Here is a 263,345-nt window from a genome sequence, read left to right as displayed (position 1 = left end):
TTCTTCTTTTTTTTTATGCCAATCCTGGGGCTTGAACTTAGAGCCTGGGCACTGTCCCTGAGCTTCTTTTCCTCAAGGCTAGTACTCTACCACTTGAGCCACAGCACCACTTCCAGCATTTTTTGTTTATGTGGTACTGAGGAATCAAACCCCGGGCTTCATGCATGCAAGGCAAGCACTCTACCACTAAGCCACATTCCCGGCCCCTACTCTGTATTTGTCACAGGTGTTTCCTCCAATAAATCTCTTGAGCATACAACTTTGCCTTGCTGTCTGCTTCTCAAAAGAACCCAAATGCACATTTCATCTTTGTTGCAGATACTCATCAAATGAGACTCATGGTCTTCCTCTCACCCTTCATAGAAGCAATGTGGGAGGGGGCCCACATTAGTGAAGCACTGAGGTCACAGGTCCCCATTCCTTTTGTCTTGTTCAGGCTGTTAGCTAGTCTTTTGTCACAGTGACAAGTAGCTCCATAAACAACCTAAAAGGAGGAAGGGTTTCCTCTGGCTCATGGTTTCAAGGATTTGCATTCATAGCAACTTGTTTTCTTTGCTTCTGGACCCATGTGTGGTCAGGCCGAATATAATGACAGGGATAATGTGGGAGAGCAGTAAAGTGGCTCACCTCATGGTAGATATAAAGTAGAGACAGACAGGGAGGAGATAGGGATAAGGGACAAGTGACATACTTCCTCCAAATGTGGCCCCGCTGTTACTTCCCACTACCTCTCAATAATGACATCGATGTATGAATCAACCAATGGAATAATCAATTGACTCAAAGCCTTGTGAGTCCTAAAAACTTCATGTCTGAACATCTCTGCATTAGGAACCAAACCTTCTTGGGCAGAGGACAACACATCACATAAAAACCATGACACTATTCTTGGCCTGACTGTCATTCCAGGGTACTCCAACCCCTAATCTGACCTTCTAGCTATCTCCTTCCAAGCCTCCTACTCAGCTCCACTTCCTGGCACTAAACTTCTCTTTTACCTAAGCCCCATCAGCAAACTGAGCCTTGGCTCCTCATATCCAGCCCTGGGGCTACTCACAAAGTAAACAATCTGAGGGCAACCCCCAGTAGTAGTAAGGTTGCCAGTGGACAGAGACACAACCTTTGTCAGCTTCCATCAGTGAAGACAGAGCCAAAGCAGCCTCAGCAAGGCATCAAATGGGGCACCTTCACAGAAAGCCGCCCCATAATCCATGAGAAACTCACCAGGATAGGTCCTAAAAGATAGTCTCTGGTACAGTGAGGGTCATTGGGGGTCTAGTGACTGCTTCAGGGGCAAAGCCAGGCTGACTGAGGCGGATGAAAAGGATGAATAGTCATAATAAGCACTCAAACCTCAGCTCTGTTAGTATTTTTTTTGCCCAGTGTCCATTGGTAGATCTTCTTCTACCACATCCTATTTGCACTACTGGCCTGCCACTTCAATTTTTTCCTTGAGATGTGTGTCCCTGACTCACTTGCCATTGATGTCCACTCCTCTGGCCCCCAACAACATTCCCAGGCATCCCTTTCTATAGTCCAAAACTAGATATTTCTGCAAAGCCCAAGTTCCAATCCATGTGACAAGAGGTAAGTGACTCCCTTTTGGACCTCAGGCCCCACCTTACACTGAGGAAATAGGGACTCTCTAGATCATCCTATGGGGATTTTCTAATCTGGAGACACTCCATAAGCATTTGCTCCCTTACTCCATAACCACTCAGTGTCATAATCCCACAATATCTTTGTCCTCAGTATCTCACTGTATCTGTTTCCCTTCCTGGTCCTCTCTCAGAAAGAGACTACCACATCAGTTCACATCCCCCAGCATCAGGACCACCCATCTCTCCAAAAAGGAGTTCCTATGCAGATAGAAAGGGAAGTTTCCCTCTCAATTCTACTCTGTTCTACATCCTTCCACTGAGGCAGTGCCCTCACTATCAGATCCCAGAAGATGAAAGACATCTTGCAATCAGGCCTACCTAGACCCTAACACAGATTGAGAGCCACACATCTGCCACACCCTGGCTCAGTCACCCTCACACAGAGGACACACACAGACTCTCACACATTCTCACATCTAACACTCACTACTTGTGTCAAGAAAACTGAGTTTATCAGTGACTCTACAAATGGAATTACACAACTGTCAGCCCTGATTGCTTCTTTTTTCTCTCCCTCCTCTTTCTCTGTCTGTCTGTCTCTCACACACATACACCACACACACACACACACACACACACACACACACACACACACACACACGGACCATACCTTCTTGGCACAGAGAGGAAATTGAACTTAAACTCTGCCTCTGCTGCCTTCTTTCCAGCACTGTCCAGTGCCAGCGGAACTGGCACTAATTCCACAGAGTACCCTGCTTTCCAAAGCCCTTCTTTGTGCTCCCACACACCCAGCCAACTCCAACAGCCTCAGTCACTTCTGCCAAGGTCCAGAGTATACTGTGGTAGAAATAATTAAGACAACAGACACTGTTTCTGAGCCTGACTCATGCTTTCATGGCAGTAGAAATGCAGGTCTGTTGGCTCTGGGAAGTGAGCAGAGCTCACTGGAAAAGACTGGGAGGGGTATGGGGAGGGGGGGCCTGAGCCCACCACAGCTGCTCTCAGCTTCAGTTATAGGAAGCAGGAGGCTGGGGTATCTGTAAGTGAATTGCTCCTGCTCCCCACCACACCAGGAAGCTCCCCCCATGCTAAGGGAGCATCCAGCCAGCCATCCCTGAATGCTTCAATTGATAAGTACTTGTTCTGAACCAGGAACTGTGACTTGTGCAAGATACACATTAATTCACTTAAATCTCACAACAATCATATCACTGTATCTGGAGGTAGGAAAAAAATGAGGATTTTGAGAACTCAAAATAGCTTTTCTATATTCACCCAATAGGTAAGGAAAGAGGTAGTATACAACTATGAGACTTCCAACCCCACAAGTGATAGAGTCACCTGCCTGCGCCTACCTTCTGACTTCTGTTGCCCCTTTCCAACTCAGAACTATGGTTCAAATCCTGGCCCAGAACCAACTAATTGCGTGGCTCCAGGCAAGTTATTGGCTTTTTCTCCAGCCTCTGTTTTCACATAGATAAAGTGAGGAGAGCACATCTGTTTGGCAGAGTTGCTGTCAGGTTTATTCTCTGGTACTTAGCATGTTGCCTGGCCTGGGAGAGGTCATTAATAAATGTCTCTGCCCTCCAGGGAAATTATAGTAGTGCCTTCAAATACCAAAATGAGCCTACAGGTAACAGCTTGAACTCAGATCATCGGATTTCAGAAAGGCCAAGAGTGAAGTATTTTTCAAATGAAAGGTTTTTTTTTTCCATTCTGGATAAATAAAAAGTAATATCCCCCTTCCTACCACAAGGATTGGCCATATGGAACTCATTTCCCTAAGAGGTAGTACAGACTGAAGCCATAAGCAGGTTCAGTTTGAGTTGAGATCTCTTGATAGATGACAGAGCCAGAAAAGGCGAACATCTCCCATTTGTCCTACACTTCACGGTTTTCAAAAGCCTACATACTCATCATTTCTTTTGATCCTCATACCACCATCATGGTTGGTGGTGAGGGCAATGATGTTGGGGTGATGTCACTGCCATTTGGCAGATGAAAGAACAGAGACCTGAGGAAGGAGGCTGCCATGCCTACAGAGATGCCAGGGCTCAGGGAGACCCAAACCAGCCAACAACAACCCCAGGATGGGGTTTGGCATAGGAATGTGGGCTCCTCATCAATAGACACAGAGCTAATATTCATTTGCCAACAGGCCTGGACAAGGGTGAAATGAGAAAGACTACTTACTGTGGAGCACACAATTTAAGAGGGTATGCAAGCACAGGACACATATCCCCACAAATATTGTCCCTCAGGCACCTTACCTGAGCCCCAGTCCTGTTCACCCAGCTATGTTCTACACCCCTGATGCACATTAATTTACCTAATCATCACCATTAACCATAAATTAGGTGCTGGGTCATTTGTCCTCTTGGAAGACAAGGTGACAAAGGTGCTCCTTTATAGGCCTGGAAGAAAGAGGTATGAAAGAAATTGCTCAAAGTCTCCTAGGAAGAGTCTACATTCAAGCATTCAACTATATTCCTGCTCTGTCCCTGCCTCTGACTCTAGTCAGCAGTGCTCCCCCTAGAAAAGTCAATGCATGGAATTGTAGGATAAAGGAACTGGTGTTCAATTGCCCCTGAACTATATACAGTTGACTCTTGTTTGCAGTAGTCATATTCTGTAAGGTTACTATGACTACTGACCCACGGCTCCTTCAGCATTATTCTTGGGGGCCATTTCAAACAGCAAAATCACTAACAAAGAAGCACACAAATGTAAGCAATGTGGCACTAAATAAGTCATGAGAAAGACACTTGTTTCCAATAGAAGAGCTGGAACAAGAAGGCAGGGTGTCACGCTGTTCAACTTCAGCTAAGAATATGAGAAGCCAGTGACTCAAAATATTCACCATTCTTGTACATTTACAAATAATTGCAGAAGTACCACGTGGGCCTGGCCGAGGGTGGTTCAGAGTGCTTGCCTAGTATGCGCAAGGCTTTGGATTCAATGCCTAGCATGGAAAAAAATTGAACCAGAAGTATTAATTTAGGGGTAGGAAAATTCACAGACGAAATTTGTGAATAGTGAGAATCCACTGCACACCATCATTACACTTACCATATAGGGAATTCATAGTGCTCAGTAATCTTTTCACAGCCATATAACTCTTCAGTATCAGGATTTAAACCCAGCAATGTTTCTCCCAAATTTACCTCCAGATGCATACTGGGTCTTCCCCAGACTCTCCTGTGAACTCCAAAGAACACAGCATAGTGTCATACCGGATTTAGAAGAATCAAAAGACCAGGTTTAGGACTCTGCCTAGCTCTCAATTTTCCCATCTATGCAGTGGAGAAGGCAACTGCTGCCTTGCAGGAGGGTTGTCAAGAGGAGCTCACGAACCTACAAGAGCCTGAAATGCAAATTATTTCCACTCACTCCTAAAAGCAGGCCTTTCCCATTAGAGATAATGTTTCCATTCTGGTGCTATCTCACAGAACAAAGTGGGATCTGCCAGGCCCTCATCCAGCTGGAACTGGGAGACCTTCGTGTACAAGTCTGGGCCCCTGAGAGGAACAGGCCAGCAACTCCAGAAGAGAACATGATGGCTCTCACAAGTGGACAGTAATTCCTCACAGGTCCTCGTCTTATTCTACAGTCAAAGCACAGCTCAAGGCTTATTTTTAGAAACACAAATAATTTTCTTTCCTCTTTCTTCCCAGGGTCCACCAGTGACAAGATGGCTCTTAAATGAAACTCCTTGACAAGACTTGGAAAGGAAGTTAAACAGCACTGAGTCCAAACACCAATACTACTAACAAGTCCATAACCTGCATGGACCATTAATTTTCTCATTGCAAAATGCAGTAAGTGATACATCCTGCCTCATTTGATTGCTTTAAGAAGTAAAGTTTTTAGCACTTTGCTATTCTAACCATGTTCTGGGACCAGCATGTAGAAGGTGCTCAATAAATAGTAGTTATTATTGTTGACATTACATGGATCCGATCCTCTGACTACAGACAAGTTGCCAATATTAGTGCTGCCAGCTAGGTTCAGGATCACACGGAGATCCTTCTCTGATCAGATAAGAGGAACAGGTATGAAGAGAAGCTCTGGTTAATCTAGGCCCTGAACCCGTTTTCATCTTGTCTTTTTTGTTTTTTGTTTTTTCTTGTCACCATCTTGTGAGCCACTGAAATAGATGAAAGCAACATCAGGTGGCTCCCTCTAGTGTTGCATTGTTGTGCAGGCCCTGGGAGCCAGGACCTTTACCCTCACACCAAAAATGTACCTCAGATACCCAATCCACCTTGCTCAATGGCTGGTGGCAAGTGTTACAGCCTATTCCTCAGAAGCTACGTCTGAGGTTTTGTGCAGCATCAGTGGTGTCAAGTGTTACAGCTACCTTCCACAACTCAGGTCCACCATTATTTCTTTCCTGTTCTCTTCAGGCTTCTGATTTTCCTCGGCCTCTGTTTCTGCACCACAGGCTCCAGTCAGTTGCTGTTGGCTCTGAGGCTGCTCCTCCACCAGCTCTTTCTATGGCAGGTGCTCATGTGGCTCCACTAGGCCAATTATGTCAGCTCTGCTGTGGGGATGGCTCCAATCACCCTGCTCCCATCTCCATTACTACTTCTTCTATACCTTTATTATTAGCTCACATGCTACACAAATGATGAAAATCAAAGTATGGAAGAAAGACCACTATGCAACAAAGGACCCAGTGTTGCAATGTTGTCTCCCAACTGGTTGACAAAGTGAGCCAAACATCCTGCTTATATAAAAAATAGCCCAAAGGGGGCAAGACAAAGACATCTGCACCAAGTACTACAGCCTCTTCATGCAAATGAAGGACTATGTTCTCACCAATCACAGGTCTTGTGTTGGGCCATCTTCTCAAGCCTGGCTGGAAGTAGCTGAAGGGCCAGGCATATAGTTCACTGAGTATGATGGCAAAAAGTCTGGTGCAAGCTATCTGCTGAGCCGGAGTCCTGCTCAGCAGCAAGTAGCTGTGGTTGTTATGGAGCCTCCTCAAGGTGTCCATGGGATGTTTAAAACAGCTGGTGCTCGCATTAGATTCATTCCAGCTGGCTGCATGGCTGACTGTCCTTTGCAACTGATAGACAGAGCAACCAGGGCACCTGGAAAGAGTTTAATAGCTGTCAACTATCAAGTCAAATTCACCCAGCCCTCAACATATCTTAGCTTATTTAAGGGAAAATAAACACTAAAGAGAGGCTTACAATAACAGCTTATTGTTAATATTAGCAGTGTTCTAACAATGCTCAATTCCTGCTCCAATGCCCCAGGGAGAAGCAGGTTCCTACCGTCTGTTTTATGAGAAAGACAGTAAATGGAAGCATTTTGGAAAGGTAAGTGAAACCCTCAAGAGTAGAAAAGAGGGAGAGCAACAATTAGGGAGAGTCAAACACTCTAAATAAACATGGTTCCCTTACTTAAGTAGTTTCCTGTCTAATTAGAGACACATAGGCCAATGTTCTCCCATAACTGTCACAGCATTGAGATGATGTCAGAGAAGATGATGCATGCAGGTTAGAAGGCAAGATACCATCAAGCCCTTTTCTAGGGATGAGAAAAATATTTAGTTATTATTTCCCTCATATCTCTTCTCTCAGTATGACTCTCTCTCTTTATGTCTCTGTCTCTGTCTGTCTGTATGTCTCTCTCTTTCTCTCTCTCTCTCTCTCTCTACACCCACACACACACTTGATGGATTGCCTTCCAGCTAATATTATTACATAAGCCATATCCTCTACTGTGAACAAACAGCTCTCACAGGAGGTGTGGTTTTATTTTTGTCTCCCAATAGCCTTCAAAGTTAATGTATTCCATAGAAAAACTTCTCCAGTATTTCTAGATTAAAAACTATGATAATCTTCATACTTATACATTCTTATACTTAGATGAGTTAAGGAAAAAATGTACTATACTCTTTAAATTGAATGGAGTCGACTCAATCATTAAAAGTCCCAAGATATAAACCTATAATCCCAGTACTTAGGAGGCTGAGGAAGGAAGATTATAAGTTTGAGGCTATCATGTGCTACAAAGCAAGATTCTGTCCCTAAGTAAATATGTGTGTATGTATATGTAATATGTAGATACACACACACACACACACACGCCTATACACATAATCGTTTCCCTTTGGAAGTGTTAGGGTTTGAACTTGTGGCTTTGTACATGATAGGCAAGCTCTCTGCAACTTTAGCCTTTCTTTTGGATTTGGATTTGCTCTCTTTTAGATATGGTCTCCTATTTTTTTTATCACAGTTGTATTACATTACCATCTACATACCTATGGCCACCCATTTAAGCAGGACCACTATACTTAGCTTATCTGTTTGAGATAGTATCTCACTAGCTTTTTACCCAGACTGGTCTCAAACTGTGATCCTCCTGCTATTTACCTGGAATTTACAAGCATGAACCACCACACCTTCCTAAATGAATAAATATCTAAAACTAAGTAAAAAGGGAAGAGTCCTACAATCAGAGGTCCAATCTTAATTCTCTATAGCTAGGAGCCCACTAAAAGCAAGAGGCTTTCTCACCAAAGCGTAGGTAGAAGAAAGACACAGTTCTCTCTCCCACCTCTACCTCATACGTTCACATTTTCTCAGCCTTCTGCTAACTGTGCTTCCTAGTTCTGCCAGTATAGACACAGAGAGATGTCATCAGGAAGGCAACATTGAATTTGAATCAAAACTCAAGCTGAGCACATGCAACCTCTCCCCCCACCCCCACCCCGCATTTTGTCTATAACTTTTTTCCTGTATTTGTTTTCAAGGTATACACATTTCAAAGAAGAGAGTATGGGATCGTTGCTTTCATTTGCATTTGGAAGGATAATTAATGGAAGTTTTTTGTCATATGTTTGTCCATTAGAATATTTTTAAAGCCTCTCAATAGCTCATTTTTGTCCTTCCAGAATTGATTGGGTTTTGGAAATATTCAAAAGGATAATCTGATTACTTGAAGGCTAATCAGTCTTGAACATTAGGATAACACTGTAATTTAAATGGTCCTATAAAGAATGCTTATTCTCTGGGAGCAAATAAAGGCTTAGTCTCTCAGAGCTTCAGTCTTCTGGCTCCCAGCCCACTCCTCTCCAAGATGACATCTGGCTTGAAGAGGCAGAAGTGGGGCTTAGTGCTTTTGTGGCAGGTGAAGAGTCCTGCTCCTTTGGCTTCAAGGCTTCTGTGGGCCAGGGCTGAGAAGCCACCTGGCTGCTGCTGATCCTAACAAAATTGGCAATTGAAGTAGGCGCCTATGACAGTAACTTGTAGTGCAGGCTTTCACTATAAGTACAAGAAGCATGCAAATGGTGTGGACCTTATTGCAATCCTAATCCCAACAGGAAAATTGCAAAACAACACTACAATTGCAAAACAACAAAACTATAAAGGAAATGAGGTATTGGCTGACATAAATAAATTATTGTTAATTTTGGCAGGTGTGATACTGGCATTATACCTTCCCCTTTACCTTTGTTATACACATTTAAATATTTACAGCAGGATTACATGTGGTCGATGATTGTCTTTAAAAATATTTATAAAAATGGAAATGTGACAGTGGCTGACAGATTATGAGTTGTCCTCTGACTCCTTTCCTTCTGCCAGGCATTTTCAGTACTACAGAAAAGTTGCACCCAAATGATTCAGAGGGTAACTGATAAATCTTTTTTTTTCAAATTTTTATTATCAAACTGATGTACAGAGAGGTTACAGTTTCATACGTTAGGCATTGGATACATTTCTTGTACTGTTTGTTACCTTGTCCCTCATACCCTCCTCCCTCCTCCCCCTTTCCCTTTCCCCCCCTGAGGTGTTCAGTTCACTTACACCAAACAGTTTTGCAAGTATTGCTTTTAAACAACTGATAAATCTTTAAACATGCACAACCCTGAGCATGTGGCCACCATCAGAATGTCAGCATTCTCCTTTTTCTAGTCCCATGAACCAGCTAGCATGAAGCATATAAATTGCTGTGAGGTTCAACTTATAGAAAAGTACTGTATATTTCTATAATAAAAAAAATCAATTTAAGTAACTAGTTTCAGGAGGTCAAAATCAATTCCCAATGAGGGAAAAATATAAAGACACACACCCTGCATGATGGAGATGAAGATCCTGTTCTACATAAAGCCTTATTTCCTCTTTCCTTCCTTCCTTCCTTCCTCCTTTTTTCCTTCCTTCCTTGCTTCCTTCCTTCCTTTCTTCCTTATAAAGCCATTGTGTGTACCTGAGTTCCCCAGGATGTTCTTTTTGGAAGGAATGACAACTCTATCCATCTTCTCAGGGTACCATTCCTTGAACAAACCTGATTTCCTTCTCACCAACTTTCATTTACCAAATACAGGCTTTGAGCAGCAAGCAGGAGGCCTTGGATTCAGTAACAGGGAGGTTAAATCAGATGTTCTTGACCTTGGACTAATGCTCATCTTATCATCCCCTTGTCATCCTTGAATATTATCAGTTTCCCAGTACTAACTAATTTAAGCCCAGAAAATATTGGCTAGTAGTTTTAATTTACATTCGGAATATTTTAATTGGGTTAAGTTACATTCCTATATTTATTACCCATAGTAATCTTTGTCCTTCTAAAGTACACTTGATTTTTAGAAATCAGCAAAAGCCATCCATAGCTACTTGGTGAATAAGCAGGAAATAATAAACAGGGAAAACTGACTCCATATTTAATTCCCAAATCTTAAAATGATCTAGGTCTGATTTTCTCCAGGGTGTAGCCTTGAAAGGCTTTGCCTGACAAGAAGACGCCAGCATCCCCTGTTAATGTCAGCTCATTAAACTAAGTAAGCAACTTCTCATATTTGACAACAGTACATTCCTTACGATGATATTAACAATGTCGATGATGACAGGTATAGTGTATTTTGCACCAACTACGTGCCAAATTTTCCACAGAGTGCCCCTTGCTACACAAAATGAATATACAATCCCAGCCGGTTGTAAAAACACAGCCCAAGGCTGACTTCAACAAGTACCAAGATTCATTGACGTCTCTGTTTTTTCTTTTTAAGTGAATGTGGGTTTTCTATTCTGGCCACCTAATCACACTAGCTAATATTTATTGAGTACTGAAAACAGATGCTGGTTTAAGCTTTTTATATGTATGACTTCTTTAGCCGTTGTGGCATTCCTGTGAAGCTGATGCTATTTTTACCTCAACTCTGCAGGTGAGAAAACTGAGGTACAAAGAAAAAAGTATAAATAATTTACCTGAAGTTGCACAGCCAGCACGAGCTGGAGCCAGAACTTAGACCCAGACAACCTGGCTCCAGAGAAAGACAAACATGTACCACTAACCCCAGTCCTCACAATAACAGAGCAAATGCTCTCATCCTCTTTTAAAGCTTTAACAAGATAAGAGGTGACTCCTTTCTCTTGGGTATACCTTACTTGATTCAAAACTTAAAAAGAATTTATAAAAAAAAAGAAAGTCTCGACAAACACTTAAAGGTTTATTCTATTGTCTCCAGTGGCCTTAACCAATGGGGAACCTACAAAATGCAGACTTCTCAGACCTCCCTGACTCAAGTGTCTAAGACACATACTCCCTACTCGTACACATCCAACAGATGCACACATCATGTTTGCATTCACACACTCAGTGTGTGAGCATGTACACACACACACATACATACATACACACACACACACACACACACACACACACACACACACATACAAAGAGCTTAGGACATTTGGACCTAGGAGCAAGTATAATCATGTTTAAGGTAATTATTAAGTGGACACTACATGAACAAATGATGATGCATGAGTTCCCATTATAAACCCTGTACTAGATTTTCTTGAGTCTCTTATCACAACTTTTAGCACTGAGAGCTGATAAGGTTAAGAGAACTGTCCTTTCAAGGCACATATACTGGATTCAGCCCATGGCAGTATTAGGAGGAGGTACAACATTTAGAAGTGGAGCCTGGTGAGAGGTCTTCAGGTCATTTGGGACATGACCTTGAAGGAGATATTAGGAGCTAGCCCTTTCTTATTTCTCTTATCAGCTTCTGGCCATGGGTTAGAATTTTCCTTTCCATGTACCCCCAGCTACATCATTCTACCCCATCACAGCCCAAAAGCAAAAGACCAGCCAACCACAGATTGAAACTTCCATAACTGTGAACCAAAATAAGTTTTTCCTCATGTTAATAAATTGATTAGGTATTTCATTATAATAACAGAAAGCTGACTAACACCAGAGCCTATACTAGACCTGGGGTGTATGTGTGTGTGTGTGTGTGTGTGTGTGTGTGTGTGTGTGTGTGTGTGTGTGTGTGTGTGTGTGTATGTTGGTCCTGGGGCTTAAACTCAGGGCTTCAGTCCTATCCTTGAGGTTTTTTGCTTAAGGCTAGCATTCTGCCACTTGAGTCACAGCTTCACTTCCAGCTTTGGAGGCAGTTACTTGGAGGTAAGAGTCTCACAGACTTTCCCACCTGAGTTGGCTTCCAACTGCAATCCCCAGAACTCAGCCTCTCCAGTACCTAGGATTACAGACGTAAGCCACCAGCATCTAGCCTATAATAGAACTTTGAAACTAAATTAGAAAATTAAGAAGGTATTTTAATGGAAAGGGCTTAAGAAGGAGCACAGTTATTAAGGAGTGCATCTGTTCTGAAGTCTGGTACACCAGATCTGATCCCCATTCCTTGTCTTCAGACCTGTGCCCATGGACAGACTGCAGTGCACACTCCAGTAAGTGACCTTAATATTCAAAGTAACAGGTACCACACAAGTTTGTTATAGAACTGGATGAGAAAGCCTGTGTGGAAGTTCTAATGTAATGCTTGTTAGATCATACAAACTCCCTATTGCCCTAACAGAATCAGTTTGAACTTCACTATATATATATATATATATACGTATATATATACATATCTATGTATATATACGTATATATGTATATATACATACATATATACATATACATATATACATATATACATATATGTATACATATCTATGTATATATATACGTATATATATATACGTATATATATATAACAGTAGTCCCCCTTATTGGCAGTGCTATTTCATAGTCCCCCTTATTAGCAGTTTTGTTTTCCACAATCAACCAAGATCTCAAAACACTGAAGAACATATGAAGACATTTTAAGAAAGACCACATTCACATTATATTGCTATAATTATTGCATAGCATTATTAATTATCACTTGATCTCTGACTGTGCCAAACTTACAAGCAAAATTTTATCATGGGTGTGCATATAAAGAAAAAGCATAACTTATATCAGGTTTAATATGACATGGGTTTCATGCATCCACTGGGGGTCTTGGAACATATCCTCAGAGGATGAGGGGCTCCACTGCATATAAACAAATAGTTTCAGAAAACTGTTCTGAGAAGGACTAGAGGAAGCTCTGATAAAAAGGCAGGACTGATCTATACCTTTCCATGTCATTTGACTGTTTGCAATGCACATATAGTCATGTCTCCATTAAGAAACCCTTATACATTGCTGGAAGAAATTTGAACTAGTGCAACCACTATGGAAATCAGTATGGTAATTCTTCAAAAAAAGTATAAGTAAGGCTCCTGTAAAATCCAGTGATATGACTCCTGACCATATATTGGAAGAAATGGAAGCCAGGATACAATAGAGGCATGTGAACATCCATATTCATTATTGCAGTACAATATACAATATAACATATATACACAATATATACTATATGCAATAGCCAAGCTATAGAAACATCCCTAGTGCCTTACAACTTATGTACTGACCACAAAAGTGATATATAAATTCACAATAGAGTATTACTCAGCCATAAAGAAAAATGAATGTCATTTGCATGGAAAGGAGGGAACTAGAGATCATCAGGTGAAGTTCAGTAAGTTATGTTCAGAAAAACAAAGGTTATATGTTTTCTCTTATATGTGGATGCTAGACCTAAAAGGTAAAAAAAAGCATAAAAAGGCATACACAGAATCAGAAAGAGAGAGAGAAGAGAGAATTTTTTTAATTGTGGGACTTTTTTAGGGTATCAATTTGATTAAAGTATTATATATCCATGTGTGAAACACTACAGTAAAATACCTTTAAACAATTAGAATACACCGAACAAAGTGAAGGACAGGGATGTAAAATAAGTCCTGTCCAGGATGTGGGTCCTAGTGGGAGATGAAAGAGAGAGTGAACAGAGAAGGGGAAGGAAGATGAATAGAGTCAAAATACTTTTTGTATATGTGTGAAAATAAAGCAATAAAGCTTAGGAAGGGAGGGGAGAGGAAGAAGCGTGAGAGTGGGAGTGAGTCTGGTCAAGGTTTATTATATGTATATATGGACATATCAAAATGAACTCACCCCCTTGTACAATTAATTAACACTAATAAAAAGTGAGGAAAATGAATATTTATAATATCTTTTGTTATTTATTAGGAGACTTCGTTACCTGTAGCCTGATGTCCTGACCATTACCTGTTTCCATCCCCTCATAGGCAGATCCACTGATGGCCCCAGTGTAGGCTCAGACTCGCCCTACCTTAAATAGATAACTATTGGCACACAAGTTGCAGACACATAATGAAAGCCGGCACTTGTATGCCTGCCTAACATGATTCTGAGGGCCACAGCAGGCACGGCATTTGCCTCAGGTTACAGAGTTGGGAAGGCAGAAGGCTGTGATTTATCCATGGTAGTCTGGCTCCAGTCCAGGCATTTAACCACTAGGCCACAGTGGTTCTAGCCATGTATCCTGCTTCTCATCAAATATTAGTTACCAGTCTGCAATCTGACATGCCCCGGAGCCCTGCTTACTCTGCTTGTTGACATTGCCTTGTCTGAATCAAAACATTGGCTGGAGCTCTAGGCTCTCATTCCTCTTCCCAGATGGCCTAGGAACAGTCTTCATTCCCCTACTCTCTGCTGTCTCCATATCACTTTGCCTACTGGCAAACTCCAGTGAGATGATCTCCTAGCAGTTCACTCCACTGACAGAAACTGTTTTGCCCTACTCCACTGTAGCTCATTTGCATGACATCTCCACCTCAATCATTTCTAAAATCAAGACTGACACAATTACATCCCTAAGAACCTCAGATAAAAGTCATTCCCATGCCAGAGCTATCTGTCAGTACAAATAAGGTCACATAATAATTCAAATGTTACAGACTCAACCCTCACCTACTGATGAAGGGATTCAGCCCCTCAAAGTCTCTGGGTTTCTCTACATTTTTCTGTCACCTTCAACACGTGTGCCACTTAGGAGCTATCAGAAGAAGATCCTCCCTACCACCAACCTTTCCAGCAAAAATGGTACCACATTATCGAGGCACTGGTGGTATGCCAGTAATCCTAGCTACTCAGGAGGCTGAGATCTGAGGATCACAGTTCAACGCCATTTTGGGGAGGAAAGTACGTGAGACTCTTATCTCCAATAAACTACTCAGAAAAGGCTAGAAGTGGCACTGTGACTCAAGTGGTAGAGCACTAGACTTGAATACGAAGAGGCTCATGGACAGTGCCCAGGCCCTGAGTCCCAGGATCAAAAAAGAAAAAACAATGGTATTACTTTTCCAGAGCTCTGAGAACAGCACATACCAAATGTCACCACAGCTTGTATTCTACTGTAACTTGAGACAGAAGCCTTCTCCCACAAAGCTCTATCTTGCTTTGTCTGCTAGGCCTCAAAGCAGCCCTAGTCAGAACCCAAGTCTCACAAAGGATTTTTAGAGAGTAGATCACATCTTTACCATCTGCACTGGTCCCTTCAGAAGACAGTCTCACATTATATTTAAAGTTCTAGGTGAATTTCCTTTGGCATATCCCACATGGTTACTGTATATGTTTTTGGTACACTGGGTATTGTATATATACCTACATGATCTAGGGAAGGGAAAGAAAAATGAGAAATGTACTCACTGCCCTACTATGTAACCGTACCCCTTTTGCACAACACCTTGTCAAAAATTTTAATTAATAAATAAAAATAGATAGAATTTATCTATCTTGTTCAAATATCTGAGATATTTCTACTATTAATTAGTGTTTGTTAGCATTTAGTAGAAAAAAATCTGGAAGACTAGAGAAAGTGTGTATGTGTGCGTGTGTGCGTGTGTGTGCGTGTGTGTGTGTGTGTGTGTGTGTGTGTGTGTGTGTGTGATGTGAGATGTTCTGCAAAAGCAAAAAGTAGACAGCTTAGGCAGCCAGGCACTGGTGGCTCACCTCTGTAATCCTAGCTACTCAGCAGGCTGAAATCTGAGGATCTTGGTTTGAAGCCAGCATGGGTAGAAAAGTTTGTGAGACTCTTAGTGCCAATAAACTATTCAGAAAAGGACGGAAGTGGTGTGTGGCTCAAGTGGTAGAGCACTAGCCTTGAGTGCAAAGAGGCTCAGGGACAGCGCCCAGGCCCAGAATTCAAGCTCTAACTCCATGATAATTAAATCTGCAATCATTAAGTTGATCACCTGTTACTTGCCAAGAGAAAACAGTTCATTAGAAACCCAGAGTGACTGACCATTACCTGAGTAAGTTAGAACTTGTTACTAGATGGTGTTCTATAGTTCTTAGATATGGTTTGAAATATCATCACTTGAATTTCCTACTTCACCCCTGATGATGACTGGTGAAGTGTTGCCTGAGCCACAGGTCGCATCTTTTCGAACTTTATGCAGAGGACAATTATTCTTCCTCAGCCTTAGCCTCACATTGATGTTCCTTTCAGTTACCATTGTAAAGCACAATGATCCACTAAGTCCATGGGCAGAGGTTACACTTACATAGTCAGGATGTTTATTTATTTAATAGGTATCTAGGAGATGCCATAGTCCACAGAGAACCTGAGAAAAATCAGTAATCATTTCCTCATCACAGTATCATTTACTTCCTGTCTTTTCTGTTTGGTACTGAACGTTTATTTGCATTCTGAATTGTACTGAAAGATTTGGTACTGAATGATCATTTGTGTTCTTTTAATTATTTTGAAAACAACCATTGTTTTTAGATTAAACTCCGAATAAATCCAAAAAAAAGAAGATAGTCTCAAACCCTTGCATTTGGACTAGGAATAGAAACAGCAAATGGTTCTGATCATCTCACTCATTTACCTCCCCTCACTGCTGACTCATAGTACAAACTTCTCTCTTCAGCAGTCTACCTTTCCCCCACAAGCACACCCAGAGCACCAGTGTCCAGGAGCTCAGCTGGAGCCATCCATGGTAATAGGTGTCTGGTAGGTAGTGATGATCATTAAGTATGAAACAGTGCTGGGTAACTAACAGACTATAGGTCATTTATATCTGTCTACAACTTAAGAGGCATCATCCTCAATTATCTATAGAGAAATAGGCACATAGGCATGCAGCCAAGGTTACCAGGTCAACTATTGAGGTGTAAGCCAAGTTGTGTCCCCCCTCAATACAAAATCCATCTGCTTTTCCCAAGTAACACCCCCTTGTCAGACTGACAGTGTCTCCTCAGCCTCTGCTCTGTGTCCTAGAGTCAGGATAGGGGTTGGAAGTAGGGGAGCAAAGACCAAGACATTTCATGTCATCCCAGAAGAATGGACTCCTAGTAATTGTATGTTTCAGTTATCCTTGCGGTTGTGGCAAATGTGTCCAGGCAGGACAGGGATAAGGACACACTTCGTGAATGTATCTTGAGGAATTCGAAACAAGACAAATCTCCCTAAATTTGTCTTAAAGATTTCCACATGCCAAAAGTTCCTGGAGGAGAATGCTGAGTAAGCCCTCATATATACAAGCTTAATTTTAATCAGAGAGATTAAAACAGTAAGAAGGTATGAGAATGTCCTATGAATACTAAGGCTGAGAGTCTCATGGAAGAAGAATATTCTGGACTCTTGCCACCTGCTACTACTAGTGTTAGTGTTAGCTGGTGTTAATAAGCTAGGACAGATCTAGAGGCTTTAGCCATCTCTCTAATCCTAATTCCAAACCTAGAATTTACCCCACATCCTTTGTTTTTCTTTTTTTCCTCTAATTATTCACATAAAATACAGCACCTGGCACATAAGAGATGTCCCCTTCTGCCCTCTACACACACAGCTTCCAGAAATCTGAAGGGTCTAGGTACAGAAAGTAAATAATACAAGAGGGGAAACTAGACAGACACCTTCTTTCTTCACCCTAGGTCCCCAAGCCAAAGCATGGCCTGAACCAGAGGGGACAAATGGGTATCAAATTAATATATAAGACTTAAGTTTTAAAAGGTTAGGCCAAAAATGCTCAACTCTCATATTCCATCAAGCACATAAGAAGATAATGATTAAAGGGAAAAGAGAACTGGTTCATGCTTATATCTCACCAAACCAGCCTATTCAGTGTGCCAACTACAACAGCAAGGGGCCTATTATAAACAGAGAATGGGGGGCTAGGGAGAAATGGAGCCAAAGATGAAAGCTCAGTTCTGTGAGAGTCACAGAAGACCTCTTAGAGAAGACTTAGTTGGAGAATAACCAATGGGCAGAGATATGGTATGAAACATCAGTGTTGGGGGACATCAATATGGCTGCAGCAACAAGAGAAGTGGGTGCAAAAAGTCTTGGTGTGGGGGAGTGGCCAAAGCAGTCTCCTTAGCCAATGATGTGGGCTGACTTTGCCAGTAACTGCTATGAGCCTAGATGCTTCCATCTGTCAGTGGGCATAAAACCCCTGTCTCACAAGTCTTACAGAGGCCTGAGAAAGCTTCATAAAATACTGGCAAGCCAGAAAGCAGGATCAACTCACTTTGGCAGTGGCAGTGAAGAGACATTCAGAAGATACCTGAAGATATCTAGAAGAAGCTAGAAGGCAGAAAGGAGAGATTGGATGTGAAGGTGAGAGGAAAGCACAGAGGTTGGAATAATACAATGCTTGCATTAATGCCTGAGAATTCAAAGAGCTGAGGATATGGGGACCCCCTCCCTCATGTATCCTGGCCTCTCATGCCTGCCAGCCCCAAGGTAGGAAGCTGGGTATGCTCTCCTCCTCCCTTCTTCATTGCCAAGAAATTCCCTGGAACACATAGCTCCCATAAAAAAATAAAAGGAAGAAAAACAAGTACTCATCAAGCATGAGCCAAGTGCCAGCTGAAGACTAAGCCTCACTTAAGCCTCACAACAACCTATGAGGAGGCAAACACTACCTTCCCATTTTACAAATGGGGAGACTGAGGCCTGAAGTAGTGATGTAGCTACCTTTTCCCAGCACTCTCAGCAAACTAGTAGATCCAAATCTCAAACCAAGTCCTGAGTCAGGCCCACCTGAGCAGCCATGTCACAGGCACCCTTGCTGGGAGCCAGCCCAACCCAGCTGCTGTAGCTCCCACACGCAGGAAAGTTGGTCTCAGTAAGTTCCGTCAGATGACTGATTTAATGGAGGGGCTAGGGCATGAGCAGCAGGGTGCCTGAGGGAGGCTGGGACCCCATAACCAAGTGTTCCTGCTGCCTGTTGACAGCACCTGGATTATGTGTGGCAGGAAGAGGAACAGACCCAGGCCATTCAACACCAAATCCCAGCACCTACCTGCTTTGACGCTCAGGGATCTCCTACTCTCAAAAGTTTGTGAGTCCCTTATACCTCAAAAGCACTGGAAATGCACTACTTGAGGCCCGCCAGCCACCTCTATTTTTTTAATTGTAAAGGTGATCTACAGAGTGGTTGTAGTTACATACATACCTTTCTAAACAGTGTCACCTCTTCTCTCATTTTCTCCCAGTTTTTTTCCCTCCCAAACCCCTTCCCCCACAAGCTTTATAGTTCATTTTTAATATAGTTTCTAATATCATTACTGAATTAGTTTACCCTTTCATCTCAAAAGCACTGGAAATGTGCTACTTCCTGCCCCACCAGCCATCTCTAAGTTGCATTCCAACCAGAACTCCAGGAGACTGACATTGACACGTCGCAAAGAACTCTGGCCCAGGAATACAGATATCTGGCTAGGAATCCTGCAGCCACAGAGGCTGAAGACATTGGGCAAGTCTTTCTCTTCAATGGGCCTTGGATTCTGCATCTGTAAAATAAAATCGCTTATACCAGGTACTCTCAAGAAAGGCCAGACCACATTTAAATTATAGATGTATGCTGCCATGCCCAACTCCACACATGTATACTTAATTCTATTGATTTTTACTAAGAAACTACAGAATGCCGGGCATCCGAGGGCCTGTTAAATTTACAAGCTCCTGCTCTATTGAAGCTTATATTAGTGAATTTTTTTAGCATAAAATGAGGTCAAGGTTGGGAATATGGCCTAGTGGCAACAGTGCTTGCCAAGTATGCATAAAGCCCTGGGTTCAATTCCCCATCACCACATATACAGAAAACAGCCAGAAGTGGCGCTGTGGCTCAAGTGGTAGAGTGCTAGCCTTGAGCAAAAAGAAGCCAGGGGGGCTGGGGATATGGCCTAGTGGCAAGAATGCCTGCCTCATATACATGAGGCCCTGGGTTCGATTCCCCAGCACCACTTATACAGAAAATGGCCAGAAGTGGCGCTGTGGCTCAAGTGGCAGAGTGCTAGCCTTGAGCAAAAAGAAGCCAGGGACAGTGCTCAGGCCCAGAGTCCAAGCCCCAGGACTGGCCAAAAAAAAAAAAAAAAAGAAGCCAGGAACAGTGCTCAGGCCCTGAGTCCAAGCCCAGGACTGGGAAGGAGAAAGAGAAGGAGAAGGAAAAGGAGAAGGAGGAGAAGGAGAAGGAGAAGGAGAAGGAGAAGAATAAAAGAAGAAGGAGAAGGAGACGACGACGACAAAATCAGCAACAAACAAATTTCTTTAAAAAAAAAAAAAAAGGTCAAAACCCCATTTCTACTCCCCAGAATCACTGAATTGAGTAAGGCAATTTAATTTCAGAAATATGTGGAATCATAATACCTGTAAAATCATCATCATCATCATCATCATCATCATCATCATCATCATAGCAACAAATAACATCTTATGAACATTAATTATTGTTGTTCATTATTCTAAACACATATAAGGGGACTTAAGGAAAACACAGCTCTAGATCATTTGCTTATCATGAACAAGCCTTCATCTGTAGCACCAAAAAGAAAATTTTAAATAGATGTTTAAAACACACACACACACACACACACACACACACACGGATTCTCTAGAAAACTATATAGTATATGAGTTCTAATCCTAAAACACACTCACACACACACACACACACTTAAACATACACTTAAAGCTGTGTGGGTCCTTTTGATGGGCACTGGTGGCTCACACCATAATCTTAGCTACTTAGGAGGCTGAAATCTGAGGACCAAGGTTCAAAGCCAGCCCAGGCAAGAAAGTTCATGAGACTCTATCTCAAGTTAAGCACCGGGCTGGGAATATGGCCTAGTGGCAAGCATGCTTGCCTCAAATACATGAAGCCTTGGGTTTGATTCCTCAGCACCACATATATAGAAAATGGCCAGAAGTGGCTCTGTGGCTCAAGTGGTAGAGTGCTAACCTTGAGCAAAAAGAAACCAGGGACATTGGTCAGGCCCTGAGTTCAAGGCCCAGGACTGGCCAAAAAAAAAAAAAATCATCAAGTTAAGCACCAGGTATGGGGAACACTATGTGCCAAAGCCCCAAATCACAGAATGCTTGACATAACCAAGAACCAAGACCCCCAGAGAGTCTGGAGCTTGGATAGCAAAGGTTTAATTGGCAACAAGGAAAACTGGGAGAGAAGCTAGGATCCAAAAACCACTGAACATACTGAGAGGCTTATATTTTATCCAGAGGATGAAAAAGGGGGGAAAGGTAATGGGAAAATACAATGAGAAAACAAGAGAAAAGGCAGATTTCCTGAGTTCCAGCCATTTAAGATCATATTGGAAGTTGGAAAACCCAGTGTGGGATTTCAGAGGATGAATGGCTTCAGACCCTCCTCCGCAGCCAGAGTTGGTATAGTACCATCCTGATCTTCCTACACCAGGCTTCATGTTCCAAGAGAGAGACATTTAAACAAAAGTGATTTGCCCCCAAGGACAGCCAGCAAGGGGTCTGTCCCTTCCTCTGGCATTGAGAGCTTTCAGAAGACCCACTGCAGATGGAGGCCATCAAAAAGAGATTAGCACAGGCCCTGAGACATCTGTAGGCAGGAACCACACTGGTCCTCTTACTGGGAACTCCTCCAGCTGATGCTAAGGGAGAAACCTGAGCTTTCCTTGGCAGGAAGGAGAAAGATCCTGGAAATACACTTCCCCTTTAGGGGTTTATGCAAAATCTGTGATGGACTTGGGACTTGTAGAATTTAGAATTTTCTAGCCAAAAAAAAAAAAAATGTGCCTCAAGAACCTTTGGATCCCACTCCTTAGAAGAGAAAACCATGATTTTTCATGGCTCTTCAAAAGGATTCTGGAGAAGTTGTTATCACCATCATCACTTGAGGGAAGCAATCTGGTTCCCATGAAATGATTTCTCCTGCTCCACGGTGCAGCCTCATATTTGTAGGTAATTGTCCTCATTTGAGGGGTGATCATTACTGGGGAGCTCTAGCTCCTAGCTTTTCCTTTGGTCCCTTGTTGTAAAGATATTATCAGTCCTATCCTTCATAGACAATGTGAGTGTAGAACAGAAACTCAGAGACAGACAGATGTAAAACAAAGGCTGGGATGTCAAGCTTTGATCCTGCTTTTGGTGAACTTGTGAGCCCAAGAAAGGAGTCAACACTGGTTTTGAACTACAAAAGTACCTGTTTGCATGTCAAAAGAGTCACTTACACACTTACACATGTTTCTTACTTACATACTTACATACTTTCTGTTGTTTTTACCATTATGTTATTGGATATGAAAATGTGAACTTAGCATATGCCAAGCTACTGCCCTGAAATGTTATCAGTGCACATCTATTGTGAGCCACTAAGCAAGAAAGGCTCAATCAGGAGCATCCTCTATTAATGTACCTTCAGAGTGTCCTTTCTTTTATTTTTATTTAAAAGTTTATAATACAAGTTGAGCACAGGCATTCTTGCCTACCATTTTGACCTAACAAACATATACTCTGTGACCTTAGGATATCAAGCTCAAAAATGTATTTTGAAGATAGGCTGAGGTACTTACTTTGTCTCTTCCTGTGGTGTGCCCATGCCACATAATAAATCTCCTTCCTCTGCCCTTCACCACTACTGGTCTCTTTATGTGACAAATTGGGGCAAAAGGCCAGACCAACTGTGGAACCTCTGGAGTTGGGCTTCTGGCCTAGAATCCAGTTACAGTACTACTCACCACCTTTCTTATACTTGGCTCTCTGTCTCCAGTGGCTAAATTGTATGAATTACATCCTTGGGCCTCCTCACTCCCTGGCCAATGGGAAATATGATCAGGAGATGAGAGAAAAGGCAAAAGAGAGGTTAGGTGTTTGTTCCCACAGCTCCTTCTCTTTCCAGCCACCACAGGCTGACTAAATGCCTCACCTGCAGGTTCCATACAGCCCTATCTTTGTCTGGTTCTGGCTACTGCTCCCTTCCCTCCACCCTTCAGGGCTAGGGCTCAAAGAGAAGCCTCTGTTATTAACTTCAAGGTTCTGCAGCATCCCCTACACAGGTCCTTTCTTAATTTCTGGGCTTATGTTAAGTGAAGTATGCTATCTGATTCCTCACTAATATACAGGTTATTCTTTGATCATGTCCTTTGCTGTTGTCCAGGGGATCTGGGACTGACACAGAGAGGCTGGTGATTCACCGAAGATGCCCCTCCTAAGCTAACCAGCATTACCATTGTGCTAAGCAGCTAAATCTATGACTAGGGGAATTTCTGAGTGTCTAAAATCTCATTTACAGCTCCCTCTGCCTTAGACACTGTGGGTTTCCACAAAAATGGACAGTGGCTACCTACTGTATCTTGTTCTGTTATCCTGACAGTCCTGCAAAGATTGGGTATTTCTCCCCATTTTACATATGAGGATGTGGAGCCCAAGGAGATGGAGACCAGAGCTTTGATTGATGATAGTTCCTTCCGCTGCACCCTGCTTCTCCCTAGAACACCAGGGCTGGATAAGTGAGCCACAGAAATGAATTGGCTAAAAGTGTGTGTAAAACCCCATGTCTAGAAAGAACATTCTGAAGGGAACATCACCCCTGCTTGTATGGAACAATTTGACCTACAGCTCTTAGGTAGAGGGACTAAGCAGGCTTTAAGTCTCAGACATCTGAATGGTGTTCCAGAGCAATATAGAGAACATCTGACTGTTTTATCTAACTGTCATCCATTTCTCTTCCTTGTCCTGACTACCATCTTCCTTTCCCTTTGAGGATTCTCAACTTCCAACCACTGTCTTTCCAGGTGATCCAGGTAGGAGTGCCCTTGCTCCACCTTAACTCAGATAATGTGCCAACAGAGTGTTTAGAAGGGAATAGTCCTTTTGTATGCTTGCTTCCAGCTGTATACATGACCCAAATAAGCAAAAATTGAGTCTACATTAGGGCTTTCCCAAAACTAGGGCAGGAAGCTTCTTCCAAAACCAAGAGACACCAGCTGGCAAAACATAAGCCAGGAGCATCCAGTGGCCATCCTTCCCACACTTGTAAGTACTTTCCTGGAACTGCAGCAAGCATAGAGCAGTACAGAGGTGGAAGACAGAGGCAAGAAGGCAATCCTAGTCTAGAGACAATGGTGGAGCCATACAGCAAATGAGGCCCCAGGGAAAACCCTGACTCTATCATTTCATTTCAGTCAAGGTTTCATTCTGCACAATCCTTTGCTCATCTGGGCATTCCAGAAAATCAGGCTTACATAAGAAAGGGAAATAGGTCAAGAGCTCAGTCAGGACCCTGTGGGTCTTCTCCAAACTTCTTGGGCACAAACAGTAATTTCCAAGTAATGTCCAAGAGCTAAGAAAAGTCCTCTGATCATTTTGCAGCCTACAATATGAAATTGGATGTCTTCTAGTATTTTCATTGCCACAAAATCATCTATGACAACTTAGATATGATAAGGGAATTTGGGCTTATACCAATCTGGCAAACAAATTTCTGTAGAAGTTTCAAGAAGGAAAAAAAGAAAAGCAGTACCATTAAATCAAATGTTTCTGACCTGGATCAAATTCTATAAACAAAACCACAGGAGTTCTGAGACATGTAGCATTTACCACATCTCCCAAAGGCTTTCTACTTTGGGGGGAGGGGAAGGGGACTTTAATTAAAAAGGCCCGAAGAAGTCTGGCACAGAGAATGACAAATGGGAAGTGGATCACCTTAGAAAGGTCATTGGCACAGAAACTGAGAAATCTGGGCTGGCTAGGATGCTGGGCATTTATTAAAATTCCCCAAGTGTGAACTCATGCCTGAGTCAAGCTGTCAGTTGCTGCCTGGGGAGGACAGTGAGGTCCCTAACGAACTCAGCATCCACAGGCTTGCCACCATCTCCATTTCAACAACTGTGCTGAGGCAAAAGAGGTCAAAACTAGTGGTTGGACATGGAACCTAAGAAAACACCACTCTAGAGAAGAAGTGATAACCTTGCTGGGGTTATCCTAACAGAGGTGGGTTCAGAAGAAGATATGTTTTGGCCCTGGCCATCATCTAGTTCACAGAGCAGGAAGGTAAGGCTGAAGGAACCATCAAAGCTATTAACAGCTATGTCTAAACAGAAAGAAAGGATTGCTCTTTGGGGTGGGAGAGACCTGAAGGACCATCATAAGCTCTAGTTGGTCGTTCCATGGATATGTCCCCTCCCCAGGATTTAGTCAGGGCTTACTTCTTCTCTCAGTTTCTGCTTCTCCAGCTGAGACCACTCTGTGGTCTCACTCTGTGATACAATGGGCCTCCTGGACTTCTCTTACTGGGAGAGTCTTCAAACTTAAGATCTCTAAACTATACCCACTTTCCTACCTCTTGAATGGCATGACTCCAGCCTTGGTCCCCTGTGTTACTGAGTAGCACAATCAGCTACTGAGACCTGAATCAAAAACCTAAACATCAGTCTCAACAACTTTGTTCTCATTGACTTCCTCAAACAGATAGTCACCCAGCCAAATCTGGTTCTAGGTGGATGTCAAACCCAGCATTATACTCCCTCTGACCTCTGGTTCTCAGATGCATGTAAGTGTTGCCTCCTGAGCTAACATTCAGGGACTCAGAGCTGTGGAAGGCTCTGACTGCTTCACCTCCCCTGCCTTGACTCTTAAAGCCAAACCAAGCAATCCCAGCTCCAATCAGACACCAGATATTAACTCTTTGTGCCAGGGCTCATCATTTCCCCCTAAACTGCTTCTCACTTGACCTTGCCAGGAAATCCACCCCTCCTGCTTACTCTGCCCCAGGTTCCTTAGTCTCCTTCCAGCCTGCCTGCTTAATTTTCATCCCTGCCCCACACCTTTGACTCTTGAGTTGCTCTGCAGCACCTACCCAGAATGAGTCTTCTCTGCATCCCCACAGTTGTCTTGATATTCCTATCAGCAGGCAAGATTATGTCTCTAAGACAAAAACACCATCTTATTTGTCTCTGTAACCCCAAGACCAGAGCAGAACCTGGCATGGAGTCATAAGTCTAGTTTCTCTGAATCACACTACCCTTAGAATGTATCTAGGAAAACTGGCTCGAGTTAGCTAAAATCACCAACTAAACTCAATACCTTGCTCTAACTTTCAGGTGACTTGTCAGAATTCTCTATCTGGAACAGTCCACTTGGTTGCTGCCTGAAATATAATGAAAATTACATACTTCTGGAGAAAGAAGAAAGATGTTTATTAAGACATGTATATTTCAATCATTAGGTCATTCATTGTCATGGAGACTGTATAAAAAGGATACTATGTATAGAGTGCTATTTTGCAAGTAAGAAAACAAGCTTACCAATTCTAATAATTTGCCTATTTTTAGGGGCTGTATTGATAATCACATCAGGTAAAATGAGAATGGTATTTGTCTTTTCAAAATTTACACATTTCATTTCTTTCTCAAAGTTGCTACCTTGTATTTTTTAACTTTTTTCTTTATTCTCAAATGTAGTACAGAGGGGTTATAGATTCATATGTAAGGCAGTGGGTATATTTCTTGTTCAACTTGCTACCTCCTCCCTCTTCCCCCCCCACTTCCCCCTCTCCCCTCCCCCTCTCCCCCCAAGAGTTGTGCAGTTGGTTTACACCAACTGGTTTTGTAATTATTGCTTTTGGAATGGTTTGTCTTTTTATCCTTTGTCTCTCAATTTTGATATTCCCTTCCCCCTCCCTAGTTCTAATACCCATATAAACAGTATACAGGGTACTCAGATGAGATACAGTGGTAGCGGGTGGTCTAACCACAGGAAGGGAATACAAGAGAAACAAAACTAAACAAAACAAATAAACAGACAAGAAAAAAAGAACAAAAGGTACGGTTTCACATGGCATGTTGAAAAAGCTACCTTGTATTTTGATTAAGCATTGTACATTGTTTAAATGCAGAAACAATCAGTTCTTCTCTTAAATAAATACGTAAACTGTATGTCATTATATTCCATGTAAAATATAAATAAATAAATTCATATGATGTAAAGGAAAATACAATTCAGAGATCTGCCTGAAACAGCTGTCACAAAAATATTTTATAAGACCAAATAAAATAATCTGTAAATTTTTTTTAAAAAACAGGTGTATGTGAATATAAGGTCATGCAGCTAGTGAGGGGCTGTATCACATTTTAATTCAGATCCTCACACAAAGCCTTCAGTCACTTTACATACTATGAGTCCAAAGAGGATACCAAACAGTTGAGAAAAGCAAAGGGTTGGGTGAGTAATAAGGATCAATGAGTAATGGGTTGAGAGGAAGGAGAAAGAAGAGCACTGTCCCCAGACCAGTGGCATGTTAAACCCAGGGCTTAACATGTTCACAAAGCATTTCATCTCATCCTCACAGCAGCCTAGGAAAGAGGTATAATCAGCTCCACTCAACAGAGGAGGAAATGGGCCACAAAGAAGCAAAGACACTAAACAAAAATTACAAACTACAAGGAAGCTGATATGGAAATTATGTCTACCTAACACAAGCAGGGCTGATGATTCCATGGTTAAGATCCACATCCCCTGATAATCCCTAGCTGGATGGTCTGTGATCCAAGATACAAGCTGACCCAGAAGGCTGTAAGGAAGCAAAGTGTTGAGTACATTTTGGTAGAGACCACCCTTTCTTTAGCAGCTCTGAATCCAAAACTCTGTATCTCTGTTAATACTCAGAGCAAAGGGTTTGGGAAGCAGAAATTAACAAAGGGCTGAGGCCTGTTCAAGTAATAGTATACATACCAAGCAAATAAAATTCCATGAATTCAAAACAAACTACTCTTCCCCCCAAAAAGAGGATCTAATATCAATGCTCCTCTAGTCCTTCTAAAAGATTAAAACCTGAAAAAGTTCTCAGTGAAATACTTCAAGCCAAATTCAACAACACATTAAAAAGATTATATACAATGAACAAGTTGGTTTCATTCCTTCATTTCAAATCCAGGCATTTAATAAGAGGATGCACCCTTACCCTCTTATTAAATATAGTGCTTCAATTCTTAGCCAGAGCAATAATGCAAGACAAATAAATAAAGGGGATACAATTAGAAAAGGAAGATGTCAAATTATCCTTATGATCCTTTATTTTAAAAGACCTTAGACTTTACAAAAAAAAAAGTCAGTAGCTTTTCTATTACACAAATAACAAACTGAGAATCAGAAAAACAATCTATCCACAATGGCCTCAAAAAAATTACAAACCCAAGAATAAACCTACTAAAGAAGTGAAAGAGATTTACATAGAAAATTCTAAAACTCTGAAGAAAGAAACTGAAGAAGATATTTTAAGATATAAAGACTTCCCATATTTGTGGACTGGAAGAACTAATATTGTGAAAATGTCTATACTTCCAAAGCAATCTACAGATTCAGCATAATTACCCATCAAAATCTCAGTACCATTCTTCACAGAGCATGAATAATCAACATGAATAATCAACATGGAAGCACAAAAGACCCTGAATAGCTGAAGCAGTCCTGAGAAAAAAAGAGTAATGTCTGAGGCATCACAATACCTAACTTCAAATTATACTACAAGTCATAGTAACAATTTAAAAATATATATCAACCAATAGAATTGAACAGAGGATCCAGAAATGTGTCTACACAACTACAGCCATCTGATCTTTGACAAAGGTGTCAAAAATACATGTTGGAAAAAAAGAATGCCTCTTCAATAAGTAGTGTTGGGGAAAATGGTTATCTACCTGTAGGAGACAAAAAGCAGATTCCTATTTCTCACATGCATATAAACCAACTCAAAATGGACAAATATCTTAATATAAGACATGAAACTTTGAAACTACTATGAGAAAACACTTGAAGATGTAGGCATAGGTAATGCCTATCTGAATATGACTCCAATTGCTCAGGAAATAAGGGCAAAAATTGACTGATGGGAATGCAGAAAATTAAAAAGGAAATAATCACCAGAATTGAGACAACTATGAAATGGGAGAAAATCTTTGTCAGCTCTTCTTCAGATAAACTATTAATATCCAGGGTATATAAAGAACACACAAAAAAATTAAACACCATCCAGATACAAGTGACTCATGCCTATAATCCTAGTTACTCAGGAAGCTGAGTTCTAAGGATGAAAGTTGAAAACCTACCCAGACAAATAAAGCTTAAAGACTCTTATCCCCAATTAACCAGCAAAAAACTTGAGGCATGGCTCAAGTAGTAGAGCACTAGCAATGTACAAAACAAAACAAAACAACAACAAAAAAAGCCAAACAAGAGACAAGATCCTGAATTCAAGTTCCAATAATTTAATTAAAAAAACTAACACTCAAAGAAGTAATCCAACTAATAAAGGCAAATGAACTGAACAATTTTCAAAAGAAGTACAAATGGCCAATAATACATGAAGAAATGTTCACTATCTATAGCCATAAAAGAAAATCAAAATGGAATCACAAATGGAAATCAAAATGACACTGTGATTCCACCTCACTCAGTCAGAATGTCCATCATCAAGGTGACAAACAACAACAAACACTAGGGAGGATGCAAAAGGGTAGTGAAGGTGTTGGTGAGAATGTAAATCAATACAGCCACTCTGGATATCAGTTTGGAGGTTCCTCAAAAAACTGAAAGTAGATCTGCCATACCACTCCTGACCACTTAGCAGAAAGAATCTAAGTCAGCATACATTAGAAATACCTGCAACATCTATAGTTATTCACAACAGCCAAAGTATGAGTTAGTCTAGGTGTCAATCAACTGATAAACAGACAAAAAGAATGTGGTATATGGGCACAATAGCCATCAGGAAGAATGAAATTATGTCATTTTCAGGGAAATGGATGGAAGTGGAGATCATTATGGTAAGTGAAATAAGCCAGACTCAAACAAATATAGCAAGTTCTCTCCATAGGCAGAACCTAAACTAATTTTTAATAGAAGAAATGACACTGAGGAGGAGGGAAAGTGGGAGAAAAATGAGGGAGGGAGGAACAAGTTGGACAAGAAATGTACTCACTACCTAATGTATGTAACTGTAACCCCTCTGTACTTCACCTTGATGATAAAAATAAAAAAGAAATGACAGATAAAGCAGGGACTATTTGAAGAGGAGACCAATGAGAGCAGGGAGGACAAAGAAAGAGGGAAATGTGGGGGAGGTGGAAGTGATTATGATCAAAGTACTTTGCATGTGTATATGAAAGTACAGTAATGAAATGCATCAAAAATGCTAAAAAAAAAAAAAAAAGGAGCAGGATAAGAGGAATAATGGGATAATGCAATCATCTCATTTCCAGAGGGCAATGGAACCTAGAGAACAGGCCATTATGGTCAGCTTTCCAGGACACACAACAGTATGGAAGAGAGAATAGATGGGAACAACAAATGACACCCAATAAATAGCCCTTCTGCTAAGCAGCACTCCATCCGATATGTTAAAAATTGCCCTCCTCAGTTGATTTACACTAAACAGTTTTGCAAGTATTGCTTGTGTAATCGTTTGTCTTATTACCCTGTGTCTCTCGATTTTGGTATTCCCATACAGTTTCCTAGTTCTAATACCTGTATACACGGTTTCTAATGTGCTCAGATAAGATACAGAGATAGTGCAGGTACAACCACAGGAAGGGGATACAAAAGTGTCATCAATAATAGAAGCTATGATTTCACATCACATGTTGAAAGTAATTACAACAGTGATATAACAGTTGTTTCCATAACATGGAGTTCATTTCACTTAGCATCATCTTATGTGTTCATAAGGGTATAGCTATTAGGCTCTTGTGATCCTCTGCTGTGACTAGCCTAAACCTGTGCTAATTATTCCCTATGAGGGAGACCATAGAGTCCATATTTCTTTGGGTCTGGCTCACTTCACTGTTTGGTGTTAATCAACTGAACAACTCATAGGGGGAAAGGGAAAGAGGGAGGCAGGAGGGGGGAATGAGGGCGGAGGTAACAAACAGTACAAGAAATGTATCCAATGCCTAATGTACGAAACTGTAACCTCTCTGTACATCAGTTTCCCTCCTCTCATGCTTAGCAGTCTAAAAAATCCAAAATTTCCCAACTGCACATTTTTAGAAGGAACGGGGGGAGGAAGAGGGTAATATACTAAGATTTGTTCCAATCCAATAAGACCATATATTTCAGAAAATAGCTAGTATTTTCCCAGGATTGCTTTGTGAGAACCTAATGAATTCATGTATGCAAACAATCCCTACAAAATCCCTATAAAAGATAAAGCAACAGACAGTTATGTTGTACTATGTATGACGGCATTAGGGCCACAGACAGGAAGTCACCGCTACTGGAGGGACCACCAGGCCACTTCAGTTCCATCACAACTTATCCTGTCTCGTCACTTCTTGAGTAAAGGTCCAAGCAAATATCCAAATCCCATAAGGAGCCTTCTGTGGTGATGTGTGAAGCCCTTGTTGCTTCAGTGATGACTAGGTACTCTGACACTGGGAAAGTAGTTCCCACATCAGCGGAGCTGAAGGACTTGAGACACATGAATGTCAACGACCCATTTAGTTCAGGAACATGTTTTCTCCAGAGAGTTTCTAAGGGAGCATTTCCATCCCCAAGGTCAACTTGGGGGTTTATGCAGTCAGTCAGGGATGCCAAAGAGTGCATTCCCAGGGAACAACTCCACAGGGGTAGCTGGCCAGCTGGCCTTGACAAGAGCTGTCCCTAGGCATCCTCACAGGACCATCTCCAAGTGCTCAGCAAACATGGCTTGAGAAGTTACAGGTCAGAAGGGACTCTAAGTGACTTTTATTTTTATTTTAATATCTTCAAAAGCACTTAGGAGGGTTTGGAGGGGTCAGTGAAAGGGTGAGACAGCAGAAGAGTCCACAAAAGGAGCAGCATGGCCAGTACCTTCCACGTGTCCCCTGGAGTTGACAGTAGTCTACACTAAATTCAGGAAGGAAGGGTCCACCTCTGACCTTCATCTCAAGGTTACCAGACAATGTCCATCCCCACTTGGCCAAATTTTATACATATTTTCTCCTTACAATACAGATGAACTCATAGTCCTAATGCCACATGGTGGTCAGATGCACAGGCTCCTGACACACTCTCTAATCTGGGATCCATTCCTCACTAAGCTGAGTGACTACAAGAAAGCTGTTCAATCTCCCTGACCTAGTGTACATTCCATCTCCTAAAACAACAATGATGCCATAAACTAAGTAAGGTTACACACATAAAAAGCCCTAAGCACGTTGGTTGTTCTGTATCCTTCACCTAAGAATCCTGCCCACCCAGCCTTCCAAAAGAAGCCTAGCCTAAGGTCCACATCTCCAGTGGTGACCACTGTGAAACCACATAGCTGGGATGACAGATGCATGTTATCATACTCATCTTTATTATGGGTTGCTTTTTGCATGGAGCATGGACTAAACTTGAACTGCAATCCTCCATATTTCCACCTCCCAAATAGCTCGGATTACAGGCCCAAGCCAAGAAATCCAGCTTATCATGCATTTCTTTTTTAAATCTGAGTGTCTATTTTCTCATTTGTAAACTCAGGTAACAGTGTTATTATTTTTATTTTCAGGATCATCCTGAAGACAAAAATTAAGATGTGAAACATGTGACAGACTTTTTATTCCATGATAATTGCATATAACAGCACTCATTAAGCATCATTCACAGTACCTGAGATTTCTTTCTTTTTATTTTTATTATAAAGGCGATGTATAGAGGGGTTACATTTACATAAGTCAGGTGATGAATCCATTTCTTTTTGAACAGTGTCACCTCTTCTCCCAGTCTTCCCCTCCTGACCAACCTCTCCCACAAGTTGTATAGATTATTTTCAACACGGTGTCTAGTGAATATCACTGCTGCATTTGTTCACTCTTTGTCTCACCCTTTCTGTGCTCCTCCTTATCTTCCCCAGAACAGATAAAACAGATAAACAAGACAAAAGGTACAGAAATCAAAAATGGTACCTGAGATTTCTTTCTTTCTTCATATAATCCTGTGACATCACTGTAAAGTTGGATTTCTGGCACTTGCAACCAACAATAACTCAATTAATACATGCTGAGAATTGATCCAGAGCAGGGCAATTTAACTCATGACTCCATCTCAATCCTCAGCCATTTGATAATTGATTTTGTATGATTCTGTAAATGAAATGGTGTAATTTGGGACCTATTTTGGAAAGTGAAGATCATTAGGTTGCATTAAGCTGATGTAATTATGGTTTCAAATCAAAAGAATAGTTGACAGTGAGAGTTATGGACTTTTAACTCATGGTTCCGAGAGAGCTAATGTACCCACTGCCTTACGTATGAAACTATAACCCCTCTGTACATCACTTTGACAACAAATAAGTAATTATTCAGAAAAAAAAAGAATGAGAAAGGTTCTAGGCAAGAAGATATAATATGTAAAAGCTCCTTTCATTCAGTATGCAAAACATACAAATGTATATTCTACTGTTAGAATAATCTACTAAAAATATATTATGGTACAATGGAATATAATAAAAAATAAAAATAATATTGTTAAAAAAAAAAAAAGATAGCTACTAAAGCTCCAGACATCACATTGGCCAAATGTGTATTCAGAATACTTGTCTGGGAGACATGTCAAGGAAATGAAGACATGTCATTAAAATACTGGGCTATGGCTTCTAATCTCATCTATAAAGCTGTGTAATATTATCAGGGAGTATTATCATTCCAAGATGATATTTCTTATGACTTGGACTACATAATCATCTATTGTGTATGAGGGAGGCTAGAGTGAGAATACTCTGGAAAAGGCAGAGAGGAAGGAATTAGAAAAAGCCTGACATTCTATGAAGCCAGTACAACCCTCATCCCAAAACCAGGCAAGGACTAATCATGGAAATAGAATTATAGACTGATTTCCCTGATGAACATAGATGCAAAAATTCTCAACAAAATTCTTGCCAATCGACTTCAACAGGTCATCAAAAAAATCATACACCATGACCAAACTGGATTCATCCCAGGGATGAAAAGTTGGTTCAATAGATGCAAGTCAATTAATGTAATCCACCACATCAACCAGAGCAAGGTAAAGAACCACGTGGTTATATCTTTGGATGCAGAAAAGGCATTCAATAAAATCCAGCACCCATTTATGCTAAAAGCCCTGGAATAACTGGGATTCCAGGGAACACTCTGAATATAATAAAGGCAGTCTATGACAAACCAACAGCAAGTGTAAGTCTAAATGGTGAAAAATTAAAGCCTTGCCTTTAAATTCAGGAGCAAGACAGGGATGTCTGCTCTCTCCCCTTCTCTTCGACATAGTACTAGAATTTCTAGCCAGAGCAATTAGGCAAAAAGAAAATATAAAGGGGATCCAAGTAGAAAAAGATAAACTTAAACTTTCTCTCTTCACAGATGACATGATCCTCTACCTAAAGACCCCATTGACTCTACTCCCAAGGTACTAGAGCTGATCCAAAACTTTGGCAAAGTTGCAGGATATAAAATAAACCCTCAAAAATCAATGGCATGTTTATATGCTAATGACCCAAATGCCGAGGCTGAAATCAGGAAAGCAGCTCCTTTTGCAATAGCCTCAAAAAACATAAAATGCCTTGGAATAACCTTAACGAAAGAAGTGAAAGACCTCTATGATGAGAACTTTAAAAACATGAAAAACAAAATTAAGGCAGAACTAAGGAAATGGAAAAACCTCCCATGCTCCTGGATTGGGAGGATTAATATAATCAAAATGGCAACATTGCCAAAGGCTATCTACAAATTCAATGCAATACCCATTAATATCCCAACACCATTTTTTAATGAAATAGAGGAAGCAATCCAGAAATTCATATGGAACAATAAAAGACCCAGAGTAGCAAAAAGAATCCTGAACAGAAAGAACAGTGCTGGAGGAATTACAATACCCAACTTCAAGCTGTATTATAAAGCTATAGTAATAAAAACAGCTTGGTTTTGGCACCGGAACAGGCCTGAAGACCAATGGAACAGAATCGAAGACCCAGAAATGAACCCACAGAACTATGCCTACTTAATCTTTGATAAAGGAGCTAAAAAAAAATAGAATGGAAGAAAGACAGCCTCTTTAACAAATGGTGCTGGCAAAACTGGTTCAACACATGCAACAAACTAAAACTATATCCTTATATATCACTCTGCACCAAAATCAATTCCAAATGGATCAAAGACCTTGAAATTAAAACAGATACCCTGAAAACACTAAAGGAAGGAGTAGGAGAAACACTTGGGCTCCTTGGTACAGGACGGAACTTCTTTAACAAAGACCCAGAAATGCTACAAATCAAAGAAAGGATGGACAAATGGGACTGCATCAAACTGCAGAGCTTCTGCAGGGCAAAGGAGGTAGCTCTCAAGATAAACAGAAAGCCCACAGATTGGGAAAAGATCTTTACCAGCCATACAACGGACAAAGGCCTCATATCTAAAATATATGCAGAACTAAAAAAATTACATTCCTCCAAAACAAAACCACAAAGAACCAATAGCCCCCTCAAAAAGTGGGCTAAAGACTTAAAAAGAGACTTCTCTGATGAGGAAATGAGAATAGCCAAGAGACATATGAAAAAGTGCTCTACATCACTGGCCATAAAAGAAATGCAAATCAAAAGAACATTGAGATTCCACCTCACCCCCAGTAAGAATGTCCTTTGTCAAGAAAACTAACAATAATAAATGTTGGAGGTGATGTGGCCAAAAGGGAACCCTACTTCATTGTTGGTGGGAATGTAAACTGGTTCAGCCACTCTGGCAAGCGGTATGGAGATTCCTCAGAAGGCTAAACATAGAGCTCCCTTATGACCCAGCAGCCCCACTTTTGGGCATCTACCCAAAAGACCACAAACAAGAACACACTAAAGCCACCAGCACAACAATGTTCATCGCAGCACAATTTGTCATAGCTAGAATTTGGAACCAACCCAGATGCCCCTCTGTAGACGAATGGATCAGAAAAATGTGGTACATATACACAATGGAATTTTATGCCTCTATCAGAAAGAATGACATTGCCTCATTTGTAAGGAAATGGAAGGACTTGGAAAAATTATACTAAGTGAAGTGAGCCAGACCCAAAGAAATACAGACTCTATGGTCTCCCTCATAGAGAATAATTAGCACAGGTTTAGGCTAGTCACAGCAGAGGATTACAAGAGCCTAATAGCTATACCCTTATGAACACATAAGATGATGCTAAGTAAAATGAACTCCATGTTATGGAAATGACTGTTATATCATTGTTGTAATTACTTTCAACATGCGATGTGAAACCGTAGCTTCTATTATTGATGATCTTCTTGTATCCCCTTCCTGTGGTTGTACCTTCACTATTTCTGTATCTTATCTGAGTACATTGGAAACCGTGTATACAGGTATTAGAACTAAGAAACTGTAAGGGAATACCAAAATCAAGAGATGCAGGGGCTGGGGATATAGCCTAGTGGCAAGAGTGCCTGCCTCGGATACACGAGGCCCTAGGTTCGATTCCCCAGCACCACATATACAGAAAACGGCCAGAAGCGGCGCTGTGGCTCAAGTGGCAGAGTGCTAGCCTTGAGCGGGAAGAAGCCAGGGACAGTGCTCAGGCCCTGAGTCCAAGGCCCAGGACTGGCCAAAAAAAAAAAAAAAAAAAAAGAGATGCAGGGTAAAAAAGACAAACGATTACACAAGCAATACTTGCAAAACTGTTTAGTGTAAATCTGCTGAACAACTCATGGGGGGAAAGGGAAAGGGGGAGGGGGGAGAGGGAATGAGGAAGGAGGTAACAAACAGTACAAGAAATATATCCAATGCCTAAAGTATGAAACTGTAACTGCTCTGTATATCAGTTTGACAATAAAAAAAAAAAGAAAGAAAAAGCCTGACATTATTTCAGATAGTCTCAGGCATTGCTTGCCTATGGCTGCCAACAGTATTCGTGATAAAACAACAAAGATAACATATTGTTCTTTCACTTTTGCTTTGGGCTAACATGAAGGTGTGAACAGGACCTGTTCTCTCTGAAAGTTCTAGAGGAAAAGCAGCCTGCACCTACCCCAGCCACCTTCATCCAGGGATTCACAGCCTCCAACCTCACAGCCAGCAAAGCAGCATTTTCAAACCTCTCTGACCCTGAGCCCTACCTCAGTTTCACATCTTCTCTTGCCCTCTTGCCTCATAAAAAAGTTCCATCAAGAGAATCTCCTGCCGGGTACCAGTGGCTCATGCCTGTAATCCTAGCTACTCAGGAGGCTGAGATCTGAGGATCACAGTTCAAAGCCAGCCCAGGCAGGAAAGTCTGTAAGAGTATCTCCAAATAATCACCAAAAAAAAAAAAAAAAAAAAAAAAACAGAAGTTGGCACTGTGGCTCAAGTGGTAGAGCACTAGCCTTGAGCTGAAGAGCTCAGGGACCGAGGAGCCCAGGCCCAGAGTTCAGGCCCCATGAATGACAAGAGAGACAGAGAGACGACAGAGAGAGACAGTGAGAGAGAGAGACAGAAAGAGAGAGAGAGAGAGAGAGATCTCCTGATCCAGTCCAGACCCTTAACTTAAACACAACTGCAAAGTGACCTTCACAATGTAAGTAAGGCAACATACTACAGGATCCAGGAACTAAGAGAGTGACCAAAGACCCATTATTCAACCTAGCATCCCTCTCATGATTCCTTGTGAGCAGCTTCCTCCAGAGCAAAGACTGCTGCTAGATGAAGATGGAACAGTAAGAAAACACAGGCTCATCAAAAACCACCCACACCTGCCTTCTTCAGCCCCAGTGATTAACATTCACAAGGGACAAAAGGGCTGACTCTGCTCTCCACCTGAAGAGCCAACTTTGAAAACAAACCAAAAAAAAAAAAAAAAAAAAAAGAAGCTCCTTCTTAGACTAGCCAACAGTACCCCCCAGTGGCCAGGAACAGAAAGGTTGCAACAGGGCTGCATTTTGGTAAAGAATCAGAGGATTTGGACTGAATTTTGCTGTGTAAGCAGAAGGCTAGGGGAGGTTGGGGGAGGGCAGAGAGAAGGAGCCTGTTTTGTGCCCTCAGTCTGGGCCCAGGTATATCAGTGTTTTCCAAATTTCCTAAATGACTGTGCATAACTAGAACCACTGAGCTCAACAAAGCAATAGTCAAAGAATTATTCTCAGTCTTGTTTGCCTTTGATGGGACCTGGAGACCCAATTGGCCAGTGCAAACTCCCATTGCATCTTTTCTTTAAGAAAACTAAGATTCAGAATGGCCATTCACTGGGTGAGGCTCTGCATACTAGGGGGAGGTCCAAGTCTTCTGGGGATGGGTGCTATTCGCAAGCTACTTTTTAGCAATCAACAGTGCTAGCTAGGCACAGCTGGTATCCACACTGGGCTCCATTGGTGAGAATGCTCATTGAGCAACAGTCAAGAGGAAGGTGTCAGGGCCCCATCCACAGGAGCAGTCTTCAGCTCTGGGTGTGGGTCTCACAAAGGGACACTGAGGTCATGTTGCTACAGCAAAACACCCAGAGCAGCAGATAGAGAAGTTCAAGTTGTGCATTGTTCCCACTCATGGCCAACATGTAGCATAGGCCCTATGGAAACTGCTGGCATTCCTTGTGTCCTCTTCTTGCTGTGACTCCATCTGCAAGCAGATACCAGACTGAGTGGTTCCTCGGCCTCAGGCATAGAGAGTTACCAATAAACAGCCAAGGATTCTCAGAAATTGGTCAGAAAGAAACACAAAGGCACAATGCCTCTGTGCATCTGATCATACAAAATAGTATTTATTTAAATGAACTCCAGGAAATGAAAACAAGAGTTTTTTTTCTTTTTTGCTGTTTTTGTTTTCTTTTTGTTCTGTTTGTCCGTTTATATGTCATTGGGAGTGTAAAGGGAAGCAGAGAATGGAGGGACAAAGGGTGAACAAATGCAGTAGTGATACTAGACACTATGTTGAAAATGAACTATACAACTACTTGGTGGGTATGGGAGGGGAAAACTGGGAGATGGAGGGGGGGGGGGAAGGGGTGGCAATGTCCAAAAGGAAATGTACTTTTTGCCTGACTTAAGTAACTGTAACCCCTCTGTACATCACCTTTATAATAACAATTAAAATTTAAAAAGAAGAAATTGGTCAGAAAGAGACCACATACTAGAGATGAAGAAAGAAAGGGGACTTGTGGCTTGTTCCCATTTCCAAAGTTCAAGAGGGAACCATTGGTGCAAAGAAGGTGAGATCCACCCTTTGCTACTCTGTACTGTCACTTCTATGAGATGAGCTTCATGAGGAGAAAGGTGTGTTTGTTCCCTGCTGCCATCTCATACCTCGAACACAGCCTGGCACAGACTAGGTGTTGGAGAAAAATGAATGAGTGCATGGACTCCTGTTAACCCAGCTAATGGACAACAGTAATGGTGACCGTATTTGTGGTTCACCCAAAATCACTGCTAAGAGTTGTCAAAATGTGTCACAAAAATTTGTTTCAGTGAAAATGAACTGAACAACTCTGGGAATGAGGGATGAGGTAACAAACAGTACAAGAAATGTATCCAATGCCTAATGTATGAAACTGTAACCTCTCTGTAATTCAGTTTGATAATAAAAATATATTTAAAAATTTTGTTTCACAGAAATTTAATTGGTTAAAATTATGTCAATTGGTCAAAATTATCTTTGTGGGCCTCATGTTTTGCTAAGCTAGCATGATTACAGCTAGGCCATGCTACCAGGCTGTTTTTCACTGGTTATTTTTAAGATAGGGTCTCACTTTCCAGCCAAGCATATATGTGGGCAATGAGCTGCCTACTTTTGACTTCAGAGGCAAATGCCTCTATGTGAAGATGGGATCACCTGGACTTTGCTGCCCAGGCTGGCCTGAATCTACAATCCTCCCAATGTAGGCCTCCCACAAAGCTTGAGGTAATATATATATACCACTGCACCCAGCTACAGGTTGAGAAGAAAGTCTTAAAAACGTTTCTGCCCAGACTGGTTTCAAACCACAATCCTCCCATTCTCAATCTCCACAAGTAGCTAGATTTACAGGCATGAGCCACTGGCAACAACAACAACCAAAAAAAAATTATGCCTGTTTTGGAGTCTGAAGTTAGGGCCAAGGCACTGTTCCTGAGCTTCTTTAGCTCAAGGCTAGCACTCTAACATGAGCCACAGCTCCACTTCCAGCTTTTTGGTAGTTAATTGTAGATAAGAGTCTCACAGACTTTCCTACCCAGGCTGGCTTCAAACTGCAACCCTCAAGATTATAGGCATGAACAACCAGCACCTGGCAGAATTGCAACAATATTTTTTTGCCATTCCTGGGGCTTGGACTCAAGGCCTGAGCACTGTCTCTGACTTCTTTTTGCTCAAGGCTAGCACTCTACCAGTTGAGCTACAGTGCCACTTCTGGCTTTTTCTATATATGTGGTGCTGAGGAATCAAACCCAGGGCTTCATGTATGAGAGGCAAGCACTCTACTACTAGGCCATATTCCGAGCCCCGTGACAAATTTTTAAGAACATGTTTATCCTTTTTCTTACATCTTTCCTAACAAAAAGATTTAAAATTATATAATATAAAATACATCAATATGCTTCCTCTTACATCATCACAAACAGTAATAATATGAAGTACACTAATCATTATGGTGCACCAAATAACGAATTGATGGAAACAGCTGGCAAGTTGCCAGCATCTTGGTTCTGAAGGGGCCAGAGGATTTGCTGAAGGGGGAGGAACAAGTGTGTGGAAAAAAAAAAAAAAAAACACAGGGCTCTGTGCACCATGTAGTGCAGGGAACTGAGAGGACAAAGCTCAGAAGCAGCAATTCAGGATCCAGGACAGGGCATCTGTCTGGGTGCAGGTTACCTTTTCAGCAGCGCAGCTGAACAAAGAGCCTTCACTCCCTTATCTCTATGATGCTCAGACTCTATGCTCTATAACTCTGTCTCTGTCTCCCAGGGGCTCATGTGGGGTCTTTTTGCTTTTTTCCTAAATGTTCATCCTTGTCTGTAGGTAATGTTATTCTGCAAAGAATTTAATCCAGGCCATTCACTCTGCATGCTAATTCTAAACAAATGAGGCAACTCTTAAAATAAGAATGCCCAGTAAAGGCTGAGTGCCAATGGCTCATGTCTATAATCCTAGCTACTCAGGAGATCTGAATATCATGATTCAAAGCCAGCCCAGGCAGGAAAGTCCTTGAGATTCTTATCTCCAATTAACTACAAAAGAAAAGAAAAGAGAAAAGAGGAAGTGGAGCTGTAGCTCAAGTGGTAGAGAGCTAGCCTTAAGCACAAAAACCCAGGCCCTGAGTTCAAGCCTAAGGACCCACACACAAAAAAGAGAAGAATGCCCAGGAAACAGAAAGAAGTCACCTGCTAGGGAAAGACAGAAAAGGTTCTCTCCTGGGAAAGGCTAAGCATAGCCTTTCCCACACATGATGAAATCACCCTTTTTGTATCCTGATAGTAGATGACTAGGAAGAACATGTCAGTTGTGGTCACAATGTGGGCTGGTGTCCACAAGAGGGCAGTGGTGTATGCAGTCAAAGCCTGTGTTCTCAGTTGGGCCTTTCCCACTGGGATGGGAATAAGCTAGGGCAAGAAAAAGTAAGATCCAGAATGAGGGCATGAGGGATCACTACACACACACACCTACAATCTCCATGAAACAAATTGCATAGCTAGGATCCTGCCACCACCACCACCACCACCACCACCACCACCCCAGGGCCTGGCTATAGACTTCTGGACCACACGCAGGGCATGAAAACCTGGGACACCATTACCCCAAGGTTAAGAAGTCCTACTATTTCCATTGCTGCCTCTCAGTATATGGAATTCAAAAGGGAGAAAATGTGAGCCTTCTGTGCTTTCATAGTCCTCGGGGCACTGAACAGGGGAAAAAAAGGCAATAAAATATATATTATGGTTAGAAAGTATATATGGAAAGCAATAGTACTCAGTCAAGGCCCCAGAAAACAGATGGCATACTCTAAGTATGGGTCCCTGGGGGAACCTTCATAAAGGAATTACATAAATATAAGCAGGATATAAAGAAACCACAAGGATCAGTGCCTGTGGAGACAGTGACTCCTGGCCACTCCCTATTGATAAGCAGTGGCCATAGGAGGCTCTCCAAGGCAAGTCAGGCTGGCTGGGAAGGGCCCCCTGGTGGGCTCTCAGTAGCCACAGGGCCCACTGAATCCAGAAGCCAAAAGGCAAGTTAGCACTGGGGGACGTTCCGGAGATCAGCTTCTTGAGCCACAGAACACAGTGGCAAAGTGTTTATGTACTCAACAAAGCTGCATAGCCAACACCTTCTGCATGGGTAATAACTTCACTTGGAACTACTGTGGCTAAGGAAAAAAGTGTTCTGGCTGCTTACAAAATCACTTCTAGGAAGATAGTAATAGGGCTTTAGTTAGAAAAAGTAATTTCTAAACACTCTAATTTTGTGGGCTTTTTCTAATGTCCATAAAATAATAAGCAAGTTTCCTTAGAATTAGACAACAGGGAAGAACTTTCATGAAATTACAGTGTAGTAGGTGGCAAATTCCTGGTGGGAAGTAAGCTTGACCTTTCAGAGTCTTGTATTACATAATATAGTGCTGCTATACGGTAGATCCAGTCACAAGAAGAGAAAAGCTAGCACTTAAAAGTCCGAATTTGGAGTTTTTACTGGAGTGCTAGAGGGTGTCAGGGAGACTCCTGTCACAAAGCCCTACTGCTCTGACTACAACTAACACACAGCTTATATAGCCCAAAAACCACACAAGGTGAATGAAATTAATCTTAACTAAGTGAAAGTAAATCAGATGTGAACACAAGTAAATTTTTAAAAGTCAATGGACACTCAAATCGAACAAAGATGTAAAATATAAGCCAAAACAAATCAAATGTGGACACAATCAAAGGAAATCAAGAACCAATCATCTAAGGAGAGTAAAACTTCTGGAACCTACCAATTCAAAACATACTTGTAAACTAAAGAATGTCCTCTATTATCAGAGCCTTTGCTTAGACCCAGTCTCCTTACTTCAGTGTCTGCCTTTTCAAAGATACATATTTTCATATATATTACCTGACTCATTTGTCCTTTGATCCTCTGCACTGGGGTGTCCCTCTTGATACTGGAGGTGGAGGTGAGAGCTATACCTCAGCAAAACTGGATCTCAGTTCTTCCACTCCCTCCTGACGGACCTTAGCACAGTCACTGCCCTTCTTCGGGCCTCAGTTTCCCCAATCACAACATGAGAACGTTAGACTAGACTTACTTTGCAAATTTCTATTTTTTTGTCAGTCAAAGGGCTTGAACTCAAGGCCTGGGCTCTGCCCCTGAACTTTTTCACTCAAGGCTAGCCTAGCACTCTACCACTCGAGCCACAGTACCACCTCCATTTTTCTGGTGGTTAATTGAAGATAAGAGTCTCACGGACTTTCCTGCCCAGGCTGGCTGTAAACCGTGATCCTCAGATGATCTCAGCCTCCTGAATATCTAGGATTGTAGGCATGAGCCACTAGCACCCAGCTAGATTTCAAATATTTCCAACAGGATATTTTTAAAGAATGTCTTACATGGCAACCTACCAGATTTCATAGCACTGCACTTATTGAACGAGGCCTATTTCCTATGGATACAACTCTTGGATTCTAAGTCATGTTCTGCAATAAAGAACATGCTCCCAGCATTTGTGAGCAAGGAAGAAGAGAAAGAGAGAGAGTTATAGCTAGTCATTTGAGCAGCAACGTTCAACAATTTCATCTACAGCAGGATTCATCAGAGCCTTGAATGCTAATGTGTTTGGCTAATCTCCAAGCTAGCAATTTAATATATAGTTAGAAAATGGTGATCTAGACAAGTGTTTCTTAACATTTTTTTTCTTGAGACAGGGTCTAAAGCCTCAGGATGAAGCCCAGGCTGGCCTAAAATTGCTATGTAGCATATGGTAGCCTCATAGTTATCTTATCTCAGCCTGCTGAGTACTAGGGTTTCAGATGTGCATCAACATACCCACCTTCAGTATTTTTTAATCTACAATTTATCCATACACAAGTATAAGTAGGAGACAAAGATCAGGAAGATCACAATTTAAGACCAGTCCAATCAAAGAGTTAGTAAGAACCATTTCAACAAACAAAGCTGGTCATGTTAAAGCATGCCTATTATTCTAGCTATGATGGAGGCAATAGGTAGGACAATCACAGTCTGAGGCTAGCCTAAACAAGGGAAAGGGAGGGGTTAGGGAGGTGTCAGGAAGCAAGACCTTATCTAAAATATAACCTAAATCATAAAGGGCTAAAGGGATGGCTCAAGTACAAAGCCCTGAGTTCAAATCCCGGTACCCCCAAATTGAAAAAGAAGAAAAATAATGGAGATCATGTGTAAGCCAACAAATAAAAGTTTCACAAAGCAATTATTGATCTTTGTACACTGATACATACTGTCAAGCCCATTTTGAAAGAATGTGTGTGTGTGTGTAAGAGAGAGAGAGAGGCTGGGTCATAATGAAAATTGAAAGTCGATTTCTCACTGCACACAACAGTGAACCATGCTCCTAACTCAGAAATTCAATTCTCAGACTCTACCAGGCATCCAGTAGGCTGCTTAGAGGCCTCCAAGGCACAGACTGATTCATTCTAGGGCTGTAATCATGGGAGCCTGTGAGCCCCTGTATCTTGCAGCTGAGCTGGCCAAAGAATGTAGCCAGGATGGAAAGAAGAGAGCTGGCAGTGCCCTTGTTCGGGAGGCGCCATGAGAACAAGAGGGAGTTTGTCTCCAGCTTGCCAATCCTCCCCTCATTCACAGGCACTAAATTCATTCAGCATCACCACCCCACAGGCAGCCCCTCTGGCCCGTGGACCTGCCAGCCACTTCCACAAGAGGTTAGTGTCAGATCTGGGCAGCTCTCCCTGACTGATGTGATGGCCATTCAGGTTGCCTGTGAGAATCGGAAACGGAGGCAATCTAGTGGGCGGAAAAACAGCAGCCTCCCCACACTCCACATGTCCCCTGCTCCTGCCCAGGAAGACCCAGGAGATGACAGCTCTCATGTTTGTCAGTCATGAGAAGGGTGCTGGCCAGCCTGTCCTGAGTGCAGATCCCCTCTGGCCATCCTACTCCTCTACCTTTCTCTCCACCTCTCTAGATACTTAATTCTGATGGAGGACTCCGAAAAGTCTTCCCTCCCCAAGAAACATTCTCCTAAGAGAGAGGGAAGGAAAAGGAAAACAAACTACCCTATGTGGGCATCACCTTTAAATACTTTATACACAAATATCATCACATTCCGCTTTAAAGATGAGTAAGAGAATGAAGCTGAAAGAAGTTGTCACTCAAGTGTCTGATTCCAAGTTCAAGACCTACTAAACAAGGGAGATCAGGGAAGTAGTAGCGGTCATAGATAAACCCAGTACTACTATAGATAGATGGATGAATAGGTAGGTAGGTAGGTAGGTAGGTAGGAAGACAGATAGATGATATACTCTTTAGATATATATATAGACTCTTTATATAGATAGATATATATGTTATACACACATGTGCATGTGTGTGCGTGTGCGTGCGCGCACACACACACACATACACACACAGAGGAATATCAGTTCACTGCTACCCCAATCCCGAATGGTGCTAAAACTAATAGTTGCCTTCAAATTTGCCCAAAAGAACATAGGACTGTTTTATATTACTGTGTAAAACTCATCACTAAACTTTCCACATGACTAGGTGAAAGCCCTAGGAACCCTAATTCAATCTGTCTGACTTAATTAGAAATCTGAACACAACCGAGGCACTCTGATCAATGGAGCAAAGAACAGTTTTCCTGATTTAATTATTTATTTTGTAAAAAGGAACTTTTTCCTCTTCTTAGATCCATGTATTAAAGATTCCATGGAGTAAAAAAAAAATGCTAAGGCCCTCATACCAGAGTTAGATAACTCCAGCTACCCTGTATCTTCATAACACAGGTAACCTTCTCTTAACTTCCTTAAGATTATTTCCTCTCCTATAACAGGAGGCTTGGTGCATGCCTATCTAATGCACTTGGCACATGTCTGATACGTAGCCAACTTCTCAATCCTGTTGTACTGTGACAGTGAAGCATTACATTATTTCCTTAGTGTGGATACTTGGGAAGGAAACATACAAAGTGAAGTTTAAACATTTAAATCTCATAAACAAACTATAATATTACTTTCCAAGAATACTTGGACCAATATATATTTCTGCTAACTCTGTAAAGAACACCCATCTCTCTTGACCCTTGCCAGCTTGCTGTAGCAAAAATCATTTTAAAGTAAATTGTAAAGTAAAGTAAATTTTAAAGTAAACTGATAGATGAAAAATATGTCGATTCCTTCCTTTGTTTCATTGATTATCAGTGATATTGAATGGCTTATTTATATGTCTCTTTGTATTTTCTCCTTGGTAGATTGATAGTTAATATCCTCTATCTATATATGAGGATTGTGGTTTCTATTGGTTCATAGAAATCCTTTATATATTAAGGATATTCTCTATTCTGTATTGGCAATGTGAAATTTAATGACTATTAAGAGGGATGAAAGAAGTTCTATGGTATGTCACTGGGATGTTAGGTAATATTTATGAATTGATTAGATAGTACCCTCAAACTGATTTTAAACCTTCATTAGTGGTAAGACTATCACTGCCCTTTATTTTGTTTTGTTCTATCTGGCTATATATCATTTCCTTCAATTATAAACCTAAATACACAACTTCTGATTATTATTTGTAAGGTAGCTATGTTAGCTAGCTTTCTGTCTCTATGACCAAATTTCTGACACAAACAATCTAAAAGAAGGATTTACTGTGGCTCATCATTTCAGAGGGTTCAGTCCATGGTTGTTTGGTCCCATGCACTTGGAAAAATCATCATGGCAGCAGGAACATGTGGTGGGGGAGAAGGAGAAAGCGAGAGCACACATACCTGGAACAAGTTCCCAAGGGCACCCCCCCTCCCCCCGCAACGACTTACTTCCTTCAGCTTGGTCTCACTTCCTACAATTTCTACAACCTCCCAAAATAGTGCCACCAGCTGAGGATCAAGAATTTAACACGTGAACCCAAGGAGTAGAAGACATTTCATATTCAAGCCATAACAGTAGCTCTAGTAGATCTAGTGGGCTCCTCTTTCCATCCAGAACATGTCAGTATTGTCAATAAAATTCTGTGACCCTGTTCTGCACAGAATTGCCCTGGGCCAAAGGAGAGCACCTATGCTGGTAAGACAATACCACTTCCTCTCCCCACTTCACATGCCCATGGAGCTCAGCCAATGACCAACCAATCTCTGTATACAAAAGGCTCATGGCTGGTCCCTCCATGTGACTAACTCTGTAGATTTGCACTCCAGAGTTTTCCATGGATGCAAGGTGAAATTGGCTCCAGAGGAGGCTGATTTCTTGCCCAGCTTGTCCTCCTGCTTTATGCCCTTGTCTAATACCCCTGTCTCCCTGCTCCCACCCACCCCAGGAGGAATCTCCTCAAAATGCTCTTCAGGAGGAATCCCCAACCTGGAGCTCTGCTTCTGGGAACCGTAGCCTGAGGCAATGGCCTTTCCAGGAATAAAATTTTATTTTCTGTACCTTTACCTACCATTCAGATTCACAGTTCTTAGTGGCCACAGTGAGTACCTGACCACTTGCTTTTCCTAGATGGCTGAGTAAACTTGGGAGGTAAAGTGTTTCCATAACTTATCCAAGGTCATCCAGTGTGTTGGTTAATATTTACCAGGACCCCTGAAGCAAAATAACCTGAACATGAACTTTTTGGTCTGTGGAAGCTGGAACCATGGTTTCCCAGGAGCCCCTGATATGCTGAAATTTCACATCTTGTTCCCAGGATTTGCTCCTCCTGGGCAGAAAACTATTCACACTGGCTAAGCAACTCCAGAATAGAAAATACAGAAAGTTACCTACCCAAAAGCCCAATGGACTATGATACCCTAGTTTGCACAATCATGCATGATTAGAGCTGGAGAATAAATGGTTACATCATCTTGTGGGGGAAACTGAGGCTCAGAAATATGTAATGGTCAAGCCAGTGAAATTAGCATGTCTCCTTAAAACTTTATGATTTCATTTTCACTTGCTAGGCAGGTGCTTTACCACTTGTGCAACACTGCCAGCCCCATTTTGCCCAGTCCATCCTGGGCTGTTCTCCTATTTATGTTTCTCTGTGTTGCTGAGGATGACAGGCAAAAGAAATTGCACCAGGCCATTGTGCTTTCCTGTGCATGAGATAACAGGTATGTACTACAATGCCCAGCCATGCTAAGATAGTCTCTCGAACTTTTATACCCAGGTTGGCTTCAAAAAAATCCCTCAGTGTCTGCCTTCTAAGTAGATAAGATTATAGGCTTGAGCTACCACGTCCATCTAACATGCATCAGTCCATAATGTTGGCAGCCATCCAAGTACTCTGTTCTATTTCTTTATAAAATATATAATGAGGGAGAGGGGCATGAGGGACAAGGCAACAAACAGTACAAGAAATGTATCCAATGCCCAACGTATGATACTGTAACCTCTCTGTACGTCAGTTTGATAATAAAAATTTGAGAAAAAAAAAAAGAAATTAGAATATGAAAAAAAATTAAAAATAAAATAAAATATATAATGAATTATTACAAATATAAACACCCTACTCTACTATAGAACAATTATTCCTCCACCTACACTGGATTTTTGTATCCATTATCCGACCTCCCTCCAAACCCTAGCATTCATGTTAATAAAAAACATTGCCAACTCTTGACTCTTTTTTTTTTTTAATTTTATTTTATTTTATTTTTCTCAAATTTTTAACTCTTGACTCTTTTGAGTCATAAACTTAGAAGACCAACTATTCTGGTTTGGCTGAAACTAGAAGGGTTCACAGGACACCAACTTTCACTTTTTTTTTTCTTTTTTTTTTTTTTTTTGCCAGTCCTGGGCCTTGGACTCAGGGCCTGAGCACTGTCCCTGGCTTCTTTTTGCTCAAGGCTAGCATTCTGCCACTTGAGCCACAGCGCCACTTCTGGCCGTTTTCTGTATATGTGGTGCTGGGGAATTGAACCCAGGGCCTCATGTATATGAGGCAAGCACTCTTGCCACTAGGCCATCTCCTCAGCCCAACTTTCACTTTTTCAACTGGTAAAATTTTAGGCTAACCAGAACAAGTAGATGCCCTGATTCTCAATTCTCTCCCTAATTCCTAACATTAATTTATCACTACCTTCCATAAACTCCACCCCTTGAATCCATTCCTGCACCCCACTGTCTCCAACAAGCTAGATCCTAAAGTTTTTGTCTCTTGACTGTAACATTTTAGATTTCTTTATTCCCCTTCCTTCTCTAGTTTCCTCTACTGCTGATAGTGTGATCTTCTCAAAAAACTAAAAAGGAAAAAAAGAAAGAAAGAAACACATGGGAGAAATCTGTCCCTAAAATCCTCAAGGGTCTCTAAAATTTGTCAAGGGTCACCTGATTGTTAGTTGCAATACTGGGTCTCATTTGTCCAAATTCTGTTTACAGACCAGTATTTATTTATACACATCTTCACAGTTCTATGATTACTATTGTGTAAATACACTTTCTTTGCCCAAAAGGACAGGCAGACAAATGTTATTTTGGCCTAATATTCATAAGATGAATGCAAAACAATATTCTGATCAGACTTCTCCCTACTGTAGGTAATTAATTGTCTTTGTTGGCAAAATATACTGTTGAGTGCTTGGGTTGGGTTGTTTCCCCACATGTGATAAGGGAGGAATTTGTATATGAGTCAGAGGGAGAAGAGGAAGGAGACCAGAAAAAGGGAGAAAATGGAACAGGTAGCAGGCAGTGAACTAATTGACTATGAGGTGACGCCCAACCTGCAGTCTCTACCTCTTGAGCTAATAATTTGTAGAGCTCAGTGGAAGGGGTGCACTTTTAGCAAAGCCATGAGGTGGGAAAAATAGCATAAAGGACTTGTGATATCATAGACTGTGATATTTAAGGTCAAGCTTAACCAGACTTTCCAAGCATGGAAACCCCAGCTGACATCTTGGTGGTACAACCACCTTTCAAAACACATTTCCATTCCGGTATTGGCCTGACAAGCCTCGCTTCAAATCCTTTCTCCACCACTTCCTCTGAGGTACCTTTCAATGGGTTGCTTAATCTCTTCCTAAGTCTCATAAATCAAATGACAATAATGCCAGCCCACAGGATAATTACAAAGATTAATGATGAAATAAAAGACATCAAGTCATAATAGTTCCTAAGTAAGTGAAAGCTGCCATTGTTAGTATTACTAATTTAAGGCATTTTTACAAGTGACCATCTTATTCTCCACAAAGCTTGTATAATATTTAGCTTAATTATAAAACAGGTCAATTAGTTAGATGGATCATAATTTAATGTGTTTCCCCTAAAGCACTTTCTTTATGATGGGGCCTCCCAGAGGAAGCATGCCTTTGTACAAATGTCAATTATCCACTGATAATAAAATAAAGGGCTGAAGTTAACAGTGGTGTTCTGAGACCTGGTCTTATCAGTACTGTATTAATAACTACTATTTATTGGTCACTATAAGCCAGACACAGTGCAAGAAGTAATTGTGTTTTCTAACTTATATCCTATCCATTATAAATAATTTTAAAGAAATCGAGTCAGGTTACATAAATTATAACCTGAAGAGGCTCAGTTCTGCTTTGCACTGAGCCCCATGTGATGCCAAAGCTCATGTTCTCTCCTTTACATCTGGTCTGCTTCCTGGTGAACTTAAAAGGAAAAATCATTGATATGAACATTGGGACAGAGTATTGAAGCATGTGCTCAGATCTTTCTGGAATCTGCTGTTTGGATAACCATTCTTTGCTGGACTTTTGCACTGGAAACTATAATGTACTAGGATAGTCTTGTCCTCAAAGCAACAACTCAAAAGAACTCCCCTACTTTCAGCTACAGGCTTCCCTCTCTGCTTACTAACTCCAGTTAGCTTCCTAACTTCTCAAAGCATCAACTTTCTAATCTATAAAGTGGGATAATAGTAAGACCTACTACAAAACTATAATTAAGAAAAGTAAATGAGTGAATAAATATATGTATAAACTCCTAGTACAATGCCTGAGACCTGGGAGATGTTTCATAAATGGTACCTATTAAAATATTATAGACTATTTATTATATATTATCATTAAATGAAGAACTAACCTATTGTTAACTTAAGTGTCCTTGTTCTGATCTCTTTCCTGCCCTACCTAGTCTCTTCTTTTCCCCCATGTTACAGAAACTGTGTGGAAAATATTTCTTCCTGGGACTAGGAATTTGAGAAGAAAATAAAATTAAACCAATGAGGCTACACAAAATTCCTCTTTGGCAAGGTGGCTCTGAGCCAGGCCTGCTGGCAGTCAGGATGTCTGAGCCAAGGAGAGATGAAGGGTACATGTCCCTTCAGAAAATGCCGCTGCCAAGATCAATGGTTGGCATATAATCAGAGCTTGCCTCCTCCTTAGCAGGGCAAGCTGGCTTGGACAAGTGACTTCTATTGTCCCAAAGGCCCCTGCAAGTGTCACCCAGTTGACACCCCTACCAGAAGAGGGAGAGCAATGCCACGTTGGTCTTTCTTACAGATTTGATAGGCCTGGCCAGAATATAATGTAGTCCCTCTCATGTAGAATAAGGGTGTTTCCTCACCTGCTGGGGTGACCAGAGGTAGTGTAATAAGTTTCACATATTACAGGACAGAATCCAAGGTCAAAGTGCAGAAAGAGACCATAGCCTTAGACCATAGCTATAGGAGAGGGAAGCAAATTAAAATCCTGAGAAGGTAAGGTAGTTAGAAAAAGGGACAAAAGCCACTATTGACAGAAGAGAAATAGGGGGCACAGTACCAGGGAATCTAAGAAGGGTTGAGTAACTGACTCATCACTCAGGACCTGATGGCCATGTTGCTTTTACTTTTTTCCAGTAAAGGTCTGGGAAAAATGCTTTTTGTCAGGGTTAGCCTTAGACAATAATCCTATTTCTGCCTCCCCAGTTCCCAAATAATCCTTTTTCAGCATTCTGTTTAGCAGAGAGATAAGACAAGTAACAGAAAAGAAAAGCTTTTCAATGTGAGTATGTAGGATCAAAGGCAGAAGAGGATATTTCTGTTTTTCTTTTTTTGTCTGTCATGGGGCTTGAAATCGGGGCTTGGGCACTGTCCCTGAATTTTTTTGCTCAAGGCGAGCGCTCTACCACTTTGAGGCACAGCTTTACTAACAGGGTATTTCTAAGAAAGGATCTGGAAGACTTCCTGAAGAAGATGGATTTAATTTTTTAACTCAAGGCCTCAAGCTTTTCAAGCTTGTCTGGATTGCTTGCTCAGTTAATGCTTTACTATTTGAACCATTCCTCCAGCTTGCTTTTTGCTGGCTGGCTCACTTATTTTGAGATTCAGTCTCATGGGTTTGTCTGCCAAGACTTGATTGGAACCTCAATACTCTGGATCTCAGTCTCTTAAGATGGATAGAAATGCAGGGATGGGACATTGATGCCTGGCAGAAAGTGAAAGTTGAATGTAGATGTGTTAACATACATGAATAATATACCCTAATGTTGTAGTTTAGACATTGAAGACTCTAGACACTGACATCTGATGACCCATGTCCAAAGATGAGCTCTACTCCTCTCATGAGAGCTATGAGACCTTGGGGAAATAGCTCAATCTTTTTGTTCATCAGTATTATTTTTATTTCAACTAGACACTAAGGATCATAGGGTTTGGACACACAGAGGTAGAAAAGTAGTGCTAAATATGAAGGAAAGATTGGAAGAGCATCAGTAAGCATACAAAAGGCTGGGACAGTAAACCTACTTAGGAGGCTGAAGCAGGTAAGTTCAAGGCCAGCCTGATCTATATGGTGAAGGTGAGACCCTGACTCAAAAAAAAAAAATGAGAGAGAGAGGGAGGATAAGTAGGAGAGAGAAATAGTGGAATAGAGAAGGATATTAACATTTTCTGACTTTTCACAAGGTGCTAGAACTCTGCATATATTAATTGCTTGAGTATCTATAATCCCCTAAAGGAAAGATACTTTCCTACACTTCAAACACACACACACAAAAAAAATCTGATGTTTTGAAACCTTAAGCTGCAGGTCTGAGCTTAAATGGAAGTAATTAGAACACAAAATATCTGACCTGGAAGCACAAATCATTTCCTCTAGACTAATACAACACCTCCCCCCACGAGCAGCACTGAAATGTGGACAGCACCTTCTCCTGAGCGATGCTCCCAAAGCACATAGGTTTGCTGTCTCTGACGGCATTCAGGAACCTAAGCCATAGCTGGCAAAGTCACTGTAAAAGTGCTCTGAGCAAAGAGTTGTCATCAGATAGCTTTCCAAAGAGGACTCTTGCAGGAGTTCAGTATTAAATTTAAATCTGTAAAATCTTTCAGGTAGAGGGGTAAGGCATCAGTCACATTACTTTATATTCACACTTTAGTGTTACCTTGGAGTAGTAACAAATTAAGCGGGAATCAGCTATTCACACTGAATGATTTTAAAAGGTTGATTTTCTCCTGTAGCTTGGCTACTTGAAATGTCACAAAAGGAAGGTGCTATGGTGGAAACTGCATTTAAAGAAGGTGCATAAATTACTGCAAGATCCTGGATCCTGTACTTTCCAGAATTCCTTTTCTCCTTGATTCTCTAGCTCTCATTCAAATAAAAAAGAACAAGAATTATTTAAATGTTACTTCTGACCAAAGAGAATTATTAGTGACAAATGTGCTTTTAATATTGAAGAGTAAATTCTGCCAGGAAAACAAATAAACTCACATGTCTTTGACATGACTCGGAATTGACATTTGAGAGAGAATTGACATTTGGCAAGTTTAAAAATAGATACTCCAATAGATAGAACATGTGCTCACTAAATATATGAATCAACAAGAGACTGGCAGAGCACTGACCAGGTTATTGGACTATTCAATAATGCCCTATTTTTAGGGCTGTGTAGCCTGGAGAAGCAGGCTGGCCTCAGTGGGTCATTTAAATGTGTAATGTAAGGTCATACAGAGTATATCTCCAAAGTACCTAGAAATAAGGGTGAGGAGAACAGAATGTACTTATCTGTGCCAACGCAATGATGCTATGGCTTTTGTAAAACTTAGGCCAAAGGGGAGATGGTGACTGTATCCTTTCTCAATTGACATGATAGACACATAGATAATCAGCACTGAGAGGGTCCTTAGACACAGCCTAGTACTGGACATGACGGCCTAGAATCTAAGTTCTCAGACTTCTACCATGGGAATGCTTCATTTTAAGAGTGTAGCTGGGAGCTTGAGCTTACCCTATTCCCTAGATAATTCTGTTTTCCTGGTTTCTCTGTCAGACAGGGCTCTAATACATGACCTAGTTCAGAATGTAATGTGCACCTGCTCAGGTCTTTTGAGTCAGGAATTAGTGACGCAAAAAGGGAGACGAGTGTGCAATTCTTTCCTAGGGCATCAGCAAATAGCAGTATCTAGTTGCCACAGGCAGTGTGGCTGGTGGTACCAACAGGAGTATCTGATGCCCACTTCGGACACAGGTACAAGTGGTGAGCCTCAGTTTACAATAACATAGTGGCCACCATGGCTTCATCAAAGTCTGACTCTTCTGGAGATTCTAGCCTTGGCTTACCTGTACAGTCTTCCTTGTTCCTGCTCATTCTCTAGGTCTGGTCCTCAGGGATTCTTGGTAATCCTATGAGCTGGTTAGTGACCTTTTAGCTACCTGAAGTACCAAGAGGAGATATTGGTGCTTTACAAGGAAAAGCTGTGACTGCTCTAATAACCCACTCCATTATTTTATAGATGACATGTAGAATGAGAGAAAAAGAACTAGCCAATTAGCATCAGCTTCAGACCTAGAAAGCAAGATTTCTGCCTCCTGTGCTTGCCCCACATGATGTAGCCTTACAGAGAGGACTAGTTCTGTCCCTGACATGCCTTTTCATTCTCTCCTGCACATGAAACACTGTCACAATCTACCCATCAAATCATCCACACCTCTCTTGAGTCATTCCAAAGGCTATCACCTTATCTATCCTCAGGCACTTCCCCTCTATCCCCCAGCCCTTCTGGGTTGCAAAATATCTCTAAGCTTTCTTCCTTCAAAAATTTTTTGAGTACCTACAATGTTTCCAGCACTAACTAGAAGTCCTCTAGTAAGGCATACAAAAATGGACTCAGATGTCATAAACATTATAGAAGAAAAAACATTTCAATCAAGTAATCACACAAACATATAAACAAGCTGAAAATAAGAAAGCAGAGTGTTATGACAGGATTAGGGTTTTATCTAGCTTGAGTTCAAGAAAGACTCCTGAGTATGTGTTGTTTGAGCTGAGATCCAAAAGTTAGTTAAATAAGCAGAAGAAAGGAGGTTTCTAGGTAGAGGGACTAGAGGCCAACTGGCTCACAGAAGGAGGAACAACAGAAAGAAAGCCACTGTGGCTGAGCAAGTGAAGGACAAAGAGGACTGGGACTGAAGCAGGGAATGGGAACTACCTCTTCTGCCTATGGGCCTTGTGAACAATGCTGATGTTAACCCTTGGGACAATAGGAAGCCACAGAACAATTTTAAGTGGAGAGGTAATGTGTTTCTATGGTGTTTTGAAATGATCACTGTGGCAGTCCTAGGGAGACTTTACTAAAGAAGAAGCAAGTGTGGACATACACAAGCCACATAACAGGTCATTGCTAGAGTTCAAGGAAAGGTTATGGTAGCTTAAATTTAAATTTAGGAGATAGTAGTGGGTTTGGAGCAGAGACTGGAGAGGAATTCATGTAAACTAAACAGAATTTAATGTATGGGAAGATTGGAGAGAAGGTACTAAAACTATACCTACAAAAATTGCAGGCATGGAACTCAGTAGACATTGTGTAGAAAATGATTTATGCAACTTGTGTGTGGGCAGGGACAGGAAAGGATTAGTGGGGGAAAATGAAGAAAGCGGTAGCATTGTCCAAAAAGAAATGCACTCATTAGCTGACTTATGAAACACCAACCTCTCTGTACAACACTTTAATAATAACAATAATCATACACACACACACACACACACACACACACACACACACACACACACACACACACAGTCTGCCAGTCCTGGGGCTTGAACTCAGGGGCTGAGCTTTGTCCCTGAGCCTCTTTGTGATCAAAGTTAGTGCTCTACCACTTGAGCCATAGTGCCACTTCCAGCTTCTTCTGAGTAGTTTATTAGAGGTAAGAATCTCACAGAGTTTGCTGCCTGGACTGGCTTCAAACCACTATCCTCAGATATCAGCATCCTGAGAAACTAGAACTACAGGTGTAAGCCACTAGCACCCACTTTAAATCATATTTTCTTAAACAAGAGTGAACCTACACTTTCTAAATGGAGGGTAGAAAGGCCACTGAAGAAAGGCCAGTTTTGAGAAGGGCCTAATGAATTCAGCATAAATGGATTTCTGAATGCCTTTTAGACATTCCAGTGGGAGTATCAATATGTATGAATCCGAGTCTTAAAAAAGATTAAGCTAAAGATATACACTTGGGTATGACTGAGTAGGGATGGGTTTGACTAGAGAGACAGGATAGAAGAACAAGAGGAGAAGCCTTTAGTAATTACTCCTAGAGATCACAAGAGTCTGGTAATAGGGGCTGGGGATATAGCCTAGTGGCAAGAGTGCCTGCCTCGGATACATGAGGCCCTAGGTTCGATTCCCCAGCACCACATATACAGAAAACGGCCAGAAGCGGCGCTGTGGCTCAAGTGGCAGAGTGCTAGCCTTGAGCAAAAAGAAGCCAGGGACAGTGCTCAGGCCCTGAGTCCAAGGCCCAGGACTGGCCAAAAAAAAAAAAAAAAAAAGAGTCTGGTAATACAGAAAACAATACTAAGAAGGAATAACCAAAGACAGAGAAGAACTAGGAAGAAAACTTGGAGTCTATATTTTAACAAGGCCAAGGCCAAGTGAGTGATATGAAAATAAACTGAGGTCAATAATATCACTCTGCTGAGAGCTGAGCAAGTGAACGATGGAAGCATTGATCTAGCAAACACAGAGGCCATGGTTAATACTGGTGAGGCCTTTAGTGATTGCTTGATGGGGATGGAAGTGAGACTGTAGTGAGCTAGGAGGTAAGGAATGACTGAGAAGTGAGAAATGACCTCCAAAGAAGACAATTCCTCTAAATTTTTGCCTGCTGAAAAAGAGGGAGCTATGAGTTCTGCAGGAAGTAAGGTCCAGGGAAAATTCTCCACAATATATGAGGCTTGAGCATCCTTAAATGCCCAAGAGAAGCATATGTAAGGGAAAAAAGAAGTAGAAAACAATAGTAAAAATGCTTATGTCCCAGGACATACTAATAATTTCATACAAGTATTTGTTGGTTTAGTCCAAGTAAATGCTGTGGACTTATCCTCATTACAGTGCCAAGGGCAAAACTAAACCTATATGCTTTGAAAACCCACAATCAGATTGTTGAGGAGTCCCGCTTTGTAGTGTACATTGTCTTGTCTGCTGTATTCTTTGTCTTTAAAGGGTAAAGACTGTATTTCACTTGGCTTTATGCCCCATAGGTCCAAGTATAGTGCCTAAGAAAGCTATGGCATTTAGAGTATGCTAAAGTTGAGCAATATGCTGGCTCTTCCTGATAACAATACACTTAAATATTTATTGGATGAATTGATGAGTACAAAGCAGAAAAAACAAATGCAAGACAGGCCTTTAAAAGACAGTAGCATCGCTGGGAATGTGGCCTAGTGATAGAGTGCTCGCCTAGCATGCATGAAGCCCTGGGTTCGATTCCTCAGCACCACAGCCGAGAGCTGTGCTGTGGTTCGAGTAGCAGAGTGCTAGCCTTGAGCAAAAAGAAGCCAGGGACAGTGCTCAGGCCCTGAGTTCAAGCTCCAGAACTGGCACAAAAAACAACAACCCAAAAGACAGTAGCATCAGGCTGGGAATATGGCCTAGTGGCAAGAGTGCTTGTCTCATATATATGAAGCCCTGGGTTCAATTCCTCAGCACCACATATATAGAAAAAGCCAGAATTGGCACTGTGACTCAAGTGGCAGAGTGCTAGCCTTGAGCAAAAAGAAGCCAGGGACAGTGGTCAGGCCCTGAGGTCAAGGCCCAGGACTGGCAAAAAAAAGAAAAAAGAAAACAGACAGTAGCATTGGTGCCAGGCACTGGTGGCTCATGCCTATTAATCTTAGCTACTCAGGAGGCCGAGACTTGAGGATTCCCATTCAAAATCAACCTGGGCAGAAAAGTCTATGAGACTCTTTTTTTTTTTTTTTTTTTTTTGCCAGTTCTGGAGCTTGAACTCAGGGCCTGAGCTCTGTCCCTGGCTTCTTTTTGCTCAAGGCTAGCACTCTGCCACTTGAGCCACAGCACCACTTCTGGCCATTTTCTATATATGTGGTGCTGGGGAATTGAACCCAGGCCTTCATGTATGCAAGGCAAGCACTCTTGCCACTAGGCCATATTCCCAGCCCGTGTGAGACTCTTATCTTGAATTAAGAATCAAAAAGCCAAGTAAAAGAGTGAAAAAATGCACCAGTGGTACTCTGTAGATACTATGTGGAATATGAACTATACAACTTGTGGGTAAGGATGGGAGGAGGAAACTGGGAGAGAGGGGAAGAAGGGGTGACATTGTCCAAAAAGAAATGTACTCATTGTCTGACTTATGAAATGGTAATCCCTCTGTATATCACCTTTATAGTAACAATAAAAAAAATGGAAAAGCTAGAAGTAAAGCTGTGGCTCACATGGTAAAGCATTAGCCCTGAGCAAAAAGAAAGCACGAAAGTTCAGGGACAGTGCCTAACCCCTGTATTCAAGACATAGGGCATTTGTTGTTGTTGTTGTTGTTGTTATCGTTGTTTGTCGGTTATAGAGCTTGAATTCTGGCCCTGGGCACTATCCTTGAGCTCTTCAGCAAGGCAAGTGCTCTACCACTTGAACCACAGTGCTACTTCCAGTTTTCTGGTGGTTAATTGGAGATAAGAATATCGTAGACTTTCCTGCCTGGGCTGAGTAGCTAGCATAACAGGTGTGAGCCACTAGCACCCAGCAAAATTTTTTAAAAGAAGACTGCTTTGGAGTCTGTAGGATATATTTTACCTTTCATAAAATTTTACCAATCTACCCATTCATTCAAAAAGACATGCCTGGGGCAGATAAGCCCAGTCTTAAACAGGATGACTTCTGATCAGATGTAAGCATGCACATGTCAGACGTTGATGACAGCATGCAAAATGAGGATGTTCCACTACCAAGGTTAGTCCTTGGAAATGCAAGACCTGGCAAGCTAATTCAGCTCCTCTTTGGCCAAAATAATTTCTCATACAAGCCAGATCTCTTATTTAAATGAACCCTTGCCTGAATTCCTTTAAATGGAGAAACATTCTAGAAGGAGTGGGTCAGAAATCCCAGATGTAGGACATTTGCTTCAAAGCTGGACTGCCTGCTGCCTCTGGACACCAATCTAAGAGTATGTGTGATCTTCTCTTCTTTCATCCTAAGGCTGGCTCCAGATCATTCCATTGCTCATTATGTGAAAAGAGTAACCACAGTTCGCCTTCCTCTGTTCACTTTTCTTCTGAATGGTACTATTCAGAGGGAAACTACCAACTCAAAATCTCCTTTTACCCCGAATGTCAAGTACTCTGATACTAACTGGGAAAAATCAGTCTTAGGGGCCCCCAGGAATGCTGTCTTGCCTTTCATGCCATGTTTCATGTGTCCCAAGGGCTAATTGCCATGGGTCATATCCCTCACAAGGGAGAGGTTTCCCATGCTCTCAGTGCCTAAGGTGAAGCACAAACAGGAGAATGAGAGCTAGAGAAGTATGTCACTACATTTTCCCACTCCTTGCTGCTCACTCAGAACAGGAGCTCTGGCAATAGTGATGACTCTGGGACTCCCTCAGAGATCTCTGCCTTTCAGCACTTCAGCTCCCATAAAGCCATTGCAACCACCAGGAGAAGAGATTTCTCACTATGGCTGGTGCTGGTACCTCCGTGGCTCTATTTCTTTCCTTAGCCTGCCTTTGCCTCTGTGAAAAGTCCTTGAACAATTCTCTTTCCAATTCCATCTGAGTAACAGCCCCTGACTGACAAAGTACCTTTCTCCTTTTTACTTAGAGGAACAAGAAGTTAAGCAGTCAAAAAGCTAAATGGCAATATAAGAAAAAAAAATGTGAGAATAAGTTTAAGCACCAGACAAGCTATATTTTCTGTCCTTTCACTTTAGGGAGATTTCCAAAGCTTGTCTCTAAAGTACTTCCTTGTGGGCTATAAGGTGCCAAGCATGGTTTTCCACCCCTGTGGGTAAATTCCTGACTACAACACAAACTTCAGCTGCCTGAGACTTTCTCCTGCAACACTGAATGGCACAGATGAATGTGGTGAGGCATGTTGATTACGATAAGCTCGCTTCTGCACATGGACACAGAGTCAGATCTTGAGGTAAAACTTGTCTTTGTCTTCTCTGTGTTTGCCTTTCATGCTGCTCAGTCACAAAGGATCTTCTTCCACAGCAGAACAGGGAGGAAACCAAACACACTAAGCTGTTACTAAGGTGTTTCAGCTCTTCAAGTCTTAAAATAATCTTCCAGTCTATCTGAAGCATTTGACAGAGCATATTACATAGACTAAACCTTGCCTGTGGAACCAAAGTCAAACCAGAGTGACAGAATATACAAATGAGGAAATACAAAGAGATGCATTTAGGTATAATCACACATGTACCTCTAGGTGCACTGTATAACTAGAGAAAGGAGAAAACATCAGGAGAAAGCTAGATTGATGGGTTAAATAGTATTGGTTCAATATGACAATCTGGTGGTAGTGGTTCAGGGAAAAAACAGTTCTCCATCTTTCATAGAAGTCTTCTTTCTCAAAATGGCTAATGTTCTTTATCCCTTATACCCTGGATGACCCATTTTCTGTCCAACCCATGTTCTTATGCTTTCCCCTCACTGCTGACAGTTACCATTTTTGTCTCTTATTCATAGTTCTGGCCAAATTGTTCCAGACAATCTATCTAGTTCCTCACAGTTCCATTATCCATGATAAGAAATGCTGTGGTGGTTGTTGATAATTCATGGGTTGTCTTATTTCTTTCTAATTCCACTTCTAATTAATATGACTCCTTATAATAGTTGATGAGTAGATATATTAGGTATGATTTTTATTATTTTTGAAACAAAGAAGTTGTAGTTATATATATATATATATATGCTTTATTAAGGCTGATAGATTGGTACTGAAGTGAGCTAAGTCACAAAAAAGTAATCAGACTCCCTCCAAAATAAAAATAGTACCTGGAAAAATGAACAGATGGATTGAGGTAGATACAAAGATATGCCATCATTTCTAACATTGCCTTGGACAGTTTCTCAGTGCTCTGGGCTGGTGTTTGAGATTCTCTACAGGATGTCTACTATCTGTGTCTCTAGCCTTCCTCATTAGACTCCAATAAATTAATCCTTTATCTCTGAATCATCAGGCCCACTTCTGTGTTTTTCTCCTTTGACACTACATGTGCCTGCATGCAAGAATTTGTCCCAGCCTATCTTCCTCCTTTCTTTTATTCACAGAATATCTAGCATGTACCTATATTCTAGGCACTGGAGAACAATAATTTGATCTGGTCCAGAGCTAGATGGAACTAACCTGGTGGAAAAGGCTGCCCCATTTGCCAATGGGCATTGTCTAAGATACACTTCCAAATTAACCACTCCCAAAACTTCTGTCCTTACTCTTTCATTATAGTATTGAAAATGCTCGCAACCAAAGAAGAAAGGGGATTTTTGTTTATTATAGAATCCAGTACCAGGCACTGTCTAACCCAACAGAGATGTTGCTGGGAACAAGATAGCATGGCTCCAGATCTAACACAGTTATGCCAACAGAGGAAGACAATTAATAAACAAAAAAAGAATGTAAGGAAGGGAGAAAGGGAGAAAGGGAGGGAGGAAGGGAAGGGGGAAGGGAGGTAAGGAGGAAGGAAGGAAGAAAATTTCAGGTACCGACAGATAGTAGGAAGAAAATGAGCTATGAAATGACATAGAATAAATGAGGGGATGCTTTAGACAGAATGAAGGAAAGCATCTCTGAGGAGACAACATTGAGTTAAGCCTGAATAATGGAACTCACAGGCTAACATGTAACATAGCATAAAACAAACAAGTATATGTGTGTATACAAATATTTAAGTATAATCAGGACAATGCTCTGAAGATAAAGCATGGAATGTCTAGAATATACTACTCTCATTTATTTTTCTTCTGTGAATGTTTCAGCTTAATCATAAGCTCCTTTTGAATTGAAACTATGTTTCATGCCCCTTAGTTAAAATAGGAACTAAGGTAGCCAAGATATGAAGTAGAAACTTATTCATATTGCTAGTGGACATAAGGAAGAACAGGATTGTGTCAGGATGACTCTTAAGCTTCAGGAACTAACAAAACTGCACTTCTCTTTTGCATCCTTACAGAAAGAAAGTAGCTATAGAATGCATTCCAATTGGGTTGGTGGAAAACACAGGAACTGTTTCTTTGTGAGATCTAAAGGTTGTTTCACGCTTTAAAAATGCCACATAGTCAGAGGCTGGTGGTTCATGTCTATAATATTAGTTTCTCTGAAGGCTGAGATCTGAGGATTGCTGTTCAAAGCCAGCCTGAGCAGTAAAGTCCATGAGGCTCTTATTCTAATTAACCACCAAAAAGCCAGAAGTGGGGCTGTGGCTCAAGTGACAGAGAGCTAGCCTTGAGCAAAAAACTCAGGAACAGGGCCCAGGCTCTGAGTTCAAGCCCCAGGACTAGAACACACTCACACACATACACATACACATACACACACGTGATACAGAGAGACATAAATAATTTCATAGCATGGTAAGTAGTAAAATGTACCAAAATAGGAGGTGATTAAACTTCACAGCTTCTGATCTTCTATGTTGTGTGCATTTTATTTAATTACTTATATATTTCAATTTTTAATTCTGGTTTGCTCTAAATTTAACAATCACCTACAGCACCCCACTGACTGTGCCACTAACTACACCCATGTATGTCCCAATGGTGACAAGCTGGCTTTGTGGTTAGGTAAAGCAAAGAAAGCAAAGTTAAATTTTGCTACCTGACCCTTTTCTCAGCTCTGCAAAACCACTAAAGGCCCCACTGAAAGCTTCAGTGGAGTAATATTGCCAGGTAGCCACACCAAGATCTATTCTCCATCACTTTCTCCCTTTTCTGCCTCTCCTATAAAGGCTAGAAATGCTAGACACTCATTTTCTCTACTTCCCATGAGGCAGAGGTACAAATGAGGCCTAAAAATGCTAAGGACAGACAGTGGTCTGGAAATTTTTTTGCTTTGCTGATAAAAGGATTATATGGGTCTCTTACTCTTTCCCTCTGCCTTAAATATGATGTCTGCAACTATAATGGCTATTTTGAAACCATGAGGCAATAGAAATGAGGAAAAAGGCAAGAATTGAAGAACCATGTACTTATTGGGCTACTAGGATAAAACAAGACCAGTAAATTCCAGTACCAATGTTGTGTAATTGGAGAAAGCTCTTATTTCTTTAAATTCTTATGTTGTTTGCTGTTACTTACAACCAAAGTCATCCCTACTCCACACACGCGCACACACACACACACACACACACACGAGTTTCATCTGTTCTAGCTTCTCTTGCCCTAGTAGCTGTGAAAGGACTAAGAGGAAAAGCAGTTAACATGCTGAGCATGCTGCTGGCTGACTTCACACTTCAGTTCTCTGAAAGTTTTGAAACAACCAGAAGATGACATTTATAAAATTGTATAACTTATCATGACAAGTCACACTTTATGTTTCAAAGAAAGATCTGACACCTCTGCAGTTATGTGGACCTTGAAAAATTAATTTCAGTATAATTTGCAAAGGTTTGAACACTTACCTTCTCTGGAAAATTAAAAGTACATCAAGCTGAGTGCTGGGGTCTCACCTAGCTACTCAAGAGGCTGAGATCTGAAGATCATAGTTCAAAACCAGCCTGGGCAGGAAAGTTTGTGAGACTTTTATCTCCAATTAACCACCAGAAAACCAGAAGTGGTGCTGTGGCCTAAAGTGGTAGAGTGTTAGCCTTGAGCTGAAGAGCTCAAGAACAGTGTCTATGTCCAGAGTCCAAGCCCCATGACCAACAAAAATAAAAGTACATCACAGACTTCCTTCAGATAGATTGGACATGAACTGCAAGTTGACAGAGAGGGCATCCCTATGTGCTTTTTTCCAAGCCATCAAGGACTTCTGGACTGACTGGCAATACCCAAAGCAAAGTTGGTCTGGGCTTCAAGAATAAGAAAAAAATCTAAAGCCAGGCACTGGTGGCTCATGCCTGTAATCTTAGCTACTTGGGAGGCAGGAGGCTAAGATCTAAGGATCGAGGTTTGAAGCCAACCCAGGTAAGAAAGTCTGTGAGACTCTTGTCTCCAATAAGTTATTCAGAAAAAAAAACTGGAAGTGGTGCTGTGGCTTAAGTGGTAGAGTGCTAGCTTTGAGCACAGAGGCTCAGGTCCTGCACCCAAGCCCTAAGTTCAAAGGACAGGCAAAAAAAGGTTTCTATTTCCTTCAGGGTTGGGTGGTAGTGTTACTAAGGAAGAAGAACTGGTCCTCTCTCTGAGGCAGGCCACACACCCTTTTCCCTGGAGTCTAGAACTTTCCTGGTGAGGGTCAAGAGGAAAAAAAGAGGAGAGAACTTTACTTTCATGGCCCAGTTAGCCAGCCAAGCAGGAGTTAGGAGTCACAAGAGGATCAGGAAACTATGGAAGTGGTAAGAGGGAAAATGAGGGGCAGGATGACAGAAGCCACAACATCAAAATTATATAAAAAGCCAAGAGTGAACCTGGACTCCCAGAGCAGAATTTCTGCCATTCCTGTCATTTTATGGTCATTGAGGGAAGGGAGGTATTATTGAGTGTCTACCATGAGCTAGTCCTAAAGATTTAGCAGTACGTTAACAAGCAGGCATACTCATTGCCCTCATGAAGTTTATAGTCTGGTATGGAAAATCAATCAATACTCAAGTTGTAATAAAATGGGATAGGCATAACAATAAGTAAACATATTACTTATATGCAACCTACTTTATTGTGTAGTAAGTTGGAATGAAGCAAGCATGGGACAATTATATCTGGAGAACTTGTTTAGCTCAGGTACAAATGGTCTTAATTTGGTGATGTCATAAGTTGGATAAATCCTTTCACCCATTCAATGTTTCTTTTTCTTGCAAATGAGGACAGACTAGATCACTATTATTTTGTTACTTATGCTCAAAAGAGTATTATTCTATTATTTATACTCAAATGAGTATTATTTATACTCAAAACATATAAATAATGGTAACATAATAATAACTCTGATTTGTTTTTAACAAAGACTCCCATAGCTGTAAGCCTTAGGTTAAAACTTAATGATCAATATGTAAAGCTTGGAGCTATAACATTTGTCACTGGCTACTGGACTGTTGGTATTCAATGTCTGGAGCAATCAGCTTCTTACTTCAACACCTAAGGCCATAAGTCTCTGGTTCTGAAAGCTTAAAGCCATAAAACTCTGGGTTTGGAAGCCCAAGGTGATCAGCTTAGGATCTAGAGTGACAGACAAAGTCTCAGCATTTAAGCCACTGGAGTTCATGATCATCAACACCAAGGAAGCTACTCTATGCCTATGTATAAATTAATCTGACTGAGCCAAGGACCTTCAGTGGCTATTTGTGACAATCCCTACTCCTATAGTGTTCTGAAGCCAACATAACATGTAGCAAAGAAGCTAGCTTGTGACTCTTCTATCTCAACAGACAGCATTTATTTGTTCATCAAAGTGTCACTATGACCAAGGAACACTAATTAGGTAATTACAGGAAATGATGAAAAGATTTGAGAGTGCTTAGTTAAACAAATTCTTTCCCAAGGGACTTTCCAGAGTTTTCCAGTCTTCTAATTTGCACCATGAATTTCCAAGTAAGCCAAGTAATATGACCACAAAACCCTATGCCATGAATACATGCTGAGAATTGCGCTTTACATGTCTAGTCAGTAGCTGTGCTGGGGCAAATGCTGCTGTGGTAAATTTGTTGTCATCCAGTTTCTTTCCTATTGGAGCAAAAAGTCTGATAGGTTTTTGCCCCAATTCTGACTATCACTAGCTAGGAGACCTAGAAAATGAATACTTGAGACTGAGGGTTTTTTTGTTTTTATTTGTAAGAGACAGTGTTAGAGTCTATTACACTTAAGAACATGTCCAACTTTGCAATTCTTTGTGGGACTGTAGAAGGTTCAGGAAGTACCAAAGAAAAATAAGGGCACTCTGGGCCTGTGAAGGTATTAATAAAAAGTGAGCTAAAATGAACAAGTCACTAGCTTAGCTTTTTGTAGATTTTATTCTAATATTGTAACATGAGTTATAAGGGATTAGCTTGACTTTCTTAAACAGGTTAATAACATTGAGGGTTTCTACATTTTAGGTTTATCTAAAACAAAAGTAAAGCCTTATAAAAACAAAAGGATCATTTGACTGAATTTTTCTGCAGAGATCCTTCAAGGCTTGAGAATCCTACCAATAAAGGTAGCAGAGTGGAGATTGTTGGGCATGGTGATACACACCTGTCATCTCAACTGCAAGGGAGGCATAGGTAAAAGAGTAACGAAGGCCAGCTCCAGGCAAAAAGTGTGAGACTCTTTCTGAAAAGGAACTAAAGGAAACAGGGATGGGGCATCACTCCAGTGTCACCTTCCTCGCAAGATGTAGTCCTAAATTTAAAATCTCGGGACTACCAAAAAGAGAGAGAGGGTGAGGGAAGACATAACTGTACTCCTACACAACAATATTGTGTTGCTTACTTTATTTCTTACTTCCAGTTTTACCAAGATAGCTGTGAACTTAATTCCCTTCTCCTTGGCTGTCTTTGACTAACAAACAGGAAATCTTCTCAAGATGCTGAGTAAGTATAAATGAAATAGTGAAGGAGGAAGTTCTTTGAAAACCCTGAAGCATTCACAAATATTTTATTTTGATTATTATTCATACCATTTAGTAAAGTGTAATTTTAGCTTTACCACAGACATGACTTCAGGCAAGCAATTCATAAGGTCCACCTTTCATATAAAATGAATGCAGTAATGGATGGGAAAGATTAACTAGAAAATGATGGTGGATGCCTTTGAAAATTGAGGGTCACTGCCATACTTACTAATTAATAGTAACCATACAATTGTGAAGTTATAAATAGCTCTGTATTGGAGCAGAACAGAGCGCTCTGCTACTTTTTCACTTGTTGCCACTTTGATTTAGTCCATTAGCTCCACTAACCTATAATTAGCCCAACACTCCGGAAAATTAATCTAGTCTGGTGACTCAACAGCAGGGAAATGAAACAGACTTCTAAATCATGTTAGAATTAAGCTGAAGCCGGAGGGCCAACTCTTGTTAATTCTGAATGAACAAAAAGTCTTGGACCCTTATTTTTTCGGCCAAATATAGGGGAATCCATCTTTCTACTTTCAATAATTGAATCTCAACACTGCCACCAAGATAAACCTATTTCTCAAAAGAATTCAAACCAGTTATAATACAGAGAAGATAATTACAGCTGTTACAGTATGACTGGATATGCTTTATAAGAATGTGGGTTTGGAGAAGCTAAGCCTCCAAGATACTGGAAAAATCTCTATCTCCTGGCAGAGGTTCTGGGGTCCACCTGAGCAGGAGGCATAGGGAGGCCAGGATGACATAGGAATCCTTTTGTTGCTGAGTATTATGATGCAGATTTTAAATGTCCCCCAAAGACCATCTGTTGAAGATATGGTCACCAGTTTGTCCCACTATTGGGAGGTGGTAGAAGTTTTAGTAGGTGGGGCTTAATGGAAGGAAGTGAAGTCACTGGAGAAGGGATATACCCTTAAAGGGGATAATGAGATCCCAGTCTCTTCCTCCCTTCCTTTTTGTTTTCAGGACACCAAGCGGTGGGAAGTTTTGATCCACCCCACCCTCTCTGCTATGATGCTCTGCCTCACCATATGAACAACACACAGTATCAATTGGATTTCTTTTTTCAGATTTTGGACATTTATTGAAAATTCTTAAAAGGATCTTCATCTTTGGGATAAGGAATTTAATTAATGGCTGGGGGTGGGGGGAAGAAAAGAATGAGGAGAAGGAGGAAAAAGGGGAAGAGGAAGGAAAGGAAGGAAGAGAAGGGTTCCTACCTATCTAGGCTAGATGGAATATTGTCAGCTATCTTCTACTCAACTCCTCTGTGTTCTACAGTCTCTCCCACATACTCCCATCTAGACTTCCTCCTTAAGGCAAATGTTGGTTGTCTTGTCTCCAAAGGATATTTTAAAATCACATGATTATTAGGCATAGTGCTATGCCCTTACTGTCCCAGCTACCTGGCAGGCTGAGGCTGAGGCAGAGGTTTGAAACCAGTTGACAACATAGTAAGAGCCCAGCTCAAAAAAGAAATAAAAATGCCCCACATGATTATCTCAGTAGATAAAGAAAAAGCATTTGATAAAATACAATAGCTCTTATGACTAAAAAAAACACTCAGAAGAAAAAGGAACAAATAAAAGAGAACTTCAACTCGATCTTGAACAGAAATAAAAAATTATGATATCGTATCTAATGTAAAAGACTAGATTTTTCTTTTCCCTACAAACAGAAACAAGACACTGAAGGCTGCTGTCACCATCTCTGTTCAACACCATGCTAGATGTTCTAACCAAGGTATGTAGGCAAGAAAAGTAAGAGCCATCCAGAGTAGAAAAAAGTAAGACCACATATATTCAGATAATAGAACCTTGTACATACAAAATCCTAAGGAACCAACCACCAAACAATAGGACAAGTATGGTTGCAAATTACATAATCCGTATACAAAACTCTATTATACTTTTATATAGTTGTCCAAAAATAAACCTAAAAAATAATTCCATGTACAAAGCAAGTAAAATATTTAGGAACAAATGTAGAAAAAGAAATATAATAAGACTTATATTTCTGAAAACCATAAGACATTAGTGAGAGAAATTAAAACCTAAATAAGTGGAAGATATCTGGTGTTCATGGCTTGAGTTATTATTACTATATTAATATTACATTTCTCTTCAAATTTATCTATAGAATCAATTTAATCTCTATGAAAATCCTAAAATACTTTTAGAAAGTAAGAAGCTGATTCTAAAATTCATACGTAATCCTATAGGGGTCCAGATGGCCAAAATAATTTGAAAAAGAAGAACAACCCTGGAAGACTCATACCAGTTTTTAAAACTTGCTAGTTTGTTCACTTTTTAGTAAGTGAACTTCCTAGTAAGGAACAATAATAAGACAGTGATACATATATATAATATTATATAATATATATTGCACAATATATATTATATATCTTATTATTATTATATATATATAATACAGATAGATGCCAGTAGAACAGTGAGATTCCAGAAATAAAGCCATATGTCTGTGGTCAGTTGGTATTTGACAAGAATGCAACTAAAATGACTAGGGAGCCATATGCAAAAGAGTGTAGTTATTTCACACTACAAATATGAACTCAAAGTGAATCAAACACCTAAAATTGTAAATCCCTTAGAAGAAAACATAAGCAAAAGGCTTAAAGTTGTTGGGCTTAGGAATGATTTGGGTATAACACCAAAAGTATAAGCACTAAAATAGAAAAATAGGTAAATTGGACCACAGCCAAACTTAAAACTTTTATGCTTCAAAAGACTATAAATGTTAAAAAGGACAACCATGGAATGGCAGATACTTTCAAATCACATATCTGGTAAGGGACTTGGATCAAAAACATAAAACATAAATAACCCAATTCCAATATGGCCAGTAGACTTGAGTAAAAATTTCTTTCCTCAAGGGCAAAAGAACAGATAATAAGCACTTGAAACAGATGCTTAACATGGCTAATCATCAGAGAAACTCAAATCAAAACCTCAACAAGATATTACTCCATAACCACTAAGATGGCTATAATTTCAAAGAGTCAATAAAACTAGAGAAGATGTGGTGAAATAAGAACCCTAATACACTGCTGGAAAGGAAAATAGTCATGCCATCTTGGAAAACATTTTGGCGGTTTCTCAACAAGTTAAACAGAGTTAACATTTGACTCAGTGATTTAATTCTAAGTACATACCCAAGAGAAATGTAAGCACATATCCACACAAAAACTTAAAAGTTTATAATGGCACCATTTATAATACCCCAAATATAGAAGTAACTCATGTCCATTATCAATAAATTTAAAAATGTAGTATACCCATTGTAATGCCATCTTATTCAGCCAAATGGAATGAAGCACTAACACATATTACAGGATGAGCAAAACATCAAAGACATGATAAGAACTCAGACTCAAAAGACTACATATGATGATTCCATTTTATATAAAGTTTTTAAAATATTTATTTATTAATTATTATTGTATTATTATTGGTCCTAGAGCTTGAACTCTGGGCCTGGGTACTGTCCCTGAGCTCTTCAGCTCAAGGATAGTGCTCTATCACTTGAGCCACAGCACCACTTCCAGTTTTCTGGTGGTTAATTGGCAATAAGTCTCATGGACTTTTCCTGCCCAGGAAGGCTTTGAACCACAGTCTTCAGATCTGAGGAGCCAGGATTACAGGCGTGAGCCAACAGTACCTGGCTATATAAAGGTTTATAATAAGAAAACCTATAGATACAGAAAATAGATTCATGACTGTTTAACTTTGAGGGGAAGGAATGGAGAGATAAAGGAATAACTAGTCTACAGTACCAGGGCTTGAACACAGGACCCTATGCACTCTCACTCAGCTTTCTTGCTTTTGGCTGGCTAGTGTCTCTACCACTTGAGCCATACCACAAGCCCAGCAAGCATTAAGAGGTTACAATTCCATAAGTCAGGTTATGAGAATAATGGCAGCCCAGCATTTCTTTCTTGTTAATTGGAGATGATATCTCACAGACTTTTCTGCTCAGACTGGCTTCAAACTTCATCCTTCTAAGTCTTAGCCTAGTAGCTAGGGTTACAGGCATGAGTCACTAACACCTGGTACACATATATAAGTATGTGTATATATATATGTGTGTGTATGTATGTATCTATATACATATTTATTGCATAGGGATTTGAATGCATCAAAATGACATGTTAAATATTTAATTGTGATTTTTTTTCTGAAACAAAACTCACCTGAACCCCTGTTGGCAAAGTATTGAGACAATGAATTACAGTCGTAACTGGGGCTCCCTCTATGTCCAGAGAGAAATTTATTTGGTTATAGGGGCTTATGAGGTAATAGCACTAAGAAGGGCCCACTGGTCTTTGCTCTACAATAGTTAAGACTCACTCTATGTGTGTAGATATAGTTCTTTGCTCTGTTAAATATCAGGTAATTGGGGAGGGGGAAGGGCAGACCAGAGAAGTGGGGCCCTCCCTGGCCATTGGTTCTCTGTGCCTACTTCCCGAGCACAATGAAGCAGCAGGGAACGACTCTTCCTCCTCCTCACAGAATTCCCCAAACAGAAACTTCTCAATTGTTTTTGGAAAATCTCCTTGTCTGTCAGGGCTTGCTTCTTTCACCCCTACCCTGAAGTCTTCTTATCTTCTTTTTTCCTTCTGAGATTTCTGCTTCCAGAAATAACAGATCTGCATGCTTAAGGTCATAACTATTGCTGAGAATAACCAGAACAGCCAGGTAGAATACTGGAAAGATCTATTTGAAGACACTGAAAAGCATCCAAGACAGTGAGAACTTGAAGAGTCAAATCTCAAAGAGAAAGAAAGTACAGACATTTGAGCCTATCATTTGACACAGCTTTCATGTATCTGGTGGTTCTTACCAGCAGCCTAGAGGCAGAGAGACTGAGCAGACTTTTGAGTAGTCCTACAGGGATGAGATGACAAAAACTGGGGATCAAAAGCCATGAAAGAGAATGTGCCCTGGTAAGCACTCTAAAATGTCATTAGATATAGTAACATGTTGCACTTAGTCCCCCAGTGAACTACATTACTCAGGACTTGGGCCTTTGAGTGATCCCCTTCACAGTGGCTGTGGATGTGACCATGTTAATCTTTTTTTAACCAACAGCATATCCACAAAGGTAACACAAAAAGGAATTTGATACGGGATTGTTTACTGGGCTGTTCTTTTTTTTTTTTTTTTTGGCCAGTCCTGGGCCTTGGACTCAGGGCCTGAGCACTGTCCCTGGCTTCTTCCCACTCAAGGCTAGCACTCTGCCACTTGAGCCACAGCGCCGCTTCTGGCCGTTTTCTGTATATGTGGTGCTGGGGAATCGAACCTAGGGCCTCGTGTATCCGAGGCAGGCACTCTTGCCACTAGGCTATATCCCCAGCCCTGGGCTGTTCTTTTGGTATTCTTCCTCTTAGGACCCAGCTTTCAGGCTTCAGGCAAGGTTATCCCAGTGGAGAGCTATACTACACAAAGAGGCTCTAGAGGATGGAGAAATCATGTGGAAGAGCACCAGAATGCTCCAGCCATGCTCTAAGTTGAATATTGCTTTATGAGTGGTTCCAGACAATGCTTAAGAATTAAGAAGTAAGACTACACCTAACTCATGGAATTACAAGAAATAACAAATCATAATCTAAAGTTATAAATATCAAGGTAGTTTGAGATAAAGCAATAGACAACACAGATGGGAATCCTAAAGAACCATAGGTGGTTCTTAAGATATAGATATGGAGGATCGTGGTTCCAGGTCTGGGTAAAAAGTTTGGAAGATCTCATCTCAACCAATAGCACAATGTCAAGCACCTCTCATCCCAGATGCAGTGTAAAACATAAATAGGATATTTGAGTCCAAGTTGACCTGAACAGAAATAAGCAGAGCAAGACTGGAGGCACAGCTCAAGTGGTAGAGACCTTGGTTGCATGCACAAGATACTGAGTTCAATCCCCAGTACCACCAAGCAAAAATACCCCCCAACCTCCCATCCCCAAATAACCAATAAAATGGTAGCATGCTTGCCTAGCATGAATGAAGCCATGAATTCAAATCCAAAAGAAGATGGAGCAGGGGGGAGGAAGAATCCTAGGTGGATAAAAAATAGGCTTTCCCTCATAAACACTGATATACATTTTAAACCAAAAACTGAATCCCTGATTGGATTAAGTAGTTCATCATCCCTACTTGTAACCACTGTGCTTACAGAATAGGAGAACTGAGAAGAGGGAAATCAGAAACAGAATCAAATCCATGGGATGTCACTTATGGGAAATTAGCCGCTGTGGCAAATATATTCAAGAAATTAAGAGAAAAGATAGTTTCGGCATAGATGTGGAATCCATAAAAAGAGTTAAAGTGAAATTAAAGAACTTAAACATATAATAACTAAAATTAAAAACTCAGTAAGTGGATTTAACAACAGATAAAATACAGCTGAAGACAGATTCTGTGACCTAGAAGAGAGGAAAGAAGTGTCTAGACTGAAGGAGAGTAACAAAAGAACAGAAAAATTTAAAGGAATATGCATATGAAACTGATGTGATTCCATGTAAAAGTCTCATGTGTGTATAACTAAAGTCCCAGAAGGAGAAGAGAGAGAAGGAAAAACAGTATTTGTCTTTTTTCCCCCCAATCCTGGGGCTTGGTCTCAGGGTCTGAGTACTGTCCCTGGCTTCATTCTGCTCAAAGCTAGCACTCTACCTCTTGAGCCACAGCGCCACTTCCAGCCTTTTCTGTTTATGTGTTGCTGAGGAATCGAACCCAAGGCTTCATACATGCTAGGTAAGCACTCTCCCACTAAGCCACATTCCCAGCCCTGAAACACAGTATTTGTAAAAAGTAATGAACAGCTGGGTATGATGATGTGCACCTGTAATCCCAGCACTTAGAAGGCTGAAGCAGGAAAATCTGAAATTCCAGACCAGTAGAGGCTACAGTGAGATCCTGTCTCAATAATAATGACCATCTGTACATCACATTTATAATAACAATAAAAATGATAACAATGACCAAGAATCTGCCAAGTTAATGAAAGATCTGGAGCAACAGATCCAAAAATGTCTACAAACTCCATTGGAGATAAACATAGAGAAAACCAAATTTACACATATGATAGGTAATCTACTACAATAAATAAAAAAAGGCAAAGACTGGCTGGGCATGTAGCTCAGTAGCTCTTTAAGTGCACTTACAGAGCAAGCACAAGGCCCTGGGTTCAATCTTTGACATTACAATAAACAAAAAAGAAAAGAAAAAAAGGGTGTCAAAGATTGTGTGTTATATATGAAAACAAAATTCAACTCTTTGTTTCAAAGTGGTTATCTGTGAAGGCTAGATTTAACTCCTAACTGGACTCTTTAACTGCACACTTCCTCCCTTGTAAACCACAGTTCATACTGCAGTTAGGTTGATCTTTCCAAAAGTTAAGTAACATCATATCTCTTCCATTCATAAATGACTTTGTGGCCTCTCATTACACCAGAACACAATTTGAACTCCTCATCATGGTTTACATGTCTCTCTTGGATCCAGGATTTTCTTAGCTTCCTTTTTCCTCTCATACCTTTCTAGAACTTTACACTCCACCCATATCCACAGGCTTTCAATTTCACTAAACAGCTTTATCCTCACCACAGGGTCTGCATAAAATCCTATTCCCCTCCTTTGGGACTACTTATTTCATATTCCCTTTCCTAGCTTGACTTTACTACTAAAGTTTAAATGTCTTTTCATTCCAGATTTCCTAGAATTGGTAACTTATCTCTAGAGAGCAAGAAATTTCCCCTTACATCCTGAAATTCTGCTATCAAAGCATCTATCAGATTTTATTACTTATCTCCCTTTATTGACCACAAATCTCCAAAGGACAGAAGCTGCATGTCATGCTCCTAAATGTCTCCCTTATCCTCAGCCAGACTCAAAATAGACACTCAATAAATAATTTAAAAATTATTATTATTATAATCCTCCATGTCTTGTCTTTAAGATAGTTCATCAAATCTCACTTCTGGTCCTAGCAATTTTTTTCTTTTCTTTCTCTCTCTCTTTTTTTTGGCCAGTCCTGGGCCTTGAACTCAGGGCCTGAGCACTGTCCCTGGTTTCTTTTTGCTCAAGGCTAGCACTCTGCCACTTGAGCCACAGCACCACTTCTGCACTTCTGGCCATTTTCTATATATGTGGTGCTGAGGAATTGAACCCAGGGCTTCATGTACATGAGGGAAGAACTCTTGCCACTAGGCAATATTCTCAGCCCAATTTTTTTCTTTTGAATTTTTTTCTTTAGAAGACATATGTGAAATGAATGTAATTTAAATTTTTTCTGGGTCCTTTTTAAAATGCCTTCTGGGTTTTACTGTAATAAAAGTAAGAATGTAGATTAAAAACTATGGATAACATATTCTGGATTTTACTGGAATAAAAACAAAATGTAAATGAGAAGTATGAATACTCATACCACAGAACTTATCCTTGTTCTCTTAACTCAGCAGGATTTAAAAGTGCTGGTTTGCTTTCTTACATACAAAAAAGTGTGATTGTACTGTTTGCATCCTCAAATGACACTGGCTTTTCAGTTACTCTAGGATCTGGTTCAAAAATGGCCTTCCTTGTATTTTTGTAGGCTTTGTGGCTCCTTTCCAGTTTTTATCACAGACTGTTTTTCTTTGCTTCCTCTTCTCAGCTAGTCCCAGCTTCCTCTGTCATGTTCCTTAAGCCTGCCACTGTTGATGAGTCTTTTTATGTGCCATCTAAATCAGCTGCCTCTGTCTCGTTAACTCTTAGACTATCTGGAATCATAGTGGTAAACAATTTTGTCTTTACCTGTTACTTTCTCTTGCCTTCTAATTTATCTGAGTTAGTCACTGAATTAACTCTTCAAACACAGGACAAATAATGCTGCTCTCATTTTTCCACCATCAAATGGTTTTTTCTGTTCTATCATTAGTGCCAAGGACAGAACCTGGCAAAGGGTAAATATTTGTTGAGTAAATCAAATACGGTGACATGTACTATATGATAGGCTGTTTGCCTCCAGTTGTATTACTTTTGTTCTTCATCCACATGTAAAGATGTAAAACTTCCCTGACACCTAAAGGATGGTAACACTTAATATTTTATTTCAACATCTACTTTGTAATCCATTTCAATTACAGGCATCCTTCTTTATCAGGTTTTTTTGTTTGTTTGTTGTAATGTTGTTCAGAAGTGGGAGGAATTCTTTTGTAATTTTCTTTCAGAAATTAAGATAGTCTACTTCCTTTAAGTATGAGGCCTAGCCTGGTCTTTAGTCTACAATTGTAGCTTTCAATTGAGGACAAACACAGTATAGTTGCTTAATTTAAGTGTAAATCTAGTAAAAATCACCCTCTAAATCAAATCTTTGGTGTTTATACATATGGGTGGCAAGTTATTAGGCCAGAAACCAGTCCTTGGGGCACAGGGAGAAAGATGCAAACAGAATGCAGAGGATAGTCCTGGGTATTGTCACTAATTTGGGCGTCAGGATCCGAAATAGGGCAGGATGAAGGCATTAGGAGATGTACTAAATTAGCAAGTATGCTTTGATAGAAGGAGCCCAGGGAAAAGCCTAGAAGCTTGAACTTGGAGGAAACTTAAGGACCATAAAATGGGCCCCAAAGACCAAGGCTGTGTTGGAAAGAGAAAGCGGGCTCTTAAAGGGAGGAAAGAATGCTGAAAAATAGAAGAAAAAAATCAGGGATGGGATGCTCAACCCCCCCCTCCCACCCCCTCCCACCACCAAGAGGAATCAATCTTGGGGTGGTTAGTCGTCAGCCCAGCTTGGGAGCAGAGGTCTAGAAGGTTCTGGATGAGGAAAGGGGCGGAACACAACGTGCACTTTTGGAGGATTTGCACGCAGGGCACGGGGATTTCGATGTGGGGTCGTTACGTGCATGCCTAAGTGCATGCCTCGGCCTAAGTCTAGTCAAGTTCGGCCAGGTTCGGCGGTCAGGTCCGGGAGGCCGGCGCGCACGCGCTGCGCCTCAGGCCGGCGCGGCACTGTGGCGGGGTGGAGGTGCACCCTGAGGGCGGAGCCGGGGGCCATCAGGAGGCACTGGGGTCCTCCAGGATGCAGGGGTGTCCCGGGCTACTCCGCTTCGGGAGCGGGTCCCGCAGGGCTCGGGGTGCGGGGTGGCTCGGGGGACCTGGGCGCAGCTCTGCGGGACGCTCGGCGTCGCTCGGGCCCCGCCCGTCCCGGGGGAACCTGTTGCCGGAGCGTTGGGCGGGCGCGGAGCGGGCCGGCGGTCTGACGGACTGACGGCCTCCCTCTCCCCGGGCACGGGCGGCGCGGCTTGCCCTTTCACCTCTGACACGCCCCGCCCCGCCCCGCTCCACGCGCCTTCACCAGCAACACCCAACCCAGCGCCCCCCGCCGGCCCTCGGCGCCCGGGAACGGCCCCGCGCCGCGGCTTCCGGGAACGGAGGCGCGGCCCCGTGCGAGAGGAGGAGAGGCCAACATGGCGGCGCGCAGGGCTGGGCCGGGCGGCCGCGCCTGAACGGCCCCTGGTACCGGCTCCGCTTCGGACGCCCGCGTCCGCACCCACCCTGGCTCGGCGGCCGCGGAGCACGCGGGACACGGAAACAGCAAACCGCTCGGCCACGGGGTAGGCGCCCAGGCCGCGGCGCGAGGCCCGCCAGGCCCGGCACCCGCCACCGCTTCGCTGCGGCTCGCCGGCCGGCGCGGCCCGGAGGCGCGAGCCATGGAATCGGAGGAGGAGCAGCACATGACCACGCTGCTGTGCATGGGCTTCTCGGACCCTGCCACTATCCGCAAGGCCCTGCGCCTGGCCAAGAATGACATCAACGAGGCCGTGGCGCTGCTCACCAACGAGCGGCCGGGCCTCGACTACGGCGGCTACGAGCCCATGGACAGCGGCGGCGGCCCCAGTCCGGGGCCCGGTGGCGGCCCGCGGGGCGATGGTAGTGGAGAGGGCAGCGGCTCCTCCCGCGGTGGGAGCACGGGCGGCGGCGGCGGCGGGTTCGATCCCCCGCCCGCCTACCACGAGGTGGTGGACGCAGAGGTAAGCTGGGGGCACCCCGACCCCTGCGGAGTGTCCCGCGGGGAGGGGACACACCCCACCGGGCATGGGGGTGGTGGTACATGTTAAACGGGGGTGCGGGGCCCCGAGGCCGAGAAGACCGGGCCGGCTTTGGGCAGCGTCAGAGGTCACCCGGCCGGGGTCAAGTGCGGGAGTGATCTTCGGGAGGGAACCGGAGCTGGGGGCTCGCGGTGCGGGGAGGTGTCCCCAGCTTCCAGCCTAGCACGCGGATGCAGTGGGCAAGGGTCATCCTGGGCAGGGTGGAGGGTCCGGGAGGACCCGCGTATCCGGCGTCACGAATGGCCCCCTAGGTGACCAGGTAGGTCGCAGATCTCGTGACCCCAGGCCGCAGCGGTAGATTGGGAAGCTATGGAAGGCAGCAGTTCAGTTAGGGAGAAAGTGGGTTGGTCCAGCCATACTAGTAGAGGCCTTTTCAGGCTAAGAGGAGCACTGTTGGGGTAAAGAATGGGGTTTGGGGCCCAGAGTCTGTAAGAGGTGTTGAGCAAGGTCTGAACTAAAGGGGAACTGGACAGGGCCTGGGATGATAGGAATTGATATTAGGTTGGGGAGGAGACGCACCCTGAGGAGTCTGGGTTGGAGGCATAAGGCTTTGCCAAAGATCAGGTATTGTGGCATGTCACTGGTATTAAATGTGCAAAGGTACCGAGGTAGGTAGGAGGCCTGTGCGGGAATGCGAGCTGAGGAGGGATGCCTGTGATGAGAACTGGAACTGGAGGATACAGCTACAACCCAGGCTGGGTGAGGGGCTAGCTAGTTATGGGAAGGAGAGGAAGTTAGCCTTTGGAGTGCCATTGTAGCAACTATGAGGGTGACACACGCACAGGGATAGAGCCAAGCATGGAGGGGGTGGAAAATGGGCCTGAGGAGGAGTCTGTTTAGGGGCTGCTGACTTTCATCAGACATCTCAAGTGTTAGTGGAGAAAACTAGGTTTCTTTAGTTTGGGGTGTAAGCAGGGATCTTGGGGAGAAGATAAGTTTATTAAAATGAGGGAAAAGCAACCAGAAAGAACAGTGCCTGTGATTGATTCCTTTGCAGAAAAATGACAGCTTGTGGCAGAAATTCTGTTCATATTTATTGAAAAATGCATTTTAGGGTCCAGGAGAGCAACCTGGCCTAACCACAGATTTCAAATTACTGGGTTTGTGTTTTCATAAAAATGAACCTAAGCATGGAAGAGTTTCCTAAGCAGTGTAATGTCTTTTAACTATGTTTTTGTAGTGGTTGCTTAGGCTGAAGGAGATTAGGAAAGTAGGTGACACTTCAAAAAAACAAAACTCAAAACCTGGGCTTCTGCACAAGATTTTTTGGTTTCCAGGCTATCAACATACTTGGTTAGACTGGCCTCTGTTACCTTTCAACTCAGTTGTTTCATTGACTAGTAGATGGAAGAAAAAATACTTATAGTTTTGGAATGGTTAAAATATATTTGCATCATTAACTACATTTAAGTCACTTTAACGAAAGAGTCTCTCATTGTCAGTCCTTATTACGCCTTCCCTTGTTCTTGCCAGTTTTGACCCAGTTTTGAAATCAAGAAGAAAGCTGCAGCTTTTTCTGAAGGTGCTTGTGTATGTGTACAAAGCTCAATGTATCCTCATTATGTAAGAAATTTTTATTCTCTGTTACAATTAGTTCCTATGATTGAAACTCAAAAGTGCAGTGAACTATGTGGTGTTAGCATACTTCCTGTACTTAAATATGAAGAATTCTGAGTACCTTTTTGTGAGGCCAGTGGCAGATAGCATTTGGTTTCAGGTAACTAAGGAATCTCTATCTTTTTGAACTTGTGTCAAATCTTTCATTTTTCCTGACTTGTGGGTTTGACATGAGGGCACCTGCACTTTTTACTTTTGAAAACTCAAGAGTGGATGCTTTGGGTCTGGTTTTACCCATGAGGCATTATCAGTAGGAGTGTAGGCTAAACTCTTCCCTGGCATGCAGAAACCTGGTGAGTGTTTCACCTAAGTTTTTCATGCATGCACCCATGAGGCTTGTGCATCCTTATTATAAATTGTAGGGAACTGAAACTGTTGAATGCTTACAATATGTCAGGCTCTGTATTAGACGCTTTATACATTTTATTAATTGTCTGTGAGATAGTATATCATCATTTTAAAGATTTGATGAATATGACCAGTAGCAAACTAAATTTGAACTCAGGTTTCTGATGTCAAAAGCCAGTGTGCTCTGCTTCACTTAAAGTTTTACAGTTGAATTCTCTTGGTGGAGGGAAGGATAACAAGGAAAAACCAAGGAAAAGAAACACATTTTGAGGTTATACTGCAATTTGAAGAATGATGTGCCAAGCACTAAGTCAAGTAACTAGAAAAATGAAAAGAGATTAAATAAATGGAGATTAAATAAATGGAGGATCGGATATTTTTAAAGCAGAAGACTTTAGAAATTAATAGTTGTACCAATACAACTTTCTAGGCCACCAAGATGAAATGGCTTGTCTCTGCTCAAACTCAGGCCTCTCACTGTTGGGACCAGGACTGTTTCTCCCTGCCAGCTGCTTCTCTCTCAAAGGAAAAAGGAACAGCATGCTGAAGTGGATTCTAGGGAAAGAAGAGTAAAGAACAGGGCATTGTCAACTAGTGTGTAATTCACTCTTTATTTCTAAAGCTTGAGTACGGAACAAAGTATATACATTTCTATTTTCTGCATAGAAAATCTTAGTTTTAGTGTTCTAAATATATCTGAGACTATATGGAATAAAATTTAATTAAGAAAAATGAGGTCTGAGGATGTAGCTCATCATAGGTCAAGTACCTAGCATGCACAAGGCCCTTGATTTGGTCCCTAGCATGAAAAAAAGTGGAAAGAAAAGGTAAAGAAGTTTATATGTGTGGCTTGGGGACAGAACATTCCCTCACTCAGTAAGCATCCACATCCCAGGGGCAGGGAGTAAAGAGGCAAACAACATAGAATTTACATTCAAGTGGAGCTGAATCTAGAGCTCTCATTTTGTAAGAAGTGAGTGACTTCTCAAGGTCATGTGGCTAGAATCAGTAATTTGGGGCCTTGCTATAATTATGATTTTGTTCAAAATTGAAAAGTAAAAGTTAACTTTTGCCTCAGGAGAAGCAAGGAAATTGTGAGTAGAGACCCAGATGAAAACACATAACTGCATAGAAAGCTAACTTTTATTAGCTGTGTAAAGAAAGGTACGGCTTTGTAGAAAAGTTGCATTGGATTCTTACTAGGATAGTTGAAAATGTGTTGTTTACGTGTAGTGCTTGGTCCCTTTGGTCCCTTGGGTGTGTCTGAAAGAGACTTTGAGAAGCTCCCCGATGTTGTTTTTGAAGAACATTTCTTCAAAACCATTCCATGGCAGGTAGGAGTCAGTTCTGTCATTACAGAGCTTGAGCTCTCACAGCTGTGGTGAATTGTTCCTCCTAATCTTTTTTTATTTGGATGCTTCTAGGGCTTGAACTCAGCCTGGGCACTGTTCCTGAGTTTTTGGGGCTTTTTTTGCTCAAGGATAGCACTCTACCACATGAGCCACAGCTGTACTTCCAGCTTTTTGGTGATTAATTGTAAACAAGAGTCCCACAAGACTGCTGCCCAGGCTGGCTTTGAACTGCTGTCCTCAGATCTCAGCCTTCTGAGTAGCTAGGGTTACAGCATGTGACACCAGTGTTGGTCTTCTCCAGATCTTTAATACTTCACTGTTAGAACTCCTCACTATTCCTCCTAGCTAATGGGGACCCTAAAGCCCTCTGGCTAGTCCTGATTGCTGGACCTGGTTCTGCTCTTCACAGAGCTGTAGAGTTGGTCCCTCAGATCCTGTCTGGGGGGGCAGTAAAAAACTGAATCATGTACCCTGGGCATTTTGTACAATTTCAGTTTTGTCTTTAGGAAACATTAACCTGAATTTCTTTGCCAGGAATTTCACATTAATTAAGGAAATTTCTTTCTTAGCTCTACAATTCTGTTAGTATGTTCAGAAGTGGCATTTAATACATGATCTGATAAATACTGTGAACTTGTTTTGTACCTATTTGAGTGTGGACAGTCCTTCTGGAAGTATTTTTCCAAAACTATTTGCAAGATTGCTGTGTGTGTGTGTGTGTGTGTGTGTGTGTGTGTGTGTGTGTGTTTTAATTATTGTTAAGCGCTCCAAAGTTAATCCTGCTATATTTGAATCCTGTAAATATTGAAATCACATTAACTTGTAGTTCTTTAACCCATTTCTACTTCTCTCTCCTCTTTGGGAGAGTAAGAATATAAATGAGGTTTATGTTCTAATTCATTTTCTTCTTTTCCTAAATTAATCCTCCCCCCTCCCTCCCCCCTTTGTCTCTCTCTGTCTCTGTCTCTGCCTCTCTCTGTCTCTATCTCTCTGCCTCTCTCTCTCTCTGTCTCTCTCGCTCTCTGGGTCTAGTAAGGCAAAATTTACTTCTGCACAGAAAGGTGAACCATCAGCCAAAAATCTAGTAAGCAAGCACCAATCCGGATGCTTTTTGAGTGTAAATTAATATCAAATGAATACATTCTAGCTATTATTGACCTGGAGTTTCAATTTACTTATTTTTTTTTTTTTTGTTTATGTGGTACTGAGGAATGGAACCTAGGACCTCGTGTGTGCTAGGCAAGCATTCTACCACTAAGCCACCCCTTGGAGTTGCAATTTACTATGTTTTGGTAAACTAAAAAATTAAACTTTGAGTGAAAAATAAAATTCAGCTGGCACTGGTGGCTGACACTTGTAATCTAGCTACTCAGGAGGCTGAGATCTGAATGTGGTTCAGTGTGTTAGCCGGAGCAGGAAAGTCTGTGAGACTCTTATCTCCAGTTAACCACAAGAAAACCGTAAGTGGAGCTATGGCTCAAAGTGGTAGGATGCTAGTCTTGAACAGAAAAGTTCAAGGACAATTCCCAAGCCCTGAGTTCAAGCCCCCCCGCCCCCCCAAATAATTTCCCAATTCAGTTGAAAACAAAGGAAACAAAACCAGGAAATCTGAAAAACGAATCAGAAAAGCCTAGTTTTTGAAATAAGAATTTTCCTCTGTTGAGTATGTATCTTCTTTAAGAAGTAGGGACTATGAATTCAACCCAGAGTTGTATTTTCACGCTGCAACTAGTTGGTCATTTACTTTGAGTAATTTATTGTGTTTCTTGAGTATGTTATTAAAGTGAAATCACATGGATTATGACAGCTTTATACAGCATGCTATCATTTGAAACAAATTTCCATATTAGAAAGTAAATACAATGATTTAACAAGTTGAAAAAAAGGTTCCACCTTTAATAGACAAATGCAATAATGTAAAAGGATATTTTATGCTTGCTTCATAAATGTCATATACCAACCATTCTTTTGAATCTGAGTGTAATGGTGAACATTTTTTAATTTTAGTAAGGAGGTATTAAAAGATCTAGAATAGTCTTTCAAATCCAAAGTTAAGTTTTCCAGGAAATTTTTCATACTTGGAACACCACAAGAGAAGAAATTAACACATAAATACATTGGATTGAAGCATTTCAAAACATTTTCATATACTTAAATCTCATACATACCACTCATTGTGCTTTTTAAGCACAGTCAAATAAATTTTCCTGTTAGATTTCTCATTACATTAGAAGGGTTTTGTGGTAGTTCAAACCAAAGGTGATCAGCACTTGGACAAAGGTGGGAAGTGATACCAGCTTTGAGATAGAGGAGGGCCTCAGAACACAATGAAAGCAGGGTAGCAGTATGTACAGGGCCATTGTAGCAGCAGCTTGTACATCATGGTTCTCAGAGTACAACTGTTTACATTGATGACATAACCAAGAAAATGTTCCTGCATGTTCTGCTTAAGAAGGGTCAGGAATGTGTAATATGTTTTAACAAGATTGTAGTTTTCTTTTTTTTTTTTTTCCAAATGAAGGTAACATATTGTGAGCATGAAGAAGTAAATTCCTGGAGTAGTCAGATAATGAGAATATTTGAGTCTAAGGATTAGAAATTGCAGAAGTAATACTAAGAAATGTTTCATTTTCAAAAGAATAGTTTGTTTTTTTGCCTCATTTATCTGTAGGGACTCAAGATTTTTTTTAAATGTCCATTTTTCATTATTAAAAGAATTTTTAACTGTTAAGTAGTGTCACATTTTTCAGTCATAGTTGAATTACAATTTTTATGGTACTTGTTAGGAGGTGATGTTATTTTTTATATAATGTCCTTTCTGAATTTAAGTATTTTCTGTGTTATGCTTATGGGTTTCTATCTCTGTCCAGCAGTGAGAAACCTGGCTCCCACTGCTGAAGCCTTATGGGTTTCTGTTTTTTGTTTCTGTGTGTGTATGTGTACAGGGCATATGAATCTATGTAAAATGTTTAAGCTAGTTAATGGAGTGTGTAATTATAGACTTGGTTGCTTTTGTCCAGAACAAGAGAGCTAACACAAGAAAGCCAAAAGTTTATTGTGGTAGCCTTTAGAGAAATTAAAATGTAGGGTCATGATGCAGATGTCTATGGACCCTTTTCCTGGGGCTGAGTTGAAGACTTAATTTTCCTCTTAGGGATAGGTAGTTCTTAGGTGCTTACTTACCCAGTCTTTTGCTCCCATCTAGTGAGCTTTCTAATTCTAGCACACAGTTGGCTTTTCTTTGATCTGTCTAGTTACTGGTATAGTGAAGATTGGTTGATATTATTTAATATATTTCTACTTAAGTTTATATCAGGAATGTTTTATAAGCAATAGCTATTAAACAACATGATACTAACTTCTGAAAATCAGTCTTTTCCAGATAGTCCTCTTTGTCAGATATATTCTGTAACTGAGACTTTAGTCTCTGCTGAGTTTGCCAACTTTTCATAAACATATTACCTTCTTTTTTCCGCCATTTTTTTTGTCTTTTTTTGACTGTTTTTTTTTGAAAATTGTATTTTGAAACCTGTACTTGGAATCAATAGTGAGGTGTTTTAGTAGTGATTTAAAATGTATTTTGGCTTCTCAAAAATATAAAAGTATTCCATACTACAAATGGCCATAGCCACTACTAATTGTCTTAGTTATTCTGGACTCCTTCCTTTTTTCATTTTGGAAAAACTTTTTCTACTAACCCTAAATAACCTATCCTGCCCATTTTCTGTTCCTTTTCTTACTGTGTCTCTGTAACTCAAGAGTGACATCAGAATGGTCTTCAAATGTAAGTTTTAACCTTGGGATAACTTGGTCTGAAATGTTTGATGGTTCCTCATCCCTCATTTAAAACCTTACTATTCCAGGGCCTGCAGACCTAACTTGTCTGGCTTTACTGCCTTCTGGTCCTATGCCCTGCCCTGAAGGTTAGATGTAATCTACTTCCTTACCTTTCCCTTCTCCTGTCATGCTGGCTCTTTAATTCACTCTCCAAGTTAGTTCAAGCATCACCCTCTTTCATGCTCTTATATTCTCCCTCTGTGTTCTGTTCAAGGAAAGAGTGATGGCATTTTAGTTATGTTTAAGGCATTTTTCCATATTTGTGTCTTCCCAGTTGCCTTTAAAGTCAGTACTATTTCTTTTTATATGTGTCCTTAGTATTCCTTGCTTATAATATTTGATTATATGAAGAGATGACTTACTAGATGGATGGAAAGAGAGTCTAGAGTGAAATGAAATAAGAGGTCAGATGACAGTTGAAAGTATCAAAGAATTTAGGAAACTTATTTGTTGCTTGCTAGGTTTATTATTGGGCAAGTTAGCTTACCTTTCTGAACCTAAAGGCAACTTGGCAGTTGCCTCAGTTGTCTCCTTATAAAATGGCTATCTTAGACTATGACTGTGGCTAATTCTTTTCAGTGACTCCTTTGAGAAAACAAAAACAATGGACCAATTATATATTCATATAAATATACATGTTTAAGTTTTTATTTTTTATTTTTTGGCCAGTCCTGGGGCTTGGACTCAGGGCCTGAGCACTGTCCCTGGCTTCTTCTTGCTCAAGGCTAGCACTCTGCCACTTGAGCCACAGCGCCACTTCTGGCCATTTTCTGTATATGTGGTGCTGGGGAACCGAACCCAGGGCCTCATGTATATGAGGCAAGCACTCTTGCCACTAGGCCATATCCCCAGCCCCATGTTTAAGTTTTTAAATAAACTTGTTTATTTATTTTTTGTTGGTTGTGGGTCTTGAACTCAGCCTGGGCGCCATCCCTGAGCTCTTCAGCTCAAGTTTAGTGCTCTACCACTTGAACCACAGCGCCGCTTCTGGTTTTCTGGTGGTTAATTGGAGATAAGAGTCTCAGACTTTCCTGCTCAGGCTGGCTTTGAACTGCAATCCTCAGCTAGTATTCTAGGAGAGAGCCACTGGACTTTAAATAAACTTATTTTAATACTGTTGTTTTGGAGTGATAAGGCTACATCCTTCTGAACTAAAAAGTATAGTGACTTTAAAAAGCATATAATTTTATTAACTATAAGTAAATAAAGATAAACTACAGTGTGGTATCCATCCACTAAAATGCAAATACTTAAGATTAAGGTATGATACAACTTTTAGGGATTATTCCAGGATTACTTAAAATTTGCTACTGAGGAAAATTAAGATATAAAAAAGATTTAGGGCTGGGAGTATGGCCTAGTGGTAGAGTGCTTGCCTTGCATACCTGAAGCCCTGGGTTTGATTCCTTAGCACCATATATATAGAAAAAACCAGAAGTGGCACTGTGGCTCAAGTGGTTGAGTGCTAGCCTTGAGCAGAAAGAAGCCAGGGACAGTGCTCAGGTCCTGAGTTCAAGCCCCAGGACTGGCAAAAAAAAAAAAAAAAAAAGAAAAAGATTTAATTGGCTTTTATCTATCTGAAATATGGAAAACAATGTACTCCTTCCTACCATATAATTGGAAGTTACTCTTTTAAAATCTAGAAATCATATGCCATTTTCTATTTACATACAGCTTATAGTTATTTCTTACTAGCCAAACTGTCTCAGGAGATGTGTTATTCAGCAGGACTTAGCAAATTTGAGCATCAGTATAAGTGGCACTCACTGTTCCTTTTATGTGTACTCTGCAGCATTTCACAACATTTTGCCTGTTTAGGACATTTTAATATATGACTCCATTATATGTTTTCATTGACCTTTGGATTATCTGCAAGCTCTTTAAGACTCAAAAGTCTGTGATGATATTTGAAAAAGAGCTATCTTGGGAAGTTTTGTTTCTGTTTGGACCAGAAGGACAGAATACCTAATACACTTGTCCTAAACAGTTAGTTACCTGTGTTCCTGGGAGCCATGGTATTAATATTTGTTGGGCTCTTTCTTTCTTCCAGGCAGTCCATTTTGCATTCTCAAGGATTCTACTTATTTGACTTTTTGACTTTTATTTACTTTAATATACTCCCACATCTGTGTTTGCATGTTAAGGTAGTGATGTTATTTCTGTGTTTAAAAAAAAAAATTAAATGGAAAATAACCCCCTAGATTTACTTTTAATAATATTGGTTTAGATCAAATTCCAGTAGTAACAACAGACATGTAATTAATAATGTGTTTACTAAATGAGCCATTCATTCAGTTTTGTGTTATTGTTGTTGTTTTTTTTGCTGAGAATTAATTGTGTGCTTGGCATTGAAGTATGTGTTAGGAATGAATATGATGATGAACAAATAAGACGTCCTCTTATAGCCATGAGCCTGGTAGATTTCTTGTGCTCTAAGTGTAATAAATTATAGTATTTGATTTCAGCAACTAGAGACCTTAAAAGTTGTGGATTAAATATGAAAGCTTTGATCTCTGAAGTATTTAGGTAGTACAAGAGATTTTTGATGTAATTATTTGATCTGTAGTGGTATTCATTGCCAGGAAATCAGTGATATTTCTTTTGTGCCATGGAATGTACTACAGAATTAGTATTTGTTTACTTACTGGATGTTTAATATTTGTCGTTTGATATTCTCTCAGCAAGGTTTAATGAACTATTATTACTTCTTGTCCTTAAAGCATATATGTATGTTTTTCCCAGAAAAGAGAAATTCTCTAGAAACTAATCTTATTTAAAAATGTCTTATGATTGTTGATAATACAAAATTTATTTTAAGGCTACAACATTTTTGGGAATTTTCAAAAGACTTATTACCAATGAGGGAAATCACAATTAATTGTAAATGAAAACTTGTCTGAGACCACTAAAATTAATGTTTTTTATTAACATTTTTGTGGTTAGTTTTATATTGGAACTGATTGCTAAAATAATACTTAAAAATATTAGCTATTTTCATTTTGTAAGCTTTATTTCTTATGGTGCCTGCTTCCTTTGGTGAAATACCATAGAAGCAGATATCTATTTCACTAGTAATAGTTAAAATAGGCTCTTCTCCATATGCACACACAGAAAATGTCAGGTATCTATTTGCTGGCCATTGTTATTGAATCTCCATATTGAAGTGTACTAATCAAAACAGATATATAGACATTTGTAGCAAATAACAAGAAACTTGGGTTTGCTTTTTGTTATTCTGAGGCTTATTATAAAATATGCCAATAATAAAGGAATTCTAAACATTAAGGATCAAAGATCAGAAATGATAAGTTTCTCTGGATTCATCCAATTCAAAGTGATTATAATCTGTAGAGAAATACTAAGATTGCTTAACAAGAATTTTACTCCTTAAAATTATCTGGAAAATTATCAAGGAAATTATCTAGAGAATTGATTATATTTCCTGCCATTTGCTCCCCTTATTCTACTTAAAAATAACAAGACTAGCACCAGGGGCTCACACCTGTAATTGTAGCTACTCAGAAAGCTGACTGAGATTTGAGAAGCTTGGTTCAAAGCTAACCTGGGCTGGAAGGTCCATGAGACTCTTATCTCTAATAAACTAACTACTCAGAAAAAGCTGGAGATGGTGCTGTGGCTCAAGTGGTAGAGCCTTGAGCAAAAGAAACCCAGGGATAGCACCCAGGCCTTGAGTTCAGGCAGCAGAACCGGCAAAACAAAACAAAAAACCCTCCTACACATTATAACTTTAATGCTTAATCAAAGACTGCTTCAGTGGTGGAAGGGATCATGTAGACCTTGGGGTGTCAATCAAGTCTTGTCTAAGATTGAAGACTTTGACTCTGGACTCATTAATAAGGTAAGGAAGAAAGTCCAGCTTTCTGCGTTCCAAGGTATATTTTGTTTAATTTCTCATGTTTTTCTGCCATGAGGGAGTCTTAACTACAGGTCATCTTTAATACATCCTTCCTTAGAAACTCCGTCCTGTGTTTTAGTCATCACCATTTCCTTTCTTAGGTATCATTTAGTGAATGGATGGACATACTTACTATTAAATTTTTGTTTTCTCATTCAGCATTTTTGACCTTCAGCAATGACTCTTAAGTTTATAAAGGTGGTGGAAGTTGAGAAAGAAGAGGCCAGCAGTTGCTGTACTGGTGACAGTGTTGTGTCATGTTGCTACTTAGCACCTCTGAACGGCTGACCTTCCTGCTACCTGAGTCTATCCACATTTGACATCAACACCTAGTACTTAAAATAAACTTTAAGTGTAGTATATATCCCAGCTACTTGGGATGCAAAGATTAGGCTGACTCCACCAAAAGTTTGAGAAGACCCTCATCTCAATAAAAAAGCTAAGTATAATGGTATGTGCCTGTCAGCCCAGCTACACAGGAGATGCAAGTAGAATTGTCCTTTAGGCCAGCCTAAGCAAAAATGATAGACACTACCTGAAAAGTAACTAAAGCACAAGGGACTTGGGTGTGGCTCAAGGTGTGGTGCTCCTGTCTAGCTTAATGTTCAAAAGCCTAGTGGTTGTTCTTTCCCCACAAAAAAGTCAGTATACTATAGGTCTATGACCTATAGTTCCTTAAAACTTTATTCTGGACCTTTTGAAAATGAAAATAAGTTGCATATAATTTTTCCAAATATTTCATTATGTATCTCCTTTACTTTCATTGACAATTCATTGAAGATTGAGTTTTCAGAGCATTTTCTTAGTGCTTAAAAATCTGTGGTACTAGGCTGGGGATATGGCCTAGTGGCAAGAGGGTTTGCCTCCTATACATGAGGCCCTGGGTTCGATTCCCCAGCACCACATATACAGAAAACGGCCAGAAGTGGCGCTGTGGTGGCTCAAGTGGCAGAGTGCTAGCCTTGAGCAAAAAGGAAGCCAGGGACAGTGCTCAGGACCTGAGTCCAAGCCCCAGGACTGGCCAAAAAAAAAAAAAAAAATCTGTGGTAGTTATAAGCAGAGCAAATGGAATACTCCTCTCAGGAAGTGAAGAGATACAGAATAAAATTGCTTGGAGATAGACTTCAATTGAGCTTTCATCTGCAAGAAGGGAACAAACAATGTAAAAATGGCCTAAAAACTTGGTTGCTAACCTTGAGGCAGAGGTTCTAGGATATTGTATAAGGGATTGTTGTACAAAGAATCAAGGTATCTCATAAAAAATAGTAATTGGAAGTTGAGTGAAGAATTAAATGTAGCTCCTCATTATAAAACAATGTAGTTGGGAAATCAAGTCTACATACACAAAATTCAGTATAACTCAATATTTGATGTTACTGAGATAGAAGAAAGCACTTTAAATATGCCATACTGTAGTGCCTGGGTAGAGATTCTGTGTACAGAATTCCTTCCCTTCTCTTTCATTTCCACAAGTATTTATCTGATGTTTAGCATTTACTTATTTATCAACCATACACTTACCGAGCACTTACTCTGTATTGATAATATAAGCAAATATTCTGTTTGGTGTGGCTGATATACATTAGTGAGAGGGAATGGGGAAAGAAGAAAAACAGGGAAATGTAAAATGTCAGCTGAGAAAAAAATCAAGCAGGCAAGGGGAGAGTGCATGCTAGGTAGGTAGATTTGACAATGGCTGTTTTTAAAATAGATCATTGAGGAAAGGCTTCACTGAGAAATCATAGCTGAGCACTGGAGAAAGGAAGAGCACTGCATGATTATATGAGGAAAATGTGCTCAAAGTTAGGGATTGTCAAACTTTTCTGAAAATGGCCAGATAGTTAATATTGAAGGCTTAACTGGTCATGTAGTCTCTATTGCACCTCCTCAACTGCTATTGTCATGTGAAAGCAGCCATAGATGGTTTGTAAACAAATGAGTAGCTCTGTGTTCAAATAAACCTTTACTGAAAATATAGACTGTGGAAAAAAATCAGGCAGTATACTATACTTTGTCAGCTCCTCTTTATGTGGAAGGAACACCTAATGCAAAGACTATGGGTATGACAAAGCAGGGCTAACATGTTGGAGCTACAGTAGGGAATCCTGTAGAGATCAGTAAAGAGGGGACCTTGTCAGCTCCTTACTGTACTGATAACTTTTTGGCAGAATAAGGAAGGCATTGAAGATTTTAAACAGAGATAATACCATCTGGTAGGAAAGGTTAGGAGGGTGTTTTTGGACATGTTAATTTAAGATACCTGATAGATATGGAAGTGGAATTGTCACAAAGATATTTGAATTTATGTCTGGAGTGTGAGCCTTCAGTTTAGAGACAGTATTCTCAATGGAGGCAAAAATAGATTCTTGTGAAAGGGATAAAACGTATCTTAGATGTTGCAAACAGTTATCCAAAATTCAACTCTGCCTAACAGGTGTATTCCTTAGTATTTTCATTTCATGGGGAATGGGGTGATTTAAGAAAACATTGTCTTAAGAGCTCTTTACAGAAGTAATAATGAAAGCAAGGATTAAACTACATCCTAACCCAGGCAGTGAGGGTAAGTAGAGAAGAGATTTGAGGACTGGCCTTGAAGGCACTGACTTGTGTCACATAGTAGGCTACCTTTGACTGATTACTGAATTGTTAATAGTGATAAAGAAACAACAAAATTTACCACCTTAACCTTTTTTTTTAAGTATACAGCTCAGTAGATTAAATATATTCCAACATGGAACATTATCTCTAGAAATTTTTCTTGCAAAAATTTGGAACTCTACTTGTTAATAACAATCTCATGATACCTCCATCCTTCCTTCCTTCCTTTCCTCTGTGTGTGTGTGTGTGTGTGTGTGTGTGTGTGTGTGTGTGTGTGTGTGTGTGTCGCGGGGATTGAATTCTGGGTCTGGGAGCTGTCTCTGAGGTCTTCAGTTCAAGGCTAGTGCTCTACTACTTTGAACCCAAGAGCCAACTTCAGTTTTCTGGTAGTTAATGAAGATAAAAGTCTCATAGATTTCCCTTCTGGGCTGGTTTAGAACCTCAGTCCTCAGATCTCAGCCTCCTGAGTATCTAGTATTACAGGCATGAGCCACCAGCGCCTGGGTTGGATTGCCTTTTTTTTTTTGGTAGTAAGGCCCCTCAAATGTTTACATAGCACTGAGTAGCCTGTTCCTTATTAGAAATTGTAATGTTTTATTTGTTTTCTTTCCTGAGCTTCAAAGGCAGAATGTTTGTCATAGTCATAAGTTCATTTACAGCCTTTGAAAATTCTGAATGAGAATTCTATGTAAAAATAAGAGAGAGAGAACCCTACTTTGCTTGGAGTAATCTTGAAAATTTTGAATGTATAATCCTTGAACTAGTTTTGAATAAGTAGGAATTAGGCTAAAAGGGAGCATTACGGACATTAAAGAATGTATTTGGCAATGTATGCTTTGTATCCAGGGTCCTTAGAAGTTCAGTGTGGAACTGAACTGAAACTAAAGGGTTTTGAAGAGTGGCAGATGCAGTTATTTGTGTGGGTGTGGAAAAGTGGGGAAGAGCCTTGCCTGTATGCCAGTACCTGTAGGCAAATAGGAACTAATGGAAGTTTCTGTGCAAGTAAGTAAGGGGCTCAGACTCTTGTTTGTTTGAGGAGAGATTACTCTGGTGTCATTTGTGGTGGGGGCTGGGAGGGCTGCAATTAGGAAAGTGTTGGGGCAATCTAAGCAGTACACATTGGACACTTCAACTAAAGCAGTGTTTGGCAAAGACAGTGTTGGGGGAAATTTCTGAGATAGAATTATTGTGATTTGATAATCTACTGGTTGGGAAGATAATAGGGTTTTAGAAATTAGGAATAATTATAGAGACAACACACATTTAAGGTAGAACTCCCAGATTTGAGGTACCAGGAGTACTCTAGCTGGGTGATAGAAGCACTCACCTGCAGCTTAAAGAGGGGCCTGGCCTCTGTGTTCTCTGTTCTGCTCTGCTCTTGTTCTCTGTCACTACATAGATTCCTTTCATCTGTGCACTAATACTGCAAACCATTACAGCAAACTAAGACACATAGAGGGATTCAAAAGCTATTTCATCACACAGCTAGCTAGTGGTGGTTACAGAATCCATATTTAGATCTGTTATGTAGGAATACATGGTAAAAAGAAATTTTATAAAAATTTAGAATGAATGCAAATTGCTGATGCTAGATAACCAACCCTTTGTGCTTTGAAAGTAAAAAATTTTAGTTGGTAAAGTCTTGCTCTTTTCACATCTTATTTGTGAATACTCAGTGAAAATTCAAGTTTTGTAAAAATATTTTGCCTCCATTCTGGAATAGTGCTTTTTCAGGCCAGACCTTTCTGCATGTTTTAGGAGAAATTGCAGTACTTATTTATGTAGGATCTCACACTTGAGGAAACCTCAACTTAAATTTTTATTCCACTCTGAACACATAATGATTGTTATTAGTAGGTAAGAGATCATAAGAAATGTGACTTGGGGTGAGTTATCTTATATGAGCATCAGTTTTCCTACTTAAAGAGGAGGAAAATAAGTTTTACCTTAGGTTGAAGAAGAATTAAATTATATTAAGTGTATACATTGCATAGTAGCTAGGAACTCAGTAGATAGATGTATTAGTTTTCCTTTACCACCCTCTTATTTTAATTCAAAATTGCCATTGTTGTGTCTTTTCTCTGCTGTTAAAACTGCACATTCACTGAGGAGATGCCCTAAGGAATTGCAGCTACAGTTACCTGCTTTCTTGTTCCTGAGATTGATGATCTGTTTAGAAAGGCATTCAAGAAAACAGTTTGCAAACAGATGAGACACAATGTGTTAGTAGCTTGGGGAATGCCTAGTCTTGCTTGTCTAACATTTTTCCTTTTTCCAGAAAGCAATATTTTAAGAAATATGATCTCTACCCTGAACAAAACATGATTATCAGATCTGCAAGTCACTGCCCCTGAATTGCTTCCAAAAATGATTTTGTAAATAAGGCTGACAGCATTTAATGAAAGTTATTGCAAATTAATGACATTGAATCAAATGTGTTCTTGTTTTTCCTTAAGCAAGAAAAAATCTATAGAACTAATTTGTGACATATGGGACTAATTTTTTAGAAAAACTAATTTGTGGGCTAGGAATGTGCCTTAGTGGTAGAGTGCTTGCCTAGCATGCATGAAGTCCTGGGTTCAATTTCTCAGTACCCCATAAACAGAAAAAGCTGCAAGTGGCTCTGTGGTTCCAGTGGTAGAGTACTAACTAGCCTTGAACTAAAACAGAGCTCAGGGACAGTGCCCAGGCTCTGAGTTCAAGCCCCAGAATTGGCATGCCAGGCACTAGTAGTTCATGTCTATAATCCAAAGGCAGAGATCTGAGGACCGTGGTTTGAAGCCAACCCAGGCAGGAAAGTCCATGAGACTCTTATCTCCAGTTAACTACCAAAAAAGATTAAAAGTAGAACTGTGGCTCAATTGGTAGAGTGCTAGCCTTGAGCAAAAACTCAGGGACAGCTCTCAGGCCCTGAATTCAAGCCCAGGATGGGCACAGAAATAATACGCAAATGTTGAAAATCAACATGGAGAATTGATCTGACATCTTCATTTGTAGAAATTCTCTTGAGTACATTGTTGCCTAGTAGGCTAGATTAATAATTATTGTTAGTATTAAAGTAAGCTGGGGAATTGGCAGTCTCTTATGCACTAAGTTGAATAATTTTCACCTGATGTTTGATGAGTCCGTTGGCAGACAGCTTACCTCTTTACTGGCAAGTACAAGTACTCTGAAAGAGTATTTGATTTCTTTTACCAAAGAAGTTTTAAATTTTAATAATTTACCTAACAATTCACTATTGACAAGTTGAAGAGGAATTTGTCTTTTTAAAAACTCAATGACTATAGTTTTCTAAATAAATATTAAATCCTATTATTAATTTTAATACTTAGCAGACAAGCCGGGCGCTGGTGGCTAATGCCTGTAGCCGTAGCAACTCAGAAGGCTGAGATGTGAGGATTGCAGTTCAGAGCCAGCCTCAGCAGGAAAGTCCATGAAAAATTCTTACCTCCAATAAACTACTTAGAAAAGGTGAGAAGTGGCACAGTGGCTCATGTAGTAAGTGGAGCACTAGCTTTGAGCAAAAGAAGTTCAGAGATAATGCCCAGGCCCAGAGTATAAGCACCAGCAAAAAAAAAAAAAACAAAAAACTTACTAGACAGCCTTAAAACATGTGTCAATAGTTTTGTGTGTGCTCTCTGATCCAAAATAAGGTACTGTTGATGTTGATATTAGCTAATAAGTTCATTTTCAGTTTTCAAGTAGGAAGTTTCTGGATACTGAGTCATAGCACATGCATGACTAATTCTAAGTTACAACATAAAAGGCAGACATTTTTCTCAAAGTAATCTTTATGTTAAACATAAACATCTTCGCTCTTTACTTTTTTTGAGAGGGTCTAGAGGCACTACTGAGATTTGAACTCAAGGCCTTGTGCTTGCTAGACTGGCAATCTATACCACTTCCCCAAAGCCAGCGCCCTGTTTGAATTTCTTGCGTGTTCATAACACTATCAAATATGATCACAGAGCTTATTTATATTTTGTCTGTATTTATTGTCATAGGAGTGTTACATATTAGCCAGATACAGTGACACATGCCTATAATTTTGGTTACTTGGGAGGCTGAGATTGGGAGGATCTCTGTTTAAGGCCAGCCCAGGCATAAAGTTAATAAGCAGCCATCTTAACCAATAAAAATCTAGACATTATGGCAAATACCTGTTATGGGAGGCATAAGAGAGTCAAGGTACAGGCCAGCCTGGGTAAAAATGTGAGGAGGACCCTCACATTCTTAAACTAAAGCAAAAAGGCTGGGCAACATGGGTTAACCAGGGCAAGGCCCTGATTTTTTTTTAAATTACATACCGATGCTAGGAAATAAATTTGTGATTATGTGTCCATCAATGTTTTGATTTCAATCCCAAATGCACAATTCAGAAATAAATTTTAGGTAAAAGTCATATTTATGGATTGTTGGCTAGCTCATTTCTTTTCTACCTCATTGCCAAAATTTTGTATCTCTGACAAATGCTGGATTTATGAGAAATACTTCGACTATATTTTTGGGGTAGGGAGGTGTGCTGTTCCTGGGGCTTGAACTCAGATCCTGGACACTATGCTCACTTCTGGCTTTTTTGGTGCTTATTTGGAGATAAGAGTCTCATGATCTTTCCTGCCCAGGTTGGCTTCAAACCGCAGTCCCCAGATCTCAGCTTCTTGAATAGCTAGGATACTGGCATGAGCCACCAGTTCCTGTTGTGAACTCTATTTTTCTTTTTTTAAAGTGCTTTGCACTTTAAAGTGAAATCCATGGAATATTCTAGTACCAGTAAAGGCATTGCCTTGAAACAGCTTTTAAAAGAAGTTTTATTACTTAGTATACTAAAAAAATAAAGCAGTACTGGTTTTGAAATATATTCTCTTTCTTCTGCCTGGAGTACCACTTATTTTAAACTGCTTCATCTGAAGAAGTGTAAATATTTAAATGTATCTGTTCTCACTTACAGATGCAGAAGGATCCTATGGGCCAACTTCTCTTCTTTGTTACATTTCTTTCACATAGTTTTAGTCTATAAAGACAAGAATTTTATCTTTAACTTTTTAAAACTAGGCATGTTGCCTGGTTTATAAATAAGTTTATAATCACCTTAAAATCCATGATCTTTAATGGTTGTTACTTTTACATTATTTAGATTTGGCATCTAATAAAACATAGTATTTTATATTCAAGAGTTTTATTAGAAGTCTAGTACATTGTATCTATGGGGAGCTATTCAGTAGGACAATCTAAGCTACTTTGCTTGTACTCTTGCTCAATATGTAATATTGCCAAAAACCAGCCTATTCAACATGATGAATCAGAATATTAAACCAACTTTTATGTGGGTTCATGTCACTGTTTCCCTCTTCATCATTCCCTGCCTCTGGGTTGGAAATAGCCTCCTCAAAATGTAATGCTGCTCTATATGATTTGTGGAATCTTGTGTATTACATATCCCTTCCTTCTTTTTCTTCACATTTTTTTGGGTGGTGGGAGAGGCTTAACATTAATTAAACATAGGGGAATTTAATTGTTACATTTTAACACAGTTATAATATATTCCAGTTCCAATTAATTTCACACTTTCTCTCTTCCCAAAACAATTTTAACTGATTTTCTTGTTCTATTTTTGTAGTTGTATACAATCTGTTTCAACTGTATTTACCCTGTTTTTCTTTTTCCTTTCCTCATACCCTCCTAAGTAGTCCCTTAGTTAAATTTGTATTCTATATTTATCCATATATATGCATATTACATATACATATATAGTGGTGTAAATATATACATAAATATGTATATATAAATGTACATACACCACTTTATATAAAAAGTGGTGTAAATGGACATGAATAAGTACACATATCTCTATTAGTATGTTTTGTCTTTTAGTTCTGGCTTCCACATTGAGTGAAAACATGGAGTATTTTGCTTTTTGAGCTTGGTGTCCTCAGTTTGTTCTCCATTTGCATTTACTTTTCTGCAAATGACGTAATTTCATTTATGGCTGTGTAATGTTCCATAGGGAGTGTGTGTGTATGTATGCCTGTTTGTATGTAATATTTTAAATCTGTTGTTGAGTTCCTCAGCTGATTCTCTCATTTGGCTGTTATGAACAGTGCAATAAACAATGATATGCAAGTGTCTTTCTGGCATTTTGATGTACTTTCCTTTGAATATATGCTAAGAGTGGTATGGTGGAGACATAGGGGAGGTCTCTTTTGAGGAACCACCATACTGATTTCCATAGTAGTTATACAAGTATACATTCCCACCAACAGTATAGAAGGGCTTCTTTCTCTTTGAATCCACCCTCCCCCCCCTTTTTTTTGCCAGTCCTGGGGCTTGAACTAAGGGCTTGAGCACTGTCCCTGGCTTCTTTTTGCTCAAGGCTAGCACTCTACCACTTGAGCCACAGTATATGATGGTGGTGAGGAATTTAACCAGGGCTTCTTGTATGCTAGGCAAGCACTCTACCACTAGGCCACATTCCCAGCCCCCCCTTCCCCTCCCCCCCTTTTTTTTTTGCTGGTCCTGGGGCTTGAACTCAGGGCTTGGATGCTGCCCCTGAGCCTCTTTATGCTCAAGGCTAGTGCTCTACCACTTGAATTACAGTGCCACTTCTGGCTTTTTCGAATAATTTATTGGAGATGAGTCTCACAGCCGGGTGCCAGTGGCTCATGATTGTAATCCTAGCTACTCAGAAGACAGATTAGATCACAGTTCAAAAGCCAGCCCGGGCAAGAAAGTCTGTGAGACTCCTTATCTCCAAGTAACCACCAGAAAACTGGAAGTGGCTCAAGTGGTAGAGCACTAGCATTAAGCTGAAGAGCTCAGGGTCAGTACCTAGACCCAGAGTTCAAGTCCCATGACCAACCAAAAAAAAAATTTTTTTTTCTTACCCAAGCTGGCTTCAAACCACAATCCTAAGATCTCAGCTTCTTGAGAAGCTAGTATAACAGAACTGAGCCACCAGAACCTGGCTTCCTTCCTTTTATAAAGCTATTAACTAGATAGCATATTTCACTTGTCAAGTCTTTTATTGCTAGTTTAAAACTGTCTTAATGGCCATACATACTATCTTTTACAATAGATCATTTGAAGTGCAACTGTGTTTTAAAATTCTTAGATATATTCATACACTCAAATGTTTAGGGACTACATAATCATTGAACTCATTTTGGGTGGGAGGAGTTGTTTGTAGACAGGATCATAACTGTGTAGCCCCTGCTGGTCTTGAACTCAAGATTCTCCCACCTCAACCTACCAAGTTAAAAAACAAAACAAAGCCTTGAAACTTTTTTTCCTTTTAAATGGTTCTGAAGTACCTACACTATCTCTGTAATCTTATCTGAGTATATTGGAAACCGTGTATACTGGTATTAGAAGTAGGAAATTGAAAGGGAATACCAAAATTGAGAGACACAGGGTAAAAAAAGACAAACAACTACAAAAGCAATACTTGCAAAACTGTTTGGTGAAAAATGAACTGAACACCTCAGGGGGGGAAAGGGAAAGGGGGAGGAGGAAGGGGGGTATGAGGGACAAGGTAACAAACAGTACAAGAAACGTATCCAATGCCTAACGTATGAAACTGTAACCTCTCTGTACATCAGTTTGATAATAAAAATTTGAAAAAAAAGAGCGAACCCAAAGCCTTACACATATAAATAAGCACTCTACTACTGCAATACCTCCCTAGCTTAAACTCTTTGTGTGTATGTACAAATGTGTTGTATGCACAAATGCAGCATGTATATGGGCCCCTTGTCTCCATCTTGAAGCTTAAACTTAGAGCTTGGGCACTGTCCTTGACATCTTTTTGTTCAAGTCTAGTGACATCCAGCTTTACTTGGTACTTAATTAGTCTTGAGGACTTTCCTGCCTGGGCTGGCTTAGAATCCAAATCCTTAGATCTTAGCCTCCTGTATAGCAAAGATTACAGGTATGAGCGACAGCCATTGGGCTGAAATCTAGTTTTTAAAGAGATATTGGTAAGTAGATTTGTGTGTGTGATTTCTTTGTACATTATTGTAAACTGGTAAAAATATGTAAAACTTACTGCTAATTAGAAATCTGAGATCAAGATAACCTTGGTTCAAGTTTCCCCAGCCAGGGAAAAAAAAGTTTTGATAACTCCATTTGAAAAAATAAAGTTGAAAGTGTTGAGGGTGCATTTCAAGTGGTAGAGTCCAAACCTCAGTACAAGAAAAAGTCACACAAAAAAAAGAAAAAGTCACAAAGTATGATTCCAATTATATGAAATGTCTAAAATAGACAAAATCAGATTGGTAGCTGATAGGAGCTAGAGGAAGGGTGGAACAGAGACTTCTGATGAGAATGGAAATTTACATTGTTCTGCTCTCAATACCCTCCCTCTTCAGAATATTTTCATTTTTTCAGTACCCATTAGATTATAATGCTACATTTTGTCTTCCCCTCAGTCCTTGGCATTTCCCATCCTACTTTTCTATTTATGAATGTGACTACCCTAAGTACCTTGTTTATAAGTACAATCTTGCAATATTTATCCTTTTGTGATTGGCTTGTTTCATTTAGCATAACATCTTCAAGGTTCATCCATGTTGCAACATGTTTTGGAATGTTCTTCCTTTTCAAGGCTGAATGAGAGGAACTACCATACTGTTATTTATGGTGGTTGTAGTTTTATAGTTCCATGGGTAATGTACAAAGGTTCCAATTCTCCCCACATTCTTGCCAACACTTACTATTATCAGTATTTTTGATAGTAGACATTCTAGGAGAGGCAAACTGTCTTCATCTGGTGTTAAGATCTGATGGCTAGTTTGTAAGGGAGGATGTGCCACAGGAGAAAAACAACTGGGAGTAACCAGACTCACAGGCAGGCTATAGGGGAAACTAGGAGGTAAAGGAAGAGAATGTAGCCTTTTAGGAAGAGAAGTAGGCAGAAGGTCACATACTTCTGAGAAGTATTTGGAAAAGACTGAAGCATGGTTGGTGGATTTAGTGGTTGATGTTTCAGTGGTGAACATAATAAGCTGTTTTAGGAAGAGTAGGGATGCTGGTATCCTGATTGAGATGTTTTCAGGAGTGCATCAGTGGTAAGGAGATGAAAATTAGCAAATTAGATACATGTTTGAAGAAATTTATCCTTAAGTGAAAAATAGATGAGAACAGGATGACTGGAGATGAAGATAGGTTTAACATTTCATAATGAAGGAAGCCAAAAATTTGTCTATGTAAAAAAGTAATCTTCTCTTGAGGGATTGGGGATTTCAGAATGGTAGAATCAAGATGATTCAAGATATTTCATTGAAATGAGTTTTGAGACAGATGGAACCCACATTTAGCATTAATAGCTACTATTGCTCACCTATCTACTCTCTGCTAAGTTAAAAAATTTTAGAGTAGTCTCTAATTGTTGTCTAATTTTGTTTACTTTTTAATCCAATCCCTTTTTGCCAGAAGAATGATGAAAATGGAAACTGCTCAGGGGAAGGAATTGAATTCCCTACAACGAATTTATATGAACTAGAGAGTCGTGTTTTGACTGATCACTGGTCCATCCCGTACAAGCGAGAAGAATCCCTAGGCAAATGCCTTCTGGCATCTACCTACCTCGCAAGACTTGGTAAGCTTCATACTCCAGAGCACATGAGGAAGTTTTTGTCATAGGAGGCTGAGTTAAATCTTATTTCTTGTTATTGCCTATCTCTGCAATCTCAGACAGATCATTTATTTAGTTTTGTCCCTAGTAGAATAAAAGCTTTGAAGTAAATCAGCTGTGTTTTTTTTTTATTTCTAGTAGGAGTATAAGATTATTTGGAATTCATTTGAAAAACTTTCACAGATACTTGGAGCATTCTATATTTGTTCTCAGTTCAGGTTTGTTTTACAGTCTTTTTCCACTCAAAGTTGGCATTCTGTCACTGGAGCCACACCTCCCCTGGCTTTTTGGTGATTAATTAGAGTTAAGAGTCTCATACTTCTCTACCTGGACTGGCTTCAAACTGCCATCCTCATTTGACTAGGTAGGATGGCAGGTGTGAGCCAGTAGTGCCCAGCTTGTTTAGTAATGAAGAGTAGACAGTAAGTCACTCTGTTAGTGCATCTTATGAGGCCCTGGGTTCAATTCTTAGCACTGAGAGAGACAGCCATTACTGTATGATTTTTATAATGGATTCATTTGTTCACTCAACATTTTATTATACTTATTCCAGTGAATTATGCCAGATGTAATGCTGTGTATTTTATTTTTCATAGCTCAAATATTTTAAGAAAGGAGAAATGTTACTTTTTGTTTAAAGTGTGTGTGTGTATGTGTGTGTGTGTGTGTGTGTGTGTGTTCATGTTTGTGTGCGTGCGTGCGCCAATTCTAGGGCTATGAACTCATGGCCTAGGCACTGTCCCTGAGCATCTTTTTGCTCAAGGCTAGTACTCTACCACTTGAGCCACAGTGCCACTTCTGGCTTTTTCTGTTCATATGATACTGGTACCAGGGAATCAAGAACCCAGGGCTTTATGCATGCTAGGCAAGCACTTTGCCACTAAGCCATATTCCCAGCCCAATATCTGTGTTTTTATAGAGCTGTTTAAGACAAAAATGGCTAGTAAGTAGCTACTGTTTTATCTAGTCAGGTCATGACATACTTGAGCCATTTCATTTTGTTGAGTATTTGATTGAATGCTATAATTATTTCTCTATTACTTTTTTTTTTTTTTTGCCAGTCCTGGGCCTTGGACTCAGGGCCTGAGCACTGTCCCTGGCTTCTTCCCGCTCAAGGCTAGCACTCTGCCACTTGAGCCACAGCGCCGCTTCTGGCCGTTTTCTGTATATGTGGTGCTGGGGAATCGAACCTAGGGCCTCGCGTATCCGAGGCAGGCACTCCTGCCACTAGGCTATATCCCCAGCCCTCTCTATTACTTTTAGTAGAATGCATTATCAAACTTTTTTGTTTTTAATTTTAATTTTTTAAAATTACTCCCAACTATTAATAATCCCTTAAGAATCAGGTATCTGTGACAAATGCTTCCATATGTATGGATTTGGAATGATATAATTTTACAAAATCAACCTAAAGTCTAAATACAGTTTATCCTTTTTTTACCCAGGTCTTTCAGAATCTGATGAGAATTGTAAGAGATTTATGGATAGGTGCATGCCTGAAGCATTTAAAAAGGTACAAAAAGTGTGCTGATTTGATTTTTGGGTGGTTGGGGCTAAGATAGACAAGAGTTTTGTTTTAATTATCTATGATTAGTATGTCAGTGCCAATTGTGTTCAACTGGAGAATTGTCTAATATGAAAAAAAGCTCTGAATTTGGGGTCGGGTTTACTAATAATTTACTCCTATTTTTGTTTGCCTTGCTTTAACTGCTTAAAAAATAGAGTAAAAATTGTACTAGGGAATTGTACATCTTAAGTCAACTAAGGATTATGGAAAATTAGATTATAATTACCAAAATATAAGCTACTTTATGTGAAAGGCTGACTTCTTCCTGAAAAAAAATGTATGCTCAGGAAAGCATCTCTTTTCAGAGCAAGAGGAATAGCTCTGTTCCAGTCTGGTCACATCTCTTAGCAATTTTTCTTAACAGTGGGAGTAGGAGATCACAGGAATTATGTTTCTAAAAGCAGTCTGTCTCAGCATGATTCCTCTTCCAGGACGTGAGTCTTGAATCCTCACAAGAGGAGAGACTGTCTATAATAGACACTGCAGTTTTCCTCAGTGGATAACCAAGTGCCTAGGCTCATAGAAAGAGCACAGTAATCTTGGTTGAATGCATGAATGAGTCTCCCGCTGTCTTGTACTATTGGATTTTTGACATCTTTTTTTTTTCCATGTGTAAGTCCCTAGAACTATACAGATCAGTAGCATTTTCATTTTACAACTCAGTAAAATACATTGTCCACTTGCAAACAGTTGTTTCCATCTGCATTTTGATAGACTCTCCCTTTATTATTAAAGACTTAAAAACAGCAAAATTGATTCAGAAACAATTGTAGCTTAGTCCTTGGGGGGAGGGGGTAATAGGGAAATTCTCATTAAATTGTCGTTTCAGCAGAGATTATCATAATTGGAATTAAGATTTGTCTTTATATTAATTTATCTACCAGTTTATTGTTTAAAACTTTTATGAATTCTTTTTAAGAATAATAGTTGCTTTAGACAAAGGCCTTATATCTAAAATATATGCAGAACTAAAAAAATTACATTCCTCCAAAACAAAACCGCAAAGAACCAACAGCCCCCCCCCAACAAGTGGGCTAAAGTCTTAAAAAGAGACTTCTCTGATGAGGAAATGAGAATGGCCAAGAGACATATGAAAAAGTGCTACATCACTGGCCATAAAAGAAATGCAACTCAAAACAACATTGAGATTCCACCTCACCCCAGTAAGAATGTCCTTTGTCAAGAAAAGTAACAATAATAAATGTTGGAGGTGATGTGGCCAAAAGGGAACCCTACTTCATTGTTGGTGGGAATGTAAACTGGTTCAGCCACTCTGGCAAGCAGTATGGAGATTCCTCAGAAGGCTAAACATAGAGCTCCCCTATGACCTAGTAGCCCCACTTTTGGGCATCTACCCAAAAGACTACAAATAAGAACACACTAAAGCCACCAGCACAACAGTGTTCATCGCAACACAATATGTCATAGCTAGAATTTGGAACCAACCCAGATGCCCCTCAGTAGACGAATGGATCAGGAAAATGTGGTACATATACACAATGGAATTTTATGCCTCTATCAGAAAGAATGACATTGCCCCATTTGTAAGGAAATGGAAGGACTTGGAAAAAATTATACTAAGTGAAGTGAGCCAGACCCAAAGAAACATGGACTCTATGGACTCCTTCATAGGGAATAATTAGCACAGGTTTAGGCTAGTCACAGCAGAGGATCACAAGAGCCTAATAGCTATGCCCTTATGAACACTTAAGATGATGCTAAGTGAAATGAATTCCATGTTATGGAAATGACTGTTATATCATTGTTGTAATTACTTTCAACATGCCCTGTGAAACTGTAGCTTCTATTGTTGATGATCCTCTTGTATCCCCTTCCTTTGGTTGTACCCGCTGGTTGTACCCGCACTATTGCTGTATCTCATTTGAGTACACAGGATACTGTACATACTGGTATTAGAACTAGGGAAGTGAAAGGGAATATCAAAATCGAGAGACAAAGGATAAAAAGACAAACGACTCCAAAAGCAATACTTGCAAAATCATTTGGTGTAAACCAGCTGAACAACTCATGGGGGGGGAGAGGGAAAGGGGGAGGAAAGAGGGGGAATGAGGGAAGAGGTAACAAAACAGTACAAGAAATGTACCCAAGGCCTAACATATGAAACTGTAATCTCTCTGTACACCACTTTTTCAATAAATAAGAAAAAAAGTAATTCAAAAAAATAAATAAAATGAATAATCTAAAAAAAAACACAAAGAATAATAGTTGTTTTAAAAAATAACAACTTTCTTGGCAATGTAACATATAGTTACAGAAACCATAGTATGTGCATATATTCACAGAAAAGTTCAAATACATTCAAAGTCATGACAAAAGGACTTGTTAATCTAAGGAAGGTGCCTTTAGGTTGAGGATCTTTCACATTCAGAAAATCCTACATCAAGTCATTTTACCATCAAGGTGCATGGCTGGGCTCTTACACATGAAATTCTGATCAGAGATGCTTCAGAGAGCTGTTACATATTCTGTCCTCAACTGATAGTAGCAGTATATCACTAATGGTTAAATGCTTACTTGGTTGGTTTCCTCTGAAACTGAGCACAAAGCTATCCTGAATGTGATTCAATTTTGCTAACATACAAATGTTAAGTTCTTTCAGAATTATTAAGAAGATTCTCTCTATTAATTCCACCCTTAAAAAAAACTTTTGCTCTATTTACAAGGTTCCACAACCATCAGTCACCACAATTAATTCCTGGACATTTTCATCATTCACTCCAAAAAAAAAAAAAAAGCCTGTGCCTGCCAGCAGCTATTCCCCTATCCCTGGCAACCACCAGGGATTTCTACTTTGCCTCATGGCAGAGTGCAAATGATTCATGCAATATGTGGTATTTTATGACTTGCCTCTTTCACTTAGAATAATGTAAAACTACTTTTATTGATTGAACCTTTTCTACTTGACCAACAACACTTTCTGGCCCCAGTGATGATTTCCCTCCCCCCCCCCAAAAATTAAAAGGGCTATAGAGTTATGTTTATCTTTAGGCTTAGCTTACAGAAAACTCCAGGACTTACATCATTGGCACCACTTCTGGCTTTGTTTCCTGATGTGATGACAATTTTTCTGCCCTCTTCCTCGGGCTTTTCTTAAAAACTGCCTCAAATGTTTTTAGATATAAGGGATGAATAATTGAGTACATGATTGAAGTACAAAAAGCATCTTTGCTGTCATTTCTGTGTTCCTCCCCTCCCACCTTCCAGCTGAGGAGGGAAAACAGTCTCAGTCTGGCCTTAGTAAATGGTTACACTTAAACCTGTGTATACTTTTTGCATAAAGTGCCACCTGGCATTCCCATTTCTGCTAGAAGGTAGACAGAACTGCATCTTCTTTCTTTCTTTGTTTCTTTGTGCCGATTCTGGGGCTTGAACTCAGGGCATGAGCACTGATCTCACGATCAGCTTTTTGTGCTCAAGGTAAGTGCTCTACCACTTGGGCTACAGTTCAACTTCCAGCTTTTTTATTGTTAATTGTAGATAGATAGTTAAGTGTAGCCTCTTGTACTTTCCTGCCCTTGCTGGCGTTGAACCATCATTCTCAGATCCCAGCTTCAGATCCTCTAATCTCAGCCTCCTAAACTAGGATTATAGGTGTGAGCCACAGGCATCCTGCTCAGAACTATACTTTCAAAGTGAAAAATAAACAAATGAGATGACTTGAATAGTGCTTATTAATTCATTTACATTTTTATTTTGTAATCGCATATAGTGTTAATCTATGTTTCAGTTTATTCTATTATTCAAGTTTTAAGTGTCAGAGGAATATATAGCTAAAAAAAGTTTGGAGAATAAAAGTAACTTACTGGTTCTGAAAAATCAATCTTGTGATTTTTTTTTCTTCATTTAGGCAAGTAAGTGCAGCTAATTGGAATTTGGAGAATCTGGAACAGAGGTTTCTCTGCAGCTGCTGAAGTCTGGGCTCTTTCAAGATATTCTTTATGGGGAGCTGTCTAGGGTCCAGGGTGAAATTTTTATTATATGGTATTTTCCCTCTGAAGGGAAATCTTACAAAAACATGAAACCAGGCCAAGCATGACAGTGCATGTTTGTCCTGCTAGCACTCTGGAGGCTGAGCAAAAGGGCAAAAAGTTCAAGGCCAGCCTGGATTAGGGGACTGTCTCATGAAAAGAAAAAGAAAACCCCAAACAATAACAGAAAACATGACCACTCTAGCAGTTGTGCTTTGATTTCTCATTCCTTGTTTTGGATTTTTTTTTTCCTTAATTACCTTTCTCTAGGAATAGAAGATAGAGGGCTAGCAGGATTCAATTCCATTACTTTCTAATGAATTTAAGAAGCTGTCTATTTACAAGATAGACCTCTGTTTTATACTTGATTTTTTTCCAGCCCCTTTATACTTGATTTTAAAGAAAATAGTTGCACAATAAATCACTGTCGTTCATTCAGAGCTATTTTAGATTTGTACAATCATTTAAAAAGTTGAGTACTAATTTGGGATATATGTAAAAGGAAAATAAAAGCAAAATAAATTATTTAGGTATTTCTAAGCGTGTCACATCTAGAATTCTGTTCCCATTCAATCAGTAGATGAAAAGATGCAGTCTGGTATTGTTTTGTTTAACTTTTTTTTTTGCTGGTCCTGGGGCTAGCACTCTACCACTTGAGTCACAGTGCCACTTCTGGCTTTTCTGAGCAGTTTTTTGGAGATGAGAGTCTCACAGGGACTTTTCTATCCTGGCCAGCTTGGAACTGTGATCCTCAGATCTTAGCCTCCTAAGTAGCCAGGATTATAGGCATAAGCCACCAGTGCTCGACTGCAGTCAGATATGGGAAAAATGTGAAAAGCATGTATATCAGAGTCCATGGATTGTAGCATCCATTTCTTATATTCCAAAAGTACTGATTAGTATTGATAGTCAGCTATCAAATCAGTAATACTGCCTTGCCATTCATTAAATGCTCTCATGTTTGTTCTGTCTTTGGATCCTTCTTGTAACAGTTGTGGGAAATGGGCAGGAATTCAACCTCATTAGAGATGAGAACTGAGCCTCTTAGAACTCGGGTAAATTTCTTTGAGGCCACCAACAGTAGTTCCCACAGTTGACCTTAGGTTTTTACTTGCTGTACACCATTTGTTCTTCCTGATAATAAGTTTTTTAAAGGACTAAATATTTTTTCTTTTAAACAAACTGCTTTAATGCAAGGGAATTAAAATTCAAAAGCAAAACTTTGTGTTAACTTTTAAATAAGTGAAGGACTGTAGCTATAGATCTCTTCAAATCAATTAACAATTAAAATTATTCTTAATAAGCGAGAGACTAAAGCAATTATCTTTTGATTATTCAGTATCAACTTGATAAACTGTAATTTTCTTTTCTCAAGTTAGACTCTAGACTCTTATTTTTTGTAGCTCCTGACATCAAGTGCTGTTCACAAGTGGGGTACTGAAATTCATGAAGGAATCTACAACATGCTGATGCTATTAATAGAACTGGTTGCAGAGAGAATAAAACAAGATCCAATTCCCATTGGGCTTCTAGGCGTTCTTACAATGGTATAGTATCTCTAAAATGGAGTATTTTTCTTTGTGTTTTGATTTTATTTGAAATACTTGATATTAATTGACTTGTAATAAATAATGATAATAATTTTATCACTAGGCCTATTAATTTAGCTGTTAGGAGTCCTTGATATTGTGTTTTGAGTTTGAAAGAATTTTCTAACCTTAAAAGGGCTTTTCTTCAACTCATAATTTTATGAGCTGAAATAGTTTCCCTTACCTCCCCTGATTATTCACATCTTAATGTTGATATCACTTGGCTTCTTCCTTTTCCTCATTGTTCCTTTTCTCTTAACTTTCTTCATTGCCTCTGCTTCCCAGCTATACCTGTGGCAGCCCTGGTACATTTTAGGGGTAATGGCTTCACCTTGTGGGAAGTCACACCTCTCATCCTGTTAGCTCCTCTCCCCAGAGTGAACATGAGCAGGCCAGGGGAGCACCACACAAGTCCTTTGCCTGTCTTCTAGCCAAGGTGTCTACTTTGTCACTACTTCTAAATGATTCCGTTAGTGAAGTAGTCCAAGGCTATATTTTTATCTTCTTTTCTAATGCTAATGTGTTGCTATAGAAATTGATAATAATGTTGTTCTATTCTCTTTGAAAATAGGCTTTCAATCCTGATAATGAATACCATTTTAAAAACAGAATGAAAGTGTCTCAGAGGAATTGGGCAGAAGTGTTTGGAGAAGGAAATATGTTTGCTATTTCGCCCATGTCTACTTTCCAAAAGGTAAATATGGTTTTATTTTCTCTTTTTATAGAGAGATATACTGAAAAAGATTTCTGTGCTATAAAAATGATAGGGCTAAAATAATCTGAGGAAATGATGAGTATTCCATGTGGTTCATAGAATTGAGTAAAATGTTTCTAGTTGTTACATATTTTCCTGTAGCTATTAATAATACGAAGCTGTTAATAATATGAGTAATATATAGATGTGAAATTTTATCCAGTGAAATTAGGAACAACTTCAGAGTCCTACATACTAGATTATCAAGCTCAGTTTAATTGGTGCCCCACTTTGTTAGAGATAATTTAGAGACTGGAGCATTTGAAATTATTTGAAGTGACTAATTATACCTTAAAAAAAATAAAAGAACAAGAAACCCTACTAATCGCATATATAATTTCCTTGAAAACTGCAGCTTTTCCAGAACCAATCTTTATTTTATATCAGAAGGTCTACAGTATGACAGTAATTTTATACTTAAAAGAAAATGTATAAATAGTTCTCTAGTTCAAACATTGGTTTAAGAAACAGTCAAATGAGTTGATAGTAAGTTTTCCATTGTCTTATTTATTGCCCAACAATCATTTAATTGAACACTTACTGTGTGTAGCATTATTTGAGGTTTTAGAGATAAAAATATGAACCAGAAGCCCTTGTCTTAATATACAAAGTAATATGATGTGGCTCTTATCTTAGAGTGTAGTAGAGGACATACAAAAACAATAATCAATGTATTACAAAGTGTAACCATAATATATATTATAGAGAGACAAAGATACTCTTCTTTTTTTTTTTTTCAGCTTCAATCAGTGTGTGAGTCTAAGGTTTACTACGTTACATTATTGCTAGCACTTCCTTAACTATTATCTTTTTAAATACTGCTCTTCCCCATTAGTCTTTCTCTTTTTGGAACTTAGATGTTAGAACATCCCATTTCATCTTCAATGTTCCTTAACTACTTTGATACTTTCTCAATTGTTGTCTTTTGCTGCATTTGTGATGGTATTTTTCCAGATCTGTAACCAGTTTGCTAATTTTTTTCTATTTGGCTTTAATTTGCCACTTAATCTGTTCATTTAAATATTTAATTTCAATTTTTGTTTTAATTTAGAAAGTACTGACCTTGTACTTGAACTGTACCCCCAGCCCTTGTTACCTTTTTTGGTAGGGTCTTGAGCATTTGCCCAGGCCAGCTTCTGACCATGATCTTCTACCTGTGCCTCTGAAGTAATTAGTGTTATAGGCATGTGCCACCACCCTTACCCAGTTGCTTGCCCAGTTCAATTTCTTTTTAATTGAGACAGTCTTGCTTTGACGGTCATGCTTTTTAGCCCAGGCTGGCCTGTAGTTCTCCTTGCTTTAACTCCTAAGTTCTTTACTGCCAAAGCTATGTCTCCTATTTTGCTCTCACCTGACTGATGGTGTCCTTGCTTCGAGATTTTTCCTTAGTTATTAAAATAGCACAATCTTTTTTGTGTTTGTCATTGCAGCCTATGTGAACTGTTCTTTTAGTGCTCAAATCAATGTCATCCTTAAGTTCCAACTTAGAGACTGTCCATTAGCGGTCTGTAGTGACCATTAACCTGAGCAGAGCAGTTCCCTTCTATCTAAGGACCTTGTATTTTTCCTTTAATGAGTATTAACATAATCTCTGAAGTATTTATGTATGTGGTGACTATTGATTTTGTTAACTCTGCTAGAATATGAGCTGTCTGAAATCACATGTCACATCTGCTACCCAGTTGCTAGCACTGTGGGTAGTTAGAAAAGAGGAAGGTCGGGATGAGAAAAGAAAGCTTGCTTTTATAAGGGTATCAGTGCTACAGCTAGGAAAAAAACTTTAATTATATAATATTTAGGTAAATAAGTCTTCATTTCTAAAATACCACTTTCATAAAGAATTTAACAGAAGTTATCCTGTTCCTTAGAGAACTTGTCTGATCTCTGTTGTCTCAAAATGCATATAAATATTCTTCATTATGGCAATTACACCAATACTCAGACATTAAAGACCCGAAATTGTATACAATAATGACAAAGTCTTACATTAAGGAAACAATTGCAAAATCTTTTAAAGTAATTTTTAAATTTGACTTTTCATCTAGAAATGTACCCAAGGCCTAATGTATAAAACTGTGACCTCTGTACATCACTTTGACAATAAATAAGAAAAAAAAAGATTTCAGCAGTTCAAACCAAGTTAAAAGAAAAAAGAAATGTAAGGATTTAATGGGGATGCTTTTAAATTAATGTCTCAATTTTTCTTTTCTCACAGGAACCTCATGGATGGGTTGTGGATTTGGTAAATAAGGTATGTACAGTTTTTTGATATCTTTCCAATTTTCTAATGACATTTCCTAGAGTTGGATATTTTAAACAAATGACAACTATGGAGAATAATTAGAATGTTTCCCGAGGAGGTATGTTTTATAGGTTCCTTTCTTTTTGCATGTGTAATACATACAGACAAATCTCAGCTTTTGGATCTAGCACATCTTCATTATACCACTGAAGCATTAGAATTACCTTTCTGGTGATTCTATAGGACCAATATTATATTGAGACACAGTGATAAAATAAAATGTTAGCCCTATTTGCTTGATGAAATTATTCATAATGTTTAAATTATAATTTATATCTATTTTCTTTTTAGTTTGGAGAATTAGGTGGATTTGCAGCAATCCAAGTCAAACTCCATTCAGCAGACATAGAACTTGGGGTGAGTTAAACTTCTCACTATATGTGCTCAGTGTGCAGGCTCATTTTTATTTAAGTTAGTAAAGCTCCAGAAGACACCATCTGGATACATTGTTAAGTATTAAAGTTATTCTTTAAATTTTTGGGGGGAAGGAATGAGAGTTTTTATGATCTTCATGAACAGAGAAATCAACGTTGCACATTCAACCCAGCTTAGTGGCAACCTCTTTAACCTCAGCCTTTCCACTTTGACTAATCAGGGTTTTAGACCCAGGATGGAGCTTCCTCAGTGATGATGGACTTCATTGTATCTGTTCTTGTTATTGGTCTTGACACCTTCCACCATCTTACCTAGAGAGCTTCTTTGTCTTCCCAGGTAACCTGTGTGAAGACAGTGGTACATGTTTTCCTGTGACCAGCTGTCCCAGCCTGGCCTTTCCCATGATGATGCAGCTATTCAGCCCCATCTTGAGATACAGGGCAGGCAGGAAGACAGTAGGCTGGAAGAATGCATTAGCTGGACAGTGTATTAACACAAAGCAATAACTCAAGAACTAGCTTCATGACCGTTACTCAGGATTAAAAATCTTATATTTATACTTTAAGGCTAAATTCAGTGAGAAAGTGATTACAACCAAGTTAAGTCATTGTAATAAAATTTCCATGTACAGTGTTTATGATTTTTTTTTAACACAACATTTCCTTTGCCTATCCTGTTTTTCTGTTTAATTTGTACTGGTAATATGAAATTATATGTGTACATAACAATTTTGTGACTCAGATAAATTATTATATAAATTAAATTTACTTCTAAAATAAGCACAAAAAAATTTTGTTTTAGTAAGGTTTTCAGAAAGCTTTTTGATGTTAGAGAAACAGATATAAAAAGGCCATATAGGTGAGCATACCATTATCTTTATCATGTCAACTTCATTTTCTTGAAAAATGTAACTTCATAGAGGCATTCATCTGGACCTATACCAAAGTTTGACTGGTTAACACTGTGATTTTAGTTATGTAAATTTCTCCTCAGAACTCAAATAGATTGCCATCTTCATATCAGTTCCTCCTGTCCAAGGATTTTATATCTAGTCAGTCATTCTTCACTTCTATTCATTTATGACTTTATTGTCCGTTTTCCATTTTCGCTATTAAACTTTATTGCACAAAGGGCACATTGAAATTTGTGATTTTTCTCTATAGATAAATTCTGAAAATTCTAACTTTTACATTGATTAAAAAAAACCCAAATAGTTTTGAAAGCCTAATGTCTTTTGAGTGCGATGTTTCTATATGTAAGGTTCATTTTCCTAATATACTATTAGAGCAGTTTTAATCATCTATCATTTCTTCCTCTCCAAGTATTTAGTATGTCCAGTCATTCATTCATGACTTAAGGGAAATCATGACTTGAATTTTTCACAGGTACGTAAAAAAGGAATTGCTTGACTTAGCAAAGCAAAAATCCTCTCATGTTTCTTTCTGTTATCTTTTTCCAGGCTGTCTCAGCACTGGTGCAGCCCTTAGGAGTATGTGCAGAGTACCTGAATTCCCCAGTGGTGCAGGTAGGATTAAGCCATTTTACATCATTGCCTAAAATATCTGAGACCTGTAAACAAGAATCATTTTCTTGTTATCAAGTTGTTTAGAATTGTGTCTATTAATCCACAGTAACTCCTGATTTTCAAAATAGCTATCATTTTTAAACAAATGTTGTCAGAACAAAAACCCTAATAATTTGAAGTATAGAGACCTAGACATTGAAGGTTTTTGTCTTATGAATAATTTCAGCAGAGATGTCTGTATATTTTTCATTTTCTTATCTATAAAATAGGCAGTATATATCTCTATCCTCTTCACAAATTGTTTCAGGCTCTTTGCCATTACAAGTTACAGTAGATCAGCCAAATCACTCACTTCAGAGTAACAGCTTTTCAGCATATCTTGCCTGATTTCCAGCCTCTGCAGAATTGCAAGTCAACAAGTCATAGAATAGTCAAAGCTATACTGCTTAGCTTTCTAATAGTAAAGACTTACTTTACTTGGTTGTTTCTTGCCATTTCAGCTAACAAGCTTATTGAACTAAGTGTCACATTGAAACATTCCTATTATCCTCTTTATAAATAAGTCTGCAAAACCTATAACTTATATCAGCTTTTAAAACTCACTATAAATGGTTTTGAAAGCATAATGTCCTTCGGGTGCAATGTTTCTATATGCACTGTCCCTTCTTTCCAATATTGTATCCACCAAGGGCAATTTTAATCAGGGAGCTAATTTTTATTTTAGTAGATACTAGAACTTTCTTCCATTTCTGAATGTTAAATGGGTTTATTTTAGATGTCAAGGTAATGCTGTATAATTTTCAAGTGAGATAGGATGGCTTTGCACATGTTTTCTTCATTCTTTATATTAAACATCTAGTATTTTTCAGCATACTATAAAATAAAACCACTAGTTTTGTAACAAACACTAAAAAGCAGAGGAAAAATATTTGAGCCTTTTAATAATGTTTAATTATGGGGCTGGGGATATGGCCTAGTGGCAAGAGTGCATGCCTCGTATACATGAAGCCCTGGGTTCGATTCCCCAGCACCACGTATACAGAAAACGGCCAGAAGTGGCTCTGTGGCTCTAGTGGCAGAGTGCTATCCTTGAGCAAAAAGAAGCCAAGCCAAGGACAGTGCTCAGGCCCTGAGTCCAAGGCCCAGGACTGGCAAAAAAAAAAAAAAAAAAAGTTGAATTTAGTAAATAAAATTATTTTTTAAATAATCAAGTTCAAGATTAAATTTTGGATATATTTACTCTATGGAAAAAATTCAACATAAATTTTCTGGGTGTTCATTGAGTTTTTTAGAAACTACATATCACATGTGTTTGTGTGTGTGTGAAACTTTAAAAAGAGTAAGAAGTATAAAAGTAAGAAACATGTATATTGTCACCTTTAGTTATACCAAACTATCTAGACTTAAATTGAGTCATCAGTAAATTCATGCTATATGTTACTTGTTAGGAATTAACAGTTGTCTCCACGACTTGCTACTTGTTTAAATTTCTGTGCTTTCTTCTATTCCTCCTTTGCAAGGAAGATTATGATGACAATGACAATGATAATAGTAATAATAATACCTACCTCACAGCAGAGAGGAATAAAACAGAGCCTGGTACATAATGGCCAGAACTCTTGACTCAGCCCCAGTCCTTACTGTTACAGTAGGCAGATGTGTAAAGTCTATCTGTTATTAATGTAATTTGCTTTTCATTCTTGACTCTGAGAACTGTCAGTTTTCTTCACACCAGTTATTTTTTTAATTATTGAGATGGAATAATTCTAGCTAATATTCTGCCACTTCTCACATGCTATTTAGTGATAATTATCTGATTGTGTTACTATTCTGGAGCATTGTGGCATATCTGTTTTATCTATAGGCCTCATTTATCATCAACTAAACATAGTTTGTACAACAGTGTTATTTTGCATGTGTTCAGTTTTAAAAGTCAAATACAGACTTACCTACTTTATGAAAAAAATAAGTACCCCTATACTTAATATGTTGAAAAGTTAGTCACTATCTTGAGTTAATTTTCAAATTACCTTTTTATTTTAATGTCATGGCAGTGTTGGGATTCAAACTCAGGGTTCAAATAGGTGCACACCCTACTACATCCTTTCTGCATTGTTTTTCGGATAAGATCTCACATTTTTGACTGAACCAGCCACTACTATGATCCTCCTAATTATGTTTCTCATGTAACTGAGATAACTAATGCATACACCCATACCCAGCTTTTATTGGTTGGGATCAAATCCATGACCCAGGCTGGCATTGAATTCCCTTGCTCCTGATTTCTGCTTCTAGTATAGCTAGGACTCTTATAAGATGCAATAATAGGAACTGCATTCACTTTACTTTATTACATATTACATATTTAAATATTAACAAGTTAGTGGTGGCACTAAAACTAGAATTTATGTTTTTCTACCTTCTTTGCAAGTGGCAGGTACAAAATAGCTCTCCTATTTTTGGGCAGATTCAGGAGATCTTAGAACTAATATTTTATCTTGGCAGCCTATGCTGGACCCAGTCATCCTGACTACAATCCAGGATGTGCGGAGTGTGGAGGAAAAAGATCTCAAGGACAAGGTAAATGGTTTCTCCCACCACTTAGGCCTTAGTGCCAGTTAGTCCATGAAAGCAGACCTAGCACTTGACTTTTTCCATACCATCACTCTGAATTCTGGTCACATAACGTTCACATGAAATTAATTTTATATTTCCTGACCAAAAATGTTTTGTGAAACACTAGTGGTTGGTGTTACCTTACTCAATAAGATAAATAAGATATTCTTAGTAAATGATAAAGTTCAGCATTTTGCTAACATAGCTTTGATGAAATACACAGTCAGTATGCAGTGAAAGAACTTTAAAATCATATAGTATTAAAGCATGTCTAGAATTGTTTAAAGCCATTATAGCATTTAACAGTTTCTCCAAAGACCATTACTTTTCCTTTGCTACCTACTGTGTGCTTTACCTCTGTTTACTGTAGTTAATTGGCCATGTAAAATGTGAGGTGTCTGCATACCATTGTTTTCCTGTATTTTTGTGTGTTGTGAGAACTGAAATCAGAATGTTTTTACAGTTCTTTTTTTATGTTGTGTTTTTTTGTTGTTTTAATAAGAGATTGGTTAGCATCCCTGAGCTCTTATCTGCCATTAAGTTACTTTGCATGCGCTTCCAACCGGATCTGGTGACAATTGTGGATGACCTTCGACTTGACATTCTACTGCGCATGCTGAAATCACCACATTTTAGTGCTAAAATGAATTCCCTCAAAGAAGTAAGTTCTGAATTTGTCCCTAGAAGACTTAAAATATACAGATTTTTTTAATCTTATCAAAACTTGTGGTTATTAAAAAATGAGGGGGATAATTTCTCATAATCATACAAAAAGAATAATGATTATGTAGAAAAAGTGTATGTGTTTATAATTGTAGGTAAAGTCAGCTTAATTGTATTATTTTCAAAGTTATCTGACATTTATGAATTCTGTAGCTTAACCCCTTGGGGTATATAGTTTGAAATTTATTAAGGGCCAGTTTATTTTATTTTAGATAGGCATTTCTTTGTCTTCTAACTGATATTGGGACAAAAAAACACCAAGGTAAAACAATTGGATATAAGCAAAACAATGGAATGATTTTCTGTAACCTAAGTTAGCATTAGATCAACACAAAACAATGTAGTTGGGGTTTGTGAGTAGCAAAAGAAAATGATACATTCACTCATAATTTAGGTATTTTTTCCTTTGGATTTTGGATTACTTAAGGTTCTTGCATGCAAGTGGAATAAACTCATTGTGACCATGTTAGTGCCCAACAAGAATTTATTAGGAGACAGGACTATTTAATTTGAATGAAGGATTGAGTAGCCAACTATCAGAGGGCAAGGGTACATATGAACATCTAGAATTTAAGACACGGCTAGTGCCATGACTGTGTCCAATTCCTTTTACTTCTGTACTGTACTGAGCATGCTGGCCTCAATCCTCTCTTTACCTACAATGTGGCATCTTTCATATAGTTGAGACAATAACCATAAGTGGCTCACAAGCTTCATACCCTGTACTTCCCATTACCAAAAATGCACTGATACTTCTTACCTCTGTTACTAAATTTACAAAACAATTCCTGATTAAAAGTTGAGTTAGATGTTATTACTAGGCCAGTCAGCATAGGCATGGGAGCTATAAGAAAGGCCCATATTCCTTTTTTTTTAAATTGTGTGGCTGCCCTCATCTTTTTTTTTTTTTTTTTGCCAGTCCTGGGCCTTGGACTCAGGGCCTGAGCACTGTCTCTGGCTTCCTTTTGCTCAAGGCTAGCACTCTGGCACTTGAGCCACAGTGCCACTTCTGGCCATTTTCTGTATATGTGGTGCTGGGGAATCGAACCCAGGGCTTTATGTATACGAGGCAAGCACTCTTGCCACTAGGCCATATCTCCAGGCCCCCTGCCCTCATCTTTTTAAAGCATCATCACAATTAGTAATTTGTTGATTTCTAATAACTGTCTTTTGATACATTTTGGCTAATGATTATTAGATCATGCAGTTAGGCTGAAAATTATATATTTTGTGTGTATGTACCTGATTATTCACATTTGATTTAGTCATGATAATCCTGTTGTTTTAGGTAACCAAATTAATAGAAGATAGCACGTTATCCAAATCTGTGAAGAATGCTATAGATACAGACAGATTGCTAGACTGGCTAGTTGAAAATTCAGTTCTATCAATTGCATTGGAAGGTGAGTTCCTTTCAAAGAAATAAAAATTACTTGATATGGAATTTTATCTTAAAAGGTGTAAACTTGTTTATTTGAATTATTTTATATCAAGTTACTATTGCATTCAGTCATTATCCATCATTCTAACTTCATTTCTTGTGCTTTTCTTCTAGGCAACATAGACCAAGCACAATACTGTGACCGTATAAAGGGAATTATTGAACTCTTGGGCAGTAAATTGTCTTTAGATGAGCTCACTAAAATCTGGAAGATACAGGTAAGTTGATTTTTTTTTTTTCCTTTTCCTGACAAGTTCAGACTACAGAAGAGGGAGGGTACTGGTAAGTGCTATTGGAACTGGGACCTCTGTTTTCCTTTAACCAGAGCAGATGTATTTAGTCTTGTTTAAAAGTCTTCTTGAGCATTATGTATTAGGAATGGGTGTATATCTTTTTTGCTGCTGTTGGTTTTTCTGGTCCTGGGGCTTGAACTTTGTTGCTGTCCTTGAGCTTTTGTGTTTGAGGCTAGTACTCTACCCATTTGGGCCATGGCTGTACTTCCGTTTTTTTTGTAGTTAATTGGAGATAAGAGTCTCACAGACTTTCACCGACCAGGCTGGCTTTGAACCATGATCCTCAGATCTCAACCTCCTGAGTAGCTAGGATTACAAGTGTCAGACACCAGTACTGGGCGGATGTATATCTTTTATGTGTCTCTGTTGTTTATATGATATTTTTGATCATGTGGTTGTTCTCTGATTTTCAGCCAGAAACACTCTTTTCTTCTTGTGTCATCTCCCAGCACCACCTCTGACTGGCAAAATGTAAAGGGAAGATCGCTGGCAGGGAACTCTTAGAGGTGTTGTTGGGAGGCTCCCAACCCAGTTTTACAGAGTACACTAGAGAAACTTAGGAGCAGGATTAAAAAACAAAACAAAACAAAACAAAAAATAGTCCTTGATTCTATAGATTTTTCTTCCTATATTATCTTAGGTTGAATACCTTCCTCTGATGCCTTTTGAGTGTGTATTTTGAATATACATAAGGTTGAAGATATAGATTGCTATATCTATTGGATACATTCATTGGAAAGTTCTATGTGTATAATAGATACCGAGAAGATTAAACAAATGAGGTTACCAATACCTTACCCTGTATTTCACGTTTCACTTTTAAAATGTCAGTCATAAGTCAAGAATATGTCTCATTCTGGTGTATACTTACTGCCTATACTAGTTGAAGTCATGAAGTATTTATTTAAAATAGGGAAGATAATATCCTACACTGAGACCATCAAGATCATTTATAATATATCACATTTGTTAGGTAGTTTGACCAATTTCAATTTCTAAACCTTGTTGAAAATATTCTCTTCTTAAAGTAAATGTCAAGTTGAGAACTTGATTCTCATTTCCTCACATTGTCCCTTTAATGATTTAATGCTTTCAGGAATTCAAGTAAAATTCAGCTGATTACTATTTTTTTTTAATTTTTATTTATTTGTTTATTAATTGAACACAAATTTTTTGACAAGGTGTGCAAAAAGGGTACAGTTACATAGTAGGGAAGTGTGTACATTTCTTGTGATACCTTACGTCCTGTTTTTCTATCTCTTCTCTAGGTCAGGTAGACATATATACAATATACAATGTATCAAGAACATATACAGTAGCCACGTGACCACGCCCAAGAAGGTTCGCCTAGGGCTTTAAATGTAATGTCGATATTAGAACATGTCCACAGTAGTCTTATATGAACGTACATACCTAGCTTTTGAGCTATTGTATTCCCCTGAGAGGTCAATTTTTGACCTTTATATGTTGAGTAATTGTTTGGTTTTAGTAACATACTGTTGGGTCGCTGCCCCAGTCCTGTGGGGAATACTATTTGACAAGCAATTTTTGGTTTCACAGACTTGGTCTCTACGGTCTCTCCGTCTCCCTTTGTTAACAGTCATATATCAGGGAGATCATGCCCCTTTGTTTTCTGTGTTCTAGGCTTGTCTTGCTCAACATTATTTGTTCGAGTTCTGACCATTTCCCTGCGAATAACAATATTTCACCATTCCTAATCGCTATGTAGTATTCGATTGTGTATAAGTACCATTTTTTTTGGATCCATTCCTCTGTGGAGGGGCATCTGGGTTGTTTCCATATTTTGGCTATTGTGAATTGTGCCACGATAAATATGGAAGTACAAGTGTCTTTTTGATATCTTGGGACCTGCTGTTTAGGATAGATGCCTAGGAGTGGTATGGCTGGGTCATAGGGTAGGTCTATATTGAGCTTTTTGAGAAACCTCCATACCGTTCTCCAAAGTGGTTATACTAATTTGCACTCCCACCAACAATGGAGAAGGGTTCCTCTTTCCCTGCACCCCCTCCAGCATTTGTTGTTGCTTAAGTTCAGAGTATAGGCCATTCTAACTGGGGTGAGGTGGTATCTCAGGGTTGTTTTTATTTGCATTTCCTTTACTAGCAGGGATGTTGAGCATTTCCTCATGAGTTTCTTTGCCATTTTTATATCTTCTCTTGTGAAGTCTCTCTTTAGTTCCTTTGCCCAATTCCTAATAGGTTTATTGGGCTTGGAGGGGCTTAGTTTTTTGAGTTCTCTGTAGATGACAGATATCAGGCCTTTGTCTGTTGCTGTGCTGGTAAATATCCTTTCCCATATCGTTGGCTGTCTTTCTATTTTGGTGGCTATGTTCTTAGCTGTGCAGAAACTTTTTAATTTGTAGTAGTCCCATTTGTCGAGTCTTTCCCCTATTTGTTGTGCCCCTGGGACTCTATTCAGGAAGTTCCTTCCTGTGCCCATAAGTTCTAGCTTCTTTCCTACTCTGTCCTTCAGTAGTTCCAAGGATTCAGGTCTGATATTGAGGTCCTTGATCCATTTGGAGTTGATCTTGATGCATGGTGATAGGCTTGGGTCTACTTTGAGTTTTCTGCATATGGCTGCCCAGTTCTCTCAGCACCAGTAGTTGAAGAGGCTATGTTTATTCCATTGTATGTCTTTAGCTCCTTTGTCAAATATCAGCTGACCTAAGAGTGCGGTTTTATTTCTGGATCTTCAATTCTGATCCATTGGTCTTCCAGTCTGTTTTTATACCAATACCAGGCTGTTTTTGTTATGATGGCCCTATAGTAGAGCTTAAAGTCTGGTATTGTGATACCTCCTGCACTGCTTTTTTTGCCTAGATTTTCTTTTTTGCTGTTCCATATGAATTTATGGATTGGTTTCTCTATTTCAGTGAAGAATGTGACTGGGATTTTGATAGGGATTGCATTGAATTTGTATAACAATTTGGGCAATATGGCCATTTTCACTATATTGATTCTGTCTACCCATGATCATGGGAGGTCTTTCCATCTCCTTGTGTCTTCTTTGATTTCCCTTATTAGATTTTTATAGTTCTCATTAAATAGGTCCATCACGTCTTTGGTTAGGTTGATCCCTAGGTACTTTATTTATTATTTTTTTTGGCTACTGTAAATGGAATTGTTTCCATAATTTCCTTTTCTGTTTGTATATTGCTGGTGTACAGAAAAGCTGCTGACTTTTGTGGATTGATTTTGTATCCTGCTACTTTGCCAAATTGGTTTATTAGGTGTAGGAGTTTGGGTACTGAGTTTTTTGGGTCCTTCAGATATAAGATCATGTCGTCTGTAAATAGGGATAGTTTGATTTCTTCCTTGCCGATGTGGATCCCTTTGATGTCCTCCTCCTGTCTTATTGCTATGACTAGGGATTCCAGCACTATGTTGAAAAGAAGTGGGTAGAGTGGGCATCCTTGTCTTGTTCCTGAGTTTAGGGGGAATGATTTAAGTTTCTCTCCATTTAATATGATATTAGCAATTGGTCTGTTGTATATGGCTTTTATTGTTTTGAAGAATGTTCCATCTATTCCTGTTCTCTCCAAAGCTTTTAATAGGTATGGATGTTGTATTTTGTCAAAGGCTTTTTGGGCATCGACTGAGATAACAATGTAATTCTTAATTTTAGATCTGTTTATGTGGTGAATTACGTTGATTGATTTACGAATGTTGAACCATCCTTGTGACTGTGGGATGAAGCCTACTTGGTCATGATGTATGATTTTCTTGATCAGTTTCTGGATCCTGTTAGCTAATATTTTATTGAGGAGCGTTACGTCTGTGTTCATTAGTGATATTGGTCTGTAGTTCTCTTTTTTTGTTGGGTCTTTGCCTGGTTTGGGAATGAGTATGATATTAGCTTCATAGAATGAGTTTGGGATTTCTCCCTCTGTTTCTATTTCGCAGAAGAGTTTGAGGAGTATTGGTATTAGCTCATCACTAAAGGTTTTGTAGAATTTGTTGGTGAATCCATCTGGGCCTGGGCTTTTCTTTGTTGGGAGGTTCTTGATTACCTCCTGTATCTCACTGTAAGTTACTGGTTTATTTAGTTGATTTATTTCTTCTTGGTTCAGTTTGGGCAGTTTGTACTTCTCTAAGCATTGATCCATTTCTGTAAAATTATTGTTTTTTGCTGAGTAGAGGTTTTGGAAATAGCTCCTTATGATAGTTTGAATATCGTGTGTACTTGTTGTAATTTTTCCGGTGGATTCCTTGATTTTACGTATATGAGTCTCTTCTTTTCTTTTTTTTGTAAGTCCTGCTAGGGGTCTGTCAATTTTGTTTATTTTCTCAAAGAACCAGCTTTTAGTCTTATTTGTTGAATGGTCTTTCTATTTTCAATCAGATTTATCTCTTCTTTAATCTTTGTGATCTCTCCCCTCCTAGTCGTTTTACATTCTGTCATTTCTTGTTCTCCAGTTGTTTTAGTTTCATCATGAGGTTATTCACCTGCTCTGCTTCCATTCTTTTAATGTGAGTGCTGAGAGCAATGATCTTGCCCCTCAGTACTGCCTTAGCTGTGTCCCATAGGTTTCTTTGTGATGTATTTTCATTGTCATTGTGGCTTATGAATTCATTGATTTCATCTTTAATTTGGTCTGTGGCCCAAGTGTTGGATAACAGTGTGGGGTTTAGGCTCCAAGTATTTGTATAGCCTCTGTGGTAACCGTTGTTATTGAGGGTTACCTTTAATCTACTGTGGTCATATATAATACATGGGATGGTGTCAATACTATTGTATTTGCTGAGGTTCTTTGTGTGGGCTATGACGTCGTCTATTTTGGAATATGATCCATGGGCTGCTGAGAAGAAGGTGTATTGGGTCTCTGTAGGGTGGAAGATTCTGTATAGGTCTGTCAGATCCATTTTTGGATATGGTGTTACTTAGGTCCTCAGCTCCCTTGCTAATCCTCTGGGTGTTGGATCTGTCTCTTGGAGAGTGGGGTATTAAGGTCACCACTATGATTGTGTTTGCGTCTATCTTGTTCTGTAATTCTGTGAGAATTTGCTTGACATATGTAGGGCCTCTTTTGTTCGGTGAGTATACATTTATCACCGTGATGTTTTGATTCTGGATTTTTTCTCGTATGAATATGTAGTGTCCTTCTTTGTCTTTTTGAGTTGATTTTAATGAAAAGTCCACCTTGTTTGAGATCAGGATGGCTACACCTGCCGTTTTGGTAGGTGCATTTGCTTGGTAGATCTTGCTCCATCCTTTCATTCGGAGCCTGTTTTTGTCCCTTGCTGTAAGGTGGGTCTCTTGTAGACAGCAGATGTGAACTTTTTGTTTGCGAATCCATTCTGCCAGTCTGCTCGTCTTTATCGGAGAGTTTAAACCATTTATATTTAAAGAGATCAAGGATAAGGGTGTTTTTTTCTCCTTCCATTTTCTTGTTGGGCTGTTTTTTCCTCTTTTTTTTTTTTCTTGCCTTAGTGAGCTTTTCTTTCTGTTGGACTTTGGCTATTGTAGTTCTTTCTGATTCTATCTGTGTGTCTTGTACGGTCTCTGTTGGGTGGGGCTCCCCTCTTAGAATTCGCTGTAGGGCTGGTTTCTTATTCACATACTCCTTTAGCTCCTCTTTGGTGTGGAAAGCTCTGGTTTTCCCTTCGAATGTGAACTCCAGTTTCGCTGAATATTTGATCCGAGGTTGCATATTGTTAGCCTTAAGTACTTGGATGGTGTTCTTCCACTCACTTCGTGCTTGTTAAGTTTGTGTGGATAAGTCAGCTGTTATTCGAATCCTCTTCCCATTGTAGAAAATTTCTTTCTTCGCTTTGGCTGAATTGAGAATTTGCTCTTTAATCTTGAGGTCTGAAGTCTTGAATATTATGTGCGTTGGGGTGGCTTTTCTGGGGTCTGGCCTTCCAGGTGTCCTATAGGCTTCGGTTACCTGGATGGGGTCCCCTGTGAGATTGGGGAAGTTTTCTGCAATAACTTTATTGAGAACATGTTTCAGTCCTCTGCTCTGGTGTTCGGCTCCTTCTATTCCAGTTATGCGCAGATTATATCTCTTGTCTTTGTCCATTAGTTCCTGGATTAGTCTGCCCTGAAGCTTCACCGTTCCTTGGAAGTGTGGTCATTTTCTGGTTGTAGTCGGCTGCTTCATCGTCCAGGCGAGAGATTCTGGATTCCATATGGTCCACTCTTTGTGTTATGGTTTCCGTTGCGGAGTTTATGGATGCCAGAGAGCTATTTATGGTTGTCAGATCAGCTCTGATCGTGGAAATTTCTTCCTTTAAAGAGTTGTATTTTAAATCTATTTTTTCATGCAATTCAATTCTCAGGATGTGAAGGTTTTCTTTAAAGGAGGCTTGCATTGTATCCATTTTGGCTTACATTTCTTTCTTGGCTTCCTGGGTGTCCTTCAAGATTTCTGCTCTAAACTCCTTGAATTGTTTTCTGATTTCATTTCTGACGCTTTCCATCATTCCTGTTAACATGGCCTCATTTGCTTTTTTAATCTCCATCTCCTCTTGAGTCGTGCTGCTTTTTGGAGCTGGTGAGTTGGCTTGCTCTTTGATGAACTGTGTTATGTTTCTTTGTGATTTGCGCATCTGGAGATCTGTGGATGGCTTCTCAGGTTTGATTTGTAGCTCTGCCCTCCCTCCTGTGTAGGTGCATCTACTGGAGCAGGTGCTGCCGCTGTGGCCCCGCCCACCAGTGCAGGGTACGTCTACCAGAGCGGGCGCTGTCACCAGGGGCCCCGCCCACCCGTGCACTGTGCGCCTGCTACAACAGGCGCTGGCGCTGTGGCCCCATCCACTTTAGTGGGGTACGCCTCCCAGAGCGAGCCCTGGGTTGTTGGGTTGTGTTTGCGCCCTCCCGCGAGTCCATTGGGGGGGGGAGCGGTATGTCTGGGGCCCAGTGGGATTGATTGTTTGGGCGTGGGTTAGCACCCTCTGACCTCGCCTCTGCTGCGAGGGGGGGACGTGATCAGGCCCAGGTGTCCCTGCTGTGCTGGTATTGCCCACCAGTGCCTGTGATTTTAGTTGTAAGAGTTCGCGAGGTCCAGGCACCTCGGGTGGGGCTTGCACTGCTGGCCGTTCCCGGCCCCTGTTGGCAAGGGGGCAGGGCTGATTCGGCCAGATCTGGATCCTGTGTGGCCTTGGGGCTGCTCCGCCCTTCCCCTGCTAAACTGACTTCCCAGTGCCTGATTTGGGGGTTCTTTGTTCCCTCAGGGTGGGGAGGGGGAGGGAGGGAGATCTAGCTTCTTTGTAGGGCTTGGGTCTCTGATAGCTGGTCTCCCGTTGGTTGAGGGGGTAATGGGGGACTCACTGATCCTGGATTGTGTGTGTGTCCCGCGCAGCTGTTGGTTATTCAGGGGGTGGCGAAGTGTCGTGGTGGCTTCCCCGGTTCCCTCCTTCTGCCGCGCTGGGTTCCCCAGCCACCGTCTGTCCCAACCCGGTGTGGACCCGAACTTCTTGTCGCTGCTGTTGTATGTCTTGGTCCGCACCCTCCCTAGTGACCGTGGGGTCTCCCGCTGTCTGAATTCTGTGCTCCCGGCAGCCTGTCTGCCGATCGCCGGGTTCCCCTTTCCCAGCCTGGCCCTGTTTGGGCCAGGGTCGGCTGGTGGGGGGAGGGTGCCCCGGAGATTCTCCAGCTCCGTGTAGGTTTTTGGCTCTTCTTTTTTACTCCTTTGTGTTTTCCTGCGTATCTCCACTGCTTCTGGCTGCTGGTTTTGCTGGGTTCTTGATAGGGTGTTGGGTGTTGGAGTTCCCGGCTCGCTATTCAGTTGGAGCGAGTTGGGATGCCTCCCTACTGTGTCGGCGCCATCTTTCTAGCTGATTACTATTACTAATAGTTATTAGATGTAATCTTGTCATTATCACTGTAAGGGACTGCTTATTAGGCAACTTTGTTATATTGTTTCTTTTGCTTTATAAACTAAGTGTGAGAAGACAGGTTTGCCATGTTCCAAGTCTTCACTGTTGTCCTCCTTTCTAGTCTGGACAATCGTCTACTGTGATCGAGAATATTCACACGATTATTGCCGCTGCAGCTGTGAAATTTAATTCAGATCAGCTTAATCATTTGTTTGTTCTCATTCAGAAGGTATGTGTTCAAACTTGCTTACTTTTAAATCTTCCAAAAGAGCTTTAAGTTCTTTAAGCTCCTTAACTGTACCAGTAGCTGAGTTTAGTGTACTTGACGTTTTGGCTTGTGAAGCCATCTCAGTGTCTTGGTTTTTTTCTTTTATGCAGAGCTGGGAGACAGAAAGTGATAGAGTAAGACAGAAACTGCTGAGTCTGATTGGAAGAATAGGTCGGGAAGCCCGCTTTGAGACCACTTCTGGAAAGGCAAGAAAATTAAGTGGAACTTTTTTTAATCTACAAATGTTTGTAACAGTTTTATGTGCATATCAGCTGACTCATCATAGTGGTGTTATTGTAGGTGTTAGATGTACTCTGGGAACTGGCTCATCTTCCAACCCTGCCCAGCAGCCTTATTCAGCAAGCTTTGGAGGAGCACCTGACAATCCTTAGTGATGCATATGCAGTGAAGGAAGCAGTCAAGAGGAGCTACATCATTAAGTGCATAGAAGATATCAAAAGGGTTGGTTTTATCTTTGATCTAATTTTGTTGTCAATAGCAACAGTTTGAGGCAATTAGTTTTAATTCCCTGTTACGTAAATGAAATTTCCTGTTTGGAAGCTCTTAGAGTCTAAATTTAGAAAATATAGATAGGTGTCCTTATCTAATTATTTAAATGTCTCTTAAAATGAAATTTTCAGCCTGGAGAATGGTCAGGTTTGGAAAGAAACAAGAAGGATGGATTCAAGGTAAGAATTTGCAGATGGAACCAATTAAGAGGTACACTAACAAAATGATTACCATTAATAACTTGCTTTAGAATTTTTTTTTCTATGCTTTACAATTTTAAAACAATATATTTTATTATTTCTTATATCAACCTGATGTTGATGAGCCATGATTTATGTAAAAGCTGGTAGTCTTAAAGGGAAAAATGTATATGTAGGGCGCATTGACATTTTTATATGGTTTTAATGAAATTTTATAAAAGATTGTAAGTGTAGTTTTCCTCTCTCAAATTAGAACAAACACACACATAATTTTATTAAGTGAAATGTATTCTAAATAAATATTATGCCCGTTTTTCTCCAGTTTGGGAGAAATGGAGGAATATTTGTAGGTAGGAGAGAAGCAAAGGAAGAAGGAGATTATTCACTGATGGTACATAGTTTTTCAGTTGCTTGCTTCAGATATGTTCCTTGGTAATTCCTTAAACACATGGTTATTCAATGAGTATTTAGTATTGGTTCTTGGTTTTAGAAAGTGGGATTAAATAGCACCTACAAGAAGACTGTGGCTGTAGAATCCCTAACTTTAGGATGCTGGCCCCAAGGATGCAGTGAACTTTGGAGTGTCCTTGGAAGTAATAGTTAGCAGACATAGCAGTACTGATGGCAGCACTCCTGTTGCTCCTGTCCTTAAACCTCACATCTTTCCTCTGAGAGAGTTTATCCCAGTGGCTATCTCAATAGAACACGTTACCATTGGTGCAGCAGCCCTGATTCCTGTCTGTAGTCTTCCCACTGTAGCCCACACAAAACTTAAAGCCTACCTCCAGTAGATAGAATCTCATTTTCTGAATTTCATGTTAATATTAATGTAAGAAAAGTTTCCTTTAAAATATCTAGTGCTTAATATTTCATTGGCCAAATATATTACTTGGTTTTCATTGGTATTTCTTCAGAGGAGCTGGGATACTGCTAATTTTCATTGGTGTATCAGAGACTCTTTTTGTCTTGAGTTATATTTGGTCACTGGTTACAGCGTTTACTCAGGGGTATTTAAGAATGTTATATTTCCTATTTCTGACACTGAAATTTGATCAAGTGGATTTTCTGTGTATGACTTGGCTTTAGAAATTTTGAAACACAACAAACCAGAGTTAATTATAAGAAATTATTCCTTTAATTCAGAAGCCTTACTCTTTCTATTCAATTTGAATTTTTCCTATTTTCTCAGCTTGGTGACTTAAATAATTTGGCAAACTCTCTCCTTGTGATCGAAAGGTTTCCATCAACTCATTGAAGTTTTTAGGTCCTAGTAGTAGCAGTAAGAGGCAAAGGGTCTCTAGTAAAATAGTCTTTTCTTCTCAGCAACACATACTTCTTTTTAAATATAAAGATCAAAGCCAAAAGGAGTCTTCCCTCCCTCCAAAGAAATAGCTTTTGGAACCAAAATCCTTCTGGGTCTTTTCCTCCCTTGTCAAAGTTAGGTGTTACCTAACTCTTATGATCAGTCATACCATTGCATCTTTATTGCTTCTCTTTGCAGTTACTTCATTCATGTCTTTGTTTTGTAGCAAAACCTAAAAAGTAGTAGGGAAAATTCTGAAGTCCTTTTATGAGACTTGAAAGTAATATCTTCCTTTTTTAAAATTTCCCCACTGCTCCCAATAAAGAAATTCTGATGTACTGTTAGTTTCTTCCAATAATACCTTGCATTTTTATATAGCACTAGCCAATTTACTAAGTGCTTTCACACTTAAGTGCACATTGCTAAAGGGGGGGCAGTGGGAAGATCAAAGCCCCCTGGATATGGCTCCAGGCAGGGGGGTGAAGTATTTACTGCACTAAAGATGTTTTTCTGTGCTATGCCCTTTCCTGCCAGGCAGCAAGGTGGGCTGACTGGGGATTATGTCTCCCTGCCAGGCTACACAGAAACTAAGCAAAGGGTAAGACAAGATCACCCACCTCTTATTCCCCTCCCACCCTCAGCTACCTCTGTGCCCCCAACTGATTCCCTTCCCTCTGCTTTGACACGCTTAAAATTCCCAAGTTCCACTGTTGTGTTCAGAATTTCTGACCTTTATTTAACTGTTTCTGTAGATTCTGCAAAGGTCCCCTCAGCTCCTTTGGTCCTCTTTCTTCCCTTCGCTTCTTTTATACCTTCCACTGTCTATCCCAACCTATTCTTTCTTATTTCACTTCTTTTTTCTTTCAATTAAAAATTTAATGTACTCATCCAACAAAATTACTAAAATACCAATTTTTAAAATAGCATTTTTACTCAGTTAGTTGTGTTTGCAAATTCTCTTAAGTTGTTTTCTTCAGACCTCTTAGGACAGCCCTAGTAGGTCTTCAGCGAATGTAAGTTCCTCTGCTTATTTTTCACTCTGCACCCTGTGAAGATACTTAAATCCTCATTTATACAGGCTGAGTGTCCTTTATCTGAAATGCTTGGGGCCAGAAGTATTGCAGACCTGGGAAAATTTTCTATTTTATATCTACATAGACTTCACTCACTGAATATCCCTAATCTGAAATTCTAAAATCCTCAATAAGATACTTTTTGAGAATTGATCCTGGCACTCAACTTTAGATTTTGAATTAGAGATCCACAACTTGCCAGAACATGCAAGGAAAGTAAATGTGGCAAGATGTATCTCACAGCGGTGTGCTTAGTAGAGGAGGACATGTCTAAACAATTTCTTCCTCATGCAAGGATTCTTACTTTAGTTCTAGATAAAAAACTGAAATAGCAAGACAGATGAGGAAGTGAGGATGTTCTGTTTAGGAACAAGAGAACTCAAAAAAGAATGTGAAAGCATTCTTTGAGTGGGTACTTATAGGACTACTAGAGACTTTTGGTCCAGTTTACTTTTTTTTTTTTTTTTTTAACTCCTAAGGAATTACATGGAGACATGTTTCATTATCAATGAGCTTTCTTTTGCAAACAATCTGAAAATAGTATACACTGCATTCTGAGGTGTAGTGCATTCTCATCATTGGAAATAAACCTTAAACATAGTTTTGTGGGTTGAGCCATTTTACTTCTAAGGCTTCATCTAATGTGGACATCCCATTAACTCTGAAATCTCAACACCAAGGCATCATCAGATATTTGCATTTTAGTTGTTTACCATAGTCTTCAGTAATTAAACAAGAGTAATTTAAATTTCTCTTGGAAGAGATATGATAGATTAGATGGGAAAATAATACTTAATACTTTTACTGAGTGCTGCACTTGACAAAGACTATCAGAAAGAATTTAAAAATTTTAATTTTACATAATTAAGAATTAATATATAATTTACATTCAAAGGATAATTTTCCATGTTAAAAGCATTCTAGTCATAGTTGACTAGCTGATCATAATGATACTGTTTAATATAAATGTGTGCTTATTGAAGAGTTCATATTTATACCTTAATTTTTGTTATCCTTCTAGAAGGTATGGATTTGGATCTAAGTTCACAGTTTTACTCATTGCCATTTTGTAATATTTTAGCAAAAATTTCCCTAGTTTCTCAAATAGTTTCATTCACTATATACCATATTTCTGTGATTCTAAGATGCTAGTGATTCCAGCCTGTATCAGAAAATGAAACTGGTTATTTTACTTTTCACAACTATTGCTTATATTCATGGTCAGAGGTTGAGTATAACTTCTTGTGGCCCAGTTAGGTACAGCTTCTCCATAGCACACTGATGAACATTGTCATAGTATAGGAGCACTTTGGACCCGCTGAATCCTTTCACATTGAATTTTGAAGCTTGTTGAAGAATGGAGTTTTGTTTACTAGTTTGTTTGGTACTTTGTTACTACTCAAGCTACTTTTTTCCTGACTTGATAAATACTTCAAAGGAAACAGCTTCTCTTGAATTAAGATGCAGCTTAAGAGAGAAAGACAGTGCTGAGTGATACAGCCCTTCTTCACAGGGTATGAGTCTTGTCACACCAACTTCTGACTTTGAAAAAATGCTTTAATCTGAGACCACTGACAGCTTACTTTTAATTGCAAATTAGTCCTACTTTTGATAACATTTAAGCAACATTTAGTGAGCTAAATTTAAGTTCAAAAATCATTCTCTTCGGAACTTGCTGATACCTGTAACACACACCTTCTGTGTACAGTTAATTTGCACATACTTAGGTGAAAGCTGTTATCAAAACTTACACCTGTGCTTAGTGGTTGATAAGTTTCTTTTGATGAAATTTGTAAGAAGTCATTTTTGGAAATGTTTAAATTTTTAAAATTTCTCTATCTTAGAATCCAGGAAATAATGGTATTTACTAATTGGCTAAATCTCTATGAGACAAGAAAAATAGCATGGTTTTATCAATAGCTTACACACATTGACATGTTCAGCAGTAACATGTTTTTTGCAAAAGATTTCAAAATTATTTTTCCTCCCCACAGGGGTCTTTTGTAGAGAATCTATGAAATAAGAATGCTTTTAAAACAAAAGATTTAGCCTCTTACCTACAAGCTAAGGACTTAATTGTTTTTTGTTTTTTTAATTAATTACCAGGTGATCAATGATATTTAATCTGGTATTCAAAAATTTACAGTGAGATTTCATAGTTCAAAGGGAGCTATATATTTTTTTTTATGAGAAAAAACTTCATGAACATCAGACTAGATTGTCATGGACCAATTTCAGAAGTAATGCTTTTGAGAGTGTTATGAAATACCAAGTTTAATGTGAGGAAATCCTCTAATAATTAATCAAAAGAATGAGGTTGTTAGGGGGTGAAATGGGAAGAGACGCTGGGGATTAAACCCAGAGCCTTATTCATGTTAAGCACATAATCTATCTCTTAGTTGCATCCCCAGCCCTTACTAATACAAATAGTTAATTCTTACATAAATTGTTTTAAGAAATGGAAATGTGTTTTCTTTAATATATAGACCACAGTTAATGTCTTGATTAGATTTTTGCTATCTTAATGATGTAATGTATAATTAAAGAAAGCCTATTCTTAGTCCATTTTGCTTTCCAGCTTGCTATTAGGCTTTCACCATGAATTTATTTTATTTTGTTAATATAATATGTCTTAAGCAGCCTGTGCTACTTAACCTATCCTCTGAAGTTGCTAATTCTTCATTGTCTGTTTTTTGCTGGTATACCCCTGTACATTTACTGTCATTTCACATCCACTCCTGTTTGCAGTTCTTGGCCTTAAGAAATTGCATGCAGAATAAGAATTTGAAGACTGAATTAGGAGTGCATGAAGATAAGCAATGAATTAGCAATATGAAGAGGAGAACAATAGAATGTTTTAACAATAAAACCTAATTGACTTGGAAATTTTTTGTAGCTAATACATGAATCTTCCGTTCATCTCTAAATTTACTTAATATAACTTCTTCTTAACCCTAGTCATCTCAGCTTAATAACCCCCAGTTTGTGTGGGTGGTGCCAGCTTTACGTCAGCTCCATGAAATCACTCGTTCATTTATAAAACAAACGTATCAAAAGCAAGACAAGGTAAGAGTATAGCTATTTTGGATTACTATAACAAAATAAGGCTAAATTTTTTAAATTTATTGTCACTGTATCTTTGTTTGTAATTACTATTAATGTGATTTAAATAACTTGATAATCTTGAATTTAAATCTTATCTATGGTTATTATTCTTGTGATATATCCCTTACTCCTTTTGTTTTTATTTGTAGAAATAGTTAAGCCAATTTTTAAAAATAAGAACGATATTGAAATTAGAAAAGATGTAAAAACTTGTTTTATATTGTAAAAACATTACGTAGCCTAAAGAACTAGCTTTTTCTCAGTGTTATAGACCTACAAAGAAAGATCTAGAAAAGTAACAAGCTCTGAAAACTCAAAAGATAATATCTTTTAGATGCAAAAAGTTAACAAGTATCTTATTTCCCTATTAAATGCACATACCAGATGACATGTGAAGAAATAATCCTTGTTTTCTCCCTCACATGGGTTTACAATGGAAAATAGAAGTATTAAACGTACAAAATTTTCATACCACTTTTCTTTGTGTTTCTTTCAAGAGCATTATTCAAGACTTGAAGAAAAATTTTGAAATAGTAAAATTGGTAACAGGAAGTTTGATAGCTTGTCATCGACTTGCAGCAGCTGTAGCTGGGCCTGGGGGCTTGACTGGATTGACCCTAGTGGATGGCCGATACACTTACCGGGAGGTATCAGGCACTGTGTTTTTATTTCATGGTTTTCAGCATTGACTTGACCTTTTTCTACTTAAACTGTAAAATACTTGGTGGATATAACCATAAACAAGGAGCTTTTCTGCACAAGGCTAGCTAGCTCTCTTCCACTTGAGCCACAGCTCTACTTCCAGGTTATTGGTACTCAATTGGAGATAAATATCTCAGACTTTCCTGCCTGGGCTAACTTTGAGCTGCAGTCCTCAGATCTTAGCACCTTGAGTAGGTAGGATTATAGGTGTGAGCCCCAGTGTCCAGTTACCTTTTGGATGATGGAACAACTTTGTGTCTTGACAATAATCACTTCAAATTGAAGTTTAGAAAAATATTTGTAAATTCATATTTCAGTAAACTACCAAAGAATTGCCTGTAATAATATTAATTTTTTGTATTTGGTATGAAGTAATTATTACCTGTGGATAATGAGTTACGCCTTTTAAATAAATTTACTGGTAGTTTTTGAAAAATCTTAATCCTTCATTTGTAAGTTTGTGATGTTTTACTTTGAAATTACTGGTATTAAATGATACTGACATTCAGAGTCAGCTGAATTTGCAATAGACTTGAAGGAACTTGTTTGTTTCAGTGTTTCTTTTAGGTATCAATGCCTAAAGTTAACAGATTCATATTGTTTCTTTTTGCAGTATTTAGAGGCACACCTGAAATTTCTAGCATTTTTCTTACAAGAAGCCACCCTGTATCTTGGATGGAACCGAGCCAAGGAAATCTGGGAGTGCCTTGTGACTGGCCAGGATGTTTGTGAATTAGATCGAGAGGTAAGAAGGTAGGATTGTAGATAAGTAAGGCAGAAATATTTAAATACTGCACTCTTTATACATCTCACTTTTTTGTGTGCCTTAAAGTTCCAAATACATTTCAGCTTATACAAGCATAAATAGTATTGACTGGTAGATTATCAATGCTGGAAAAGATAAATTGTGAAATATATATCCCTGATATAAATGAATGTGGGAATTCTTGGATAATTTTTTTATCATTCTGAAAAAAATACCAAATTTAACCAAAAGTATACAGATAAAGAATTAAGTGTATATTTTAATTCCCTGCCTTGAAACTAACTTCAAGTTAGTACTAGAAGACCTTGAGCTCCTTAAAATGATGTTGCATCCTAGAAACACTAAAAAAGCAGCAGTTTGTCAAAAATGTAATAAATCAGCAGCATAAACACTTGCTTTGATGTTTGCTAACAATGAGTCTTGCTTGTCATTGTTACAGAACGATCTTAATTCCTTCATAGATTGGTTGAGAGCACCAAGTACATGACACCGTGCTTGGCACTGTAAGGCTCAAAAAGTTAGTGGAAAAACCAAATTGTGAGTGTGTTTGGATTAACTGGGGAAAGATTGCTAGCAACTTTTCATTTAACTGCATAATTGCAGGCATTTCAGTTTTGAGTGGCAAGTGACAATTAAACAAACTTAGAAGCATTGAAAGATAATGTCTTTTACTTTTCCCATGTTCTGTGTGTTTTTGCCTGGAAAGGAGTTTAGTTGGTTATAGGATCATATCCATCTTAATCCACAGATGTGCTTTGAGTGGTTTACAAAAGGGCAGCACGATCTTGAGAGTGATGTTCAGCAGCAACTCTTCAAGGAGAAGATACTAAAATTGGAGTCATATGAGATCACTATGAATGGTAAGCAAACTTACACATTTTATAATCCTTCTAGTAATGATCTGGGGACATGGCTTAGGCACCTACCTAATAGGCTAGATGTCCTGTATTCAAACCCAAATTCCATCCTACAGAGAGAATAAAAAAAAAAAAAAGGTGAACATAGTCCTACTATTAATATATGGTCCCAGTTTCTTTCACACTCTCACCAATAGTTAAGATTGTCTTGCCTTATTTTTTAAGACATCCTAGTAGGTGTGAGGCAGTGTGTTTTTTCCTGATACATAGTGATACTGAATATCTACATACTCTGATTTCTTGGCTATTTGTATATATCCTTTAGTAAAAATATCTATTTAACGCCTGTACCCATCTTGTTATTGAATTGTCTTTTGATTATTGAGTTGCAGAAGTTCTTTTTATATTTTCGCTACAGTTACATACTTTGCAAATCTTGCTGTTTTGCTTGTATCATTTTCCTGATGGTGTCCTTTGAAACACCAGTGTAAATTTTGATTAAGTGCAATTTACCTGTATTTTTTAAATTATCTTCAAATATTTATACAAAGGGGTTTCAATTTAATATATCTATTTATGTTTACAATGCACCTTGATGCCTATATATTTCTGGTGCTTGTGGGTTTTTAAATTTTATTTGGTTTTTGTCTCTCACTCTCTTTTTCTTTTGGCTGGTCCTGGGGTTTGGATTCAGGACCTGAGCTGTCCCTGGCTTCTTTTTGCTCAAGGCTAACACTCTACCTCTTGAGCCACAGCACCACTTTCGGCCTTTTCAGTTTATGTGGTGCTGAGGAATCAAACTCAGGGTTTTGTGCATGCTAGGCAAGCGTTCTATGGCTAAGCCACATTCCCAGCCCCTATCTTTCCCTCCCTCCCCCTTCCTTCCTTTTTCTCCTTCCTTCCTTCCTTCCTTCCTTCCTTCCTTCCTTCCTTCCTTCCTTCCTTCCACCCCCCCTCCCTCCCTCCTTCCCTCCCTCCTTTCTTCCCTTCTTTTCCCTCTCCCTCTCCCTCTCTCCCTCCCCCTTCCCCTTCTCCTCCCCCTTCCTCTCCCCCTCCCTTCCCTCTATCTCTTTGGTGAATGCTGCTTGTACTGGGGTATAACCTCAGGTCTTCCTGTTCTTTTTACACTGTTTCCCACTGAGGGCTGATACTCTCCTACTTTGAGTCACACTTCCAGTTTCAATGTTTGCTGCTTAATTGGAGATAAGAGTCTCTCAGATTTGTCTGTCCTACTAATCTCTTAACTGCAGTGCTCAGTTGGCTCAGGTCCTGAGATCTAGCTACAGGTGTATAGGTGAAATCCACTGCACATGACTGTTTATCTTTCTAAGATAGGCTCCTTGTGTGTTGCTGATCTGAAACTCTTAGGTTCAGTCTTCCCATCTGTCTTTACAGTAGCTGCATGTGCTTTTTTTTATATCATATCTAATAAACTGTTGCTAAGAATTTTCTCTTCTAAGTGCTGATCCATTTGGATCTTTTCATTGACTTTCTGTGTACTTGGAGTACATGAGTTTATTTGGCATTCTATAATTTCAGGTTTTAACTTATTTAAGACTTTTTTTGAAAATGTGAATCTCTGCGATCATCGATTAAAAAGACAAGGCGCTCAATTGGTAAGTACATTGTTCTCAAATCCAGATAATTTAGATTACCTAGTATAATTTGATATTTAACAAAATAAGCAACAAAACTCTAGTGTCCTAATTGAGAGAAAACGTGTGCATTGTTACACCTCTCCCTTCTAGGTGCCCTGGAGGCTCCCTGCACTGTACTGCCTCACCTCACCAGCCTCCTGAGGGATCATACTCCTTCTCATAAAAAATTTGCCTTCTTTTGATCAAGGGGCAGTGTTGCCCTCTTGTGGCTAAGTGAACATTGAAGGGGAATAGTTTCCTATCTAGGTATCCAGTCCATCTGTACCTAAAATCACAAGAGTCTTCAGTCCTAGGATCTCAATAGCAGTGATTGCAGAGCAAATTTTAAGAAAAATGAAGCAAGAAAATGGGAATATGTAGAATGTATATAGCTTATATTTACATGTATCCTTAAAAAAATAAAAGCAAGGCCATCCATCAATGGCTCACATCTGTAATCTGACCTAGTAAGGAGGCTGAGGGCTGAATTTCTCAATTTGAAGTCATCCTAAGCAGACATCTCCAGTTATTTGCCAAAAAGCCAGAAGTGGAAGTGTGGCTCAAATAGTAGAGTGCCATTCTTAAACAGAAAAGCCAAGTGAGCGTGCAAGGCCCTGAGTTCGAGTTCCAGTACTGGTGATATATGCAAAAAATAAGTCCCTTTCAATTATGTCTTGGCTCTGGTAGTGGTCAGAATATTGATAAGTTCTGGTATACTTTGGATCCTAATATTTCTAACTTTACTTTCGAAGTACTCAAGAACATGAGTTTATAACTACTTCTAGCTTAATGCTCTTCCCTTTTGAAGAAAAACTCACAAAGATGGTTGCCATCTCACTTCTTCATGGTTTGTATGTCAATAGCCTATTTGGATAGATGTTCAGCTTGGGTTCAAGTGTCTACCGAAACATCTCCATACCTTTCAAGGTTTCTATGGATGTTATCCATGGCTTCTATGATTGGTAAATTTTTGTTTTAAAGTTTCATATCAGTTTAATTGTATTTTCATTTGTAGCTAGCTTTTTGCAGCTTTAATTCATAATTAAACTGAAGAATTTCAGAATCATAAAGTAACAAAACTATCACCAATAATTTTGTTATCCTGCTTTGCTATGTAACTTTATTTGCATATAATTTTATGTTTTTATTTTGAACAGTATGTAGAAAAATTGGAATTGATAGGAATGGATTTCATTTGGAAAATCGCCATGGAATCACCTGATGAAGAAATTGCCAATGAAGCTATTCAGTTAATCATAAACTATAGTTATATTAATCTAAATCCTAGGTTAAAGAAAGTGAGTATCCAAGGAAAGAAGTTATTACTACACAAAAATGCAGAAAAATATTTTTATAAGTTCTAATCCTTGATATATTCCTGATTGGCATATTTATTTTGATGATTTTTTTTCCTAAGTAATCATTACAACTAAATGTATCTCTTCCTTGCAAGATTCAGTGTCGTCTTTTGCTTTTTCTTTCTACCTCTGTAGCTGCAGGAAATTTTCTCTTTGTTAAATTGTTGTACAAAGAGGTTAGTTAAAATTCTGTAAGTCAGGTTATGAGTACAATACTTCTTGGTCAGTGTCACCCTTACTTCATTCATACCCCTCTCATCCCTACTCTCAAGTTACATAGTTCATTTTTTTACATTATGTACATTGAATATAATGACCACATTGGCTCACTCTTCCTTCTTCCATTCCTGTAGGATTCAGTGTCCTTACATAAGAAGTTCATTGCTGATTGCTATACAAGATTAGAAGTGAGTAATAAATTGTATTTAACCTGTAAATTAAATGATTTTTTCAGTATATGTTTTTAGATAATATGTAATGTTGATGTTTGTGGCTAGACCTTATTAGAAGAATTTACCAGAATTACTATATTATACTATAAAAGTTCTACATTTTGGCATAAGAAATAGACATTTGTCATGATGCCTCCATTGTGGAAATATACTTTTTAGGAAATCTTCCCTTCCCCCTCCTGCTCTTGCCCTCCCTCACTCTGCCTATCTCCACTTTGGAATGAAAAGAACTATGTTCAGAAACAGGTCTATACATTCCACATTGCTTCACTCATAGCTGGTGTTCTATCACTTGAGCCACATTTCCAGCCCCAACATTCACATTTGTAATAGAGTCTTGCCTTTTTTTGTCCAGTAATTTTCTGTAGGCATTTCCATTCTTGTTCTTCATGTTTTACATAGTTTATATAATTGCTATTAAAGACCATAGCACTCAGTAGTCTTGAGTTGCTTTGTCCATTGGAAGCCTGCTGTTTAATACTACCTCATTTATTTTTATTGCTTTGTTTCTAGCACAATTGTGAAGCATTAAATACTCATTTTCAGTTGAAATTTGTGCTTAAGCTTTGTACCTAGTAAGGAGTATTACAATGCCAATCCGATTACAATGTCAATAAGGCAATCTTCCTGGTAATAAATATATGCTGTAGTTTATACAGTGATACTGTAGCCAGTGCAACAAAAGTTATCAAGTCCAGATTAAAAAACCCTAATCTGTAATCATTATATCATGTTTTATACTAGGCAGCCAGTTCAGCACTTGGTGGCCCCACTCTAACACATGCTGTGACCAGAGCAACAAAAATGCTTACGGCAACAGCTATGCCAACTGTAGCAACGTCTGTTCAGTCCCCATATAGGTAAGTAGTTACAGAACTGAAAGTTACTCATACAACACATGAATACATATTTGTTTGTTTTTAATGGTATGTCTCTTCGCCCATGAATATTTGGTAGTTTTTGGTTTTCTTATTGTGTATCATGACATTTGTAAGCACTCATATTTTGGAGATTGTAAGTTCCCCATCATGTACTCTAAATCTGTGTCTCAGGGTCCTATAGTTGTCACAGTACCACCCAAGTATTTCTTTGCTCCTACTCTTGTGTCTTGTAGAAATTTTTCTCCCATTGTTTTTATTTTATAGTACTTTTTGTAAGGTTTATTGAAGTAGGTAGACTTAGATATAGGAAAACACCCACGCAGTATTCAGGCAGGAGAGAAAGCTTATTCCCGAACTGCTGGCCTGGGGCAGAGATGATGTATGGCCTCAGAAAAGGGCTGAACCACCAAAGGGCCATGCTTCATCTAGGGCAGGGGTGGGAGGTATGGCCAGGTGGATTGGATGTGACCTCAGAGAAGGAGGAGGTAATTGCCTCCAGGTGTGCCAGTTATCTAGTTAATGCAAATACTGGGTGCAGACTTAAAAAAACGGGCAAGGATCATCTACATGGAGCTCTTCTAGGAGTGGACCTTGCACTTGTATTCTGTATAATATGAGTGGGTTACTCTTCAGGACAGAATAAAGATGTATTCATTATTTGACGAATAAACAGTCAATTAAAACATTCGCCTAAGATGACTTTCTAAAATAATTTCTGGTGAAAATATGTATCCTCCTCACATATTAAAACTTCAGGCTGACGTCTTTTATTTGCCACCTTATTTTTTTTTTTAGAGTTTTAAGATGTTGCCAGTGGAATCTGAGTTTACTGTTTGCTTAACTTCTTTAAAGTAGAAAGGAGAAGTGAGGAATGTTTTAAGAGCATATTAAATTCAAATGACTAAGATATGGGGTTTTCTGAGCGGAATTTCATTTCTGGTAGGCAGCACCAGGTACTGATTCCACAATGCCACAGACAAAGGCTTGTACTCTGTGCATTGCTCTCCTGTCCCCTGGTGCTAGGACCCACGTAGTCTGCCTAGGATCAGTTTTGTGTAGAGATACTTAGAAATAGGGCCAATGTTCTGGCTCATAATCTTTTTAGATCATTTTTAAAATGACTTCAGTACTGTGTTGCTGTTATTCTGAAAGAAACAAACAGAATTTAGACTTCACTTTTAAATGGCAGAAGTGGTTATAGGATTTAAAACACTCAAGTGTTTTTCCTATTCTCATGTTCTTGGAACAAAGTACTTCATTAAGAATAAACTTCATGCCAGGTGCTGTAATCCTAGCTACTCAAGAGGCTGAGATCTGAGGACTGCAGACTGAAGCCAGCCTTGGCAGGAAAGTATGAGACTCTTATCTCCAGTAAACTACTCAAAAAAGCTGGAAGTGGCACTGTGGCTCAAGTGGTAGAATGCTAGCCTGGAGTAAAAGAAGCTGAGAGACAGTGCCCTGGCCCCAGAGTTCAAGCCCCAAGACCGGCAAAAAACGAAGAATAGATTTCACTAAGAATTCCCTGTTACATATTTGTGAGATGTAATTTGTCTCAGTTCATTAGCAGTTTATCAGATTAATCATTCAGGATCTGTTAGGTTGGAATTTCCAACTACTGTTTCTTACAACAAATGTACTTTTTTTTCTTCTTACTAGTTATTTTTTATTCTGAATCACTAAATGTTTGGCCGACTATAGAGGAAAAAGCCCATTTTTAATTGTCTTACAGGTTTTAGAAAGTAGAGCTCATAAGAACGTATAATTTCACAGTTGGATTTTAACATTTTTGAAAGAACTTTTTGATATTTATAATCATTCCAGTTTAACCTATAATTCAGGTTTTAGAATTTAGAACTCAAACTTATTTATTATTGCTGTCAGAATGTGTTTAATCACATTGCTTGTGATGCTGGTACTGAGGTTTGAATTCAGGGACTCATACTACCTTGCTCAGCCAGAACTCTATCAGTTGTCTTCCAGTCCAGCTTTATGCTAGTTAGTTGGAGATGGAGTCTTGCAGACTTTTCTGCCCCAGGTGGCTTTGAATCATGATCCTCCAACTCCCAGCTTCCAAGTAGCTAGAATTACAGGTCTGAGCCAATGGCATCCAGCCAGATTTAATTTTCAAACAGCATTTCTACTGGTTTGCATTTGTCTCCCATTTTTCAAACAGTTCAGAACTTGGTCAAATTCCATGTGTTTACAGAATTTTGTGACATTTTAGTTGTACAGTTATGAGAGTCAAACTAATTGTTTATCCTTGATGGATTGATAGTAGATAGACCTGGATACTCAGGTCCTCTATTATGTAAACCCCGGTTTAAAAAAATAAAAGGAAGAAAGGAAATGTGGAAGGAGCAGGTCTTTCCTCCATATTCTATCAGTATTATGCTTTGAATAGGTATACCACCTCCTCATTAGGCGAAAGGGAAGGGAAGTTTAATCTTTGCAGATTTCAGTTTTGACCATAGACTTATAACGATTATTATGGTTTTGGTGAAACAAGGCAGAATTGAGCAGAAATCAACAGTTCATTTAAAGTACATTTTCAAGTTTGTACTTTCTTTTTATCTGTAGATCCACAAAACTTGTGATAATTGAGAGATTACTGCTTCTGGCAGAACGCTACGTCATCACAATAGAGGTATGCATTGATCTTTTTTTTTTTTTTTTTAAAGCAACCTCATTCATCATTACTAGATGAGATATGTTAGAATATGTTTGTTGACATGTTTTATAATGGAATAATACCTCTGACTTGACTTTTTTTCCAAGGATTTTTACTCTGTTCCACGAACCATTCTACCTCATGGTGCATCATTTCATGGACATATTTTGACTCTTAATGTTACCTATGAGTCTACCAAAGATACTTTCACTGTAGAGGTAAGTATACATGCAGTTCTATAGCCATTTTCATGATTTGTTATTTTGGTAAGAACAGTGTTGATGGAGAGAGCTGCATGAGTCATGACTCTAGATCTGAAGTGAAACTACAAGAAGCTAAATAGATAAATACATAATAGCAAGTGATGATAGTGTTGTAAAGAAAAAATTAAAGTAGGCAGGATAACTTGACAGAAAGTGATAAATATACATGAGCTATTTTAGACAAAGACCTCTCAGATGGTAACATTTAAGTAAAGATTTGAATACAGTGACAGAGTAAATAAATGGTGTTTATTTAGAACACTCCAGGCAAAGGGAATAATAAGAACCAAAGCCTACAAGATGGTTGGCTAAATGGAGCACAGTGAGAAAGGGAAGGAGTGGCAGGTGTTGCAGGAAAGGAAGAGCTTGTGATTCCACATCTCAAATGATGAATTGGGAAGAGGCTGAAGTAGAGTATTTAATGCTAGCCTAAGGTTCTCTGCTGTGTTTGTAGCTTCTGAAATATAAATGTGCAATAAGTATTGTTTAAAAGAATAAGTAAATGAATTCTCTCACATCAGTGTTGGGTTGTATTTTACAGGCTCACAGTAACGAAACAATAGGCAGTGTCCGGTGGAAGATAGCAAAGCAGTTGTGCTGTCCTGTGGATAATATACAGATATTTACAAATGATAGTCTGGTAGGTTTAAATAATAGTTGACACTAGTGATACTTTTCTTCTTGCCCTCTCAGTAATTAAAAATGCCTTTTTTTTGTAGTTGACGGTGAATAAAGATCAAAAGCTCCTCCACCAGCTGGGCATTTCTGATGACCAAGTCCTTACAGTAAAGACCTCTGGCAGTGGGACCCCCTCTGGGAGCTCAGCAGACTCCTCAACCAGCTCTAGCAGTAGCAGCAGTGGGGTTTTTAGTTCATCATATGCCATGGAACAGGTACTGGGGTATCAACCTTAATGGAGATACAGGTCTTTTCTCAGACAGTTTAGGATGTCAGAACTGTGTATCATGGAATTTTGGCATTCAGGTGTGGGGGGAGGAGATGTAGAGTTTACAGTCTTCTGAGTGGTAGTGGCTATCTTTTCAGAACTAATATTTCATGGTTTGTAACTGCAATTATAAACAAAAGTCTTCTATAAGTATATATTTATATTTTCCCTTTTTCTGTCAGGAGAAATCCCTACCTGGTGTAGTGATGGCTCTTGTGTGTAATGTGTTTGACATGCTCTACCAGCTTGCCAATCTAGAGGAGCCAAGGTAAATATGAGTATTTGTGAAGCTTTAGAAAAATAGAGTTATTGAGGTTAATGAGCCAGGGAACTCTTTTTACTTGAAGTGTATTGTACTGCACATAACATACAAAACGACTTTGTTAATATAACTATGGCTTATACAAAGGAAATTAATATTTGACTTTTTTTCAGGATAACACTACGAGTACGAAAGCTTCTGCTGTTGATACCTACTGATCCAGCCATTCAGGAAGCCCTAGACCAACTTGATTCTTTAGGCAGAAAGGTATGCTTATCTAAAATAGTTATTTAAATAGCATGTAAATTTTATGTCATGATTGAGTGAAAACACAACCTAAAGTCAAATAAAGGCCATTTTCTTTTGAAAAATACCATTGCCATGAATGGGCTATCAGAACTTCATGTTGACTTTTGAAATGTCTAGAGTCAATAGTGAGATCAAATATTAGAAGAGCATGTAATGTCATCATTTCCCTTCCTGCTTTATATGAGGAACCTGAAGCCCAAATACATCTTGTTGGGTCAAGGGTCAGACTGTAAAATACATTTTTCTTCTCATGATGCTTCTCAGGGCCTGATTGTTGAGTTTTTTATATAAATGAATTACTTTTCTTTTCCATAAGTAACATTTAATGTTCATTTTAGCTGTACATGTTGGTGCACACCTGTAATCCCAGCACTAACGAGGCAGAGGCGGGAGGATTTCAAGTTCAATCCCAGCTTGTGTACTCAAGAGGAGCTGTGTCTCAAAAAAAAAAACAAACAGCCAAGTACTGGAGACACAGTTCATTGATGGAGTACTTCCTTAGTATGTGAAAGGCTGGGTTCATCCCAAGTTCCACAACAGAAAGCATAATAGTCAACTTCAGTTTTCTTATTGTTTTCATAGAGTTGTTCCTTAAGAAGTTTATAAATAAATTGTGTTTTATCCATCATATTGTTTAATTATATTCTCAGAATAAATTCATTTAGAAAAAAATTCATTTGATCTTTCGTATTCTGCATTTTAGTAATTGAAATTTAGTTTTTGGCTTAAGTATGATTTTGAGATAGAACTAATATAATTATAAAATACATTACTGTTATCTAAAAAGTAATTCTCAAGACAGCCCTATTGTTTAATTACCAACATTTAGTAGTACAAATTTTAAACATAAAAATTGTAAAAATGATATTTCTGGAATGGGTTAAAATGCATTCTTGTCCTTTTTTTTGCCAGTCCTGGGGCTTGAACTCAGGGCCTGGCTTCTTTTTGCTCAAGGCTAGCACTTTGCCACTTGAGCCACAGTGCCACTTCTGGCCATTTTCTATATATGTGGTGCTGGGGAATCAAACCCAAGGCTTCATGTATACTATGCAAGCACTCTTGCCACTAGGCTATATTCCCAGCCCCTAGAATGCATTCTTAACATCATGTACTGTATTTGATGTTGAACACAGTTGTATGATGTTTGATATTTTGCCAATAATTACAGATTTATGTAGCTTTATGACACTATTTTTTTTTAGAAAACTGATTTAAAGAGGAAAAGGATATTACTTTGTTATTTGTGCTCTCAAGGCATTTGTATCTCTTTTTTGTTTAGAAAACATTACTTTCTGAAACAAGTTCTCAGTCTTCAAAGTCTCCATCCCTCTCTTCAAAGCAACAGCATCAGCCCAGTGCCACTTCAATCTTAGAAAGTCTTTTTCGTTCTTTTGCTCCAGGAATGTCAACCTTTAGAGTACTCTACAACCTGGAAGTAAGAAGCTTTGTTTTCATTTCACTTTGACAGATCAATTTTGGTTTGCACACTTGTGCTATCAGGCGCCTTAAACAAGCAAAAGATTGCTTTCTTATATTAAAAGGGTAATCTGTAAGAAAATTAGTTTGGGGAAAAATTTGAAACTTTTGCCTACTCATGCCTATAATCACTGTTACACTTGCAAAATAGCATCTAAACACATAATTAGGAAATAGTATATTTTAAATGTGTCCTTAACCTTCCTTTGGAAGTTTTGAAAATCTGTATAATATAAATTATCTTCAGCCTTTATTATTATTTCAAGGTTTAAAAAACTATTGATGAATTAGACAAATAATATTTGAATTATTATTACTAGTCCATTCACAATGCTTTAATAAATTCTGTACACTAGTGGACACAGTTCTGGAGGATGGGAAATCTAAGTCCAAGACAGCAGTAGATCTGGACAGGACAGGACTAGTAATCTTTTTAGGACTGTAGAGTAATTAAGTTGTCCTGACAAGTGTATTTTGCTTTTGAAAACTTTTCTCAAAAGACTTGTTTTTGTTATTTGAATGGTTAATTTCCTTGTATTTTGCTCCTTCATTTAAGTTTGCCCTATAAAAAATGCTTCAAAATAGTTATTCTAAGCAACTATTTCTGAGAAGAACCCACAGTCACTAAATGATTACCCATTAAGTATGAGGAGTGCGATTCTGTAAATGAAGAGCTGAGTTAGCATAGGAAGGAAGAACAGAGCAGACTTCTCCCATGTAGTGTTCATCCTGAGACCAAGGAGTCTTTTCCTCAAAGACTACCCTAGGAACAAAGCATCTCTAACACATAGAAAATCCCCAATTAGAAACCCAAGTTCATAATCACAGAAGCAGATTTTTTTAGACTAGAAAAGGATCTTGGGCTATAGTAACTTAAAACTGAAGCAGTAAGATATTTTAAATCACAACCAAGCTATAGTTTCTGGAGCACTTATTTTGTGCTAGTGCTTTCACTGAGCACTTTAAACCTGTATCTTAAATAATCTCAGCATTCCTTTGGTGATTTGAGTCTCATAATCCTCCTTTAGCCAAGGGGAGAACTAGGGACAGGATTTGTGATCTCTCAGCTCCTAGCTGGTCAAACTAGAATGTTAATTTTTAGTTGTTCTATATAGTGTAGTTGTGTGGCAGAATTCTCTTATTTGCCACAGTATTTGGTTAATCTTTTCTTTAAGCATTGCAGTTGTCAGAGAAAGGCTTAGATATTAGACTGAGAAACATTCAGATTTTAATTCTAATCATATAACTGAGTGGGTGTCAGTCTCTGATCTCAATCCCTTCAACTGTGGAGTAAATCATATGTGCATTGTAGATACTCAATGAAATGAGGTAGGTTCGTAGGGAGCAGCTTCTAGGGGACTATGTATTTGAAACTTCTGCTTTTGTACTATTTATTTTGCCATACTAGAGTTTGAACTCAGGCCTCCTAGTTGGATGGCTTGCTGGCTTGGCTGTGCTCTACCACTTCGACCATGCCTCCAGTCTGGCTTTTTGATAGTTAATTGGAAATAGAGTCTTGAGTTTCCTGCTTAGGCTGATTCTTTCAAACCACAATCATCAGCTTCCTGAACACCTAGGATTATAGGTGTTAGCCAGTTTAGCTGGCTGGCTTTTTTTTTTTTTTTTCAAGTACATTTAGTTTATCACATAAAATATTCTGTGAAATTGAAGGTCAGAGACTTTCACATTTCTGAGTTTCAGGAGAAGAGAAATGTAGCTTGCTTTAGAACAGAAATACTTTTGAACAGAATGTGAAAAGTGTGATTGCCTTTATTGTGAATTTATTGTCCTAATTGTCTATGTACTTCTAAGAGAACTAGCATATGGCTTATAAAGAAATGTTGGCTTGAGTTATCTATATGTTTTTTAGTAAAGAAGTAACTTCTGCAGAAAATGTTGGGATAATTAATTATGCTTGTCTGTATCCTAGGTTCTGAGTTCCAAACTCATGCCAACAGCTGATGATGACATGGCAAGAAGCTGTGCAAAATCCTTCTGTGAAAACTTCCTGAGAGCGGGAGGTTTGAGGTACCTGCTTTGCAGAAAATATATGTTCTTGTTTTCTCCTATAAAAGCCTTGCCTCCTTCTACTTGGTATTATGTGAAGTGTGTGTTAAGAGAGGAACTAGAAGGAATGGTGTTTCAGTCTATTCGTATATTTTAGCTTATTTTGTGACTTAGTTTTTCTTGAAAACTTGACAGAAGCATTTCTCTTTCCCTTCTGGTGTTGGGGGAATCCTCAAGAAGAACTGAGGTTAGGAGCCCGTATCTGTTTCTTTTAAGTCTGTCACCAGTTTTGAAGTAAAGTGAATTTGGTTCATAGTAAAATTTATTCCACAAGGCATTATCCAAGGTATACAGGGATAAATTAAGACATGTTCCCTCCCTTTAAGATGTGTGTGGTTTAATTTAAGGGAAACAGACAGCTAGCTAACGGTCTTGCTAAACAATTAAGTATTAAGACAGAGCCCTATTTTTAAAAAGTGATGAGGAAAGGAGGTTAAGAAAGTACTTCTGTAACTGCAGATACTTGGGAGACAGATAGCAGGAAGATCTTGGTTTGAGGCCAGCTTGGGGAAAAGTTTATGCAATTCCATCTCAGCAAATAAGCCATATGTGGTGGTACACATCTGTAATCCCTGCTATGCAGGAGAATCATAACCTGAGGCCAGCCCTTGGCAACAAGAGCCTAAGAATTAGTTTAAATAAATAAATAAAAGAGTGCTAGGGGTATGATTCAAGTGGTAGAGCTCCTGCTTAGCAAGCACAAGGCCTTAAGTCTAGAAAATCATCAGTTTCATTAAAAGAGGAAAGCAAGTAATGGTTAGATCTGCTGAGGTGATCGGGTTAGGAAATGCTTAGCACAAAGTGACTATTGAGCTGGGAATTGAGTATGAAATTCCTAGGTAGATAAGAGAAAGCCTTCTAATTCTAAGCAGGGAGAGAGCAGGAGATGTATCAAGCTGTTGCTATGCTGAGTTCTAAGCAAAGAATAAAGAAGAAAAAGAGAATGGTCCTCTAGGAAGGAGTAATTGCTACCTTGAAGCTTGAACAGAGGACAGTTGCAGGAACTCCTCTATAGAGGTTCAGCAGAGAAGAGAAGCTGAGCCAGGGATCAGAGAAGTTGAAGGGGATGGCAAACAGAACAATGAGGACTAAAAGAATTCTCAAGTAAAGTGGAAGATGTGGTACATACTACATATAGTGGTTTTGTTTTTGATTCAATAGTTTCAATATGTTCTTAGCAAAAATTATTTGAAATTACCCAGATGTCTACAGTTGTGATATAATGAAGGTGTTATGTTTAGATGATTTGTGCATATTCGTTCATGTACCAGGTATTGTTTTAAGCCCTAGGAACAGAGCAGTGAATACATTAGACAAAATCCATGCCCCCGAGTAGCTTATAAGCTAAAAGAGGAGGCAAACAGCAAACCAAAAGGTAAACTATTTCAGAGCTGGAGAGATATAAACAAAGGAAGTTACGTTGGAGATGGTTATGATTTTAAATAGAGGGACAGACAGCGTTTCGCTGGTGGGAGTGAAGGAGATGATGCAAGTCCTAGAGATGCCAGGAATAGCTCTCCAGACAGCTTTCCAACTAGCATGTACTTCTTCATGGAGATATACCAGGCACCTGTAGAGGCCACAGGAAGCCAGAACATGTGGCCAAGGGAATGAAGTAGAGGACTGGGACACAGTTACACAGAAACTTAGTACCTTATAGGCTACTCTGTTGACTGTCTTTTCTGTGTAAGAAGCCATTGAAGGATTTTTATGCAAAAAAGTACTGTGATCAGGCTTAGATTTTAAAAGGATTGTTTTGGTTGATGTGGGGAGGTAAGAGTGGAAGCAAAGAAAACAGACAGGACACTTGGCAGTAATGTAGGGTGTGCTAACTATGTTCAATTATGCTGGACTGCGTAATTCACCCCAACTCTTCCCCCCCCACCCCCGGGAAGACCCATTTTATTACTGAGACACAGAGATGACAAGGGATTCTTTCAGTTCTTTAGTAGAAAACCTAAAACACAAGTTTTCTTACTACCAACCAGGCCTATTTTCTCTAAGAAAGAAAAGTACCCCTCTCTTCGAACATTTCACATGGGAGAAAATAAAGCTTAGTTCCAATTCACAAATAAGAAAAAGAATGATTTGGCAGTAGACAATTCAAGATTATTTCACTTCCTTATATAAAGATACCTTTTGAGGTAAATATACAAGAACTAATAGCATACATTACTATTTTCCTTTGAAAAGCTATCCCAGACCAGAAAACAGAATGTTTATAATAATTATAGCTAGACAGTAAATAATAGTGTAGCATAACAAAAAATAAAATACCTAATCATTGATAGATAAGTGTGGATGCATATACACACATATTGGTACAGTCAGTCTTCTCTTGATTTGTACAGTGGATTTGTTCCAGGGTAGATAGTAAAATCTGTGGATGTTCAAGTCCTTTTACAAAAAAAAAAAAAAAAAAAAGCATTGTATTTCCATGCTACTTACATACTTCCTCTTTTCTGAATTGCCTCTAAATTACATAGAATACTTACTAACACATAGTATATAGCTAGTTGATAGGCTCTATGGTTTGGAGCTGATTAAAAATTTTAATATGTACATGTTCAATAAGACATTTTGGGGGAGAACTGGGTAAGGGCTTGGACTTCAGGGCCTCACACTTGCTAGACAAGTGCTCTCTTGCTTGAGCCATATCACCTGCCCTTTTATTTTTTTGATAGAGTCTTGCATCTTGTCTGGACCAGCTGTTTCTATTCTCCATGTAGCTAGGGTGACTGGTGCATACCACCACACTCATTTCCATTGAAATGGGGATGGCAGCTCTCTCAATCTCAGTCTCAGTCATGACTGGGAGGACAGGAGAGCATCAATGTGCCTAACTTTTAATGGTTAAGATTGGCATTTGGGATTGTTTTCCTCCACTACCCTTATTCTCATTTCAGCTTCTGTATAGCTAGCATTAGAGATGAAAGCCATCAAGCCTGCCTCAGCTGCAAATTTTTAAACATTTTTTAATCTATAGTTAATAAAATCCATAGATTCAGAACCAACTTTTGATACATTTTTGAAACCATAGTGTAACTAATGCCAATGTACTGATTATTCTGTAGACTCAAACCAGTTAGTGAGAAGAATTGCTTTCTAAACACTCTAAATTGAATATATTTTTTTCTAAGCCAAAATTTGTCTAATGGACTAGGAAGTTGTATTTATCATAGGATATATAGTTTACTTACATTCAAGGAATCCTGTAGAAATTTAGTATTCAAAAATATTTGTGAACATTTTATATGAAAATAGTGTCTTTGATGTGTGACTTTCTCTCTTCTTTGAAGTTTGGTTGTAAATGTCATGCAGAGAGATTCCATCCCCTCAGAAGTAGACTATGAGACAAGACAGGGTGTTTATTCCATCTGTCTACAACTTGCAAGGTATGTAAATGTAGTGTATTAAACTTGCCAGGAAATGCTTTATTTTTCTTTTTGAAATTTCTGTTTGAAATTACCTTGAGTAAGACTAGCTTTTTCTTGTTAAGGTTTTTACTTGTTGGACAAACAATGCCCACATTACTAGATGAAGACCTCACCAAAGATGGCATTGAAGCACTTTCTTCTCGCCCATTCCGAAATGTCAGTCGGCAGACAAGCAGACAGATGTCCTTATGTGGTACCCCAGAAAAGTCATCCTACAGGCAGTTGTCGGTGTCAGATAGATCTTCTATCAGGGTTGAGGAAATCATCCCTGCTGCTCGGGTGGCAATACAAGTAAGTGATGGGTATATTTGAGAAATATGAATACCTCCTACTTAGAGGGAGCTGCTTGGGGAGGGAACAGTATGGATATAAAAATGATTACAAATGCTCTCAAGGAATTAATGGTGAGAAAGGCCCCTAGTATAGAAGGCACTATATCAGGGTTGTAAGGGTCAAATGTAAAATTATGAAGAGAAAGCATTTTGTGGGCCCTTGCAGTAAATGGAGTCATTTCTTCCACCTGTACTGTCATGGGTGACTTCATGTTGGGGATGGCAGCTGAGCCAAGTCTTGAAGAATAGATAGGGATTGGACTTGAAAGTTGGAGAAAGAGTCTTGAAGAGAGGAGACTTGTTCAAGAAAGAGAGAGAGACACTAAGAGAGAGAGACTAAGAGCGCAAGCAAAGTCGGGAAAAAAACCACCATAGCTTATATGAGAAGTCACCAAGTTATTTAGGAGCCAAAATGTGGTATAGGGCGAGGGAAACTAAAATTTTAAAGCCAAAGTGACCAAGAACCATTTGAAGCCTGAGATTTTTCAGTCTCTCGTTATACAGATTCTAGAAATACTAAAAGTCTAAACTTTCATTTTTGTCCTCTGGATGACCTTGGAGGGAAATATAGGTCACAAAAGAGGTCAGTAAGAAGGTGGTAGAAGACAGTGGCATATGTTTGGGTCTAATACTGTCTTTTCTCCTAATACTCTCTCCACACTTACTTTAGACCATGGAAGTGAGCGATTTCACTTCTACTGTGGCATGTTTCATGAGACTATCATGGGCTGCGGCTGCGGGACGACTTGACCTTGTTGGGAGTAGCCAACCAATTAAAGAAAGTAATTCTCTGTTTCCTGCTGGAATTCGAAATAGACTCAGCAGTTCAGGTACTGATTTTAAAAAGGGGCAAGGAAGAAGCAGCGGTAAGACGTGTGTGTGTGTGTGTGTGTGTGTGTGTGTGTGTGTGTGTGTGTGTGTGTGTGTGTAGATTTGGCAGAGCTACAAAAAGAACGCCCTTTTAAGCATGAGAAAAAATTCATCAAGCTTAATCTTTGTTCAAAGGACATTATATATGTCATCCTTAAGAGAAAGAACAACACTTATAAACTCCTAGAATTAGTGGGAAATCAAGTCTAGCTGTTTTTCACTTTGCTGAGTATAAAAGTATCACAAGACCAATAATTTATTACTAGAATTGTGATCTAGAAAACAGTTCTTTAGCCCATTTTATACAGCTTTAGTTCTTAATAGTCTCTGGTTTTTCTTCCATATTTGTTTATATATACATCAATAATAAAAATTTCTAAAATTGCCAAGAGTGCCAGTGGCCTGTAATCTTAGCTACTCAGAAGACTGAGATCTAAGGATTGCAGTTCAAAGGCAGCCTGGATAAGGAAAGCATGTAAGACTGTTACAGGCAATTACAAAAAAGCTAGAAGTAGAGCTATGGCTCAAGTGGTAGAGTGGTAACTTTGGGGTGAAAATGCTAAGGGACAGAACCAAGCCTTGGCTTCCAAGTCCCAGTATTGGCACACACGCAGGCCCATGCACACACATAAACACACATAGACACAATCTAAAATAATAAAATGTAGAAATGTTCGGTGTATGGTATTTTATGTGCAAATGACATGAGATCAAGTTATAAGATGCAGAACATTTTTGATATCGCTAGGAGATTGTTTCATGCCCCAAATTTTACTATTCTTATTTCTGCCATTTGAAATTAGGTTTGTCTTGTAAACCCATGTTGGTTTGCAGGGGTGGGGAGGAAGAGTTTGATAGTTTTTGGGCTTGACTCAGGGCTTCTCTGCCACTTGAACCATGACCTTTTGCTCGTGTTTTTTTTTTGTTGTTGTTGTTTTTGCTTTAATTTTCAGATAGATCTCATTTTTGTAAGGGGTTAGCCTCAGACCACAGTCATCCTAGCTATGCCTTTCATGTAGCTAGAATCATATGCACACCCAACCACAATGACTTGTTGGTTGAGATGGAGTAATGCTGAATTTTTATCTGGGCTGGTTTCAAACTGCTATCCTCTTGATCCATCTCTGAAGTAGCTGGTATTACAGGCATGTTTCACTCTTCCTGGCTGTAAACCCATTTTGAATTCTTCTAAATTCTACAGAAAATCTTCCCTTGCCTTCTTCCAGGAAGCAATTGCAGCTCTGGAAGTGAAGGAGAGCCAATAGCCCTGCATGCGGGAATCTGTGTCCGACAGCAGTCTGTGTCTACCAAAGACTCACTGATTGCCGGGGAGGCTTTGTCTCTTCTTGTGACATGCCTACAACTGCGCAGCCAGCAACTAGGTAGGAAGATCTTGTTTGTAATTCATTTCTGTCAGGGGCAAGTTGAATTTGTGTTAGGAATTGCTTACATTTCTTCATGGATAATGCCTTCTAGTAATGGGAGCAGAGTTGGCGTGTGGAGCAGATAATGAATATAACACAGTAGTCATACTGAAAAAGCATGAGCTCCATCTACACATAGGGTTTACAGAGGTGTCTTAAGAATATATCAGCCTTGTAGGAGCTTTCTGTCTAGCTAAGGAATTCAAACACCCAAGATTAATGGTTCTAAAGTGTGTAACTAGAATTATACATCAATTTCTGATAATGACTCCACTGTTAAAAAAAACAAAAACAAAAAAAACCCAACTATGAAACTTACCAGATGTTGCTACTCAGTAGGCCGAGATCTGGAAGGTCGCAGTTTGAAATTGGCCCAGGAAGAAAGTTCGTGAGATTCCATCTTCTAAATATCTAGCACAAAAATCAAGGTTGGAGACATAGCTCAAATGGTAGCTTGTCAGCTGAGCAAGGCTACCGCCTTGAGTTCAATCCCTGGTACCACCAAAAAAAACAAAAAAAAAACCCGCTGAGCATTAAGATTAGCCTTTTTATCTTTATTGTTGGCTTTGGGAGAGCAAGGCTGCTACTGACCTTTAACATTAGAATAATCAGAGCTTAGTCCCTCATCATTTCTGTTCTGCACTCATTGTCTTGTTGTTCCCCTCCCATTTCATAGTCTTGAATTCCATCTAGGTATTGACTTGATGGGCTGCATCCTAGTTTTATGACCTGAGCACTCACTGACTACTCTGAGATCTAGTAGCTATCTGAAACTGAACTGAACTCCTCATCTTGGCTCTCTCTAAAGAGATTTCCCTAAGTAAAGGGAAATTCCCCCCTCCATGTACTCTGGCTGCCAGCCTTGGAGTAACACTTGATGGCTTTATTCCTACCTTTCTTCTGATCTGTAAGCACATTCTCCTTCTTGCTCTATCTAAACTCCCATCCTTGTTGTTCTTCCACACCTGCCCTAGTTTTGCTCAAACCCCTTTCTTTGTTTTCTTACATCATTTATCTCTTTATGGCATGGAATATAATCATGTTATTATCATCAACCCCTCTGCATGGAGATTTTAAGCTCTACAAAGACAGAGACTTATGTTTGTTCCCTACTGAATCTCCCCAGCCCCTGGCCTGATATGTAACAGGCCTTTAATGAATAAGTAGTCAGGAATGACGTTTTAGAAGCTGAAAGACACAGGAGCCTCATTCTTAGCTATTACTACCAAGTTCAGACTTCCATTTATGTAGAATGTGTTTTTAGAACAGCCATTCTACTGTATAAACCAAAGATAAAGATGACTAAGATAAGCACAGAAGTAGCTAGACATTTATGAAACATTAAAATCATATCTGAAAGGATTTTCTCTGAATAAGACTGGCCTTGGAACTTGTGTATGAAAAGTATAACATGTTGAGTGCTGGTAGCTTATGTATATAATCTTAACTGTTCAGGAGGCTAAGATCTTGAGGATCATGGTTCAAAGCCAGCTTGAGCAGGAAAGTTCATGACACTTTTACCTCTACTACTGCTCAAGTGATAGAGCACCAGCCTCAAACAGGAAAGCTCAGGGACAGCACCGAGGCCCTGAGTTCAAGCCCTAGCACAGGCATCAAAAGGAAAAAGTATGATGTTAGGAAATGACTCTTAAAATGTATTCCATACTCTTTGATTTACCTAGAAGTAATTTTTATCTATCTTTACAAGTTTTAACTTTGTTCTTTGCTTTTATCTTACATCATTTCTGAGTTTATTTAAGGATATATTTTATAGTTAGAAGTATTGATAACGGTTGAAGGCTTTCTCAGATGGTAGAATGTCAGCAAATGAGTGAAGGTTTCAGATCAAGTGTTTGAATCTCAGATCAAAAAGAAAAGTGTTGATAGTTTGTCAAGACAATTTATTCTGTAACTAGTATGTGCAACTGTGGTGCTAACGTGTGTGCAATACAAAGGTAATAACTAAGACATGGCCCCTCCTCTGGAGCAAACTTAAAATTCCATGGGATAAGCAGTGTGGCACAGATAAGGAAGGTCCTGAACTTGATTTTGATTCTGTGTAGAAAGAAGAGCTAAAGTTCCATTTAAGTGGAGCCTAAAGAAGTAACTCAAAAAATTGAAAATTCATTACCTAATTTATTTCTTCTCTCTAATTCTCCTTTTTCTTATGATTAGCATCTTTCTATAACTTGCCTTGTGTTGCTGATTTTATCATTGATATTCTGCTCGGATCAGCAAGTGCCGAGGTAAGGGTTTGTTTTGTTTTGTTTTTTTGCATTACTTACAAAAATCACCTGTAGGCTTGTTCCATTCTGGACTCTGGTGGATACCATGACTTCATGAGGAGTACAAAGGAATGGCTACAGACCACTATGAAGTAAAAGTGACTGAACTGTATATAGTTCTCCCTTTTGCTGCCTCATGCATATCCCAAGAAAAGACTGTTAAAAATAATTGAGGTTTATTGCAGCCAAACTCTTACAGCTTGTGTTGAATGTCCAAAACTTGGAAGGGCATCAACATGGCCAAAATATGAAAAGACCAAACCTTGAAATTTCATTAGATGTTACTCTTTCTTACTGTCCTTGAAAAGAACCTTTTTTTTTTTTTTTTTTGGCCAGTCCTGGGGCTTGGACTCAGGGCTTGAGCACTGTCCCTGGCTTCTTTTTTTTTTTTTGCTCAAGGCTAGCACTCTGCCACTTGAGCCACAGCGCCACTTCTGGCCGTTTTCTGTATATGTGGTGATGGGGAATTGAACCCAGGGCTTCATGTATACTATGCAAGCACTCTTGCCACTAGCCCCAAAAAGAACTTTTTAACACTTAAAGAGATGTGTTTTCTAAAAATTTGTTTTTATTAAGTTATAAACCTGTTGACTAGCATAGACTAGTAGAATAATTTGGGGAATCAGCTTACAGACCACACTTGATTTTTGTTTTTGTTGGTGGGGTTTAATAAGGATTGAACCCAAGCCTTTGAACATACTAGTCAAACACTCTGCCACTTGAGCCACACCCTGTAGGTCCATACTTTTTACCTATTTACGTGGTAGATGTTTTCCATTAAAAACTGGAACATCCATACCTTTCTAATATCATTCAGTACCTTGAATAGGTCAGTAGTGTGGAGTGCAGGAAGTAACCTCTGAATGCTAATAACATGTGTCCTTTGCCCCTAATAATTTTAGATCCGTCGAGTTGCCTGTGACCAGCTGTACACTCTTAGTCAGACAGATACTTCAACCCATCCAGATGTGCAGAAACCAAATCAGTTCCTCTTGGGTGTCATTCTTACGGCTCAGCTGCCTCTCTGGTCCCCAACTAGTATTATGAGAGGAGTCAATCAGAGGTATGTAAGACAGACAAGTTTATTTTACACAAAGGATTTCTGAACTTCCATGTTAACTTTCCAAATTATAGAGAAGTCCAGACTTTTGATTTATTAGAAAAAGATCATACTAGGGGCTGGTAATGTGGCCTAGTGGTAGAGTGCTTGCCTAGCATGCAGGAAGCCCTGGGTTCGATTCCTCAGCACCACATGTACAAGACAAGACAAAGGTGGCACTGTGGCTCAATGGTAGAGTGCTAGCCTTGAGCAAAAAGAAGCCAGGGACAGCGCTTAGGCCCTGAGTTCAGACCCCAGGACTGGCCAAAAAAAAAAAAAAAGATCATGCTTACAAAATATTAATATTTTAGCTAAAACTTACTGGTGTTTTATAGTCATCAAAATTTGACCTGCAGTAGATTTTCCTAAGTAAATGATGCTTTTATTTGTTAAAAACAGTGATTTTCCCCCTTTCTCTGTATGAGTGTTTGAACTTAGGGCATTGCACTTGCTTGGCTAGTGGTCTACCCCGTGAGCCATGCCTACCTACAGCCCAGCTTTTTTTCTGATGAATTTGGAGATGAAGTCACAGGGAATTTTTTTGCCAGAGCTGGCTTCAAACCATGATCCTCAGATCTCAGCCTGCTGAGCTGGTGAGCCACGAGCAAGCACCTAGCTTGAGACAAATGATTTTTCAGTTGAAATCTTAGAGTTGGATTTTTTTGTGTGTTTATCTTTACAGTTTAAGTTAATAGTTTTATTCTTTTTATAAACCAGTTTATATAATACAATTAACTTTTGAGAATTTGATTTATAGATTCTTCTAAACTTTAAGACAAGAACAAAATGTACTAGGTGAGATGTTTTTAACAATTGTCAAAATCTTCTACAGCAGGATATTGAATTATAGAACAGCTTAATATCATGTAAAATGAAATATCTAATCATATTTTGTTACAATTTTGAACATTATGTCTCATACAACTTTTTTTTTTGCTGATATTTCAACTTAGGAGCCTCATGCTTGTTTCACTTGCTCTTGGCCAGCACTCTACCTTGAAACATGCCTTTGGCGCTGCTTTTTGGGAGATGGAGTCTTACAGACTTTTCTGCCTGGGCCGGCTTCAAACCAGAGTCTTCCTTCTGAGTAGCTAGGTTATAGACCTGAGCCACCAATTTTTAGCTGCATTTCATCTTTTGACCCTCAGAATAGCCAAATTAGTTTGGCCATTTTATTATCTCCATTTTTTATAACCATAATGCTTGGTTCATTATATGATTTCATCATTAGTACATGCTTGACTGTATATCTTCTGTGTGTATACAAACATTTTATTTCTAGTATGTAACAGTCATTTTAGTAGTTAGAAAACTTAAGAGGATTAAAAGTGACCATAGACACCAATTGTAACTAGTAGAACCAGGACAGAAAGCAATATCCATCTCATTCTAAAACCTGTGCTGTGCCCTGAACCACTGTAATTACAGTAAAATAATTTCCTACTTTCTCATCTTACTCTGCTTTAATACTTCTTAGTTCTTGGCCCATACATGTATATTTTTTATTTACTATCTTGTCTCCCTTGTTCTCTGGTTGTTCACTGTTTCCTTAGGACAGTTCTAGGAATTTGATGGGTTCCTACTAGGAATTGTTGATACTTAAATGAACGAATGAACAGAATCAGAATATTACATATACGAAATCAGTGTTATTTTTAAATTTTCCTTTCCAAGATAGAATTTAAGTTCATCCAAAGGGTTAATGATACGAGACAAGGGATAGTGCTAGTGCAAGGGGGGTTCCTTACCTCTCAAGTACTCCGTGAATTTTTCTAATTGTGAAATTAAATATTTTTAAGTGAATAGATGTAGTCTAAGAAACAGAGAACTGATTTAACTAATACATATGAAGATTGGTGAAGAATCAATTATGTCATAATGAAATGGACTCATTGTGCAGAGGAAAGAAAAATGTTGTACAGTACTATGTACAGAATAGTTGATGGCTTACAGTGAAAATTAAATTTTTTTATATTTACATAAAATAAAATACAGATTTTTCCTACTCTTTACAACTTTATTGCTTTACATGTATGTTAACAAAACCTTCAATATGTTCTATACTAAAATAATAGAATTTAAATTAATGTAAGTTACTTTGTGCATAGGAAAATTATCTTGCTGTTTCTGGTCTTTTTTTAATAATAAAAATGCTTTTTATTTTCAAGTCAGCCTCTTTTACTAACCTGTAAACTATCTGTTTTTAGACTATTGTCCCAGTGTATGGAGTATTTTGATTTGAGGTGCCAGTTATTAGATGATCTGACAAGTAAGTAAACATCTAACTTTGAAAGCCAGACAGACATTTCTAATATAATTTATTTATCTCAGATGTAAATGAGTTATAGTAATTGTTTAAAATTTGGGGTTTTTTTGAATAACATAAGCATTATGAAAGTAGAATAATGAAACCTGTGAAGTTGTTTTAAGGGAGAGTAGGATGGGGAGAGGAAGGGAGGGATGATGTTGATCAGGATATCGGTTTATGGTTTACATGTGTAGAAATGCCCAGTGAAGCTCCGCTACTAATAAAAAATAACTTAAAAAAAGAAAATAGAATTTAAGCCCATGTACCAATGAGGTTTTCTTTGATTATACACCAAATCATTTTCAGTTATTTGTGTGTTTGAGAAGATTCGTTAAATTTAAAATTTTTTCAAAGGCTTCTATTTTAATGACCCTTATGCAGAACTATTACAAAGCGTAATATATTCTGACATTGTTAAAGGTAGATCACTAGACGGAGGAAGAAACATAGTGAAGCATGTTTATAGAGATGAAAGTCATAATCAGGTGATTATAGAATAGTGTATCGTTTTGGGGAGTTAGTTGGTAGTGTTGAAACACTAATTGCCAATATCAGAAGGAACAAAAACTATTTATTGCAATAGTATGTCAAAGTTGGGAGGATAAAATCATACCTTGCATGTACACTGGCCAAAATCCCCACATAGTCAGAATTTTGTTATGAAGTTCCTGGAGGTCAAAGTGTATGATTAGTTCTCCTCCATAGTAGAAGAAATAGAATGGCTTCTAGAATCTTTCCCCCAGCACTAATCCTAAAATTTCCACATGAAAGTCTTCCTCCTTCATATGCTAGATACAAAGATACAATGACTGATAATCTTCAGGAACATCTCTTAAATTGTCTTTATTGGTTTCCTGAGTTTCTCAAACAGTGTAGTTCTCTGAGCTGTACACTAACAATGCTTTTGTTGGAGACTGGGTGACATGGTCAACACATACGTTTCAACTCAGAAACAAGGTCTGTCTTATCTACAGATGTTAGACCATGTCCATTTAGTTACTTGTTTAACAGGTGACAGTAAGCATTAGGGTTCTACTCTCTACTTATTGTAAACTTAAACTATTATCACAGGCAAGGCTAGCACTATACTACTTGGGTCAGAGCTCTACTCCCAGCTTTTTGGTGGTTAATTGGAGATAAGAGTCTCATGAACTTTTCTGCCCCTGCTGCCTCCCAACTGGAATTGTCAAATCTCAGCTTCCTGACTAGCTTGGTACCCAGCTTAATATCTTTTAATATACTTGAAACAATACCTTCTTAATATATCTTGCCAATTTGGTTGTATTTTCTGTAAAGCAGTGCTAGTATGATACACTGTATGTAGAGCATCCTGTGGTATGTGTTATCCTTATTGCATAAATGAATAAGCAAGGTTACAATGTGAGGAAGTAGTAGAGACTGGTTCATGTCTGCTGCTAGACCAGCTCTGACTAAATCTGTAGCATCATATCCTTCCCTCCCCCTGTGAGAACTGCTTTCTTCTCTTGATGCACTGAAAGTAGAGTATAATCACTTTTCCTCTGCCCTCCAAGTCAAGTTTTGTTTGGAATTTTGCTGTTAGGGTTTGTTATTTGTTTGCTCAGGGTGAGCTACTTACCATAAAAAATGAATAGGTCTCAGGAATTTGGCCCATTGTTTAGAAACTGCCTTTGTTGCTCTGCTGTTGATTTCTTTCTCCTTTGCCAAGCTTCACCCTGGTTGGTTTTCCTCCTAGCTTTCTACTCTTCTCCAAAAGAGTGTTGTTTCCTAAGCAGGCATTTCCTCAGAGCAAGCAAGAGTCATCTCCTTCATTTAACACCATTCTCTTGCAGCACATCAGCCTGTGCAGGAAGGGAGTCAGCAGGGTTTAATTTATGCCTTCATAGTCCATGTGCATAGCTGTTTATTAACGACAAATTTTTGAGGCTGTAAAGTGAAAATTAGGACTGGCTTTGCTCATTTTAAGTTGTTTCTTTGTAATGAAGTTTTTCCTTTTTAGCTTCAGAAATGGAGCAGTTACGAATCAGCCCAGCTACCATGCTTGAAGATGAAATTATGTGGCTAGATAACTTTGAACCTAATCGCACAGCAGAATGTGAGACCAGTGAAGCAGACAACATCTTATTGGCAGGACATTTGAGGCTCATTAAGACCCTCCTTTCACTCTGTGGGGCAGAAAAGGAAATGCTTGGTAATTATTGCTTCATTTCATAAGGCAGAATACCTTAGTTCTCAGTGATTGTCACAATAGACTATTAACTGGAATAATAAGAAAGTTGCTAAGTGTTCTACAAAAAACTGACGTTTGCAATTTGATTGGCTAGCAAACTTAGTTTTAATTGTGCCATCAAGTTACATAAAGAAATTTACAGTGTTCCAAATGACTGTATCATGTAATATTTTAATCCAAGTAGGTCCCCTTTTGCCTTATATACTTTATAATGTGTAATCTATTACATTATGTATTGTAATTCTTTTAAGGATTATTCTTATATTTGGGGGGATAGTAGTTCCCCCCAACCACCATATTCCTAGTGGTGATATACATATGTGGTTCTAGAAGAATCACATATACTCACATATATAATCTGGAAACATATGCCCAGTATTACAAATTGTATTTAGGAAACAAATCAAAATTTTAATTATCTCCTTTATAACACAAACTAAATTCTACAAAATAACTTTTTAGCTATATAGAAAAGTGACTCTTAACAAGAAAGGAAGGAATGTAATTTTTTTCCTGAAGAAGACAATGCTTAAAAAGTTTCATAAACCGTTGTATGTACTCTCTAACTCATTCTGCCTTGTAGTGTGCTTGGCATTGATGTTTTCAGGGTGAGAGCTTGGCTCCTTTTGTGGTTGTATCCCAGGCTTATAAATAAGGAAGGCACCTTCCTTTGTCCACCTTTGTGTCCAATCCTCCCTCAGTGTGGGATAATACATAAAATCAATGTTTCATTAAACTAGACACCCTGCTATTGGGTGCCTTTACTTCTCTGATAGGAAAGCACAAGGTAGGATCTTTGAATTAAAATTTGTGCTCATTTTTAACATGAATCTTATGCTTCATTTCAGGTTCTTCACTCATTAAACCGTTGTTAGATGACTTCCTTTTCCGAGCTTCTAGAATCATCTTAAATAGTCATTCTCCAGCTGGCAGTGCCGCCATCAGTCAACAGGATTTTCATCCAAAGTATGGAAAATGCACGTTGTGTTCAGTTTTGGTAAAAATTCTAATTCAAAATTTTAGTCCAAAAAAGATTTTTCTAACTTGGAGGTTTTCTCCTATCTTATCTGTGTCCTGGAAGATATTATGTGTTCTGTAAAGAAATGCATGCAAAGGGCTTAGTATGAAGCCCACCTTACACATAGCATGGAAAAAGTGTACCATCATCTAATGGGAAAAACAAATATTGTGGTTAACTTGGACATAAACAAGTAAAGGAAACATATTGTAATAATTATGTCTAGCTAGATAGAGTGGCACATACCTGTAATTCCAGCTACTCAGGAGGTAGGAATTGGGAGAACAGTCTGGGCTGAAAGATACTGAGGCACCATCCCAACCAGTAAGGTCAGCATGGTGGCTCATGGCAGAAATTTCAGCTATACAAGAGGCATAGGTAGGAGAATCGTTATTTGATGCTAGCTCTGGGCAAAAAATGCAAGACCCTATCTGGAAAAAAAAAATAACTAAAGCAAAAGGAAAGATGGTGAGAGGGCCCCACTGAGAAAGTGGCTCAATGTTGATTTAGTGTTGAAGTTGGCTGTGTCTTACTTGTAGGTGTAGTACAGTGAATAGTCGTTTGGCAGCTTATGAAGTCCTTGTGATGTTGGCAGACAGTTCCCCTTCAAATCTTCAAATTATTACTAAAGAACTGCTTTCTATGCACCATCAGCCTGACCCTGCTCTAACCAAGGAGTTTGATGTAAGTTTTCTAAGCCATGTTGCACCTAATTGTTTTTACAATTTTCTCTTAAACCATGTTAAGACTGTATTTTTCTGAACACAGAGCCTACTGCACACTATGTTCACATACAAGCATTAAAATAGCTATAAACGTTTTATCACTAATTTACACTGTAATATACTGTGAAATTGATGCTTTTAAAGAAGAGAGGCAATTCCAAGTTGGCAATAGTTATTCTCAGTAACAAGTATCATTCTAATGTGTATGCGTGCACGCGTGTGTGTGGGGTGTGTGTGTGTGTGTGTGTGTGTCCTGGGACTTGAACTCAGGACCAGAGCAATATCCTTGAGCATTTCGCTTAAGTCTAGCACCCTATCACTTTGAGCCACTACTCTCTACAGCTTTTTGATGGTTAATTGGGGGATCTCGTGCCAGGACTGGCTTGGAACTGTGATCCTCTGATCTCAGCCTCCTGAGTAGCTAGGATTACACCAGTGCCTGACTCTCTAAACTATTTTTTGAGTAACTTTTTGCTGGCATCATCCCAGGTAAGGGAAATACAAAGTTAGATAGGCATTGGCTGTGCCATAGCATGAGATTCATTGGATTTTCTAGGTGCAAGGGTGTGTTAGGCTTTTAGATCTCAAATATAAAAATAGAATGTCAGTCCTCAAGATCTGACATGTCAGATCTAAGTGTGTAAACCAAAAGAGATAGCCCTATATATGTATCACAATGTGACACCACTTAAAGTAGAGTTATGTCCTGAATACACCACTGACAAAGAGAGGCACCACCCCAGTGGTGGTTTCTTAGAAAGCTTAGACAAGATGAAACTTGAAATATTGTCTTAAGAACTAGTGACCAGTTGAATGGTAGGAAGTCATTCACTCTTTTCCAGCATAAGAACATGAGCAATACTGTGCTGCCATGAAGCAATTTAGGATATGTTCTGATCTACAGGAGGGAAGTAAGTTGCACTTCCACTCAAATACCAGGAGTGAGAAGACATTTTCAAAGCTGCATTTGCTTTTTCCTCTGACATACAGTCAGATCTACCCTTTGGATGCCTGTGCTAGATATCAAGTAACATAAAGGTTTGTCAGGAAAGGAAATGAGAACATGTACCCTAGAACATGGTATTTGCAATGACTTAGAAATAGGGGAGCACATAATTGGGGAAACTGATTATTCATGTTTATAATCTTATTTTATGCTGTGCTCTAGCTTTACATGTAATTATCAGAACATTAAGCATTAGAATATGAACTTATATTCTTTCATAAATCAACTTATACCAGCATAATGGGGGAAAAAAATCTCAGCACTGCTATGAACCAATTTTTCTTACTAGTTTCTTAAATCTGTTTTGTACTATAAATAAGTTTCAGTATTAATTAGATCTTAGTAATCACCCTTCTCTAAGTTAATATCCAGTGTTAATAAAAAAGATATATGTAGCAGTTCCTTGAATCAAAAGTGTAGAAATTTTTGTCAGCTTCTCCCATTATTACATGGACATGATTAAGCCCCTGTCATAATCATATTTCAATATCTAATTACCATACCCTCTTGTACTTGAAGTGCCATGTTGAATGTTAGCCAAGATACTTTTTCTGGAATATTTTTACCCAGGAAAGTACTATTTACTAGTATCTGTATTCTTACATATTTGTGAGTGAAATAGTAGAATATGCTTACTAGAAAAAGTCTAAGGGAAGGCTTTAGTACCTCATGCCTACAATTGTAGCTATTAGGAAGGCAGAGATTGAGGGGTATCATAGCTCAAGGCCAGCCCAGGCAAAAAGAACCCATCTCAGTCAAAGAGTGATGTAGTAACATGTACCTGTCACCTCCGCACCATGGAAGGTCAACCCCTGATTTTTTTTGGGGGGGGGTAGGGGAGGAAGGGTCACTCATGGAGCTTGAGCTTAGGGCTTGGGCATTGTCCCTGAGTTCTTTTGCTTAAGAGCTCTACCACTTTGAGCTACGGCACCACTTCTGGTTTTCTGGTGGATAATTGGAGATAAGTCTCATAGACTTTCCTGCCCAGGCTGGCTTTGAACTGTGATCCTCATATCTCAGCCTCCTGAGTAACTAGGAGCCACCATTAGCTGGCCCAACCCTGATTTAAGAAGGAAAAATGTTTATGAGACAACTCTCCCCATCTCAAAAGAAAAACCTGGGCAGAGTAGTATACACTTTTTATCCCAGCTACCAGGATCAGGGGAGGGTTGGGGGAGGCGGGAAGCATAAGTAAGATTGCAGTGCATGCTGGCCTGAGCAAAATGCAAGGCCCTGTTTCAAAAATAACCAGAATAGAAAGTGCTAGAGGTGTGGTTCAAGTGATAGAATGTCTGTTCAGCAAATATAAATGAGTTCAAACCCCAGTGCCACCAAAAAAAAAGAAAAAAATTGTTGAAAGAATATTACCTTCTTTGAAAAGGAAGAAATGAATATAAGCCTTTTTTAACCATGGCAGGATTCCTTGTGGTAACCCCTGATAGAATCATGCTGCCTTTTTTTATTCACAGTACAGCCCCAGTTTTTAAAATGCATTTAAGATATCTGCTTAACTAATTTGTTACTATCTAATTCTACTAGACAGAATGCCCTTGGACATAGACCATAAACATTTTGTTCTCTCTTAATCCTTGGCATATAGTGGCCCTTAGGAAATATTTGTTGAGTGAAGATCAAGTGACTGAATGCATGATACATAAATACATAAATGGGCAAACAAATACAGACCTGCTATATGCCAAATACTTGATAAGCAGAAAAGAAGCCTTGAGTTTCATTGGCTTTGCTAGTGTGCGTTTCCTGACATTGGATGGACAAATCTGTTTGTGGACCTTTTTCTCCTCACAGACATTACATGTGGCTGCAGTGGAGTGTGGTAGCCATCCCAATTCTCTTTGTTGTGGTTTTTATCTTTCCTAGTACCTTCCTCCAGTGGATAGCAGATCCAGCTCAGGTTTCGTGGGGCTCAGGAATGGTGGTGCTACTTGTTACATGAACGCAGTCTTCCAGCAGCTGTATATGCAACCTGGGCTCCCTGAGGTGATTTCCTCTTTTTTGTCTTGTTTGGCATGAAAAATAATCTGTGTATTGCCTGAAATTGTTCTATACTTTCTTATTGCTTCTTGGCTTTATTCAATCAAGACATAACTAGGAAGTTTTTAGTAAATTCTGAGTATAGACATGGTTATTTTTATCTGCTGTTTCTGTATCTGCCTTTTATAACAAATAGACTTGGCTTTAATGTGTTTCACCTCAAAAGTCATTCTCATTACATCGTATGAAGTTACTAAAATTTTTAATATTTAGAAATGTATAGGCTCTGTCATTAGTGCTTTGTAATAATGTCATAGTTATGACATGACAGTATTTTGAGAACATTTCACAGATGTGTTGCATTTCTTTCTTAGCGAGATCCTAGTAGGACTATAAGAATTTATAATCAAACAGGCTTAAAGATAGGCTTTATTCATGATTTTACCAGCTAGAAAATATCAGAGCTAAATAGGTACAGAGCCACATAAAGTATAACATTCAAAGAAAGCCTCATGGATACTTTTATGCAAGTTTGGGTTTCCTGTGAAGCAGTTAAATGTCTTAACTGAGTACGTTTCTTTCTCTTTAGTCGCTGCTTTCAGTGGATGATGACACAGACAATCCAGATGATAGTGTATTTTACCAAGTGCAGTCTCTCTTTGGACATTTGATGGAAAGCAAGCTGCAATATTATGTACCTGAGAACTTCTGGAAGGTGCTTAAATATGTTAAATATTTAGTTAGACCACATTTTTCTTCAGTTATAATGATTTTGTATCTTTTCTAATTCTATATTAATCCCATTGTTAAGAACCTATACAAGAATTGGGAGTAGAATAAATTAGTACTTGGTTTCAAATATATACACACACATACACACACACACACACACACAATTTCTCTGAACCTGTACCAATTGCTTCACTTGATTTCACAAAATTAACTACTTTATGAGTTTCCTCAGAATTTGGTTAGTTTCTAAGAGTCAAACTCTTTAGTTCCTTGCCCTGATATCTCACCCTATACCCACTTCTGGTTTCAGACTTGGTGGTAGAATAGTATAGATGTCTGAACACAATTTTTTCTTACTTCATACTAACTCATGAACTTGGTTTTTAAACACATTTACATGCATTCTTTCTCTGTTGTGTTCAGAAATTGCTGCTTTCCCTTAAAACATTTAATTCTTACCACATAGATATTCAAAATGTGGAACAAAGAACTCTATGTAAGAGAACAGCAGGATGCGTATGAGTTCTTCACTAGTCTCATTGATCAGATGGATGAGTATCTGAAGGTAAGAAATTTTACTTTCCCTTCAGCTTCCTAATTATAATATGAGAACAGTACCCTAGGGTCTGTGGTTACTTAAATAAACACTAACAAATCAGAAATTAGTGATGTTTAACATCAGCTGTGATTCATTTTTTCTTGGCTTAACAATGTAACATAAACAAATCAGTAGGTTGGTTCTTCTTAATTCTTAATCTATATACCTAGTAATAATTGTTTGTACTTTCCTGTTCTTGCTGCATGTCCCTTGAGGTAGTCTGGCCTCAGAAATGCTCTTGTCTACAGTGAGTTGATGGCTCCTCCAGGCAGTCAAAGAACTAAAAAGCATCTCTGGCAAGGGAGGTATAGGGACCACATCAAAAAGTTGTTAGTGGTGGTATCTGGACCCAAATCCTCTCCCTGCAAGACCACAGCCTTGCATGATGTTACTGTCCTCTAAGATTGCCTGCTATCACTGAAGGCTGACCAATGCGTAATCAGTAGCACAGTTGATATAACTCATGTCTTCAAAATAATGTAAACTTGTAGCATTCTGGCCATGAGCAAAATGAACAGATTGTTGATAGTTGATTCTAACTTCGGATTGTGGCAGAAGAAGAGAGGATTCAGAATCATGTGGAAAATAATTCTGTTTGTCAATACTTCTGAATCTCCTCTTTTCCAATTACTTGATAGTTTGCACTGGATCTGATGATAGGTCATTGGCCTTCCACTGGTTCCTAACTGAAACTGCCAGAATCATTCCTTTTATTATAATGATTAAATTGAACTCGGTATTTCAGATCTAAATAAAATACTCTGTGAATCAGTCTGTAAGTTCCAGATGCATTCATTACAATTTACACTTTTTTATTTTGACAGAAAATGGGAAGAGACCAAATCTTTAAGAATACTTTTCAAGGTATCTATTCTGATCAGAAGATCTGTAAAGACTGTCCTCACAGGTTAGTGAAGATGTCATTGACATAGAAAGTGCTCATTGGGGCTAGAGTGTTAGCTCTGGGATAGAGTACTTGCTCAGCATGTGCAAGGCCCTGAGGTTTATTCCCCTCTATGGGGATAATCCCCTACCTGGGGAGCATTTGGGAGCATTTTAACATATGCACTTTTTCTAGTAGGTTACAAATTTTTTATTTGTTAAAAATCTTATAAATACATCTCAGTGGATCTATAAATATTTAATAAATTTCTTGCATTTCTATCTTTCCTTAGTAGACTTAAGAAAATATTTGTTGTTATTCATAATTTTAATCAACTCTAAGTTGTCACAACTTTGGTGTTTTTGTTTGTATATTTTTAAAATGTTGACACGTGCTAATTTTACTAATCTTGAGTATTCTGTGTTCCAAGTTCAATGTAGTGGTAATTTCAAGAACTCAATGTTGATGGGTTTTGTGTTATCTCCTAATCAGATATGAGCGTGAGGAAGCTTTCATGGCTCTCAATCTAGGAGTTACTTCTTGTCAGAGTTTGGAAATTTCTTTGGATCAGTTTGTTAGAGGAGAAGTTCTGGAAGGAAGTAATGCATACTACTGTGAAAAGTGCAAAGAAAAGGTACTATATTTTTCCTTTTAAGAAAAATTAATTTGTTGCTCATGTTATTTCTTGGTGTAAAATCAATACTAAGCTCTGATTGTGGCTATTAGATTGTGTCATTGCTTGTTTTACATGAGTCGGGAGGCTTTAACATTAATTACTTTGCTCTTGTGTTTTCTCCATGGAGATAATTGGTTTTTGCTTTTCTTTAGAGAATAACAGTGAAAAGGACCTGTATTAAGTCTTTGCCTAGTGTGTTGGTAATTCACCTAATGAGATTTGGATTTGACTGGGAGAGTGGACGCTCTATTAAATATGATGAACAAATCAGGGTAAATTGTTTTCCTTCCTGAATATCTCATATTAATCTTATTGCTTTCTTTTTTTCCAGAGGGTAATACATAAATAGTATGTTTTGATATAGTTCACGTAAAACAGATGAGGAATGCCCAGCACATAGGCAGTGTGAGGCCCTCACAATTGTATGGTACATGTTAGGACAGAAAAGTGTGTGTTTTCTGTGGGCTTCCAAGGCCTTCTGCTTGTATTGATAATTTTTTGTGGTTTGCAAGATGTTATAATATTCAAATGGGCCTTGGCAGAAAAAAACTACCTTGCTTTATTAAACCAAGATCACTTAGTATTAGAATAGAAATTAAATACCTGTCAAGATGATCTGAGCCTGTTCTTTAAACATTTACTTTGATTACTGAAGTGAGTACCGTAAGTGGTCCTAGGGCTTGTCTCCAGACTGTCTCAGCCGCAGACTCAGGAATGGCCTACTGGCCTACCCGCCTCCCATATTCACTTTTCCCTGCTGTTTTTAAAGTCTGTCTGCCCATGTCAGGCTCCAGTAAGCATGAGGAGTCTGCAGCCCTTGTCTTGAAAAGTGGCTGCTAGGGAAACAGGAAAAATTACAGTGACTTTGGTTCTTGGAAGACATCCTAGCATAGCTGTGAAGTGTAAAATGCTCTTTGTAATACTTAGACCAGGGTCTACTTGTACTTGTCCAGACGTAGCCTGTTGGAGACATAGTTGAATTGGAGAGGCAGCTAGTCCATGCCTAACTGAAAACCACACAGCCTTTTACTATGCTTGCTGGATATGTTCCTAAACAAGACTAAGGTGGTCTCTTTTGCCTTTATGTAGTTTCCCTGGATGCTAAATATGGAGCCTTACACAGTTTCAGGAATGGCTCGCCTGGATTCATCTTCTGAAGTGGGTGAAAATGGAAGAAATATGGATCAGGGAGGTGGAGGATCCCCACGGAAAAAAGTTGCTCTTACAGAAAATTATGAACTTGTTGGTGTCATTGTTCATAGTGGACAAGCACATGCGGGTCATTACTATTCCTTCATTAAGGACAGGAGGTAATGGTTTTTTGTTGTTGTTGTTTTGTTATTTTCTGTATTGAGGTTTGAACTCAAGGCTCTGTGCTTGCTAGGAAAGTATTCTTATCAGTGAGTCACACCTCTAGCCATTTTTTGTGCTAAGGTAGATATTTACGCAGCTAGGCCAAAATCTCTTTTAGGTTTTCTATCATAGCTAAAATGATAGTCACATACCACCAGGCCCAACTGTCAGTTGTGGGGGTGGGGTGTGTGTGTGTGTGTGTGTGTGTGTGTGTGTGTGTGTATACTGTCCTCTCATTCAACTTTTTCACTCACAGCTAGCACTCTCCACTTGAGCCACACATCTACTGTGGGTTTTTGCCGTTTAATTGATGATAAGAGTCTAGTGAATTACTTTGCTGAGTCTAGTTTTCGATTATAAACATGAGCCACAAACATTCTATTGGTAAAGGTTTCTCAAAGTAGCCCTCACTTGTTTTCTGGCCTACCTGCCATCCCTTCTCCCTTTTTTCTCCTACTCCATTTACTATTGATGCAAAGAAACTGTTACCTTTTTTTTAATTTAAAAAATTTTTAAACTTGATATATAACTCCTGCCCCTTTGATTTGCAAATCTGTTTTAGAAGTTAATACTGTTATTTTTCTTCTTTGCTATTACCTGTTTTATTTTTAGACTATATATAGAGATAAAGGTAGGAGATGAGGGTGTTTTTAACCTTAAAATATCTGTCTAATCTCTGGGTTCTAGGGGCTGTGGAAAAGGAAAGTGGTATAAATTTAATGACACAGTTATAGAAGAATTTGACCTAAATGATGAGACTCTGGAGTATGAATGCTTTGGAGGCGAATATAGACCTAAAGTTTATGATCAAAGTAAGTATAATAATGCTTTTCTACCTATAGAATCACAAAAGTGGAAATGTTTTTCAAGCTACTTATCAAAAGTTCTTTTAAATGGGGAGAACAGTAGAAGGGGTGACATTAAGATGCATTATCCCCATAACCTGGACTTAAAGAACTGAAACCTATTTGTATAATTAGTATTTTAAGAAATATTTCTAGATAATGAGCATTAGAGTCAGTAAAGAGGATGAGATACATCAGGAAAATTCCAAGCAAAACTTTCAACTTAAGTCTCACAAGAAATACTTGCCCACTCAAAGGCCTATGTTTCCTTTACACTTACACAAAAGTATGATTATTAGAAAAGATGTTTCTAGTACTGGGCTTTAAAATCTTATTTATTATATGTTATCACCTGGTAGTTTTTCCCTTTACAGACCCATCTCCAAGAGGAAATAGAATGAGAAAAGGCATGTGTTGTCAGAACTTACTTTAAATCATTTTGCAGAGACCTTAGCATCTCTGCAGCTTAATTTTAAGATCATTTCAGTGACATTTCTAAAGCCACCCTTAAGATTTTGCAGCAGTTTCACCACAGTCATGCATCTAATAGTGGTAACCTTTGGGGCTGAATAGTATCATGTCTAGTATTTACTGAGGTTTGGCTGTCTTTGCCAAAATGATCAAATAAAATCAATTATGACTCCTAACAATGCCCTCCCCTCCTCCATCACTCTGTTCTCTTTCACCCCCAAAGTAAGTGATCTTGTCCAATTCAGCAATTATAAAGTGCTGTCACTTCATTTTAGCCAGTGTTCCTCTGAGATCCACATTGTACTTAGATTTTGCATTTGACAAATTTGATAGATTTACTTGTTGAGTATATATATTCTTTGTTTAGGCTGTGTTTTTTATTTACAAAGATTTCTTTGTTAATGTCATTATCAAATAGCAAACCCATATACTGATGTACGTCGAAGATACTGGAATGCCTATATGCTCTTCTACCAAAGGGTATCTGATCAAAACTCACCAGTATTGCCAAAGAAAAGTCGAGTAAGCGTTGTAAGGCAGGAAGCTGAGGATCTCTCTCTGTAAGTTTCTCTTCCAAATAAATTGCTATGTGATTCACAGATAGTATTGTGATTTTTGATGATAATACTCTTTGGAGTTTAAAGATCATTAGATAACAAAGGGAAATTCCAGAAAGTATTCTAAAAAGAAAAATTACCTTTTTTTTCCTCCTCAATGCTCCCAGGACATTTTTCCTGGAGTTACTTTGTATTTAGAAGACTGCATGTTTAAGTTATTTCATTCTATAATTGAGATTTTATTTTAACAGTTTTGTGTTGTTTTTTAAAACATTTTGGCAGCATTTACTGCATGTACTTTCTGTCAAAGCATAGAACTATACCAACAAAGGTCTTGTCAGTGAATTTCATTTGCCTTTGTAAAATACTAGATGAGCAAAATAAACAGTTTGTGTCAATCTTGTATTCTGCTTCTGAGTTGACAAATTGTAATGATTGCTGCAATACAAACAACTTCATATTAAACAGTTCCCTGATTTGGTCTGCTAGGTCAGCACCTTCTTCACCAGAGATTTCGCCTCAATCATCCCCTCGGCCACATCGGCCCAACAATGACCGGCTTTCCATTCTCACCAAGCTGGTAAAAAAAGGTGAGAAGAAAGGACTCTTTGTGGAGAAAATGCCTGCTCGAATATACCAGGTAAGAACTATGTAAATGATTTGAAGGAGAAAATCCAGATAAACATCAATTTGTCTTGTAGGTCCAGAACCTTCTTGACTTGTCATTCTTGTGATACTTCATCCCCTACTTGTGTCAGTGATGATCATTATTACTGAATGTCTGCTCTGTGCTAGACCTTAAACAAGTCTCTTAATTCTTAAGGGGGTAGGGGTGAGCTATAGGCAAGCCTTGGTCATACATATCTTTAATCTCAGTTACTTTGAAAGAGGCAAGATGAGAGAATCATGACTTAAGGCTTGCCTAGCAAAAAGTTAGTGAGAATCCCATCTTAACTACCATACTAACCACCTTTCAGGTATAGTGGTGGTGTACATACATATTCTTAGCTACATGGGAGGTGTAGGTAGGAGAAATGCAGTCTCAGGCTAGCCCCTGGCAAAACCTTGAGACCCTGACTGAAAAAAATAACAAAGTCAAAAAGAAAGAGGCCAAGGTCATGGCTCAAGTGGTAAAGCACCTGCCTATGAAGTATGAAACCCTGAGTGTAAATCCTAGTGCTTTGAATGGGATGGGGAAAAAAAGAAAAGAAAATTTTGTAAAGTAGCATATTTCTATTTATCTGATGGAAAAGCTGTCTCAGGAAAAGAGAAATGGCCTGCCAGAATCACAGGACAAGGATTTAAAATCAGGACTCTCTAGTTACCCAATCCAAACTTTACAAGCTAAATAACTAAGCCAAAACTGGAGATTTTTAAAAGATGTGGAGTCTTTCGTTGAGAACGAATTGAGGCCAGGCACTAGTGGCTCATACCTGTAATCCTTGCTACTCAGGAGGCCAAGATCTAAGAATTACAGTTCAAAGCCAGCTGGGTAGGGAAGCTTATAAGACTCTGCTATCTCTAATAATTAAACTACCCAAAAAACTAGTCTTGAGCAAAAGAAGCTCAGTGACAATGCCCAGGTCCTGAGTTCAAGCCCCTGGCACAAGAAGAAAAGAAGGGAGGGAGGAAAGGAATTGAGCCATTTAAAACAGGGAGGTAGGGAGTCACTTGTACTTGGGTAAACTGTCTCTTCCTACCCAGCATTTGAGCTTAGAATCCCAAGGTTTGCCTTTTCGCAGTGGATTGTTGTTTTGTTTTTTTTTAATTTAAAACTTAAGAGAAGGAAATTATTCCATAATTTCTTTATAGCAAAAATGATGGGAAAGTTTATTAGGATGTGAATACACCGTTAGTAGACTAAAACCAATCATCTCTAGAGGGAGAATGACCAAATTATAACCCACATTACCCCCTCTTAACTAACCATTTCACTAGAACTATCTTCCACATATTGAATATATTACTGCTTCTTTAAAAAATAATGTTTTTCTTTTGTAGATGGTGAGAGATGAAAACCTCAAGTTTATGAAGAATAGAGACGTGTACAGTAGTGATTATTTCAGTTTTGTTTTGTCTTTAGCATCATTGAATGCTGTAAGTACTTAATATGTTATTGCAAAGAAGAAAGCATTAAGTGGTATCTCAGAGTTCAGATTAGGTACAAAAAAGATTTCCCACAAAACTGCCTATTGGGTCTCACTGGGCTGCAGGCAGCCTTCAAGATGTGCATTATAGATTGTAAACCAGTGGGTTTCCATGTAGTGAATTTTTAAACATGTGCCCTTCTTTGAGATCGAGTAGTAAGTAATAGTGTACATCGGTAGCTAATGACCTTTGTGAAGATTTATTTTTTTTTAATTTTTATTGTCAAACTGATGTACAGAGAGGTTACAGTTTCATACGTTAGGCATTGGATACATTTCTTGTACTGTTTGTTACCTCCTCCCTCATTCCCCCCTCCCCCTACCCCTCCTCCTTTCCCTCTGAAGATTTATTAATGACATATATTCCTCAAGATTAACTCCACACTATTTCTTGTTTTTCAATGATCATTGTGTTATTTACAAAGAAGAAAACAATGTTTCTAGACTTTTGATTGCTTAACATCCTAATGAATTATCTAAAGGCTATTTTGAGAAGACTTCATTTTAAAAAATAAAGATGTTGCTTTCTCAACTTTCTTAAAGCTTAAGTGTAATAATTTCTGTTATGAATGAGCTAGATTTAAAAAAATTATCTAACCTTGTCATGTGCTATCAGTTCAAAGTATGTTGTAATAATCTATGAAATTTCTTTGGAAAATAGTGTTTCTTTTTCCTCCCTCTCAGACTAAATTAAAGCACCCATATTATCCTTGCATGGCAAAGGTGAGCTTGCAGCTTGCCATTCAGTTCCTTTTTCAAACTTACCTGCGGACAAAGAAAAAACTCAGGTGAGAGTGATATGTTTTAATAGTATGTTGTGATAAAAGGCACTGGTTTATGCCTAGCTACTTAGGAGGCTGAGATCTGAGTATCCTAGTTCAAACCAACCTGGGCAGAAAATGTCCGTGAGACTCTTATCTCCAATTAACCAGGAAAAAAAAAGTGGAGGTAGTTCAGGTAGTAGAGCACCAACCTTGAGCAAAAAAACTAAGGGACAGTGCCCTGGTCCTGAGTTCAAGTGCCGGTACAAAAAATAAATAAAGCATGTGGTCTTCTTTTAAAGTCTGTAGGATTCATTAGGCAAATCTTTAGTTGTTGCTGTTATATGTGAAATTTGTTCCTAGTGTCTACATATTACATACTATTTCCATTTTGTTTCTAGTCACCATTTGGGGGCATTAAGGGACTTGAGTGGTTTGAGATCATGAATAGTATGATCTAGTCATGGCAGCTTTTACTGCCCAGAGATTTTTATTCCATAAAGTACAATATTAAAGGCCATAGCAATAAAGTTTGAAAATACTGTAAATGAATTGAAATCTAAATATATAAATATATTTAAATATATAAAGTATATTTCAACATATATACACACTTAGATGTGTAAATGTAAGTGTATTTCAATATATATAAATGTATATAAATATATCTGAATATCAATTTGTTTACCAAAATGCTACTTGTCTGAACTTTTTTCCACCTAAAGGTTTTTGTGCAGGTACTCAGGACCTAGGAGTTGTCCTTTAGCTTTTTCTCAAGGCTGGCACTCTGTCAACCAAGAGCTTGAGGGTCCACTGAGCTATGTTAGTATAGTTAGTAAACATTTAACCCTTTACCCCATCTACCGTAGATAGGTAGAAGTGACACTCTGAGGTTATTTGCTGGAGATGAACGTTGCTTTTTGCTTTTTTTAAGGGTTGATACTGAAGAATGGATTGCTACTATAGAAGCATTACTTTCAAAAAGTTTTGATGCTTGTCAATGGCTGGTTGAATATTTTGTTAGTTCTGAAGGACGAGAATTGATAAAGTAAGTGTTATTAGAAGAAATTTGTGTCTCTTACAATTAAAAAAATCAGAACATTTGTTTTTCCATTTGAAATCAATTTTCTCATTGGAATCTTTTTTTTTTTTTTTTTTGGTTGGTTGTGGGGCTTGAACTCTGGGCCTGGGTGTTGTCCCTAAGCTCTTCATCTCAAGGCTAATATTCTACCACTTTGAGCCACAGTACAACTTCCAGTTTTCTGGTGGTTAATTGGAGATAAGAGTCTCCTAGAGTTTCCTGACTGGGCTGGCTTTGAACCGCAGTCCTCAGATCTCATCCTCTTCAGTAGCTAGGATTACAGGCATGCGCCACTGGCACCTGGCTTAGAGTTCATTTTAAGCACTTCACTAAACAGTATGGAAATTACTCAAGTCATTCTCACATCATCTATGTTGAACCAGACTCCCAAAGGTATATAAACTACAAGGATTGTATGTGTGGTGATGTCCTCCTGGCTAGTGGCCCCTGAGCCTCAGTGTGGCACAGGGAGGAGTGTGCAGTTCCCCTCCTTTGGAGACTCACAGTCTGGTAGCAAGTAAATAGCAAGCAAACTGAAATTACAACACAGTTCTGTTAAACTGTGTTTAGATCCTGACTAAAAAGTTATTTTTTCAAAAACTAACCAACATTTATCAATATATGTGAGATATTTTTAAAAGTAATTTGCCTTTTTTACTCCAGTCACTGATTGCATGTTATATCAAGCTCACCACATCAGCTTCTGTTATCCCTGGGGAATTAGTATTTGGGGGGGCTCAGCAAATACCTTCAGTGTGGGTGAGACTGTCCTTTCTCCTTTATCCCCAATGGGTTCTTCCTTTCCTCTGCCTCAGCCCTCAAACTTCCCACATCAGCTTACTACTCTGCTGGCTGATGTCTTGGCCTCGGACATCACAGAAATTGATAGCACACAAGCCTTCATCCTACATGCCTCATACTTGTCAATCTGTTCCTATCTGTCTCTCTCCGTTCACCTATGGAGGAAGCATCTTCTCTTCTTTCAGAATAAATCTCTACATATAAGCTTTCTTAGGGAACTTCACCTTTTAGTAAGCAACTCTTGTCATGTATCTTTATTTTTGCCTCCTACAGTTTTCTACTGAGTCACTTCTAACATCATACCAACATGCTTTGGTATCTCTCAACTTAAACACACAGCAGGAAATTCAGACTTACAGATTGATATCTTCCCACTAGGGGATCAGTCAGGTCTACTGATAACTTTGGGGAGGCACCCCAAATTTGTTGGTTTGTTTGTGGTGCAAGTGATCAAACACAGGGTCTGGTACATGCTAGGCAAAATGATCTACCGTTCAACTACGTTCCAGACCTGATCAGAAATCTTAATCTCCTGTCCCCTTTATCACTGTCTGAGCTCGAGATGTGCATTGGCCTAAGTGGTATCTCCATTTCTCTTTCCTCTTAGCTACTACCTTCATTCAGCGATAAAATATTCTGGGTTTTTGTAAGTAGGAGTTCTTTGGGGGATTGGTTTGTGGTTTTTAGGGGGAATGTTTGGGGAGGTTTTGTTGTTTTTTGTGGGGAGTTGAACTTCTCCAGGGCCCTGAGCTTTAAGCCAAGTTCTCAACTCTTAATTATTTTGTTTTTCAGATAGAGTCTTAATAACTTCTCCCAGTTTGGCCTCAAACTCATGGCACTTTTGCTTCCTCCTTAGAAGAAGATGGGATTGTAGGTGAACACCACCATGCTTGATTAAAAGCATGCTTTTGAAACAAATTAAGATAACATTACTTTTCTGCTTCACAATTCTTCAGTAGATTGCCATAGTACTATAGTAAAATCAGAAGTCTTTACTGTAATCCACAAGGCCCTGTTTGATCTTATCTCTCTTTCTAGGCTTATCTTGTTTCAATTCCTCCTTACTGATAGTTAGCCATCTTGGCTTATTGATCCTAGTACTTTTTCTGCCTAATGGCTCTTTGCACTAGGTATTCCTTCTATCTGGAACATGTTCCCTTCATTCTTGGTCCAGTAAATGCCTTCTGTTCTTCAGATGTCAGCATAAGTAACATCATCTAGTGTGAAAAAAGGTCCTATTGGTCTGTTCTTGATGTTTTTGCCTGTCTCTCCCAGTGATGTTAAGCTTCTTGAGAACAGTTTTATGGCAGTGTCCCCTGCTATACACAAAGACCCTGGCATATAGCAAGCTCTTGAATATTTGTGCATCCATATATATGTATGCAACTCATAAAGAGAGAACTCATAACTAGTTCTTTGAAATACTGTTTGCCCATCTCTTTAGACTATACCATAAATGTAAACTTGCATCCAGTTTTTGTAGTTTGGTGCCAAATATATTTCCAGTAAGATTCCTGAGTATTATTAAGGTGTTGGATTGTCATAGATTGATGATCCCAAGAAATATAGCAAAATTTTCATTCCCTTATCGAAAGTGTACTTGACCTTGAATACTCCTGAGAAACTATCTTCTTTTAGTGGCATGTTCTGTACTCTTAATATTTCTGATGGTCAGGAATACCAGTGAACTATTTTTATGAGGACTAAGTACTCATCACTGTCAAATGCTGTGAGTTCATATGTTTAAAGAATTAGTATTTTTTTTCTCTGCCTACATCTTGCTCTATATCTTTTAAGATGATTTAGGATGTCATTGTAACAAATAAAAAAAACATATATGCTGTGCAGGTTGTGTGGCTCTTATCTAAAGTGCCTAGGACTAGAGTACCTCAGTATTGTTTTGTATTTTAGAATATTTGGATACAATAGAGGTGTCCTAGGGATGGGACCCAAGTCTAAATATAAATACACTTTGTCTCATGTACACCTTAGACACATAGCCTGAAAGTAACTTTATACAATATTGCTAATCATTTTGTGCATGAAACAGTTTCATTGTGTAGAATTTTCTTGTGGTATCATGTTTGGTCATAATGTTTTGTCTCAGATTTTGTAGCATTTTGGTTTGGAGATGGTCAGCCTGTGTTAATATCTGTAATTGAAGATCCTCATCTCCATATAGTTCCTTCCCCCCCTCCCGCCCCGGTCTTGGGGCTTAAACTCAGGGCCTGGACGCTGTTCTTGAGCCTTTTTGTGCTCCAGGCTAGCCCTCTATCACTTGAGCCACTGTGCTGCATCCAGATTTTTCTGAGTAGTTATTAGCGATAAAAGTCTCATAGACTTTCCTGTCTGAGCTGGCTTCGAACTATGATACTCAGATCTCAGCCTCCTGAGTAGCTCGGAGCCACTGGCACCACATAGTTCTTTTCATGAACAGCTTTCTAAGTGTGATATTTTGGATGCTAGTTTGTTTGTTTTGTGTCAGTCCTGGGCACTGTCCCTGAGCTCTTGTGCTGAAGGCCAGCAGTCTACTATTTGAGCCACAGATCAACTTCGAACTTTTTTATTTTTTGTTGGTTTTTTGGGTTTTTTTTCAAATTTTTATTATCAAACTGATTACAGTTTCATACGTTAGGCATTGGATACATTTCTTGTACTGTTTTTTACCTTGACCCTCATTCCCCCTGCCCCCCTCCCCCTTACCCTTTCCCCCTCTGAGGTGTTCAGTTCACTTACACCAAACAGTTTTGCAAGTATTGCTTTTGTAGTTGTTTCTCTTTTTTTACCCTGTGTCTCTCAATTTTGGTATTCCCTTTCAATTTCCTAGTTCCAATACCAGTATACACGGTTTCCAATATACTCAGGTAAGATTACAGAGATAGTGTAGGTACAACCACAGGAAGGTGATACAAGAACATCATCAATAATAGAAGCTACAGATACACCTGGGATGTTGAAAGTAGTTACAACTGTGATATCGCAATTATCTCCATAACATGGAGTTCATTTCACTTAGCATCATCTTATGTGTTCATAAGGGTATAGCTATTGGGCCTTGTGGTGCTCTGCTATGACTTGCCTAAACCTGTACTAATTATTCCCAATAAGGGAGATCATAGAGTCCATGTTTCTTTGGGTCTGGCTCACTTCACTTAGTATAATTTTTTCCAAGTCTTTCCATGTCCTTACAAATGGGACAATGTCATTCTTTCTGATAGAGGCATAAAATTCTATTGTGTATATGTACCACATTTTCCTGATCCATTCGTCTACTGAGGGGCATCTGGGTTGGTTCCAGATTCTCGCTATGACAAATTGTGCTGCGATGAACATTGTTGTGCTGGTGGCATTACTGTGATTTTGTTTGTGGTCTTTTGGATAGATACCCAATAGTGTGGCTGCTGGGTCATAGGGGAGTTCTGTAGTCAGTTGGAGTTCAGAGTCTTATAAATGCTGGTGGGTCATGCCTATAAGACTCGTAGCTACTCAGGAGGCTGAGATCTGAGGAATGTGGTTCAAAGCCAGCCCAGGCAGGAAAATCCGTGAACTCAGAGCACTAGCCTTGAGCAAAAAGTGCTCAGGGACAGTGCCCAGGCCCTGAATTCAAGCCTCATGACTGACCAAAAGTAAATCTCCCATAGACTTTCCAGCCCCAGCTGGCTTTAAACCAAGATTCTCACATCTCAGTGTCCTGAGTAGCTAGGATAATATGTATGAGCCACTGGTGCCAGCTTTAAGTGTAGTTATTATAAAATATTCAAGTCATAGTAAACATTGCAAACTCATCTAAAGGAATTAAAACTGCTAACATGATGGATGCATTGTTACATCTTTTTTTTTTTTTTGGCCACCCCTGGGGCTCGGACTCAGAGCCTGAGCACTGTCCCTGGCTTCTTTTTGCTCAAGGCTAGCACTCTGCCACTTGAGCCACAGCGCCACTTCTGGCCGTTTTCTGTATATGTGGTGCTGGGGAATTGAACCCAGGGCCTCATGTGTACAAGGCAAGCACTCTTGCCACTAGGCCATATCCCCAGCCCCTTGTTACATCTTTTGAGAGCTTTTCCTGGTGAATATTCCTGAGGCATACACAAAAGTGGACAGAAGAATAAACTCGCTCAAATTGTCAATGTTTCACTGTAATTTACCTGTACCAATTCTCTGATAGTCACACACCACATAGGCTATTTTCTCCTATTTTAAAATAAGTTTTAAGTAGTTTTTTTAAACAATGAGTAGCCACTTTTTAATTACCACATCAAACAAAATGAGTAATTCTCTCAGATCATCTTAAACCACTATCCATATTCAGATTTCCGCAAAACATCTCGGAAATACTATTTTACCATTGGGTTTGTACAGATCCAGAACCAGCAAGGTCCACACATTTGCCTTTGTTTTATATGTCTCTTAAGATTCTAATTTTCAGTACATTCTTTGTTACCCCGCCCCCCTCATCTCCACACTTAGTTTTGCCATTTCGTTTGGGGAGACTCACCATTTACCTGCTAGAATTCCCCACATCCTAAATCTGTTTACATTTTCTTGGAGCCTCCTACTGTGTACTGTGATACAGAATACACTAAACTCCCCAATAGTTTTATCTTCCCAGAAGAGTTACCTGAGTCTTATTGAGCCCCAGTGCTGAAGATTACCAGAGTGCTTGGGCTTGTTACCTCTTAGGGATTTTTACAGTTGCCACTTAGCATTCTAGTGGGTTTTGAACAGAGCCTCATCTGTCTGGTTCCATGCAGTGTTAAGTGTGTGTAGAGTAAGCAGTAGTAGTAACACGGCTTCAGGAACCCCCATTTGCCTGTGAGTACTGAAGTTCTCCAGGTAAACCACCACTTATTTGTTTTGCTTATTGGCTATATTAGGTGGGAGCTGTGTTGGGCAGATTGGGGTTACATAGTTTTACCCTTTATCACATCTTATTCCTTCTTATTTTAGAATTTTCTTGTTGGAGTGCAGTGTGAGAGAAGTGAGAGTTGCAGTGGCCACCATTCTGGAGAAGACCTTAGACAGTGCCTTGTTTTATCAGGATAAGGTCAGTATCGCTTTGAAGTTCTCATTTATGCAGTCTGTTTTTGCCAAATGTTCTCAGTGTACATAATAAGAAAGAGAGCCTAGAATTGGAGGCTGGGCATTTTGTCATGTGACATGAATGTTCTGTAGTGATTTTTCTAATAACGTGTCAGAGCAGAGGTATTCTGTCCCTTCTGGAAAGCAGAGTGTGCTAGGAATACAGGTTTGCTTTTGTCTGCTTCAGTATTTTCTCTCTAGAACACTACTGTTTAGAGCCCCCTTTTGAGAGTTTTTGTTAGATCTCTGAATTGAGACTACCCTGAGACTAGACATTCTAGTCTAGACATGTTGAGGCATCCCTGGCTTTATCTTTCCTCATAAGCTTTGTCCTCATCAAAACCTGCTGTTAGCAACCAAATCAAATAGTGCCATTCATTCAAGGACACTGCCATACTAGCTCCTTCTTGGGTCTCTGTTATTTCCCAAAGCTTTGTTTCTGTGCTTCTGAATTTTTCTTCTACCTAACCTTATTTTCTACAATGTATTTTGTGGTTCACAGTGCCACATACATGTGTTAAAACAAGCTATGACATTTATTCTCTCAGTCCCCAAAGTGTCTTAGGAAAATAAATGGCATACATTGTAAATCTGAATATTCAATCTGTTATTAAGTCCTAAGAGTACAGCAGTTACTTCTCAAGTTTGCTGTTTCAAACAGCTGGCACTACATGGAAAACTTTGAAAAATGTTATTTACAAAACAAATTGGCTCCTCACAAACATTGGCTGGATGCATTGTATTTCAATGAACTAAATACAAATGCTAGGAATTGCTTCAACTTCAAATGTGGCTTTGCTGTGTAGCCTTGATCCTGTCCTTTTAGGAGAATTTTCCAGCTATAGTGCCTAGAATTGAGGCACTTAATTCCCTCAGCATTGCTTGTTCTAGTGTGCACTGCTAGACCAGACAAGCTCAGGAGCTTTTGCTCATTCCAAAATGAACATACCAAAATATGTCCTTTAGGATGAAGGTCCTGGAAGACTGTCTCATTTCCAGGAATCATTAGGAAGGTTTTTTGTTTTTTGTTTTTACTGTAAAGCAGTTTTCCATTAACATAAATATCAGAATCGTTGTTAAAACCTTAACTTTAATAGAGTATCTAAAGTTGGTCATTGGAAGCTGCGTTGGACCTTTAAATACCATTGCTCTGAGACACCCTGTGAAAGTTTTCTAAGGTGCCTCAAGAATCCTTAACATAAAGACTCTCTTGCTCTACTTCTTCCCTTTTACCATCTAACCAAAGGAAAAAGGAAGGATTAGAATTAGTGTAGCCTCCCTGTTGGCCATAGTACCTACCAGCCTCTTAGGCAGAAGAGCAAGTCGTCGACAGGGAAGGTGGTGAAAAACACAAGTTTGGAAGTGACTTGCCTGAGTAAATTATATCTGATACTCTCCTCAATCATGTTTATGTTTATTGTTCCCCATAGTGAAAATGATGCTTCTTGCCATCCACTTTATATACACTGCAAAGTACTTTGAAAATGAAATGCTATATAGATGCTAAGTTTACCATATTTATAATGAGTATGACAGGATGGATGGGAATCTGTGAATGCCACCTTCAGAAGAATGAGCTAAAAAGAATAGTAAGCCTAGTGTTAATACTCAGGTCACAGGAATTTCTAGGGAGTTATCCAAAAAACATTTTGGGTGGGAGGGAAAAGAAGAAGCAATGTCATAACCAAAAATGGTTTCTAAACAAATAAAATGTTTTTCAAAGCTTTCCATGAGGCGTCAGCGGGCTTTCAAGTAAGTTCCCAGTTGAGTCAGTATTGCCGTTGTCATCCTGTCAGGCTGTTGCTTTCCATGCGCTCCATTGGCTTGATTTCTAGCCCCTCTGCCTGTGTCTGTGTTTTATTCTTTGCATCTGTGACTATGTGAAGAAGTAGTCTAGTGGAGGGAGGGATTCAGAAATAGGAACCCCTGAACATGCCAACTTTTTTAGACACAGATAAAATTGGCTCTAAAGAAAATGTCGCTGCTAGGCAATAAGATCATGTCTTTGACTCTGAAATTCAGGAAATAGAACTAGGTTTTCCTTTAGTTCTTGCTTATAATACCAATCTTTTCCTGAAAGGTAAAACTGGTAATTCTACTTTTTTTACTTTCCAAAGCATAAATCCATCTTAATCTGACTGAATTGTATCAGTTTCCTTTTGTTCTTAAGGTGGTTTACTTCAAATTAATCCTGTTACAAATGTGTCTTTTTTTTTCCCCCCCTTTTCTTTTTGCAATTTCCTTTTTTCTCGAACCAGTTAAAAAGCCTTCATCAGTTGCTGGAAGTACTACTTGCTCTTTTGGATAAAGATGTCCCAGAGAATTGTAAAAACTGTGCTCAATATTTTTTCCTGTTCAACACTTTTGTACAAAAGGTAATTTTTTTCTAATAATCTTTCCTCGGTACACAAAAAGGTATATTCTGAAAAAATGTTATACACGAAAAAATTGGACTGGTCAGTAGAATGTTATATGTTTTGTGGGTCTTAAAAATCTAAATTTGAGGGTTCATATCACTTACAGGAATTCTGATAAAGGCAGGTATAGTTACTCACTGACAGTTGTGTAAGCCTACATTAAAACCAATGGTTAACTGTAGCAGCTATTATGAACCAATGTGAGGCTTAAGCTTTTTTGCTGATCCTGGGCCATGAACTCTGGGCCTGGGCACTATCCCTTTGCACAAGGCTAGCACTCTACCATTTGAGCTACAGCACCACTTCCAGCTTTTTCTGTGATTAGTTGGAGATAAGAGTCTAAGGGACTTTCCTGCCCAGTCTGGCTTTGAACTGTGATCCTCAGATCTTGGCCTCCTGGGTTAAGAAAAATTTTAATTTTTAAGTACTTGCTATATTTAGATTACAGCATGTAATAAAATATTGACTTAAAACTTCGCATTTAGCTATTTTTTTTTTAAACAAATGGGCATGCTGCAGTGGCTCATACCGATAATCCCAGCCACTTGAGCGGTGGAGATTGAGTTGGTTGAAACTCAAGGCTAGCCTAGGAAAAAAAGTTAGCAAGACCTCATCTCAACCAGCAAGTCAGGTGTGTTGATACATGCCTGTTACTCATTCAGTTACATGAGAAGCATAGGTAGAAGGATTGTGGTATCACACTAGTGATACCTACCCAAAAATAGAGTAAAAAAGAGATGGGAGGCCAGGCACCAGTGGCTTGAGTTGAGGACTGGCTTAAGTGGTAGATTACCAGTATAGCAAATACAAGGTCCTGATTACAAACCTTAGTATGATCAAAAAGTGAAAGTGAGAAAATGAAGGATAAATAAAGCTTTTTTTCTGAATAGATGTAATTTGTCCTTCTCAATGTCTTGTGACAGCAAGGTATTAGGGCTGGAGATCTTCTTCTGAGACATTCGGCACTCCGACACATGATCAGCTTCCTTCTTGGGGCCAATCGCCAGAACAATCAGGTGATGACTGCTTTCATATTCTCAGCATAATGCCTTGAATTTCTCCTGGTTTCTTTTTGTAGGGAATTAATATTTTTAGTTTCATAAGTCCCAAGCACTAACTACAAGTGTGTAAGCTTTAACATTTTGAGGGGGTCAGTCACTTTGTAACTTCTTTTCTATAGAATTGAATCTGATAATAACTCAAGGACATGATTATCCATCACAATAGGAAGTGTGAGTATCAGAGGAGGGAAAGATAGTTCTGACAGAGAAGATGAGGATGGAAAAGACCAAGGAAATGGTGTCATTGGGCCTTCCTTGCTGGGGTAGGAGTGCTTCGCTGATAGTTGGAATTCACTTATGATACTGGGCCACATAAACTGATGGTATAGGTACAATGCTTTTAACCAAATGAGAGTTCTATAGAAAGAAGTTTGGATATACCCACACATGACTCTTCTGTTCAAAAGTCTTATATGTCTGTTTTTGTCATCGTTATATTACTTTTTTTTGATAGATTTTAAATATGTAAGATATTAACATGCAATAATGATGTGGGGAGTACATATTTGGTACCTGACACACATGTTCACTTTGTGGTATTGTCCTTTGGATTCAGTTCAGTTAGTTTCATCCCATTCTGAGACAAAAAGTAAAGCACAGAGGTATACAGTAATCTGTTGACTGTCACAAAAACTAATGTGCTGGTAGATCAAGAGCTTAGGCTCAACTATGAAGATTTCAAAGCTAAAATCTTTTCTCTGTGTGCTATGCATTGCTCAGGCAGAGATTTCTTTCCTTTCTTCCAGGGAGATTTACCACTTACTCCTCTCAGTTTCTAGTCATATCAATCACCCTGCTGTTGCCTGGACTCTATTGACTGGTGATGATTTAAACTCACTGTATTTGTACTGCACATATAAGTAATATTATTGGGGGGGGGAACACATTATTTTTAAAACATTTTCGTTTTTAGTATTTCATTTGGTCCTCACAATCACAAATGAAGCAGAATAGGAAATCAGTTACTGTTGTGGAGAAACTGCCCACATTCACACAGCACAGCAGGTAGCCAAGGAACTAGAAAATACCTGGCAATTATGGCAGCACTTAAGGACTAAATTGTAAACACAAATGGATCAGTTTTAAAATGTGAACTAATATGTCTGGAGATAGTTTAAAAACCTGACTTTTTTGTATATTGACCTCTTCTATGGTCACTGAGAAATAATCATGGACCAGTCTACCATGAGCTAGATAAAACACCTGTGTAAAACATTAATACGCTTTATCTTCTCTGATGTTAGATACGCCGATGGAGCTCAGCACAAGCACGAGAATTTGGGAATCTCCATAATACAGTGGCATTGCTTGTCTTGCATTCAGATGTCTCTTCCCAGAGGAATGTTGGTGAGTATTGACGAATCCTTCATATGTTTGAAACAAAGAAATACTGAATTTGTCTAGTGTGGAAAGTACTAATATTAGCAATTGATTGGTTATTGTTTCTCACTTAGCTGTTGATACTTGAAGAACATTTAATGTTTTGTTTTTGTTTTTGTTTTGGCTAGTCCTGGGGCTTGAACTCAACGCCTGAGTACTGTCCCTGGCTTCTTTTTGCTCAAGGCTAGCACTCTGCCAACTTGAGCCACAGCACCACTTCTGGCTTTTTCTATGTATGTGGTGCTGAGGAATCAAACCTAGGGCTTCATGTATACAAGGCAAGCACTCTTGCCACTAGGTCATATTCCCGGCCCCTTAATGTTCTGTTTTAATTCATGTTAAATCTCATCTTACTAGTTTCTTATAAGAGAAAATGAGTCCGTCATTTAATGGAGAAGAGAGTAAATAAGTTTGGATTCCTTATTGTTTGGTTTGAGGTTATTTAAACTTGGCCTTGCATTTTGCTAAGCAGGTAGTTTACTACTTGAGCCACACTTCTGCCTGTATTTTTAAGCACTCTAGTTTTAAAGATTAATTCAGAGTTTATTTATCACTGCAAATGAAAATGAGGTAACCTGTTCTATATCAGTTGAAGCTTTAACATGGATATTTTGAAGACAGTTATTTGAGGAGCAAAAAAGTCTTATACAGTTTCTCTTTAGTAGCAGCTTTGGGTACTTTCTCATGTACTATTTGTATTTTTACCTCTGAAAAATTGTCTTGTGTGGGACTTACTTTGAGAGTCTACAACTACCGTTGAAGCATACTTTACTTTATAGGGAATAGGTAGACATTTTTCTCTTGCCAGGGTAACTTCCCACTGGACAGGGAGATCTGATGATAAGGCTTTAGCAGTTGTGTGTGTGAGTATTGAGAGCCACATTACTCTGTGAATATTTGTTTGCGGGAATATGCCAAATATAATAAATTTTGTTTGGTTCCTAAAGCTCCTGGTATATTTAAACAACGGCCACCTGTTAGCATTGCTCCCTCATGCCCTCTGCTGCCTCTCCATGAGGAAGTAGAAGCCTTGCTGTTCTTGTCTGAAGGGAAGCCTTACCTGTTAGAGGTAGGTACTTGTGCTCAAGCCATGTTCTCTTTTATGTACTCTTCTGTTTGAGGAAATGTCTGCTCGTTGCTGTATTTTGCTTCTCATTCTTGTGAAGAGCAGCTTAGTTAGGAGAAGAAATAATTCCTCTTTGTGGCTATGTTAGTCAAAAAGAAGAAGTAGGTCAATGATAGAGCATGCAATGTCTATTACTAGCATGTACAAGGCCTTAGGTTCAGTGTCTATCACTAGCATCTACAAGGCCTTGTGTTCCATACCAGCACATTACATGTCAGAAGAGAATATTCCCCTCTTTCTCAGTCAATGACCAAAATTCCAAATCTAGTCAAACAATTTGTCCTCCAGAGCCTAGCAGAAAATAAATTATACTCCACCTGTCAATATTATAGTAGCAGGGGGAGTTATTCCCAATCTCTTGTTTGCCCTTGATTCTAAAATACTACAGCTTGGAACCATCTGTGTTTTTATCTTTTTTTTTTTTTTTGGCCAGTTCTGGGCCTTGGCCTCAGGGCCTGAGCACTGTCCCTGGCTTCCTTTTTTTGCTCAAGGCCAGCACTCTGCCACTTGAGCCACAGCGCCACTTCTGGCCGTTTTCTGTATATGTGGTGCTAGGGAATCGAACCCAGGGCCTCAAGTATACGAGGCAAACTTTCTCACCACTAGGCCATATCCCCAGCCCCCATCTGTGTTTTTAAACCATGAGAGTAAGAGAGCGCTGCTCCTCGCCCTCTTTGGGTATAGACTGTCCGTTGGTCCTGAGCCCAACCCTCTCCTAACACCCAAGAGCTACCCCTTCTATGAAGTCTTCTTTCTAAAACCTGGCTTACATACACATGAGTTTGACCAGCCTATCGTGCTTTGGTTTTGGTTTTGGTTTTGTGCCACTCCTGGACTTTTAACTCAGCCTGAACACTGTCCCTGGCTTCTTTTTGCTCAAGGCTAGCACTCTACCTCTTGAGCCACAGCACCGCTTCCAGCCTTTTCTGTTTATGTGGTGCTGAGGAATTGAACCCAGGGCTTCGTGCATGCTAGGCAAGCACTCTACTGCTAAGCCACATTACAACCACAATGCTATATATTTTTTTTCTAAACATCATTGATTTTCTCAGCAATTATTCTTTCAGGGGCATTTGCCCTTAAAAATTGATGAGTGACTCTCCTGGGAAGAAAAGGTTCACATTTGACAAAATTGTGCTCCATGCCCATAGAGTTGTTAACTGGAAACTGTTTTGGGGCAGTGCTGATGTTCTTGAATCTGTGTCCTTTTGTATCTTTCTCACCAGGTCATGTTTGCATTGCGAGAGCTAACTGGCTCACTCTTGGCGCTCATTGAGATGGTGGTGTACTGCTGTTTCTGTAATGAGCACTTTTCCTTCACCATGCTGCATTTCATTAAGGTACAGTCCCAGTTTCACCTAATGAAAGCTGGTAGCATTCTGTGACATACCAGGAAAGCCTTCCTAAAGTCCCAGGCAATAGCTGATTAATAACATTATTTTCCTAGTCATAAAAATAGTCTGTGTTTATATTTGAAAAGTGAACATTAGGAACTCAAAATCCTGATATTCAATGATGATCTGAAAACACCTTTTAGTTTGTCCTGTATTATGTCCTCCTATTTCCTATTCATATTTTCTAATTGGGATTTTATTGTCTGTAGTTGTCTCTTTTTTTCACTTAATGTTGTAACTATTTTCCTATTATTATCAGTGAGTATATTTTATCCTTTCATGTACCATAATTTAACCATTATAGTTCATAGTAATTCTGTGGTGACAGTGTGTGAAATTGTTTTCCAGTTTTGATTTTGCTTCCCATGCAGTGTTTTAAAAAATAAAAAGTAGGGTTTTTCTCCCTTTCTATAATATTAATTTTGAAGCACCATTCATCATAGTAATAGCTATCATTCAAGTTCTACCTACGGGATGCCAAAACATATTTACCTCACTTAGTAATCCTGTGAGGTAGACCTTATCCTGTGAGGTAGTCTTATCACCATTTCATAGCTGAAGAAAGTGAGTCACAGGGAATAACAGTAGCAGTGGGAGTAAAGTGAGTCTAGGAATACCAGTTACACAGCTTTTACTCCTAATCCATTGCTTACTGCTTTCCTGGGAGTACCTGGAAAAATACTTGAGTCTACATATGGTTTACATTAGTCTTTTTATCTTTACATAAGTGATGTATTACTTAATTTAAATATACAAGGCCAAGCCAAATACTACCAGTCATTTTTGTCCCTCTTCCTCACTTTGCCCCAATGAGCAATATTTTCATATTGATAGGTTTCCTTTTGTGCTCTCTATGCATTCTATAAAAATTAAATTCTTCTCACAGAGATTCTACTGTACCAGAATATTTACCCCATTGTTTATAATAATGATATATAGTGGCTAATGGATCACGTCTTGAGGCTCTTATAAGAGATCCTCTGTCGTCAGCCTTTTCTGTATAGAACTCTTCTGAGGTGATTAAGTTTCCCTCTTAGCCATTTCCTACCTTTATAACCTTGAGCATTTGCCCATTCTGCAAAACAAGAAAGAGACTTCACAGGCTGTAAGGGTATAGTGAGGTGTGGTATGGTATACTCTGGCACCTTGGAATTGTGCTGTTAGAATAAAGTAACTTCTCCCACCTTAGATGTTTTTAAACATTAAAATGTAGAAAGTAATGTGAGTTTCACGAATCTTTTTCATGCAGTGTGTTTTAGCAGATTTTCTTATTTTACAAAATACATTTGTAATTTATACTATTCACAACACTTGCTTGCCTCAAAGCTTTCTCATTTGTATTCTCTTAGCTACACTAACATATTCTAAAAGTAAAATTGGATATCTACATTTATAAGTGGGTTTGTTCAATAGCTTAAAATTCTCTCCTTTCTTCCTCACCTTTTTTTATTCTTTTTTTTTTTTTTTTTTTGGCCAGTCCTGGGGCTTGGACTCTGGGCCTGAGCACTGTCCCTGGCTCCTTTTTGCTCAAGGCTAGCACTCCGCCACTTGAGCCACAGCGCCACTTCTGGCCATTTTCTGTATATGTGGTGCTGGGGAATCGAACCCAGGGCCTCATGTATATGAGGTAGGCACTCTTGCCACTAGGCCATATCCCCAGCCCACTTTCTTTATTCTTGATCAAATATCATGGACTGTTAATTTGAAATTAGAAGTTATTTGTCCCTGATTCAGTATTTAAGGAAATTGAGAAGGGAATTGACTTGTCTACAGGTTCCCAGTAATAGAACTAGGGCTTGGTTCCAATAGTTGTTGATTACCAGTCAATGTGCTTCCCCTTTTAAAGTTACTGGAATGTTTATTCTTTTCCAACAAATTTCAGAATCAGCTGGAAACTGCTCCACCTCATGAGTTAAAGAATACATTCCAACTGCTTCATGAGATACTGGTAAGTGATAAGTGTTCTGAATCACTTACACTGAGATATTTATTAGTTAGCATGTGTTTATGAATTACTAGTCCTTTTATTGTTTTATGTTTATTTGACCTACATGTGTTGAGTCTTCATATCAATTGTGCCCTTCACTCATAACTGATTAGGGACAAACAGCAGTAAAACAGTACTTGCTTGAAGTCTTGTGAAGAAGTCAGATCAGAACACATGCTGTCATTGTGCAGAGTCAGAGAAATGGTGACTGCCAATTAACCCAAAATGGGGCTTTTTCAGTAAGGGATGCACTTTAATAAGAATAAATGTTTCCAGGTTTTAAACTTTAGGAGATAAATTGTTGGTTTTATAGTTCACCAAATCTTAGATATTGTTGACTGTATATGTGCTATTAAAGCTGTGGAAATTAATATAATCAATTATAGAATGCTTTTCTGGTTTCAGAAATATAGAACAAGAAAAGGCTGTTATAGCTGGACTCTGGTGGCTCATGCAACTCGGGAGGCTGAGGTCTAAGGATCGTGGTTAAAAGCCATCCTGGGCAAGAAATTCCATGAGACTCTTTATCTCTAATTAACCTCCAGAAAACCAAAAGTGATCTGTGACTCAAGGTGGTAAAGTGCTAACCTTGAGCAAAAGAGCTGAAGGACAGTGCCCAGGCTCTGAGAAGACCCATGCCAACAAAGAATAAAGAAAAAGCAATTTATAGCAAGGGGGAAAAATCAATTAAAATCAGTAAAATACCCTACTATTTGAAATGGAGATTTAGAAATACGAAATGATTGGCCTGAAGTCCTTCCTTGGCTAGTGTAGCACCTGTAGCTGAGCCTTACCTACCAAATGACTGGTTTTGGATCTCAGGCTCTCCTATAGATCCTGAAGAGCTCTGTGAGTTGTAAATGAGTGGTCTGACTAGAGGAAGGAGTGGGAACGGGGCAGGGATTTAGAAAAGAAACCTAAACTAGGTTGTAAAAAGATTCTGCTACCAGTGCCAAAGCATTGACTTCTTCTGGCCATGGGTTACACACAAGGCTTTGAGGGCCAGCTTCTACCCGTACACTGGTTTTGTTTGACCCAAACTGTGCTACTTTTTTTTCTGAATTCTTACCGGTACTGAAAAATCATGCAATCCAGTCATATTAGTACAGTAGTCAGCAGAAGCAATAACCATGTGCCTCTTTGGGTGAGGCCTAGAGTCTCTAGTTTTCCACCAGCCTCACCAATACTTTGCATTGTCAGTGACTCTGACCGTTTTACTCATTGGTCATCTTCCCTGCCTCTATAGTTATTTAGCTTACTAATCTTGCTGTCCATAGAATTGTTTTTAAGTAGGAAAATTATGTGACCTCAATCTCGGGTAGCAGGATTTCTCTGGTTGGAAGCTGGGATCTGGCAATAATATGAGCATGATATAGTTTAACACTAAGGAAGTGGCAGAAGGTGAATGGACAAGAAGGGACAGATCAAGAGGTACTTTGGAAAGGGAATGAATAGAATTTGATAAATGGTATGAGCTGATGAGAGAAGCTAGTCAGAAGCTCTTTAAAGAAAGGAGGTCAGGCATGGTGGCCCATGCCTATAATCCCAGCCATCTGGGAGGTAGAGATAGAAAGATTAGGGTTTGAGACTAGCCTGAATAAAAAGTTAGCATTTCCCCTTCTCAATAAGCAAACTATGGTGGAATGTGCCTGTAATCCTGGCTACATGGAAGACCTAGGTAGGAAGATCATGGTCCCTGGCCAAAAGTGTGAGATCTTATCTGAAAAATAACTAGAAGCAAAAAAGTTTGGCTTAAGTGGTAAAATGCTTGCTAGGAGGCAGAGGATTGTGTTCCCTTTAGATTCCTGGTGCTTAGTAGTATGCCTTGCCTCAGAAGAGGCATTGAAATGGTTTGAAATTTAAAAATCTGTCATAGATACCCATCTTTCTAATTCTTTACCTCTCTTGGTACTAGCACTTTTGCAAACTTTGGAAGGACCATGTATTGTTCAATAACAAATGCAGATAGCTCACTACATTGTTACACAGCTCAGTATCAAAAACTAGAAATAAGCTGGATGCTGGTGGCTCACATCTGTAATCCTAGCTACTTAGGAGGGTGAGATCTGAGGATTTCAGTTAGAAACATGGTCAGGTAAGAAAATGCATGAGACCAGAAGACCGGAAGTGGAGCCATGGCTCAAAGTGGTAGAGCACTACCTTTGAGCAAAAAGTTCAGGGACAGTGCCTAGGCCCTGAGCTCAAGCCCCACAACCAACAAAAAGAAAAAAATAAATAAATAAAACAGCCTAGAAATGAAGAGAATAATGAATTCGATCTAGCCCTCTACTGTAGCAAAGCAAAACTTTACAAAGTAGCTGTTAGAGCCTGTTGATAGCAAAACTTTTAACACACTTTAGTAAACTAAGGAAATAAAACTCTTGTCCTTAGGATCCCAAAATATTATATCCTTAGCCTGCAGAGACTGAAGATACAGGTTGTAAGAACATGTGTGAAACAAATGAACAGATTTTAAGTATTACTTAATATTTTTATCTTTAAAATTTGAGATCTGTGCGATACATGGCAATGACATAGTGTCTGTTAGTATTGAATCTCTGGAAGTATGGAAAAAGAATGGAAATGGAAGTATGGAAAAAGTCACCAATGACTACTCTACTGGCTGTTTCACTGACCAACCTTTGTCGCTTTGCTATCACAGGTCATTGAAGATCCTGTACAAGTGGAACGAGTCAAATTTGTATTTGAGACAGAAAATGGATTACTAGGCAAGTATGCCACGCTGACCTGTCTTCATTGGGGAGATTGTTAGGGGCTTTTGTTTTGTTTCTATTTTGTATGGTTGATTGGTTTGGTTACTTTGAGACAAGGTCTTACTGCTGAGTAGTCCAAGCTGGCCTCAAATTCTTGATCCTACTTCCTTGGCTTCCCAATTGGGGTTATAAGCACATGCCACTTGCCTAACAAGGACAAATATTATTTATTTCTAAATCTAAAATAATTAGGAAGAAATAGTTAATAGAAAGAACTAGTATCATAAATTTCTATTTATCAGACTGTACTACAACTACCCTTTTAGCAGCATAGTGTGTGGGAAGATTTGAATAATTAGCCAGATGAAATTGTAATTTCGTTTTCAGTTCTTTTGAAAGTCAAACTATCACTACCATGTCTGTTTTGTTAACCTAGTTAAAGTAGCATTTCTACTCATTAGAATTGGAGTTCTGTTGAGTTAGGCATCATTATGGCTTTCATTGAATTCTTTCCTCTCTGCTTAGCAGTATAATTTTCAGAAGAGTAGAGCTTGTTATGACTTAGCCCCTCTTTCAGTTTAGTGCCTTGTTAAATGTCCTCTCTTCTTCCTCCAGCTTTGATGCATCATAGTAATCATGTTGACAGCAGTCGATGCTACCAGTGTGTCAAATTTCTTGTAACTCTTGCTCAAAAGTAAGTATGGGTTTAAAATGCATAGAGGAAAGGCTGTTTTAACAAGTCAGATATGGTTGGAAAAGTATCTGCCTTGTTTTGAACCTTAGTCTGATTCAGTTAGAACATGCTTCCTGGGAGGCCAGAAACCTGTTTAGATGACCCTCAGAAAATGTAGAGAGAGTATTAGAAGAGTCACAGATCTTACCAGTTTCTTGTAAGAGAAAAGCTATCTGGACACCAGTGGCTCATACTTGTAATCCTAGCTATTCAGGAGGCTGAGGTCTGAGGATCGTGATTAAAAGCCAACCCAGGCAGGAAAGACCATGAAACTTATTTCTAATTGCCCAGAAAAAAAATCTGGAAGTAGAGCTAGATAGCTCAAGTGGTAGAGTGCTAGCCTTGAATTAAAAAGCTAAGGGGCACTGCCTAGGCTATGCTCAAGCCCCACTATCAGCACATACACCAAAAAAATAAAAAGAAAAGAAAATCTAAATCAAAGTATGTCCTAAGAGCAGGAACCTTTTCATAGTCTCTTCCTTAATTAAGTACTAACTCATTCAAGTTCTGCTTCTCCAGTTTCAAAACAAGCTTCTCAAGGGACAAAATACTTATCTATAGATTGAGCACTCAAGAACCAAGGCATTGTGTGAAGCACTTGGCTTCAGTTGTCTTATTTGGTCTTTGCAGCAGCCTCTTGAGGTAGATAAATTGTGGCTTACATGACATGTCTCAAGTCATAGAGCTAAATGTAAACAAGCTGGTGTACCCTAAGGTGAAGGTTCTTTGTCTTTTCATTGTGATAAAATATCCATAAAATTTACCATGTTAACCACTTTTACATACACAACTCAGCAGTACTCAGCATTACATACTTTTGTACAACTGCAGTCACCATATTATCTCTAGAATTCTCTTCATCTTCCAAAATTGAAATTCTTCACTCATGGAACACTGAGCCCCATTTCTCTTTTTGCCCATCCCTTCACAACCATTCTGATTTGTCTCTGAATTTGATGGCCAAAAGCATCTCAGAATACAGATTACAGCATGCATATACCTTTTTATGCCTAGCTTATTTCACTTAGGGTTTGTCTAGGTTATAACATATGTCAGGTGGGAGTTCTTCCTCTCGCCACATTTTATTTACCAATAGAGGGATACTTGGAAGGCACAGGTTCTTATTATCACTTGATTCATTTTGCTTTGACTCTTAAGCATGGGGATTGCCATGTTTAGACTTGAAACAGAATAAAAATCTTTCATATTTTTTATCCTCCAAAATGAGAACTCTATTACATTTACTCTGCTACATTTAAACTTTCTTACCAGACAAATTAGACCCTAGGTGAAATAAAGCATGAACTGTTTTCCAAATGATTCATTATTGTGGACACAAATGAATATTATTATCATGCCACAACTGTTGGTTCATTAGCTAAACTTGACATTGGTGGCATGTCAAGAGTAACATTTCAAGTAGTACTGGGACCACGTAGTATGTCTGATACTAGCGGATGCTTCTTTTGCCGTCTCTTTCCATGTACATCTTCATTCTTTACAAATTGATTTCTTCTGTACAATAGTGGCAACATCACACTGCCATTGCTATCTTCAAATGTGAGACAGCTTCCTGGACAAGTAAGGAAAAACAAAAAGAAGGGGTTCCCAGACCATGCTTTAAAATTATTGTTTCCATAATCGCTTTCATTCATTCATTTATTTATTTAGCAAGTCCTGGGGCTTGGACTAGGGCCTGAACACTGTCCCTGGCTTCTTTTTGCTCAAGGCTAGCACTCTGCCGCTTGAGCCACAGTGCCACTGCTAGCCTTTTCTCTATACATATGTGCTGAGGAATTGAACCCAAGGCTTCTTCATGTGATGAGGCAAGCACTCTTGTTACTTGGCCTTATTTCCAGCCGGCTTTCATTCTTTTTATATCAAAAACGTATTTATTAAATCTACAAATCTGGGTTTGGTTTTTTTTTTCAGTTTTGTTTTCCAACTTTGAATTTTAGCAGGACTAATTGGATAAATGTTCAAGAAGGTGAGAGACTTTGCACTGTGTGTTTACCTTTGCATGTTAAATGCATTACCTAGCAAAACCAGAAAAGGTAAAGTAAAAATATAATACAAAGACAGCTGAATTTTAATGAAGGTGTTCACAGTACAAAGGTATTATAGATTGAACAGGAATATTTACAGAGAAAGCATTCAGCTAATAAATCTTCTTGATCACCAGGTGTCCTGCAGCTAAAGAGTACTTCAAGGAAAATTCTCACCATTGGAGTTGGGCTGTGCAGTGGCTACAGAAAAAGGTAATTGAATTTTGAGCTTCTCTAGATATAACATAGGAATTAATAATCACATATCTGATCTGAGAAAATCTCCTAGACCTAAATGGTAGACTGACCACCAGGACTTTTCAGACTTGAAACAATGTTTTAGTATAGCCAATGCCTACTTGTATGTGTTAAGTTTGTGTCTTAATACAAGTTTGTGTTCCCTTCTCCATAGGGGTATGCCCCCAAATCTAGTGATGCCTGGAACCACAGATGGCACTGAGCTCTGGATATTCTTTATTCTTCTAAACATACTTACTGTGATAATATTTAGTTTACATTTTAGGTCAAGTAAGAGATTAATAACAATAACTATTATAAACTAGGAAAGATTGGGGGACATAAGGTACCATGAAAGGTATACGTGAATATAGTCTCTTTGTCTCTCAGAATACCTTGTTGTACTGAATTCTCCCTTGTGATGATGAGATGGTTCAGAGCCTAGATGATGTGGATGGGATGAATGACAAGAGTTGGCCATGTTTCAGTTCTGACATCTGTCACTGCAAGGATTGCTGAGCATGACAGGCTAGCAGAGAAATTATTTACATTTGGGCATTACAACATATGATACTGAGATTGACATATAGTTTAAAACTTAGCAACTGCTCGATTTCTTAGACTTAACTATTAAGTGATTGATCACAGGTAACAAACTGAAGGAGGTGAAGTTGTATACATGCTCTAATGCAAAGGCAGGAATGATTATGTATGAAGCATTTTTCCCTTGAGGTTTTAAGAGAAGAGAAAGAAATCCTCCATGGTGTTTTGGGGTTGTGGACAGTCTGGGGTAGATTTCTATCCTAGGCCTTTTTGGTTCAAATATCTCTTGTTTGAAACTGGGCATACAGGGGCTTTCTTGACATCTGTGATGGCATCCTCATCTTTCATCCTAGATGTCAGAGCACTATTGGACACCACAGAGTAATGTTTCTAATGAAACCTCAACTGGAAAAACCTTCCAGCGAACCATCTCAGCTCAGGTGAGAACTGTCTTTGTGCTTATATGCTTTCAAAGCCTTTGTTCAGGGTTTTCAGAAACCACTGCTGAGAGAAGTGTGAGTTGAAAATGAGAATAAACCAAAGTAGCCTTTGAATTTCTAAAAAGACAAGTTGGTATATCTATGCAGAGCATTTGCCTAGGAGAAAAATACTAAGTTGATCTATGGGGTGCAGCCAAAGGCTACTGAAGGGTAGTTGCTGCTACAGTAGCAGCCCCTAACCTTTTCTGCTTGTGTTTAAATCTCCTACAGGACACATTAGCATATGCCACCGCTTTGTTGAATGAGAAAGAGCAATCCGGAAGCAGCAATGGGTCAGAGAGCAGTCCTGCCAATGAGAATGGAGAGAGGCACTTACAACAGGTACATGTGTCTCCACCTATCTGTGACTGAAAACACAGCACCTGCACTTTAACTTTCCAAAAAGACTTTAGTCAAGAAAGAAAAGATGTTTCTCAGAGTGTGTATAAAGAATGATAGGACAGTGCAGCCCTTTGGTGCTAGTACAGTCAACTGAGAATCCACGAGCCTTGCACAGCTGAACAGTACTGTAACGTGAAAGGAGTACCAGGATGCAAGGTGTGTGTCCTCACAGCTACCTGATGATGGACCCATACACCTGGCTGCGCATGTATGGATCCAGCCATTCACACTACAGCTAAAGAGCTCTCCATTGCTCTCCAGCCTTTCTGGATATGGAGGAAAGGAAAGACCCCATGTCACAGCAATACACCTATTTACAGTGGACTCAGAATAGTTAATGCCTAGATTTTTTTTAACTTTTTCATTATTTATCATCATACAAAGAAAATGAATATTTATGAAATACCTACTACATGCAAAATAATTGTGAATGTAATTGTGCTTATTCTTCTCCAGTAGCCTTGTGTCTGTGGTACCAGCACAAGACATGACAGAGTCAGCCTCACTGAGGGAAGGCTGCAGGGGGTGGATTAGTGGTTTCTTTTAAGGACTATCTCTCAGACCTTCTCAACAACTTGTGGGACAGACACTACCTGATTTTACAGAAGGATGATTAGAACCACCCAGGCAGGGTCACTGTCAGTGGTTTACTTATCACTTGCTTTATATGTAGAGAAAATAATGGCAAGCTCCTACGGCCATGCTTAAGCCCGGGTAATCTGCACTAAGTTGCCTCTTACAGACCTTAAGCCTCTCACCTGATAACATATTGTACAGTTTCTTTCCCATTTTTCTTTTCTTTTTCTTTTTTATTTTGGCAGTCCTGGGGCTAGAACTCAGGGCCTGAGCACTGTCCCTGGCTTCTTTTTGCTCAAGGCTAGCACTCTACCACTTGAGCCACAGTGTCACTTCTGGCTTTTTCTATATATTGGTGCTAAGGAATCAAACCCAGGGCTTCATGTATGCAAGTCAAGCACTCTACCACTAGGCCATATTACCAGCTTTCTTTCCCATCTTCTTAAAAAACTTTCTCTCGGGGCTGGGGATATAGCCTAGTGGCAAGAGTGCCTGCCTCGGATACATGAGGCCCTAGGTTCGATTCCCCAGCACCACATATACAGAAAACGGCCAGAAGTGGCGCTGTGGCTCAAGTGGCAGAGTGCTAGCCTTGAGCGGGAAGAAGCCAGGGACAGTGCTCAGGCCCTGAGTCCAAGGCCCAGGACTGGCAAAAAAAAAAAAAAAAAAAAAAAACTTTCTCTCCTCTCATCCCACACATTCTCTCCTCTTCCTCACAGATTTTTCCAAACATCTAAACTTAACTGTCCCTCTATTCTACCTCACATGCATTCTTCAGCTTCCTCTAGCATTGACTTCCTCTTCTCCATAGTAGAGAAAATAGGTGACCTGTGTTTCTCATATCTCATCTTAGCTACCTGTTCAGCAGCATCTGTTGCTACTAGCCATTCCTCCCTTTGTGAAACACTCTCTTCCACTCCTTCCATGGCTTCTCATGCATTAGGTTTCCTTGGACTCCTCTCCTTGTTCTTTCTTAGACTCATTCTCCAAACAGCCTCCTCCAGGACCCCAAGGTTCCATGCTGTGTCCTAGGTCCCACTCAGTGCTTTCTTGCCCACCTGCCATAAGCTTCTAAGCACCAGACTGAATACGACATCCAGAACTGCCATGCCTCAGAAAATACACCTATCATCATGCCAGTGTCCTTTACCTCAGCAGTACTTCTGTGTATCATCCAAGCTAGGATATAACATCGGAACCAGCCCCCACACAGACTGCAGTCAGCAAACCCATTACACAGTGTTCACCTGTCTCTTTGTCTGCCCTGAGCACCTCTGTGTCTTAACTCTGCAACTCCAGTGCCTCCAGTTTGCATCCTCTCTGGATAAAAACTTCCTATGGCTTTTCTTTGCTGCTAGATGAACTCAAGACTCCTTATATAGCTGTCCTTCATCTTTTCCTGATTTTAATTTGTCAAATTTGCTGTTCCTTCCTCTTAGGCTCTTCCCATACATGTCATCTAAACCCAACTCAGCTTATGTGTCAGCTTATGTGATTCTTGTCCTTCCCTGTCCCTATTCCAGGTAGCTTAGTCCCAAACACCATACAATTGGAGACAGCATGCAGACCCCAGAAATACACAGAGCCTATCCAGCAAATGCAGTGCTAGTGGTAGTATGTCTCTGCTTGGTGCTCTTGCTCACTACAGATCTAATTGGAGCCTGTTTGTGGGGGTTGTGACTAAACTGTATTATATGAATGAAAGGTTTTTCATAATCAATAGTCAGAGCTCAAGGATTAATTGTGTTTTATTACCTTTTAACAGACACAAATTTAATTGGGGGGCTGGGGATATGGCCTAGTGGCAAGAGTGCCTGCCTCATATATATGAGGCCTTGGTTCGATTCCCCAGCACCACATATACAGAAAATGGCCAGAAGTGGCGCTGTGGCTCAAGTGGCAGAGTGCTAGCCTTGAGCAAAAAGAAGCCAGGGACAGTGCTCAGGCCCAGAATCCAAGCCCCAGGACTGGCCAAAAAAAAACAAACAAATTTAATTGGTGAGAAGAAGTCATATGGAAGGGACTTGGTATAGGAAACCTCTCATTTGAACTATATGGACATTAATTTCCTTTTCCTTGCCTCAGGGATCAGAATCTCCCATGATGATTGGCGAGTTAAGAAGTGACCTTGATGATGTTGACCCTTAGAAGGCTGTGCACCTAACCACACTGGGTGCCTGGCACCTCAGGAAAGCAGAATCTCATCCTCAAAACCCTTAGAGGAGCCTGGAGAGCTGGAAAAGTTGACTCTGGAGGGCCATTGGCTCTGAAGGAAAGCTTTCTTTGGCCCCTAGAAGGTTGGGAGATGTTGGCAGGTGAACTCCAGCAAGTGGACCCGAGTCCCACATGTGGATTGACACTTGTGTGGAAACTTAAGGAAAAAGAGCTGCTGCCAAGCTCATGTCACATGAGCACACAAGAGAGGGGTAAGCGGTGGCTTTCTCTTCATTGCCATAAGAGAAATTCCTTGTTTTTTTGTATTTTAAGGGAGAAAGGCAAGCTGCCTTTTGGTGTGTGGGGGCAAATTTTTAATGTTACAGTCATGTTGAGTAGGAATATCCCATTTAAAATGATGTAAAGATATGTGGTAAAACTCCCTTTCACTGTAAAGTAGTAGCTGAAGAATTGCGTTTACATGGACCTTTGTATTTAATATGTCTCCCTCTCCATAGGGTGTTGTCCATGGGTCTGGTTGAGGGCTCTGGGAATAGGCTTGAACCTTGAGGAAATATCAGGATAAACTGGAATGTTCACTAAGCTCTTGAAGGTACTTTCTGATTTGATTAAGACTGAAAAGAGCAATAAAAACGCCGTGTTCTGCAGAAGCACAGGCAGTACCCTTGGCCGTCAATCCTAAAGAAGTTAGGGGTTGCTCCCAAAACAGATTTTTTTAAATGAAATTTAAAGCACTTTCAGATATAATTTTTATCCAGTTTGACTTCTTAAAATTTATCTTTTTAGTGCTTGGAGACATATTGAATAAACGGTAGTCTCAAACCATGTGATCTGCAATCATTTGCTTTTAACTGCTGTAGCCCATACCATTGGCTGTATATGAAGCTAGGTATCTGGGTTGGGGGACACCATTTTGTGAGTTTCATTATAAGTTTGATGCTAAGATTCTCCTTGAAATTTTATTTCTCCTCAATGACTAATACCAAAAAGCAAGATGTAAGAGTGACTTCCTCAGAAATCTCTATGGTGACCAAACACCCATCTGTTTAGTTGTACTTCACGGTGTAGCATCATAGCTCATCAAGTCCAGAGGCTTGTGGCTGTGGGAGATAGTGGAAACAGAGCTTTCCTGTTTTGTGTACCTTTTGTTTGTTGAATTGCTCACCCTTTTAGTGCTCTTTTGGCTTTAGATACATGTTATACCATTATTCCCTCCTACCATGTACAGAACTTGGGAGTCTTGGGAAGTGCCAGATTGCCAATGTCAGCTAGAGTTGCCAGGTCAAAGAGGCCCAACCAGCCCCAAAGTGCCTTTTTGGTTGCTTTTGCATCTGTGGGGACACTTGACAGTGGTGACAAGTTCCCTGCTGTGCACTTTGAATCGCTCTTTCTTCCACTGCAAAAAAAAAAAAAAGTCCCCACAAGGGGACTTTTGCAGCCATCTGCACACCCAGGAGAATATGGACGGCCAACATTGAAGAAAACTATGCCTCCAGAGCACATAGATGAATAGGGATTTGGTATGGTTCCAATATTCTTATAATTTTGAATGTGAAGTTCTAAAGTTGATTTTAAATATGTAAACACCTCGTACTCTGCTATCCCCCCTACATACATACACACACACTTATCTCCACACCCATTTTTGCAGAAAGATTGTATGAGACATACATAGAAATGTTGGCAATTATTTGTGTTGGGGTATAGTCTCCAGCAACTGCACTCAGGAGCCCAAATTCAGGAGTAAAATTGCCACTTCTAGTCCCTTATTTCCTATGGAAACGATGACGCCCTTCACCCCCGCACCTGCTGTTTGTCCACGTGGGAAGCCGCATCAGGATCACTGTCCACTCTTCGCTTTGATTCATTATTACGTTGTTGCTGCAATGTGCAATGAGCATCTTTCTGCTTTGCTAGCAACCACCCCATTTTCCTTGGCTGCAGACAACAAACCTGCTGAGGACTACTTTTAATGTATCACAAAGTGACAATTGTGACAGGCTTGCCTTGGAAGAGTTGTCATTTTTACTGCCAATTTTTTGGATGATGTTTTTATAATCTTTCACAAAGTCTGCAAGTCAAGCAGGAATTGCACAATTTACTCAATGCTGTATGTTCTCGAGAAGCTCCCTGCATCCAGGCTGTTCATGGGACCTTCAGGTACCCTGGGATAGACAAGAGGGCACCCCATGAGCAGCTTGCCCACAGCTCTCCTGGCAGACTGGCGTGGCCACTGACTAAAGTCGTAAGATCCAAAGCACTGAGCCATCAGGCGCACGTGGCTCACCATCCCTTCCCTGCTGTCATGGAGGCCTGTGCAGACCTTCTGAGCTTCTGAACAAGCAGACTGGAATTTCCCTCTGCTACCTCTGTGTACAAAATCTTGTTTATAAAATTTCAAAAGAAAGTAGGTAAACTAGGGAGGAATCATTATTCCAAACTTGGTTCATGTATAGCAAGAGTTCTTAGCTTGTAAGAGTATAAAATAAATTTTCCAAAATGAGTAAGTTAGTCTCATAGTTTTCTCCAAATACAATAGGGCCCTGTGGGGAGCTGAAGCACATGGGTCTGAGGCCTGGCACTAGGTGGCGCTGTGCTCACTTCCCACAGTGCTCTGGCTGGGGGGTCAGAGCCACCCTGCAGTAAGGGGCTGTGAGTGTCCTGACCCTTCTGAGATCTTTCCTCTTCCCAGGACTTCTTTGCAAGGCTGGGACAAGGATGCCAAACTCAGGCTACTGATCTGTAGACATCCTCCCTGGAGCTTTGACTCTCCCAAGGGGTTCACTACTCACTACAAATCATGTTCCTCCCAAGGCCCCAGAAAGCTAACATTCCTGCTCTATTCTCATTCCTTGTGTCTTGTGTTGTGCACATGAGACTCTCCCTGGTATTAGTAGAGATCTTTTCCTGCCGATTCCTCCTGAATCATGGTAATCAACTGCCAACTCTTTAGGAAGATAATTAGGTACAGGCATCCATACAGATGGCTTGGAGTTGGTCCTGGGTCTTCAGGGAAGGGGCAAATGGATAATAGAACTGGTGATACAGATATGACATTATCACCCATTGACTATGGAGCACTTCCCACATGTGACATGGAATTGTCAAAAGAACCACTGAATGGCAGCATGACATAAAGCTAGTCACATGCCATGTTTTGTTTCAAGCCAAGAATTATAATCATGCAGGCACCCTGACTCCTTAAAACCATCTGCAGGCTTATGAAAAAGGGTTCTGTGAACATTCACAGTGCTAGGTCCCATCCTCTTGACTAGGGCCAAGAATGGGAAATTGGTAGAGCAGGTCCTAGGATGACAATACCACAATTCTGTGTGGGTCTTGGGGTGGGTACAGGTCAACATTGACTGCATTTATCTAAGAGGAGCACCTGGAAGGAGTTCTTGTTCTCCCCACCAGTCCCAGCTGAGCCCATCACTCTCCTTCTCACTCAAATAGAACCACAAAATAAAAATGGGTACAAAATCTGGAATAAATAGCAAGTCATAAAAGCAAAACAGGTCAGAAAAGCTGCTTGCTATAAAAGGGCAACAAAGAACTGGATGCCATTGTGTTTACTTCTAATCCTATCTACTCAGGAGCATCTACTACAGAGCATTCCAGTTCCACCACAGGCAGGAAAGTCTGTGAGACAATCTCCAATAAAGTACTCAAAAAGCTGAAAGTAGAGCTGTGGCGCAAGGGGTAGATTGCTAGTCTTGAGCTCAGAACAGTGCTCAGGACGTCAGTACAAACCCCAGAACTGACACACAAAGGCAGTAGAGACAAAAAAGTCAAATGTTAGTTTATTTTGATATTTATTCCCGTGTGGTCAGCTGATCCTTACACATGCCACCTGCACCCCTCAGGTGTTGGCCCAGACCCCATAGGGAGACCACCACAGAAGGCCAATACCCCCAGGGAGCAGCCCTAGAGCAAGCAGGCAAGGCTCTTTTTGCTGTCACACCCTGTTTGCTGCAGAAATCAGGTGCCCATTGTACCATCTCCCTTTGTATCACCACACTTCCTGGCTGTGTGCCTGGCAGGCCCTCCTCTCTGACCCTGTTTCTTCCATAAAATACAGCTGACAGTGTACACTGTGTATGACAAGAATCTCCCCTGCAGCTTTGCCCTGGTCAGCACCACCAGGCAGTTTGAGTTCTTCACATCTGCTCTATAGCTGGCCTGGGGACTGGATCCGGCAGCAGATGGCCATGACTGTTATGAATTCCTTAATGGTCCATCCTCTCTTGTCAGCACTCTGGTGCCTCACGACACATGTGTTGTCCACAGGGAAAGCTCCCAGGGTGACAGAGGTCTCAGGATGGGCACTGCAGCTGGTCAGGGTCCAGCCCGCATCACAGGTCACGGTGACCTACCCAGAGTCCAGGGAGGACAAGTAAGCACGGGTCCCTCATGCATGGTCAGGTCCCAAAGTCACCTGCTACACTGTTCCTCCCAGAAACCCTCCATGGGGACCAAAGTGTGGACACCCAGCTTGGCTCTGCACCTCATACCACAAAGTATCAGTGTCCAACATTGCCCACAGGTCCCTCATGGTGCCTCAGCCCCAGCCTACCCCAGGTACTGGGACCCTGACAGAAATCTAAACAAACCAAAGCCCTTCCCACCCCCACTCCTCTAGAAGCCACACCTCCCCCAGCCTTCCCCACCCAGTAATGGCAATTCCATCTCCCCAGTGGCTCCACAAGACCTTGCAACAGCCCTCCACTCCTTGTTCACACTCATCCCCAGTCTAGACCAGAAACACCACCCTCGGGTCCCAAACCCCTCCTGCCTTGGGTTCTACAGGCTAGCTCTCAGCCACCAGGACTACAGGTGTGATCGTCCTCTCTTCAGGAGCCTTCCTTCTTCCTCCAACCTTCCATGACTGCTCAGGTGTTCCAGCCCTGAGCTAACTCCAAGTAGGTTTGTTAAAGGCAGAATTGTGTGTGTGCCAAACTTGGGCTTGAATTTAAGAATTGAGCAACAGTTCCACTTCTGACTTTTTTAGTCAGTTAATTGGAGGTTAAATTTCACAGACTTTACTGCTCAGGCTCACTTTGAACCCAATCCTCAGTTCTCAGCCTCCTGAGTAGCTAGGAATATAGGTGTCAGCCACAGACTCCTGTTTTGTGCCTTTTTTTTTTTTAAGGCAATACTGGGTTTTGAACTTGTGAGGGTAAGCAGGCATTCTACCATTCAAATCATAACTATCCCCTTTTGGTGTAATTTTTTGAGATAGGATCACATTTTTGGTTTTTCCTTTTGTTTGTTGTAGTTGGTTTTGGTTTTTTGACCCAGGTGGTTCCCAAGCTGCATATAGTCCTGCTAAGTATCACACACACAAACCCAACCCCTCTTATGTTCCAATTGTACCACCACACCCAGCTTATTTAAGATGGGGTTTCTGTACTTTTTGCCCAGATAGGCCTTAAACTGAGATCCTACTTCTTCCTTGTTAGTAGCAAGTGCAAGAGGCACAGCATTATATTACAGTGTTTAGCCTCTGCTTCAGGGGACAGGGCACGTGAGACAAAATCAACCCCACCACACACACACACACAGAGACACACACACACACACACACACACACACACTATATAACTACACAGGTGCTCAGGTCCTCCTCCCCTTTGCACTGACCACCCCAAGAGAATGCAGGACTCAGCCATGTTTACCCCACCACCTACAACCCCAACTCTTCACCTTCTCCAAAGGGTTTAATGGCCTGTACTTCTTTGTTTTGCACTGCAGGCCTGGAGCATGGCAGCAGGAAGCATGGACACTGGCCTCCTTGTGCCCCGTGCACCGTCTGGGCTGATTAGAAACTTGATTCTGTGTAGTATTCCGGTAGACACCAAGATTCTCTGTCCCCCAATGGGAGCTGCAGCCTGGGGCAGAAGAGGGCCAGCTCAGACAATGCAATGTGGAGGACTTCCCATCTTTGTTCCCCAACCTCACCACTTTTGCTTTAGGTCCAGGAGCAACTCTCAGTAGCAGAGTTTGGCCTGAGCAATAGCACTTGTTGCTTAGCTCTGCAGATGACCTGACTTGTAGGACCTCGGGAGAGCAGCTCAACCACTCTGAGCCATAGTTTCTTGGGAAACACTCCTCACTCAACTTCCCTTCCTTTGTCAGGTCCATTTCCCATTCCCTGTCCATCACTAAGAGAAACTCAGCATATGCCTGGATCTGTGGGCTTGGGAGTCAGGTACACTTGGCTGTAAAGTTGTGGGCATTTTGGTACACTTCATCAAGCCTCCATTTCCCTATTTGTTAAACAGAGCAATAGCATCTATTTGCAGAGATGCTGTGGGCTGAAGCAGTAACCTACTTGGAAAGACCCAGTACGGCCCATGCAGGACCTGGACTCTGCCCACATGAGGGTTATGGTAAGCAGGACCAGAGGTTTTGTCCTAGCTGCATGGCTTTAGGAAAGAAATACTGCAGCCGTAGCTGCAAATGGAACTTGGGCATGGGCTAAACCTCTGCCTGGACCTCTGCTGGGTTTGCCAGAGGCCAGGCTTCCTGCCAGGCCAGCAGCTACATGGAGCTCTTGTGATAGATAAGGTTCCAAAAACTGGGCTCATGTAACTGTTGTTAAAACAGCCAGGTTTTAACCCCACCTAACCCTTACTATTCCAGAACCTTCAGACTCCCCAGTACTTAGCTGGCCAAGTATCAGTTCCTGATCTAGTGATTCAATATAATTCCCACAGCCTCCCAAACTCCCTGGCACCAAGGTCCATCTGAGGATGGCTCCAGCCCAAGAACCACAGTCCCTAGCTCCTATGTGCGGCTCTCACACATGACTCCCCAACACTTTCCTGGGAAGGTTTATGACAGAGGGTCCCCCAGACTAGAGAAGACTTAAGAGTGATGGTTGATGACAGTGGCTACCAGAATGCATACTGTCCCAGACTGAGCCTTCACAATGAGGATACTAACAGCTTATAAGAAATTTGCTAGCTACTGAGCAGCAAATTGGATTTCACCCAAGCTGTGGGACACTTCTGTGAGGCCTGAACTGTGTCTCACCAACCAACACAGCTAGGAAAGACCTGGTGCCCAAGCTGGAGCTCATGTTTCACCACGCTCATCGTTGCCACTGAGGCAGGGGCACCAGAGAGAGGTGATTCCACCTGCCCTGGCCACACAGCATGTAAATTGTAGATCCCGCTTGGCTATGGATCCCGAGGCTCCCAAATCTGCTGCTCACATTCATGGGGACCAAGCCTGTGGGACAAGTCTCCTATGCAGCAGGAGATGGGGCGTCCTCCTCACCCTGGCAGGACCAGTTCCCTACCTGTGAGGACTTGGTCAGGATGCTGACAGTGGCTATAGGTCTTCCCTACTATGGCTGGAGGAGCTGTGTGGATGCTGCAGTTGGCTCTGGGGAGCAGGCAGCATCTGGCCACTGCAGAAACATGGCAGTCTCCAAATGCCAAGCAAACATGACTGTTACCTTGGGTCTGAAAGCCAAAGATAGAAATGCAAACTTGTGAAGAGGATTTGGGGATTGAGGAATCTAGATTGAGAGGAACCCATTCTGCAAGTTCTGGTTATTGAGGCCACAGCACTGCTTCCTGCCTCAAGGCAAGATAGGCTGGCTTTGAGCCAGGATTCCCATATTTTAGCCTAAGTCTTTTTTTTTTCAATTTTTTATTATCCAACTGATATACAGAGAGGTTACAGTTTCATAGGTTATAGCCTAAGTCTTTAGTAGTTATGATAATAGGTATGAGCCATCAGTACCCAACTTGGACATGTCTTTGGGTAGAGAGCCTAACTCACTGCTGTCCTTTCCCTGCTATCCAGATATGGTGCTGTCTGTCCTGAGTACCTTGGATCACTTGGCCCTCCCAGGCATTTAAAGTTTGGAATGGGATTAGAATCCACATGACTAGGCACATAGACTAGTACAGCTCACCCCCACACGCTCGCCCTGTCGATTCCCACTCTCAGAGAAACTGGAGCAGCTGAGCAGCTCCTCGTCTGGGTCACATTGAACCTCAGCAGCATCCATCAGCCTGTGTTTCCAGGGTGCTGACCACACAGTCCTGCAAAGCAGCTGTCCATCTGCAATAAGGCCATGAGGAGGATATGGGAGTGTAGGACAACCAGAGACTCCAGAGAAAGCTTCTATCCACTTTGACAGCATATGAAACTTTTTTTTTTTTTTTTTTTTGCCAGTCCTGGGCCTTGAACTCAGGGCCTGAGCACTGTCCCTGGCTTCTTCCTGCTCAAGGCTAGCACTCTGCCACTTGAGCCACAGCGCCACTTCTGGCCGTTTTCTGTATGTGTGGTGCTGGGGAATCGAACCCAGGGCCTTGTGTATCCGAGGCAGGCACTCTTGCCACTAGGCCATATCCCCAGCCCCCATATGAAACTTTTAAAACGTCAGTGTTGTAACAGTACCCTCACACCTTGAGTCCTATCTGAGGTGAGCAGCCCTTAGACCAGGTTGAGGACTATCACCATCACATGGTCTCTCACACCCTGGGCGTGCCTCTTCCTACTCACCTATTCCCTGGATGCTGGATGGCAGTGCGGCCACCAGGTTGGGAGTCATGTCTCGCTCTTCCTCAGGGAACCAGGTGTCATTGATAGCGTTGCTGACAGAGTAGTGGATCAGCCTCTGCCTCACCTCAGCCACAGTGAGATTTGGCTGGGCAGTGAGCATCAGGGCAGCGATGCCTGATGGGGGAGGGAGAGGTGAGATAAAGTGATGGCCGGGTGCTACCTTCTCTTTTAGGACACAAATGCGCGCGCACACACACACACACACACACACACACACACACACACACACTGTGCTGTTCCCAAAATTTGCTTATTAGTGAAAGCTGGAAAGGAAGACATCTTGTTCTCCTACCTCCAGGCCTTGGTATTTGCCATTGTGTGCACCGGGTGAGCACCTATTTATTCCCCAGACCCCAGTCTTGGAAAACGGCACCATCACCATCACATCTGCCCATTTGGTCCTGCACAGAGCCTGACATGCAGAATCTGGCCAAAGTGGTAGCTAGAATCCTAGCGGCCCAGACAACGGTGTGTGACTCACCAGCCACATGGGCAGCTGCCTGCGAAGTTCCACTCTGTGTTACATAGCAAGTGATACAGCTGTGTGATGCACTGACAATGTGTTTCCCAGGGGCAAAGATGTCCACACAGGAGCCATAGTTGGTCCCCAGAGTTCCGTGGGTAAACGGCTGGTCCTGGGAATCAACAGCTCCTACAGTGATGACCTGGAGTGTGGCAGACAAAGAGTTGAGGCAAAGGCTGGAGGAGCAGACTGATCAACTCCTATGTACTTATTTGAGACACATGCAAATTTCCCCTCATGTGAAAAATCTGGCTTTTGGGCACAGCTTATACCCTAGCATGTCCCAGGACTCCCAAAGGATACAGACCCTGTGCAGACTGTACTTACTGGGAAACAGTAAACAGACAATTTGGTCATTGAGAAGCCAGTGAGGTGGGGCAACACACAATGAGCAAGGCTGGGTACATGTGGATTTAAATTCAGCATCTCTGAGGGTCTTTAAGCTAGAGCCTGAGGGTGGGGGTGGGAGGGCAGGGCGCAGGGCCGGCATTAACCATTTGCCTCTGCACCTTCCCCTCCCAGGACCCAGGAGTTCTAAAAATGGAACAGGCATCCTCTCCTTAGTACTGCCAAGCCCAGACAAACCCCACACAATGCAATGGCTATGTAAATATCAATCAGGAGAGAAGGGATGGTGCAGATGGAAGATTTGAGGGAGGGATATGGCATGGGGAGTGGGCATGGTTTGGGTCGTGGCTTTGAAGAACAGGCAGGATTACCCCCACCCCTTTTCTCATCAGGAGTGGGGGGTACTGGGCCTCTGACAACCTGCAATGCAGGACTTGTGCATGAAGCCCTATTGGCACCTACCTCAGGAGATGACGCCGGGGAGTAGGCACAGGCATTTCTCCGAAAGTTGCCCGCTGCGGCCACCAGCACTGCCCCAGCCCTTGCCAGGTGCTTGCAGGCACTGTTGATGCTCTGACTGTAGCCACCCACCAGGGGCAGCAGCACTATTATTCGCTTGGAGGGCTTGGAGACCAGCTTTTTCCAAACAAACTCCAAGCCTGAGAGAACAAAAGCCAAGATCATTTCCTAGAAAGGGACATGTTACCTTCCTTCAGTCCCTTCCCTCCAAATCAGCAGTGATGACTGATCATTGTCAATTTGATGATCCAAATTTTTGTCAAAGGCTTGTGGCCAAACCGGCTGCTGTGGTCTACACTCACCCATGAGGATCCCGCTGACCGTGCCCTTCCCTTGGCAGTTGAGTACATGCACGCTGTGTATGTTGATGTCCTTGGCAATGCCGACACTCTGGCCGTTGACCAGTGCTGCCACGTGGGTTCCATGACTTTCACAGTTTCCCTTCTGCTCCACCAACACAAGGACCAGATGAGAAAGCCACCCACCCCATGATTTCCCAACAGGTCCCGGATGGACTGACTATGTCGCCCTTCCTCCTCTACAACTGAACACTTTGGATAGACAGTGATGAGTGGGGAAGGGCCTCAGTGTTCCAGGTTTGGTGGTCCTCACCTTCCTCCAGGATAGGGTTGGGGGAAGGGTGGTGGCTCACCTCTGTCCTGGATGTACTGGTGCTCAGACACTCCTCCTCAGGCACTGTCTCAAAGTTAGAGATGGTGACCCTGTCTGTGATTTCCTGGTGCTTAATCTGGATGCAAGTGTCCAATATGTACATCTCCACAGGGTTGTCCTTGTCTTATCATGGTGACATTTGTATTAGAGGAGAACCAGGAGAGAGATGCCATATGTAGTTTATATGTATCAAGGTGAACCAATTTTGCATGCTGTTTCAAGGACTATACATGCACCCAATCTTCCAAAATCCTCCCAAGCTACCTTTTAGTGGGACTATTTTACTGACCGGTTCGGTGAGACATAGACATAGAGAACTGTCTAAACCATGTAGCCAGCCAATGAGAGAGAGTCAGGAGACTCCCCAATATCATGCTGCTTCTTACTAGGTCTTTTTATCAACTCAAATGGCCAAGCTCCACCTTGGGTTCTGTCATTGGCTGGGAGCAGTCCAGGGGGGAGGGCCTCAGTCACCTGCTCCTCCTACTGGTCCTCTTGAGGCAGAATTACAGCAGCACAAGCTCTATGGTTGCCCTGGTGACTAACTAGAACTGCAGTTCTAGAGACCAAAAATTCAAGATCAAGAGATCAAGCTGCATTCTCTATAAAGGTTCTGGATAAGAAGCCTCAGGACACCAGTGGACTGCAGAGTCCAGATGCAGAAAACTCCCACAGCGCAGGATCTGGACAATGCAGAGTCTGACACCAGAGGTGAGACACTGTGACACCTAGACCTAGCACTGTCAGACAGCCCACAGCCAGTTCCAGGATCTATGAGTACCCACCAGGGACTCCCCACCACCACAGGAGACCAGTGCTGGTGGTCACCCACAGAGCTTGAACTGGACCCTCCCTCTCCTACCCAAGAAGGAACACCACATTTTATGGGGACAAAGGGGCCAGAGTCTTTCCCTATCCACCTTACCCACCTGCTGGCTTCCAGTGGGAGGCCACAGGGTCTCATACTTGATGAGTGCTAGAACCCTATATCTCCCATAATATGGGCCATCAGGAGTACACACATGGATCTGCAGCTGGCAGAGGGCTCTTCTGCTGGGAACCAAGGTGTGTGCAAGCCAGCAGCAGCCAACAGGAGGATTACTCCCTCACCCACCAGTATCTGCCAAGTGGTGTGTCTACATGCCAGACCTTGTCAGGAAGCACAAATTGTATCAGCATGCTTGCCACGGACAGCACACCCCTATTGGGAGGCACTTGCTCCTGGAGAAAGCCACTGAAACCACTGCCCTGTCTAGAAGCGCGGATTTGTGTGAGTGCGCTGACCTCACAGAGCACACACGCACATGCATAAGATGCAGCAGACCAAGCAGTGGACCAAGCTCTGGTCACTGGGGGGAGGGAGGAGAAACAACCCAGGGCCAAGGCACGTGCGCATGCGCTTGTGCACACACACACACACACACACACACATCCCCAGTGTACTCATTAGAAGCCCAATTCTTCTGAAGCCAATGCCTATCCCAGAAGCCTGAATCTAACTTTCTGAGTTCCTACTGCAGATCACACAGAGTTCCTTCCTGCTAGCCTGGCACCAAGTGTGTATCCAGGCACCAGCTGTCCTGGAGACCCAGCTTGAGTCAGCAACCCAGTGTTAACCAGCCTGGGGCCAAGTGAAGACTGTGCCACCTGTCAGCCACCAATAGGCCGAGCTTGGGACAAGGCCCCCATGGTCCCTGTTCCCATTGTATAAATCACAATGAAAACTTACAAGATTCCACAAGCAATTTCAAGGGCATAAAGAAGAAATCTCAAGGGAATTCCATGACTTCAAATGCAGACAAATAGACACAGCATATACCTCATTAGAAGAGGAAATTAACACTTTGGAAACCGATATAGGAACCATAAATGGTTCAATTTTCACAATGCAAACTACAGGAAGCTACAGGTAACAGAATCAGTGAAACAGAAAACAGAATATCAGGAGTTGAAGATAAAGGAGCTGGAACAGAAAGTATAGATATGGAAAATCACTCGGATTTTACCAAAGGGAAGTCTTAAGAAATGGCAAAGCAAAGAAATCTAATCTTTTTATAATTGGTATCAATGAGAGGGAGGAAGACCAGAACAGAGGGATGCAACACTTATTCAATAAAATTATTACAGAAACTCCCCCAATCTTAAAAGAGAAAAATCTCATCCATATAACAGAAACATATAGAACATCTAGTAGCCAGGATCCTAGAAGAAACACTTCTGGACACATAGTAAAAACATTAGACTTGAGTAGCAAAGTGCTGATTTTAAGTGCTTAAATGCTGCAAAATCACAGGAGGTCTATACTACAATGGAAAGTCAGAATCACTGCAGACCTCTCTACACAAACCCACAATGCAAGGAGAGCCTGGAAAGGTACTATCCGACCCCTGAAGACCAACAACTGCCAACCCAGGCTGATATACCCAGCAGAGTTAGAATTTATGTTCGACAAAGAAATCAAAACCTTGCAAAGAAAAATTAAAGGAATACATGAACAAGAAGCTAGCACTACAAAAAATATTAAGAGGAGGAATACAAGATCAGGGAACCACATCAGACAGAAATCACTAGGAGATCAATTTAGTAAGCACAGGAAAAGGAAAGAAGCAAAATACAAGAAAGCAAGGAAATGGCAGGAAATATAACACATCTCTCTGTAATAACCATGAAGATTAATGGCTTAATTTTCTAATCAAAAGAAAAAGAACTGCAGAATGGATCAGAAAACAAAATCTGTCCATTTGTTGTCTCTAAGAGCCCCATCTGACAGCCCAAGATAATAACAAACTCTGAGGGAAAGCCTAGAAAAAGACCTTTCATGCAAACGTTCCCAGCAAGAAGGCAGGGGTTGCCGTTTTGATATCTGACAAATTAAACATCTTAAAATCAGTTCAAAAGACAAAGAAGGTCATTACCTATTAATACAGAGAACAGTTGATGAAGAGGATATCACAGTCCTCAATCTACATTCATCAAATAATGGAGCACTTAAAGACATTAATCAAAAACTCTCAGACCTACAGAACAAGATAGACCCAAGTACAGTAGTAGTGGGAGACCTTACTACCCCACCGTCACTGAAGAACAGGTCAGCCAAACAAAAAGTAAGCAAAGAAGCCTCTGAACTAAATGATACCATATCCCAAATGGAACTAACAAACATATACAGAGTTTTCCACCCAACAATGACCTAAGACACATTGTTCTCAGCAGTTCATGAGACATTCTCCAAAATAGGACATATCATAGTTCACACAAAGAACTTAAGCAAATACAAGGGCATTGACATCATCCTATGTATTCTACCCCATCACAGTGGAATCAAACTAGTTATTAACAACAAAACATACTGCAGAAATTACTCAAATACGTGGAGGCTGAACAGCACACTGCTGAATAACACCTGGGTCACAGAACAAATTAAAGAAAAAATTAGAGGAGTTCCCACATTTCAATGAAAATGAAAATACATCACAGAGGAACCTCTGGGGCACAGCAAAAGCAGGGCTGAGGGGTAAGCTCATAGCCCTTATCCCACACATCAAGAAAACAGAAGTAGCTCAAGTAAATCTCATGATGCAATTAAAACTTCTAGAAAAGCAAGAAAAAATTAAATCTAAAATTACTGGGCAGAGGGGGAATAACTAAGATTAGGGCATAAATTAATGAGTTAGAAATTCAAAAACTATACATAATGAAACAATAAGCTGGGTTTTTTCTTTAAAAAATCAATAAAATTGACAGATATCTCACAAGATTAACAAAAAAAGAGAGGAGACTCAGTAAGATCAAAGATGCCACAGGAAAAATTACAACAAACATCCAAGACATCCAAATGATCATGAAGAACTATTTCCAGAATCTATACTCACTAAAGAAGGAAAACCTAGCAGAAATGGATGAATTTCTAGAGAAATATAAATTGCCCAAATGGAACCGAGAAGATATAAATCAACTAAATAAACCAATAACATACAATGAGATAGAGGAAGGAATCAAGAGTCTTCCAATAAGGAAAAGCTCAAGTCCCGATGAATTCACCACAGAATTCTATAAAATGTTTAAAGAGAAATTAATGCCCATACCCCTCAAGCTCTTCCACGAAATAAAGCAGAGGGTGAAATCCCAACCTCATTCTATGAAGCCAATATCATACTCATCCCCAAAACAGGCAAGGATCTAACAAAGAAAGAGAACTATAGACTATAATCTCTCTGATGAACACAGATGCAAAGCTTCTCAATAAAATATTAGCCAGCAGAATCCAGAAACAAATTTTTTAAATCACACATTATGACCAAATAGGCTTAATTCCATAGATGCAATGCTGGTTTGACATATGTAAATCAGTAAATGTAATTCACCACATCATTATCTCATTTGATGCTGAAAAACCCTTAAACAAAATACAACATCCACTCATGTTAAAAGCTCTGGAGAGGGCTGGGGATGTAGCCTAGTGGCAAGAGTGCCTGCCTCGGATACACGAGGCCCTAGGTTCGATTCCCCAGCACCACGTATACAGAAAACGGCCAGAAGAGGCGCTGTGGCTCAAGTGGCAGAGTGCTAGCCTTGAGCGGGAAGAAGCCAGGGACAGTGCTCAGGCCCTGAGTCCAAGGCCCACGACTGGCCAAAAAAAAAAAAGCTCTGGAGAAATTAGGAATAGAAGGGACATTCTTTAGAACAATAAAAGCCATATATGACAGACCAACAGCCAATACCATACTAAATGGAGGAAAACTAAAACCATTTCCCCTAAAATCAGGAACAAGACAAGGATGCCTACTCTCTTTGCTCCTTTTCAATATAGTTCTGGAATCCTTATCCAGAGCAATAAGACAAGAAAAGGACACTAAAGGGAACCACACCGGGGAAGAAGAAATTAAATTATCCCTATTTACAGCTGACATGATCTTACACCTGAGCCACCCAAAAAGCTCTACTCCTAGACTCCTAGAACTAATAAGCCACTTCAGCAAAGTAACAGGATACAAAATTAACCCATAAGAATCAGTAGCCTTTCTGTACACCAACAGTGTACAAGCAGAAAGGGAAATAATGAAAATAACTCCATTTGCAATGGCCTCAAAAAGGATAAAATATCTAGGAATTAGCTTAACCAAAGATGTAAAGCATCTATTTAGTGAAAGCTATAAAAATTTAAAAAGAGAAATCAAAGAGGACACAAAGAAATGGAAAGACTTTCTATGTTCATGGATAGGTAGAATCAATCTTGTGAAAATGGCCACACTGCCAAAAATGATACACAAATTCAATGCAATCCCCATCAAAATCCCAATGGCATTATTTACTGAAATAGAGAAAATAATCCAAAAATTCATTTGGAAAAAAGACCTAGAGTAGCCAAAGCAATTCTAGGCAAATGAAGCAATGCAGCCTATATCACAATACCAGACTTCAAGACCTACTACAGAGCCATAATAACAAAAACAGCTTGGTATTGGCACAGAAATTGACTAGAAGATCAATGGAATAGATTAGAAGACTCAGAAATACATCATGTGAGATAAACCAAGATTAGACACAAATTGTGCATGGTCTCCCTGATATGCAGATGTTAGATTTAAAATGAAATGCGATATGACAAATTAAACAGGGCTCAAGATACCAATGCACAGTGAGACCAAAAGAGAACAGTCTTGAGAGAGAAGCACCAAATAGTAAGACAAAATCACCTCTTCATATATACGCAAAATAATAGACTGAAAAGAACCCCATAGATAAGGAAACAAAGGAACTCTTCTTAATTTGTATTATCATTTTTAGATGACTCTATATTCTTTACTTCATATATGGTATATTCATATATGCACATCTGAGCGAAGCTGGGAGGAGGGCACAGAAGGAATGGAAAGCAGGGGAAAAAAATACAGCAGAGGGGCCTATCAGCTGCACTGGACATTGATGTAAGTGAGCTAAGCAACTCAAGGGTGGTGATGGGAAGGGAGAGAATGAGAGAGAAAGAGGGAACAGATGAGACTAAGCAAAAGGAAAGAAATGTGCATATCACCCGTTCTGGAAGTAATAGTTTTACTGCTAATGTAGGTAGAGTTCATAGCTTTGTAGATTAGAATGATGATGCTTATCATTATGAAGGTTAAAATGTGTACTGTGAAATTATGTAGTTACTTAACCTCAGTAAAGAAAAAGAACAAAGACAGGTCGAAGAGAGGCCCTTAGGCAAATGTCCCCATTTTGCACAGAGCACCAGGAGCAGGGCAGAGGGCAGTCCCAAGTAGGGACAAGAGAAGACAGAAGAAAGCTAGGTGAAGTGCCAGAACAAGGAGGAGATGGTGGTCATGGAAGCTGTGGTCTTACTATGGTGGTTTACTCTATACAATGGGATCCACTCAAGAGAAATCCGATGCATGTTCCATGGGGCACTGTGATATTGGTTCCACTTGGGGGAAATCACATGCCGTCTCCACAGGAGGCTTTGTGCAAAGGTGAAGGAATCCTCCTCGATGTAAGTCACCTCCCTCAGCCTCAGAACCTGCAGACACCAAGGACATGGGATCTCAATCTCGTGAGTCACTTAGCAAGCAGCACCCAGCACTTGCCCAACGTGATCACACCACTGCCAACATCCTGGCCCACTGTATCTCACAGTCCCCTCGCATGGACTAGACAACAAAGCCAGGGTCCTCACTCCTCTCCTAGGATTGAGGGTGCAAGGAGGATGGGATCAGTGCTTCCACAACTTGTAGCTAAGCCCCATGTGAGAGGCAGGAGGGATTCTGGCTACCATATCTCCTCTAGGAGTCAGGCAGTGCCAGTTCTAGATAGTCTGGACAGTGAGGGAAGTCCTTGTGACCTGGATTCCATGCCCAAATCAAGATGTCAGCACTGGCCATCCTGTGTCCACTCCCTTCCCCGAGGACCCCTGGTGGTGGCTTCTGGGTGTTTTGCCAATGGGGCTGGGAAGACACCAGCAGGAATTTAGGGGCAGAGGGTGTGTGCTCAGCCCCCTCCCTGCCATGGAGCATAACCCACTTATGCATCACCCAGGGCCAGTCCTCACCCTAATCTCACTTTAACTGTTGGCCCAGACTGCTATGCACCAGCACAAGGACACTGGCCATGTGGGAGTTGCTCCCACCAGCATTTGGGAGCCCAGCTTTACCTTGGGGCCCTCTGCACTGGGATCTCTTCTGCTTCAAATGAGGGTAAATGGATGATGTAACATAGGGGAATTGGCCAGGCTAATAAGGAAGCTGCCTGAGGAATCTGGCATCACTGAGCTAGAGACCCACCAGTACTCAACGTCAGCTGTCCTCCTAAGTGTCCTCCAGGGGGCATGCTCAGGCCTCTTCCCAACCTGAGGAAGTGTATGCCTGAGCTGGAAGCTCACCAGGTCCAGTGGGCCCAAGTTGTCTGACTTCATCAGGATGCCAGGAAAGAGGTCTTTGAAAACGTGCAGCACATTGAGGACGAAACCCTGGCTGGTAGCATGGGCCTGCAGGCGGTGGACAAACCTCCCCATCTGCTGCCTCAGGGATTCCTTAAACACCACCAGGTAGGTGTTGGGCACCTTCCAGGAGCCCTGGCCCCAAGAGAGGAAAAGGAGCATGAGGACGTCGAAAGAAAGACCCGTCTATGTCTACAGATCAAGTTAGAGCCAAAGAAAGCCAGGAGATAGACTACAGTAGGAGCTGACTCCGTGGGGCTTACACCCCTCCCTAACACACAGAAAGCCCCACTGACATCAACCACAAACAGATCCACACACTTCCAAACATGGTGTCCATCCCCTAGGGGAACTGTGGCTGACACTCGGCACCGCTGTGAATGTGCAGGGGGCCCTGGCCCCACCCCAGCTACTCCGGTGACCTTCTGCCTCTAGGCACAGCCAGGCACTGCAGCAAACCCCTGCAGCTCCAGCTGTCCTAACTCAATCCTGTGCCTAAGGTTGCAGGACTGCGATAAGCCAGTGGCCCAATGAGCAGAAGGCTCTGGGGGATCTTCACTTCAGACCATCCCTTAAACTGGGGAAACAGGGAGGAGAAGAAATGGCATCCACATTGGTTTTCACCCCCTTCCTCCTCCCCATACCTCAGAGCTCAGGTACATGATGGCTTTGGGCCCTTGCTGGAACTCCGATGGCAGGGTGAGCCCCGAGACCTCTCTGAGTCCATCCAGCTGCTCTTGGGCTCCAGACCTTTCCTGTTGCTCTTGGGCTTCTGACCTTGTGGGGCTCAGCAGTAGTAGCAGCAGCAGCAGTGGTGGCGGTAGCAGCCACCATGGCCTCCTAGAACCATCGGTACCCATGGGGTAGGAGAAGAGATTTGCACCATGGTGCTCACACCCAGAGCCAGGACCAATAGGGACCAAGCATGTGGCTACACAGGGTCACCTGGCTGTCTCTCTTACTGGATAGCACCTGCCTGGAACCCAGGACCTCCAAGTCAGGGGAAACTTAGGGTGCAGAGTGCTGTATACCTGAAACCATCCCATCAGATTAAATAATAATGCAGCCCACCCCCCTCCACTCACCCACCTAGGTCTGAAGCATCCAGCTTCTGTGCCATCCTGTCCTCCACACATGACAGATTGCACTGGTGGGGGTTTAGGGGGTGTAATAGAAAGAAACATCCCAAACCTTAACTGGGCTGGACTCAAGCACTGCCCTCTGGTCTCCGCCTCTCACCTGGAGTAGTCACCCAGCCCCTCCGATCACCCCCTTGGGGCTTCCTCCACTCTGACTGTGACGCCATTCAGTCTGATGGCAGAGTCCTCACTTCCCTACCGCCTCCTCCCACCATATCCTAAACTTAGCCTGGATCCCACTCTGGCCTCTACCGCCTCTGCTCCCTGCATCCCATCCCCACCTTGGCCTCTATTAAGAGGGATAACCTAGGTTTTCAGTTCCAGTGTATAGGAGCTGAATCTTAGAATTTGGGAAGATGCCACAGAAATACAGTCACATCTCAGTGTTGCAAGCCACTGAGTTTGTAAAGATGTCTTTTAGGCACATGTGCAAGAACCCAAAGGCACAAACATCCAGAAAGCACCTACTGTGTACCAGGCAGAAGGAGGAAAGGGGACCAGCAACCCGGCCATGGGGGCTCTCCCCCGTGCCTTTAGCATGATTGACAGATAGCAGAAAATTCCATGCTGAGCTCAGACCTTGGGGTTTCACAACTGCTGCCCTCCCCACTTGTTTGCAGAGCCTCCAAAGAACCCAGGACCAGCACCACACAGCACTGGACCAACAGGGTCGTCAGTGACATGGGGGCAGGGTGCCCTGCTTTGTTCCTTTGAATGAACTACCCACCTTCCTGTCACAAAAAGAGCAGCTGTGTTCACTTGTGGTTGAAAGTGGCAAGTGGAAGTTCTCTTTCCTGTTGACTGTTGGTAACTGAAGTATAGCTGCAGCTCCCTTTGGGCATTTTTATCAACAAAGCTCTCTCCTTTGGCAAGACTGGCTGGGAGTGCCTGGGCAAAAAGCGATCAGGACCACATCTTAACTAACAAGCTGGGTTTGGTGCTTCACAGCAGTAATTCCAAGTGCACAGTGTGAATCCCTAGCTGAAAAATAACGAAAGCAAAAGGGCTGAGTAGATAGCTCAAGTGGCACAACACCAGACAAGCAATTGGGAGCCCTGAGCTTAAACCCAAATACAGAAGGAGAAGGAAACTAAGAAGGAGGAGGAGGAGCGGGAGCAGGAGGAAATGAAGAAGGAGAAGGAAAAGAATAAAGGAGAGGGAAAGGGAGAATGAAGAAGAAGAGGAGGAGGAGGAGAACGAGTTGAAAGAAGCAAAGCATGGTTATGTCTCCTGTGGAGGTTTGGAAAGGTGATCCTATCAACCCTCATTTTCAAGTCCAAGTACTTGAACACAATACTTTGAACTTGAACTTTTGCTCAGCTGTTTTGCTCTGGTGTTCGACCACATGGGCCACCATATCCAGGCACACATCTCTGCTGGTTATTTTGGAAATAGAGTTTCCCAGATGTCCAGGCTGGCTTCAAGCCTTGATCTTCAGATCCCAGCCTCCTGAGTAGCTAGGGTCATAGGAGCAAGACACTGTTGTCTGACTGTAATAATGTTCATAAAAGAAATGCTTTAACATTTCTTTTGCCTGTCACTGCAGCTCCAAGTGCCTTTCCATGCCCTGCCCGAATCTGTCATGAAGCCCTAACTACTCTGTATCCTGCAGCTGACAGGATTTTCCCACATTGACTGCCCACCGCTCCAATACCATTCATTTAGCTGCCCACCTTTACTCCTTCTTACTAGAAATGACATCTCAGTAACTAAGTCCTCCATGAGTGTGTGTGTGTGCAGGTGAGCACACGTACTATTAGGGCTCGATTCCTTAGCCTTTTTGCCCCAAAATAGTGCCCTACCACTTAAGCCAAAACTCCATTTTGGGCTTTCTGTGAGTAACTGGAGAAAAGAATGCCATGGACTTTCCTCTTCACAGGTTGGCTTTGAACTGTCTGTGATTCTAAGATCTCAGCTTCCTAAGTAACTAGGGTTACAGGGATGTGCTACCAGTGCCTGGCTTTGCTATGGTTGTTATCTGTTTCTAGCTCTTCATTTTGACGTGTTAGTAGCTCTATAAGTAACAAACTCAAAGTATGTCTGTATCCACACCTAGCCATTTTATTCCTTAGGAAGTGATCCCAAGGAAATCATCAGTCCAACATACAGAACCATTGTGTAAAATGCAGTGCAGTGAGTGGAGGTCAACACCATTCAGAAAGGACCCCAGGGATGTCTCCCAGGCCATCCATGCCCAGGATGTATGAGGGGACAAGGACCGGTGCACTAATGTGTAAGAAATTCAGCTAGCTAATGAGCTCAGCTCACACACCCAGGCCTCGCTAAGGCCTGCCAGGTGTCAGAGGCCCTGGCCAGGCTGGCGGGCTGGGAAGCAGCTCTGTCTACTGACAGATGCCAGGGTCTCTGGCCAGCACTGCTCAGGACTCAGTTCACTCCAGCTCCTGCTCTTAGGGAGGTGTGATTCTGGACTCTGATTGCAAGGCATGCATTCACTTAGCTCCCCTCTCTGCCAGCATCGCTGGCTGCTGTAGTGAAGCGTTCCTCCAGTCTCCCGAGTGTCTGATAATTTTGTTTGCCTTCACTGCAGCCTTCAGTAGCCTGTACACTCATCAACAAGGGGCAGATTTGAGGGTGGTGTATTTGGTACCTGTGAGAAAAAATGAAATAGCTGTTTCTCATCTATTGATAAGAACTAGTTGGATACCAATAGATTCCAAACAGTGAGCTGGCTGCGGGTTGTGCTAAATATACAGGTGTAATCCTAGTTCCATGGGAGTCTGAGATCTGATTATTGTAGTTTAAGGCCAGCCCATGCAGACAAATCATAAGACACCTTTTGCAATTAATCAGCAAAAACACAGATGTGATGTGTAACCAGCTCTATCCTTTGCAGAGCCAAGCCAACTAAGAGTTCAATGCTAGGAGTTCACCTCCAATACTAAAAAACGAAACCAAAACAGTATATCATCTCATTTCAGTAAGAGTGACATATTGGAATTACTCTGTTTGCATTATTGTGATTTCTGAGACTTATGGAGAGAAAAGGCTGATTTCCCTCATAGTTTTGCATGTTGAAAGGCATAGGCTGCCTTTCAGTTGGGGGTGTGGATGACAGTGCCAGCTGGTGAGAGGAGGAACAAAAGGCTCACACTTCCTGTGGGGGTGGAGTGAGGATGAGGAGGAAGAGGAGAAGGAGGAGGAAGAGGAGAGGACAGAAAAAGCCAGGAGAGGAGAGTCCCACAATCCCTTTCCAGGGATACACTCGTGGTGACCAAAGGGCCTCCCACAGGCTCTTTCTGCCAAAGATTCTGTCACCTCCTAACTGTAACAATCCAACTACTGAGCCTTCAATTGCACTGGACCCTTGAGAGACACTCAGACAATTAAAGATATCCACATCCCAGCACATCTGTATAGACAGTGTTCTCCTGTGCAGACAGATGAGGCTGAGTAGGAGAGAGTCTCCATGTCTGCATTCTACAGTTCTGACATGGGATGAACAGGGGCCAGGCAGCTCCCTCCCCTCTCCATGTTTATTCATACTTTGTCAGACATTTCTGTTCTTCTGAAGCATCTAGCCCTGCCTGAAGGCCACACTGAATTTGGGTCATCTCCCTGTCTAACAGATGGGGAAATTGAGGGCCAGATAGGGAAATATCTTATCAACATCATGAGACTAGAGGCAAAGCAGATCTGATTTTTCTAGCTGTTTCTTGGGAGCCCCAAGAGGCAGGACCTTGCCTCCAGACGCCTCAGACTCTTCCTTGGGCTGATGGAGCTGGGAGAGGCTGGAAGATGGTGGTGGCTGAGGTTTGGTGCATGAATGCCCAGAAGCAGTAAGGGCTGGCAAGTAGGACAAGCTGCCTGCACATCTAACTGTCAGAGAACAGTCTCCCTCATGAGACTATTGACTTGATAGAAGAGGAGCCCTGACTAGGTCACCTTCATGTGCCCAGCACCAAGCCAGAGCCTGATATACTTTAATGACTGATTAGGTCAATGAGGGACCTGTGTGCCAAGTACTGTTCTGCATGCTGGGTTACAGTGGTTAAGGTGATGGGCAGATGAGGAGTGTGGAGACGATGCCAGCTGGACACCAGTGCTGAAAGGAGGGGACGTGCATTGTGGCCAGGGAAGGAACAGCTGGGCTTGGAAGCAGGGCAGTGAGAAAAGCTCCTTTGAGGAAGGGACCTGAGAGAATGGGCTGTAAAGACATGGTGGCATGGCCCCTGGGAGGAGATTGTACTAGCAGGTACAGGGCATTTGGGAGGGCAGTGTGAGATACAGACTGAGAAAGGTCGATCCCCCTCTGGGAGCAGGGGTGTGTGACAACAGGGCTGTAGATAGGATACTGTTTTAAAGGGACAGGGCAGATGGGAGGAGAGTGCATCTGAGCAAGGCCTCTTAGGTACAAGGACTGAGTCCCCAGAACATGTGCTGAGGGCCGTCCCCAGCCTGCTGGACTCCGCATGGGATTCTGTGGTCAAGGTGGGGGCTAGGAGTGGCCCATGGGTCATGTGATGTGTGTCAAGGACTTTGGAGGACAATGAGCTGGGAGAGGCGCCCTCAACATCAGTAGGAATGCTACATGGCCTTTGGTGCCAGAGATAGGCAGAGGAAGGGAAAGTAGATGCTCAGGATAGTGAGCTATAGAGCTGAGGGGAAGGTCTTGTAGAGAGATGGTGCTTAGGGTGGAGGCTGCTAGTCAAGGACTAAGAAGGCCAGGCCACATAGGAGCTGTCAGGAAAGGATGAGGGACAGAGAGACAAGCCAAGAGCTTCCTTCTCCCCAAGGGATTCTGGAAAGTCTGTGGGGAGCAGTGGCAGTGGGCAGCTGGATCAGCAGAGTGTACCCAGTGCCCCAAGTGAGGCCCCACAGCCAGAAGCTTGACAATCATTCAGGGCTGGGCCCACCATAGCCTGGGCAGCACCTGCTGCAGCCTTCTCTCCAAAGCACATAGAGAGGTGGTGAGAGCATGGTGATAAGAGAGAAAAGCACACAGGAAAGGAAGGTTAGGTGTGGTGGTCTCCCAGTCAGAGGGCAGTGGGTCCCAGCAGCCTTTCTGGAGGAGGGAGCTGTAAAAAAAAATGTGTGGTCTGTTCCGTCCTCCATTCTAGCTCCAACAAAGTTCCTAAATCTCGGCTTGATCAATGACCCACTGGGACCCATCATGGACCATAATTCTCCCTCCCAGGAAGGCCCTGCGATCAGAGCTGTGCCAAGGAGGCTCTCAAGAATGCCACCTGCCTGGGGAATGGGCTCAAGGAATGGGGAGAGAGAATGGCTCTCCACCTCTGTGAGTAAGGACCTCCCACAGCAGAGGATGTAGAGCACGATAGGGGGAGGAGACTCTAAGTGCTGCTCTGGGGCTCAAGGAAGACCCCAGTGGGTCTAGTGGACTGGGCCACAACTCTAGTTTCTAAAGAAGGAGGCTCTGTAATATGTGAAATAGAGGCTACGAGAGAGCACCAAGAATCAGACAGGAGGAAGTAGAAGTGTACCTCAAGTGGTATACACTGGCCTTAAATGAAAATGCTACTTCTCAGCGCATGCACGTGCGCACGCACACACACACACACACAGACAAGGATGGAAAGAAAGACTTATTGAAGCAAACAGAAACAGCATTAACCTCAGGGACAGAAGAATGCAAGTGAAACAGAAATAGCAGCCAAGGCTAAAGAGAGGTCTTATCTTCAGGAAGAAGTTCCCTTTCTTGTAGCCTTCAAATTTTAAAATCAGCCACATATCTCCACATCTTTATGTGAATGCTGCTGTGCTCTGTGAAATGCTGCCTGTTACAGCTAGACCACACTTTATGGCTTCCAAGTCAGACATAGTGGTTCATCTATATTCTTATCTTCTTGGGAGGGAAAGATGGAGGATTCACACACTGTTCCAGCCCAGCCCAGGCATGAAAGTTTATGAGACTCCATTTCCCTCATCGACTGAGCATGGTGGTACATTCCAATTGTTGTACAGTGGGAAAACAGAGAAGCTACATTTTGAGAGGTCAAATTTGGAGTGCCAGTGTTCTGAAGATGGACTCCTGTCACAAATACCTGCTGCAAATACACTGTGAGAAAGTTGAATCATGAGAGCAGGAGAGGAATGAAAGAGCAGAAAATCAGTAACAAACCAGATTAGCTTTAATGGAGAGCTGAAGTGAGATGCTGTGTTGACCAAGAGGAGGGCCAGGAGACTGGAGGCATGAAATAATTGTGAATGAGCTGGTTGGAACCTAAATAGAGTCAGGGTCAGGGAGCAAGATCACAGGAAACTCAAGTCTCCCAAGTTCAAGACACAGGACTGAGAGGTATAGTAACCTATCATCCAAGTCCCCATACCTACCTCTAGGAATTCAGGCACTCCCATCACCTGGGAGGTGACTTTCCCTTCCTCAACCATGAAGGCAAGATGGTGCCAGTTATACCCAATTCCCAATCTACTACATGGCCAAGGTGGCACCAGTTAAGCCCAGCACCCCCACTTCACTATTATTCTAGGTAAGAGGGAGTACAGTGGTTGGGTGTGCTGTCATACTTGTCATTCCCTAGAAGGATAGCATGTCAGTCCAATCCAGATATCATAAGGTCACTCCCCATCTCAAAAATAACAATAACAATACAAAACAAAACAATACAAAACAAAAATAACAATAACAGGGGCTGGGACTATGGCCTAGTGGTAGAGTGCTTGCCTCCCATACATGAAGCCCTGGGATCTATTCCACAGCACCATATATATAGATAAGGCCAGAAGTGGTGCTGTGGCTCAAGTGGTAGGGTGCTAGTCTTAAGCAAAAAGAAGCCAGGGACAGTGCTTATGCCCTGAGTTCAAGCCCCAGGACCAGCAAAAAAGAAAAGAAAATAAAAATAACAACAGGAGGCTGGTGGTAGTCTTTTTTTTTGTCTGTCATAGGGCTTGAACTCTGTGTCTGGCCCCTGTCTCTGAGCTTTTCAACTCAAGGCTTGTGCCCTACCACTCAAGTCACAGCTTCACTTTGAGCTGGTGATGTTGTATGGTGAGAAAACAGAGAAGCAACATTTTGAGAGGTCAAATTTTGGAGTCTTTATTAAAAGACTGATGACTGCATGGTGGATTCCTGTTTAAAGACCAGTAGCCAGAAAATACACTGTTAGGAAACTGAGCCATGAAAGCGGAAGAGGAAAGAAAGAACAAAAACAATACCAACAAACCAGTTCAGCACTTGCCTCCAAGGATCCAGGTATGCCCATCACCTGGGAGGAAAGGGCTTCACCTTCCCCCACCATGAAGACAAGATGCCAGACCCTACCATCCACCATGTGACCAAGATGGCACTGGCCATACCCAATCTCCCTACTTCATTGACATGGCTCAAGTGTTTGCCTTGCAAGTACTGAGTTCGGTCCTTAGTACTGCCAACAGTTAATTGAATAACTAGTTAGTTAATCAACTAAGGGCCAGAGAAGCTAAGTCTCTTGGCCACAGGCTTAGAGGTGGCCAGGATGCATGCCTCATCCTGAACCCATAGTTGGTCTCCAAAGCCAGCTCCTGTCCCCTGGACTGGGGGCCCCTGAATCCAGTTCCCTCATCTTCAATGTGGACACTGGTTCTGTTTGGTTCTATGCAGTCCTTGCTAAGTGCTGGCATAGGAGGGAGTCTGCAGAGGTCTGTCCTCTGAGACTCTCCCAGTCCCCACACAGGTAGCCCAGGAAGAAGGCTCAGAGTGGTCCCACTCAGAAGTGCTGCAAGATAAGTGGACTGGTATGGGTCCTGCCTGGGAGGAGAGAGTGGGGCCAGTCCAGGCCCCAGGGAGTGGGGAGAATTTGAACCAGACCTTGATGGATGACATGGTAGCAGTGAAGGCCAGCAAGAAGTAGGTGGGGATTGAGCAGAGGAGGGACAACGTGAAGGTTGGGGCTCCAGCCATGGCACCAGGGGAGTAGCAACTGAGTCATTCATGGCAAACATGATTGAGTACAGGCAAAGGGGGTGGGGGAATCGAGGCCAGGAGAAGGACCAAACCCTCTCTCCTTCCTGGTCATAGGATGAGAGTTCCTACTATTCCAGTGATGATTCAGTCACAGTGTAAGGTCCTCCTGGGAAAAATGGTGACTCCCCTTGTTCTCTGTCATGCATTAGGCCACTTTCATATAAGTCCTCACCCAGTATCTGTAGCCCAGATAACCAGTGCACCTGGGGAGAGTGTGAGTCCTCAGGCTCTGAGGTCAATTCCTTTTCCTCTGAGGTCACATCTTCATCTGCCCTTCGCTATGGCCACACTTCCTCCCTGCCCTCCCCGTATATAATCAGTCTGCATGATTAGTTCCTCTCCCTACACACCTCCATTTAGTGCAGCCCTCTGCACTCTACATTTTGTGAAGGCCAGCAGTTTGCTCTTCCCCCAATAAACTCTTTTCTGCATTCTTCTTTTGGTGCATCTTACAAAAGCCAGGAGGCCGGGTTACAAGGTTCTCCAACTTCCTGGCTAAGCAAATCCCAGCTTCCATATCCTGCCCCCAATTCCTGAGCTTCGAATCCACCAAGCACCGTCCCAGCTGCTTGTTACCTCACTGCCTAGGCTCTGAGGGTGGCAGAGTGTGTCCATGACTAAGCAGAAATGTAGGCACAGTGGGGTTCCTGCCCACACCTGGGACAAAGCAGGATTGGAGAGGCCCCTGCAATAGAGGTGGTGTTTCTCTGCCAGAGGCCTGGCACACAGGCGCTTGTCTGTCTGAGGCTCCCACCTATGACTTTCACAAATACTGATGCAGAGGTATGGATGAAAAAAAGTGAGAGCACTAGGTCCTGAGTTCAATTTCTTATACCAGAAAGAAAAAAGAAAAGAAAGAAGGAGGGGAAGGAAGCAGAGAAGAAAGAAAAGGGAAGAAAGAAGGAAAAAATGAAGGAAGGAGCAACGGATGTGAGCAGGGCACTGGTGCCTCACACCTGTGATCCTACCAACTCAGGAGGTTGAGATGTGAGGAGCCGACTTCTAACTCAGTACAGGCATGAAAGTCTGTCTCTTATATCCAATTAACCACCAGAAAACTGGAAGTAGTCTTCCTAGTCCTCCTTGTGCGATTCAGAGCCTGTGTCTACACAATCATTCTTTGTCTCCTTTGTCCTCAGATATCCCTCCCAGCTTTGGGGTCAAGCTCTATCCTAAGCCTACTTGTCCAGGGTTGTGTCATTCAATGTAGGGGTGTCATCGGTTAGGGCAAACTCAAGGAAGGGGTCCAGTTGGCCCCTTTAGGCCTAGGGCTCCTGTGGCCAAGGGCAGAGCTTCTCCATGTCAGTTGGAGATGAGTTAGGGCTGATACCTTCACTGGAGTTCATGTCCAGCTCATCTTGGAAGGAAGCCAAGGGTTCAAAGGCCAAAGGACAGGCCAGGGCTACAAGGTCAAAACAGAAGGAAGTCAAGAGTTGCACCGAGTCAGATTGCCTGGGACCTGCTTACAGCCACTAGATGCAAAGCCGGAGGAGAGGAAGTTCACCTCTCTAAGCCTCAGATTCTTCCCCTATAAGGTGAGGAGAAATTAGAGTATGACTGCTGAGCCTGTTTCTGAGACTCAGCTGATAACAATGTGCAAAACACATTGCACAATGTCAGGCATGTGGTAGGTACTCAAAACACAGGGCTGCTCAATAACAGTGCAGACTATACCTCCAGTCATCTATATCTCTAGCCATCCCCAGTTCTCTTCTGGTCCCTCACAGCCCTTGCTACCCCAAGGGTCCCTCTGTTATCTGATTTCCCCACCAGACTGGAGTTCTTGAAACATGGAGGCCAGGCTGGCCTAGAAGGGAGATTGTGCCAAGTCCTAACAGTGGAATGAGTAAACAAGTGAATGAATCAGGAGCTTGGTCACAAGCAAGCAGGGACAGGCGTGCAGGGGGACAGCCTCTACGGTGATCACTGGACAGGTTGACAGCAGTGGACTCACGTCCTCTGCTTCCTCCTTGTCCTCTTACACTCATGACAAACATCCAGGGAAAGCAAGGATCTCCTTGGTGCCAGGCATTGGAAACACATTGCCTCAAGCCTCACATCACCCCTGGAAAGTGGGAATACCTATTCCATTGGGGAAACTGAGGCTCCAGAGAGTAAAGGGATTTCCAAGTTGGCACAGGCAAAGAGCTGGCTTTGCACCCAGGGTCTTCTGAAACACAGTCTGATCATTTGTTTGCTGGTCTGTCCTATCCTGTTGGGGACAGCTGTGCCTTTAAGAGGGGACAGCCCACTTAGCCCATCCTCCCACCTTCTGGCTTCAACCGGAAGAGAAGCAAAGCAGCCCCCGCCTCTCAGCTCGGCCACGTGTGTAATGGCTGGGACCCCAGAAACCTGGTCCTTGGGGGGCTGTGGTCTCCGCCCATAAAGGAAGGCCCATGACATCACCTGATGGACAGTCCATCAAGCCAATCACTAATATTCAGTAGTCCCTCCTCTTCCTGCCCGCCATTACCATTATATAAACCCCTCCCTGATTAAAGTTCTTTGAGACTGGTGGAACATTCAAACCGGCTCCCCAAAATCTCTGTCCTGCATCTATTCCAGACACGTGGGGAGGGGGGGAAAGGGGGGAAGTTTCGGCATCTTTCCTCATCTCAACTTAGCCCATAAAGACACGCTCTGCTCCTTCTGCAGGCGGGAGGAGTAGAGCCAAGTATCTTTCACAATTTGGGATTTGGCATCTCCCTGGGTGAAGCAGGGGGGAAGGGGAATTTGAGCCCCACAAGTGGCGCCCAAGTTGCGGGGCAAACGAACGCATGGTTGGTAATTTCTGGGTTCAATAACCCCACAGACTACGCTGAGTAATTGGGTTTCAGGGGAAGGAGTGCCCATCCAGATGGGGCAAACGCATAATCAATGGAGTGAACCAACTGCTAAGATATTACGGTTCATGCTCCAAAATATCGAATTGGACTTTTGGGATGTTCAGGCTGAGGGCTGACGGTGCCGGGCAGGCCGGGACAGCACGGCTTTGCCCGTCCCGTGGGAAATCCATTGTGGTGCCTGCATGGTAGAAAGCACAGCGGGCACAAAAGACAGGCAGACGATCCAGGTCCCACAGCCCAAACCCCCGCCCACCTAGAGTTTCCAGGTCCCGATCTGCGAACGGGTCTCGGGGCATGCACAGAGAGCGATTTGGGCTCTGCTCAGCCTCGGGCTCTGGGGACATGGTGGCGACAGCGGTGGGCGGCGCTGAGTGCAGAGGCGGGGAAAACTCCAGTGACTTTCGCTGCCACTGGTGGGGCTAGCGCCTGCTGCTGGCCTGTGAACCCCCCCCCCCCGCTGTGGTTCCCTGTCGTTTCTCTTTGTGTCAAACTTACAGCTGCAGGCGGGGTTAAAACAAGGAAAAGCCCCAGATTTCTAACAAAAAAGGAGTAATTGGAGATATTAGAAAAGGGCAAACGAATGGTTCTGATGCAGCAATAAGTAATTTGATTGGATTTCCTATAATTACCAGTTCAAAGTACTTTTATCATAGTTATTTTGGATGTCAGTCTAATGATTCGGTACCAAATTCTATGTAAATACAGTGATGCAATAAGCAAGACTCCCATCTTAAGTTACATGTAATCAAGCAAGTGTGTTGAAGTATGTACAATTAACCTGTGGGGAATAAAAGTAAATTCTCGTTATCCCTGTATGTAGAAAAATATGGCAAAGCAAGCTAATGATTCTCACCAACTTATTGGAAAGCTAAATGGATAAATGTCTAAATTTGTAATTATGATTCCTACATTAAAAAAAAAAAGTCATTTAAGTTCAGAGTCTCTCGGGTGCAAATAAGGCTGAGACAAAGGCCTAGAAGTACATTCCTAGAATGGAAATTTAAACAAACAGAGTGCCAACATTTTGCCAGATCAAAGACACCACAGCTGTTAGGAGCCACAGAGTTGTCGTGGGATTAGATGACTAGGAGAGGTTTCTTTTTTTTTTTTTTTTTTTTTTTTTTTAATTCAACCATGTGGTTCTATTATGGGCAAAATAATACCATTTGCCACTGGAATTCCAGAAAACTTAAATGGCCAATCAGAAAAGCAATTTTATTTTATTTCTTTTTTTTATTTTTTTATTTTTTGCCAGTCCTGGGCCTTGGACTCAGGGCCTGAGCACTGTCCCTGGCTTATTTTTGCTCAAGGCTAGCACTCTGCCACTTGAGCCACAGCGTCACTTCTGGCCATTAGAAAAGCAATTTTAAGAGCGCTCAAAGTTCATATGCATTGTCTGTGTATCTGTATGTCTCTGTCTGTTGTAAAACTTAAAAGCAAAACAAAAATAGGTTTTCAACCCAAACTGGTCATGTTCGGGTGCAAGCAAATGTGTCTAAGAAAAACTCCAAAAGGTTCAAATAATACAGCATGTGGTATAAGTACAATGATATAAAACCAGTGTGTTATTCTTTATATCCAGTATGTTAAAAGTCAAGTGTACATGTAGTCCTGACAACTCTTTGGTATGAATTAAGATTTACTTTCCCATTTTTCTCTCCTGTGCTCTCATAAACTCTTAAGATCAAGGAATCGGAATCATTTCATACTAATGTGACTATTAACCTAAATTTTCCTGACTCCAAATTAACATTTTGCTTCCTAGGATACAGGTCCAACGTGTGTATTAGCTGCATGGACTGTGGCAAAAAGCCACCACAGTCTGTTCCCAAACTGCTTGGTTTCACTACTAACGATCTTCTCCCAAGATTAGAGTTGGGTTCATAGTAGTCCTATCCTAACAGTTACTCCAGGTTTAAAAACATCATAGTTATGTTGGTGGTCACAGAGCTAGCCATGTTCTCTAAAAGTTACAGCAAAACTTTGACAAATGATTTTTGGTCAGTTCTCAATAGGTTACAGATGGATTATTTCTGTTGTTCTCATGTTGCTCCATTGGGAATAAAAAGGGCTTTTATTTCTAAAACTCCTTGGATGCAGCTCAAAGTCAGCCCGGGCAAAAGAAAAATCTCTCTAAAACTCCACCTCCCAGTTAACCAGCAAAGAGCCAGATTGAGAGCTTGGCTCAAGAGAACCAGCAAAAGGCTGAAAGTGGCACTTTGGCTCAAATGGTAGATTACTAGCCTCAAGCAGAAGTACTCAGGGACAGTGTGCAGGCCCTGAGTTCAAGCCCCGTAAATGCGGATGGGAGCATGCCATCCCAGCAACAAGTGCTGGAACTCCTGGGACTCAGCCAGTCCAGGAGACAGGAATGTGGGGTGGAGTGAGAGGAGGATGGTGTCATATCCTAAACGGAGTTGCCTTGTCTCGCCCTTTCAAAACTGATCAGAGCCGGGAAATCAAGAGAAATAATACCTGTTCATTTTACAATTGGATTTATGCTCCAAATGGAACTTTTCTGGCTTATGCCCAGGGTATATTTTACATCATTCATGCCAACCAGCTCTGAGAACTTGTCAATACTTTGATCTTTTCAGAAGTCTCTTTTAACAGAGTAACATCCCTCCCTAAAGTCACCACCTGGAAACTTGTGGTTCAAGGCCATCATCTTCTCCATACTGCTGTGCCAAGCTACAGGGTGGCCAGAGGAGACCAGGACACCCATTGGCCCAGATGGCCATTCCATTTTCGTGGTAATGATGGGAACTTTTGCCAGCCACACTGGACGGTGCCAGGCTGACCAGGGGCCCTTGACCACCTCGCCCCCTTTCAGCAGGAAGTAGCTCCAGAAGAAAAGACCTTCACCCATACTCCCTGCCTGGTGCCCGCCTGTGTCATAATTTTTTTTAAAAAGAGGGGAGCAGCCCCCATGATTACTTAAAAATAGTTATGCTTATATTAAATATCTTAAAAAATATCTTAAAAATTTTAAATCATCCCAAATCAGTGTGGGATGGAGCATTGCATGTGCCTTTCCAGATTAGAAAACTAAACCCAGAGCACCTGCTCTGGAGAAATGTCTTCTTGCCTTCTCTAGGAAAACAATGACCATACTGGATTTCTTCTGCTCTTTCATGGGAAGATGGAAAGCCTGCCTGCACACAACGGTGATAGTGTGCCTCAGCTGCGGTGGACTACCAGAGTCGCCAGAACTTAAACCTGCTACTACCTCACCGCCAAAAGAGGAATGATGTCTGCACTTATCCTGAGTGGCGCGGAAACAGGCCAAGGACTCCAACTTCTCTGGACAGAGCCAAATGGATGGCCCCTTACCTACCCCTTCCCTTCATGGAAGAGGCCCTATATATATATGTCTTATGTCAGCATTTGCCTCATTTCTATATATGCCATATGTTTACAGCATCCCCTGCTAATTAAAAAAAAAGGGGCAGATGTTGGGGAGAGTTGTGCCTTTAAGAGGGGATGGCCCACTTAGCCCACCCCCCCCACCTTCTGGCTTCAACCAGAAGAGAAGCAAAGCAGCCCCCGCCTCTCGGCTCGGCCATGTGTGTAATGGCGGGGACCCCAGAAACCTGATCCTTGTGGGGGGGGGGGCTGTGGTCTCCGCCCATAGAGGAAGGTCTGTGACATCATCTGATGGACATCCATCAAGCCAATCGTTAAAACCCAGTAGCCCCTCTCCTGCGTGCACCTCTGGGGGTATAAATTGTTAGCCCCTCCCTTTATTAAACCAGAATGCCCCTGAGGCCTTCTCCGGGACTCCCACACTTCCATGTCTTCCTTGGTTGAAGGACATGGGGGGGTCCTGCGACCACACGCTGACGGAGGCTACCTGGGGTCTCCGTTCCTGTGATTAATCCTTACTGGCCAGGGGACACAAGAGAGCGAGAGACGACCACATGGGAGAGTGGACAAGCCTAGACCCTCCACGCAGATGGCGTGGTAGAGCTAAGCCCGGCACTATCCTCACCGCCTGCTCCCTGCCCCTCACTCGTAAGTGCCCCTTGATGACCCCACAGCACTCCTCTAATTTGCACACTCACCTGCCCTGAGCTGGGATTCCTTCTCATTTGTTCTTGTTCAAACAGCTGTGCACAAGCACGACAGCCTCCATCCAGGTGTGAACCTCACAAGGGCCACCCTCTCCCCCACCACTGCCTCCCAACTTCAGTTCAGGGGTCAGCCGTGGGCAGGGTTCTCACTGTAGCCCATGACCTTCATCTGGATGTGGCTGAAGTTGGGCAGGTTCTGGTCATTGGTGGCTTCCTCCCATAGTCTGAGATAGGGGGAGCTGGTTCTTAGGACCCAGAATGAGACAGAGAGAGAATAGGCAGGTAGGCAATGATCCACTCGGCCTGCCTCAGTGTCCTCGCCTGCTCTGTGTGTCTGGGACATGAGATCCCACACATCACCAAGGGCCCTAAGTGGCTCTTACTGTGCCCATCCATGAGTGACAAGGTTGAGGTCTCACACAGTGAGTAAATTAAATGGCAGATTTTAGCCCCACCCCAAGGCTGACTGTCAGTCCTGTGTTCCCTCCACTTTATTTCTCAAAGAGAACCACATGGTAGGAGGACAAATGGAGACCAGTTCCATGGAGTTGCATGTGGCTTCAAGACTCTTAAGCAGAACTTTCCTCTAAACCAAGGCTCCAGGCAGATGTAGTCATTTTCCTTGCACACACACCCTGCCCTGGTATTGGTCCTTAGTTATTGTAGGCTCCTGGCATGCCGGTCCCTGCTAGTAAGCTCCTTTGACCCTCCCCGTAATGCCAGGAGGCCCCATGGGGAGACCTAGCTTCAGCAACGGCAACAGCCTGTACTGACAGTGCATGAACCCAGCTGCTGGTGCAGTCCCTGGTGGCCTGTTCTCTGTACCTGTTCTCCAGCTTGTGTGATGAGAGGGTGAGAGACAAACTACCCTGCCCAAAGTCACAGAACCAGGAAATATCAACTAAGAGGCTAGGAAACCTGGGTGACAGGAAAACCCAGGGTGGCTGTTGTTCCAGCTCAGTTCTGGAAAGACACCCCCACCCTCCAGGAGCTTTCCACTGCATTGCCACACAACACTGTCCACTCACTACCATGAGCAGAACGTGCCAATACTCACCTTACCCCCAGCAACGTGAAGCATCTCTGAGCCCCACACACATGAGTCCTGCAGCCCAGTCCTTAGGGACACAGCCAGAGGGTCAACCGAGGCCAGGGTGCTCTTGGCTATGCCTCAGAGCCAGGTCAGGGCTGAGTTCAGGTCCAATCTCTATCAATGACACCTATGAGATTTGGGGCTGGTAACTCTATTTCTCTGAGTCTGTTCCCACATCTGTATTATGGGAATAATATGACTTAATTCCTAGAACCAAGAATCAGAAACAGCCTATGATTTCTAATACGTTATTCTCAAGAAAAGGAGAGGTAAAGTAGAACTTGGGTATTGGTAGAAAATACTGCTACTTTCCCTCTAAAGAACACCTTCCCATCTGCTCTTCCAATTCTCCTCCTTATGGGAGGTGGGAATCAGGCCACCCCTGCACCTGCCTCTTCAAGTCAGCCAGTCTGCTCTCACTGGCAGGCCTAGTTCCTTCGGGGACAGGGCACCTTGGAAGTCAGAGTCAGCAGGCACAAAGGCAGCTGAAGGGAAAAGGGAGACAGCCTCTGCATTTGACCACAGCTGCTTCTACATTACCCAGATCCCTGGGTACTCAGGAAAAGAAGCTGGACTTGGCTGGGCCTCCATTTGACAAGGGAGGTGCTGCTGAGAGCATGGCTCCAGTGGTGGATGGTTCCTGTCCCTAACCTGCTCTGTGCACTCACTCCCTCAGCCACTCGGGAGCATCATTGAGTGAGACGTTAGACCTTAAATCTCACCATTTCTTTCCCTGAGGTCTCATCCTAAGCCTGGTATGCACAAGGCCCTTTATTCACAGCCAGGGAATGAATGAAAAACAGGTCACTGTCATGTTCTTTGTGGCTCAGAGACTGTGCAGAAACAGAGAAGTGAATGGTTGCTGTTGTGCCCACAGCCCATTCCCAAACTCTCAGGATCCAGCAGTCTCTGTGTGTCCAGCTCCACACTGGCTGGGCAGAGGGGGACACAGAGGAGGGAGGTCATGAGGGAGGCAGTGGGACAGAGCAGAAGGAGACTAGGGTTGGGGAGAATAGGTGAGGCTCCTTCCTCTCCCAGGTCCTTGCTGTTGGCCCCAGAGAGTCACCCCTCCTCTGCCCAGAGCCTCTCTTCATTCTTCTGGGCCATGGGGCTAGCCCTGCCTATCCACACTCAGAGTGCCATCATTATGCACAAAAGAAACCCACATGTCCATTGACAGATGATAACTAAACAAAGCATGGGGAATACATACAATATCATACCAGGGTCTCTTGTAGCCTGCCAGTTCTGACCTTCTGATCAGTTGTTTCTTCTCCCCAATTAGCTCATGATTCAGGCACTACTACCATCATCGTCAACATCATCAACATAATCATTATCATCACTGTCACTACAACCTCCATTACCATCTTTATCACCACCATCACTACCACCATTACCATCACCTCACACACCATCCCCTCCATAAAATCATCAGATCACCATTACCATCAACCACCACCACTAATACCTCTATCACCATCACCTCAATTACCATCATCATCATCATCACCACCTCTATCATCACTATATCAACCATCAACTCTATCACTATAACTACCATCATTGCCACAAAAAAATACTATCACCATAATTATAATCATCATTATGATTGCCATCATCACCCTTTTGTTTTAATTAATAACAGAGGAGGGCACCAGGCTGGGAGTATAGGCGGAGGTTGTCTCTTCTGGAACTACTTTCTGCTGAAAGAGGGCGAAGTAATCAGGGGTCCCTGATTCATCATTTGGCCTGGTACTGTCCATCTTGGTTGGTAAAAGTCCTCATCATTTCTACGAGAATGGTTATCAGGGCCAGAGGGTGCCATGGTCTCCTCTGGCTACCTCCTGCAGCTTGGGCACATCAAGGAGTCTCTAGGGCTGGGGCCTTCAGGGTCCAGATCTGCTTCAGGCACAGCAGTGTAGAAAGATGACGGCCTTGAACTGCAAGTTCCCAGGTGGCAACCTCAGTGAGGGGTGTTATCCTGTTAAAAGAGACTTTTGAAGAGGTCAGGCAAAAGGCTGACAAGTTCACAGGGCTAGTTAACATGAATGATATAGGAGAACATACCCTGGGCATAAGCCAGAAAAGTTCCATTTGGAACATAAACCCAATTGTGGCCAATTACAAGGAAAGAGGGATAGCTAAAGGGAGTGTTTAGGGATAGTGGACCGGTTTGGAGCAGACAGTCAGAGGCTAAAATAAATATCTGTACATATATACAACTGGCAGGAAAAGAAAAATGTACAGGTATGGGCATTGGGTGGGTAAACAACTATTCCTCCTGACCTCCCAGATCTGATTAATTTTGAAAGGGTGAGACAAGGTGACTCCATTTAGGATGTGACATCGTTCTCCTCTTACTCTGCTCCATGATCCTTGTTCCCTGGACTGGCTGAGTCCCAGGGGTCTAGGTGCTTGTTGCTGGGATGGCATGCCCCCATCAGCATTCACGGGGTTTGAACTCAGGGCCTGGGCACTGTCCCTGAGCACTTCTGCTCAAGGCTAGTGCTCTGCCACTTGAGCCATGGTGCCACTTTCAGCCTTTTGCTGGTTCTCTTGAGCCAAGCTTCCAGTGTGGCTCTTTGCTGGTTAGTTGGGAGATGGAGTTTTAGAGAGATTTTCTGCCCAGGCTGGCTTTGAACTGCAATCCGAGGAGTTCTAGCCATAAAAGCTCTTTTTGTTTCCAATTAAAGCAACAAGGAGAGCAATAGGAATAGCTTAACCTTAACTTGTTGAGAATTGACCAACAAATACTTGCAAGAGTTCTGTCATAACACTTAGGGAACAGCAGACTAAATGAGATCCATGTGCCATCAAGTCAAATTGTATCATTTAACCTTACCAGCAGGTGGAAGAGAGCACGAATAATAATCAAGAGGGCAAAGGGTCGGGGCAATGTAAAAGTCTCATCTTCAGCAGTGGCTGTGTCTTCCATCATGGATCAGCAGGCTTCATTAGTCATGTGTGATGGAGGCAGGCAGGAGAGATGGGTTGGATCTGGGTGAGGCTGTAGTGACATCTCAGAGTCCCCTGGATAGATTGCCACACCTCCTGCTGGGTTGCCTGCAAAATTCTACACAGACTGGTTAAAGACATTTGAAATCTCCCAGTAGTTCCTGGTTGTTTACTCAGTACTGTGGCTTTTGTAAGCTGATGCCCTCCTGGTTTAAGCAGGATGACAACTTTAACAGATTTTAGAAGGCTTGTGCCTTTAACCATCTTCCTAGTCACAAAATTCACACAGACCAAAGGCCAACCAAGTCTACAGTTTCCGATGCAAGAGAGAGAGAATAAGGAATCATTACTAGTGAAACCAGGCAGTTTGGGAGCAGACTGTGAAAGCTTCCTGTAGTCAGGGGCTGCCACAGTCCTTGCAGCTCTCACACATGTTGACCTGTATCCTATGAAGCAACATGTTAATTTTGGGTCAGGAAAATTTAGGTTAATAGTCACATTTGTATAAAATGACTCTGATCCCTCGATCTTAAAGCGTTTATGAGAGCACAGGAGAGAAAAATGGAAAAGCAAAATCTTAGTCTATATCAAAGAATTGTCATGAACAGATGTACACTTGACTTTCAGCATAGAGAATAACATAAAGAATAACACACTGGTTTTACATCATTGTACTTATATCATATTCTGTATATTAGAACTTTTTGGAGTTTTTCTTAGACACACTTGCTTGCACCCAAACAATCAGTTTGGGTTTAAAACCTGGGGTTTTTCCTTGCTGTAACTCCACCTACAGGCTGCAAAGGAAAGTTTAACACAAAACTCAAGCAAGTTAACGTAGCAGTTAAAAGGGCAAATAATTTTTTAAACCATGATGCTAGATTTTTACATATTTTACCCACAAACAGACAGACAGACGGACACATACAAACACAGTTGTGCACAAGCTTTGAGCACGCTTAGAAAAAATTTTCTCTTTCTGAATTGGCCATGTAAGTCTACTGGAATTCCAGTGGCAAAATGATATTATTTTGCCCATATTTTAGAACCACATAGTCAGTTAAAAAGCAAAAAAAAAAAAACTTTTCCTAGGAAACAAAAATTGTCACAGATTCAGGCTCACAGCAAGACACCTTCATTGTAAAGCCGCTGCTCGGGTGGGGGGCAGGGATATTGGGAGCCTCCAAGTCCCCGCTCAGCCTTGAGGAATTTGGCACGCCCACCACCTGGGGCAAGGGCGGGAGGTGCCCACCAGCCAAAACCTTTCCTTTGTCCACCAAAGCTTAGCCAACAGCAATCCAAATTTAAGCGAATCCCCAAACTTATCAAACATCAACAACAAAACCTAAAGCTTTTTTGGTCTCTTTAAAAGCAGATTAGCCAGCAACGTGTTAGGTAGGTAGCCCAGCAAATTTCCCAGGCCTCAGAAGCTGAGAGGGGGAGGGGCGAGCAAAGGCAGCCAGGCCAAAAGCAGTGCTCACCACGACACTTTGTCAGGTCTCCCACCTGGATCTGGCAGCACCTGCTCTGCACCGGTGGCCTGGATGCGGCATGCCCCCATTGCCGCCACTGCTCGTGAGCCGCGCCAGCCCCGAGTATCACTGGGGACCCCCACCAGGCCCACTGCCCGCGGCTCGGACACGTGGATCTGGCAGTACCTGCTACGCGCCGGTGGCTCAAATGCGGCGTGCCCCGGGACCACAGCTCGCAAGTCAGAACCTGGAACCCCGGGGTCCTGGCCCGGACCTGCGCTCGAGCTCATCCCCCCGGGCAGTGGGAAGTCTGCTCCTCTCTCTAGCAGCCAAGCCAAAAAGGCCAGTAGTCTCCACCGAGGGCACGGCACATTTCAAGGTCTTCCAGGCCCTCCTGGCTTGAGTGTCTGAAAAGTCCAATCTGGTATTCTGGAGCGTGGACCTCAAAATCTTAAAAGATGAGTCACTCCATTGATTTCAGCTCTGCCCCATCGAGACATGCATGGCTTTTCTCCAATGGGGGTACTAAGCACCCCAGAATAATCCCCAGCTCACCGGTAGCTCTAAGTCTACGTTTCCCGTGCGCTCGTGCCGCACATTGTGGCACCAAAATGTAGGGCCCTCGGCCCTCGCGCGCTCTCTCCCGTGGCCACGAGGCAAAGGCTGGGGCGTGTCCTAGTGTGAAAAGCTGGGACGTGTGTTAGTCGTGAATAACGCCCACCCAGCCCCCCTTACGTTTAAATAAGGACTCAGGATACCAGGCGCATCGGGGATCCATCAGGCAGAAAATCCAACGTTTAATCTCAGGGTGGGGGTTTATATAGCAGTGATGACCAGCAGGAAGGGGAGGGATTTGGAGTGGCTAACTAGGCACGGCGATAGGCTGATTATGAGTTGTCCATCACAGTGACATCACGGAATTTCCTCCATGGGCGGTGGACACGTCCCACAGAACTGCCCCCTGGGTTCTGCCCACCACCATCTTGGCGCGCACACGGTCTGATGCGGGAGGCGGGAATGGTTAGAGCCACCCTTTCCCGTTCCAGACCCGGGAAAAGGCAGGCGGGGCTGGCAGGCAGGCGGCCTCAAAGGCAGTCCTTCCAGATCGCCTCTTAATGCTGCAGGCAGTACCTGACAATCATCACCATAAATACCACATCCGTCATCAACCTAATCACCAACACCTCTACCAGCATAACCACCATCGTCACCATCACCACTACCAAAAATACTCTTACCACCACTGTAATCATCTCTGTGTTTACCACCATTAGCACAACCATCACTACCATTATAATTATTATTCAACATTATGATTGCTCTCATCATCATCAACTTCATTGACAACATCATGACCACCATTACTACACCATCACCACATTCATCACCGTGATTACTACCATCACCACCATCATTTCACCATTATTGTAATCATCAAGGTCATGGGCATTTCTGTGAAGTCTAGAGGAGGCTGAGAGCAGCTAATAATGGAACACAAGTCCTTGTTCTAAGGGAAGAGGATGGAGAGTCAGAATTGATGCTGGAGGCAGGAAAGCAGGCCACGGGGACCCTCAGATCCTCAGACTAAGGAGCTCAGCCTTGATTCAGAGCATGGACATTGCTGGCATTCTTGGCAGGAGCACCACACAGTCAGATTCATGCTTGGGCAGAACTTGGGCAGCTCCCAGAGGGAGGAAGCAGGTAGGCGGAAGGCTATGGAAAAGACAGATCCCTCAACCATCTGCTGTGGTCCAGGGCTCTGGAAGAGCAGGGAGGAATAAGGAGTGGGGGGATCAGAGGCAGAGGGTATGCTCTCCCTTCCAGTCCTTCCCCTTCTCCCTGCTCCAGCTCAGCTGTCAGACTCCACATCCCCACCCGCTAACCCTGCACTCATTCCCTTCCTCATCCTCGTGCAGGGGAAAGCTGGATCTCACTGACTATGCTTTCTAATCCTGACCAGTCAGTCCAGGTGAGCAGCTGGAGCTGGCCCAGCCCCCACATGCATGCCACGTAGTGTGTACTGGATGTCTTCTTGGTTCCTGCAGGCATGGGTTCAAATCCTGATCCCATGTTTCTCACCTACAGAGAAGCCTCACCAAAGGTCTACCTTCCCAGGCTTCCTGCATGGCCCAGGCTGTCTTCAGCCCCACGTGTCTCCCAGGTTTAAAACACCTTCTCTCAATTTTTCACTGGGATAAGGTTTTTTTGGTACTAATACTGGGGTTTGAACTCAGGACCTAGGCAATGAGACTTATCTTTAATCACTCAAGGCCTCTGTTCTACTACTTGAGCCAGAGCCTGTGCAGCTAGCACAGTGCAGTGCTAGGACCTCTCTGCTTGGTTCTCTTACTCACTTGGAGCTTATTTGTTGCTGTTGTGACTAAAGCACACTATATAAGTGAAAAGTTTTGCATACCAATAGTCAGAGTGCAAGGATTAATTGTATTTTATTACCTTTGAATAGACAGATTTAATGGATTAGATGAAGACATGTAGAACACAGTTAAGGGTCTTGGTGTTGAAAACCTCCCCCTTCATTTTAACTACATGGACACTAATTTCCTGTTCTTTGTGTCAGGGATCAGAATCTCCCATGATGATTGGTGAGTTAAGAAGTGACCTTGACAATGTTGACCCTTAGAAACTGTGCCTAGCACCTGACCACACTGGGTGCCTGGCACCTCAGGAATGCAAAATCTCATCCTCAAAGCCCTTAAAAGAGCCTGGAGAGCTGGGACAGTTGACTCTGAAGGGCACTGACTCTGAAGGAAAGCTTTCTTTAGCCCCTAAAAGGTTGGGAGATGTTGGCAGGTGAACTCCAGCAAGTGGACCTGAGTCGCACATGTGGATTGACACTTGTGTGAAAACTTAAGGAAAAAGAGATACTGCCAAGCTCCTGTCACATCAGCATACAAGAAAGGGGTTAGCAGAGGCTTTCTCTTCATTGCCAAAGGAGAAATTCCTTTGTTTTTATACTTTGAGGAGGAGGATTGGTGTGCTTGCAAACAGGGGTGGTATGTTTCCTATATAATGAGCTTGGGTTCCCAAAGATTGTTACACAGATATGTGCACAGCTATACTGAAAAATAATCTGTAATTATTTTTATGATGCTCAAAAAAGATTCCTAGTGCAAGGCCCAACACACCACACACACACACACACACAAACACAAACACACACACACACGGAAAAGAAAAGACAGGATGTTGCCTATAATCAGAGCATTCTGGAGGCTGAGGCAGGAAAATTGAATTTGAGGCCAAACTGAGCTACAGAATGAGAGCGTGTCTCAAAACAAAACAAAACAAAATCCCCTAAAACAATACTAAACTGAGTGCTAGTGACTAATGACTGTAATCCTAGCTACTCAGGAGGCTGAGATCCTAAGGACTGAAGTTCAAAGCCAGTCTTAGACAGATTACAATTTCAAAATAACCAACAAAAAGCTGGGATGAATGGGTGCCAGTGGTTCACACCTGTAGTCCTTGCTTCTAGGGGGCTTAGATCTGAATATTGCAGTTTGAAATCAGCCTGGGCAGAAAAAAAACCTTTGAGACTCTTACCAGTTAAAGGGCAAAAAGCTAGAAGGGTATTATTCAAATGGTAGAGCACTGGCCTTGAGTGGAAACAAAACTAAAAGACAGTGCCCAGGCCCTGAGTTTAAGGCCTGTTTCATGCACAATAACAAACAAAAAGCAACCAGCAAAAACCCGAAAGTGGAGGTGTGATTCAATCCAAAAAGGCAAAGAAAAGTCCAAGGCTCTGAGTTCAAGCCCCAGCACCACTTCACACACATACGAACACAAAATAAGCTATTTGGAGGTGTGGCCCAGGGCCTTGTACTTGCTAGCCTAGCAAGTACCAAAAAGCAAAACAAAACAAAACAAAAATGATGCTGATATATGAGGTACACAAGAGATAAGCCAGATGTATTTTGTTGTCTTCCACTGTGGTTCCTCCAAATTAGCAGGTCCTCTCCCCTTTGTAGAGTTCCCCACTGCATCCACGAAGGCTGGTGAAAGAGGGGTAAATACCTTGTGCCCCTGGCTTTCCAATACAATATATCCCTCCTTTTTTTACCCCTAAATCATGGACCTTGAAATACCATAAACGTCTGAAGAGGAAAAGTTTAAACGGTGTGATATTTTCTTCATGTCAAGGCTTTGATTCAACTATTAGTGAAACCTTTCTCCCTCCACCCCCATTTTAGGGCCATGTTGAACCATTGCAGATCCAAAATTCATTGGGTTGAGGAGCCAATCTATAAGTAAAGAAAATAAGACATGGTTTTAAAAGCTGACATCATTATGATTGTGATTTATTTATTTATTTGGATAGAAGCCAGATGCTTACATATACTAAACAAGTACTTTTGCTAGTCCTAGAGCTTGAACTCAGGGCCTAGGCACTGTCCTTGAACTTTTTCTGCTCAAGTTAGTATTCTACTACCTATGTCACAACTCCACTTCCAGGGTTTTGTTTTCTGTGGGGTTTCCTTTTTTTTTTTTTTTCTTTTTGGTGGTTAACTGTAGTTCTTTGTGAGCTGTCCTTGACTGTAATCCTGTCATCTGTACCTCCTGAATTGCTAGGATACAGGCCTGAGCCAGTGACATTATGCTTTTCAGTTCCTATTGACACCATCTTTGACACCTGAGAAAAATAATGATGGCTATCAGGTGAAGACAAACAGGGTTTGAGGAAGTATTACATTCAAAAGCAGAAGAATCAGGATGTTTCTGTAAACAAAAAATTTTATCTTTTTAGTACTTGGAGACACATTGAATAAACTGTAGTCTCAAACCATGTGATTTGAAATCATTTGCTTTTACCTGATCATATCTGCTGTGGTCCTTAGCATTAGTGTATATGAAGTTAGGTACTGGGTTGGGAGACACTATTTTGTGAGTTTCCTTATAAGTTTAATGCTGAGATTCACCTTGAGATTTTATTTCTCCTCAATGACTAATACTGTAAAGACAAGATGTAAGAGTGACTTCATCACAAATCTCTAGGAGTGACTGAACACCCATCTGTTTAGTTGTACTTCCTAGTGTAGCATCTGTCATAGCTCCTCAAGTTCAGAGGTCCAGGCCCCTGGGGAGGGAGTGGAAACAGACTTTTCCTGTGTTGTGTACCCTTTGTATGTTTAAATGCTCACAATTTCAGCTCTCTTTCAGGTTCAGATACATGTTCTGCCATGTTTCCCACTTACCATGTGCAGAGCTTGGGAGCCTTGGGAAGTGCTACATTGCCAATGTCAGCTAGAGTTGCCAGGTCAAAGAGGCCCAACCAGCCCCAAAGTGCCTTTTTTTGTTGCTTTGCATCTGTGGGGACACTTGACAGTGGTGACAAGTTCCCTGCTGTGCAGTTTGAATAGCCCTTTCTTCCACTATCCCCTGCAAAAGTCCCCTTGTGGAACTTTTGCACCAGCATCCAGTCCCACACCTAGGAAGGCCAGCATTGAAGGGAACTGCGCCTCCAAACACACAGATGAGTGGCAGATTTGGTATGGTCCAATATTCCTATAATTCTGAATGCAAGGTTCCATAGTTGATTTTAAATACCTGAGCACCCATGCTCTTCTATGCACCCCTTCCCCCCACAAACACTTCTCTCCACACCTCCCTTTTTGCAGAAAGATTGTGTGAGACATGCATTGAAATGTTGGTGATAGGTGTTGAGATATAGTCACCAAGCAGCTGCACTCAGGAGCCAAATGCAGGAGTGAAATTGCAACTTCTGGTCCCTTATTTTCCATGGAAATGATGACGCCCTCCACCCCCAAACCTGCCATCTGTTCATGTGGGAAGCCACATCAGGATCACTGTCCACTCTTTGCTTTTATTCATTGTTACATTGTTGCTACAATTAGCATCTTTCTCTTTGGTAGCAGTCACAAACCTGCTTTGGATTGTTTTTAATGTTGTACTGTATGGGGTTCAAGAGAGGGGGATTCGGGGCTGGGGATATAGCCTAGTGGCAAGAGTGCCTGCCTCGGATACACGAGGCCCTAGGTTCGATTCCCCAGCACCACATATACAGAAAACGGCCAGAAGCGGCGCTGTGGCTCAAGTGGCAGAGTGCTAGCCTTGAGCGGGAAGAAGCCAGGGACAGTGCTCAGGCCCTGAGTCCAAGGCCCAGGACTGGCCAAAAAAAAAAAAAAAAAGAGAGGGGGATTCCCGTCCATCCAAGAGTCCACCACTCAGAGACAATCTCAAGCAAAAAGATGAATTTATTGGGGAAATTCCAGATGGACCAGTCCCAGGTTTCAGAAAAACTTAACACAAAACAGGACAGAGACACAGAGACTTACTTCTGGAAGATTTCTAAGTAACTCCTGCAGCCCACACTTGCCCTTAACATTATCAGGAAACAGGCCAGAGAGGGAGGAAAGCACAAAAACAATACCAACAAACCAATTCAGCTCTGATGCTTGGGATGCCATGGGGACGAGAGATGAGCCAGGAGACAGGACACAGGATGTGAACATGGAGACATGTGGCATGTCAGAATGGCACCTGAGCTGGCCTGACCCTAAATAGGGGCAGGTCAGGGGGCTGGGTCACAGGAAGCTCCCAGTTCCAAGCACTTGACAGACAGGTTCAGTAACCTATAGGCCATGTGCCCACCCCTGACTCTTGGGATTGAGGAACATCCATTACCAGGGGATGGGACTGCCCTTCCTGAAGGAATCCAGGCAAACCCATCAAGACAAGATGAATACAACTTGCCATGTGGCCAATGATAGGGCTGGCCAGCTCTGACCTCCATATTACAGTACCACAAGTGACAGTTGTGACAAGCTTGCCTTGAAGGAGTTGTCACTTTCACTGCCAATTGAATGGATGATGGTTTTATAATCTTTCACAGTCTGCAAATCAAGCAGGAATCACACAATTTATTCAATGCTGCATGTTCTCCACAATCTCCTGGAGTCCAAATGTTCATGAGATTTGCAGGTACCCCAGAACAAAAGACTGAGCATCCCATCCATGAGCAGCTTGCTCACAATTCTCCTGGCAGACTGGCTTGGCCACTGACTAAAGTCGTAAGACACAGAGCACTGAGCCGTCAGGCCCACGTGGCTCACCCTCCCCTCCCTGCTGACATGGAGGCCTGTGCAGACCTCTGAGCTTCTGAACAAGCAGACTGGAATTTCCCTCGGCTACCGCTGTGTACAAAATCTTGTTTATAAAATTTCAAAAGAAAGTAGGTAAACTTGGTTCATATATAGCAAGTGTTCTTAGCTTGTAAGAGTATAAAATAAATTTTCCAAAATGAGTAAGTTAGTCTCATAGTTTTCTAGGAATACCACAATAGGGCCCTGTGGGGAGCTGAAGCACATGGGTCTGAGGCCTGGCACTAGGTGGCGCTGTGCTCACTTCCCACAGTGCTCTGGCTGGGGATCAGGGCCACTCTGCAGTAAGGGGCTGTGAGTGTCCTGACCCTTCTGAGATCTTTCCTCTTCCCAGGACTCCTTTAAAAGGCTGGGACAAGGATGCCAAACTCAGGCTAATGGTCTGTAGACATCTTCCCTGGAGCTTTGGCTCTCCCAAGGGGTTCACTACTCACTACTAATCATGTTCCCCTCAAGGACCCAGAAAGCTAGCATTCCTGCTCTGTTCTCATTCCTTGTGTCTTGTGTTGCTCACATGAGTCTCTCCCTGGTGTTAGTCAAGATCTTTCCCTTCAGGCTAAGACTCTTCCTCCTGAATCATGGAAACCAACTGCCAATTCTGTAGGAAGATAATTAGGTGCGGGCATCCATTCAGAAGTCTTGGAGTCAGACCTGGGACATCAGGGAAGGGGCAGGTGGAGATGACAGTCGAACTGGAGACACAGATCTGATATTCATTACCATCCATTGACTATGGAGCACTTCCCACATATGACACAGAATTGTCAAAGGACAAGTTAGGAGGAGTTTTGCTTCTTTGAAAATCCATTGGATTTTTCGAGGTAGACTTGCCTACAAACAGTGACACTCGCCAACATTAGCTAGGGACAGGAGGTCCATACTGAATGAATAGGATAACTATAAATTATAAACGGATAAAGAATAAAAGCAAGTGCTACATGAATTCTCTAAGGAGGCCTAGCAAAAACAGTATTCCTCCAAACTGGATAGCATTTGCAGCCCAATAAGTTTTGTTAAAGGTCTTTTATAAATGAACAGATAATTGCAGGGACTTTATTTAACCAGCTTCTTTCAAACTCCTGTCACTACAAGAATGCCAACAGCCAGAAACTTTCCTTTCCCTCACCTGGGAAGCTCCTAATTCATCTGGCTCTAGACCTGGAGCAGTAACGCGAATAAAAGTGCTACCTACTGCCAGAACAGATCATTGCAGACTGAAGTGAAAGACATACAGGAAAAGTTAGGTTTATTAATGCTTTGTCCTTGTTCTTCTTTGGGGTCTTGCTGACCTGACAGACAACATCACACAATGGGGATGGTAGGGTTTGTACTGCAATGTGGCACAAAGAGCAACTGAATGGCAGCATGATCGTTGGGAAGTTAGGCATATGCCAGGATTTGTTTCAAGTCAAGCACCAAAATCATGCAGCACCCTGATCCCTTAGAAGCATCTTCAGGTTTATGAACAAGGGTTCCATGAACATCCACTGTGCTAGGCCCTGTCCTCTTGACTGGGGCCTTGGATGGAAAAGTGGTAGAGCAGATCCTAGATTGAGACACAGCAATTTTGTGTGGGTCTTGGAGAGGCTACAGGTCTACATTCACTGCACTCTTGTGAGTTGTGTGCCCAGAGGGAGTTCCTGGTCTCCCTACAAGTCCCAAATGAGCCAAGCACTATCCTTCTCACTCAAATACAACTACAAAATAAAGATGGCTACAAAACCTGGAATAAATATCAAGTCACAAAAGCCAAGCAGGCCAGAAAAGCTGACTGCTGTAAAAGGACAACAGAGAACTGGGTGCCAATGTCTCATGTTTCTAATCCTAACTACTCAGGAGACTATCATCTGTGGATATCATTTCCATCTCAGGAAGGAAGGTCTGCGAGACACTTATCTTCAGTCAACTAGTCAAAAAGCAGGAAGTAGAGCTGTGGCTCAAAGGGTAGATTGCAAGTGTTGAGCTAAAAGAGCTTAGGAACAGCGCTCAGGTTCTGACTTCAATCCGCACAACTGAAACTCAAAGGCAATAGACCCCCAAAGGATAGACAAGTGTTAGTTTATTTTGATATCTATTCACATGTGGTCAGCTGATCCTTACACAAGCCACCTGCACCCATTAGTTGTCCACCCAGCTCCCATGAGACAGACCACCACATGAGACCCATGCCCCTAGGGAGCAGCCCTAGAGCAAGCAAGCAAGGTTCTTTTTGCCTTCATACCCTGTTACAGCATCATCCTTGATATTACCTGGCAGGCCTTCCCCTTTATGGCCCCATTTGTTCCATAAAGTATGGTTGCCAGTGTACACAGTGTAGGGCAAGAGTTCCCTCTCCAGCTCTGCCCTTGTCTGCACCACCAAGTAGGTTGAGATCTTTCTGTTCCTTCTACAGCTGGCCTGAGGGCTGCATCCGGCAGCAGATGGCCATGACTACTGCGAACTCCCTACGGATCCTTTCTGTATTGTCAGTGACCTGGTGCCTCACCACACACGTGTTGTCCTTTGGGAAGGCTCCCAGGGAGACTGAGGCCTCAGGATGGGCACTGCAGCCGGTCAGCGTCCAGCCGGAATCACAGGTCACGGTGATCTGCCAGAGTCCAGGAAGGACAAGTAAGCCCAGGCCCCCATGCATGGCCAGGTCCCTAAACCACCTGTGACACTGTTCCTCCCAGAAACCCTCAGTGGGGACCAAAGTGTGGACAACCAGCTCGGCTCTGCACCTCATACTACAGAGTATCAGTGTCCAACACTACCCACAGGTCCCTCATGGTGCCTCTGCCCCAGCCTACCCCAGGCACTGGGGCCCAGACAGACATCTAAACAAACCAAAGCCCTTCCCACCCCCACTTCCCTAGAAGCCACACCTTCCCCAGCCTTTCCCACCCAGAAATGGCAACTCCATCTATCCAGTGGCTCCACAAGACCTTGCAACAGCCCTCCACTCCTTGTTCATGCTCATCCCCAGTTCAGACCAGAGACACCACCCTCAGGCCCCAAACCCCTCCTGCCTTGGGTTCTACAGGCTAGCTCTCAGCCACCAGGACTACAGGTGTGATCATCCTCTCTTCAGGACTCTTCCTTCTTCCTCCAACCTTCCATGGCTGCTCAGGTGTTCCAGCCCTGAGCAACCTTCCAGTAGGTGTTAAAGGCAGAACTGTTTGTGTGCCAAAATTGGGGGTTTGAATTTAAGAACTGAGCCACAGTTCCCCTTCTGACTTTTTGGTCAGTTAATTAGAGGTTAGTTTTCATAGACTTTCTTGCCCCGGCTTGCTTTGAACCCAATCTTCAGTTCTCAGCCTCCTGAGTAGCTAGGAATACAGGTGTCAGCCACAGGCTCCTGTTTGTTTTCTCTTTCTTTTTAAGGCAATACTGAGGTTTGAACTCATGAGAGCTAAGCAGGCACTCTACCACTCGAGTCATAACTTTGGCTGCTTTTTCTTTAGTTATTTTTCAGGTAGGATCTCATTTTTGTTTGTTTGTTTTTATACCTATTTAGTTCCAAGCAGCATATATTCCTCCTATATATGCCACACAAACACACGCACATACACATGCATGCGCGCGTGCACACACACACACGACATGCCAATTGTACCACTAAATTCAACTCATTTGTTTAGGTGGGGTTTCTTTACTTTTTGCCCAGGTGGGCCTTAAACTGAGATTCCACTTCTTCCTTATGAGTAGCAAGTACAACAGGCACAGCATTACAGTACTGTGTCCAGCCTGAGCACTGCATTTCCTTATGACGTGTTTATGTGGGATATCATCACAGGGGACAGGGCATATGAAGAGCAAACCTTACTAATCTGGAAAAAAACAAAATCATCCCCTCTTTCTCTCTCTCTCTCTCTCTCTCTCTCTCTCTCTCTCTCTCACACACACACACACACACACACACACACACTCACTCACACACACACTGCACATTACAGCACAGGTCCTCAGGTCCTCTTCCCAAAGAGGATGCAGGCCTCAGCCATCTCAACCCTACCTCCCACAACCCCAACCTTTACCTTCTCCCAGGGACTTAATGCTCTGTACTTCTTCGTCTTGCACTGCAGGCCTGGAGCACGGCAGCAGGAAGCATGCACACTGGCCTCCTTGTGACCTGTGCACCGACTGGGCTGATTAGGAACTAGATTCCGTGTAGTATTCCAGACATCACCAAGATTCTCTATTCCCCAATGGGAGCTGCAGCCTGGGGGCAGAGGAGGGCCAGCTTAGACACTCCGATGTGGAGGGCCCCAAACCTTTGTTCCTCAAACACACCCCTTTTTCTTTAGGACCCAAAGCCAGGGAAATCTAGGAGCAGCTCTGAGTAGAACAGATAGTTGAGCAGCAGGACTTCGGACTTAGATCTGTAGGTGACCTGATTTATAGGACACTGGGAGAGCAGATCAACTGTTCTGAGCCATAATTTCCAGGAAACACATGATCTACTCTCCGTGAAGGAAGGGGAGCCATGGGTCAGGGTTGGCAGGCCTGAGATGTTCAATCATGCCTCACCCCAATCTCCCTACCACCTCAGGTGCCTTCTCCATCCATCACCAAGAGAAGTTCAGAATGAGCCTGGATCGCTGGGCTTGGGTGTCAGGTACACCTGGCTGTAAAGTTGTGGGCATTTTGGTAGACTTCATCAAGACTCACTTTCCCTATTGCTAACACAGCTAGAGCAATAGCATCGATTCTCAGAGACACTGTTTAGCTGAAGCAGGAACATGCCTGGCTCTGCTCACATTAGGGTTATCACAATCAGGACCAGAGCTCTTGTCCTAGCTGCATGGCTTTAGGAAAGGAACACTGCAACTTTAACTGCAAATGGAACTTGAGCATGGACTGCACAGTGAGTGCCTGAGGCTCTGCCAGGTTTGCCAAAGTCCAGGCTTCCTGCCAGGCCAGCAGCCACATGGAGCTCTTGTGACAGACAAGACTCCAGCCACTGGGCTCAGCTGACTGCTGCCAACACAGCTAGGTTTTAACCCCACCTAATCCCTACTATTACAGAACCTTCTGACTCCATGGTACTTAGCTGGCCAAACATCGGCTCCTGAGGTAGGGATTCCAGATAATTCCGTCAGCCTCCCAAACCCTACCTGGCACTAGCTCCATCTGAGCACGGCTCCAACCCAAGAATCACAGTCCCTAGCTCCTATGTGCAAACCTCACACATCACTTCTTGACACTTTTCTGGGACGGTTTTTGACAGAGGGTCCCCCAGACCAGAGAAAGGACTTCAGAGTGACAGTTGATGACAGCGCCAACCAGAATGCATACTGTCCCAGGCTGAGCATCACAATGAGGATACTAACAGATAGAGCTTGTAAGGAACTTGCTAGCTATTGAGCAGCAGATTGGATTCCATCCAAGCTGTGCCACACTTCTGAGAGACCTGAACTGTGGCTCCCCATGAATACAGCTAATAAAGAGCCAGTGCCCAAGCAAAAGCTGATATGTCACCCCTCTCATGGCTGCCACTGAGACAGGGGAGGCAGAGAGGTGAAGCCACCTGCACCAGGCCCACACAGCATGCAAGTTGCAGATCCTGCTTGGCTATGGACCTAAAGCTCCCAAATCTGCTGCTCACACTCATGGGGACCAAGTCTGTGGGACAAGTCTCCTATGCAGCAGGAGTTGGGGCGTCCTCCTCACCGTGGCCGGATGAGCTCCTACCTGTGAGGACATGGTCAGGATCCGGGCATTTATTGTAGGTCCTCAGCCACGCCAAGTCTGGAGGGGCTGTGTGGACGCTGCAGTTGGCTCTGGGAAGCAGACAGCATCGGGCCACCGCAGAAACATGTCTATCTCCAAATGCCAGACAAATGCGACTGTTACCTTGCGTCTGAGAGTTAAGGAGAGAAATGGGAACTGCTTTGAAGAGCCTAGACTGAGAGGGATCAGTCTGCAAACTCTGGATCCTGGCCCTCAAGACTGCTTTGCCCCGCCACAAGACAGGATGGCCTGCCTAGCCAGGGTCCCCACATTTCAGTCTCAAGTAGTTATGATAACAGGCCTGAGCCACTAGCACCCAACTTGGACATGTCTTTGGGCAAGGTAGAGGTCCTAACTCACCGCTGTCCTTTCCCTACTGTGCACATATGGCTGCTGACTCTCCTGAGACCTACAGGGGCACCTGGCCCCGCCCAGGCCTTTAAAGTTTAAAATGGGATTTGAATCCAGAGGACAGGGACTGGGCACATGGAGTGATGATACTCACCCCCACACGCTCGCCCTTCCGATTCCCACTATGGGAGAAACTGGAACAGCCAAGCAGCTCCTCCTCCGGGTCACAATGAGCCTCAGCAGCATTTGTCAGCCTGTGGTTCCAGGGTGCTGACCACACAGTCCTGCAAAGCAGCTGTCCACCTGCAACAAGGCCTTGAGTAAGGAGGGTCTTGGTTGCAAGATACCTAGTGACTCCAGAGAAAGATTCCACTCTTCGATATCACTTGAAACTTCTAGCTAAAACATTAGTGTTATAACAATGCCCCCACACCTCCAGACCTATCTGAAGGTGACAGTCCTTCTGTAGACTGGGTTGGGGATTGTCACGGTCACATGGCCCCTCTCACCCCTGGATGGGCTCTGCCTACCCACCTGCCCTGCTCACCTGTTTCCTGGGTGGTGTTGGGCAGAGCGGCCACCAGGTTGGGGGTCATGTCTCGCTCTTCCTCAGGGAACCAGGTGTCATTGATAGCGTTGCTGACAGAGTAGTGGATCAGCTTCTGCCTCACCTCAGCCACAGTGAGATTTGGTTGGGCAGTGAGCATCAGGGCAGCGATGCCTGATGGGGGGTGGAGAGGTCAGACAAGGTGATGGCCTGGCCCTCATTCCTACCTGGGAACTCCTCTTAACACACACACACACACACACAAATATACACACATACACACAGCCTTTGCTATTCCCAAAATGAGGCCACCTGCAATGCCTTGCTTAGTGAAATCTTGAAAGGAAGATATCTTGTTCTCCTACCTCCAGGCCTTGGTATTTGCCATTGTGTGCACTAGGTGAACACCTATTTATCCCCCAGGTCCCAGGGATGCAAAATGGCACCATCTCATGTGCCCATTTGGTCCTCCTGCTCGGAACCTGGCTAATGGAGGATCTCACCAAAGAAGCTGCTGGAATCCTGGTGGCCAAGAGAGTGGATTGGTGACTCACCAGCCACATGAGCAGCTGCCTGTGCAGTTCCACTCTGTGTTACATAGCAAACAAACATTACAGTCTTTGGACGCACTGACAATGCCTTTCCCAGGAGCAAAGATGTCCACACAGGACCCATAGTTGGTCCCCAGAGATCTTTGGGTGAATGGCTGGTCCTGGGAATCCACAGCTCCTACAGTGATGACCTGGAATGTGGCAGACAAAGAGTTGAGGGAAAGGCTGCAGGGGCAGACTGATCTACTCCTATGTATGTATTTGAGACACATGCAAATTTCCACTCATGAGGGAAATCTGATGGCTGGGCACAGCTGATACTCTAGCCTGCTCTAGGTCTCCCACAGGATGCACACACCTTTCCCCATCCATGGTAGAGACTGTTCTTTATGGTAGACAAGAAACCAGTGTGTGGGGGTGGAGGTGGGAGGGTAAAGGACAGGGTAAGGCAGGTGGTGGTGGTTTAAAATACAGCATCTCTTTTTTTGGGCCAGAGCCTGAGGGAAGATGGATAGGGGGAGAGAGGGCAGGGTTTGCAGCACTGATTTGCTTCTGCACCTTCCCCTGTCAGGGACCAGAGTTACGGGAGTGCAACAGCCATCCTCCCTTAGTTCTTCCAGGCCCAGACAAACCCCACACAAAGCAGTGGTTCTGTAAATATTAATCAGGAGGGGAGTAATGGCACAGATGGAGGATTTCTAGGAAGGGTATGGCAAAGGAGTAGGCATGGTTGGAGGGTGAGCTTTGAAGGACAGGCAGGAATTGCCCTACCCCTTTTCTCATTGAGGTGGGGGTGCTGGGCCTCTGAAAACCTTCAAGGCAGGAAATGTGCACGAAGCCCTGCTGGCACCTACCTCAGGAGACGATGCTGGGGAATAGTCACAGGCATTGCTCTGAACGTTGCCCGCCGCGGCCACCAGCACTGCCCCAGCCCTTGTTAGTCTCTTGCAGGCACTGTTGATGCTCCTACTGTAGCCACTCACCAGAGGCAGAAGCACTACCATCCGCTTGGAGGGCTTGGAGACCAGCTTTCTCCAAATAAACTCCAAGCCTAAGAAAACAAAGCCAAGATGACTGCGTGGAGAGGACACGCTGCTCTCCTCCATCCCCTTGCCTACTAAACAGCAGTGATGGTTCTCTGTTGTCAACCAGATAGCCAGTGAATGTTGGGCCAAATGCATTTGGCCAAAGTGGCTGCTGGAGTCTGTACTCACCCATGAGGATCCCGCTGACTGTGCCCTTCCCTTGGCAGTTGAGCACACGCACACTGTGTAGGCTGATGTTCTTGGCAATGCCGACACTTTGCCCACTGATCAGCGCTGCCAGGTGAGTGCCCTGGCTTTCACAGTTGTCCTCCTGCTCCACCAACACAAGAACAAGATGATAACGCTGCCCACCCCATGATTTCCCAATAGGCCTGCCCTGCATACCCTACAAGTGAGGACTGGGGATGGACAGTGATGGCTGGGAGAGGCCATGGTGCTCCAGGTCTGGTGGTCCTCACCTTCCTCAAGGATGGGGATGGGGAAGGGCAGCTCACCTGTGTCCTGTGTGCACTGGTGTTTAGCCATTGCTACTCAGGCACTGTCTTAATGTTGGAAATGATGATCCTGTCCTTGATTTCTTGATGATTAGTTTGAATGCTTGTGCCCAGGAGATACACATCCACAGGGTTGTCTTTGTTTTCCCAAGGTGACATTTGTGTTAGAGGAGAAAGAGAATAGCCAGGAGAGTGATGTTATATGTGTTCACATGTGTCAGTGATGTCATGCTCTCAGTGCCAATAGTGGACACTGTCTTAAGGACTGTAGATGAACTCAATCTTCCAAAAGTCCTCCCAAGATACATCCTAGCGGGACTATTTTATGGACTTTGACAGAGAGACATAGACATTAATGAACTTTCCAAAGCCATATAGCTAGCTGGCTAATGAGAGAGCATCAGGAGACTCCCCAACAGCATGCTGCATGTTACTGGGTCTTCTTATCAACTCAAATAGCCCAGCTCCACCTTGAGCTCTGTCATTGGCTTGGAGCAGCCCATAGGCAGGGCCTCAGTCATCTTACCCTCCTACTGGTTCACTTTAGGCAGGATTACAGCAGCATAAGCTCTATGATTACCCTGATGACCAACTAGAACTGCAATTCTGGAGAACATAAAGTCAAGATGAAGAGAACAGCCATGCTGCATTCTCTATAAAGGTTCTGGAAAAAAGCCTCACTGGCTTCCTCCTCCTCCTTTTGGCTGCTGGCATTCCTTGGCTTTAGCCACATCACTCCAAATTCTGCCTATCTCCACAAAAACTCCTCCTCCCATTTTCATTTTCACACAAGATTTCGGTTTGAGGATAACACACAGGCTTGCCATCTGTGCCAGTTGGCCTCTTTATGAATGCAGGGACAGTGCTGGGCCTGTCCAGCCTGCTTTAGAACTTGCTATATGGTACCTGTTCTATCCTTTCCCAGTCCAAAAGCTCCTAAAGAGCCTCCTCCAGCCAAGCCTTTGAGAAGACTCTACAAGGGGCTCTGCAGCCCTGTGCCCCAGTCCTCCAGGGAAGACAGGCCCAACTTGGGCATCTCCACAGGACAGGACTGTGTCTGCTCCAAATTCACAGGAGAGCAAGTCACCAGTGGCCATTGAAAGGATATGCAACATCCATTTAGACCTATCTGGAGGCTAGAGGTGTGACTCAAGTGGTAACCAAATAAACATAAGGTCCTGAATTCAAATTCCAGTACTACAAGCAGAAATTTTTCGAAAAGGCACTTCTGTCCAGGTGTGGTCAAGTGACGGCTCTCAAGGTAAGATTATCCAGGACGAACCAGTGGCACTAAATAAATGCAAGTTGTCTTCACCCAAGAATGAAAAGGAAGGCTGAGCACAATATCTCAGGCCTGGAATCCCTTCTATTTGTGAATCAGAGAATGGGTGCTTCAAGGCCACCCCAGGAAAAAAGTTCACAAGACCACATCTCAACTGATAGGTAGGCTCACTAGTACAAGCCTGTCATCCAAGCTATTCAGCTAGCAAAACAAGTGGGTTGTGGTGCCTGTTTCTGGCATACATAGGAGAACTTATCTGAAGACAACTAATGTAAAAATGTCTCTTGTAGTCAAGGACATGCCTAGCAAGCATGAGTCCCTGAATGCACAGCCCAAGTCTCTAAGGGAGGTTACAAAACAATGAAATTGGGCACCAGTTGTTCATGCCTATAATCCTTGCTACTCAGAAGTGATCTGGAGCATGAACGATTCATAGCTAAACTGTGCAGAGAAATCCTCTAAATTCCATGTCCAATGCTAATACACCAAGCTAGAGATGAGACTCAAGTGGCAGGGTCCAGGATGAAAGAGGAAGCTGAGAACATGTGAAGCCCTGAGTTCAAGCCCCAATACCACGAACATAATAAATAGTAAGTAAATGAAAAGAAAGGGAAATGGAAAAAAGAATGTTGAGAGGAGAAAACAAGAAATCACAGAAAGATGAGAAGATGGGGCACAGGCCGAATGGCAGGCATCAACACCATGGATCTTCTAATCCTGAAGGCACTGCCTGTCTTTCGCCTCCTTGGAGCCTCTAGACACTCAGTGAGGAGGGCAAGGCTGGTCACTGCCTGCTCACAGCTAAGGAAAAGGCACAAAAAGTGAGGCGACAACGCTGAACCTGAGATCCATTGATAAGTTAAAGAGCTTGGGCAAACCCCCAGATCTGAGGCACAGTACTGCATGGTCCTCAGATGTGCACAGGTTCATCCAACACTACACATTCCAGCCAGATCCTCAGATCCTCTCCCAAAGTAGGGGCTCTTACTGCTTTCCCCAGCTCAGGGTCACTGTGAGGCCCCACCAGACCCAGCCATTCTTCTGGTCTCCTCCTATGTCTCCCCATGAAAGGCTGAGGGAAATGTGCACAGAGAGGCCTGGCGACCAGAGGGAGAACAAAGACTTAGATGAGGGAAGCTCTGGAGAACTTGGCTTGTGTTGAGGTCTGAGTGTAATAGGGACAAGAGACTGTAAGTCACAGTCAAGTTCAGCCACCTCCTATGGCAAGTGTGGCCTGTTAGAGAGGAGCTGAGAAAAAAAAATATGAAGAAGGTTATTCAGGCACCAGTGCCTTACACCTGTAATCCTAGCTACTCAGGAAGCTGAGATCTGACTGTTCTAGTACAAAGTGCACCCTGGGCAGGAATGCCTATGAGATTTTTATCCCCAATTAACCAGCAAAAGGTGGAAGTAGATCTGTGATGGTAGAGCATTATCATTGAGTAAAAAAGCTAAGGTATACCAACCATGCCCTTGGCTCAAAGCCTCAGTTAGAAAAAAAAAAAAAAGGTAGAAGGAACAATCTTAGCCATATTTCCCTGCATTCTTCACAAAGCACCATGGGGTGGGGCAGGGGGTGGGCGGTGGGGGTATTTCCAAGTGGGGAGAAGAGAGGAGAGAAAGAAGAAGTATGGGTCAGGTCCCACAACAAGGAAGAGATGGTGGTCATGGCAGTTGTGGTCTTACTGTGGTGGTTTAAGCTATACATTTGGATCCACGCAGGAGAAATCCGATTCATGTTCCAAAGAATGCTGTGATGATAGCTCTGAGGGGAAATCACATGCCATCTCCGCAGGAGGCCTTGTGCAAAGGCCAAGGAATCCTCCTCGATGAACTTTACCTCCCTCAGCCTCAGGACCTGCAGACACCAAGGACATAGGATCTCAATTACACAAGTCACTTACCAAGCACAGCACCCAGCACTCAGCCTACCTGATCACAAAAGTGCCCCAAGCCTGGTCCACTGTATCCCACAGTCCCCTCTTATGGACCAGAGGACAATACCAGGGTCCTCAAGCCTTTTCTAGGCTTGGCAGAGGTGGTGGGGGGAGCTGGGACCAGTGCACTCACAACTGGTAGCTGGACCCAATGTGAGTAGCAGGAGAGATTCTGGTTTCCACATCTCATCTGGGACCCAGGCAGTTCCAGTTCTAGACAGGCTGGACAGTGAGGGAAACCCTTGCGATCTGGACTCCATGCCCAAATCAGTATGTCAGCACTGGCCACCCTGTGTGTCACTCTCTTTACCCATTCTTTCTATCTTCAGGCCACAGTACCAGTGTCCCTGGTGGCTTCTGGGTGCTTAGCCAGTGGGGGCAGGACTACGAGTCAGAATTTAGGGGCAGATTGTGTGTGCTCAGCCTCCTCCTGGCTTTGGAGCAGATCACACTAGTATGTTGTCTTGGGTTGTCCCTGATCCTTCTGTCACCTTAACTGTAGGCCCAGGCTGCAATACACCAGCATACGTTACTGGCCAGTGGCTAGGTGGGACTATGTGGTAACCTCTGCACTGGGATTTTTGTGCTTCAATGAGTGTGAATAGATGACATACCATAGAGGAATTAGACAGACTACTGAGGAAGCTGCCAGAGGAGGCTGGCATCACTGAGCTAGAGACCCACCAGTACTCAGTGTCTGTTGTTCTTTAATGTCTGCGAGAGAATGCATGCAAGCATCTCCCCAGCCTGCCCTAGTGCATGCCTGAATTGGGGCTCACCAGATCCAGCTCAGCCATGTGGTGTGACTTCATCAGGATACCAGGAAAGAGGTCTTTGAAGACGTGCAGCACGTTGAGGACAAAGCCCTGGCTGGCAGCCTGGGTCTGCAGGTGGTGGACAATACTCTCCGTCTCCTGCCTCAGGGATTCCTCAAACACCACCAGGTAGGTGTTGGGCACCTTCCAGAATCTCTGGCCCCAAAGGAGGAAAAGGAGCATGAGGACATCGAAAGGAAGACCCAGTTCTATCTACAAATCAAGTTATAGCCAGAGAAAGCCAGGACATAGACTACAAATCTGAGATGGCTCAGTGGGACTTCAACACCATCCCAAAACACACATAACCCCATTGACATTAAGCACAAACAGATACACAACCTTTCAAAAATGGCATCTATCCTTTACTGGAACTGTGGGTGACCCTCAGCACTGGTGTGAATGTGTAGTGAGCCCTGGCCCTACCCCAGCTACTCCAGTGACCTTCTGCCTCTAGGTGCAGCCAGGCACTGCAGCAAGCCCATGCAGCTCCAGCTGTCCTAGCTAGCAACCCTGTGCCTAAGGTCCTAGTGCTGCACCAAGCCAGTGGCCCAATGAGCAGGAGGCTCTGGGGGATCTTCACTTCAGACCTTCCCTTATACCTGGGAAAATGAGGCAGAGAGGTATCATGGCATCCACAGAAGTCCTCACCCCCCTCCTGCCCATACCTCGGACCTCTGGTACTTGATGTCTGTGGGCCCGTGTTGGAAGTCCGATGGGGGGACAAGCCCCAACCTCTCTCTCAATTCATCCAGCTGCTCTGGGGCTTCAGCCCTCATGGAGCTCAGCAGTAGCAGCAGTTGCAGCAGCAGCAGCAGCAGCAGCCGCGGAGGCCACTGTGGCTGACCAGAGCTGTTTCCCATAGATGAGAAGACAGATTTGCACCCTGGTGCTGACACCCAGAGCCAGGACCCACAAAGGCCAAGCATTCTGCAGCAGCTTGGGTTGTCTGGCTCACTGTTTAGCGCCTGCTTGTAGTCCAGAGCCTCCAACCAGGGAAACCTAGGGTGAAGAGTGCTGCACAAGAATAACCTGGGACGAACCCATGTGATTAAATACTAATGGAGCCCATCCCCTCCACACAAACATGCAGGCCTGAATCATCTGGCTTCTTTCTCATCCTGACCTCCACACAATTCAGACTTCCCTGGCAGGCATTCTGGGAGGAAACATCCCAAACCTTAACTGGGCTGAACTCCAGTCTGGTCTCCGCCTTCACCTGGAGTTGTCACTCAGCCCCTCCCATCACTCTGACTGTGACTCCACTCAGTCTGATGGCAGAGTCCTCACTTCCCTCCCATCTCCTCCCACCACCCAATTTAGCATCCTAAACTTAGCCTGGATCCCACTTTGTCCTCCACCCTTCCTTCTGCTCCTGCATCCCATTCTCATCTGGGCCTGCATGAGGAAGGATAGCCTAGTTTCCAGTTCCACTCTACGGAAGCTGGATGTTAGAATCTGGGAGGATGCCACAGAGATACAGTCACACATCTCAGTGTTGCAGGCGACTGAGTTTGTAAAGATTTCTCTCAGATACATGTCCAAGAACACAAAGGGACAAATATCCCTGCTGGCACCTACTGTGTGCCAGTCAGAAGATGAAAGTGGGCACTGGCAGCCCACCCATGGGGTTCTTCCCCGTGGCTTTAGCATGATTCGCAGATAGCAGAAGATTCTCAGTGCTGAGCTCAGACCTTAGGGTTTCACAGCTGCTGCCCTTCCCACTTGTTTGCAGAGCCTCCAAGGAGCCACTGGACCAGCACCGCACTAGCATTGCAGAAGCATGAACCAGCATGGGCGTTTCATCAAAAGTAATTTGTGAGAAATAAAGGCAACTCTTTTCATGTTCACTAGGATTTTATTTTAGACTTTGGCAGGCCTTCTCCGATGGAGTCACAGGCTCCCTGCTTTGGTCAGCAGAGCATAGGAGCAGGCTACACCTCCCCTCATGGTGACCTGAGTACCAGCAGGGACACCCTCCTGGGGTCAGGTCAGCACAGAGGAGGTGCTGAGCATGGACACTGCAGAGGTAGAAACCCCCTGGGGAGGGGAGGGTGAGATCCAGGGGTACACGCCCTTTTGGACACAGCACAGGGCATCTCCCTCCCTTTGTTGGAACCCCCATTCTCCATGCAGAGGCCCAACCCAGGTAAAGGGCCCCATTCTGAGGTGGCCAGGGCAGAACAGAGTGTGCAGACCTGGTGTGCATCAGCAGCACTAGGGCCAGTCCCCGGCTGTTGCCCAGGGCTCTGCCCAGCTCCACAGGAAGCAGGTGGACTGAGAGACCACAAACAGTGACAGCAAATCTGCGCCAGATGCTCAGGCTCTTTGTCC

General features: G+C 41.3%; 3 protein-coding genes across 4 annotated transcripts; 1 reads left to right on the top strand and 2 right to left on the bottom strand.

Moving 5' to 3' along the window:
- Positions 1-77,433: 77,433 nt before the first annotated feature.
- On the top strand, positions 77,434-202,368 carry Usp24 (ubiquitin specific peptidase 24). 2 transcript variants are annotated; one of them, XM_048351409.1, is made up of 68 exons: positions 77,434-78,093; positions 101,269-101,431; positions 102,913-102,980; positions 108,427-108,570; positions 109,184-109,306; positions 111,582-111,617; positions 111,960-112,025; positions 113,503-113,568; positions 116,074-116,148; positions 116,687-116,845; positions 118,196-118,310; positions 118,463-118,566; positions 126,604-126,711; positions 126,861-126,956; positions 127,051-127,212; positions 127,392-127,439; positions 132,795-132,902; positions 133,439-133,588; positions 134,257-134,388; positions 135,158-135,269; positions 136,806-136,882; positions 138,061-138,201; positions 138,615-138,668; positions 139,458-139,573; positions 142,172-142,238; positions 142,370-142,480; positions 143,067-143,165; positions 143,245-143,418; positions 143,654-143,739; positions 143,907-144,000; positions 145,322-145,477; positions 147,449-147,546; positions 150,885-150,980; positions 151,085-151,313; positions 152,025-152,184; positions 153,451-153,606; positions 155,824-155,894; positions 156,836-156,996; positions 159,240-159,301; positions 161,319-161,510; positions 162,398-162,515; positions 163,107-163,251; positions 166,177-166,296; positions 166,880-167,005; positions 167,489-167,587; positions 168,445-168,527; positions 168,996-169,137; positions 169,332-169,451; positions 170,269-170,489; positions 171,220-171,344; positions 172,267-172,408; positions 172,895-173,045; positions 174,407-174,502; positions 175,237-175,340; positions 176,248-176,361; positions 182,143-182,239; positions 184,533-184,649; positions 185,615-185,707; positions 186,997-187,099; positions 188,080-188,201; positions 189,485-189,598; positions 191,535-191,600; positions 194,302-194,368; positions 194,969-195,047; positions 197,269-197,344; positions 198,265-198,351; positions 198,622-198,732; positions 201,454-202,368. In XM_048351409.1, the coding sequence occupies exons 1-68, from the start codon at positions 77,773-77,775 to the stop codon at positions 201,514-201,516; spliced, it is 7,857 nt and encodes a 2,618-aa protein (XP_048207366.1). In that variant the 5' UTR covers positions 77,434-77,772; the 3' UTR covers positions 201,517-202,368. The 2 variants fall into 2 exon arrangements, with proteins under 2 accessions (XP_048207366.1, XP_048207365.1); XM_048351408.1 differs by having other exon boundaries at positions 77,435-78,093; positions 101,266-101,431.
- A 2,943-nt stretch (positions 202,369-205,311) lies between these two features.
- LOC125355691 (proprotein convertase subtilisin/kexin type 9-like) lies at positions 205,312-220,477 on the bottom strand. Its single transcript, XM_048352130.1, has 13 exons — positions 220,262-220,477; positions 219,561-219,752; positions 218,528-218,702; positions 212,169-212,311; positions 211,819-211,957; positions 211,460-211,656; positions 210,608-210,791; positions 210,067-210,240; positions 209,474-209,622; positions 208,850-209,015; positions 207,250-207,434; positions 205,672-205,915; positions 205,312-205,624 (listed from the first exon to the last, which is right to left on the bottom strand). Exons 1-12 carry the CDS (start codon positions 220,475-220,477, stop codon positions 205,715-205,717), a joined length of 2,121 nt encoding a protein of 706 aa, XP_048208087.1. The 3' UTR covers positions 205,312-205,624; positions 205,672-205,714.
- A 30,185-nt stretch (positions 220,478-250,662) lies between these two features.
- LOC125355690 (proprotein convertase subtilisin/kexin type 9-like) lies at positions 250,663-257,136 on the bottom strand. Its single transcript, XM_048352129.1, is given in 10 exon segments — positions 250,663-250,863; positions 252,293-252,477; positions 253,950-254,118; positions 254,494-254,642; positions 254,887-255,060; positions 255,441-255,495; positions 255,497-255,628; positions 256,292-256,488; positions 256,652-256,790; positions 256,978-257,136. Coding segments are annotated over 10 exon segments (1,560 nt in total).
- Between the last annotated feature and the right edge of the window lie 6,209 nt (positions 257,137-263,345).

This window comes from Perognathus longimembris, chromosome 7 (assembly GCF_023159225.1).
Source record: "Perognathus longimembris pacificus isolate PPM17 chromosome 7, ASM2315922v1, whole genome shotgun sequence".
Taxonomy (NCBI): Eukaryota; Metazoa; Chordata; class Mammalia; order Rodentia; family Heteromyidae; genus Perognathus; species Perognathus longimembris.
Note: the sequence above shows the minus strand (reverse complement) of the source record. Positions and strands in the feature narration are given on the sequence as shown.

Coding starts and splice junctions, on each gene's coding strand:
- LOC125355691 (XM_048352130.1), bottom strand. CDS start 220,477: ATGGGTACCGATGGTTCTAGGAGGCCATGGTGGCTGCTACCGCCACCA. Junction 209,016..209,473: donor GACAGGGCGAGCGTGTGGGG/GTGAGCTGTACT, acceptor TTTGGCTTTCAG/ACCCAAGGTAACAGTCATGT. Junction 205,916..207,249: donor CATTAAACCCTTTGGAGAAG/GTGAAGAGTTGG, acceptor GACTCTGGGTAG/GTCACCGTGACCTGTGATGC.
- Usp24 (XM_048351408.1), top strand. CDS start 77,773: ATGGAATCGGAGGAGGAGCAGCACATGACCACGCTGCTGTGCATGGGC. Junction 127,213..127,391: donor GCATAGAAGATATCAAAAGG/GTTGGTTTTATC, acceptor TGAAATTTTCAG/CCTGGAGAATGGTCAGGTTT. Junction 182,240..184,532: donor CCTTGTTTTATCAGGATAAG/GTCAGTATCGCT, acceptor TTCTCGAACCAG/TTAAAAAGCCTTCATCAGTT.